This window comes from Schistocerca nitens, chromosome 10, assembly GCF_023898315.1.
Source record: "Schistocerca nitens isolate TAMUIC-IGC-003100 chromosome 10, iqSchNite1.1, whole genome shotgun sequence".
In the NCBI taxonomy this organism is placed as follows: domain Eukaryota; kingdom Metazoa; phylum Arthropoda; class Insecta; order Orthoptera; family Acrididae; genus Schistocerca; species Schistocerca nitens.
Genome location: NC_064623.1, coordinates 127,727,099 through 127,988,689, shown reverse-complemented (window position 1 = coordinate 127,988,689; position 261,591 = coordinate 127,727,099). Strand labels below are relative to the sequence as shown.

At 42.9% G+C, this 261,591-nt stretch overlaps 2 protein-coding genes across 6 annotated transcripts; one reads left to right on the top strand and one right to left on the bottom strand.

Moving 5' to 3' along the window:
• The first annotated feature begins 26,165 nt into the window (after positions 1-26,165).
• LOC126210049 (uncharacterized) lies at positions 26,166-154,341 on the top strand. Of its 5 annotated transcripts, none has more exons than XM_049939159.1 (7): positions 26,166-26,476; positions 27,903-28,066; positions 51,169-51,276; positions 139,170-139,278; positions 147,285-147,376; positions 151,467-151,590; positions 153,217-154,341. In XM_049939159.1, the coding sequence occupies exons 2-7, from the start codon at positions 27,985-27,987 to the stop codon at positions 153,326-153,328; spliced, it is 627 nt and encodes a 208-aa protein (XP_049795116.1). In that variant the 5' UTR covers positions 26,166-26,476; positions 27,903-27,984; the 3' UTR covers positions 153,329-154,341. The 5 variants fall into 5 exon arrangements, with proteins under 5 accessions (XP_049795116.1, XP_049795115.1, XP_049795119.1 ...); XM_049939158.1 differs by having other exon boundaries at positions 26,166-26,491; XM_049939160.1 differs by having other exon boundaries at positions 26,168-26,325.
• A 19,664-nt stretch (positions 154,342-174,005) lies between these two features.
• LOC126209929 (mucin-5AC-like) lies at positions 174,006-209,672 on the bottom strand. The gene is made up of 8 exons (XM_049939047.1): positions 209,640-209,672; positions 208,298-209,524; positions 206,418-206,534; positions 196,000-196,221; positions 195,795-195,939; positions 193,203-193,454; positions 179,304-179,654; positions 174,006-174,064 (listed from the first exon to the last, which is right to left on the bottom strand). The coding sequence occupies exons 1-8, from the start codon at positions 209,670-209,672 to the stop codon at positions 174,021-174,023; spliced, it is 2,391 nt and encodes a 796-aa protein (XP_049795004.1). The 3' UTR covers positions 174,006-174,020.
• Between the last annotated feature and the right edge of the window lie 51,919 nt (positions 209,673-261,591).

Below are 261,591 nucleotides of genomic sequence, written 5' to 3'. Positions count from 1 at the left end.
ATTTACAATGTAGTGAAGATGGACATTTTTTATGTACATTCACAGCATCCTTACCATATCGTTCAGACTGATTGGTTGTCAACGTGGATCCTCTTCCAACATGATGTCGGGGATCATTCATAACGTGGTGACTGTCCCAGAAAAATTATTAATAATGGTAGGTATGCAATTAACACATAATTGATGGGCTGGATTGTCAAGGAAAATTTCTCTTCTATTCAATGATATGCACCAATTGCAGTTGCCGAAGGGGAATTAAAAGATGCATTTTGTTCAGAGCCAAATGGAGTCCTGAGACAAAGTAATTGTGGAAACATGAAAGTTTCAATTAGGGTCATGAATGCAAAAGTTGGTGCATAAAGGGGAGGGCTTCAACACATCATGGGTGTACACAGCACTGGAAGAAGAAGTGAAAATGGTGAACTGCTGACATGCGCACTGAGCAGGCTCTAGTCATTGGAGGCACACTGTTTCCACATCACATATACCATAAGATAATGTGGATCTTGCCAGATCATATTACTGAAAATCAGATAAAACACAGTCATTAGCTACTAGTTTTGACACTCTTTGTTAAATGTCAGAAATAAGAGAAGAGCGAACATTGGAAGTGACCGTTACCTCATTTTAGGTGAGTTCATGTTGGAGATAGTTGCAAGTGGAATAGATCTGCAAGATTACAAGACCAAATATAAAAGAAAGATTTGCCCTTGAACTGCAAAAACACATTCTAGATCCTCCCTGACAAAACCTTTATGCAGGAAAGAATTGAAACAAGCTGGAAAAAACTTCAAGCCAGCTATCTAGTTGCTGGGAAGAACATATTAGGATTTAAGGCACATCAAGGAAGAATGGAGCTACATCTACATCTACATCTACATCTACATGAGTACTCTGCAATTCACGTTTAAATGCTCGGCAGAGGGTTTGTCGAACCACAATCATACTATCTCTCTACCATTCCACTCCTGAACAGCGCGCGGGAAAAACAACACCTAAACCTTTCTGTTCGAGCTCTGATTTCTCTTATTTTATTTTGATGATCATTCCTACCTATGTAGGTTGGGCTCTACAAAATATTTTCGCATTCGGAAGAGAAAGTTGGTGACTGAAATTTAGTAAGTAGATCTCGCCACGACGAAAAACGTCTTTGCTGTACTGACTTCCATCCCAATTTGCGTATCATATCTGCCACACACTCTCCCCTACTACGTGAAAATACAAAATGAGCTGCCCTTTTTTGCACCCTTTCGATGTCCTCCGTCAATCCCACCTGGTAAGGATCCCACGCCACGCAGCAATATTCTAACAGAGGACGAAGGAGTGTAGTGTAAGCTGTCTCTTTAGTGGATCTCTGATGACATGAAATGAAATTAACTGCAGGAAAGAACTAACACAAAAGGTAAACACTTGTAAGACAAGAGCACAGAAGATCGAAGTGTATAAAGACTACATGGAAGTAAACAAAAGAGTGAAATGGAGGTAAGTTGAGATAAAAAGAAATGGATAGGTGAGCAGGCACAGTTAGCTGAAGAGGCGACAAGACAGAGAAATATAAAGGTGTCCAATATCACCAAACAACTCTCAATGGAGAACTTTAGATGTGACCAGTTAAGAGCAAGGGTGGGGTGGTGATTACAAACCAACAGACACACCTACAGAAATGGGAGGAGAATTTTAAGGAGTTGTTAAATTGTAAAGACAACCAAGAGAAGAGGCAAGTTTTGTTCCAGAGGAATTCAAAGCAGATCAAGATATAAATCTGCAGTGTCCCACAATGGATGAAATTAGAAGCACTTTGGGAAGCCTAAAAAATGCAAAGGCTCCAGGCATAGGCAACATAGCACTGGAGCTGTTAAAAGCCAATATCAAAAGTACTGTTAAAATGCTCCCTCCCTCGCTGAAGCATATCTGGCTCAAAGAGAAATCCCCAAAGGAGTGGAAATGTTGACTGGTCGTAAAGCTCCCAAAAAAAGGAAATTTGTTGGACTATAACAACTGGGATGGTACTACATTGCTGTCAGTACCCAGTAAGCTCCTCAAGAGAGTTATTTTAAACAGGATTAAAGATTCAACTGCATAAAGAACAGGGCAGTTCTCGGGCACGGTGCAGTTATGTCGATCTTATTAATACTCTAAGGGTCATATTAGAGCAAACCAAAGGATTTCACATACCTGGCATTCATTTATTTTGAAAAGGTCTTTGATTCTCTGAAACATCAAGTGCTGTGTCAGGTATTGTGGCAGTACGGTATATTACAGGAGATTCTAAACATCATCAAATATCTGTATGATGGCTGCAAATGTTGTGTGCTCCACAAGGGAAGTCTCACAGATTCAATAGAAGCAACAAATAGAGTTTGGCAGGGTTGTCAGCAATGCTTTTCCGATTTGTCCTTAACTCAGTTATGAGAAGAGAGACAGCGGGCAGGAGATGAGGAATCCAATGGGTGATCCAGGTGGTTTTTGATTTTGCAGACAACATAGTTTTATTACCTCGAAGGCTGACAGATACGAAAGCTAAATTAAAATCACTGCAAAAAGAAGCACAGATTGCTGGGCTCAAGATAAACATGGATAAAACAAAGGAAATGTAAATGGAACATGTAAGTGCCACTTCTTGTAGGGGAGTAGCAAGTGGAGATTGTCGATTCATTCCTGTATCTGGGTAGCGTGCTGACAGAAGATGGTGGAGCCAGAGATGATGTGAAGAACCACATAAAGAAGGCAAATGCTGCCTTCATACAACTCTATCCAATATGGAAAAACAGAAACATCACATGCAAAACTAAAAGTAATATTTTTAATAAAAATGTGAAGGCTGACCTGTGTGGCAGTGAAAGCTGGAAAGTAGATAACAACACAGTTACAAAATTTCATAAATAGGCGTCTCTGGTGCATAATGGAATATTTGGTGGACAGAAAAAAATAAGTAATGACGATCCTGGAGAAAAGCATACCAGACACCAATAGAAGAACAGATACTTGAGGAAAAATGGAAATGGCTGGGGCACACATTGAGAAAGCCAGATGGAGCAGTTGAAAAGAAAGCATTGGAATGGATCCCCAAGGAACAAGGAAGAGAGGCAGGTTTAGAGGTACATGGAAGAGAATGGTGGAAGGGGAATCAAAGTGATTTAGGAAGACCTGGGCAGAACTGAGGGAAACGGCCAAAGACAGAGACGGATGGTGACTTCCCCTGGATGCCCAATGTCCTCGTAGGGGCCAAAGGAATTAAGTCGAGTCTATGCTACTTATTGATAATACAATAGACAAATTTGAGGTGTCAGCTAATGAAGTTTTTAGGGATATTGTTAACTGGTTTAACATAAATGATTTTCTGTTAATTACAGTAAAACAAACTATATGCACACACAGCCTCAAAAGATGAAGAAATAGGAGAATAATTATGTGACCTGCAGATAGGTAGGACGGACAGTTCATAATACCTGGGCTTACATATTGATAGTGAACTAAACTGGTCAAACCATATCCTGGATCTGTGCAAAAGACTGATAATGTAACCCATTAAATTAGCTTACTATGGTTATTTTCATGCCATTAGGGCATATGGTATCATATTCTGGGGACCTTTGCCAGTTGCTAGGAAGCTGCTATGTGGACAGAAAACAACCATAAGAATCATGAGTGGAGTCCATCCTAGAGCTACATGTAGAAATATTTTTAAGGAACTTGATACCTTCACATTCATTGTACAATATATATTCTCCCCAATGTGTTTCTTAAGGAAAGACTATGAACATGCATACAGTGATATTTCACACACTTGTTCTAAAGCATGCGGTTATTATCCTTTCTGACGTTGGTTTCCACTCCAGCAAGCTCCTTTTGCAGTTTTTAGGTAGTAAGAACCTTACACCATTCCTACACATTGCATTTTCACCTACTTGTCCTACACACAGCAGCAGCATTCCTCCATTCTGTGTTTGAACTTCAACAGATTCTGGCCATCTTATTTCACGTAGTCCCAACATATCCAATCCATATTTCTCCATCTCCTCCTCAATCTGTCTTAACTTCCCTGTCTCTCTCAATGTTCTTCCATTCCAAAATCCAATAATGTTTTCCATCTCAGGTCAAAGGTAATACCCTTAAGATCTCACTGGCTGTTTCTTCTTTTAGTTTCTGTGGAATTTTTTTTGAGCAGGCTATCGGCCCACAGCCCAGTAAATAAGTAGCAAAGTATCATCTGCAAAGATGGTGAACTGGCAATATTCTGTACAAAGAGGTAGAGCCTTAATAAAAATACATAATAAAAAGTAGGGGGCCTAGAATGGAGCCCAGAGGCACTCCACATGCAATGGTACCCCATTCCGATGATACTGAGACATCTCCTCGATTATCCAATACGATTTTCTGTTTTTGTTTGAAAGAATCAAGCCACTTAGCTGCTGCAGCACTCATACCTAGAAATGTAGCTTTATGCAAAAGAATTTGGTGACTGACACAGTCAAACACATTTGGTAGGTCAAAAAATATTTAAACCATCATAATCTTTTTGTTGGTGGTCTCCAAAATATTGGCAGCAAATGCAAATATTGCATCTTCTGCCAATAACCTCTTTTGTAATGCAAACTGACTTTATCTGATGATATTACGTTCACTGGGGTGCTTAACAATCCTGGCATGCATTCATTTCTCTAAAACCTTGGAAATACTTGTCAATAGTGAGACTAGTCAATAGTTTGAAATACCTTTCTTATCTCCCTCCTTATACAGAGATTCCACAACCGCACACTTAAGCCTTTTGGGAACTATTCCTTGCTTTAGTGATGCATCGAAAATGTGGCAAAGGATTTTACTTATATGGCTGCACCAGTACTTTAATAATTTGATAGATATGCTGTCAACTGCAGTAGAGTTTTTATTTTCAGAGATTTAATGATTCTTTCGATTACCAGAATAATGATTGTTTTAACTTTGATCTGTTGTACTGTGCTAGGAACAATGGCTTGCAAAAAATTAATGGCTTGATGTATGGAGCCTTGCGGTGCTTGTCATTCTGTTATTGTTAAACATGTATTTTGAATATATCAGCAACTGTGTTTGGGTCACTAACAAGATGAGCCTCATTTTTTATTTGGATATTTTCACTGCAAACTGTACTTCTTCCTGTTTGCTTCTTCACATAATTCCAAATAGTGTTTACTTTATTGCTAGAGTTATCAATTCCTGCCTTCAAGAACATATTCTTTGATGCCTGTGTGGTTTTGTTAAGGATTTTATTGTACAATTCATAATACCCAATCTTATTCAGATCATCTGATCTCTTTGCTGTATTAAGCTCCCTTCTTGTTCTACAAGAAATTTCGATGCCTTTAGTAAGCCAAGGCCTGTTATCTGTTTTAAACAGTTTTTCCCTCACTAACTTTTTAGGAAATGTTTTGTCAAAGACTTGTAACCTCATTGTTAAATACACTAAATCGGATTCATCAATTTGATTTGCAGCTCCTTGTGTTGGCCGTGTTTGCAGTTAAAATTTTTGGATGTGAGGTCCGGCCAGTTGGTGTTTTGCGTAACTGGCGGACCTCATATCCAACAATATTAAATTAGAGTTTACATCAATAGCAGCATATACAGAAGACCAGTACACATGCTGTAGCTGATGTTTAAAGTTTTCCATGATTTGTCTGTTTATAATCCTAATGTTTTTGCCAAATGAAATTTACTTTTCTTTGTGCAGTTATTTGGTTTACAGTGAGGAACTGCTATCATAATCATATAGACCATTTATAATATTTTTCATAGTTCAGTTATTATATGCATCCCTATCTATGAATATGTTATCTATTAAAGCACTAGAACTACATCAGGTATTCAAGATCTGTTCTGTTTCTATTTTCTGTTAAAAAGTCCATATTAAAGTCACCCATTACAGTGAATGATTTAATTTTTCTAGACAAGTGGGACACGAGTTATTCAGTATGTCTCAGAGAAACATTCAGACATCCAGCAGGTGCCCTGTAAAATGACAGTACTGTAACTATTGCACTGTCTGCTGTTACCTTGATGCCACATACCTCAAAATGCTGTTCCACACAATGTTTGCTTAAATCTAGAGGTTTGTTTATACACTAAATTATTTGTAACAACACTACCCTTTCCCATATTAGATCTGCAGTAATGAGGAGATAAACAGAAGTTTTCAGTCAGTAACATGTGGATTTCATTTGTGATATGATGTTCAGAGAAACACAGTATATCAGGTTCACTTCCATATTCTCCATCTTTTTATGTGTATTACCAGCTGGTCTATTTTATTCTTCAGACCTTTTATAGAAAAAGTAGCATAAAATATTTAATTCAATGTCAAGTAACATCAAGACCATTATTTAAAAAAAAGAAAAAAATGTTTTTGCTTCATGAACATTTTTATTCATTAAATAAATTTATGACAGAGATGTACTGACCTTTTTGCTTATATTTTCACAATTTGTTTATTATGTATTGACCAACATCTGTTAATCCTTGTATCATGTCTTCATTTCACTTTTCTTCTGTTTTGTTCAAGTTTTATGTTTTTACTTTCCCTACAACAATTTTAGTTAATTAATTGTTCTATGTTCTATATAATCTACATTTATGTATTCTTTAGCTCATTCCACATCCTAGCATCTCACATGCATAAAGTGATATATGGAATGTGTATCTAAAAACAAATTAAATGAGAGAGAGTGTGTGTGTGTGTGTGAAAGAAAAAGAAGAAAAAGTGGAGTGGTTACACTCTGGAAGGTGGCGGGATATGTGGATATGTTGGAGAGAAAGTTCTCATCTTTGCAGTTCACGGGAACTATTATCAGGTAGGAAGATCTAAAATGTCCATGTGGTTTAGCAGGCACTCAGGTGCTTTGAATCATGCTGTAGGGCGGATTCAGCATTGGGTTCTGGGTGTGCCCAAGGCAGACAGTTCTTCTATGCTCATTCATGCACTCAGCCAGGTTAATGGTGGTCTTTTCTACATAAAAGGCAATGCAGTGAACAGAAGTTAATTGGTAAAGAAATTGCGTGTTATCACATGTTGTTCTGGCTTTTGTGTAGTAGGATTTCCCAGTGATGGGACCAGAATAAGTAGCAGCGACTGACTGCAGAGGGCCCGTTTTACAGGAAAATAATTGCAGGATAGGAACCTTGGACTAGGAATAATGGACAGACAATAAATACAGAAATTTCAATTGATCACAGCATTTTTTGCTCAACACTTGCACCTACTATTGTTTTGTAAGTTTGAAAAAAAAAAAAATCAAACCACACTATTTTTGGAGCCCATTTTAAACTGTTGCCTCCTGTATAATTGAGGGATGAGTTGAGTTTTAGGTTAGAAGAAACCAAAGGTATTCTACTTCAAAGAGAACAACACCTAGTCAAGCACTGAAGTGATGAAATTGTAATTCAGGTAGAGAGAACCGTTTGATTTTTACTCTATAAGCTGGCATTGTCAAAGCTTCACCCTCCATTGCCGGTGGTGAACTGGAGCCGAGCTCGCGGGCGCAGACTATATGTACCTGGCGCGCCAACGTCCGAGGGCTTCTCCGTGGTCATTTCCGGTGCGGTTCTCCTCTTGCTACCTGCGACGGTCGTTCGCTGCAGTACGGGAAGCCAGGATCCGTTGACCTTAAGGCTTTCCTCTTTCTTGTTCAAACTGTTCGCGTGTTTTTGTATTTCTACAGCTTCTCTGAACAAGCGCGTGTGATAATGCTTCTCTACAGCCAGAACTTCCGTGTCGGCGAATTTTATTACGTGGTCGGTCTCATTCAGTGCGTGCTCTGCCACGGCCGATTTCTCCACCTGCCCCAACCTGCAATGTCGCTTATGCTCTTTGATCCTGGTGTTGATGGATCGTCCAGTCATTCCGACATAAACTTTTCCGCATCTGCATGGTATACGGTATATTCCCGACATTGCAAGTGGATCTCTTTTCTCCTTCGCCGATCTAAGACACTCTTTGATCTTCCTTGTCTGTTTGAAAATCATCTTTATGCCATGTTTGCGCAATATACGGCCGATTCTGTCCGTCACTCTGGGAATGCATGGCAGAAAGGCCGTACCCGACCTTTCTTTTTCTGGTTCCTTACTTCGCCGAGTGTTTGGCTCTGTTACACTTCTAATATAATTTGTGGAGTACCCATTGCTCCTCAGGACAGTTTCCATGTGTTGCATTTCTCGTTTGAGGTGTTGCGGCTCACATATTCGTCCTGCTCTCGTTACGAGCATACTAATCATGCCTCTTTTCTGGCTCGGGTGGTGGTTTGACAGTTTGTGCAGGTATCGGTCCGTGTGTGTCGGTTTTCGATACACGCTGTGTCCCAGGGTTTCGCCGTCCCTTGTGACCAGCACATCTAGAAATGGCAGTTTCTTGTCCTTTTCTACTTCCATGGTAAATGTTATGTTGGCTTGGAGGCTGTTCAAGTGTCTTAGGAAGTCACCGAGCTGTTCTTCACCATGGCTCCACACCACGAAAGTATCATCGACGTACCTGTACCACACCTTAGGTTTGCAAGTCGCCGAGTCCAGTGTGTGTGCTTCGAATTGTTCCATGAAGAAGTTGGCCACCACTGGACTGAGAGGACTACCCACGAAGACGCCTTCCAGCTGTTCGTAGAAATCGCCATTCCACGTGAAATAGCTCGTGGTGAGACATGCATGGAAGAGCTTTCTGATGTCCTGCGGGAAAATGGAACCGATGTGCTCCAGAGCGTCACTGAGTGGCACTTTCGTAAATAACGAAACAACGTCAAAGCTGACCAAGATGTCGTTTGGTGCAAGTTTCAGTTTCTTCAGCTTCTCAATGAAATGTCCTGAGTCCTTAATGTATGTGTCGGTCTTCCCCACGTGTGGCTGGAGCAGAGAGGCCAAGTGTTTTGCCAGTTTATATGTCGGTGATCCAGGAGCGCTAACGATCGGTCTCAGTGGAACGTTGTTCTTATGGATCTTGGGTAATCCATACAGCCGAGGTGGTAGGGCTTATGTGTTGCGCAGGTTTCTCTGTATGTCTGCCGGCAGAGAAGACGCCTTGATTAATTGATTCGTATTCAGTGTGATACGCTGTGTCAGATCTGCGCTTAGTTTTCGGTACGTCGTCGGATCTACTAGGTCTCGGATCTTTTGCTCATACTCTCCGGTCTTCATTATGACGGTCGCATTCCCCTTATCGGCAGGCAGTACCAATATACTCTTGTCGGCGTTGAGATTCTTAATGGCTTGTACCTCTTCTTTCTTTAGGTTGCAAGCTGGTGGTTTTGCTCGGCGCAGTATCCTGGCTGTTTCTGTGCGTATTTCCTCTGCCCTTTCACAAGGAAGGGTCCGAATGGCTGCTTCGGTGTTGGCAATGATATCCTCCATAGGTATAGTTCTCGGGGTGATAGCGAAATTCCCTCCTTTTTGAAGAACAGACACTTCCTCTTCGGTCAGTTGTCGTTCAGTGAGGTTGACCACCGTATGTGACATGTCGGGAATCGCCTTGTCGGTCTGCTTCCGGCATGTTTCAAACTTTTTCTTCTGTCGCTCGGTGCAACGCTCGAGTTCATTCTGCATGCTCCTGTGAGTGATGCTGTCGATCTTGTCCCAGTCGTCTCGATCCATTCTGCTACTTAGTTGATAGAAAATGTCCAAAAGCTCCTGATCCGTTCTTGCCAAGTCTCTCCGTGTTGTATGTATTCGCTCACGAAGAAAAGCTCGTTCCATTCTGTCGTAGATACGATGTACTTGGGCGGTGGTGAATAGGCGCTTACATCTCAAGAACTTCGGTGTAGCACATTCATCTCAGCACCGTGACAGAAAGGCGAGAGAGGACATCAGTCGCGCTTTCTTCTTCCATCGTTGGTCAAGGCGTCGGTACAATCTGCAAATCTCCTCCCCGTAGAGGCGTAATACAAAATTGTTAAGGCTTTTGTGGCCACTTGTTGACAAACTGCCTATTGGCTTCTGTCTCGGGTTCTTCGGCCGACGTTCATCTAATGATTCTTCTGACGTTTCGCCAGCACGAGTGGCTGGCATTGTCAAAGCTTCACCCTCCATTGCCGGTGGTGAACTGGAGCCGAGCTCGCGGGCGCAGACTATATGTACCTGGCGCGCCAACGTCCGAGGGCTTCTCCGTGGTCATTTCCGGTGCGGTTCTCCTCTTGCTACCTGCGACGGTCATTCGCTGCAGTACGGGAAGCCAGGATCCGTTGACCTTCAGGCTTTCCTCTTTCTTGTTCAAACTGTTCGCGTGTTTTTGTATTTCTACAGCTTCTCTGAACAAGCGCGTGTGATAATGCTTCTCTACAGCCAGAACTCCCGTGTCGGCGAATTTTATTACGTGGTCGGTCTCATTCAGTGCGTGCTCTGCCACGGCCGATTTCTCCACCTGCCCCAACCTGCAATGTCGCTTATGCTCTTTGATCCTGGTGTTGATGGATTGTCCAGTCATTCCGACATAAACTTTTCCGCATCTGCATGGTATACGGTATATTCCCGACATTGCAAGTGGGTCTCTCTTCTCCTTCGCCGATCTAAGACACTCTTTGATCTTCCTTGTCGGTTTGAAAATCGTCTTTACGCCATGTTTGTGCAATATATGGCCGATTCTGTCCGTCACTCTGGGAATGTATGGCAGAAAGGCCATACCCGACCTCTCTTTTTCTGGTTCCTTACTTCGCCGAGTGTTTGGCTCTGTTACACTTCTAATATAATTTGTGGAGTACCCATTGCTCCTCAGGACAGTTTCCAGGTGTTGCATTTCTCGTTTGAGATGTGGCGGCTCACATATTCGTCCTGCTCTCGTTATGAGCGTACTAATCATGCCTCTTTTCTGGCTCGGGTGGTGGTTTCACAGTAATAAAATTCACCGACACGGAAGCCTGGCTGTAGAGAAGCATTATCACACGCGCTTGTTCAGAGAAGCTGTAGAAATACAAAAACACGTGAACAGTTTGAACAAGGAGGAGGAGCTTAGTGTATAACGTCCCGTCGACAACGAGGTCATTAGAGACGGAGCGCAAGCTCGGGTGAGGGAAGGATGGGGAAGGAAATCGGCCATGCCCTTTCAAAGGAACCATCCCGGCATTTGCCTGAAGCGATTTTAGGGAAATCACGGAAAACCTAAATCAGGATGGCCGGAGACGGTTTGAACAAGAAAGAGGAAAGCCTTAAGGTCAACGGATCCTGGCGTCCCATACTGCAGCGAATGACCGTCGCAGGTAGCAAGAGGAGAACCACACCGGAAATGACCGCGGAGAAGCCCTCGGACGTTGGCGCGCCAGGTACATATAGTCTGTGCCCGCGAGCTCGGCTCCAGTTCACCACCGGCAATGGAGGGTGAAGCTTTGACAATGCCAGCCACTCGTGCTGGCGAAACGTCAGAAAAATCATTAGATGTACGTCGGCCAAAGAACCCGAGACAGAAGCCAATAGGCAGTTTGTCATTACTATAGTAGAAAAGGTTAGGGATTTTCAGTACACATTTCAAATTAATTGTCATTAATAGTTAGAGAGGAGGGTAGGAAGATCTAGAAAGTCCATGTGATTTAGCAGGCACTCGGGTGCTTTGAATCATGCTGTAGGGCAGATTCAGCATTGGGTTCAGGGTGTGCCCAAGGCAGACAGTTCTATGCTCATTCATGCACTCAGCCAGTTTAATGGTGGTCTTTCCTATATAAAAGGCAATGCAGTTGTTAAATGATAGTGAACAAGTAGAGGAAAGTAAGCTTGATACTATTTCTCTTGTCATAAAAAATTAGGCTGTAGACATGGACTCTGTCAGGAACATCAATTCCTGTAGCACGCACATAGCATTTGCTTCTGCCAAGACTGTACAAGGAAATGATAATGAATAAGCCAGCTTACAATTAAGACAGTCTATAATGCGTGTGAAACTGGAAACAATTTCTTGTGATGGAGAAATGCAATATATTCTAGATAATTTATTTTATGTGAGATTGATGACTCATTAGAAAGATGAGTTGGAGATGGGATACAACTACATTTTTGTTGCTATTTAGTAATTTATTTGCTCAGATTTTAGGACAGCAGTTCATTGTCATAGCCATTCTCCATTTGTTGTCATTATTTACACAAGACTTTACCATCACAGACAGAAAGAAAAAAAAAAAATTATTTCAACCTCATCACCAACGCACAAGTCCCCAATGTGGCGTTGACTGAAATAAGACACAAAGAAAAATATAAGCAGTGTTCAGAAAGAAAGTCTGTTTCCAACAGGCAGCTGTCTGTCACAGCATTGCTTCACTGCCTGGGAACAACTGGCCATTCACAAGCTGACAGCTTGCTTGTAACAGAAATAGACAGGCAGTGTTTCTGACAGCACATGGAACGATTAGCACAACAGTCTATCCTTGTACTTTAACTGCAGCTCTGTAGTCAATAGAATATTGTTTCCATAAAAAAGCTAAAAAAATATTGTATAAAGCAAATAATTGCGATTTTTGTGAAGTTATCTTTGGGATTTATACACCCACTTTCTGATTTACTCATTAATGGCATTTGCAGATAGTAATAAAAATTAGTTTCAGATGAACTGGTGAAGTCTTTTGGCAGTTAGTTTATTTTTATGTGACATGTGCACAAGGAGATGTATAAAAAGACTGAATGAAGTGGCGCAATGGTTAACACAGTGAACTTGCAGTTAGTGGAACATCAGCTCAAATCCACATCTGACCACCCATATTTTGGTTTTCTATGATTTCCATAACTTGCTCCAAGCAAATGCCATGCAGCCAATTTGCTTCTCCATCTTTCGTAATCTGAGTCTAATGACCACACTATCGACAAAACTTTAATCTTCCTTCCTTCCTTTTGTACAGAAAGGTACATTATGATATGGCACAAGTTATACAATGAAGCAATGGTTGTTGTCATGAGGTGACATGATTAATACTTACATATACGTGAAGCTAACAACATTATACAGAAGTACATTCACTAACATAAGCCAACAATTTATTACATTTATGTCATTGGACCATTCTGTACAATGGCACTGGACAAGTTTACGTGAAGTTTGAAAAATTACACATCTCAAAAACACACAGTTACGTGTGTATATAAGTAAAATGACTGATTTCTTCAAAAATAGCCTCTAAAATACAAATATCCAAAAAATACTGCAAATTATAATTGCCAAAGGTTAAAATCGCTTTATGATTCCTAAAAGTTTTTTACATATTTGTGCAGTTACATGTGAAACATTAGAATTATTTTTTGCTCCAAGGTATTCTTTAACATTGTATCAACAAGTTTTAATAAAGTGACATCTCTGTTTATTTTTGAAAGCAGACATGTTTTCTATTATCATAGTTTGGCAAACTACTGTATAGAAGGCATCCTGCTTTTACAGGCTCTTTGTTAGCTAATTTCCTTCAATATGATAATCGTTTTTATTTCTTGTGTTATAGTATGGATATCTCTGTTTAATAATGCAGCTTGGTTATTTTTTACATAAATAACTGTTTCATATTTGTATAGTGATGCTACTGTTAATATGTTTAGTTTCCTGAATTTTTTTGTGCAGGAATCTCTAGGAGATAATCTTGTTATGCATCTTACAGCCTCCTTTTGTAGCTTTAGTACTCTTTGTATGTGCACATTTGCAGTATTTCTCCAAATCAGGTTACCATAGGAACTTTGAGAATGAACTAGCCCATAGTGTACTGTTAGCAGTGCTTGTGTTTTTATTGTCCTTGGCATTTTTGTCATTATAAATATACCTGAACTCATTTTATGACAGATATTATTTATATGCTTCTCCTATGTCAAGAACCTATCCACTGTCATGCCCAGTCTCTTTTAGAGCAAAGATTCCGTGCTTGACAATAGTATCGTTTAAATTAGGTGTGTTGTTTTTGTGTATTTGCATGTATGTCATTTTATTTACATTATAAAAGGATTATTTCCTCTGAATTAATGGTTTCCACTTTCCATATTTAGGGAAGCTAGCTTTTGTAAGTTGCCTGTTGAAACAATACTTATAACAAATGAAGTATTATCTGCATACATGACAGCACTTTCATCTAATATTTTGGGTACATATAAAATAAAAATCAGTGAGCCCAGCACTGATCCTTGAGGCACTACATATTTAACAAATTCAGAATTTGAGTACACATTTGTAACAGTATTCTTCACATTTTGTTTGATTTCTACACACTGTTCTCTATTTTCCATGAATGATTTTATGCTATCGGCTGCTTTCCCCCCTATACCATAACACTTAAGCTTCTTCAATAATACACACATCAAAAAACGTTTTGTATCACCCTGGTTCTCAGAATTCCTGAAGATAGACATTGACTGTGGATACTGTATCACAGACACAGTCCCTTTGACTGTTCAGAGATGTCACCAAACACACCCAAAGATGTAAACAACCATGCATGAGCAGGGCCTATTAGACGGAGGGGGTTCGACAGTCGATCAGTTCCAGTCATTCCACCAGGACAGTTGTCTGTAGTTCAACCATGCCTAGATGGACAATACCACGGTTCAATTACATCCGCATTCCTACTTTCTGCCAGGAAGGGCTCTCAACACGGGAAGCGCCCAGGTGTCTCAGAGTGAAGCAAAGCGATGTTGTTCGGACATGGAGGATACACAGAGAGACAGGAACTATCAATGACATGCCTCGCTCAGGCCACCCGAGGTCTACTACTCCAGTGGGTAAATGCTACCTATGGATTATGGCTTGGAGGAACCCTGTCAGCAATACCACCATGTTGAATAATGCTTTTTGTGCAGCCACAGGATGTCGTATTACGACTCAAACTGTGCGCAATAGGTTGCATGGTGCACAACTTTATTCCTGACGTCCATGGCAAGGTCCATCTTTGCAACCACGACACCATGCAGTGCAATACAGATGGGCCCATCAATATGCCGAATGGGCCGCTCAGGATTGGCATCACGTTCTCTTCACTGATGAGTGTCGCATATGCCTTCAACCAGACAATAGTTAGAGATGTGTTTGGAGGCAACCCAGTCAGGTTGAACACCTTAGACACACTGTCCAGAGAGTGCAGCAAGGTGGAGGTTCCGTGCTGTTTTGGGGTGGCATTATGTGGAGCTGACGTACACCGCTGGTGGTCGTGGAAGGCGCTGTAACGGCAGTACGATCCACGAATGCCATCCTTCGACCAATAGTCAACCATATCAGTAGTATACTGGCAAGGCATTCGTCTTCATGGATGACAATTCATGCCCCCATCGTGCACATCTGGGGAATGACTTCCTTCAGGATAACAACATCGCTCGATTAGAGTGGCCAGCATGTTCTCCAGTCATGAAGCCTATTCAACAGGCCTGGGATCAATTGAAAAAGGCTGTTTATGAATAACGTGACTCACCAACTAGTCTGAGTGATCTACACCGAATCGCCATTGAGGAGTGGGACAATCTGGACCAATAGTGCCTTGACAAACTTGTGGATAGTATGCCACAATGAATACAGGCATGCATCAGTGCAAGAGGATGTGCTACTGGGTATTAGAGGTACTGGTGTGTACAGCAATCTAGACCACCACCTCTGAAGGTCATGCTGTATGGTGGTACAACTTGCAGGGTGTGGTTTTCATGAGCAATAAAAAGGGTGGAAATGATGTTTATGTTGATCTGTATTTCAATTTTCTTTACAGGTTACAGAGCTCTCGGAACCGAAGTGCTGCAAAACATCTTTGATATATGTATATTGTAGTGTAAAGTTTTTATGGGAAAACCTGATGGGAGAAGGAGGTAGACCCAGGGAAAGGTGGCTGGACAATATGGAAGAAGATCTAAAGGTGATGGAAATAAGAAATTGGAGAAGGAAGACAATGGACAGAGAAGAATGGAGGCAGGTGATACAGGAGGCCATTTCTTCAAGGACTGTAGAGCCTGCCAAGAAGAAAGAAGAGGATATTGTGGCGTACACAATCAAAAGCTTTTGAAAGATCTAGGAACATACCATAAATTTTCATTTTGTTCATCTAAAGCCTTAGTTTTACACACCATAAATTCAACTATTGCTGTACTGGTGGATTTATCCTTCCTAAACCCATGCTGTGCATCATTCAAAGCATTGTATTTTTCTATAGAATTTACTATTGTGTCTTTAATTACATGTTCTGTTATTTCAGCTAAGACAGGCTTAATAGTTATTAGTCAGTAATTCCCTTGATCTTCCTTGCTGCCTCGTTTGAAGATAGGGATCACTTTACTTTTTAGAACATGTTGGGAATATTCCTTCTTCCATGGCTAAGTTTATGAGAAAAGTCAGAGGCTTTACCAACCGTCGCCTGCAGCATTTAATTAGTCTTGTACATATACCATCTAGTCCATCACTATTTTTTGTTTTTAATCAGTGTATTATTTTTACTAATTCAGGCTCATTTGTTGGAAGAAGGAGCAAACTTTTTGTCTCATTAGGCGTACTTTGTGTGCATTTTGTGTCAGGAATGTTTAGCTTTATTAATTTGTCCACTACCTCAACATAATGTTGATTTAAATTATTACTGACTTCTGTATGGTCCCTGATTTCCTTCCCATTTTTCTTTATAGTAATGTTCCCATTGCTTTTTCATGTCTACAGCTTCCCTCTCTTTTTTATGTGTGACCATATGGTCTTTGTAATACTATTAGAAGCTGTAATTTTGTTTATGTAATAATGGGATTTGGTTTCTTTTATCAGTTTCTTATATGATATCTTCTTGTCCCTATAGGCATTATAGTTTGCTTGTGTTGGATTTGTGTGAGATTGTTCATACATAGTTGTTAGATCTTCCCTCTTCCTCTTTACGTCTGCTGTGACTCAGTCTTTATTGCACTTAATGTTTGTATTCCTGCATACTAACAGACATGCAAGATCTAGGATAATGTGTTGGAGAATGATTCCCACCCATTATTTATATTTGCTGTTTGGTATACAGGATGTTTCAGAAGCGATCGTCAGTATTCAGGTGTATGACAGGAATGATCATTTGAAACAAAAAAGTTAGTAAACATGAGCTCTAAACCACATACCTTAAGAGCTATGAGCAATTCTTGATCTTTGATACTGTGAAATGAATCTCTTCTACTGCAAGCTCTTTGCTTTCCATATTTTGGGAAGTGGTTGTATGGACCAAAACAAGAGAAAAAAAATCCAGTAAACATGTGCTCTAAAATGAATTCTGGTACCTTGAAAGTTATAAGCAATTGTTCATTAGAAGAGTTGTGTTTCAAAATAGTGAAGATGAACAAGTGCTCATAGCTCTTAAGGTATGCATTTTAGAGCACATGTTTACTAGACATTTTTTGTTTTGTTTTGGTCCATATTGCCACTTCTCAAAATACTGAAAGCAACGAGCTTGCATTAGAAGAGATTTGTTGCACAGTATCGAAGATCAAGAATTGCTCATAGCTTAAGGTATATAGTTTAGAGCCCATACTTATTGGACTTTTTTGTTTCGAATGGTCATTCCTGTCATATCCAAGAATATTACTTGCTTGTTGCAACTCTTTAAAGATTGTTTTGTGAATTTCTTATCTTATATGATAACACTATTAATTCCTCATAGTGGTCACCAATGGCTGTGTTTAGGACCTGTACTTTTTGTCTGTATTGTGATATATTGGTAATTACATGATTCCTTAATGGTTCTCTGTATCTTTACTGCACCTTATGGGACTATTTACTACTAGATTTAGATCATAAGTGGTGATTAGATCACTGAAGCTCCTTTTATAACAGCTTTCTTTCAGTATGTTCTTTAGATGATCTGCTACTATTATGTATGTATGCCTTGCCTAACAGAACTTCCAGCTCTTTTAGAAAATTATTTACCTGACTGTTTGGTGATCTGTATATTCATAATATCAAACACCATTCCCCTTCAAAAATTGTCTGTATTGCTGCTGATTCAAGTAGCATTTCTGTACAGTTATCTACTGTCCATGGAATGCAGTCCTTCATTTCATTGTGTACATACACTTCAACTCCTCCACCTTTATGTTGACATCTGCAGAAGTAAGCCACTTTTTCATAGTTCTGTATTTTGTAAACACTTATTTAACTTTCCATGTTCCATTATAATAAATAATGTTATAGTTCTGCTGCTATTTGTACTTCTATTTCATCTAATTGATAAATCCTGTAAATTTTAGAGTAGAACTCTTACAGTAGAAACATTTATATTCATTTCTAAATTTTTACTTTGCCTTTTTTTCCAACTGCTGGTACATTGATGAAACTACATCTCTGAACATTATTCTGATAGTCATTTATTCTGTGTGAGTACAGAGAGATAATTTGTTTTGTCAAGTTGGTCATAGAGGGGTTGGTTGTCTGCACATTTGTTGATAGAGGTAAAGAATGTACTGCATCTGTATTGACAATTTTGATGGCACTGGCGGGGGCATGTTAGTTTATAAAAAAATCTTTTCTGCAGGTACTCACATCCCTGCATCTGGTAGATGAACAAGTCGCAGCACTGTCCTTTCTGTTGGCCACTGATGCTATATCTCTAATTTTGGCCAATCCACTGCTGTTGTAGTCTGTTGAAGCGGGAGCTGCTGTTGGTTTAGTAGTAGTTTTTGCATATGGTCCGTACCACCCCAGTTCACTGAATATCTTTTGGAACAAACTTTTAATTGCTTTGCTTATCAACTTTCCTAATATCCACTTTTCTTTATTATTCAAATGAAGTCCATGTCTGTTGAAACATGATTTATTAAATGGGCTGACATTTATTAATTTGACACTGCTGAACACCTTACGTGTGTCTTTTAGTTTTTCGTTTATTCTTCGAATTTTGTTGTTCACAGGTGAGCATTCTGGCAGGTCATGTCTGTGGATGAAAGTTTACAAGTATGATATTTGTATTAGTTAGTAGTAACAGAAGTTTCAAGAGCTGTTTAAACAAGATTACAGCTCTATTTTCGTAAATGTCATTTGCTCCAGCACAAATCAATTTATTGTACTGTTCGGTGTAGTCATTTTTCATGGTTTTGGCAATTTTATGTTTCCATCAATGATATAAACACAAAACATATATTTACACAGATTTTGGATTAGTGCTTATTTTTTATGACAGCCGGCCACGGTGGTCTAGCGGTTCTAGGCGCTCAGTCAGGAACCGCGCGACTGCTACGGTCGCAGGTTCGAATCCTGCCTCGGGCATGGATGTGTGTGATGTCCTTAGGTTAGTTAGGTTTACGTAGTTCTAAGTTCTATGGGACTTATGACCACAGATGTTGAGTCCCATAGTGCTCAGAGCCATTTGAGCCATTTTTTTATGACAATCATCCCTGCATTTGGCAGTTTCATATTTATTTGAACAGACATTGTCCAAAAAGTCATATACAATGTAAAGGTTATGATCAAATGAAAAGCATTTTTTGATTCCTGCTAAATGAGGCCAGTGACTTCATTTTTTTATTTCTGCACCTCCATTCTGTTGTCATGTTGTTGTACAATTGAGTAACATTACTAAAAAAAGGCATTTTAAAGGTTCATGCTGTATGAATATCGAGTTTCATTTTCTGTGTCGTATCTGGTCATGGGTATTCACGTTTGTACTGAATTTAACAATGTTGCCTGTAACAAATTTCCCTTCTTCAATATGTAAACTGTGCTGGCATAAGCTGGTGCTGGAAGAAATGTGCCGCCAGCACCCTCTCGGCCGTCAGTATTTAAATCACTGTCACAGACCAGAGGGCCAGTGAGTTTCAATCAGTCGACCAGTGAGTCACTGAGGCATCAGTCACAGCCCAGTCACTTGCAGTCGCAGACAGCACATAGCAACCAGAGTAGTGTACATAGCAGACTTGTACTTCACCAACAGTGAGGGTAATGTGGTCTATTACGGAGAACTTGTAGCACAACACCTGGGCTATCTTGAGTTAAGCAATTTTCTGTTCTTATGAATAAAGAACCCAGTTAATATATGTGTGCAGTTTGTGTTATAGAAAGAGGATACCGACCACCAACCAACATCCTCTCCTCGCTTCCCATGGTACAGGCATACAGTGTCAATGAGACGACACAAAATAAACCTTGCTAAAAGGTGAAATAACTGATTTTTGGAAGAAAGGTCTGCAGCTGTTTGTTGGCTTTGCATTACTCTCACCACTCTCTTCTCGGTGAGGAGAATGTCTTGAGCTAGCTCATGAATTTTCCCACAATATGACATCTTATTGTGTTACATTATGACACTGTGCATAGTATTTTGTCTGGGCTTGTACTGTACACAAGAACGGGAAGGGGTAGAAATTTTATTCAGTTGGTCATTAGTTTTAGGGAAGTGTATTTGCCATTTTCAGTTGGCATGGATCCACAAGCCTTGAAATTTCATTTCAAATGTGGCAGGTATTTAGAACCGTGAATATCCACATTGGTCTCAATTTTCGTGTTTCCTAGATGATAGTTCACAAAATTTGTTCCTTTTATGATGAGTTTCACATTATTTCTGCCAGACAAATCATCCAACAACTCACCTGTACCTTTACGCATGGCCTATTGAGACTGTAGCTTGCCAATATATTCCCCCACAATCAAGTGTTTGCAGAATAACATTTTTACCTCGAAAAGTTCATCAAATAAAATTGTTTTATGATTGTGTACTTACCTGATTTAGCACCAGTTTTGTTGTATGCATCAAAATCTCTTCTTCTCAGTCCCAAAAACATTTGAGGAACTAGCAAAATCTGAGGAATCAGATTCTTGTTGATGTTGTGGTCTTCAGTGCAAAGACTAGTTTGATGCAGCTCTACTTGCTAGCCCGTCTTGTACAATACAAGCCCTCTCATCTCTGCTGTAGCTACTGCACTTTACCACTGGTGAGGCTTGGTCTGCTTCTTCAAATCCCCCCCCCCCCTCCCCTTCCCAAACACATGCATACTTCCCTCCATTAGCTAATTAACTATTCCTTGATCTACTAACTGATTCCTTATTTCAGTCACATTGTGCCATAAATTCCTTTTTTCCCCAATTCAGTTCTATACTTAATCATTATTGATACAATGTACCCAACTAATCTTCAGCATTTTCTTGTAGCATCACATTTCAAAAGCATTCTCTTCTCATCCAATTTGTTTATCATCCGCTTTTCTCTTCCAAACAAGGCTGCACTCCAGTCAAATACCCTGGCTCCATAAAATTTCAATTTATTTCCCACATTAACATTTTTTTTTTATTTTCAGAAATGCTTTTCAAGCTATTGCCAATGTGCTTTTTATGTCGTCTCTACTTTGACCATTATGCTATTTTCCTGGCCAAGTAGCAAAACCCGTCTTCTACTTTTGCTGTCTCATCTGTGGATCTAATTCCCTCAGCTTTGGTTGATTTAATTAGACTATATTCTATTACCCTTGCTTTACTTTTGTTGATGTTCATCTTATAACTTCTTATCAAGGCACTTATTCATTCTGTTCAACTGTCCTTCCAAGTCCTTTGCCGTCTTAGATATAATTATGGTGCCATTGGGGAACCTATATATGTCTTTATTTCTTTTCCCTGAACTTTAATTCCCTTTCCAAATTTCTTGTTCAGTTGTATGCATTTTCCAGTTATTATATTTTCCACTTTTCTTACCATAGTATATACAATATTCACTTTAACATCTTGCATTTGAAGAATTTCGTGTGTATGGATCAAACAGTTTTTACTATCATCTCTCCACAGGCATTTTTACAAAGACCTCTATCTTGGAATGACCCAAACTGAGCTCTAACCAAGGATTACTACTTTACAGACATACACCTGGCAACTATGGTGCCAAAACACAATAAATAAACACAAATGAGTAACTATAATATCAAAAAACAAAGATGATGTGACTTACCAAACGAAAGTGCTGGCACGTCGATAGACACACAAACAAACACAAACATACACACAAAATTCAAGCTTTCGCAACAAACTGTTGCTTCAACAGGAAAGAGGGAAGGAGAGGGAAAGACGAAAGGATGTGGGTTTTAAGGGAGAGGGTAAGGAGTCATTCCAATCCCGGGAGCGGAAAGACTTACCTTAGGGGGAAAAAAGGACGGGTATACACTCGCACACACACACATATCCATCCACACATATACAGACACAAGCAGACATATTTAAAGACCATATATCAATATTTTGAAAAGGGTGGTTGCTACTCACTATATAACGGAGATGCTGAGTTGCAGATAGACACAACAAAAAGACTGTCAGAAAGCCAGCTTTCAGCCAACAAGACCTTCATCGAAAATAGACAACATACACACACTCACGCAAGTACATATGATACACACATGACCACAGTATCTGGCAGCTGAAACAAATTATTCCCATTTACACACTTAATGTAATTGTACTGTTGGTTTGAGATAATTTTCAAGTTTTTGTTTTAAAATAAATATTTTGGTTTAGTTCATGTATTATAATTTGATTAAATTTGTAATCATATCTTCCCTATTATTCTGAATTTCAGGTCGACAAATGTAGATGTTCTAATTAAGTGTTTGTTGTTACTAAACTGTGGTTGAAATACAGTGCGGGACCTGAGTGTAGTATGAAAGTCCTACTTATACAAAGTTCCAAGATACGTCTGCGGAATATCAACATCCTTCAGTAACTTATATGATACCCCATGTCTCAGCAACCTTTAGTATACTAGCTGATGTAGTGAATCATATTACAAGTCGTATGATTGTTCTTGCTATAAGGAAGATAATTACATCGTCTGCAAAGAGTGAACTGGTAGTGAGACTGATCTTCAACAGCAAGTTGGTTATGCCGAGAAGGAACAGGATTAGTTTGAGTATTAAACTTTCTCAGTGTCTCCATAACCTCCTGTAGGGACTGTGAAGACAAAAATTGATTAATGACAGCAGGCAAGTAGTGATTTAAGCACTCATTATTCCTGTGCTTCAAATGCAAATAGAACGTGTGGCGCCATTCTAAGTACACTCTGCCATGCACTTGACAATGGTTTGCAGTGTGTGTGTGTGGATGTAAAATAGGATCATAATGAGGGTTGAGCCAATTCAAAGGGATGCCTCTGGTGTCACAGGTCTGCGGTTTCTTTAATAAAATTTTGTGGCCTGTGAGATCAATTCTTTTTCACTGTAGAAAGATCCCACTTGGATTTTATTGTTTTCAAGAGTATGTAGTGTACACATGTTCTTGTATACAGCAGTAGTTGCATGCTTATCCTTCTGGAGGCTGTACTCAGCATCTGAAACAATATGGTTCTTTCCAGATCACTTAACCTAATTGATTTTTTCAAAAGGTAGCTAAACACAGGAATCAAGAACATAGGCTTCTAATTTTCTCCATTATTTTTCTCATCTTTCTTGAGAAGTGGAATAACTGTTGCCAATTTCATACAGCTAGAAAATATTCCTATCAGTATAAATTAATTGTACATGTTAGAGAGTGGGACAGCTATTTTATAAGTTCTCTAAGAAAATCAGGTATATCATGAGTTCCAGGTAATTATTTATTTATTTTTGATTCCCCTTGCTTGATATGATTTCATCAGAGTTAGTTCCAAAAAAGGGATGTAAGGGATGAGAGAGATTACATTTTACTTTTGTGTATCACTGATGTTTTGTGTAAGAAGTGACAATAAATTTGTTAAAATGCTGGTATTAATGTTCCATTTAATTCTGTGAAAATATTGGAGCAAAAATGGTTACACAATAAGTAGTAAGACAAAAACCGTGTTACAAGAAATGATTATAAAATCGAACTCTTTCTGTGAAGTCTCTAAGGTGTTATAGAATAGAATATTCAGTTTATGGTAAAGAAGATTATGATTTTCTATGGTACAATGGGATAAATATTACCATTAATTGATGTTTTTGCAAGTTTGTGGTGATATGCCACTATTATTTCTTGCCTTATTCTTGTCTCTTTCTTTGTGGATTTCTTTACCTTGTGTTTCATTAGTATTCTTTCTTGAAACAGCATAGATATTTGCTTCCTGATCTCTTCAGTACCACTAAGTATACACAGAAAATGGCTCTGTGTATTGTGTAATTTGCAATCCATATGGGAGCGATGTGTAGTGGGTTGTACTGAGTTCCCAGACTCATTGCTTAAAACCAGTTCTTCAAACTCAAGTAGGTTTTTACAGGATAGTTTGTGTCTATCTTCCAGTAAACTGAAGGTGTTATATTTCTGCTTGTTCAAAGGAGGATAGATTATATTTTTTACAGTTTAAAACAAGTTCATTTGTCCAAAAAGTAATTAATACGAATCTGTTGAATTTCAGTTTACACACTAACAAATTACATATCTCTCAACAGACACTGCTTATGCTGTTTTGTACTTGTAAAAATATAACACCACAATTTATGCAATGCTCAAAAAAAGAAATAATAAACAGAGTAGAACATTCAAACTTCTTGGAAGTATGTACTGATAAAAAATTAAACAGGGAAAAAACATAAAGTAAATCTGTGAAACATTGAGGTTCATGTTATTTTTCTCCACATGAGAGGAATTTTCGACTGTGGAAACTGAGATCTTAATAAGTTAACATATTTTCATTCATTATTATTGTATGGGATGTTATTGTGACATAATTCCTGACTTTTGCAAAAAGCTGTACGCTACCTTACACCAAAGAAAGAAACTAGAATAATGTCTGTGGTTCACACATTTACTTCTTGACTGTTTATGCATTCATGAACATTAGTTATTGCTTTACAGTACATTTACTCACTGATTAGATTTATTGTCAACTCATTCAAGCTTGATAGTATAGTGATATTATGAAGAGGAAAAATAATATCCACCACCCTGTAGTGAATCTAACTTTAGCATAGGCATTTTGTAATAGCAGTGAGCAATCACAAGGGTATCATTGTTGGCATCCTTTGACAACATATCCACAGAAAAAGCGTACCTGAGAGACAGCAAAACCATAGCATTTTCGAATGCTGATTAATGTTGTTTCCTCTTGTCAACACTTTCTATACCATACAGAAATTACTGAACAGAAAGTAGTATGGTAGTGACCAAGTATGTATGTTGCCAGCAAATGGCTGTATAAATATACGCAATTTCTTTATCCAAATGATATGTTATAATTTGGAAAGGAAAGTTGCTACTCACCATATAGTGGAGATGCTGAGTCACAGATAGTCACAACAAAAAGACTGTCACAAATAATAGCTTCCAGCCAGTAAAGCCTTCGTCAGAATTAGACGGAAAACACACAAATGCACACACAAGCAAATGCAACTCACACACACGACTGCAGTCTCAGGCAACTGAGGCCACAGTCATGTGTGTGTGAGATGCACTTGTGTGTGTGTGTGTACGTGTGTGTTTGCCGACTAATTCTGATGAAGGCCTTACTGGCTGAAAGCTGTTATTTGTGACAGTGTTTTTGTTGTGCCTATCTGCAACTCAGCATCTTCGCTATGTGGTGAACAGCAACTTTCCTTTTCACAATATTGTTATATCCCATCCTGGATTTTCCATTGTTTGATATGTTATAATATTTGTCATGAATACTATGAATGAATGTAACCCATAAAGACGTAGTTTAATTGATGTATCAATGAAAAGAATATATTACTGGTTCAGCATGTGCAGTGTATTTTCATTTGCATGCAACTAAATATTTCTCCTAATAGGCATCTATTGTACTCATGTAATAAGCCTATCCTCATAAAGAACATGCATTTTCCAGAATTTTTTCTTATTATTTGGTCATAATTACTTCATACTTTCCAACTAATTTTTGCAGGACAGGTGTTGAAAAATATTGCATCTGGTCTGTCACTCAGTTCTGCTGTTTATTATAATGAAATGATTGAAAATTTAGTTTTCTTGCTAACCTCTCTTACATTTTTTTCCAATTTCTTTCCACTATTTTCCCCCAGAAGCACATTTCTAAGTCAACAATGCTTTTATTTTTATTATTGGTGTTGCTTCTCTTTATTAGTGCAATTTTTAAGTAATAGATCTCACATCTGATACCAAATTTTTCTTGAAATACGTCTAAAATTAAATTGCCTTTATGCATTTAGAAGAAGAGAAGACAGGTGCCACATGTGGTCTCCAGATGGGCTGTATCAGTAGCAAGCAGTGGTCTCTAACTTACGGTGCCAATAAACAGTGCAGCCTCAGTGGACAGCTTGCCAAAGGCAGCTTGGTGGGGGAAGACAGGGAGAGCAGTGGAGGGGGAGAGAATGCGGACAGCACAAGTTATTTACTGAGTAGGAAGCATCCAGTAGTGTTCTGCAACTCGTGTGAGCAACATGTCTGTCGAGTTCAGTGTGCCGTGCTTTTGAAACGTGGTCTGTGTAACACTGCTGCTGAAATACAGTATCAAACTGATGTAGCAAATGTTGACAAATGAAGTGTTTATGGTACCGTTATTTTATACAAAATGTGTTAGGTGAATGTGAAGTGTTGTGGAACATATTCATTAATATAACACTAGACCCACAAAAATGAAATGTTACCAAAAAATAGAAAACATTCTGGATAATGTTTGAAGCATTAGTAATTCAGCTTTCTGTAAGTCATGAGATGGTACGCAGACAGACATCATTGTCATTTGTGCAAAATATTTTTCGTTTTTAAAACAAACAAGCTGCATACGTAACTAGTTTTAGGAAATTTTGCAGATTCTACAGAAAACAGCTACTTGATCAGACACAACTCACTTTTAAAAAACTATAGACATTTTCATTGGTATTCATTCAAAAGCCCCCTACAATTCTAGCTGTTTTTGCCAGTCATGAAAGTTCAAGACAACTCAACTGGTTTAAAAAAACTAATGCTGAGCATTTGTGAGACATTAAATCGTGGTAATATATATTTCAAATAGATTTTCAACAAGATATAGTTATCTGAATATAAGTTTCAGCTTTTTATGCCACCCAGTTCTCAACTCTAATCATTATCCTTTAAAAACTTTCTCATAACTTTTTTAAATCATCAAACAAAAGTTTCCTCACAGTAAAATGATAGCATTTCATTCTTCACTGTTTTGTATTCTGCATTGGTCTATGTAGTAAAAGTGTCTCACTACTTTAGAATTTGTTCTAAATGTGACATGTTATTAGTCCCTAAATGGCAAATCCATTTAGCAGTTTATTACATACATACTTGGAAAAGCTATGCCAAATCGTCTACTTTCACCACTGAAATTAGAAAATACTTTAGACTTTTCAGTACGGTACAATGGAAGCCTGAAAATGATATACATTCTTCTTTCCACCAACAAAACATTACTTCATATTTTGCATTCCTTACAGTATTTTTATCATTTTCTTAGCAGTAAAGATGTCTTTTCACTTTTTATTCATATTAAAATGCTGCACAACCATTTAAAAAATCGCACTCACAATTCTGGAGTTTCGTTATATGGAGCACTTTCGTGATGCATTAATGTGACACATTATAAACCATTTTTCTGTAATCTTATACATTTCGTAGAAACAGGGAGACAAAAATATTCTGTTAGTGTTATGCGCAGAAACAGTAATTTGTAAAGTTAGAACTGTACCAAGTTCCCTGCAATATTCCACATGTTTTGGATTAGATTCTCTTCAGTCCGCCTGTATCCCAAAATGCTGTCCCACTTACGCAATGGAATCAAGCCAAGAATCTAGACACCTGTTTGTGGGCGCGCGCAGTTCTAGTTTCTGTGTTAGTGGCTCATCTCTTTGTGGATACATATTCTTGATATCAATCTGGCTCTCACTTAAAGAAGTGTTATTCTTTAACTGCCATGCCCCAATGTCAAAACAGAGAAACCGACAGCCTCATTTACGAAATATCGTTGTTGTCGTGAAGATATAATGTCTGAAACGAAACTATGGCACTTCAAATTTTCTGTTTCTTACTCAACGCTACCGATACTTCTAGTTCATATTTCTTAACTCATGCGCGAAGGTTTTTATTTAACTGCCCTTTACCACTAAGTTTACCCCGACAGATTGGAAACGCCAGATGAACGACGATGGCCTCAAGAAAATTTTGAAACTGAAGATTGTTGTGATGCGATTACAGCCCGCAGAATGACGCCTCAAGTGGCTTCGTCACTGAAACTCTCAATAGTTGTCGTAGTCCTGTCACTTGCTGTCTCGAAGGCTCAGATTGGTAAGTAACTTCAGAATGCATGAGTTGTGCAGTGTTTGTTTTCTGTGTGTACGGTATTTACGGAAGGCATATCAGGCAGGCTAGTAAACCGCTTAACAGAACACACTTTGCGTCCTATTGCCCTGCTGTTATTTGTAGCATAGTTTCACTAGCTTTTCTAATTTATAGGTAGCTGTTTAGTAAACCAATTAATTTCTCCTGGCTTTTTATTGCAGCTCCCTTCATTCATACCACCTCGCACAAAAGCAATTTAGTATTTTAACGGCGCTTTGACGTGCGCCTCCTTAATATACAGTTAAACGAAAGATAATATGAGCATCATGTTTTGCTGTGAACTCGATAAACAAAGTAAAATTAATCTTTCCATCAATTTTGGGAAGTATCCTTGTATAATTTTTAGTAACTAAATCGCTATATTCGCATAAATATTTTATATGTTTTATGTTTCGTGATAAACCCCGATTCTCCAGCAATTTTCAAGAGCTGTCCCTTCACACAGTTAAACGAAAGACGGTAGAATATTTGTCTATCAACACTACAAGTTTTTCTCGTCACATCACACAAGTAAATGAAAGACGGTACGATATTTGTCTACCAACACTACAAGTTTTTCTCGTCACATCACAAAATGGCGTATTGTTGTATTTTCCTGTCGCCTGGCTATATTTATTTTGGACATTTAGCTGCCGTAAATTTCTAGGTTAAAACGCAGTTTATTAAATAGCCCAGGTACCGCACTAATTTTATCCTAAGAGTATTTTGATAATTGTATATATATATATATATATATATATATATATATATATATATATATATATATATATATATATACGGAAACTGATCGAAATTTAAATTTTTCAACGTTAGTAACTTTCGAAATTACCTCGATCGATACCATCAAAGGATGTGATGACTTTATAACAAGACTAGTAGTAAGACGGTATTGAGCTTTGTTGATCTTTGACAGAGCCATTTTCTCGCAACAGATGTTCTGCGCGTCGACGGCTGCCAGTAGGGTGACGACTGTAAATGTTTTTGCTCGAATGCAGACGTTCTAAACCTTAAACAGCCCGTACCAACAAATGTTTTTTTTTTCCCTGGCGAGATCGCTTTCACCTTTATGTATGGCTTTTCAGTCAATAAAACAACTTTTAAATGCATTATGTTCTTTCAGCCGATTCTATGTAATCACTGCTTTATTGTGGAGCTGTCGACAGCCAGTCTGTCTGCGTCCATATTGAATCCCTTATGCAGGCTTTCCTAGGAGCTAGAATTTTGCGCCGCGTAGTAAGTAACGCTCAACAGTGACAAAAGACTGAAGGCGTTTTCCGACAGTGCAATGCCCCGGCGCTTAATTTCAGACTTTAGAGACCATCTGGTTCTAGACGACTCTAATGTGTTGCACGCTGCGTTCTAGTGAACAGACGATGGAAGATTACCACATTACAGAGAGAAAAGAAGAAATAAGTATCACAGCGTCCGATGCTAAGTAACACGAGAGCCAGCTACTGGGACAGGCTGAGATTTCTGTGTGGAAGGTGAAAGGAACACTTTTTCAGATGTTATACCGCAAACTCGAAATATGGAATAACGTGTCGGCGGAACCCAATAATGGCCTCTGCAGTAACGCCGACAATAAGTATTCAGAAACAACTGAGCGGGAACCACATTCCATGAACTTCGGCAAAGATCGGACTGTGACCCTTTAAGTAATGTGCCATCGTCCTCCGACCAATCGAGGAAGGAAAGCGATTCCTTTCTCAAATATTTAAATGAGAATTTTTATCTATTTGTTTATTCCTATGGCTCACATGCAGTTTAATAATATAGGTATGTAATATTAGTATATGAAAATAACAATATATGAAAACACAAAACTACATACACACATCAAAAAAAGTTTTACATCACCTCGGTTCCGAGAGTTCTGGAACATGCACAGAAAATTGGAATAGAAATCAACTTAAACATCATTTCCGCCCTTTTTGTTGCTCATGAAGACCACACATTGCATGTTGTACCACTATACAGCGAGACATTCAGAGGTGGTGATCCAGGTTGCTGTACACACCAGTACCTCTAATACCCAGTAACACGTCCTCTTGCACTGATGCATGCCTGTATTCGTCCTGGCATACTATCCACAAGTTCATCAAGGCACGCTGGTCCAGATTTATCCCATTCCTCAACGGCGATTCGGCGTAGATCCCTCAGAGACGTTGGTGGGTAACAGACCTTTTCAATCTACCCCAGGCATATTCGATAGGGTTCACGTCTGGAGAACATGCTGGCCACTATAGTCGAGCGAAGTCGTTATCCTGAAGGAAGTCATTCACAAAATGTGCACTATGGGGGCGCGAATTGTCGTCCATGAAGACGAATGCCTCCCAGTATGCTGCCGATATGGTTGCACTATCGGTCAGAGGATGGCGTTCGCGTATCGTACAGCCGTTATGGCGCTTTCCATGACCACCAGCGGCATATGTCTGCCTCACATAATGCCACCCCAAAACAGCAGGGAACCTCCAACTTGCTGCACTCGCTGGACAGTGCGTCTAAAGCGTTCAGCCTAACCGGGTTGCCTCCAAACACTTCTCCGACTATTGTCTGGTTGAAGGCACATACGACTCTCATTGGTGAAGAGGACGTGACGCCAATCCTGAGCAGTCCATTCGGCATGTTGTTGGGTCCATCTGTACCACGCTGCATGTTGTGGATGCAAAGATGGACATACCATGGACGTTGGGAGTGAAGTTGCGTATCATGCAGCCTATTGCACACTATTTGAGTCGTATCGCGACGTCTCGTGGTTGCACGAAAAGCATTATTCAACATGGTGGTGTTGCTGTCAGGGTTCCTCCGAGCCATAGTCCGTAGGTAGTGGTCATTCACTGCAGTAATAGGCTTTTGGCAGCCTGAGCGAGGCATGTCATCGACGGTTCCTATCTCTCTGTATCTCCTCCATGTCCAAACAACATCGCTTTGGTTCACTCCGAGATACCTGGACACTTCCCTTGTTGAGAGCCCTTCCTGGCACAAAGTAACAATGCGGACGCTATCAAACTGCGGTATTGACCGTCTAGGCATGGTTGAACTACAGACAACCCAAGTCATGTACCTCCTTCCTGGTGGTATGACTGGAATTGACTGGCTGTCGGACCTCCTCCGTCTAATAGGCGCCGCTCGTGCGTGGTTGTTTACATCTTTGGGCGGGTTTAGTGACGTCTCTGAACAGTTAAAGGGACTGTGTCTGTGATACAATATCCACAGTCAATGTCTATCTTCAGGAGTTCTGGGAACCGGGGTGATGCAAAACTGTTTTTGATGTGCGTATAAAACTAACTAAATGTGAATATCTAATTTCCTAATCCATGTAAGAGCCATGTCATCAGCTTCCATGAGGTCGCTCCAACTCTCGTGATAGGAAAGCAAGGGGCATTCATCTCTAATGCGCTTGATTCTCTGATTCGGAGCCCCGTAACCAGAGATTCAGTAGTACTCCATTTGTAAACAGAGTCTGCGCATCGCCCATGCCCAGCGTGAGCTTTGCTTCTTTTGACCCACAGTTTCCTGTCGATTTCTGTGCCAGCATTATCACAACTGTACTGTAAGAGACCTTTGGAGAAAAGAGAGCCACTTATATGAATATCAAGAGCTCAGATGGAAAGCCAGTTCTAAGCAAAGAAGGGAAAGCAGAATGGTGGAAGGAGTATATAGAGGGTCTATACAAGGGTTATGTACTTGAGATCAATATTATGGAAATGGAAGAGGATGTAGATGAAGATGAAATGGGAAATACGATACTGCGTGAAGAGTTTGACAGAGCACTGAAAGACCTGAGTCGAAACAAGGCCCAGGGAATAGATAACATTCCATTGGAACTACTGACGGCCTTGGGAGAACCAGTCCTGACAAAACTCTACCATCTGGTGAGCAAGATGTATGAGACAGGCGAAATGCCCTCAGACTTCAAGAAGAGTATAATAATTCCAATCCCAAAGAAAGCAGGTGTTGACAGATGTGAAAATTACCGAACTATCAGTTTAATAAGTCACAGCTGCAAAACACTAACACGAATTCTTTACAGACAAATGGAAAAACTGGTAGAAGCCGACCTCAGGGAAGATCAGTTTGGATTCCGTAGAAATGTTGGAACACATGAGGCAATACTGACCCTGCGACTTATCTTAGAAAATAGATTAAGGAAAGGCAAACCTACGTTTCTAGCATTTGTAGACTTAGAGAAAGCTTTTGACAATGTTGACTGGAATACTCTCTTCCAAATTCTAAAGGTGACAGGGGTAAAATAGAGGGAGCGAAAGGCTATTTACAATTTGTACAGAAACCAGATGGCAGTTATAAGAGTCGAGGGGCATGAAAGGAAGCAGTGTTTGGGAAGGGAGTGAGACAGGGTTGTAGCCTCTCCCCGATGTTATTCAATCTGTATATTGAGCAAGCGGTAAAGGAAACAAAAGAAAAATTCGGAGTAGGTATTAAAATCCATGGAGAAGAAATAAAAACTTTGAGGTTCGCTGATGACATTGTAGTTCTGTCAGACACAGCAAAGGACTTGGAAGAGCAATTGAACGGAATGGACAGTGTCTTGAAAGGAGGAAATAAGATGAACATCAACAAAAGCAAAACGAGGATAATGGAAGGTAGTCGAATTAAGTCGGGTGATGCTGAGGGAATTAGACGAGGAAATGAGACACTTAAAGTAGTCTTAAAGTAGTAAAGGAGTTTTGCTATTTGGGGAGCAAAATAACTGATGATGGTCGTCGAAGTAGAGAGGATGTAAAATGTAGACTGGCAATGGCAAGGAAAGCGTTTCTGAAGAAGAGAAATTAGTTAACATCGAGTATTGATTTAAGTGTCAGGAAGTCCGTTTCTGAAAGTATTTGTATGGAGTGTAGCCATGTATGGAAGTGAAACATGGACGATAAATAGTTTGGACAAGAAGAGAATAGAAGCTTTTGAAATGTGGTGCTACAGAAGAATGCTGAAGATTAGATGGGTAGACCACATAACTAATGAGGAGGTATTGAATAGAATTGGGGAGAAGAGGAGTTTGTGGCACAACTTGACAAGCAGAAGGGACCAGTTGGTAGGGCATGTTCTGAGGCATCAAGGGATCACAAATTTAGTATTCGGAGGGCAGCGTGGGGGGTAAAAATCGTAGAGGGAAACCAAGAGATGAATACACTAAACAGATACAGAAGGATGTAGTTGCAGTAGGTACTGGGAGATGAAGAAGCTTACACAGGATAGAGTAGCATGGAGAGCTGCATCAAACCAGTCTCAGGACTGAAGACCACAACAACAAACAACTGTCGGAACCACTGACGCTCTTCAAGATTTTCAGTACGTTGACAGTTCTGCTCCTACAGGTCTCTCATCCCGGTACTACTTGCATCTGGCTGTTCTGCTTTCCTAATGGTGGATTTCTTGAGCGGATTCTATTTCGTCGTAAACTTGGTATGTCTTGCTGTATGGGTAATTCCATGTTATACTGTAGCTTGTGGTATTCCCTAAGCAAGGTCTCGCTTCTACGGATTGCGGGCAGATAGATATTGCTCAGCAGAGGAAGCCAATAAATCGCTTTTGGTCGGATTGTCCCAGTTGTTAACCGCATAGTGTGGTTCAACTCGACGCAGTCCAGTTGGTGTGGCAGCTGTTTAGCCACACCAGGGCACAATAATCGGCTGCTGAGAAGACCAGCGCAATGGATGATGTGCGCAAGTTACCTGTTGACGCTCCCCATGTCATTCCACGAAATTCTTGAATAACATTGTTACGAGTTTTTATCTTGGCAGTAGTATTTTCAAGATGTTTTCTATAAGAAAGGGTGCAGTCAAGGGCGACACCAAGGTATCTGGGGTATTTGTTATGCCAAAGAGAATAAAGAAGACAGGTTCCTCTTCAAAAACTGTCTGAAAGAGTTATCGAAACCACCGTCACAAAAGGATGAAATGGACGCATTCTTCAAAGCCATGGCAATGACGTGAAAAAAATTTTAGTCAGATCCCACAATGCAGCCCAGACAGGATTTTTCCAGGTCATCACAGGGATGGTTATGTTAAATGTCAGTGCAGTTCTAGTTCACTAACAGTGAATTATAATGAGTCATTCGTCCTCGCAGCATTTGTCATCACCATTCCCCAAGTCTGTCACTGAGACGTCTACAACATCTCTTAGAGAAGTTACTCAGACAGGTGACATTGTCACGCAAGACTCGGGTTTTCACTAAATGGCCGTACTGGTGAGCAGTAGCTACTAATACAACAAATAATACAGAACAAGACAGTGTTTCCTATAATATCCCACACTTTATTTGCTAACTCAGTGTAATCTATGAAAATTGTTTTGTGGTTTATGTAGCTGAGGTTTTTGTCGTGTATTACAGTTTTGTAAAACTTTTACTTTTCATTGAATTTCTTGCGAATATTTAAAAAATATTAATAACAACTTTAGGAAAACTGCTTTCACACAATGTACATTCTTCCCAGACAGCACACGTGGATTGAATAGTTGATGTGCTTGCAATTTCATTTTCTGGGAAAATGGGAATGTGCTACGTATTGCTGCCCAAGCAAGACGCCCTGTCCTGTTCACGCGGTGCAAAATTACTGCTCCTAGGAAAACCAGACATTTCTGGCGTTGCGGGTGTACTCACTCGTGTGAATCGAGGCTGTTCACAGTGGCACTGGCAACGGTCGTTAGACACCTTCGTGACACCTCAGTCACAGAGCGTCCGATCACCTTTGTCAATTTGTGGCGGCATCAAAAATGTTAACCGGGTTCATAAACGTATCTAATGTGGTTTTCTATAGGGGCGTCGTGAGCTACCGTTCACACAGGACGCCACAAATTTTACGTAGTTGCACAGCTTTCAATATGACGTCAATTTAAATCATATGAGCGGATATGAATGTTATAGTGCAGGTTATGGCCTTTCAGACCTGTATCAAGAAAGACGAAATCCAAGCGTTGGATCCGAAAACAGATTTTGCACAGGGATAAATCATGGACAACAAATACCTTTATAATAGGAACTACATTCGGACACGGAAATGGTCTCCAGTGGCAAACTAACCGACGACTGGCATGCAAATATCATCTGTAAACACGCCACTCTTCCAAAATTTTAGAATTTTGTTATATTAGTTGATATTGACATTTAAAATAACAAATTTTTGGTTCAACAGCTCCCATATCACACTGTGGAGCTATTTCCTACATATAATCCACAATTGATAGAATGTTTGGTCTCTCAAATCAAGAAGTTTATATGACTCGCTATTTTGGTTTTATATATTAAGTTTATATACACACATCAAAAAAAGTTTTGCATCGTCTCGGTTCCGAGAGTTCCAGAACCTGTACGGAAAATTGTAATGGAGATGAACATAAACATAGTTTTCAGCCTTTTTATTGTTCACGAAAACCACACATTGCAAGTTGTACCACCATATAGCAAGACATTCAGAGGTGGTGGTCCAGATTTCTGTACAGGCGGATACTTCTAATACCCAGTAGCACGTCCTCTTGCATTGATGCATGCCTGTATTCATCGTGGCATACTATCCACAAGTTCATCAAGGACTATTGGTCCAGTTTGTCCCACTCCTCAATGGCCACTCTAGTCGAGCGATGTCGTTATTCTCAAGGAAGTTATTCACAAGATGTGCATGATGGGGGCGCGAATTGTCCATGAAGACTGCCTCGCCAATATGCTGCCGATACGGTTGCACTATCGGTCAGAGGATGGCATTCACATATCGTACAGCTGTTACGGTGCCTTCCATGACCACCAGCGGCGTACGTCTGCCCCACATAATGCCACCGCAAAACAGCAGGGAACCTCCACCTTGCTGCACTCACTGTACAGTGTGTCTAAGGCGTTCAGCGTGACCGGGTTGCCTCCAAACAAGTCTTCGGCGATTGTCTGGCTGAAGGCATTAGCGACACTCGTCGGTGAAGAGAACGTGATGCCAATCCTGAGCGTTCCTTTCGGCATGTTGTTGACCCCATCCGTACCACGCCGCATGTTGTCGTGGTTGCAAAGATGGCCCTCGCCATGGACGTCGGGATTGAAGTTGCGCGTCATGCAGCCTATTGCGCACAGTTTGAGCCGTAAGACGACATTCTTCGGCTGCACGAAAAGCATTATTCAATACGGTGGCGTTGCTGTCAGGGTTCCTCCGAGCCATAATCCATAGGTAGCGGTCATCCACTGCAGTAGTAGACCTTGGACAGCCTGAGCGAGCCATGTCACCGACAGTTCCTGCCTCTCTATATCTCCTCCATGTCCGAAAAACATGGTTTTGGTTCACTCCGAGACACCTGGACACTTCCCTTGTTGAGAGCCCTTCCTGGCACAAACTGACAATGCGGGCGTGATCGAACCGCCGTATTGACCGTCTAGGCACGGCTGAACTACAGACAACACGAGCTGTGTACCTCCTTCCCGGTGGAATGACTGGAACTGGTCGGCTGTCCGAGGTCCGAGGCACAAGACTGAGGGATGTACCCTCTGCTGTTTTCGAAGTACTAGCGTAACAGAGACGCTTCTTCTTCTTGCTTGAATCTTACTGGAATGTGATGTCATGACGTTTGGATTTCTTGCTTGACTTTTCGTGCATTGCATTTTTTTTATATATAGATAAAAGAAAGATTAAAGGATAGTCAGAGGGACAGTAAGAGATGTTGAAAACGAACGGCCTAAATGGCTGGCCGGTAGCTCGGATGACTCACGCCGAGTTGTGATGATGATCTCTCGCTGCTAAGATTGTAGTGGGAGTTTAACAGGTAGGAAGCTACCTGGCCCGTCACTCCTGTTTCTGCTAGTCCTGCGAGTAATTGCCATTCGTCTGGCGTAAAAATGGGGTAGTTGTCAATAAGGGCTAACTCCTCCTTGGACATGAAATTTAGCCACTTGCGCTGATACTTGCTAAAGCGGTGGGGGCGGTGGGGGAGGGGAGGCGGACTAGCACCTGGTATGAGGAGGGGGTACGGTTGGTCAAATGGGTATGGCCCGTCCTGAAGCGACGCCGCTATGTTCTTAAGGAATGGCTGCAGCTCGTGCGGATCTGGTATTTTCGGTAGCTGTGACGTCTTGGCGGTAGACTTCTCGACATGGGAGGACTCGGTCGCTGCCACTGCAGCCTTACTTGCAGCTGCCTTGGTGGCGTGTGACGACTGTGGCGTCACGTCGTCGGTGTCCATAGGCGCCACCTCCTGCATTGCTGCAGGGGGTGGAGCAGCGTATGTTTGCGTGGCTGCATCGACCACCACCGGTCGACTCACGGTGGGGGCGCCGGCGGGGGCTGGCGGCTTCTTCTTCTTGATGGCCCGCAGCTCATCGCGCAGCTGCTGGAGCTCGCGATGCACAGCTGCGAGCTCCTCCCTCAGAGCGGCCTTTTCGGCCGCGAAGGCGGCTTGGAAGCCGGCCATAGCTTCGTTGGTGGCGGCCTCAAGGCGGCGCGGCTCGCACCCCTCGCCGGAGCGGGGGGGCGGGCCGGCCGACGAGGCGCTTGACATCGCCGCAGGGCGTGGTGCGGCGGGTAGTCGGCGTGACTCGCGGAGGTAGCCGCAGCTACGCGAGTTGGCGGCGTGCGGTCCGCCGCAGTTCGCGCAGCAGCAGGCTACCCCACGAGGCTTCGTGCAGCTGCGGGTGTCGTGAGCCGCCGCGCACTTCAAGCACACGACGGCGTTCTTACACCCGCGCGCGGTGTGCCCCAGCTGCTGACAGTTGTAGCACTGGAGCATCGTCCTCTTCCGCTGCGTTCTCTTACGCCTTGGCTGCCGTTGGCGGCCGCCGGTGAACCCCATCGCGTGGATGAGGGCTCCCAGTGCGGCGGCAATCTCCTTCCCAGCCATGGCGTTGCGCGGTGACGATGTGAGTCGCAGCGAGTCGAGCAGCGGAAAAGGACTGGTCGGCTGTCGGACCCCCTCCGCCTAATATGCGCTGCTCATGCGTGGTTGTTTACATCTTGGGTGGGTTTAGTGACATCTCTGAACAGTGAAAGGGACTGTGTCTGTGATACAATATCCACAGTCAACGTCTATCTTTAGGAGTTGTAGGAACCGGGGTGATGCAAATCTTTTTTTTGATGTGTGTACTTATTTATCCAAAACTCTTTTTAAGATTGTGGTATGCGTCACTGGTTTGCAAATATTGCACACACACACACACACACACACACACACACACACACACACACTGCTGCTGTAGAAAGTCAAACACAGGCTGCTGTTTATGTAGTACCACCTTTTGCAGAAATAAAATAAAAACACACTGAAATCGAATGGAGTGGTGCTGCAATTACTCTACGATAAGTGCGACATAATGCTAATGTTTAGAAATATTGCCACCAGGTAAGTAGTGGTGGTATGAAAGTGGTGCAACGAAGTATAACCAAGCTGAACTTTTTGAGGCGTGACAAAAGTTGCTTCGGTTAAGTTGCGCCATTAAAAACTGGTATTTCACACATGCAATTACAGTATGTCATTAGCTGTGGCAACACTTCTGTTGCGTGTGTGAACCTGGCCTAAGATTAGGATAGAATCTACTCCATAAAGGATGTTATTGGAATAACAGACAATAACCATTCAGTATACATGCAGCATCCACCCGTAGGATTTAGTGCCTCATATCTGTTCGGATGCCGATCCCTTCGTATGTGACGTAAAGCGGCGGATTTTCGTGATTTATCCGCGGACCTAGGACTGCGGTGTATACTCGACAAACAAAATGCCACAGACGACGGATTTCGAGAGTTGCGATTACGTCTCGCCGATTGTACGATGTACAGTACAGCGTTCTTAAGCTATTGTTTAACCTTAACACATTTTCGAATTCTGAAACTCTTTTGTATTGTAAAGAAGTTGTTGTGGACAGTAGTAGGAAGAAAACTGTGCCGTCGTCGGCGATTTGTACGCTATGTAATCAAATATTCCTCGAAAGAAAATGAGTCAAAAAGTGGATTGCTAAAGGCAACATTACGGATATGCGGATTCGATTCAAAATCGAGGACATTCCCTAGAGAATCGTGAAGGTTCGATATGCTCTTGATCCTTTGCGATGTCCAGTAATAACTGTAAAATAATGCACATAAAACAGTTATGGGCCAATAAGGGCAGACAAAGGAAAACGAGACAGATGCAAGTAAACTGTTTACTATTTCAAAAGTAATCGCCATAACTGTTAATACATTTATCCCACTATGTGAGAAGACAGTCAATGGCTTCATGGAAAAATGTTCGCTGTTGCCTACGGAACCACTATTGTAACACATATCCCATAAAATCCCGATGCGATTTTCATATTTTTGTATCCCTGAAGAAAGACAGTCTTGGCTGTCGATTTGCTTCGGATGAAGAGGTACATGCCTGAATAAATTCATGGTTCCGCAGAACCCGCAAACATTTTTCCATGAACGCCTGTGCGGTCTTGTCTCACAGTGGGATAAATTTATTAGGCGATTACTTTTAAAATAATAAACAACTTACTTATTTTTTTCCATCTGTCTCGTTTAAATTTGGCTGCCCCTTATACAATAATGAACATAGCACAAGCAAATTTTTATTTGCACTCACTATAATGTTACAAATCACACCCCCATCCTCCCCCTTTCTACATCTACGTGATTACTCTGCTGATTACAATAAAGTGCCTGGCAGAGGGTTCAATGAAACACCAAGCTGTCTCTCAACCGTTCCACTCTAGAACGGCGCGCGAAAAAAACGAGCACTTAAATTTTTCTGTGCGAGCCCTGATTTCTCTTATTTTATCGTGATGTTCATTTCTCCCTATGTAGGTGCGTGCCAACAGAATGTTTTCGCAATCGGAGGAGAAAACTGGTGATTGAAATTTCATGAGAATATCCAGTCGCAACGAAAAACGCTTTTGTTCTAATGACTGCCACTCCAATTCACGTATCATGTCTGTAGCACTATCCCCCCTATTTCGCTATAATACAAAACGAGCTGCCCTTCTTTGTATTTTTTCGATGTAATCCGTCAGTCCCACCTGATCCAGATCCCACATCGCACAGCAATACTCCAGAACAAGGCGGACAAGCTTGGTGTAAGCAGTCTCCTTAGTAGACCTGTTGCACCTTCTAAGTGTTCTGCCAATGGATCGCAGTCTTTGATTTGCTCTACCCACAACTTTATGTATGTGATCGATCCAATTTAGGTTATTTGTAATTGCAATCACTAAATATTCAGTTGAATTTACAGCCTTCGGATTTGTGTGAATTATCGCGTAATCGAAATTTAGCGGAATTCTTTTAGTACGGTACTCATGTGAATAACTTCACACTTTACTTTATTCACAGTCAAATGCCACTTTTCGCACCATACAGATATCTTATCTAAACCATTTTGCAATTCGTATTGGTCATCTGATTACTTTACAAGACGGTAAATGACAGGATTATCTGCAAACAATCTAAGATGGCTACTCAGGTTGTCTCCTTTGTCGTTAATATAGATCAGGAACAATAGAGAGCCTACAACAGTTCCTTGGGGAACGCCGGATATTACGTCTGTTTTACTCGAAGACTTTCCGTCTGTTATCCCTTTTACGCTCCTTTCAAGAGACCTACACCTTTCTGACTCTTTTCTCAAATTATTTAAGGTATTTAAAATTTGTCTTTGCAACTACAAGAAAACGCTTATTTTTGTCGCCAGACGGGCTTCGTTAGTGGTCTGTAATGACACGTGTCTACAATTTGGCTACCTTTCTACGTCCAATAACAGTTCGTTGTAAAAGGTGCTGATTTTATTTGCGATATTTTACGAGGGCATTCAATAATAAAAGAGACAAACCGGTCTGGAGAAAAAAGCGTTTATTTTTACAAAACAATACTTCTTCTACTTTTCAACATAACCCCCTTGAACATTTGTGCACTTGTTCCAACGGGCTACAAGCTGTTTTATTCCGGTTGCAGAGAACTCTTTATCTTGATGTTTGAACCAATTTCCCACAAACTTTTCATGTCCTCATTGTCCTGGAACATCTTCCGACTTAATGCCTGCTTCAGTGCACCTAACAAATGGAAATCACTAGGTGCTAAATCAGGATTGTAAGGGGGATGAGGCAGTACTTCCCAGTCCATTTTGTCGATGGTTTCACGGGTTCCCAGTCCATTTCGTCGATGGTTTCACGAGTTAGTTGAGCAATACGAGGACGTGCGTTGTCATGCTGGATAATCATACCTCTCCTCTGAGATCCATGACGTCTCTCTCTCTCATGGCTGGCTTCACCTTATTTAAAAGCAAATCCGAGTAGCATTGGCTGTTCATTGTACGCTGCTCTTCGAGATAATCACAAAAACTGGACCGTCAGCACCCCAAAACACTGTCAACATGACATTTCCTGCTGATGCTCGGGTTTTGAATTTTTTCTTGAATTGGTGTGCTTCCACTCCATGCTTTGTCTTTTTGATTCTGGCTCATAATAGTTAACTCAAGTTTCATCACAAGTTAAAATTTTGTTCACGAAGTGCTCACCTTTTCTTTAGCTTTGTGCATATCCTCGACCTTGTTTCCTTGTGTCGTCGTGTCAATTCCTTAGGGACCCATCTTGCAGATGTTTAGCGGTACCTCAGCTTGTTACAGATAATGATATAAACTGCACTAGTACTAACTTGAACGTTATCAACTATCATTTCCACAGTCACACGGCGGTCTGCAGGAATAATGTCATCAATTCGACTTTCAAGTGAGGGAGTTGAAATTGCAACTGGTCAGTCAGAACGGTGTTCATGTCCATTACAATTATCCGGGCTGTTATGCCGTGGTCGGTTGATGAATTCTGAGGTGATTCCCAACGTTTCGTCTCCGACTGCGGGAGACATCTTCAAGGGGGTCCGTAGCTTGATGGTGTGTGTTGGACCATCAAGCTACGGACCCCCTTGAAGATGTCTCCCGCAGTCGGAGACGAAACGTTGGGAATCACCTCAGAATTCATCAACCGACCACGGCATAACAGCCCGGATAATTATAATGGACATGATATTTCCGGCCGTGAAAGTTTACATTTTAGTATCAGAACGGTGTTCGTCAGTCACTGAGTCGCGATCATTTATTTATTTATTTATTTATTTTTATTTATTTAGCGCCCGTATTAGCACATTCATGATGTTGGACTTGTGAAAGTACAGAACAGTATAAAATATTACTTCGTTACATCATGTATAAAATCTTATCATTGGTATCAACACATCTTTATAACAGAAACATTATTCTGCTTACGCACATGCAGACAGAATAAAAGCTTGCGAAACCCCTTGCTCGATTTTTCTAAAACTATTAAATACCAGTACTTTAAAAAAATGGTTCAAATGGCTCTGAGCACTATGGGACTTAACATCTATGGTCATCAGTCCCCTAGAACTTAGAACTACTTAAACCTAACTAACCTAAGGACATCACACAACACCCAGTCATCACGAGGCAGAGAAAATCCCTGACCCCGCCGCGAATCGAACCCGGGCGTGGGAAGCGAGAACGCTACCGCACGACACAGCACTTTAGTTAAGTAGTCATAGTAACATACAGCACAAAAGCTTGGTGCATAATTACATACATACAATGATAAAAGAAGTTTGGTTTTATCTAGGAATGGTTGATAATTACGAATTTTTGTTTAGAGAGTTATGAAGCAGACCTACAGATTTGAGCAAAATTCCAGGTATTTGTTAATGCTGTAGAAGCTGTTGTTTATTAGTAGATCTTTTAGTTTTTTTTGAATGTATTACTGTTTGGTATTTTTTGATGCTATCTGGCAATGCATTGTACAGAATTTTTTATTTGTAGACAGCACTGTCCTGATTATATTGATTTTTGTGCACATCCCTATGATAGTCATCCCTGTTCCTTGTTTGATAATGGCGGAGCTCACGATTCAAAGCTGAAACTTGGTGGTTTTAAATGAAGCATGTGCTTTTAAATATAAATATACACTGCTGGCCACCGTAAATGCAACACCAAGAAAGACAAGAGGTAGCACAACAAAATTTATTTTGTAGATAACATGTTGACCAAGTATCAAATGATTACGTTTACAGACGTCTGTGACATGTGGTTCCTGCCAGAATCAGTAGCCAGAGTAGCCGCCATTGTTGGAGATCACCGCTGCCGCACGTCTCGGCATTGAGTCAAAGAGACGTTGGATGTGTTCCTGGGGTACAGCAGCCCAAGCAGCTTCCACACGTTGCCAAAGATCATCTGGTGTGGCAGCTGGGGATGTAATCTGGGTCACTCGTTGAGCAACCATGGACCACATGTTTTCTATCGGCGAAAGATCCGGAGAGCGAGCCGGCCAGGGAAGCGATTCAATCTGGTTATTGACGAAGAACCTTTGGACAATGCGTGCCACGTGTGGTCGCGCATTATCCTGTTGAAATATGGCTGTGGCCGAGCCCTGAAGGTAAGGAAGGACAACTGGCTTCAGCTCCTCGGATATGTAGTGCCGGCTATTTAAAGTACCGGCAATATGTACTAGAGGCGTGCGAGAGTAATATCCAATACCGCCCCATACCATAATACCCGGTGCAAGACCAGTGTGGCGGTGCATAATGCAGCTGTCCAGCATCCTCTCTCCATAGTGTCTCCACACTCGAATCCGACCATCGTGGTGCTGCAGACAGAAGCGTGCATCGTCAGTAAAGACAACGTCATTCCATTCTGCCGTCCACATCCGTCTGTCATCACACCATTGGCGACGGAGACGTCTGTGGTTCTGCGTCAATGGTAGACGAAGCAATGGACGTCTTGCGGACAGACCACTCTGCTGTAAACGGCGTCGAATGGTACGCGCAGACACTGGATGATGCGTTACAGACGCAATGTGCTGTGCTATGGTTCGGGATGTCACTGAGCGATCCGTCACTGCCATGCGCACAATTTGCCTATCAGCACGTGCAGTGTGCACCGAGGTGAATGCGATCGACCACGTCGGTCCGTCGTACCCTCCTGCATCCAACGGTCACATATCCGCATTACAGTTGTTTGGTTTCGTCCAACACGACTAGCGATTTCTCTGTATGATAATCCACAATCTCGGTAAGCCACTATCCTTCCTCTGTCGAACTCGGATACTTGATCAAAAGATGTTCGCTGTTGTCTACGAGGCATAACTGATCGTCTTGTGAAACAACCACAAGGTAAACACACATGCCGAACGTACACTCGTCGAGATCGCCAAGCCTTAAATGGCGCTATGAGGTGGCACCACAGGCGCGCGTGATGTGCGTCTGCGCTGAAATTCTAATCAGTTGCATATCTCATCGCTGCAAACTCATGGTGTAAATTTCACTCGATTCGGATGCTTCCTTCAGGGTGTTGCATTTACGGTGGCCAGCAGTGTAGATTGTAAAGTCATGATCTTCAAAAGAGGTGTTTCCTCAGAACACAAGTCCATACTTCAGTAGACTATACATGTATGCATAATAAGTACTTGACACTTTCGGTATTGCAACAATATTTAAGTACTCTTAATATGTAACAGTACTTGCTTAATTTTTTGTTAAGCATTTCTAAATGTTTTTCCCATCTTAGATGCTCATCCACCCATAATCCTAAAAATTTTATGATCCTTTTGCTGAATTTGGCTATTCGAGAATGTGAATTTTACATTGGTCCTTTTTTTTTTTTTTTTTTTTTTTGTTTAACTGCTCTACCCACTTGTAAAAATTTGCACGATTCATACAACCTTCACCACAAGTTTTAGACATTCTCATCTTCAGCAAGTAAAAAACGAATAACAGAACGTTGTTCAACTAATGTGGATGTTTCAAACGGTCTCGCCATCTTGAAATGTATTTTTGAGGTTATAAACAAAACAATGTTGATACATAAGTTGACAGGGCTCATCCCAGTGATGCCAACGTAAAGCCATAAAAGTACCAGACTTGCCCTACTGACAGTTTTTTTCCTCAGCCCAATTTGTCTCTTTAATTATTGATTGACCCCTGTATATATGATTTCCGCTCACATCAGGAAACGCTGCCTGCTTGTAAATTTTTGAAGTTTCCCTCGTTTGGCATCGTTGTTTCTTACGCCATAGCTGCAAAGACGGATTTAAAATACTTTCAAAAATTATAAAACTACGGAAATTAAGGCCACACAAAGAATTTCTTCTCTGAAACTTTATTTCAAATTTTCTAGCTTAGATTTACAACTCTTTGGTCCACAGTTACAAACAAGGAATATCATAACAGAATTGTACAAGATTCTCGATGTGGTCATTGGTCCACCAGTTCACTATACTTGTAGTAACTAAAGACCACAGGAAAACTCACGGACTTTCTGGACGCGCCCTGTCACAGAAATCCAACATGTATGCCAAGTCTGCGTGGTGGTCTCGAGAACTGCAGATACCCTCCAGTAACGCATAGGCAGGGGCTACGGATTATGCAGAAAGTCGAAAATATCCTTTAAAAACCGCTTGTGTGTGCCCAGCTATTGGAAACCAAGATACAAACACTCTGCACAACTTCATATAAATTCAGCGTAACAGACACATTTCAATCAGCCTTCAGTGACTGTCATTCAGCATACATATGAAAGATAAACATAAATCCTGCAATGTGATACTCTGAACACCTAAAGCACAGAAATGTGGGAACAGATACATCACATTTCCAATCTACTTCATCTAACAGAATTACCATCTTACTGACACGAAAATTCCAATAAGCAGTAATATTAATTGATAGACAGCTAATTCCCACTAATCACAAGCCATAAAGCAGATTGTCCAACCCGGGGCCCCGCATGCGGCCATAAGTAGCTATCAATGTGGTCAGTAAGTGACCATGTATCACACGATCGGTTTTCTCTCTCAACACTTTCAATTATTTATTGCACAAGAACCAAACATTGTACTGGTATCATACATATGTCATTTTGAAGAGAAACCCTGAAAGTTTTTTTTCTTTTTTTTCATGTATACCGCCAAAGCGTAGTTCGGTAATTTGCCGATAGTCAGTGCTAGTCGCAAACATGGCGAGTTCAGGTGCGGAGCGAGCTGGAGTTCGACAAAAAAGTGTGTACTACAGCTGTTCAACAGATGTTTGGAACCAAATACGTTAAGAAGCCATCAACAAGGAAGGCCATTTACCACTGGCACAACAAATTCGTTACGACGGGTTGCTTGTGCCGGGCAAAGAGTTGCGGACGTACCAGTGTGAGTGAAGTGAATGTAGAGTGCGTGCGAGAGGCATTCATAAGGAGTCCAAAGAAATCGGTGAGTCGTGCATCCCATGTACTCGAAATGGCTCCAGTGACAGTGTGGAAAGTCCTGTGACAGAAGCTGTCTATGAAACCACTCAAATTACAGCTCGTGCAGAAGCTCAATGACGACGACAAAGACAAGCGTTTTGAGTTTTGTTCGCAGTTGCAACAATTGAATAAGGATGGGGATGGCATTGTTGATCGCTTAATTTTTAGCGATGAAGCCACTTTTCACACTAATGGGAAAGTGAACAGGCATAATTGTCGAATCTGAGGTACAAAGCATCCCCACGAATGCACTGAATTTAAGCGTGATTCCCCAAAGGTAGATGTTTCTCGTGCCTTGTCGCGTCGAAAAGTGTACGGGCCATTCTTCTTCGCCGAGAGCTCTGTCAATTGATATTCCTACTTGGACATGTTGCAGCAATGGCTGATGCCTCAAATGCAGTCTGACTCTCCGTTCATCTTTCAGCAAGATAGGGCTCCATCCCATTTTCATCGTGAAGTTCGTGGGTACCTGAACACGGAGCTGCCGCATCGATGGATTGGCCGTGCTACAGAAGGGAACAGCTGTTTCATGTAATGGCCTCCACGATAACTAGATCTCGCTCCGTGTGACTTTTTTCTGTGGGGCCACATTAAAGAACTGGTGTATGTACCGCACCTACCACGTGATGTAGCAGAGCTCGGAGAGGGAATACGGGAAGCGACTGCCACAGTCGAAATGCCGTGCTGGGACAGGTATGGCAAGAATTCGATTACTGTATTGACGTCTGCCGGGTCGCTCATGGTTTGCATATCGAACGTAAAAAAAAAAAAAAAAAAAAAAAAAAAATTCAGAGTTTCTCTTCCAAATGCAATATGTATGACATCTCTCCAATGTTTAGTTCTTGTGCAATAAATAATTGAAAGTGTTTCCGGATTTTATGTATACCCTGTGTATTATGTGGGCCCGAAAAATACTCGCCTTCTTCCAATGTGGCCCAGGTAAACTAAAAGGTTGTATACCCCTGCCATAAAGCTTTCACTACAGTAACTTCAAGTGTCAATAATGTTTTTGAGGTCATAATTAGACCTTAAAGTTCCGATACAGATTTTGTCCGTGTTGCAGATGACATGTTACATTAAGTATAGCCATTAGGCTAAAATGGCTAGACAGCCGCAGAAAAGGAATAATGTAATATAAGGTAATGTTCAATTAATTATAATCAATTTTTTAAGCTTTTCTAAACATTTAGTATCCAATAAAGTACCGTTTTCAGATCATAGACTGTGAAACATATCCCTGTAATTACCTTTCTCTTCCTCATGATGCCACAAACTCCGTCTTTCTCATGTTAAACTCAAAAATTTCTCACTATCGATGTTTTGCACGTGCGTCGGCCGTTTCTACAGAAGAAAACAAACTGAATTGAGTTTCACCGGTAGTCGTCCAAAATCTGTAGGTTCGGGCGACTGAGATCGGTTGCATTGAGACGGCACACGTATTGGCGTACTGATTTGAAAAGATCGCCCGTCTTAAGGTCGATATCGGTCTTCGTTGTATACTGCTTCTCCTGTTTCTGGATATAATTTGTTTATTTATTGTTTGAAAAATAATCTTTAAACTTGACTAAAATAAATATTACTGTTATCTCTTCCACATGAGATTGATTCTGGAAATGATAACATTTTTTTTCCTTTATAGAAAGGAGAGCAGTGCAAAGCTTCTCAAATTTTCCAAACAAGATTCCATGTATCTACGAAAGTTCAGCCTAAAGCCTACCCGTGTTATTTTTAATCAGTCAACTGTAAAAAACTGATTTGAAAGACAGTATTCTCGTCCGCAGCAGTGCTGGAAGAGAAAATATTTCAATTGCTTCACTCTAGTTGCGTGTCTTTCGTGCAGTTGAAATAATTTGAACCTTCTGTTGCTGCAAACGGAACTGAAAAGAGCTGAATTAATTGACATGAAAAGTTACCAATATACATTAAATAATTTCAATACATATTTTTAATATGTATATATACTTTTTGTTCTATAGCAGTCTTTAATAATTATATACATGGGTAGCATTCACCTCGCGCGCTACATGAGGAGAACCCTACGGCATAGCGACGTAACGCTTCGTCGTCGTGACGTAAATAAAATAAATAGACTACATGAGTACTTACATGGAACTGTGCAGTTGTACCATAGAGAGTGCACCGACAACGTGAAAGCTAAATGTAAATAGACGTGTATAAACGAAGTGACAGCAGTTGTGTGGTATGCTCATCCCAGTTTAATTACTTATTAGGCCGTAATCCCAACAATTTTGGATGTTATTGTGTGTTTCTTGAATGTATGAACGAAGGAACCATAACAATAACGAAAGTAAAAAATAGCGTCTAGTCATTTTTTAAAAAATCCGATAAATTGTGCATAAATAATGTGGATAGAAACGTGGAATTGAGGGAAATTAAAGTGTTTCGTATTTTTATACAAGCCAATGGACTGAACATAATTCTTGTAGGCAGAAACGTTGAACTGAGAAATTAATGTGGTTCCAAAATAATTCTGAATGTTGCTGGAATTGTAACTTTGCCTTCATGTTGTACAACTCAGACACCTTTGCTCTTCAGAAATAAGTTATTGCTGATGATTATAATGCGCTGACCTCTTTATAACACACGTCATTATTTTTCTTTATACGTTGTATACTGTGAAGAAACAGTGACATGCAAGTCACATTTATCAGCATTTTAAGCAACTGAAACCAGTGAGTGAGTGCTGTTGCCATTTTCAGATACTTTTTGTATGACTCTTAGGCAATATGGAAATGGCGATACTAATCATGCCAAACACCCCCAGAATTGATACCATGTCTATTGAGAGAATAAACGAATGCATTATTCCACCATCGCATATGACACATGACTTAGTGCTGCTAAAAACTGAGGGCTGTTGAATTTATTTTGTCAAGTAGCTCATCCATTGTGACAGTGCCGAACATCATTTGGGAACTACTAGGAAACTTATTTATTTCATAGTTGATACTGCTTAAATATTAAAATGTGAGTAACAATTATAGACGAAATATCATTGTTTTTTCATAGTATACAACGTATGAAGAAAAATTATGTCGTGTGTTATAAACAGGTCAGTACATTGTAATCATCAGCAATAACTTATTTCTGAAGAGCAAAATTTTCTGAGGTGATCTACAACATGAAGGCAAAATTAAAATGGCAGCAATATTCGAAATTATCTTTGGAACCACATTAATTTCTCGGTTTAACGTTTCTGCCCAGAAGAATTATGTACAATCCATTGGCTTTTATAAAAATATGAAACACTTTAATTTCTCCCTATTTCACGTTCCTGTCAACATTATTTATGCACAATTAATCGGATATTTAAAAAAAGGATTACTCGATTTTTTTTTTACTTTCGTTATGGTTATGGTGCCTTCGTTCAGATATTCGTTATGTTCATGAAACACACAATAACATCCCACATTCTTGGGATTAGAGCTTAATAATTAATTATTTCACGTTTCTGTCGACACAATCATGTACGATTCATGGGATTTTTTTAAAAAAGACCATAAGCTTTTTCTGCCTTTCGTTATGTTTGTGAAATACCCAATAACATCCCAAATAGATTACAGCTTAATAAGTAATTGTTTCACGTTTCTGTCCACAATTTATGGGCGATTCATCGGATTTTAAAAAAAAATTACTACAAGCGTTTCTTTTTTTTTACTTTTGTTATGGTTCCTTCGTTCAGACATTCAACACACAATAACATCCAAAATTGTGGGCATTCGAGCTTAATAACTAATTCAACTGGGATGAACATAGCACACAACTGGTGTTACTTCGATTGTACTAATGTATTTACATTTAGCTTTCACGTTATCGTGCAACATCTGTGGTACAATGGCAAAGATCGATCGTTATACGTACTAATGAGTCGATTTAGTTTTACTTACGTCACGATGACGTAGTGTTACGTCACTATGACGTAGGGTTCTCCTCGCCTAAATGCTACTCATTATATTACATTCGACCGATCACAGAAGCAGCTACTAACAGAGAGAGTAAACTTTTTTAACGGCGCTCTTAAATAGTATGAATTGCATGGAGACCTCAGATGATAATTAATTGTTCTTTCTGCAATTAATATGACAGCAGCACATTTTTTATTTTCCGGTACTTCATACAGTAATGATTATTATTACTTTCGTGCAAAAGCTTCTCTCATATGACAAATGTCACATACTTTGCATTGCATCACAGAATATACTGTACACGCCATTTCATTCTTGTGAATGTTTTTTTTTACTCAATTTCACACGCCCTTTCGTATAGGGAATGCTACGGGTGGAATCCGCCGATGTCGGTGCCATTGTGATCATAGCCAGATCCGCGTAGTAGCTACTCGTTCGCAAGAAGTAATTTAAGGCGCACTTCACGACATGCCCGCATTGTAGGAAAGCCGGAAGTAAACTACCAATATCGATTTCTCTCTCTCTTTTTCGTACATAGCAGCGCTCGGGTATTCAAATCTTCGAACATGATGTTTTCGAGTGTATTTGAGACGTGGATCGTTCTGCTGCACGAAACTGGAGACGGCAACTATCTTCAGATCTTGTAAACGTGAGGGATATCTATAAGAGGAACAGTATGTTGTCTACTGTTCGGTCGGACGATAAATCGGTACGTGTCTTAAGGTTCCGTTGCTAGTGCTTCTACAATGACTATTGAAAATCGATGTTGCTTGAGAGCAAAATTGCCAATTAAAGGGTTAATTTAAAATTAAATGTTATCCGGATTGTTCTCTCTACCGGAGGGAGCAAATGAATGTGACATGAGAGGGTGGTGTGTTTCAGGCAGCGAATGCTCGGAGACGAAGACCTGCTACGACCACCAGAACTGCTATCATGGCTACTGCAGTTGCGACAGGGGCTACGTACGCAACGACAGACATTGCTTCAGAGGTGACTATCGCGCCTGGTCTTGTTAACATCTGTTTGTGTTCCGAGGTGTCTGTGGCCGCCCCTGCTGACGTGGGCTGCCACTGGTTTTTTTCTTACCTGCACGCTGCCCCAGATGAAAATAGCCCGATTCGAACAAGCGAGGAACGCAGCTGACTACTTGAGACAACGCGCCGGTTGATGGTGGGCGTCACGAAGCCCTTTGCGATCTGCAGTATTCTTCTTGCTACTGTTCTGTGGTGAATCAATAATTGCTCCATATTGACTTCGGCAATGAAGTTCCTAATACAAGAAAAATAGCATTTCCGGTGTCGGAAATTCTAAAGCTACCACCCATAAAATACAGGGTGTCCCAGGAGGAGTATTCAGTATTTAGGGTTATGACAGGAAAGCAATCATTTGAAACGGAAAAATCTAGTAAACATGGACCCTGAAACGCATACCTCAAGAGCTATCAACACTCGTACAGTAGAAGAGATGTGTTTCTCAGTAGTATAGATGAACAAGTGTTCGTAGCTCTTAAAGTATGTGCTTTAGGGCGCATGTGTACTGGACTTTCTTTCTTGCTTTGGTCCATACAACCACCTCCAAAAGTATGGAAGGCAAAGAGCTTGCAGTACAAGGGATTTGTTTCACAGTATCGAAAATGAAAAAGTGCTCATAGCTCTTTAGGTATTCATTTCAACTCCCATTTTTACTAAACTTTATTGCTTCGATGATCGTTCCTGTGATATCCTTGAATACTGACAGCTCCTCCTGAGACACCCCCTGCATAGAGAGTGAAAGGTTATCTATGACTAGTACACGTGTAGAAACCAGATTGCAGCTGAAAGAGTCAAAGGGCATGAAAAGAAAGTAGTAGTTGAAAAGGGAGTGAGACAGGGTTGTAGCCTATCCTAAAAGTTATTCAGTTTTTACATTCAACAAACGAAAATAAACCAAAGAAAATCTGGAAAAGGAGTTAAAAGATCACGGAGTAGAAATTAAAACTTTAAGGTTTGCACACAAGATTGTTCAGGTGAGGCAAATAAAAATGGCCCGGACGAGTGGATACGAATGGATGTGAATTTGTGGTAGCATTAACGGAGGAAAAGATCTGCAGTTACTTCCAACAGGATGGCACAACTGCCTCCATACAGCCGACCGAATCTTGGAGCACATTTACACAATCTTGACTCCTGATAGAGTTGTCAGCAGAGGTCAGTCTGCTCGCGGCCCTAGCTGGTCACACAGGCCACCTGATGTGTCAGTGTGTGATTATCGATCTGTCTTCAGAAACTTTCTGACTAGGCCCCAAAAATGCCCAAAGATGAATGGTGGTCACTTTCAGCTGTAGCTGTGTTAGTACTGTATTTTCTTTCCTCTGCTGTGTTTAACCTACACTGGACCTCTGTTCTTCGGGCCACTATTATTTGCCCCACCCTCCACATCTGTGAGAGCAATGAAGGAATTGGAAGAGCAGTTGAACGTAAGGTATAAGAGTCTGAAAAGAGGTTGTAAGATAGACAACGACAAACGGAATATAGTCGAATTAAATCAGAGACTTAGCAATGATGCTAAACGGAGCACACGAATTTTGCTAATAGAAAGGCGCGATAACTGACAACAGCTGAAGTAGAAAGAATATAAAATACACAATGCCAATAGCGAGAAAGCATTTGTGGAAAATAGGAATTTGTTAACATCGAATGTAAATATAGGTGTTAGGAAAGTAATTGTAACGAGTGTAGTCTTGTACAGAAGCGAAATGTGAACGGTAAACAGTTCAGAAAAGAAGAGAATCGAAGCTTTTGAAACATGACGATACAAATAATGCTGAAGACTGGATGTGTAAATCGGATAACTAATGAAAAAGTACTGAATCCAATTGGGAAAAAGCATATTTATGGCACAACTTGACTAAAAGAAGGGAGCAAAAGATAAGACACACCCTTAGTCATCAAAGAATCGTCATTTCGGTGTTATAAATAAGTGCGGGTAAAAATTGTAGAGTAAGCGTGTTCAAACGTATGTGGATGGCAATAGTTACTCAGAGATGAAGAGGCTTGCACATGATATACACACATCAAAAAAAGCTTTGCATCAGCTTGGTTCCGAGATTCCCGGAACCTGTACAGAAAATTGGAATAGAGATCAACGTAAACATATTTCCGCCCATCTTGTTGCTCATGAACATTGCATGTTGTACCACGATACAGCGAGACCTTCAAAGGCAGATTGCTGTACACACCGGTACCTCTAACACCCAGTAGCACGTCCTCTTGCATTGATGCATACCGGTATTCGTCGTGGCATACTGTCCACAAGTTCATCAAGGCACTGTTGGTCCATATTGCCCCACTCCTCAACGGCGATTCGGCGTAGATCCCTCAGGTATCCCATGCCTGCACTAGTACGTAGGCTGAACGCAATCTCCTGGCGCTCCGCATTCTAACTTTCTTGGCTTGGTCCATCGACTCGTTCGGAAACTGATTTCGGAACTTCCATGTATTCAACAATTTTTGAAGTGAATAGGCATTATGTTTCTAATTATTAGCGTCCCGTGTAAGGCTTACGCGTTCACTGGGCATGAGAAGCCCAAAAGTAGGGACATCGCGTGAAAACCTGGGCATGAGGCAATAGTAGCCCGGATATAAGCCACGCTTTTGCCCAAAATGCGGCTACGAAAGATTAGTATGGCTCAACTCGCGACCCTACCAATACCGGTACATTCTCGCCTCATAGAAAATTCAACTCATACTCGTTCCTTAGTTCTAAATAGAGCACAATATCGCTATTGTTTGGAAGTTAGTCGTTGTATATGAGGTAACAATGTGACCTTCTACGATAGTTGACGTTTCATTTAGTTAGTGAGTAATGTAGCTTACAATTGTGCATTACAGATTAAACGCAGTTTTTTCTCTAACCGAAGAGTAAATTTTTAACGAGTGAAAACGTCAAAAATAAGTCCTCAACAACTTCGGAATTCGGCGCAGTTAAGATACGAATTTGCAGTTATTCATTACGCGAATAGGACATCTGATAGAGAAGTTGGCAGGCTGAAAAGATGCATGGCTCTCTAATGGACATGGTCTGAAACAGCATGCTGTGTTCTGCTCCTAACGAAAAAAGTTACCGTACTACTAAACAGATAAAATGGCAACAATAGCCAGTCGCGTCTTCAGGCTTCCATGCTTGCTTTTCAGTATTTCATATGATTATCGACCGAACTAGTTGCGCCTGTCAGTGTTATCCGCGGTTAAACAGTTGTTTATAAAGAAATATTAATACCGAAACTCACTATTCACGCCCATGCGCCATCATAAAAGTTATCTGTTCAAGATATTGAAGCACGATCTACTCTTGCGACCCAGCAAAACGCGCGACACCGAAAAATAAATGAATAAACACCCAATTGTGACAGGATAGGAGATCTGCCAGAACACATGTCGCACACAGCTCACTCGTTCACTGAAGGGAAAAAATTCTAACGCGGCTGAGTAGCGACTTACAAAATGAGCCAGGAAAGGGATTAAATAGTTTCACGACTGCGACGTGTCCAGCACGGAAAAGACCGTAATTGTCTTGCTGTTTATGGCTAGCCAGATATCTACTGTCATACGTCCCTAGACTTCTTTGCTGTCTGCGTAGTCTATATATAGAGAGATTTCTGGCTCTCGACGCACGCGAGCAGCCAGCATAGATGTGTCCGTGCCGCAAACATAGTGTGCCCACATGAATACCTGTCACCTTCAACGTTTGTCCTGCACTCTTACACTATGTGATCAAAAGTATCCGGACACCCCAAAACATACGTTTTTCATATTAGGTGCATTGTGCTGCCACCTGCTGCCAGGTACTCCATATCAGCCACTTCAGTAGTCATTAGACATCGTGAGAGAGCAGAATGGGACGCTCCGCAGAACTCACGGACTTCGAAACGTCTGTACGCGAGATTTCCACACTAATAAACATCCCTAGGTCCACTGTTTCCAATGTGATAGTGAAGTGGAAACGTGAAGGGACTGGTACAGCACAAAAGCGTACAGGTCGACTTCGTCTGTTGACTGACAGAGACTGCCGACAGTTGAAGAGCGTCGTGATGTGTAATGGGCAGACATGTATCCAGACCATCACACAAGAATTCCAAACTGCGTCACGATCCACTGCAAGTACTATGATAGTTAGGCGGGAGGTGAGAAAACTTGGATATCATGGTCGAGTGGCTGCTCATAAGCCACACATCACGCTGGAAATGTCAAACGACGCCTCGCTTGGTGTAAGGAGCGTAAACATTGGACGATTGTACAGTGGAAAAACGGTGTGTGGAGTGATGACTCACGGTACACAATGTGGCGATTCGATGGCAGGGCGTGTGTAGTGACAACAGTAAAATTCGGAAGCGATGGTATTATTGTGTGGTCGTGTTTTTCAGGGAGGGGGCTTGCACCCCTTGTTGTTTTGCGTGGCACTATAGCAGCAGATGCCTACATTTATGTTTTAAGCTCTTTCTTGCTTCCCGCTGTTGAAGAGCTATTAGGGGATGGCGATTATATCTTTCAACACGATCGAACACCTGTTCATAGTGCACGATAACATCCCTGTAATGGACAGGCCTCCACAGAGTCCTGACCTGACTCCTGTAGAACACCTTTGGGATTTTTTGGAACGCCGACTTCGTGCCAGTCCTCACCGACCGACATCGATATCTCTGCTCAGTGGAGCACTCCGTGAAGAATGGGCTGCCATTCCCCAAGAGAACTTCCAGCACCTGTTTGAACGTATGCCTACGAGAGTGGAAGCTGTCATCAAGGATAAGGGTGGGCCAACAACATATTGAATTCCAGCATTACCGATGGACGGCGCCACGAACTTGTTAGTCATTTTCAGCCAGGTATCCGGATACTTTTGGTCACATAGTGTATTTATAGTAACTCCAATAATATCACGCTCCAACGAACTTCCAGAACATTTTACATGCTGCAAAATATTGCCACATGCATACGTTACGCTGTTACTATGTTTACTGATGATTTTATCCCAGAGGAATATTTCTGTTGTCCTAGATTTGTGTACATACTTATTTCAGTTGTCAAAACAGTAAAAAACAAATCTCTACACTAAACTTAATGCATTCATTTGATAGTTAACTTTCACAGATATCGTTTCAGTCACGTTACCCATCCCACGAGAACAGTGAGTCATGTTGATCATCCCATGAAAAGAGCCTTTTTTTAGGAATAGAAGATAGGCTCTGTGTTAATTCAGGGTATAGACTTATTTCTAGTTCGCTGCAATCCAAAACCCATAATATTTGTACGTGCAACAACGTCATCTGCCCTCAAGTGTGTGCCTGTTACTAGCGGATACGCTCGCATATCGTAGTCTTATCCTGCATCACTCAAAGTCTACCATGTTCTGTATGCCAAGGTACGATGGCTCTTTGTCCTACACCATTTAAACCACACCGTCGTTGAGGCTATTCAAGTGTCTCAGAAGCTAGAAGATACGCTTGACGCTCAGCAGCTATAATGCAACGTGCTTGTATAGAAGTATGGATTAAACACTTTGAGGATTGTATAAGCATTGTATTCATTACGTTAAATCGTTTTATATAGGACGTATTAGCTGCATTTTCACAAATGCTATATAGTTCAAGAGTCGAAGAGTTAATAGCTTTTTCCAAGAGTAATTATTGTTCAACATTTCGCGTTATGTTCTTCAAATCCAAAAATATCTTGTACGAGGCGTGTTTTTTAAGTAAGGTCCATTTGAACGTGATGTGTTGGCAGAAGAGCCAACACAGTGTTGCTAGAGGAGGCCGAAATGCACGCGTTTAAGCTCACGCAGACTGGCGTGAGGTCTGGAACAATTAAAGGAGTTGAGTGTAATAAATAAAGTACGAAGCTCTTGGAATACTTAACTTTAATCCATAATTGGAGAACATCGCTCTTGATGATACATAATTACAATCTCAATATAAACTGGTAATGGCGCCTTGCTAGGTCGTAGCAAATGACGTAGCTGAAGGCTATGCTAACTATCGTCTCGGCAAATGAGAGCGTATTTGTCATTGATCCATCTCTGGCAAAGTATGCTGTACAACTGGGCGAGTGCTAGGAAGTCTCTCTAGACCTGCTGTGTGGCGGCGCTCGGTCTGCAATCACTGACAGTGGCGACACGCGGGTCCGACGTATACTAGCGGACCGCGGCCGATTTAAAGGCTACCACCTAGCAAGTGTGGTGTCTGGCGGTGACACCACATTCCTCCCCCGCAAATCGCCGTACGGTTGTGTTATAAGGCTTCCGCCCGCCGTGGGGAGGACCCCATGTTGACGTATGCGACGAGATGGGGAGCCTAACAACAAGCGAGGCTGTGCCACCCGCACCCTGCCATTCGGTCCGAGGGGAGCTAGGAAACGCCTGAAACCCTGGTCCAGGGTACACGCCAACATGCGGTGTACGCGCCCTTAGAGAGACTGGAGGGGCCGAATGGTCGACCTCCATCGGGTCAGGGCACCCGACGGGCGAAGACGACATCTGGTCCGGAGCGGGTTAGAGTTCGATGTCGGAGGACAGCTGGTCACGGGAAGCGATCGGCGGCGCGCGACCCAGGGAGGCGCTTGGCGGCTGCAGCGAAGCGTCCACTGCGGGCGTCGCCGGCGGGAGAACAGGCGGCGGCGGCGGCGGCGGCGGCGGCGCGTCGCCATGGGGCAAAATGGAAGGCAGCGTCGGTAACACCTGGGGCTGAGGCGAGCCAGTAGATGGGTCCCCAGGGCGCTGACCGGACGGCACCGTCGCTGTAAGCAGACGGGGAGCGGCAGATCCCGTGCGACGACAGAGGCGCAGCTGATTGAGATGCCGACGCACCGCACCAGAGGCCCCCAAAACCAAATACATAGCGCGGCCGAGGCAACGAAGAATGCGCCCTGCGAGCCAACGCCGTGAACCTCGATAGTTGCGATAGTATACAACGTCGCCTGGAGCAAAAACAGGTGTCTGCCGCTGCACAGGAACCTGATGCGGCGGATGTAGCAAAGACATCAAGGTTCGATGAGGACGACCGTGGAGCAACTCAGCCGGCGAGCGACCATCTCGGGGCTGAGAGCGATACGAGGACAAGAAGAGCAATAACGCGTCCTCCCAAGAATGCGACTCTTTGAACTTCAACATCTGTGACTTGAAAGTCCGGACCAATCGTTCAGCGGCACCGTTTGACTGAGGCGAAAACGGCGCGGATTTCAGATGTTGAATACCATTCGCCTTGCACAATGACTGAAATTCTGCGGACATGAATTGTGGGCCATTGTCGGAAACAATAGTCCGTGGAAGACCTTCAATGCAAAAGATAGCGGACAACGCTTGGATGGTGGCAGAAGACGTCGTGGAAGACATCCGGACAACAAAAGGAAAATTACTGAATGAATCTACCACAACCAACCATCGAGCATTCCAGAATGGACCAGCAAAATCGATGTGTAAGCGTTGCCAAGGGGAAGTGGCTTTCGGCCATGCAAAGAATTTCCACGGTGGGGTGGATTGTTGGGCGGCACACGCCATGCAAGAAGAGCACATATTCGTAATCGCAGCATCGATTCCGAACCAAGTACAGTGTTGACGAGCAAGTTGTTTCGTTCGCACTATACCCCAATGTCCGTGGTGGAGAAGCCGTAAGACAGAGGACTGTAACGAACGTGGGACCACGACCCGGGACTGATCATTATCAGAACGCAGCAGCAAAACACCACGTCGAACAAAAAGTCTCTCCTTGTGAGCAAAAAATCGGCGAACCAACGGATCCTCGATCCGTGACTTTGACAAGGGCCATTGCGTAGCAACAAAACGCAAAACGGTAGCAAGGACAGGGTCAGCAGCTGTGGCTGTAGCTACACTACGAAAATTAATCGGAAACGATTCGACCACGTCATCGGTTTCCGCATCAATGAACATGCAAGCAAGTTCGGAAGAATCGAACGCTCTATCCGCAGCAACAGGCAAACGGGACAACGCATCGGCGTTTCCGTGCTTAGCAGTGGACCGATACAAGATATCGTAGCGGTACTGCGAGAGGAAAATAGACCAGCGAATGAATTTCTGCGCTGTACGGGGAGGTACAGGCTTGTTCGGATGAAAAAGGGATATCAAAGGTTTGTGGTCTGTGATGATGGTAAAGTGACGACCATACAAGAAATCATGAAACTTAGTAACACCAAATACGAGAGCCAAAGCTTCTTTATCTGTGAATAATTTCTTTGCGCAGACGATAGCAATTTGGACGTAAGGCAATAGGGCGATCATGCGATCCATCTTTTTGCGCAAGCACAGCACCGATCCCGAAATCCGATGCATCTACCATCAACAAAAGGGGTTTTTGGGGAACGAATGGCGTAAGGCAAGTAGTGGAAAGCAACGCCGATTTCAACTGGCGAAAGGCGCGTACGCATTCCGTCGTCCAGACGAACGGAACACCTTTACGGCGTAAGCGATGAAGCGGAGCTGAAATGGAAGAGGCATGGCGCACATAGTTATGATAGTAATTGATTTTTCCCAGCACACTCTGTAGCTGCTTCAAATTCTGCGGCGAAGGCAAGTCTTGTATGGCATGGAGGTGCTCTGGACTGGGATGTATGCCTCGGGGGTTGAGGACATGTCCCAGATAGGGTAAGTCACGAGCAAAAAACACACATTTGTCCTTCCGCAAGCGAAGACCATGGTGTCGCAAGACCTGAAATAATGCTATGAGATTGGCTAAATGTTCTTCTTCCGTCTTGCCGGAGATCACAATATCGTCCAGATAGTTTGCTGCAGTAGGGACCGAGGCACAAACAGTTTGCAGATATTGCTGAAACAATGCAGGGGCGGATGCACACCCGAATGGCAGTCGTTTGAATCGATACAAACCAAGATGCGTGTTAACCACCAAAACGCGCTGGGATTCTTCGTCCACTGGTATTTGCAAGTACGCATCTGCTAGGTCCAACTTCGAAAAATATTTACTCGGGCACAGTTTGTCAAAAAGATCTTCCGGGCGGGGTAAAGGATAAGTTGCAATCACTAGTTGTGGATTGACTGTAGCTTTGAAGTCCACACAAAGTCTCAATTTGCCGGAAGGTTTTGGCAAAATTACTAAGGGTGATGCCCAGAGAGAAGCCTGCACACGTTCAGTTACACCTTCTGATTCCAAATCGTGTACTGTTCTTGCGACCTCATCACGCAATGCGTGGGGAACATTGCGCGCTCTGAAAAATTTCGGTTGCGCGTTTACTTTCAGTTCCAAATGTGCTTGATAGTTCTGAGCGCAACCGAGGCCCGGTGCAAAAATGTCCGCAAACTCTTCACATAGACGAGAAACACTGTCTGAAGGCACAGTCTGGTTCACTGATAGGACCTAATTGACTATAGACAAGTTAAACAACTGAAATAAATCTAAACCAAACAAGTTAACTGCAGAAGAAGAACGAAGAACGTAAAATGACACAAGTTTTGTTTGTCCTTTGTATGTTGCAAGAAGGCTGCACTGTCCTAACACAGGGATAGCTTGTCCTGAATAACTATTTAACTTAAAATTTGCGGCACGCAACGGAGGTGTGCCCAGTTGTTTGTACGTGTCTCTATTGATCAATGAAACTGCAGCTCCGGTATGGAGATGAAATGGGATCACGTTGCCATTAATGTCCAAGTCTACAAAAAGTTTATTGTCCTACTGACGACAAGAGCGACTGTCTCGTGCAACGTGAACAGACACTGGTACAGAAGCACTTGCGACTTGACGGGATTTCCGTCGATGTCGACGCACACTATTTGTGGGACGAACACAGTCACTGTTAGAAAGAGTGGCACTGGGCGGAGTGGAATGAACTACATGAATTTCCATGGGCGAAGGTTCACGAGCCTGAGTATTCTTGGTTCGATTGCGATTCCGGCGCGAAGCAAAGGGCCTGGAATGGTTGTGAGTGTCCATTCTGAGCTTTTTCCGGCAAACACTCTGAACATGTCCTGTTTTATTACAGAACAAGCAAATAGCCTGGCGTGACGGGCAATTCTCACGCGAATGTCTAGTTGCACACCTCGGACATGATTTTAGCACTGCATTTGCTTGCTTGCGCGGCACACGTAGTGGAGAGCTTGGCGGCAGCTGCGCGGACGGGCCCGAGGGCTGTTTACTGTTCCGTACAGCTCGCCCGGCGGGCCGGTTAACGTGACACACGGCTGGCGAAGTTTCAAATGATTCCTGAGCAAAGTCAAGTGTGTCCTGCCGATCCAATATGTCTATCACTTGTTGAAGGGAGGGATTGACTAGTTTCAAAATCTGTTCCCTTATACGAACATCAGGAACGTTCTGTGCGATTGCATCACGTACCATAGTATCTGAATCCGAGTCCACATTCACACTCAAAAGCACAACCCCTAGTAAGGCCCTGCAAAGTTGCAACCCACTCCCGATTAGTCTGACCAGCCGTACGTTTTGTACGAAAGAAAGTATACCTTTTTGCAACTACATTGACTGATTCTTTGAAATATGCATCTAATGCAGACAAAATTTCTTCGTAGGACAGAGTTGCTACGTCGTGTCGGGGAAACAATTTCACTATCACACGGTAGGTGGACACACCTACACAAGAAAGCAAAAAAGGCTGCCGCTCAATACCTTGAATTCTGTAGGCGGCGAGATGGAATCCAAATTGGCGTGACCACTCCGTCCAGCTTTCCAGTGCCGCATCAAAAGGACGAAAAGGTGGTGCAACTGTGTGGTGTGGCTGCGGTAGCGGTGGAGCGGCGGCTGCCGCATCGTTTTGCATTGCACGTTGACCCTGGACGAGCTGTCCAAGGGCATCCAATAAGGCCTACGTCTGCTGATTCTGCAAGCGATAAAATTCGGACAGCACATCTGGAGATTGTGGCAAAGCCATGACACAAGTAATTTAAGCAAGTATAAAGAAGAAGACCGTTTTTAAACTCGTCGCCATGTGATGTGTTGGCAGAAGAGCCAACACAGTGTTGCTGGAGGAGGCCGAAATGCACACGTTTAAGCTCACGCAGACTGGCGTGAGGTCTGGAACAATTAAAGGAGTCTAATAAATAAGGTACGAAGATTTCATACAAACTTGCCGCCTGCTCAATAACCAAAAGTTCACTGCCGTCTTCACATCGTCATCGTTGTAACGGTTGCCACTGAGGTGTTGTTGGAGGTGGAGGAACAGATATTAATCGCTCGGCGCAAGGTCAGGACTGTAGGGTGGGTGGTCTAAGACTTCCCAGCCAAAACTGTTTAGTAAATTGTGGGTCTGACCTGCAGTGTGAGGTCTTGCATTATCATGGAGAAGGACAATTCCCTTTGTCAGCATGCCGCATCTTTTGTTTTGAATCGCTCTGTGTAGCTTTGTCAGGGTTTGGCAGTTTTTTTTCTTCTGCACTGATAGTGATTCCTCGTTGCAGGAAGTCGACCAACAAAACAACATGCATATCCCAAAACACAGACGCCATGATTTTGCGCTGGGTCAGAGTCTGTTTGGCCTTCACCTTTACAGGCGAGTGTGTGAGGATTCGATTCGGGCGCGATCTGTGAAAAGCATGGTTCGTCTCCAATTACGATCTGACTCAAGAAGCCGTCATCTTCTTCGTGATAACGATTCAAGAACTTCACCACACACTCAAACCTTTGGATTTTTTGGTCCTCTGTTAGGAGTATCGGGACCCAACAGCACAGTTTCCTAAACTTTAGGTGTTCAGAAACAATGTTGTAAAGCACTGATCTCAACACGCTTGGAAATTCGTTTGAGAGACCTGTTATTGTGAAGCGCCTGTCCTCACGAATCCTCGCTTCAATTGAAGCCACCAAACCGTCTGTAATCAAAGAAGGGCGACCGGAGCGGTCCTCATCATGGACGTTGTCACGGCCATTTTCGAATTTTTGTACCCACTTACGCACTTTGATTTCACTCATAACAGTATCACCGTACACTTCGCAAATCTGTCGATCAATTTCTGCAGCAGACAGGTTCGTTTCTAACGAAAACCGTATCACTGAGCGAACTTCACACGCGGCGGGCGAGTTGATAGTCTTAAACATTTTGAAAGCACAGAACGTAACCGACAGGTTAGCTACAGAGCTGAAACCGAGCACAGTTGTTCCCGAGGCATGCCGGTACACGACGCACGCGCTCGTTTCGGTATGCGCGCGAACTACTAATGTTTACAACGAAACGGACGTTACTTAAAAAACACGCCTCGCACTAAACACTTCTAAAAGTAGCCTATGTGTTAACTCAGGGTGTAAGCTAATTCCATTCCAGATTTCTCCCAAATCAGTCCAGCCGTTTCAGAGTAACAAACATACACACAAACTTTCGCATTTATAATATGTATGGGATTTAAAAATTTAAAGTTCTGTTATCCTCATTAAGAGGTGTAAGCTTATGTTAAGGGTTTAACACAATAAGACGAGCGTTAAAGTTACAAATTGTGTACACTGATCAGACAGAACATTACGACCACTGACCTACCACTGATATAAACCTGTCCAGGCGGTAGCAGCTCCACCTGGCGAGGAATGACTGCAAGTCAGACTCACGTACGGTGCATGTAGTATCAGTATGAGCTGTAGAATGGGGAAGGCGCGCATCTACACTCGTGCTCATAAGTTAAGGATAATTGCAGAATGTGGTGCCACAGAACGTGGCACTACACAAAACTGGCGCTAATAGCATAGGCACATAGGGAACACACACGACACAGGCCTGTAAATCCACGGTATTAGTGATAAGTTGAGAAAGCTGTCCCGAAACACATGTGCTACAAAGCGCCACTGTTTCCTGCACATGTTCTCCGACATCAAAATGGGATATGATCACCATGCACATGTATAGAGGCCGCACAGCGGGTTGGCATACTCTGGATCAGGTGGTCGAGCAGCTGCTGGGGTACAGCCTTCCATTCTTGCACCATTGCCTGTCGGAGCTCCTGAAGTGCCGCAGGGGTTTGAAGACGTGCAGCGATACGTCAACCGAGAGCATCACAGACGTGCTCGATGGGGTTTAGGCCTGGAGAACAGGCAGGCCACTCCAATCTACTGATATCTTCTGTTTCAAGGTACTCCTCCACGATGGCAGCTCGGTGGGACCGTGCGTTGTCATCCATCAGGAGGAAGGTGGGACCCACTGCACCCCTGAAAAGGCGGACATACTGGTGCAAAATGACGACCCGATACACTTGACCTGTTACAGTTCCTCTGTCAAAGACATGCAGAGGTGTATGTGCACCAATCATAACCCCACCCCACGCCATCAAACCACGACCTCCATACAGGCTGCTTTCAAGGACATTAAGGGGTTGGTATCAGGTTCCTGGTTCACGCCAGATGAAAACCCGGCGAGAATCACTGTTCAGACTATACCTGGACTCGTCTGTGAACATAACATGGAACCACTGTTCCAATGACCATGTACTGTGATCTTGACACCAGGCTTTACAGGCTCTCCTGTGACCAGGGGTCAGTGGAATGCGCCTTGCAGGTCTCCGGGCGAATAAACAATGTCCGTTCAGTCGTCTGTAGACTGTGTGTCTGGAGACAGCTGTTCCAGTGGCTGCGGTAAGGTCTCAAGCAAGGCTACACCTGCAGTACTCTGTGGCCGTCTGCAGACACTGGTGGTGAGATATCGGTCTTCTTGTGGTGTTGTACACTGTGGACGTCCCGTACTGTAGCACCAGCACACGCTTTCTGTCTGCTGGAATCGTTGCCATAATCTTGAGATACACTTTGTGGCACACGGAGGGCCCGTGGTACGACCTGCTGTGTTTGACTGGCCTCCAATCACCCTAGTATTCTACCCCTCATAACGTTATCAATATGTGTTATTTGAGCCATTTGCAACACACAGTCACCATTAACACATCTGAAAACGTCTGCACACTTACTCGCTACAGCGTACTCTGTCATGCACCAACACACCTCTGCATATGTGGACTGCTGCCAGTGCCACCGTGCGACGACCACAGGTCAGATGCACCGCATGGTCGTAAACTTAAGCGATTTAAACCCGCAAACCGCCCACCAGAGCGTTGTTTCACCATGTATCAGCATTATCCTTAATTTATGAGTGTATCTGAGTTGGACTGAGGGCAGGTTGTGATGGCCCGGAGGCTCGGCACGAGCAATTCGGAAGCTGCACGATTTGTCGGGTGTTCGGGGAGTGCCGTGCTGAGTGTCTTCAAGACGTGGCAGAACGAAGGCGAAACCTCTTCCAGCCGTCGTGGGGTTGGGCGGTCAGCCCTCATTACAGGTGTCGGAAGTCGTAGGCTGGGCAGACTGGTAAAACAGGACAGGCGGCGAACTGTGGTGGGATTACAAGTGGACACGTGACCATTGGCGCTAGAGTTTTGCATAGTGGCAGAGTGATGCACGGTCTGATGAATTCTGATACGTTCTTCATCGTGCCTTCGTCTTCCAGTGAAACAGCTACTTGACACCTGTACTGATGGATGGAGACAAGTTGGTGCCGGCTCCATTATGCTCTGGGGAACATTCACATGGGCATCCATGACTCCGGTGCAGCTCGTACAGGGCACCTTTATGGCCAAGGAATATCATACATACACTGGTTGCAGACGACATACACCCCTTCTTGACCATGTTTCCTGACGACAGTGGCATTTTTCAGCAAGATATTGTGCTACATCACAAGGCCAGGAGTTTGATGGAATGTTTTGAAGAACACAGTGGCGAGTTGCAATTGAAGTGTTGGCCCTCCAGCTCGCCAGATCTGTAGTCGATCGAACACATCAGCTCATGACCGCCACCCCCCCCCCCCTGCCCCTTCCCGGAATTTACCGGAATTAGGTGACCTACAAAGATCTCATTGCTCCCATGCCATGATGCGATGCTACTGTTATCCGTGCCAAAGGTGGAGATTCCGGCTCTTAGACAGGTGATCATACATGTTCTGGCTGATCAATCTACACTCCTGGAAATTGAAATAAGAACACCGTGAATTCATTGTCCCAGGAAGGGGAAACTTTATTGACACATTCCTGGGGTCAGATACATCACATGATCACACTGACAGAACCACAGGCACATAGACACAGGCAACAGAGCATGCACAATGTCGGCACTAGTACAGTGTATATCCACCTTTCGCAGCAATGCAGGCTGCTATTCTCCCATGGAGACGATCGTAGAGATGCTGGATGTAGTCCTGTGGAACGGCTTGCCATGCCATTTCCACCTGGCGCCTCAGTTGGACCAGCGTTCGTGCTGGACGTGCAGACCGCGTGAGACGACGCTTCATCCAGTCCCAAACATGCTCAATGGGGGACAGATCCGGAGATTTTGCTGGCCAGGGTAGTTGACTTACACCTTCTAGAGCACGTTGGGTGGCACGGGATACATGCGGACGTGCATTGTCCTGTTGGAACAGCAAGTTCCCTTGCCGGTCTAGGAATGGTAGAACGATGGGTTCGATGACGGTTTGGATGTACCGTGCACTATTCAGTGTCCCCTCGACGATCACCAGTGGTGTACGGCCAGTGTAGGAGATCGCTCCCCACACCATGATGCCGGGTGTTGGCCCTGTGTGCCTCGGTCGTATGCAGTCCTGATTGTGGCGCTCACCTGCACGGCGCCAAACACGCATACGACCATCATTGGCACCAAGGCAGAAGCGACTCTCATCGCTGAAGACGACACGTCTCCATTCGTCCCTCCATTCACGCCTGTCGCGACACCACTGGAGGCGGGCTGCACGATGTTGGGGCGTGAGCGGAAGACGGCCTAACGGTGTGCGGGACCGTAGCCCAGCTTCATGGAGACGGTTGCGAATGGTCCTCGCCGATACCCCAGGAGCAACAGTGTCCCTAATTTGCTGGGAAGTGGCGGTGCGGTCCCCTACGGCACTGCGTAGGATCCTACGGTCTTGGCGTGCATCCGTGCGTCGCTGCGGTCCGGTCCCAGGTCGACGGGCACGTGCACCTTCCGCCGACCACTGGCGACAACATCGATGTACTGTGGAGACCTCACGCCCCACGTGTTGAGCAATTCGGCGGTACGTCCACCCGGCCTCCCGCATGCCCACTATACGCCCTCGCTCAAAGTCCGTCAACTGCACATACGGTTCACGTCCACGCTGTCGCGGCATGCTACCAGTGTTAAAGACTGCGATGGAGCTCCGTATGCCACGGCAAACTGGCTGACACTGACGGCGGCGGTGCACAAATGCTGCGCAGCTAGCGCCATTCGACGGCCAACACCGCGGTTCCTGGTGTGTCCGCTGTGCCGTGCGTGTGATCATTGCTTGTACAGCCCTCTCGCAGTGTCCGGAGCAAGTATGGTGGGTCTGACACACCGGTGTCAATGTGTTCTTTTTTCCATTTCCAGGAGTGTATATGTCCTGCCCGTCCCAGGTAGCTGAATGGTCAGCGTGACGGATTGTGAATCCTCTGGGCCTGGGTTCGGTAGCTGGCTGGGTCGGGGAATTTTCTCCTCCCAAGGACTTGGTGTTGTGCTGTCATCATCATCCTATCACCCTCATCGACTGCAGGTTGCCGAAGTGGCGTCAAATTGAAAGACCGGCACCCCGCGAAGAGTCTGCCCGATGGGGAACCCTAGCCATACGATTAAATAAATAAAGTGTTTATGTCCTGTGGTGTGCAACTCTTGATGCACAGATTACCCATGCTACATTCATCAATATTTGAGAATGAGAGCAGTTACTGTCTCCACCAAACTTTACACATAACTTGAAACATTTCTGGAACTTTTTCGCGCTGACACTCCCCCCCTCCGCTTTTACCTGCAAAACGATAGCAAAAAAATTTGTCGCTTACATTTCGCTGTTCGTGTAATAAAACTTTAGCATCAGGCATTATGTTTTACTATATTACATTACACATTTTGCCGCCAATGTCGACGTACACCACTGAATGTACATACAAAATCATATCTTTCTATGACACGCAGTTAGGGAGAGACTAGGTCATTATTATTGAGAGGCGTGAAAAACTAGTTTTTCTTAAAACGGAGCTGTTGTATACGTGGGAGTTACGTTCTTGAAAGAGTCGGGATTGGTGGTTACTGGTAGACTGGTATTTTCCAACCTCTCTTACACCATTACCCCTGAGTGCAGTCAGACATTTCCCACCCTCCCTCCCCCCTGCCGTCTGTTGCCCCTGCTCTCTCCCTCCCCCCACATTATCACTAACTTTGGCACCTAACTAAACTGTAGAATGAAAGACTTTTCTTGGAGCATTTTTATTTTTGAAATGATGAAAGATAAATGATATTTAGTTTGTGTGTGTGTGCGTGTGTGTGTGTGTGTGTGTAGGAAGTGGGGTTGTTAAATGTTAGACTGAATGACAAAAGAATTCGTCGTGCATCGCAAGTACTACCCACAACTTCTTCTCAGATAAGAAAGCTACCTATCCACGGTGAGGGTACACACTTGTTACAAAACATACTTCCCCTGCATTACTCCTCTCCATTGTGACACTTGCTTGACCTGCATATTGCAGTCCCATTTAAAATCAACACGTTGAAATGCGAGGGTAATACCAAAAGTAAGGTCTCCTAGTTTTTTATAAGTACATAGACCTGTTTATTTCTACAATGGTTTACATCAGTTAGCTTGAACATTTAGCTATTTTTCGACATAATCACGATTTCTGTCGATACATTTTTGCAGACGCTGTGGCAGTTTTTGTATGCCCACGTCATACCAGCTTGCCGCCATGCTTTTCAGGAAGTTATGAACCTCTTCCATCACCTCGTCGTCGGAGCTGAATCGCTGGGACCTCAATTAACGCTGACAAGTACTGTGAGACTCTGAAAAAACTCAAACGGGCAATTCAGAACCGGAGGAGAGGAATGTTGAGCAAGGGCGTACACATTCTCCATGACAACGCTCGCCCACACATCGCTCGGCAAACCGTTGCTCTCCTGCAGTAGTTTTAGTGGAACATAATCACCCACCCACCCTACAGTCCTGACTTGGCGCCCAGTGGCTATCATCTGTTCCCTAGGTTAAAAGAACATTTGGCCGGAAAGCGATTCAGCTCCGACGACGAGGTGAAAGAAGAGGTTCATAACTTTCTGAACAGCATGGCAGCCAGCTGGTATGGCATGGGCATACAAAAGCTGCCACAGCGTCTACAAAAATGCATCGACAGAAATGGTGATTATGTCGAAAAATAGCTAAATGCTCAAGCTGTAAACTGATGTAAACCATTGTAGAAATAAACAGGTCTATATACTTACGAAAAAATTGGAGACCTTACTTTTGGGATTACCATCGTATGTGCACTATACTTACTGTTCGTAAATTACTTGATTGCTGCACGCCTTACATCTGCACTTGAAGGAACTGGAAGACTTCAGGCAGTTAGTGCTTTGTGCCTAACCACTCTAAAAATAATAATAACAATAAATCTTTGTACAGTACTATAATAGCCCTTAAGTAGTTACTGCCGTGTCGTGCTGTCGATTAATTCATTTATCTGTTTCGAAGCGAGTAATTTATGGACTACTACAGGTACTGCTATCTACAACTTGGAGAAGACATTTTCTTGAAATATTCAGCATTTGTTACGTATAAGTCTCACTTTTATCATCAGTGATGAACATGACAAATCACAACATACGTGTGTAGTGGGTGAACTATGTGAGGAATCGTTATCCTTCACTGCATTAATGCTACTAATCGAGAAAAAGTAATTATTGATAACTGATCTAATCAGTATTAGAGGCTTACAAAGTAGTGATAATAGTAATAATTTCCTGAAAATAGTTTAGTTTTGTGACCGAAACAGAATAGAATCGTTTAGTTTTTACCCCTCACAAAATTTCATTTAACCCCTCAGGGGTAATTACCCCCAGTTGTGAACCAATTTGATAGATGAACTTAATGTGCGGTGTTGGGCTGCTTTGGAGAATAAGCTACAAGCTGACGTTTCATCAGGGGACTTCTACAGATAGCAAAAAGATGCGACATATCCCCCTGACTTGAAGCGATGGCTGTATAGTCTGTATAAGACAGAAAGAAAGTTTCGACACCAGTCTGTCGACAAAGAATCCAATTAAAGGCCTTGAAAACTGTGAAGATCTTAAAACATACGACAGACAGAATTACATGGGAGTATGTTTGTGCTACAGATTTGTGTGTAGAAGTGGCTCCTCTATCCGAACGGAACACTTCTCTAGCACAGAGATTGCGAGAAGATTTTACTGATAAAAAATTATTAGGTGGGTCTTTGGAAATGTACTATTCCAAAATTTTGAGAAAAAAAAAACACTATGTTCAGTTCTGTTCAGAGTCATACCAACAATTGATGAATGACATGAACAGGAGTCAGTAAATCTTGTACAGTGCTCCAAATTTTTGGACGTGCATACTGATGAAAACTTGAACAGGAAGAAGCATATTACTGAGCTTCTCAAACAGTTAAGTTCAGCTGCTTTTGCTCTTCATATAAGGAAAACAAACGAATCAAATGGTGCAAATGGCTCTGAGCACTATGGGACTTAACACCTGTGCTCATCAGTCCCCTAGAACTTAGAACTACTTAAACCTAAAATCACACACATCCATGCCTGAGGCAGGATTCGAACCTGCGACCGTAGCGGTCACGCGGTTCCAGACTGAAGCGCCTAGAACCGCACGGCCACACAGGCCGGCCAAACGAATCAGCCTCCTAGCGTATTTCGCATATTTCCACTCAATAATGTATTATGAAATAGTTCTCGAGGGTAACTCACCACTTAGAAAGGAAATATTGATTGCCCAAAAGCGAACAGCACGAATAAAATGTGGGGTTCGCCACGGACGTCATGCGGGTACACATTTTCACTGCACCATCGCAGTACATATATTCTCTAATGAAATTCGTCATAAATAATCCATCACATTCTGAGAAGAATAGTGATGTCCTCACCTACAATACTAGAGGAAAAAATGACAAAAAAATGTTCAAATGTGTGTGAAATCTTATGGGACTTAACTGCTAAGGTCATCAGTCCCTAAGCTTACACACTACTTAACCTAAATTATCCTAAGGACAAACACACACCCATGCCCGAGGGAGGTTCAAAATGGTTCAAATGGCTCTGAGCACTATGGGACTCAACTTCTGAGGTCATTAGTCCCCTAGAACTTAGAACTAGTTAAACCTAACTAACCTAAGGACATCACAAACATCCATGCCCGAGGCAGGATTCGAACCTGCGACCGTAGCGGTCTTGCGGTTCCAGACTGCAGCGCCTTTAACCGCACGGCCACTTCGGCCGGCCCGAGGGAAGACTCGAACCTCCGCCGGGACCAGCCGCACAGTCCACGACTGCATGCATAGGCCGCTCGGGTAATCCCGCACGGATAAAAAAATGACATTTATTGCCCATTATTAAAGCTGTCAGTGACTCAGAAAGAGGTTCAATATGCAGCAACAAAAACGTTTGATCATTTGCCTAATGCCATAAAACGTCTGACAGGCAGCAAAGCAAATTTAAAATCATTTCTAGCTCTCAACTCCTTTTCCATGGTCGAATTTCTATTTAAAATCTGGTATGCTGTAAGAAAAGATAATGTCTTCATTAATGTTCTATGGAGCATGTAACTAACTGACAAACTCGTCAACTTCCAGGGCCATATAATCCAATTGTGGCAGAGACACTATTGCCTTCTCTGCATCAGACCAAAACGGCGACAGGATGCCTGTCTTTTCGGATATGTTGAGGAATATGACTGTGGGCTATGAAGGCCAGAAGAATATCTCATTTAGAACAACTGGAAACGATTGTTGTTATGTTAGCAGTTACTGCAGAGGGTGGTAAACTTGTAACGTGATGGACTTGTTGTGTGGGCAAGATTTGAGTTAGGCGGTTGTAAGCGCATTATTCCGCCAGGTGTAGCTCGCGCAGGATATGGTGGCCGATGCGCAGTGATCAGTTTTTGTTCAGAGTACTGGACGAGTTCATTCGCTTGTTTGGGAGAGGAGACCGATAAGTGTTTTCCACCTTTCGGCCAGTCAGCGATGACAGAATAGAGGCACGCATCCTGCGATATTTCTCAAACGATTTTACAGAAACGATTCGGCAAAAAATTCATAATTGCTTTACTTTTAGTTTTAAAAAATCAGGTTCATGACGATATGCCCATCATTTCATTAATGGTCATAGTTATTGTGATATCTACCTGAAACTCAGAAAAGTGTGCGATGAAAAGTAGAGGTCGCTATGATTTTGGGTTTGGCGCATATTAGATAATATTTTGTTGTGTATGAAATTTAGCTAACATATTGAATTTTTTTTAGACTTGGGCGGAGGTATCTGTCACCAATCTCGAGAAAATTGAGCTGTTGAAATTGATCTGTTGTAGTACACTCATTTGCGATCATGCTGCGGTAGCAATAAACCCAGAATGAAGTATCCACAACATTCCTCATGTTTCATAAACAGTTTCAGATATCGAAATGAGATTTTGGCAAATCATAGCACGTAAAGAGGAGAGTATTTTACCATATAGTTATTAAGTAAAACGTCATTATCTGTCGTCTTATTCCAATAACTACAGACTTTTCTGGCAAAAGAGAGTAATTTTTAAAGGGCCATCGATTGCTGGTGAAGCGAGAAATGGTGTGGGTTTTGGAACAACATATGTGAAGACGTTATACTTTTTGTATCAAGGATGTGCTTTTTTCATGAGCTTCTAACTTTACTTTTCCTCAGTTCCTCATTAAACTTAATAGACCACAGTTTCAGAATTCTCTCTCGATTGTGTCTGCACAACATTGTAGTGAGGTGAGGCAGTGTAAACTCCGCTTTGTTTTGGCAAAAGAAGCAAATTTTGACATGGCAACCATAGAAATGTGTAGATTTTACTCAAACTTCGCCACTCTTGACGCTTCTCTGAAAGCTACAAATTGTTAACAAGCCAATCGAAAACAAATCGCTGCATTTCTAGTGGGGTACTCTTTAGGTACTAACGAAAACAGAGATGACAGTAGATCTTTAAGAATGGTCACCATACAAGTATGGGCATGCAGGGGCCCTACTTAATGTTTATAAAAAAATGTGAGTGTAGGGTTCAGTCTAAAAGGCACTTCCCCTCCAACGCTTGGCATTTCCCCTACAGCGCTCTGAGCGACCCCCAACCCACCACTGCCGCTCTGCCCACACTTCCCCAGCCGACTGCGCACCTAGCAGCCACTCACTATAAAGCTGGTGAGTGCTGAAGTGTGGGCTCACATCGCACCTGGCCTGCAAGCTGCAGCAGCCGTTGAAAGCAGGTAACCAGCAACACAGAAACAAGAATGTAGTGGAAAATCCGACGGTACACTAGCCATTTGCGTGTACCTCAACAACTTATTGCAAATAGAAGATTACATGGAAAGTTATACCAACATTTAAAAATAAAACAGTCGTGTAAAATCCGGTGTGAAAGCAAATGCAGTTTTAAAACAGAAGCTTCCTTCGAGAAAACATCAGATTGATAAAGCAAACTATGCAAAATGAAGAGCTAAAGGTTTCCTGATAACAAGGGGTGATTGCGTGCGGTTTAGGGCAGGTATCAACTGATGTGTCGGCAGCTGGGCCAACACCTTGTAGGTAGAGGTGGCTTAAAAGGCACGCTAGACTAACGCAGACGGGCGTGAAGTACTGGAACAGGATACGTAATTAATGCTATGAAGAAAAGTATGTAGCTGGTATAATACTTATCTTTAATCACTCATTGTGGTACATCGCATAAAGGAGACTTTAATTACAATCACTGTAAGGCTAATGGCGCCTTGCTAGTTCGTAGCCATTAACTTAGCTGAAGGCTATTCTGTCTCTCGGCTAATGAGAGAGAAAGGCTTCGTACGTCTAGTCGCTAGCTCTGTCGTCCGTACAACTGGGCTGAGTTCGAGTCAGTCTCTCGAGACCTGCCTTGTGGTGGCGCTAGGTTTGCGATCACACAGTGGCGACACGCGGGTCCGACATGTACTACAGGACCGCGGCCGATTTAAGCTACCACCTAGCACGTGTGGTGTCTGGCTGTGACACCACATCAACATATTGCCGTTGGAGCAGAGTACCATGCTGCTGTTCGTCTTCTCCACTGAAACTGAGGACTCCACTACAGCCAGAATAGAACTAACGATTATGCATAGATTATTTGATAAATAACATTTTATAAAAGTTTACCTGAAATTGTGAAAAGATTCAGTTCAGTGTGACACTTCATTATCAAAATTCACTACCAGGGTATTGATGTATGATGCTGCAGCTATACCAATGTATACTGAGGAATAAACGAATGGAAAAAAGTAGTCGGTGATAGATAACAGCCTCCGTCCTCAGCATCTCAGAATGTCGGAGAACGACACACGGTGTTAGAGAGGACATTGTAAACTTAGTGATACGCTACGTGGTAAGCAAGTAAACTGGGTTACAAAACTACTTGCCACACAACGTATCGCCGGAGAGCTGGTGGTAAAACTATCACTTTGAAAACTTTCTCATAAAAAATTCTTTGGCTGGGATCAAATACATGAACTGTGTTATCTGCTTTGTAGAGTTGATCTTGTTACTGGTGCTGTAGAAAACAAGAATAAACATAAGTCGTGGTCCTACAAACACTGACCAAGTGGGTAGAAACACCTACCTTAATTCGTGCTACACGCAGTTCTGAGTTTATGTCTTGTTTATTTCACAGTACATCTGTACAAAGTTGGCACAGTGTATGCCTTTTAGAATCTATTACACGTTTACTAAACTGATCGGCACAGGTATATCGATACTTCAAGCAAACTTGCTCATACAACTGTAGCTCCACATGGGCCTTACAAAAAAAATAACGTAACTATCCCGCGAACGGTCCGGACACTTGGATAACGTCGTGCAGGATACCGAGCAGCATACATAGCACACGCCCGTTGGGGATTTTGATCACAATAGCCATACATCAACACGATATGACCTTTTCCGCAATTGGTAAACGGTCCATTTTAACACGAGTAATGTATCACGAAGCAAATACCGTCCGCACTGGCGGAATGTTACGTGATACCACATATTTATACGTTTGTGACTATTACAGCTCCATCTATCACAAAGCGAATAAAGTGGTCCAACTAAAACATTCATATTTCTTTACGTACTGCACAAATATGTAGTAAAATATGGGGGTTCCTATTTAAAAAAAAACGCAGTTGATATCCGTTTGACCTATGGCAGCGCCATCTAGCGGGCCAACCATAGCGGACCTGGTTTCCCCCTTCAAACTAGACGAGTTTCGTTCTTTGTAGTTTTTTCGTTTGATGCTTATTTCGTGAGATATGAGATATCTGGCCCGGTTACTATCAATGAACCAGTCAATTTCAAGTAACAATTAACATGCAGCCTATCAATTTGTATTGGTTTTTTGTCATATTGATAGCGGGTTATGAAACACAGTTTACATCTTTTGCACTGTTTTTTTTTGTTATATTGATAGCGGGTCATGAAACACCGTTTATAACTTTTGTGAAAGATACTTTATTTACAGGGTGATTCAAAAATAATACCACAACTTTAGGAATTTAAAACTCTGCAACGACAAAAGGCAGAGCTAAGCACTATCTGTCGGCGAATTAAGGGAGCTATAAAGTTTCATTTAGTTGTACATTTGTTCGCTTGAGGCGCTGTTGACTAGGCGTCAGCGTCAGTTGATGCTAAGATGGCGACCGCTCAACAGAAAGCTTTTTGTGTTATTGAGTACGGCAGAATGTCTGTATATGGGGCACTGAGAATCCGCGGGAAACAACTCAGTATGAACGCGACTCGCCTAAGGTGAACGTTTTCTGTGCCATTTCAGCCAATAAAGTTTTTGGTCCCTTTTTCTTCGAAGGTGCTACTGTAACTGGACTACAGTATCTGGAGATGTTAGAGAATTGGCTGTTCCCTCAGCTCGAACAAGAAGCACAACAATTCATATTTCAGCAGGATGGAGCGCCACCACATTGGCACTTATCTGTCCGTAACTACCTGAACGTCAACTACCCGAGGCGATGGATCGGCCGCCAGGCAGCCCGTGACAGAGCACTTCATCACTGGCCTCCAAGAAGCCCTGATCTTACCCCCTGCGATTTTTTCTTATGGGGGTATGTTAAGGATATGGTGTTTCGGCCACCTCTCCCAGCCACCATTGATGATTTGAAACGAGAAATAACAGCAGCTATCCAAACTGTTACGCCTGATATGCTACAGAGAGTGTGGAACGAGTTGGAGTATCGGGTTGATATTGCTCGAGTGTCTGGAGGGGGCCATATTGAACATCTCTGAACTTGTTTTTGAGTGAAAAAAAAACTTTTTAAATACCCTTTGTAATGATGTATAACAGAAGGTTATATTATGTTTCTTTCATTAAATACACATTTTTAAAGTTGTGGTATTCTTTTTGAATCACCCTGTAAATAATTTGTTTCGCGCTGGTAATGCGCATTGTGACGCAGATTCGTGGCGTCAGAAATCTGGAAAATAGGACAGCATATAAACAGAAAGTTTCGTGGGCTCCTCCCAGTGAGTCTTAAGCCAATTTTCAGAAGGTATAGTAGCAAGACCTATTAAGCCCAGAAACCAGACATGAATGTTCCCAGTTGGTGTGCGGAGCCTGTAGCAGCAGGCAGCGTAGTACGGAGGTTCCTGTTTAGTGGCATAAAATTTATATTGGACCAACTGCCGTCTAAACTACTTAAGCTGGTCTATATATTTACTTAACTTCGCAAACGTGTCAGCCACACACTGCTATTTTGAGAACAGATAATTATGGAAGCGTGTGTGTAAACAGAGGTAACGCAGAGGAATTTATCCGCGCACTCAGCTGTTCCGCCTGAGTAAAGTTAAGCTGTAACTTAGGAAGCTGTAGTCATTTGGTATACTCTGCTATGCCTCAGGGGGCGACGACACACTACTCAGAAATACACCTTTCTCTGCAGGTGTGAAGCAAGTGATGAGTTTAGAAACTAAAAAGGAAGAAATAAATAAAGACAGAAATGAAGGCAAAATAAAAAACAGGGACGTCAGCACACACAAATGAAAACGAAACTGGCGAGATAATCCCATCGCCCATAGAATTAACGAAGTAATAATCCTCTAAGATAGATTACGTGTTTTCTAATTTCCCAATAATTTTTCATACAAGGTTCACACAATTCCCATGTTACCAATTGCCATATCATCAGTATCATAGAACAGTCTACTCTAGTGATGCCCAGAAGGCCAATGTCAAATCTTGGGTATAGGCAAGTCAAGGGTAGTTTGAAAGTCCGAGTGACATAGATCCAGGGGTAAACTCAGGCAATTCCTGGACGAGGTGCCTTAGTCAACCCGGAACACCTTTTGATAACCATGAACCATTGCAACTTCCAGAAATCTTGCAAAGGTAGTGGTATATTTCCGGTCAGATTCCGCCAGGCGATGCTGGCTCCACAGGTAGTCCATGAAAGAGACAGCATCGGTGAGGGAAAGGTCATAGATCGTGAAAATGGTGTGGCCCTAGAGCCACACCATTGCGTTACGTCGTGTTCGGGGGTTGGTCTGAATATCAGGGGTAAGGAACCAGTCGACTGACACTCTCGTCCCCGAACGAGTTAGTGAAATCTAAGTCTGATTCATTGCGCTATTCTGAAGGGCAAAAATGTGACCAAGGATATAACCGTTATGGGGCTAGTGACCCGATGCCAAGAAAATGGTTGGAATAGTGGACTAGCTAGCTACTGTCTGGAATCGCACACCTAAGAGAGTTGCACTATAAGATCGGAAGTATCCAGACACCCCTATACAATGCCGGAATTGACCACTAGATGTCGCGAATAATAATCCGGATTCCAAAGAAAGCAGGTGTTGACAGTTGTGAAAATTACCGAACTATCAGTCACGGTTGCAAAATACTAAAATGAATTCTTTACAGACGAAGGGAAAAATTGCAGAAGTCTACCTCGGGGAAGGTCCGTTTGGATTCCGTTGGAATGTAGGAACACGCGAGGCAATACTGACCCTACGACTTACCTTAGGAAAGGCAAACCTACGTTTATAGCATTTGTAGACTTAGAGAAATCTTTTGACAGTGTTGACTGGAATGCTCCATTTCAAATTCTGAAGATGACAGGAGTAAAATACAGGGAGCAAAAGGTTATTTACAATTTGTGTAGGAACCAGATGGCAATTATCAGAGTCGAGGGGCAGAAAAGGGAAGCAGTCGTTCAGAAGAGAGTGAGCCAGGGTTGGAGCCTATCCCCAATGTTATTAAAACTGTATATTGAACAAGTAGTACAGAAAACAAACGAAAAATTTGGAGTAGGAATTAAAAGACATGGAGAAGAAATAAGAACCTTGAGGTTTGCTGACGACATGGAAGAGCAGTTGTAAGGAATGGACAGTGTCTTGAAAGGAGGATATGGTTCAAATGGCTCTATGCACTATGAGACTTAACATCTGAAGTCATCAGCCCCCAAAGGAGGATGTAAGGTAAACATCAACAAAAGCAAAACGAGGATAATGGACTGCAGTCGAATTAAATCAGGTGATGGTGAGGGAATTAGGTTAGGAAATGAGACATTTAAAGTAGTAAATGAGTTTTGCTATTTGAGGAGCAAAGTAACTGAGGATTGTCGAAGTATAGAGGGTATATAACGTAGACTGGCGATGGCAAGGGAAGAGTTTCTGAAGAAGAGAAATTTGTTAACATCGAGTATAGATTTAAGTTGGGTTGGGTTGTTTGGGGGAAGAGACTAAACCACGAGTTCATCGGTTTCATCGGATTAGGGAAGGATGGGAAAGGAAGTCGGCCGTGCCAAGGAACCATCCCGGTATTCGCCAAGAGCGATTTAGGGAAATTACGGAAAACCTAAATCAGGATGGCCGGACGCGGGATTGAACCGTCGTCCTCCCGAATGCGATTCCAGTATGCTACCACTGCGCCACCTCGCTCGGTAGATTTAAGTGTCAGGAAGTCTTTTCAGAAAATGTTTGTATGGAGTGTAGCCATGTATGGATGTGAAACATGGACGATAAACAGGTTATATGCGAACAGAATAGAAGCTTTTGAAATGTGGTGCTGCAGAAGAATGCTGAAGGGTAGAGGGATAGATCACATAACTAATGAGGAGGTATTGAATAGAATTGGGGAGAAGAGGAGTTTGTGGCACAACTTGACGGGAGAAGGAATCGGTTGATAGGAGACGTTCTGAGGCATCAAGGGATCACCAATTTAGTACTGGAGGAAGGCGTGGAGGGTAAAAATCGTAGAGGGAGACCAGAAGATGAGTACACTAAGCAGATTCAGAATGATGTAAGTTGCTATAGATACACGGAGATGAAGAAGCTTGTGCAGGATAAAGTAGCATGGACAGCTGCATCAAACCAGTCTTTGGACTGAGGATCACAACAACAACAAGAACATGTCACGAAAGGCGGACCTGCCAGTATAAAAGGGGGCGCGGAGTATTGTGTTGTCTAAAAGAGAAGCAGTGACAGCAAAATGGGTTAGTCAGGTGCGCTCTGTGACTTCGAATGTCTATAAGTCATTGGATGCCATCTGAGCATCAGATCCATCGTGGATGTTTCAAACTTCCTAAAGCTGCCCAAGTCGACTGTGAGATGTGATTTTTGAAGTGGAGGCACGCGGGAAGAACCATATATAAACCACGACCATGCAGACTTTAGGTGCTGACGAATGGAGACCATCGAGCATTTTGGACGGTGGATATAAAAAATCACGTGAAGTCAGCAGAAGGAACCACTGCCATCTGCAGTCCATCTAGTACAATGAGTGTGCGTAGGGAATTAGAAAGAATGGGGTACAAAGATCGAGCAGCATCTCAGAAGCCATACAATTCTGTAGTTAGTGCTAAGCGATTCTTGAGATGGTGAAAAGAGTGACACAACTGGAGAGTGGGTGACTGAAAACGATTGATTTCGAGTGATGAATCACGTGATACGCTGTGGCAATCCGATGGATGGTTTTGGGTTTGGCAAATGACTGTAGAATCACCTGCTGTCATGTGAGATGCAAACAGAGAAGTATCGAGAAGGTGGTGCTACTGAAGAGGAGTGTCTTTCGTGATTAATATGTGGTCCCATTATTGCACTAAAGGAAACACTAAATGCGGAAAGATACGAAGACATTTTTATAGCACTGTGTACTGTGTACAGCAGAGGAGCAGTTCGGAGATGATGATTGTTAACATCACCATCACAATACACCCTGTCATTAAGTGGCATCTTGAGGCAATGGTTTGTTGACAATAATATTCCTGGAACAGACTGGCCTTTGCAGAGTCCCGGCGTGAAACCAGTGGAGCAACTCTGGGATGAGTTAGAACGTTATCTTCGCTCCAGGACCCAGTGTCCAACGTCTTTCTTCCCTGGTTTCGGCTTTTGAGGACGAATGAGCTGCCATTCCTCCACAGACATTCAGATGCATCATTGAAAGTGTCTCCAACAGAGTTCAAAAATCCGCAAATGCGAATGGTGGACACATCCCATATTAATGTCGAATGTTAGGTACCCTTATACGAATGGTTACATACGAGTAGTGTATGCTAGAGTTGGATGTCTCTATAGGCACTTGAAGTAAAGAATGAAGCTGCTACATTGAAGTCAGACCTAATCGTTAAACAGGGTGTTACAAAAAGCTACGGCCAAACTTTCAGGAAACATTCCTCACACACAAATAAAGAAAAGAAGTTATGTGGACATGTGTCCGGAAACGCTTACTTTCCATGTTAGAGCTCATTTTAGTTTCGTCAGTATGTACTGTACTTCCTCGATTCACCGCCAGTTGGCCCAATTGAAGGAAGGTAATGTTGACTTCGGTGCTTGTGTTGACATGCGACTCATTGCTCTACAGTACTAGCATCAAGCACATCAGTACGTAGCATCAACAGTTTAGTGTTCATCACGAACGTGGTTTTGCAGTCAGTGCAATGTTTACAAATGCGGAGTTGGCAGATGCCCATTTGATGTATGGATTAACACGGGGCAATAGCCGTGGCGCGGTACGTTTGTATCGAGACAGATTTCCAGAACGAAGGTGTCCCGACAGGAAGACGTTCGAAGCAATTGATCGACGTCTTAGGGAGCACGTAACATTCCAGCCTATGACTCGCGACTGGGGAAGATCTAGAACGACGAGGACACCTGCAATAGACGAGGCAATTACGCGTGCAGTTGACGATAACCCTAATGTCAGCGTGAGAGAAGTTGCTGCTGTACAAGGTAACGTTGACCACGTCACTGTGTGGAGAGTGCTACGGGAGAACCAGTTGTTTCCGTACCATGTACAGCGTGTGCAGGCACTATCAGCAGCTGATTGGCCTCCACGGGTACACCACTGCGAATGGTTCATCCAACAATGTGTCAATCCTCATTTCAGTGCAAATGTTCTCTTTACAAATGGGGCTTCAAAATGGTTCAAATGGCTCTGAGCACTATGGGACTTAACTACTGTGGTCATCAGTCCCCTAGAACTTAGAACTACTTAAACCTAACTAACCTAAGGACATCACACACATCCATGCCCGAGGCAGGATTCGAACTTGCGACCGTAGCAGTCGCGCGGTTCCGGACTGCGCGCCTAGAACCGCTAGACCACCGCGGCCGGCGTTGGGGCTTCATTCCAACGTGATCAAATTGTAAATTTTCACAATCAACATTTGTGGGCTGACGAGAAACCGCACGCAGTTGTGCAATCACGTCATCAACACAGATTTTCTGTGAACGTTTGGGCAGGCATTGTTGGTGATGTCTGGATTGGGCCCCATGTTCTTCCACCTACGCTCAATGGAGCACGTTATCATGATTTCATACGGGATACTCTACCTGTGCTGCTAGAACATGTGCCTTTACAAGTACGACACAACATGTGGTTCATGCACGATGGAGCTCCTGCACATTTCAGTCGAAGTGTTCGTACGCTTCACAACAACAGATTCGGTGACCGATGGATTGGTAGAGGTGGACCAATTACATGGCCTCCACGCTCTCCTGACCTCAACCCCCTTGACTTTCATTTATCGGGGCATTTGAAAGCTCTTGTCTACGCAACCCCGGTACCAAATGTAGAGACTCTTCGTGCTCGTATTGTGGACGGCTGTGACACAATACGCCAATCTCCAGGGCTGCATCAGCGCATCAGGGATTCCATGCGACGGAGGGTGGATGCATGTATCCTCGCTAACGGAGGACATTTTGAACATTTCCTGTAACGAAGTGTTTGAAGTCACGCTGGTACGTTCTGTTACTGTGTGTTTCCATTCCATGATTAATGTGATTTGAAGAGAAGTAATAAAATGAGCTCTAACATGGAAAGTAAGCGTTTCTGGACACATGTCCACATCACATATTTTCTTTCTTTGTGTGTGAGGTATGTTTCCTGAAAGTTTGGCCGTACCTTTTTGTAACACCCTGTATAAGGGGCGTTCAAAATAATCGAGCCAGAGGCATAATTACAGAAACTAATATTTGTGTGTTAGGAGTATTGACCCTGGCTGTTGTGACAATTGTCCAACTGTGACACAAGGTGGTAAATGGCTGTTTCATAAAATTCCCGCGGCTGCGATGTTAACCAGTTCCACAAGTACATCTGGACCTCCTCGACCATGGTGACTCGTTTGCCCTTCAGAGCCTTTTTAAGGGGACCAAAAATGGCGTAGTCACAGGGAGAGAAGTCAGGACTGTATCGAGGGGAGCCGACAACTTCCCATTAGAATTTCTTCAGGAGTGCCGCGACTGTGTTGGCCGTATGAGGCTTTGCATTGTCGTGGAGCAGAATGACCACGCGGGTGAGATTGCCTGGTCGTTTTGATTTGATCGCTTGGCTAAGGGTGGTCAAGGTTTATGAGTAACGCTGGTCATTCACTGTTGTCCCGCGCTGCAGGAAGCGAATCAGAAGGAGGCCATTTTAGGTCCCCTTCAATAGGTTCTGAGGGGCAAACGCTTCACCTCGCGGGACGACGTCCAGCTGTACGTGCGGAACTGGTTAACATCGCAGCCCCGGGAATTTTATGACACAGCCATTCACCGCCTTGTGTCACAGTGGGACAAGTGTCTCAACAGCCAGGGTCAGTACTTCTAACATACAGTTACTGGTTTCTGTATTTATGCCTCCAGCTCGTTTCTTTTTAAACGCCCGTTATAGATGGATGTGTGACTTTAATACCCCAGAGCTTCACGTAGCCCGTGGAAATCATTTGAAGACCATCTCCGAAAACACTTGCCCAAGTGGCATTTTGGAAGGGGATCATGCTCTTGCTCCATGTGACGAGACTAAAAAAGCCATCTGTCACTCACATGCGTGAGTGGATTGTCTCCTCGTGGCGTACAATATCACCAAATTTTTTCTTCGAAGGGTGCAAGAAGTGCTGTGTGTCCAATGGATGGTAGGGAGGACAACGTATTTGGGAGGAGAGCTGCGTAATACTGACATTGATAATACAAATACCGGTAGTGGAGTTAACACTGACGTCAGTCGAGACAGAGATTAGAAACCTGGTATTTCTGCGTAATTTATCTACACAAAAACGTAAACAAAGCAATTAAGAGTGGCCACATTGTGAACAGTTTTGTAAATCGATGATATGACGTAAATCTTCCTCCACTGAGTTCCTCTCTTTTCTCCTTCTCAAAATTAAAGCTGTGGCATATACTGGGGTTGACGAACGTCCATTGTTTGTTTCTTAAAAAAGTGTTCGTTTTTTCTTGAGTCATCAGTATCCTGACTGGTTTGTTGCAGACTGCCATGAGTTCATCTCTTTTACCAACGTTTCATCTCAGAACAGCACTTGCACCCTACGTCACAACCATTTGTTGGGCGTATTACAATTCTGTATTCCCCCACAGCGTTTACGCTCTACAGCTCTCTCTATTTCCACTGAAGTGATTCCCTGATTTACTGACATGTGTCCTATCATACTGTTCCTTCTTGTCAGTGTTTCCCGTGTGTTACCCTCCTCTCCCATTTTGTGGAGATAACTTGCGGTGAATTGGAACGGAAAATGAAGTTCCTAGTGAAAATGGATATCTAAATATTGCACTACAGCTCTGAAATATCGAATATGGCATCTCTAGCTCTTCTTTCGTCAGTGTTTCTCTGATGAAAATTCCCTACCAGAACCCTTCTTTAAATTTTAATCTCAATTGTCTCCCACATCACCACAGGACCTGGGGTGAACACTAATTGTATTTAAAACATGTAGAGAGGTGAATTAGAACACACGTAACAGTATTTTATTTACAAATGCATTTATATTACTTCTGTTTAATATTAAGTAATGCCAATTACTATTTTTTGAATTAGCAATAGGCTTTATTAAAGTTATTCGCTTAACCCACAAATACTCTATTAAGATAATGATGCTGTACAAAACAAACTGCAACATGCATTAATGAATATCACACACTAGTTTACGTGATGTCAATGTCCCTAACAGATTTAATAACATTCTCCTTGTCATAAATCAGTTCCTTTCACTTTCATCATAGACGTACTTGTTCTGTATGACTATTTGATTCTGTTGGAATGTTTACATCCCCTCTTGGTCAACACTATGACAACACCAGGATCATTGGAGAAGTGGGTTTTATCGTAGTTGACTCTGTGGCTAACAAAGGAACAACCCAAGTGTCAAAAAATGATCTTGGTGAAACTTGGCTGGTGTGTAGAGGGGACATAATAGTCCAATACGTGTTTCTTTTTTTTCTTTTTTTTTTTTTTTTTGTTAGTGCCCAATTTCACTTTTAACGACCACACACACTGAAAGGTAATTTGCCATTTTGGGTTTAGAGAGAACATCCTCAGAACTTTGATAATTAACGAATGTTTTAGTATAAAAGTTGATATGTAACTAATGTTTTTGAAAACTGTATAATCAACTTTTGTAATAATTTGAAATTGTACAAAGTACCTCATCACCATTAATTAACTCTGAAACACGAAAACATTTATTACAACATAAATTAAATAATCTTTCAAGCCACATTCATCCCTGTGTAATAAAGCTGGTTTCTGAAATACTATTTTTGGAAAAGATGCTGTCACAATGTGCTGTCAGAGTATTTTCCACATACCTACTTAAATATCTAAACATTCATTACTATTCTCAAATCGTTATTTTACGTTTTGCATTCATGTTCTTTTTAGTTTACCGTTTTACATATGTGTATTTAGTTAATTCAAAATAATAAATAACTCATTATTATGATAGGAAATGATTACAATGAATAAAGAAATTCTGAAAACATAACTTTTTTTATAACATGCACAAAAAATTAACGATATTTCTTCATGTAATATACACGACGTTGAAGACAATATAAAAGAAAATTCAGCAGGATTTCAAACTGTCACAGGTGTCCCCTAAATATCCTGATTTGCATCAAGCATATTTCAATACATTAGTCAGCCTTGGCGAAGAGAATTGATTATGTACTAAGGACTGCGGCTTGATTATATTGTTTATAAATTGGAGATTGAAATCATAATAATTCAAAAGAACTAGACCTGAAAATATTCTCACAAAGTTCCTCCAACATCGAATGCTGTACGTGCCATAGTGTGAGTGAGTCCTTTGGCATCACCAGATCAACAAGTTTCTTGTTCTCAGGTACGATTCTCTAAATGGTTCTTTCACGCTGACCACTGCAAGAATCTATCGCCAGTACAGATATTTCTCCCTCACTGGGAAAGGAAACATATTTCAAATATCTTTTAACCTGGTCAGACGTTTGTTTATCATATTTCGATGCTGTCACAAGGACATCTGGAACTTCAAAAAGAGATTTTCGAATTCTCAGGCCAAACTCACCATTAGTTTCTACTCAAATTACAAAAAGGCTGGTGGACAGTAGCAAAAAAAAAAAAAAAAAAAAAAATTAAAAAAAATTGAGCGCCGTGCCCAAGGACAAGAAACATTTGGTGATTGCAAAGGGCTCGACAGCACAGGTACAGCTGTGGAGCATATACAGCTTTCAGTGTTGGCAGAACTTTGTGAGAAGATTTTCAGATCTACTTCTGCTGAATGACTAGGATGCCACTCTCCACTTGAGAAACAATACAGCCAAGCTGCTGCCACTAGTATGTAGTCAATTCTCTTTGCCAAGGCTTACCAGTGTACTGAAATATGCCTGATACAGATCAGGAAATGTAGAGGATCACCTGTGACAACTTGAAATGCCACTGAATTTTGTTTTATATTGTCTTCTCTACAGTGTATATTACACGATGAAATTTCTTTCATTTTATGTACATGGTGTAAAGAAAACGGTATGATTTAAAGCAGTGCTTTACACGTTACGATTATTGTAATTATTTGCTAAAGTAAAAATGAGTTACTTATTATTTTCAATTAACAAAATACACGAATGTAAAACGGTAAACTAAAAAAAACCTGTGAATGTAATACGTAAAATAACAATTTTAGAATAATAACGAATGTTTAGATATTTAATTAGGTATGTTGAGAATACTAAGACAGCATATTGTGACAGCTCATTTTCCAAACTGGTATTTCAGAAACCGGCTTTGATAAACAAGGATGTGTGTGCTTGAAAGCTAATTTGTGTTGTAACAAAAGTTTTCATTTTTAAAAGTAAATTAATGGTGGTAGGATATTTTGCAAAATTTCAAATTGTTACAGAAGTTGATTATACAGTTTTCAAGGATATTAATTACATATCAACTTTTGTAGGAAAATTGTTTTTTATGTATGCCATTTTTTCGAAGCTATTCCCTCAATATCTGAAATGCCAAATTACGTTACAGGGTGTGTAGCTCTCAAAAAATGAAGTTGGGCACAAACAAAAAAATATATATTGCACTCTTTTGCTCCCTCTGCACATCTCTAAGCTTCAGCAAGATCGTTTATTGACACTTGGGAATGCTTCGTCCTAGGTGGAACACCTTTCACCATCTCCTCCAAATGTTTAAAATAGTTTACCATAACTTCGCTGTTCACTTGAGCTGGAGCTCTCGACTCTCGTTATATTTTCACTGCAGTGTGCGTTAAGATCCATGTGAGGTGGAAGCAGATATTTCACTCACTCATATCCAGGCCTGTTATCTTCAAACCTCTTTTCTACTCTTCCACTTCAGCCCAAGCAGCACTTCACAATATCCCTAACCCCACTAGTGGTAATTGGCTGACCTCATTCTGCACATTTAAATAAGCTACTGATTAAAACTTCTCTTCTTCTATCGTCAAGGCAGTATGCCCACCTATATTAAAAGGATTTTTATTATTTTCCTTGAGAGTGAACTACCAAGTATTCCATATTTTGAGGTGTATTCCTAAGATTTATTTTGCATGCCTTGAGTTCATTAATAGCTTTCTGGAGGATTATCTAGCGAGATAGTCTTTGATAGCCACTTGGCCCAGTCTTCTCTTTGTGCACTCGCGACATGTCCTAATTCACCATTACGCCTGTAATTAACGCATAATATAACCAAACATAACCTAATGTGTCATACATCATGGCTAACTTGTGTCCTCCACATTCCAAGATCAGAGAACTGTGTTACTATTACCAAAGTAACAGTGCAATCGTTGTTTTCAGAGTTTCCGAAAACAGAGAGTTTTATACTTAAATGCATCTCTGACAAACACAATTTTTGTATCACTGTGACAACTAATATGGCTATGGAAAGCGGTTTCCATTAGTTACACCATAGTAACTCTCCACCGCGAAGATGATTTGTTGCAATGGCCATGGCGTTCCAATTCGCCCTAGTATGTTCCAGATCACCCCAAGTTATGGGAACCTTTTTATTCGTCATCTTTTCAGCCCACATAAATTTCAAAATCCTTCTATATCACTACATCCCAAATGCTTCGATTCTCTTCTTTTCCGATTTTCCCACAGTACACTGCTGTGGTCCAAATGGACATTCCCAGAAATTTCTTCCACAGAGGAACTTCGATGTTTGGTACTGGTAGACTGTAAGTAGGCTGTTCAGGTTTTTATGGTGGTAACGCCACGTAGCGGTCTGTGTGAAAATCACTGAATGTGCTGTGTGCAGTCTGTGGCTGGTTTGCATTGTTGGAATATTTGCTATTGTAGTGTTGGGCAGTTCGAAGTGATCAGCGCGTAGCGTTGCGCAGTTGGAGGAGACCCACCAGCAGTGGTGGATGTGGGGAGAGAGATGGCAAAATTTTGAGAGCGGACGATCTGGACGTGTGTCCATCAGAAAGAGTAAATTTGTAAAACTGGATGTCATGAAGCGATATAATGACTTTTGAACACTATTAAGGTAAATACATTGTTTGTTCTCTATCAAAATCTTTCATTTGCTAAGTATGACTATCAGTAGTTAGTGCCTTCAGTAGTTAGAATCTTTTATTTAGCTGGCAGTATTGGCGCTCGCTGTATTGCAGTAGTTCGAGTAACGAAGATTTTTGTGAGGTAAGTGATTCATGAAAGGTGTAGGTTATTGTTAGTTCAAAGGGCTCTGAGCACTATGGGACTTAACATCTGTGGTCATCAGTCCCCTAGAACTTAGAACTACTTAAACCTAACTGACCTAAGGACATCACACACATCCATGCCCGAGGCAGGATTCGAACCCGCGACCGTAGCGGTCGCGCGGGTCCACACTGTAGCGCGTAGAATCGTTCAGTCACACCGGCCGGCTTATTGTTAGCCACGGCCATTCTTTTGTAGGGATTGTTGAAAGTCAGATTGCGTTGCGCTAAAAATATTGTGTGTCAGTTTAGTGATGGTCAGAATAAGTAAAGAGGAAATGTCTGAGTACGTTCAGTTTTGCTCAGCTGTTTTAAAATCAAATAACGTAAGGGGTTTACCAGCACAGCAATTCATAAATTTTTCTAAGGGGAGGTTGCCTGTCATGTCTTATTTTTTGTAACTGGAAATGGAAGAAAATAAGAGGGAAATAACTAATGATACCAGTTGCATTGGGACTTTGTGTAGTATCACGAGTTACGCATCAAAATGTGTTCCGAACTGGGATTCGAACCCAGTATGTCCTGATTACTAGGCAGGTGCGTAAACCACGGCGCCATACACTGTGTTTATTGCAAATGCGCTCTCTATCTCGGTACGGTCCTCCACCGACTCACATTCTCAGCTAGCGCAACCTACCCGCAGACCCCCCTCCCCCCCCCCCCCCCCCGTTCATGGCTCGCTAATTTTAGAATCACACTGAAGGTCGAATGCAATGCGCATCCGCGCTGAAGGTTGTGGATTCATTGCCCATCTAGAGGAATCAGTTATATGAATGTGTGGTGTCTGTTATTTCAGGCATATAGTCTACAGGGTGCTACAAAAAGGTACGACCAAACTTTCAGGAAACATTCCTCACACACAAAGAAAGAAAATATGTTATGTGGACATGTGTCCGGAAACGCTTATTTTCCATGTTAGAGCTCATTTTATTACTTCTCTTCAAATCAAATTAATCATGGAATGGAAACACACAGCAACAGAACGTACCAGCGTGACTTCAAACACTTTGTTACAGGAAATGTTCAAAATGTCCTCCGTTAGCGAGGATACATGCATCCACCCTCCGTCGCATGGAATCCCTGATGCGCTGATGCAGCCCTGGAGATTGGCGTATTGTATCACAGCTGTCCACAATACGAGCACGAAGAGTCTCTACATTTGGTACCGGTGTTGCATAGACAAGAGATTTCAAATGCCCCCATAAATGAAAGTCAAGAGGGTTGAGGTCAGGAGAGCGTGGAGACCATGGAATTGGTCCGCCTCTACCAATCCATCGGTCACCGAATCTGTTGTTGTGAGCCGGCCGCGGTGGTCTAGCGGTTCTAGGCGCTCAGTCCGGAACCGCGCGACTGCTACGGTCGCAGGTTCGAATCCTGCCTCGGGCATGGATGTGTGTGATGTCCTTAGGTTAGTTAGGTTTAAGTAGTTCTAAGTTCTAGGGGACTGATGACCACAGATGTTAAGTCCCATAGTGCTCAGAGCCACTTTTTGTTGTTGTTGTTGTGAAGCGTACGAACACTTCGACTGAAATGTGCAGGAGCTCCATCGTGCATGAACCACATGTTGTGTCGTACTTGTAAAGGCACATGTTCTAGCAGCACGAAATCATGATAACGTGCTCCATTGAGCGTAGGTGGAAGAACATGGGGCCCAATCAAGACATTACCTACAATGCCTGACCAAACGTTCACAGAAAATCTGTGTTGATGACGTGATTGCACAATTGCGTGCGGATTCTCGTCAGCCCACACATGTTGATTGTGAAAATTTACAATTTGATCACGTTGGAATGAAGCCCCATCCGTAAAGAGACCATTTGCACTGAAATGAGGATTGACACATTGTTGGATGAACCATTCACAGTAGTGTACCCGTGGAGGCCAATCAGCTGCTGATAGTGCCTGCACACGCTGTACATGGTACGGAAACAATTGGTTCTTCCGTAGCACTCTCCATACAGTGGCGTGGTCAACGTTACCTTGTACAGCAGCAACTTCTCTGACGCTGACATTAGGGTTTCCGTCAACTGCACGAAGAATTGCCTCGTCCATTGCAGGTGTCCTCGTCATTCTAGGTCTTCCCCAGTCGCGAGTCATAGGATGGAATGTTCCGTGCTCCCTAAGACGCCGATCAATTGCTTCGAACGTCTTCCTGTCGGGACACCTTCGTTCTGGAAAACTGTCTCGATACAAACGTACTGCGCCACGGCTATTGCCCCGTGCTAATTCATACATCAAATGGGCATCTGCCAACTCCGCATTTGTAAACATGGCACTGACTGCAAACCACGTTCGTGATGAACACTAACCTGTTGATGCTAGTACTGATGTGCTTGATGCTAGTACTGTAGAGCAATGAGTCGCATATCAACACAAGCACCGAAGTCAACATTACGTTCCTTCAATTGGGCCAACTGGCGGTGAATCGAGGAAGTACAGTACATACTGACGAAACTAAAATGAGCTCTAACATGGAAATTAAGCGTTTCCGGACACATGTCCACATAACATCTTTTCTTTATTTGTGTGTGAGGAATGTTTCCTGAATGTTTGGCCGTACCTTTTTGTAACACCCTCTATACTGAGTCAGATGCTCCAGTCGAGAAACACACTGCATGATCCGGTTTACTTCACTGTACCTAGACAATGTTCGGGGCACCAGGACGATTTATGCGAATAAGAGGCTGACCCAGAAAATAATATCTATGTCAATGATATGCCCGTCCGCCGTCACTGCCATTTGGCGCAATACGCCGATGACACGGCACTTTATACGACCGCCCGCAATCCTGATCAACTCATTGCTCCCCTCCGAAGGCAAGTGGACGCAACAGTCACCTGGTGTCGCTCCAATAAAATGGCCCTCAATGCCACCAAAACCATAGCTGTGTATTTCACTAAATGGCGCCCTATACTCCGCCACAACATCTCAGTCGGGGGCGTCCGGGTCCCGTGGGCCCTAGCTACCAAGTATCTCGCGGTCTGGTTGGATAAGAAACTTTTCTTCCACCGCCACCCAGAATAAGTCACCCATAAAGGGTTAAAGCTGACAAAGGCCTTGTACCCACTCTTCTCCAGCCGAGAGCTGAATTTAGACACCAAGCTCCGGTTGTATCACTCCGTTGTCCTGCCCTCACTAACGGATGGTTCCTTTGCGTGGGTCACGATTAGTAAGTCCCGGGTGCTGACGCTCTAGCACTTTCAGAATAAAGTTCTCAGGTGGAATCTTCACGCCCTTCCGCTCACCAGGATTGTCACTCTGTGTGAGGAGACAAATACAGCCCTATATATGAAGACAGTAACTGTTCTCGAAAGAACAGAATACTGTTGAAGACCGAGCAGCTTTTCCCTGGAATAAATGATTACTAACTGAAACCCTCAGCTGCCGACAGGTGTTGTCGAAAGAACAGGATATCAACACCTGTCGGCAGCTGAGGGTTTCAGTTAGTCATCATTTATTCCAGGGAAAAGCTGCACGGTAATCAACAGTATTCCGTTCTTTCGAGAACAGTTACTGTCTTCATATATATATAGTTAAAGGCTACCCAGCCATTGACCTTCGTCTGTGCGAATGCACACAGGTTGTCCAAACTCTTACGGGAATCGCCAAAGCGTGCGCGAGTAATGAGTGGATGGGCAAATGTCTATAAGGTACATTACATATGTAGAATTGTGGGCAGTTGGGAATGTGAGTCTCACGGGAAGCGTGCAAGGGAAAAGTCCCTGCAGTCGTGCTATTCATTTGTGTCCTCGGTGGCTCAGATTGATAGAGCGTCTGCCATGTAAGCAGGAGGTCCCGGGTTCGAGTCCCGGTCGGGCACACATTTTCAGCTGTCCACATCGAGGTATATCAACAACACCCGTCGGCAGCTGAGGGTTTCAGTTAGTCATCATTTAAATACAGCCCTTGTCAAAAAGACCATTCGCCGTAAGGTTCGCCAACTAGACAGTAAAGTGGACACCCTCCGTGAGACGGTCGCTGGACTCCAAACCATCGGCACCACAGTTCCACGGCGCTGTCACCGACACCCCGCTCCGCTCACCCTCCTGGAGGACTCGGATTCTGGCTATGACTGACGATAGGCCCAATACGACCACGTTTTTCTGTCCGTTCTCGTACAGTCACTAGCAGTGGCCTGTTCTCGTCCAGCCATTTCTTTTTTTGACCATAGTGTTGGCGCATTACTGCACCCCTCCTCTGTACTTCCACCCTCGGAGGGTGGCACGGAACTTAAAAGTTCCACCGCCACACCTGCAACGTGCTATGCTCGGCTGTTATTCAGCTGTTGCTTTGAGTCCCCTCCCACTTGTCCACCGAGACAGTTCGACCGGATCGTAACCGGTGACGCTGTGTATTAGTAAAGTCATGAAAAAAAAAAAAAGAACAACACACACACAGAAAAATCGGGACAACTAGGATCCCTATACACGGATACCATTGGCTACGGTTTTGTATTTTTGTGGAAGCTCTGCGGAGAAAGACTGACCTCGCACAAGGGCCGAAGTCTGTACTGTTTTGTGCGCTCGGCATGGCAGTAGAGACGAACATACCTGTCGATATGTTGTTGTTCTGCATGAACAAAGCGGTTGAAATGTGAAGCATGGACTGTTTACGTGCTCATGTGCAGTGTGCGCATGTTTCCAACGACACAGGTCGGAGTATCGTACGGTTGCAAGCTGCGTCATAAATGGCGATTCATCGTTGACAGTCACTTTTCCTTGGTGCTGCGAAAATGCGTCTGGGATTGTTGCTATTTGTTGTACATTATTTAGTGCTTGTTAACTACTGAGAGAACGGTAACAGACTGCTAGCAACAAAGAAAGGAGGTGGCTGTGACAACATCCATCGTTATTCTGAAATAACACCTATCCTGTTACAGAAATTTTTGCTATACAATTAAACTACTATAAAAATACTGTTTAATTAAAGTTTCTTGTCTTTTACCCCATTTCCATTTGCTCAATTCCCCGTCATTATTTGGTTTGATTTTCGCCGGAATATGCTCATTAAACACACAAGAACTACATTAAATGAAGTGCATGCACATAATATTCCATTATCTGTGACATTGAAAAAGACATTTTACTATCATTTTACTTATTGAATCAGAGGAAAATTCAATCGAGAAAACCAATAAACTGTGAGACAGCATTGCTGAAGCGAAACGTTTGGTACTGCCTATAGACACATAAAAAGTATAAGTGACGACACTACCTCTGGCGTCTTCTGTCATCCTCCAGCGCCGTGACATGCGCGGGTGTTTGAAAGTACAGTGCCGCGAAACTTTCCCGCTGGACGCCAGAGACGCTATACATAAGCGACATTTGTTCTGTGATTTATTCTTTGATTGTCGATTTCTGTTCCACGTTCTACTCCTTGGTGAAAGCGTGAATGCAAGTGTGTTACATACGAAATAATTTACCGTACTGAACTTTTCTCACGCCTTCGCACGTGTTATCGGTTGCAGTGTATTATTGTCTGTTCCGACCGCAGGGTTTCGTTAATAAATTGTTACATCAAGCTGAGACAAGCCTACTTCCCTACTTCAGCCTACAAGCATCACGCAGATGTTAACCTGTCGATCGCGGTAATTCAAACCGCTACCGACACTACCCTAACTTTCGGAACCGTTAGTTTCTTTCTCCGGAAGGAGAGAGATGAAGCTTGGGGAAGGTTACTGTGGTGTGCGTACTGTAAGACATTCGGTACACACACCATCAGATTATTTGACTTATCGCTCTAACGAAGTAGGCGAGTGTCAGCAATATGTCTCGTGGTCTTATCGTGGCGTGTTTATCTTCTGCCGTTAGGTCGGACGATAGAAATGCCACTTGCACGATTAGAGTAGCAGATTGACGGTGACCAACTTTAAACAGAACTTGATTAGTTTTCACACACATTTATTAAAATAATAAAAGGCATACACATTACGTAACTTGATTCTGGATGCTGTTTACAATTGACAATCTGACGTTCCTTTGGTCTTGGTACGTTAATCTTATTCTCACATATCTATGATACTTGACAAAGTGTCTATCATTTATCTTCATGGCTATGTACTTTCTTTTCTTTTTCTTTTTCCTTTATTGATTTTCAATTCCCCCCGAGGGGAGCGGGCTGGCAGCAGGTTAGTACGCTGCTCTACAGCCTACAGACTTTCATTTTAAAAACGGAAGAAGAAAAGAAACAAGAAAAACAGGCGATAAAATGGTGACGTCAAGTGTAAAATGGCGGAAAAATGCAGAAAGTTAAAACAGAAAGCAAAAAGGGGGTGGCAACGTTAATAAAAGACACAGGAATCAGACAAGTAACATAGTACACACACAATTAAAAAAACACGGCGACAGTATGGTTTCTGTTCGCAGGAGATAAAAGGCACACCCAGCGACAGTGTGATGGCCGTTTGCAACACTTCCCAAAAAACACAACACGGAACACTCAGTGTAAAACACGCACTGGAGAACACTCACTGTAGTAGAACACTGCGCGAAAGTGGTGGCACAAGGATGACACTTCCGAGCCAAAGGCAGAGGGGGGGGGGACCTGGAGGAGGGGGAAGAACAAGGAGGGAGGAAGGAAAAAAACGAAAAAGGGGGGGAGGGAACCAAGGAGGGAGAGGACGAATAAAGCGGGAGAAGGGCAGACGCGAGAGGGAATGAGAGGAGGCAGTGGAGGAGAGAAGGGGGCAAAGAGAGGGGAGGTGGGGAAGAAAGAGGATGGAAGGGGGGGAGAGGGAGCCCGGGAAAAGGACAGAGGAAAGGAGGGGGAGTGAGGATCAGAGTTGATAGGAGGGATAAATGGAGGGAGAGATGGCATCATCCGGGAGGGGGAGTTGATGCAAGCCACCTTGGGAAAGGAGATGTAGGGTGTAGAGATGGAGGGTAGGGGGGACACAACAGTGAAGACGTGGCAGGGGGAGGGGATGGGAGAGGAGATGAGCAACCAGGGGGGGGTGAGGGGGTTCAAGGCGGCAGGAAGTGTAGAGGATGCGGATTTGTTTGAGGAATAGGAGCAGATGGGGGAAAGGAATGAGATCGTAGAGGATCCACATGGGGGACGGGAGGCGTATACGGAAGGCGAGGCGGAGTGCATGACGCTCAAGGCTCTGGAGGGACATAGAATTTGGGGTGGGGGGGCAGATATCCAGGCAGGACTGGCATAACAGAGGATGGGAGGGATTAAGGATTTGTAGTTGTGGAGGATGGTAGAGGGGTGCAACCCCCATGTCCAGCCAGAGAGGAGTTCGAGGAGCCGGAGGCGGTTGTGGGCTTTGGATTGGATGGAGCGGAGATGAGGGATCCAGGTGAGGTGACGGTCAATGGTGAGGCCAAGGTAGTAGAGGGTGTGGGTGATGCGGACAGGATGGGTGCAGATAGTAAGGGAGAAATCCAGGATCCGGAAGGAGCGAGTGGTACGACCTACGATGATTGCCTGGGTCTTGGAAGGATTGATTTTCAGGAGCCACTGGTTACACCATGCAACAAAAAGGTCAAGGTGATTCTGGAGAAGGCGTTGGGACCGTTGGAGGGTAGGAGCGAGGGCGAGGAATGCAGTGTCATCAGCATATTGCAAGAGCTGTACTGGAGGGGGGGGGGGGGTTGGGGCATGTCTACGTACAGGAATATGGTAATCTTATTAGGTGCAGACTGAAACTTGACTACAGATTAATGCAGACTAATCGGAGGTCTGTACACTCATTATAATACCTCAAGCGTTCAGGTATCACTGCGCGAGTGTGATCCGCGAGGAGAAAAGGTTCTACGTTAGCAGCAATCTCATTGGCTGCATTACATATTAATACGCGGATCACCAGAAGCAGAATTTGGTCCGTCTCTAAGACAGCGCCATCTCGTAGTGCGGAGACGGACGAGCGCTGCGCCTGCGCTGTTGTGCTTAGCGGGGCACTCTCTATTGGGAAAGTTGTGTACGCGCTGACTACGCGGAACTATGTACACAACAAGTAGAAAAATGCAAAATAAATTGTAAATATTGCTTTGGTCCAATTTATTAATTAAAAGCTAATGCTGTTCAAAAAAAATGATGATTTTTTTTTAAATAAAATATCACGGAGTGAGTGTGCCCTTCTGTGTGCGTTATATCTTGAAGTTGGTCCTGTACATATCGATTGTTTCGCTGTGACTCACTCGCATTGCATTCGCTTATTACCGCCAACAATAGCAAAGAAAGAACAATTCTTGAAACATAGTATGTGTCCCTATTTTGCATATTTTTAGAAAATAATCCCAGAAAGGCCCCTTCTTAACCTCTGTCAGAAAGTATTCAGAAACTGATATCAGCGTTCAATGTACGGATTTCTCGCGTGGCCGGCGCTCTTCCTCTGATATGCACAGGTTGGGCATTGAGTTATATTGCACGCAGTAACTACCATATTTTTTTATTATTTGAATTTGCATATTTCGATATTTTTCATGCATTTTTAACCATTTTTCATGCATATTTTAAGGTTTTTATGATGCATATAATCCGGTCACTAGTCGTACTTTGGGGGAGCTATAGACTATTCTGTTAATTGAGGCGTGAGTATAGCGATGGGCCAACTCGAGTTGACGCCAAACCGAGTTGAAAGTTTGCGCAAATCGAGTTCAAACCGAGTTGGGGTGAAAAACTAAGATAACATTCAACGCCGTTCCCTCTTTCGTGTCTGCGTAGATTACGATTCAGTTCAGGTAACCAGCCAGAGCTTTGCGGTTTTGCAATCGGTGATTACATAGTCGCAATGTGATGGATACTATACCCGGATCAAAATAACAAAGTGATTGACAGCGAAACGCAGTTGATCGTGGAAGGGGGCGATGTTGTCGGTTCGCAGGTGCTTGAGCGCGCATAATGGCTGTAGCAGCAACAGCTGTGCGGTTGCTTAATGTACTGCCTTCTCACGCTGCATTTTAATGTGCGGTACTGAGTTCGCTTTACAGGATCGTAATATCCTTGTAGCTTAACAGACGCACTCCCGTATATACGAGTAAATGGTACTGTCTTCCTATTATTTGAACTGGGTTGTTATAATTAAACTTTCCCGATTTCATACGTTATTCCACGTAAAGTAATTCAACTGAAACTCGTCCAATGTGCTGCTATGACACATCATACCATTACGTACCGACACCATTACTACTACAAAAGGGGTTCAATATGGCGCCCGTCAGTGTCCAGAAGAGTCCTAAGGTGCAGGACGAAGCATGTCCATAGCTACGCTGGCTACATCTCTTGATATGCTGGCCGGCCGCAGTGACCGAGCGGTTCTAGGCGCTTCACTCTGGAACCGCGCGACCGCTACGGTCGCAGGTTCGAATCCTGTCTCGGGTATGGATGTGTGTGATGTCCTTAGGTTAGTTAGGTTTAAGTAGTTCTAAGTTTTAGGGGACTGATGACCTCAGATGTTAAGTTCCATAGTGCTCAGGTTTGAACCATTTTGATATGCTGCGTTTCAGATCAGCACATGTGTGAATGTTTCCCTGGTAAACCTTGTCCTTCAGGTAGCTCCACAACCAGAAATCACAGGGAGCGAGATCAGGCTATCGTGCCAGCCAAGCATTTGGGAACGGCCGGCTGATAATTCGATGATTTCCACATGTGTTTCGGAGAAGCTGGAGAACATCACGAGCGATTTGCGGTGGGTCCCATCAGGCATGAAAACTGTTGCGTTCAATGCGTCTCTCTCCTGTAGGGCGGGTGTGGTATCCTGGCGAAGCATGTCACAGTAATGCTGGCCAGTCACACTGCATATTTAATGTATATACAGGGTGAGTCACCTAACGTTACCGCTGGATATATTTCGTAAACCACATCAAATACTGACGAACCGATTCCACAGACCGAACGTGAGGAGAGGGGCTAGTGGAATTGTTTAATACAAACCATACAAAAATTCACGGAAGTATGTTTTTTAACACAAACCTACGTTTTTTTAAATGGAACCCCGTTAGTTTTGTTAGCACATCTGAACATATAAACAAATACGTAATCAGTGCCGTTTGTTGCATTGTAAAATGTTAATTACATCCGGAGATATTGTAACCTAAAGTTGACGCTTGAAACCTCCGACGTTCAGTTGCGTGTTGTAACAATCACGGGCGTTCTCCTGATCTTACACCTCTGGACTTCTTTCTGTGGGGTACGTTAAAGGAGAATGTGTACCGTGATGTGCCTACAACCCCAGAGGATATGAAACAACGTATTGTCGCAGCCTACGGTGACATTACACCAGATGTACTGCGGCGTGTACGACATTCATTATGCCAGAGATTGCAATTGTGTGCAGCAAATGATGGCCACCACATTGAACATCTATTGGTCTGACATGTCGGGACACACTCTATTCCACTCCGTAATTGAAAACGGAAACCACGTGTGTACGTGTACCTCACCCCTCATGGTAATGTACATGTGCGTCAGTGAAAAAGACCAATAAAAAGGTGTTAGCATGTGGACGTAATGTGCTGTTCCAGTCTCTTCCGTACCTAAGGTCCATCACCGTTCGCTTTGGACCCCTACGTAATTCGGTGCTCTCCGATACACACGATCGAACAGCGGAGGAGTGGTACTCAAGCGTCAACTTTAGGTTACAATATCTCCGGATGTAATTAACATTTTACAATGCAACAAACGGCACTGATTACGTATTTGTTTATATGTTCAGATGTGCTAACAAAACTAACGGGGTTCCATTTAAAAAAACGTAGGTTTGTGTTAAAAAACATACTTCCGTGCATTTTTGTATGGTTTGTATTAACCAATTACACTAGATTGTAAGGCGTACCCAGGAGCAGATACAGACAGATCACAATATAGTAGTGATGAAGAGTAGGCTGAAGTTCAAGACATTAGTCAGGAAGAATCAATATGCAAAGAAGTGGGATACGGAAATACTGAGGAATGACCAGATACTTTTGAAGTTCTCTAATGCTATAGATACAGCAATAAGGAATAGCGCAGTAGGCAGTACAGTTGAAGAGGAATGGACATCTCTAAAAAGGGCCATCACAGAAGTTGGGAAGGAAAACATAGGTACAAAGAAGGTAGCTGCGAAGAAACCATGGCTAACAGAAGAAATACTTCAGTTGATTGATGAAAGGAGGAAGTACAAACATGTTCCGGGAAAATCAGGAATACAGAAATACAAGTCGCTGAGGAATGAAATAAATAGGAAGTGCAGGGAAGCTAAGACGACATGGCTGAACTTGTTTTTGAGTGAAAAAAAAACCTTTTTAAATACTCTTTGTAATTATATATAACAGAAGGTTATATTATGTTTCTTTCATTAAATACACATTTTTAAAGTTGTGGTATTCTTTTTGAATCACCATGTACAAGGTGAAAGGATATCAATGATACGATTCGCTGATGACATTGCTATCCTGAGTGAAAGTGAAGAAGAATTAAATGATCTGCTGAACGGAATGAACAGTCTAATGAGTACACAGTATGGTTTGAGAGTAAATCGGAGAAAGACGAAGGTAATGAGAAGTAGTAAAAATGAGAACAGCGAGAAACTTAACATCAGGATTGATGGTCACGAAGTCAATGAAGTTAAGGAATTCTGCCACCTAGGCAGTAAAATAACCAATGACGGACGGAGCAAGGAGGACATCAAAAGCAGACTCGCTATGGCAAAAAAGGCATTTCTGGCCAAGAGAAGTCTACTAATATCAAATACCGGCCTTAATTTGAGGAAGAAATTTCTGAGGATGTACGTCTGGAGTACAGCATTGTATGGTAGTGAAACATGGACTGTGGGAAAACCGGAACAGAAGAGAATCGAAGCATTTGAGATGTGGTGCTATAGACGAATGTTGAAAATTAGGTGGACTGATAAGGCAAGGAATGAGGAGGTTCTACGCAGAATCGGAGAGGAAAGGAATATGTGGAAAACACTGATAAGGAGAAGGGACAGGATGATAGGACATCTGCTAAGACATGAGGGAATAACTTCAATGGTACTAGAGGGAGCTGTAGAGGGCAAAAACTGTAGAGGAAGACAGAGATTGGAATACGTCAAGCAAATAACTGAGGACGTAGGTTGCAAGTGCTACTCTGAGATGAAGAGGTTAGCACAGGAACGGAATTCGTGGCGGGCCGCATCAAACCAGTCAGTAGACTGATGACCAAAAAAAAAAAAAAATGTATTCCCCATTTACAGCAGTCTCCCAATGACGGGGTACCTTTTCTATTTAGCGACTGTAGAAATCTCGTGGTTTTGAGGCGAAGAACTCGTCGAGCCGCTTTCGGAGCGCATTTTCATCCGGAAAGGAAGCTCCTTGAAGGTTGTTCGATAGCGAGCGGAAAATGTGATGGCCCAAGATCAGGTGAATAAGGTGGGTGCGGAATGGCTTCCCAACCCACTCCCGTACAGTACCTTTTGTCAGTCTAGCAGGTTGCCAGCTGGCGTTATCTTCGAGTAGCGTCACTTCACACAGTCTCGGTTCAAATAACTCTAACAAGGGGAGGCCGCCAATTGTGAAATTCAGATTCGATTCATACTGCGCATAATAAAAGCTCATGGCCAAAGGTGTAAAGTGGCAAAGCACCAAGATGCACTTCTCAGCCGTTGTCGAGAAAATCGACAGTTAAAAGAAACCGTTGCGGTGAAATACTCTCATTAGCAATTTTCTCCAGCGTCGTGGTGCAGCGGTAAGCGCTCGGGTTCGTAATCCGAAGGTCGCCGAATCGAATCTCGCGCCATTCAACCTTTTTTTTATTTAGTATTTGTTTTTTGCAATTAATATATATATATATATATATATATATATATAATTCCCGGCAATCAGTTGCAATAATTATGCATATAATAAGTTGTTGAAAGTCGTTTGTCGTGGAAAAACTGGCGACTTCGAACATCATTATGTTTTCCGCAAACAAAGTTGTATTTCACAAATGTTATTAATTGTCTTCATAATGTTAACCACGTATAGTTAACGGAAGACGTAGAAACGATATTCCGAAACGAATACGTATAGCGTAAGTCAAACGTTCGAATTAGAATAGAGACCCCACGAACACAAACTTGCTGTGGCAGGTATGAAATATAAACTCCGTTACTCGCTCGTTACACTTGAAGGACAGATGAATGGGCCGAAACGAGCCGCCGCATAACAGCGTAGTTGCGTGCTAACTTCGAAAGAAGGTAGATGCGGTCCCTAGCGCAACTTATAACATCGTCGAAAATCAGTGCGGACGGGAGAGCTTTGGTACACCCTGTTAAACAAACGGAAAAATGGAGGCGGTACAATTGGAGAGCGGTCCGCCTTCACCAACATGCATAAGCAATTCATTAATAGTTTATATATATATATATATATATATATATATATATATATATATATATATATATATATATATTAATTACAAAATAATAATAATAAAAAAAAATTGCATGGCGCGAGATTCGATCCGGCGACCTTCGCATTACGAACCCCAGCGTTTACCGCTGCGCCACGACGCTGTAGAAAAATCATTAATCGTAGAGAGTATTTCACCGCAACGGTTTCTTTTAACTGTCGATTTTCTCGACAACGGCTGAGAAGTGCATCTTGGTGCTTTGCCACATTACACCTCTGGCCATGAGCTTTTATTATGCGCAGTATGAATCGAATCTGAATTTCACAATTGGCGGCCTCCCCTTGTAAGCACTATGGGACTTAAACATCTGAGGTCATCAATCCCCTAGACTTAGAACTACTTCAACCTAACTAACCTAAGGACATCACACACATCCATGCCAGAGGCAGGATTCGAATGTGCGACTGTAGCAGCAGAGCGGTTCCGAACTGAAGCGCCTAGAACCGCTCGGCCACAGCAGCCGGCCACTCAGTCTTCCTGGTCGCTGTTCTTGGGTTGCGTCCGCAAGACGTGTCAGTTGTTGACAATGAGTGTCAGCAATGATGGTTACACCTCGGGGAAGCAATTCCTAGTACACCGCATCATCGTTGTTCCAACAGATGCATAACATTATCTTTTGTGGATGCGTGCAGGCCTTTGTATGGTGACTTACTGCTTTGTTTGGGCTCAACCATTCCTTTCTTTTCCTTACGTTAACATAAAGAGACCATTTCTCGCCACCAGAAACAATAGAGAATAGGAATGGTCGGTGTTGTTCACGAGCCCATTTGATGACGAGCAAGTAGAGATGCACATATAGGCACCTGCTGATTTATGCGATTTTGGCTTAGGGCAGACGGTATCCATATACACGATTTTTGAACCTTCCCCGTTGCATGTAAACGTCTGACGGTGGTGGAATGATCACATTTGCCAGTTCTCGAGTACACTGACGTGATCATTGTGAATTAATGTGTTTAAACTACGAGGGTCACTCCAAAAGAAATGCATACTATGTTTTTTAAAATCCATCTTTTATTCTAAATGTTTGAAAGTTTTACAGTGTGTAGATACATCCTTTAGGAACAATATTTTCATTTCTCCACATAATTTCCATCCCTCTCAACTGCCTTACCCCATCTTGGAACCAGCGCCTGTATACCTGCACAGAAAAATTCTGGACCAAGCTGTTGGAGCCACTGTTTGGCAGCGTGCACAAAGGAGTCATCATCTTCAAACCTTGTTCCAGGAAGAGAGTCTTTCAGTCACATGGAACCAGGTCAGGACTGTAAGGCAGGTATTTCAGTGTTGTCCATCCGAGTTTTGTGATCGCTTCCATCGTTTTTTGACTGACATGTTGCCGTGCATTGTCGTGCAACAGCAAAACATCCTGCTTTTGCCGATGTGGTCGAATACGACTCAGTCGAGCTTGAAGTTTTTTCAGTGTCGTCACATATGCATCAGAATTTATGGTGTTTCCACTTGACATGACGTCCACAAGCAAGAGTCCTTCGAAATCGAAAAACACCGTAGCCATAACTTTTCCAGCAGAAGGTGTGGTTTTGATTTTTTTTTTCTTGGGTGAATTTGCATGATGCCACTCCATTGATTGCCTCTTCGTCTCTGGTGAAAAATGATGGAGCCATGTTTCATCACCTGTCACAATTCTTCCAAGAAATTCATCTCCACCATTCTCGTACTGTTCCAAAAGTTCGCTGCATACCGTTTTTCTTGTTTCTTTGTGAGCCACTGTCAACATCCTGGAACACACCTGGCACAAACCTTTTTTAACGCCAACACTTTCAATATTCTGCAAACACTTCCTTCCCCTATCCCAACGTAACGTGACAATTCGTTCACTGTGATGCTTTTGTGAGCAGTCATCAATTCGTTAACTCTCTGCACATTGTCTGGAGTGTGTGCAGTACGAGGCCTGCCACTGCGAGGACAATCCTCAATATTGCCGTGCCCGCTTTCATCACGTAACCTGCTAGCCCACCGACTAACTGTACTGCCATCGACAGCAGCATCTACATACACCTTTTCAACCTCTTGTGGATGTTTCCCACTGTCTCGTTTTCACAGCACAGGAATTCTATGACAGCACGTTGCTTCTGACGAACGTCAAGTGTAGCAGCCATCTTGAAGACATGCTATGACGACGCCACTCACGGGAACAGGTTGAACTATGTTTGAAAACAAGCAGGAAGGATGTATCTACACACTGTAAAACTTTCACACATGCAGAATGAAAACTGTATTTTTACAAAAATAGTGTGCATTTCTTTTGGAGTGACCCTCGTATCTTCATCAAGCCCCAAAAACCCTCCTGAATGTGGACAGCCACTGATGTTAAAAATATCGTCCTTAAAACGAGAAAACCATTTCATTGCCCTGTTCTGCCCAGTGGCATTACCCCCATATATGTTCTGGTGCCCAGCGGAAGTGTTTAAACAGAAGATTGTTCCTGGAGCCACTCTGTACCAATCCTGGACCTTTGGGGTGTCGCATTGTCCTTCTCGAATTGCACAAGTCCTTCAGAGTCCACAATGGACATGAATGGATGCAGGTGATCAGACAGGACGCTTACGTACGTGTCACCCGTCAGAGTCGTATCTAGACGTATCAGGGGTCCCATATCACTCCAACTGCACACACCCCGCACCATTATAGAGCCTCCACCTGTTTAAACAGTCCCGTGCTGACACGCAGGGTCCATGGATTCATGAGGTTGTCTCCATACCTGTACATGTTCATCCACTCGATACAATTTGAAGCGAGATTCGTCTGACCAGGCAACATGTTTCCAGTCATCAACAGTCCAATGTCGGTGCTGATGCGCCCAGGCGGGGCGTAAAGCTTTGTGTCGTGCACTCGTCAAGGGTATGCGTGGGCCTTCGTCTCTGAAAGCCCGTATCGATGATCTTTCGTTGAATGGTTCGCACGCTGACACTTGTTGATGTCACAGCTTTGAAACCTGCAGTAATTTGCGGAAGCGTTGCAATTCTGTCACGTCGAAAGATTCTCTTCAGTCGTCGTTGGTCCCGTTCTTGCGGGATCTTTTTTCCGGGCGTAGCTATGTCGAAGAAATGATGTTTTACCGGATTCCTGATATTCACGGGACACTCGTGAAATGGTCGTACGGGAAAATCCCCACCTCATCGCTACCTCGGAAATGCTGTGTCCCATCACTCGTGCACTGACTATAACACCACGTTCAAACTGACTTAACGCTTGATAACCTGCCATTATAGCAGCAGTAACCGGTCCAGCAACTGCGCCAGACAGTTGTTGTCTTATACAGGGTGGTCCATTGATAGCGACCGGGCCAAATATCTCACAAAATAAGCATCAAACGAAAAAACTAAAAAGAACGAAACTCGTCTAGCTTGAAGGGGGAAACCAGATGGCGCTATGGTTGGCCCGCTAGATGGCGCTGCCATAGGTCAAACGGATATCGACTGCGTTTTTTAAAATAGGAACCACCATTTTTATTACATATTTGTGCAGTACGTAAAGAAATATGAATGTTTTAGTTGGACCGCTTTTTTCGCTTTGTGATAGATGGAGCTGTAATAGTCACAAACGTATAAGTACGTGGTATCACGTAACATTCCGCCAGTGTGGACGGTATTTGCTTCGTGATACATTACCCGTGTTAAAATGGACCGTTTACCAATTGCGGAAAAGGTCGATATCGTGTTGATGTATGGTTATTGTGATCAAAATGCCCAACGGGCGTGTGCTATTTATGCTGCTCGGTATCCTGGACGACATCATCTAAGTGTCCGGACCGTTCGCCGGATAGTTACGTTATTTAAGGAAACAGAAAGTGTTCAGCCACATGTGAAGCGTCAACCACGACCTGCAACAAATGATGATGCCTAAGTAGGTGTTTTAGCTGCTGTCGCGTCTAATCCGCACATCAGTAGCAGACAAACTGCGCGAGAATCGGGAATCTCAAAAACGTCGGTGTTGAGAATGCTACATCAACATCGATTGCACCCGTACCATATTTTTATGCACCAGGAATTGCATGGCGACGACTTTGAACGTCGTGTACAGTTCTGCCGCTGGGCTCAAGAGAAATTACGGGACGATGACAGATTTTTTGCACACGTTCTATTTAGCGACGAAGCGTCATTCACCTACAGCGGTAACGTAAACCGACATAATATGTACTACTGGGCAACGGAAAATCCACGATGGCTGCGACAAGTGGAACATCAGTGACCTTGGCGGGTTAATGTATGGTGCGGCATTATGGGAAGAAGGATAATTGACTCCCATTTTATCGATGGCAATCTAAATGGTGCAATGTATGCTGATTTACTACGTAATGTTCTACTGATGTTACTACAAGATGTTTCACTGCATGACTTGCCGGCCGAAGTGGCCGCGCATTTCTGGCGCTGCAGTCTGGAACCGCGAGACCGCTACGGTCGAAGGTTCGAATCCTGCCTCGGGCATGGATGTGTGTGATATCCTTAGGTTAGTTAGGTTTAACTAGTTCTAAGTTCTAGGGGACTAATGACCTCAGCAGTTGAGTCCCATAGTGCTCAGAGCCATTTGAACCATTTGAACCACTGCATGACAGAATGGCGATGTACTTCCAACATGATGGATGTCCGGCACATAGCTCGCGTGCGGTTGAAGCGGTATTGAATAGCACATTTCATGAAAGGTGGATTGGTCGTCGAAGCACCATATCATGGCCCGCACGTCCCCGGATTCCTTTCTGTGGGGAAAGTTGAAGGATTTTTGGTATCGTGATTCACCGAGAACGTCTGACAACATGCGTCAGCGAATTGTCAGTGATGTGCGAACATTACAGAAGGCGAACTACTCGCTGTTGAGAGGATTGTCGTTATACGAATTGCCAAATGCATTGAGTTTGACGGACATCATTTTGAGCATTTATTGCATTAACGTGGCATTTATAGGTAATCACGCTGTAACAGCATGCGTTCTCAGAAATGATAACTTCACAAAGGTACATGTATCACATTGGAACAACCGAAATAAAATGTTCAAACGTTCCTACGTTCTGTACTTTAATTTAAAAAACCTACCTGTTACCAACTGTTCGTCTACAATTGTGGCCATATGTTTGTGACTATTATAGCGCCATCTATCACAAATCGAAAAAAGTAGTCCAACATTCATATTTCTTTACGTACTGCACGAATATGTATTTAAAAAAGGGGGTTCCTATTTAAAAAAAACGCAGTTGATATCCGTTTGACCTATGGCAGCGCCATGTAGCGGGCCAACCATAGCGCCATCTGGTTTCCCCCTTCAAGCTAGACAAGTTTCGTTCTTTGCAGTTTTTTCGTTTGACGCTTATTTCACGAGATATTTGGCCCGGACACGATCAATGGACCACCCTGTATAGGCGTTGCCAACCGCAGCGTCGTCTTATGCCTGTTTACATATCTCAGTATTTGGATATGCACGGCTATACCAGTTTCTTTGGCGCTTCAGTGTAGTTTCCTAACCGCGTCACGTGTCGGAAATGCCACCAAGCGGCGTTTAGTCTCGCAGGAGTTTTCTGCGCTACTGTGGGAAACTGTATATTATCTCGAAGGCAAAAAAAAAAAAAAGGAACTCAGACCTATGAGTGCATTTGCGTAGGGAGTTGATGACTGGCTATCAGACAAACTGAAGAAAGCAGTCACAGCTGCGTGCTGCTGTCGAGTTGCTGGCTGCCGACCCGCTCCTATCGGGGACGAGTAGATATATTTACACAACTGCTGCTAAAAACGTCCCGCGCGACGATTTTAATCGCATTTCATCAGCCGTTCTCCGTCAATAAATATGCTGCCGCCGGGCCGGTCATTTGTGGTCCATGAGGCAAGTAACTGCCACTCAAAGAGACGCTAATTTTAGTCTTTGGTAGGTCTGGATACAATTTTCATGTGACTGCTTAAACACACAGAGGAAAAGGCACTTAATTCGTTACAGAGGGTATTATGAAAGTAATTTATGACCTGTTAAAATTATTTGACTGCTTCTATCACAACATACTCTTTAGTAAATTACAATGCTATGATATCACAGAAAATGTGAAATGGTTGGTGTCGTATCTGCCTAACATGGGAATAGTGGCGTCAATAGAAAAGAGTCCCGGATTAATTTGTAAGCCATGATCAGCTAGTGAAAGGTGTCTCACAAGGTACCATATTACGGTCCTTACTCTTCTTGGATGTAGTGACTATTCAACATAACATTACCAGATGCGATATTTGTTTGGAGATGAAATAAATATTAAAATAAGCACCAAAACAAAGAAAGAGCTGATATAAAATTTTCATGGACAGTACCACCAATAATCGCCTTCAAGGCATTTTACTCTCATTAAACTTTGAAGAAGGTCACTATTTGCCGTTCAGAACCTGCAAGAGATTCCATCCAACATATGTTAAAACACGGCACGTCGTTAGATGAGGTTGGTAATGATAAATTCCTGGGATTAAACCTCTATAAAAGTTCAGCATACAACAGAACAGCTGAAACAAATCTTCATTTGCAGAGCGAATGTGGTTGGGCATAGGTGATCTAAAAATGGAAAAGGAAGAGAATCCGGTGCAGCCTTCTTACTTTCATCCCATAATTTCATAAGGTATCGTATCCTGAGGTAAGTTATCAAGCCAAGCAGTAATTTTTCGGGTCCAGTAGTGAGTTACTCGAATTCTTTCTGCTGTAAACTCAGAGGGCTTGCCGTAGCCTGTTCACACAACTGGATGCATTAGCTTCTTCGCAACGAAGTTTGTCATGCTTAATATACAGCGTGATTTCTACTGTACAAATTCTAGGGACTGATCGATGAGAGGATACGGAACAACAAGGTCTAGTGAACTTATGTCCGGAAATGCATGGGTTCTATGCTGTTGTTGTTGTGGTCTTCAGTCCTGAGACTGGTTTGATGCAGCTCTCCATGCTACTCTATCCCGTGCAAGCTTCTTCATCTCCCAATGCCTACTGCAGCCTACATCCTTCTCAATCTGCTTAGTGTATTCATCTCTTGGTCTCCCTCTACGATTTTTACCCTCCACGATGCCCTCCAGTACTAAATTGGTGATCCCTTGATGCCTCAGAACATGTCCTACCAACCGATCCCTCCTTCTGGTCAAGTTGTGCCACAAACTCCTCTTCTCCCCAATTCTATTCAATACCTCCTCATTAGTTATGTGATCTACCCATCTAATCTTCAGCATTCTTCTATAGCACCACATTTCGAAAGCTTCTATTCTCTTCTTGTCTAAACTATTTATCGTCCATGTTTCACTTCCATACATAGCTACACTCCATACAAATACTTTCAGAAACGACTTCCTGACACTTAAATCAATACTCGATGTTAACAAATTTCCCTTCTTCAGAAACGCTTTCCTTGCCATTGCCAGTCTACATTTTATATCCTCTCTACTTCGACCATCATCAGTTGCTTTGCTCCCCAAATAGCAAAACTCCTTTACTACTTTAAGTGTCTCATTTCCTAATCTAATTCCCTCAGCATCATCCGACTTAATTCGGCTACATTCCATTATCCTTGTTTTGCTTTTGTTGATGTTCATCTTATACCCTCCTTTCAAGACACTGTCCATTCCGTTCAACTGCTCTTCCAAGTCCTTTGCTGTCTCTGACAAAATTACAATGTCATCGGCGAACCTCAAAGTTTTTACTTCTTCTCCGTGGATTTTAATACCTACTCCGAATTTTTCTTTTGTTTCCTTTACTGCTTGCTCAATATACAGATTGAACATCATCGGGGAGAGGCTACAACCCTGTCTCACTCCCTTCCCAACCACTGCTTCCCTTTCATGTCCCTCAACTCTTATAACTGCCATCTGCTTTCTGTACAAATTGTAGAGACCATTTATTCAATCGTACTTTGTTACAGAGACTGCGTCGAATACGCGCTGTATCATGCAGCCACAGTTACAGTATGCATGGTTTCCTCCTAGAGGGTGGTACTGTTCCTCATACACCATGCCCTAGCGTCCTCTCCTGCCATGGTAATTGGTAATGCTGTGTCCGATTCACTTCTCTTGCAGATTCACCTTGTAGTGGATGTGATACAGCGTTGTACACAATGGTTCCGTATTCGAATCGACAGCTTGCTGACATGGTGTTTACTTACGGAAAGGCAAATCGCTATGGGCGGAGGGCAGCAAGGTTGTAACAGAAGAGCTATCCGCGGCATTCAATGTTTGCAACAGTATATCGTTTATCTGAATCAGGGTCGTTTCAGGAAGCAGGAAATCGTAAAAGACGTACCCGAAATGTTCGGACACCAGACTTGGAGGAAAATGTGATTAGCACTGTGGAAGTCGACTGCCGTGTCAGCACCAAGCAGTTGGCCCACCAGCACACGGTAAGCCAGACGACCGTATGGGACATTCTCAGCGACAATTTGTACTACCCTTATTACTTACAGCGTTTGCAGGGCGTACTAGACTTTTCACATCGCGAACAGTTTTGTGACTGGTTTCTTCACCAGGCAACCACGATTCCGGGATTTATGTCATCCATCCTATTCACAGATGAGGCCACCTTTACGCAGAGGCCTGCAGCTCGTGGTCGTGCGGTAGCGTTCTCGCTTCCCACGCCCGGGTTCCCGGGTTCGATTCCCGGCGGGGTCAGGGATTTTCTCTGCCTCGTGATGACTGGGTGTTGTGTGATGTCCTTAGGTTAGTTAGGTTTAAGTAGTTCTAAGTTCTAGGGGACTGATGACCATAGATGTTAAGTCCCATAGTGCTCAGAGCCATTTTTTTATGCAGAGTGGTATCGTCAACTTTCATAACAGTCATCTGTGGGATAGTATGCAGAACCCTCATGGTATGGTGACAGCAAATCACCAGCATCAGTGCAGCCAGAATGTGTGGGCCGGGATAACTGCCGACGGTGTTTTGGGACCAGTCTTCCTTCCACGTCGCCTAACAGGCCAGAACTATCGGCGTTTCTTGCGGGTGACTTTACCTCCCCTGCTGGAAGAAATGCCATTGATGATTCGAAGGGTTATGTGGCTACTACATGATGGTGCAACAGTCCACTTCATCATTAACGTCCGGACGCATCTCAATCGTGTCTTCCCTGGTCAATGGATTGGACGACGGTGTCCAGTTACATGGCCTGCTCATTCACCGGATCACAACCAGTGCGATTTCTGGTTATGGGGCCATCTCAAAAGTATCGTGTGTGCATAGTCCATTCCAGATGTGGAGACACTTGAGCAGCGTATTCATGTTGCCTTTGCCACTGTACAGATGCAGCCTGGCTGATGTAAACGTGTGAGGCAGAACATGCTATGGCGCGCACATGCATGCGCTGAAGAACATGGAAACCATTTCAACACAAGCCGTAACTGTGGCTGCATGGTACAGCGCCTATTAGACCGCAGTTTCTGTAACTGTGTGTGATTGAATAAATGTTCTCTAGCATGGAAACCAAGCACTCACAAGACCACTTCTGTCCTGCATCCTCTCATCGATCAATCAATCACTTGAGTTCTAACACGGTGGAAAAAAAATCATCCTATATATCTCTTTGAAACCAACAGCTAAGAATAATACATGGAATATGAAGAATGTACTTATACACTCAATCATTCAGCTTTGTCCCTGTAGGTGCCCATTATACAGGGTGTTACAAAAAGGCACGGCCAAACTTGCAGGAAACATTCCTCACACACAAAGAAACAAAATATGTTATGTGGACATGTGTCCGGAAACGCTTACTTTCCATGTTAGAGCTCATTTTATTACTTCTCTTCAAATCACATTAATCATGGAATGGAAACACACAGCAACAGCGTGACTTCAAACACTTTGTTACAGGAAATGTTCAAAATGTCCTCCGTTAGCGAGGATACATGCATCCACCGTCCGTCGCATGGAATCCCTGATGCGCTGATGCAGCCCTGGAGAATGGCGTATTGTATCACAGCCGTCCACAATACGAGCACGAAGAGTCTCTACATTTGGTACCGGGGTTGCGTAGACAAGAGCTTTCAAATGCCCCCATAAATGAAAGTCAAGAGGGTTGAGGTCAGGAGAGCGTGGAGGCCATGGAATTGGTCCGCCTCTACCAATCCATCGGTCACCGAATCTGTTGTTGAGAAGCGTACGAACACTTCGACTGAAATGTGCAGGAGCTCCATCGCGCATGAACCACGTGTTGTGTCGTACTTGTAAAGGCACATGTTCTAGCAGCACAGGTAGAGTATCCCGTATGAAATCATGATAATGTGCTCCACTGAGCGTAGGTGGAAGAACAAACTAAAATGAGCTCTAACATGGAAACTAACCGTTTCCGGACACATGTCCACATAACATCTTTTCTTTATTTGTGTGTGAGGAATGTTTCCTGAAAGTTTGGCCGTACCTTTTTGTAACACCCTGTATAGCAACGCATGTCTCCAATAACGTGCCAGCAATCACCAAAAGTTTTGCCGCTCATAAGGTTTAAGAGAACTGCAAAGTTTTTATTGGTGGCCAACGCCCCATACTGCATTAAATAATTTTTTAGGAGAACCGATAGATGTACTTACCCTTAACTATAGCTCGCAATACTGTGAATGCTGTATAACACCTTATATCTGGTACAAGAGAGTAGAATTTTTGGGACTTTCCGAAGGCGTGACAGCGGTATGCAACGCTATCATCTTATCACTATTTGATCAGGTTCTATCATCTTATTACTATTTGATCAGGTTGCACCTGTGCTATATCGTTGATGTCCTCTTCGCAGACAGAAAAAAGTTTACAGTTCCATTAAAAAAGATATAGTCGGTATAACAACTCGGCAGTTATAAGCGTAAAACATTACTTGCGGACGTTAATTTGTCATGTGTTTCGCTGTCTTCCTCTACTTTTCCTGTTGCCTTTGAGAGGCACCCACATGCCTTGCTCATACTGTGGCATCAAGCAGTCAGGCCTGCAAGATGAGTGGTCTGCTAAGCGAGTGGGTTCATTCTTATTTATCGAATAACATGAATTCTAGTACTCACAATTAAGTTACAAATTATTCTTCTGTATGAATATTACGCAACGGAAACGCACATCTGACTATTAGTAATTTACACAACTCTGACTGTTCACTACGCACTGGCAATACCACATTTTCTTTTTTATTTAACGGCTTTGATCAACACGTGGCCATCGCACTGAATATGAGTGGCGCTCACATTATAAATTCTGGATATCATGACAACATACAATTCGAAGGAAAAGGCCACCAATCTTTTTCTTTTCACTATCTTATTTATTCCGATAAATTCTATAACCTAAACACACAAATTCTATAACCTACAACAATAACACATGAGAAATTCCGCCCAGTGGGCATGGCTTCACATTGGTGATTCTCTATCTTATGGTCTAGTAATTATTTAACGCTACAGTGCACTTTCTGGATAGGATGGCGGATCTTTTGCTATATCTCACACTTCGACTCTCACAACCATCATCACGAAACTTTCCTCAAGACCGAGCGGTACAAAAGGAACATGCATAAGCCACTACCTCAAAACTACCTTGCTACTCTCCCATGCAAACTACACATACTTAAATTTCATGAAATACATCACACCAGCAACATACAATACAAAACAAGGAATAGTCACAACGTTATAATCCCATCACCTTCAGCTTTCCCACTTCAACTAAAATTCATCCCAGCTTCACACGACACTGCCCCACTTCGTAACTTTTCTTTCCTACTACGAACTCTGGACGATATATGCACGTCTTCCTGTGCAATGCAAGCCAAGTGGCGTTGCTGGATAGACGGCTGACTCACCTTGCTTCTCTCTCAGAGTATAATAGTTTGAATCAAGCGTCACACGGAAGCATAACACGCAAAGTAATATTAAGAACATATTCATCACACATGCGAGTCCTCAACTGATACCATGGACGAGTACTTCTCTTTATCCTTTGTCTCATACACAGATTGAGACTCACACAGTACTCACCACGTGGAAGTACTCGTCTCTAATTTCAAGTCCTGCACACGCCATTTCTTAAATATTTCCAATTTATAGTACACACGCTAGTAATTCAGCTTAACTTAAGCACTCGGAAGTATTTCAACTTATTGCTACACGTGGTTTCATTGTGTCCGTTGGTCACTTCCGAAGATTACTACGATCCCATTAATATTACCTGCCTGACTTTTAATTCTCCCCGCAAAAGTTCCTGAAATAGAGAAATTATTATTCTAAACTACTCTTAAGTATTTCACATGCATACCATGTCTCCACTCTTTTGTCCTTACGGAGCACACCTAAGACAGGTCTTACCAACACTAGATCCAGCGGCAGAGTGCTGAAACATGGCCGTTCTTCAGGTTCTCTCGCACCTCTGCCGAAGTGGGGGAGCACCTTGCTACTGTATTGGTCAGCCACATTTCAGGCGCTCAAAGCTCAGGTAAATTTCATCTCTTTGGTCCCACCAAAGGTGACCCAAGTACCGTCTCAAAGATGATCATATATTCACATTCACTATCTGCGGTTAGCAGACGACCATACATTCATTCATTTCACAGATCTCACCAAACTGGATGTAGGGATTTATTTTGTGGGAGTGCACATGTGATCAATTAAATAAATAAATTGTCATTCTTTCCTACACTGGTATCCGGCTTTGCTGTATTAATTGAAATTGAGTTATTTTTACAAAAAATGTGTTGTTCTGACAAGAATAATGAAGTATGTTGTACCTATTTTCAATGTCGGGCGGTACTGTACCCTTTCACCTTTTCCCATTTCTCTATGGCAATGGATCCCAAACTGGGGGTAATTACCCACTGAGCGGTAAAATGAAATTTTCTGAGGCATAAAAAACTAAACGATTCGGTTCTGTTTTAGTCACGAAACTACATTATTTTCAGAAGATCGCTACTATTATCACAATTTTGTAAGACTCTAATATTGATTATATAAGTTATCAATAATTACTTTTTCTCAATTAGTAGCATTAAGATACTTGCAGTTGTCCAGATAATGCTTCATTACTCGCTTCGAAACAGATTAATTTTGACAGCATGATACCAACACCGACTCAAAGGAAGGCCTCGGCGCTTGTTGGTGACGTCACGTCAGCTAGGCACGGCGAACGCCAGGTCTGTTGCAGGCAGAAACGCCTGGGCGTGCTAGTCACTATGACCCTCTTATTTTTGGACAAAATGTTTGGTATTGTTTTGGATTCTGCAGTTTTATTTAGAAGAAAGATTTTCTTACTATCGTAAAGCTACAAATGAAGATCATAGTTCTGTATTACTGAACCCTGTCGAAACAAACGTAGATCAATATGATAAGATGCTTTGCCCCATTGTAAGCTTCGGAAATTTTACATTCAAGTAACTATATTTACTTGATCCATTTTGCTATCGAAACTTACGCCAACCCCCTTACAATTAACTCGTTTCTTTTATTTATTTATTTTCGTTTGACATCCTCACTGGAAATGTGAACTAATTTACATGTGTAAAAGTCCAACTGTTGCCAGTCATTAGATTACAGTCGTTTTCAACGAAAGGAATTCTAAACAAGAAACAAAATAGCTTCATACATCGAAAATACTGCTGAGCTTAAACTTTTTTAAACATGCACATTAAAAAGATAAATGTTCCCCTCTTGCAACTGAAAGGAGAAAATTTATAAGATAAAAAAAAAATTATTTGATAAAACAAGTATCTCTCTTTTGCCTCTTCTTCTGTCCCCCACCCCCTCCCCCAACGTGTACAATCGCAAGATATTTCATTAACATTCAGTGCTCCTCGCCCCATAGTCAACCAAGATACCTAAAGAAGAGCACCAATATGTTCACAGTTTCTTGTAAAAGCAACCCAGTACAAACGTAACTTCCTCAGATTTACAAATAAGGTAAAGAAGCACGAATTCTGTTGCTGCTGGACCATGAAGTTATTTTTGTATGTCAATCCTTAAAACAGGTGGAAATTTAAGTTCAGGAGTACACTATTTGTTAAGAAGTGTTATGAATTGCACAATTAATTGATTGCAGAAATCTCTCAGAACAATGTGTGTTGGTCAACTACTGCCAATAGTTTCACATTTTCCTGTGTCAAAGAGGGAGACACCACCATTATGAGTATGCCTGCAACAGACCTGGCGTTCTCCGTGCCTAGCTGACGTGACGTCACGAACAAGCGCCGAGGCCTTCCTTTGAGTCGGTGTTGATGATACAAGAGTAACTACGGAAGAGCTACTATAGTGCCGTACACAGTACTAGTATTATTGTTATTACTGTTAGTGGCGGTGGTCAGACACAAACCATTAACATCCTGAAATCTTCCAATTTCTGCCAATTCAGAAGAAAGGACTGCAGCTATCAAGTGATTTACGAACAGTGAGTATACTGCACACACTTTAACTTGGTTTTTAATGTGGCTGTAGTGTGCAGGTTCAGCAAGTGCTGCTGTGGATAAGAGTATTGCAGTGGGTGATGATGATGATGTTTGGTTTGTGGGGCGCTCAACTGCGCGGTCTTTAGCGCCCGTACAGAGTCCAATCTAGCCACTGTCACGAATGATAATGATGATGAACACAATACAAACACCCAGTCCCCGGGCAGAGAAAATCCCCAACCTGGCCGGGAATCGAACCCGGGACCCCGTAATCCAGAGGCAACAACGCTAGCCACTAGACTACGAGCTGCAGATGAGTAATGCAGGGGAAGTATGTTTTGTAACCCTCACTGTGGATAGTAAGCTTTCTTATCTGAGAAACAGTTGCAAGTAGCACTTGTGATGTGCCACGAATTCGTTCGTCATTCATTTTATCTCTCTCTCTCTCACACACACACACGCGCGCGCGCGCACACACACACACACACACACACACACACACACACACACACAAACACACACAAAAACTAAATATCATTCCTATTTCATCATTTTAAAAATAAAAGTGTTCCAAGGAAAGTCTTTCATTCTACAAATTATTTAGGTGCTAAAGTAGGTGGTAAAATGGGGCAGTGGGGCACCAGACGGCAGGAGGGGTGGGGGGCGAGAAGGCGGGGGTACTAGCTAATGCCCAATCGCACTCAGGGAACCATAGCTCTATGGGATTGTGGGATTGGCATTGTTATATCGGGTTTAACAGTGTTAGAGGCATTTGGTGGCCGGATGTCCTTCCTAATGCCACCACTCCCCCCCCCCCCCCCCCCACCCATCTGAGGAAGGAATCTGTGTATCCGCAACTGCCTGTATCTAGCGTGGATGCCATGTTCCACCGTGGTAATGATTCATAAGTGTTTACAGGGTGACTGTTATTGAACTATCTGAAATAAAATCGTCATAACTTCTGAACAGTGTGCGTTAGGACGTTCAAACTGCACGGGTGGCCGCAAGGCATCATTGGAATTAGTATGCCCATGCATGGTTTGGTTTAGCGACGAAGCCCACTTTCATGTGGATGGGTTCATCAATAACCCAAAATTGGCGCATTTAGGGGACTGAGAATCAGCATTTCGCTATCGCGAAGTCTCTTCACCCACAACAGGTGACTGTGTGGTGTGCAGTGGAAAGCCATGGAATGATTGGTGCGATATTCCTTCATGGCACGGTGACTACCGAATGGTACATGAAGTTTTTGGAAGATGATTTCATCCCTACTATCTAAAGTGGCGATTTCGTCAAGATGTGGTTCATGCACTACGGAACTCGGCCCCATCGAATCAGGAGAGTGTTTGATGCCCTGGAGGAGCACTATAGGGACTGCATTCTGTCTCTGGGGTACTCAGAGGCCATTGGCATGGGACTCGATTGGCCACCATATTCTCCAGATCTGTACACATGCGACACCTTTTCGCGGGACTATATTAAAGCAAGGTGGACAGCAGTAACCCCAAAATCATTGCTGAGCTGAAAAAAAAAAGCCATTCAAGACATCATCAACAGCATAGATGTTCTGACACTTCAGTAGGTCATGCAGAATTTCGCTATTCGTCTGCACCGCAACATCGCCAATGATGGTAGGCATTCGAACATTTCATAATCTAAATCCGAATATCTGTAGTTAATATGTTGAATAAAGTGTGTGAACGTCGTTGTTTGTGAATAATTTACATTTTTTTCATATAGTTCAATAATTGTGAGTGAACCACAAGAAATAATGAGAAGATGGGAAGAATATATAGGAAAAGAATTGCAATGGCAAAAGAAGGATTCAAGAGGAAACAGAAATTACTTTGTGGATCACTAAACAAAGATCTGAGGCAAAGACTCGCCAAATGCTACATCTGGAGCGTTGCACTATATGATGCAGAGACCTGGACATTGATGAAGGAAGATGAAAAAAGATTGGAGGCACTAGAGATGTGGATATGGAGAATAATGGAAAAAGTGAAGTGGGAAGACTGAGTAAGGAATGAAGAAGTATTAAGAAGAGTTGGAGAAGAAAGAAACATGCTGAAAGTCATCAGAAAGAGAAAACGGAACTGGATTGGACATTGTTTGAGGAGGGACTGTTTATTGAAGGAAGGAATAGAAGGAATGGTGGAGGGAAAAAGGGGAAGAGGAAAACGAAGATATGAAATGCTGGACAATAACAAAGGAGGCAAATATTCAGAAATGGAAAGACTGGCAATGGACAGACAAAAGTGGAAGAGGCTTAACCCATGACAAGACCTGCCGTAAGGAAGAATACCATACATACATACAATTATTGTTACCCTGTACGTGGAGTGATTCTGAATCGGGAAGTGGGTACCAGCCTGACATTTACCCAGTTGAAGAACCTTCAACATCGCAGCGCGTCAGCAATCGTTGATTAATATATTAAAAAACTAAAAACCCGCCTCGATTGCGAAAAAAAACACCTAGTGTTAAGTGTTAACCCAGGTTTCGGCGTAGATAACTACACCTTCATCAGGACAACAATAAAACCCACAAGTGCCTAAGATTCAAAGAACACCATAGCTATACATTTATAAACGAAAAAGAAAAGTAAAACACAAACAGTACATATGTACAAAGTCAAGACCACTATTTAACTTAATGGTGTAAGCTCCACCTCACACCAGCCTATGTTCGATGGGCCATGACCCGCCATAAACTGCAGCTACAAATGGTCACTCACTTACAAGTCTGACCCGCTATCTATGCACATGCGCAAGACAAGGGAATTTATTTGAATGCGCATGCGCATACGAATACGAGAAAGTTTATACATGAGTCGGGGCTAAATAGCTCATATATTCCCAACCATGGATCAACGTATATCAAAAAATGGAATGGATAGAACAAGAGACGAACTAAATTGGAGATGAAACCTAAAAAATAACTGCACACGTTGCTTGTGCTAGTAAAGAAACTTATATATGAAGCTACCTATGACAACAGGAGGAACTCTTAAAAACTATACCTAAAGCCAATAGTTAGCCTGGAGAGGGGGGGGGGGCTGAGGGGACGTAACCTAAAGACGTCGTGGTAATAAAGGTATAGGGATAAAACGTGAGGTGTTCAACGGGCTAAAATCACCTTCATCGTAAAAGGAAAATGAGGATAAAAAGAAAGAAGATGAACAGCTTGACCAACCGCGCTCGCCAATCAGCGCGCGCATGTGATAATCCGCAGATCATCAGATTTACAGGTATAAAGAACAAAGTAAAGGCGCGAAACCTTCAAAAAATTTTCTATTTCTTAGTAGGAGTTGGTCGTTAAGGATATTGTCTTTAACATGTTGCAGATGCTTAAAGATCTGCATTTCTTCCAAAACATCCAGTTTTAAGCCTTAACCTCGGCATGAAGTAACTTGATATTAACTGGAGGGCTCGGCGCATGAGCCGTTTGCACCAGGTGTTCCGCATAAGTAGAGCCCTTAGTACCGTCACCGCATCTAGTAAGAAATATGCTCTTTATACCTGAGACCCAGAGCTCGTCCGGTTTGCCTGATGTAAAATTTTGGACAATCTCCACATGTAATTTTATATACTCCTGATTGGGAAAGTTTATCGCTCTTACTCTGCAAGGAGTGAATTAAATTCCTATGTAAACTACTATTAGTAGAATAGGCGACTCTGAAATTATGGGCTCTGAGTAAACGCACCAATTTGTAACTTATATTGCCTATGTAAGGGATAGATATCGTTGCCACCTGTTTGTCATCTAACGCATCCCCTAGGATGGAAGATGTATTATTATTTTTATTTATTTTTTGGCGACATTGCGGTGAACGCACATTGGAAGCGTGTATTCGTCATCGCCATACTGGTGTATCACCCGGCGTGATGGTATGGGGTGCCATTGGTTACACTTCTCGTTCACCTGTTGTTCGCATTGACGGCACTTTGAACAGTAGACGTTACATTTCAGATGTGTTACGACCCGTGGCTCTACCCTTCATTCGATCCCTGCGAAACCTTACATTTCAGCAGGATAATGCACGACCGCATGTTGCAGGTCCTGTACGGGCCTTTCTGGATACAGAAAATGTTAGACTGCTGCCCTGGCCAGCACATTCTCCAGATCTCTCACCAATTGAAAACGTCAGGTCAGTGGTGGCCGAGCAACTGGCTCGTCACAATACGCCAGTCATTACTCTTGATGAACTGTGGAATCGTGTTGAAGCTGCATGGTGTTGAAGCTGCATGGGCAGCTGTACCTGTAGACGCCATCCAAGCTCTGTTTGACTCCATGCCAAGGCGTGTCAAGGCCGTTATTACGGCCAGAGGTGGTTGTTCTGGGTACTGATTTCTCAAGGTCTTTGCACCCAAATTTCGTGAAAATGTAATCACATGTCAGTTCTAGTTTAATGTATTTGTCCAATGAATAACCGTTTATCATCTTCATTTCATCTTGTTGTAGCAATTTTAATGGCCAGTAGTGTATATACAAGAGCAGGACACCTAGTCACATCCACTGTTGATACCACGACTGGAGAAATCCATGACCTCATTTTCATTAACCAGCTGTTGTCTGTTGATGAAGTAGAAAAAGAAATTCACATTGTAGGTTATATGCATTTCCATCGACATAATTTTGAAGAAAATTGTTTACAGGGCATTACAGTACCTCTGTGGGAACAATATTTGACGTAGGAATGTAATTTTGGTGTAATTTTTGTTTTTCATTTTCTTGAGGGGATACAGAAATGTTAGTTGTTTTACTTACAATCGGATCCTCGACACGCAGGATCAGTGATGTATTTAGTTCCAAAGACGGACAAACAGTTAAGCAGGTGGTCCTTAGCAGAACAAGTGAAAGCTTTGACTTTAATAAAGGTGTGAAGCAAGGGCATAGTCTCTCCACTGTCCTATTCAATATAGCCCTGCATAGTGTAGTAAATCAACAAAAGAGGCACCATATTTATGAAAACTAGCCAGATATGTGCATACGCTGATGACATTGCTATACAGGATGTGGTAGATAAGTAATGAGACTGCCCGCCGCGCGGCGCCCCAGTCGCTCGCAGGGCGGTCTCCACCTGTACGTCACGTGGTGGGGGATCTGAGCTAACAATGGAACCGGTTCGCAGTCGCGTCGGAGCTCTGGTGCAGTGAGGGTCGAGCTTCGCGTATTACGTTGTTTGTGTGCCCGTGACACTTTTGAAAACGCTGAAGATGGATCGCTCGATAGGACAGCGGTATGCAATCAAATTTTGCTTTCGGAAACTTTTGCTATGATTACGGAGGCCTACAAAGAAGACTCCCTATCAAGAGCTCAAGTGTTCTGGTGGTTTAATGAATTTAAAAACGGGAGGGAATCCGTTGAAGACGTGGAACGATCTGGACGCCCTTCAACGAGTCGTGTGGATGAAACGGTGGCCAAAGTGAAAGAACTCCTGGACTCCGACCGTCGTTTAAGTCTCAAAATGATCGCCGATGAGGTCTCCGTGAATAAATTTACGGTTCACCAAATTGTTACGCAAGATTTGATGATGAGGAAAGTTTGCGCAAAATTAGTTCCCTGAGTGCTCACCGCCGAACAAAAGCAACAACGAGTGGACGTTTGCCATGAGATGTTGAATGATTTGGAAAATAATCCACACTTTTTAGACAACATAGTAACAGGCGACGAATCGTGGACATTCCAGTACGACCCGGAGACGAAAGCCCAGAGCTCGGAGTGGCACACACCGGCATCCCCGCGGCCGAAGAAAGCGAGAATGTCAAAGTCCCGCATCGAGACAATGCTGATTGTGTTTTTCGACAAGCGGGGGTTAATTCACAAAGAGTTTGTCCCTCAGGGGAAGACTGTCAATGCCAAATTCTACAAAGTCCTTCAGCGATTGCACAGAGCCGTCAAACGGAAGCGACAGGACCTTGTTCAACGCTGGCGTCTCCACCACGACAACGCTCCGGCGCACACAGCGTTCCTCGTGACCTCCTACTTGACCCGAATTGGAGTTGAAGTTTTGCCACAGCCACCATACAGCCCTGACTTGAGTCCTCCTGATTTCTTCCTATTTCCGAAGGTCAAAAGATGCCTGAAGGGTCATCGTTTCGACGATATTCCGAACATCCAACGTGCTGTCACGAAGGCACTAACTGGGATAACTCAAACGGACTACAGTGGGGCCTATGAAGCTTGGAAAACGCGCTGGCAACGTTGTGTCGACGCCCAAGGCGAGTACTTTGAAGAATATTAACGTTTTGTACAAATTGGATCAATAAATTTGTTTTTCTAGACTGAGTCTCATTACTTATCTACCACACCCTGTAGTAGGAAGAAATACCAGTACACTCCTAGAAACATACCGGGCAATGGAAACAGAAGCCTTAAAAATTGGCCTCATACTAAATGAAAACAAAATAAAATATATGGTAATGTCACAATCTGAGGCCAGCAGAACCCCTAAAAACCTAAACATCAATGGGAAATGCTTCAATGGAGTGTCCTCTTTTAACTACTTGGGAGCCCTAATAACAAATGATAACAGTATTGGAAAGGCTATAAGGGAAAGAATACAAGCAGGAAACAGAGCTTACTTTGCAAATATGCAGCTTTTCAAAAATAGCCTTGTTACAAAAAAAAAACTAAACTGCTAATATATAATTCCCTAGTCCGCCCAGTTATCACATACGGCTCAGAGGTATGGACGTTGACAGAACACGATAAAAATGACTAAGAAGCATTGAGCGGAAAATACTACGCAAAATCTATAGGCCAATATGGGAGGAAGAAGGCTGGAGAAGACGCTACAATGCAGAATTACGAGAGTTAATACAAGGCAGGGACATAGTAACATTCGTGAAATCACAGCGAATACGATGGCTAGGACACTTGGAGAGAATGGCAGGGGATAGAATTCCAAAGAAAATGATGAAAGGTATGATCAATTCAGTTAAGCGAAAAGGGAGACCTAGAAGAAAAATGGTTCAAATGGCTCTGAGCACTATGGGACTTAACATCTATGGTCATCAGCCCCCTAGAACTTAGAACTACTTAAACCTAACTACATCACACAAGACCCAGTCATCACGAGGCAGAGAAAATCCCTGACCCCGCTGGGAATTGAACCCGGGAATCCGGGCGCGGGAAGCGAGAACGCTACCGCACGACCACGAGCTGCGGACACCTAGAAGAAGATGGATCGACGAGGTAATAATGGATATCAGCAATATGGGAGTCCGGAGGGTGGAAAAGAGCAGCAAATAACCGAGAAGTGTGGAGGAAGATCGTTGAAGAAACCAAGGCTCACCAAGGGCTGTAGTGTTACTGAAGAAGAAGAGGTGGTCATATTGTTTTGGCTCGTCAGTGTATATTGAGCATACCTAAAGCCATTTGTTGCGAAATCTCGAAGCCCCTCCCCCTCTCACACCCAAAGGCGCACCCCTATTGAGGTCCTGAGTACCTTTTTGCAATATGACCACAGTTAATACAGAGTTAGCAGAGTTACCTTTCCGTAGTTTTTCTAATCTTCTTGAGGTAAATGCTATGATGGTCCCCTTGAAAAGGACATGGCCGATTTCCTTACCCAGTCCGAGTTTGAGCTCCAACAACCTTGTCGTTGACAGGATGTTACCCCATCTTCCTTCTTCAAAACTAAAAAGTGTTTCCATACAACGCAACTGTACAGATTCAATGAAGATCGATGAGGCCGCGGAGTGAAAAATGGGAGTGCAATGGACACCACTCACAGTGGTTTTTCGTTGACGTATTTTACGCTGTCGTCACAACTTGGTTCATCAAAAGCAGATCAGTTCCAGTGAGCTCTGTGTCTGCTCATACAGCGATAAATCGGTCGACGATGAAGACGCGCTGAATCTCTCACACGCGCGTTTCTTACCTCACTTTTTGCCTGTGGCGTCTTGGTGTGGAAGCCGCGATGGCTGTCGTACAAACAAGCACGGTTGTGCTTCAAAGGGCTGAGAATATTCTGTCTCTCTCAATGACGTGCCTCTCAAAACGCTTGCTGTGGGCGACACTCAGAGGAGCTTAGGCACTCGCAGCTGCGTCGACAGCTGCGGCAACGAAGAAAAAATTAGAAGGGAGAAAAACAGCGATGAATCCTGACGTAACAAGTGGAGGCTGTAAACGTCGTCATAACAAAGAACGCTATAATTCGCCGTTCGCTCACCACTGATTTCTCAAATAGCGGCTCAGCCTGGCAGTGAAGTTTGCCAAATAAAACCTCACGTGACATTCTGCAGACTGCAAGTATTTGCTTTTATTGCAAGAAACAGCAATGCGGATCATTACCTCAAGCGAAAAAACTGACCATTGCAAACCAGTTATTTCCGGAATTGGAGTTCTGACCGTTTTCTGCCAATATATGAGTTATGATATTAAGTTGCCTTGTTCACACAAAGACAAATCATGAGACCTAAAGAAAGAAAAATGATGTTCAACACATCACTCGCTGAATAGACAGTATGGACAGGCCAAGATGTCGATTAACTAAGACGCAGAACAGCTTCTCAATTGTGGCCCTAAAATTATTTAATACTCTACCTGAAGGTATTCAGTCTTCACGAATCGAACAATTTAGAGCTAAAATTGTACAATAAAGAAGAATGCTTCTCTGGAGCAACCTTTGTACAGTATACAAGAATACTTCTCTGATATGAGAACAGTGTTTACCTGAGCTGTAACCAATGTTAATGGAAACAGCAGCAACTCTGCCATTTTACTACGTGACTGTCTTATTATTGTAATGTATATTGTAACCTAGTTCTTAAATTTATGTTTTATAGTATCTACGTTAATCTCGTGGCTTAAATTGCAATATTTTATTACTTTTATTGTAGTAAAATTATTGTAAACTTGACGCTGTCTGTCCAGCCTTGGCTGGTGTATTTCGACACCAACAGGAATGGCTGCCAATGCAGAAAAGCATTTCTTGGACTGACGTTAACACAGTGTATCCAAGACTGTGCATCAAGAAGAAAGAGGAGACAAGACGCTGGTCCAGGGAATAGCTGAAATTGAGAGATAGGTGTATCCATGAACATCTAAAGAACATGTTACTCTCAGAACCTGATAGTTACATCCTCCGAGCACAGTCAAACCTTTAATAACTTGTTAGAATTACTTCGATCTTACATTGACAAAGACAGTTAGGCGAAAATGTGTTCCAGTTTTTCAACGATTATCTATTGTTTGAATGTATGTCGATCGAGAAGAAATGTCTAAGATATAAAATTTGTTTCCTGAATTGGACGTACACTGAGTGACATTAGTATGGAAAAACTTGGAGCAATAAATGAAGTACCTTATTAAAGGACCACATTGTTTTGCCGCAGAGCCGCTTGAACCGATAACGGCGTGTCGTGAGTCGAATTTTATTTTATTTTTTTCCTTCTACGTCTTCCTGTGTAATATTTGACAATGCGCTGAGGTCTTTTGTTATTTCCACGTAATTCTTTGATGTTGGATTTCACTATTGTGGAAACTCACGATACAAAGAGACAAATTGCAATAAAAAATCTGACATTCGTTAGGTCCCTCATCTTCGAAGTCTGGCAAGTAACTGGCTTTTGTTTAACAAATGCAAGTGTACAGGCGTTACTGTCTAATTTGTTATCAATGTGGCCGTCAACCATAGTTTCTTACAAGCACGTCCGGCTCAGTCTTTGAGAAGCAACACACTGTCAGATAAGTTAACATATGGATTTTGACATACCGTTTAACGGCTACTAGGATCTATCAACGCAGTGGTGTTAACTAGGTAAACACTGCACAATTTTCTGTGAGGTTTATGAAGTCTTATCAATATTTACACAGACGGGTAGTCGAAGGTGGAGTAATAAGTCGTTACAGCAACCTGAAGACACACATTTGATGTATCGTGCAGCAGGATGTAGTAGTCGAGAAGACGAGCGAATCCACAGAGAAAAGTTTCATAATAGGCGCGTATTAACTGGGAAACAATTTATCGCTGTGAACGGAAACATTCGACAAACTGGCTCGTTCAAGCCACGAGCTTCATAGAGCTGAACAAAGTTCTTGACAAGTAAATTTTTGCACAGTACAATTGGAAGAGATACTGTTAGATCGTGTATGAGAGGAATCATCAATATGCCCTCGTTAACGTACCCATGAAATTTACACATTGAAGAATACAATGTCGAGGGAGAAAGGTGGCAATTGAACATACCGATACCGGATGTAAGCTTGGTCGCTTGACGTAATGATGATGTGGCATGAAGCATTATATGTGTGCAGACGGCAAGAGAAAAAACGCTGACGTTATTTCTTTTAGGTCTAAATTACGTTTTTGAAATTTTAGTTGTCATGACAGACTGATATGGCTGTGGTTTGAGCTCTAGGTTAGGTTGAAAGGTGACAATTTGGATTTCAGTTGGCAAAGCAGACAATGTCAAGCAGTATTCAATCCTTCAGTTATGGACGGTGGTGGAGCAGCATTTACAAGTTTGCAACGCACAGTGTGTACAAATAATGGGACCGATTTATTTGTACCTAGACTTCCATTTTGTCAATGGATTGTCCAGTGCAGTAAGTTACCACAGTGCCAAACTTCCTACAATTACTATTGACTATAAGCTTCAGTTGTTGCTATGAAATGAAACTAAATATTAATTTCTGACAATTATTTCATTATGCTATATTACCCAGCTTAGGGTTCTCTAATGAATGGACAATGTTGACACTCAAGATGTAGACAAGCTGTGCCAGTATATAAGTATATTCTGTATTCACAGTGTTTTATAAAATAGTGTATAAATATTTTTGAAACTAGCAGAAATTGAAGTGGTACAAGTGATAATATGATAACAGGATGTTACATGGTTTACTTTCAATTTCCCTTTACAACTCATGCTCAAAAGTGTGACAGCGACTTTCAGTGCAATTTGCAGTTCAAGTAAAGGAATGATGAATCAAAAACAAGGGTGTGGTCTATATCCTCCTTCAACCCAGTACATAAGCTTGTAAACAAGAGCAAATTTTTTGCATAAGGGCTTTAATTTGTAACCAAGCCCATAAACACCACCACCTTTAATTGTGCCCTTGGTGGCTATGTAACAATACTGCTGCAACTGAGGTACTATACCATTGGCTTAAGGGATGTTCAGGGGCTGCGTTCTGTGGCCTCTACACTCTAAAACTTGTATGAGGACATATCTAAGTACGAAATGATGACATTCTCTGTGGTACAATGTTCAATTTATTCTGCTAACATTTTGAAGTGGTGCTGTAGTGCGTTATCCTGGCATAAATGTCATTCCCTAATTACTGTATGAATGTGGTACCAGTCAAAGTGTATAAGTAGTCCAACAACAGATTTTGCAGGAACTGCAGACAATGTTTTCTGGTAAGACAATTACCTACAGTACCTGGAGTCAATGAGCAGAATATCAACTGTACCATGCCACAACTGAGAAATGCCTCAAAAAGGATTGCCCATAGTAGTATTGGGATTTTGAACTGCACATGTATTAGACATGCTGTTGTCATTTATCCCATCATGCATGTTGTTTTTGTTGTGGTCTTCAGTCCTGAGACTCGTTTGATGCAGCTCTCCATGCTACTCTATCCTGTGCAAGCTTCTTCATCTCCCAGTACCTACTGCAACCTAGATCCTTCTGAATCTGCTTAGTATATTCATCTCTTGGTCTCCCCCTACGATTTTTACCCTCCACGCTGCCCTCCAATACTAAATTGGTGATCCCTTGATGCCTCAGAACATGTCCTACCAACCGATCCCTTCTTCTGGTCAAGTTGTGCCACAAACTTCTCTTCTCCCCAATCCTATTCAATACTTCCTCATTAGTTATGTGATCTATCCATCTAATCTTCAGCATTCTTCTGCAGCACCACATTTCGAAAGCTTCTATTCTCTTCTTGTCCAAACCATTTACCGTCCACGTTTCACTTCCATACATGGCTACACCATACAAATACTTTCAGAAATGACTTCCTGACACTTAAATCTATACTCAATGTTAACAAATTTCACTTCCTCAGAAACGCTTTCCTTGCCATTGCCAGTCTACATTTTATATCCTCTCTACTTTGACCATCATCAGTTATTTTGCTCCCCAAATAGCAAAACTCATTTACTATTTTAAGCATCTCATTTCCTAATCTAATTCCCTCTGCATCACCCGACTTAATTCGACTACATTCCATTATCCTCGTTTTGCTTTTGTTGATGTTCATCTTATATCCTCCCTTCAAGACACCATCCATTCCGTTCAACTGCTCTTCCAAGTCCTCTGACAGAATTACAATGTCATCGGCGAACCTCAAAGTTTTTATTTCTTCTCCATGGATTTTAATACCTACTCCGAATTTTTCTTTTGTTTCATTTACTGCTTGCTCAGTATACAGATTGAATAACATCGGGGAGAGGCTACAACCCCGTCTCACTCCCTTCCCAACCACTGCTTCCCTTTCATGTCCCTCGACTCTTATAACTGCCATCTGGTTTCTGTACAAATTGTTAATAGCCTTTTGCTCCCTGTATTTTACCCCTGCCACCTTTAGAATTTGAAAGAGAGTATTCCAGTCAACATTGTCAAAAGCTTTCTCTAAGTCTACAAATGCTAGAAACGTAGGTTTGCCTTTCCTTAATCTTTCTTCTAAGATAAGTCGTAAGGTCAGTATTGCCTCACGTGTTCCAGTATTTCTATGGAATCCAAACTGATCTTCCCCGAAGTCGGCTTCTACTAGTTTTTCCATTCGTCTGTAAAGAATTCGTGTTAGTATTTTGCTGCTGTGGCTTATTAAACTGATTGTTCGGTAATTTTCACATCTGTCAACACCTGCTTTCTTTGGGATTGGAATTATTATATTCTTCTTGAAGTCTGAGGGTGTTTCACCTGTTTCATACATCTTGCTCACCAGATGGTAGAGTTTTGTCAGGACTGGCGCTCCCAAGGCCGTCAGTAGTTCCAATGGAATGTTGTCTACTCCAGGGGCCTTGTTTTGACTCAGGATTTCAGTGCTCTGTCAAACTCTTCATGCAGTATCGTATCTCCCATTTCATCTTCATCTACATCCTCTTCCATTTCCATAATATTGTCCTCAAGTACATCGCCCTTGTATAGACCCTCTATATACTGCTTCCACCTTTCTGCTTTCCCTTCTTTGCTTAGAACTGGGTTTCCATCTGAGCTCTTGATATTCATACAAGTGGTTCTCTTATCTCCAAAGGTCTCTTTAATTTTCCTGTAGGCAGTATCTATCTTACCCCTAGTGAGATAAGCCTCTACATCCTTACATTTGTCCTCTAGCCATCCCTGCTTAGCAGTTTTGCACTTCCTGTCGATCTCATTTTTGAGACGTTTGTATTCCTTTTTGCCTGCTTCATTTACTGCATTTTTATATTTTCTCCTTTCATCAATTAAATTCAGTATTTCTTCTGTTACCCAAGGATTTCTACTAGCCCTCGTCTTTTTACATACTTGATCCTCTGCTGCCTTCACTACTTCATCCCTCAAAGCTACCCATTCTTCTTCTACTGTATTTCTTTCCCCCATTCCTGTCAATTGTTCCCTTATGCTCTCCCTGAAACTCTGTACAACCTCTGGTTCTTTCAGTTTATCCAGGTCCCATCTCCTTAAATTCCCACCTTTTTGCAGTTTCTTCAGTTTTAATCTACAGGTCATAACCAATAGATTGTGGTCAGAGTCCACATCTGCCCCTGGAAATGTCTTACAATTTAAAACCTGGTTCCTAAATCTCTGTCTTACCATTATATAATCTATCTGATACCTTTTAGTATCTCCAGGGTTCTTCCATGTATACAACCTTCTATCATGATTCTTAAACCAAGTGTTAGCTATGATTAAGTTGTGCTCTGTGCAGAATTCTACCAGGCGGCTTCCTATTTCATTTCTTAGCCCCAATCCATATTCACCTACTACGTTTCCTTCTCTCCCTTTTCCTACACTCGAATTCCAATCACCCATGACTATTAAATTTTCGTCTCCCTTCACTATCTGAATAATTTCTTTTATTTCATCATACTTTTCTTCAATTTCTTCGTCATCTGCAGAGCTAGTTGGCATATAAACTTGTACTACTGTAGTAGGTGTGGGCTTCGTATCTATCTTGGCCACAATAATGCGTTCAATATGCTGTTTGTAGTAGCTTACCTGCATTCCTATTTTCCTATTCATTATTAAAGCTACTCCTGCATTACCCCCATTTGACTTTGTGTTTATAACCCTGTAGTCACCTGACCAGAAGTCTTGTTCCTCCTGCCACCGAACTTCACTCATTCCCACTATATCTAACTTTAACCTATCCATTTCCCTTTTTAAATTTTCTAACCTACCTGCCCGATTAAGGGATCTGACATTTCACGCTCCGATCCGTAGAACGCCAGTTTTCTTTCTCCTGATAACGACCCACTCTTGAGTAGTCCCCGCTCGGAGATCCGAATGGAGGACTATTTTACCTCTGGAATATTTTACCCAAGAGGACGCCATCATCTAATGCAGTAAACCTGCATGCCCTCGGGAAAAATTACGGCCGTAGTGTCCCCTTGATTTCAGCCGTTCGCAGTACCAGCACAGCAAGGCCGTTTTGGTTATTGTTACAAGGCCAGATCAGTCAATCATCCAGACTGTTGCCCTTGCAACTACTGAAAAGGCTGCTGCCCCTCTTCAGGAACCACACATTTGTCTGGCCTCTCAACAGATACCCTTCCGTTGTGGTTGCACCTACGGTACGGCTATCTGCATCGCTGAGGCACGCAAGCGTCTCCACCAACGGCAAGGTTCATGGTTCATGCATAAATGTTGATTTACCAGTTAACAGAACTTGTGCTGTCACAGTCATTTCAGCTACCCACTCACCTGGCAACTATTTTTTACTTAATGGTGCCGCCCACACACATTGTGATGCAAACCCTGTTTGTGTGCTACATGCCACATGTATACATGGCATATATCAAGTTGCACAAAAATTTGGCTAGAGTGTAATAGAGACACCCTGCCTCTTTCCCCCCATTCCTCCCTCTGGAATCTTGGTTGTGATGACAGACTCGTGTTGAAAAGCAACAAGTTGGTTGTGATTTGGAGAAGTCAGTAAATCTGAATGTGAAAGAGAGGTTCTGATAAGAAAGGGATCTTTAGTGTGGCTTGATATATACATTTGTGCCATGTTTAATACTGATCACTGTAAAAATTGAAACTGGAAGGTAAAACTCGGGAAAATTTGTCAGATGACAGAGGAGACTTTAAAAAGTATTTTCTACATTCACACTCCCCAAACCAATATTAAGTGCCTGGCATTAACTCTTATCAGTGATTTTTCCACTGCTACTTGGACTAAATTACATTGAATGAAGAATGTTCTCCACGCCATCACAAATCCTGGCTTTGTCAGTTTGATACAAGATGAGTGTTGGGAAGAAAACCACATACACTCATTGTATTAAAATGTTTGACGGTTGGTTTTGTGTGGATTTCCACAGTCAAGAAGCTGTGTTTATTACACTTGAACATAAGAATCCTGCATTTCCATTTAAATAGCCATAGTCATATACCAATGTATATTCTGCATTTGTAAATATCCTTGCTGTCACAGTCTAGGCCAATCAATCACATTACCCTTTTTAATTCAAGCAATCATTCATTTTTTCACAAGCCGAGTGTACATCAATTTGCAGCTGAAATTGAAGTGGCATACATAGCACCATGAATTTCTAATAGGTGAATCTCAGCTAATTTTGAGGTCAGACTATATTGTTATATGATGGTTTCCTTTCACTCCAATCCAATCCAGCCACTTTGTTTCACAGTTCATCTCACAAAGGAAAATGTTCAGGAATATGAACAGCGTAAATGTTTACATCAGCAACAAACAAGACAATTATAGAAATTTAACCTGTGCACTGAGTCGACAATAAAGTTCCGCTTAACATAACTTAGGAAATTGGAAGGAAAACTCTTACTTTGAAGAAAGCACGTGTTTTTTGAGTTATATTAAATAGTATGTGTCGATCTTCTAATGGTAGATTGATATGTTTCATTAGATAGCTATTTTTCAAATAAAATGGACAACATGAACTTTGTGCAGTGGTTGCTCATCTGAAAATGTTTTAATCCAATGTTTGGACACACAAGATTGAATTACTCTTTTCTGTAGTGAGTTTTTGCTATAGCACTGAATGAGGGTAAAGAGTTGATTGAAGTAGAGTGTTACAAAGAAATTATTAGAATTACAGGGCTACCGTTTGTGTGTTTGCTTAGCAGCACTGCAGAACTTGCAGTATACGAGTGTATTGAGGAGAAACAGACATGACAAGAATTGACAATATGGAAGATCAGTGTGAAGCAAACAAGTCATGTAAACTTGGGCTTAGTTCTTGGCAGTGTGTGCAATACAAATGTTTGATAATGATAAGCTTTGCAATTTTGGCATCTGGAATATGCATATTGAATGTTTACACCATTTTCATAAAATTTTAGTGTGCATTTTCTCATTTGATGTTATGTAGGCAGGAGCTCTTTATGAGTATAGCTCTTCTTGGGTGGTGTGGTGCTATATGTATTTACACATGTAGACTATCCTGACAAGATATTTGTGTGGAATGTATTTCTTTTTGCAGTGGAAATGTGTTTCTGTTCAATAATGTCACAGGCTGTTAACTGTGTGATGAATATCCCATGGAATAGTGTTACAGAGACCTTTTGACCTGCTTTATGGAACTGGTTCTCGTTATAGTACCCATGGAGGTGACACAGTGTTTAAGACATTGGAATTGCATTCAAGATAATGAAGAATCAAATCCCCATATGCTTATCCAGTTTTAGGTTTTATACGGTCTCTTCAAATTTCTTAAAGAAAATGCAAGATGGTTTCTTTGAAAAGAACATGGCTGATGTTGATTCTCATCCTTCCACAATCCAAGCTTGAGTGTTATCCCAAAAGACCTTCTCGTTGACAGAACATGAAACCCCAAACTTCCTCCCTTCTTCCTAGTGCCCATTTCATACTAAATCTATGGAACAAACAGCGACTAAATGAGTCTGGCAACATTATTCGTTAACTTGAATATGGATTCAAAACTTGATGTTGTACACTGAGAAGTGGCATGCTGTATATTAGGATAGCGAAATGTTCCCACTGAAATGGCAATGGTACATTAATACTCTTCTCCTACTGTGACCTTATTGTATCCTATCCCAAACTATGGGTGACAATTCCCTGCTTTCCTGGGTGTAGTTTTTGTTGTTATTGTAGTTTTCAGACAAAAAATTGGTTTGATACAGCTCTCCATGCTACTCTATCCTGTGCAAGCCTCTTCATCTCCAAATAATTACTGCAACTTACATCCTTCTGAATTTGCTTACTGTATTCATCTCTTTGTCTCCCTCTACAATTTTTACGCCCCACAGTTCCTTCCAATACTAAATTGGTGATCCCTTGATGTCTCAGAATGTGACCTATCAATCAATCCCATCTTCCAGTCAGGTTATGCCACAAATTTCTTTTCTCCCCAGTTTTATGCAGTATCTCCTCAGTAGTATGTGAGCTACCCGTCTGATCTTCAGCATTCTTCTGTAGAACCACATTTCACATACTTCTATTCTCTTCTGGCCTAAACTGTTAATCATCCACATTTCACATCCATGCAGATACTTTCAGAAAAGACTTTGTAACACCTAAATCTATATTTGATGTTTAAAAATTTCTTTTCTTCAAAAATGCTTTTCTTGCCACTGCCAGTCTACATTTTATATCCTCTCTAATTTGTAGTTCGACAATTGTCAGCTATTCTGCTGCCCAAATAACAAAACTCATCCACTACATGTATCTCATTTCCTTATCTAGTTCCCTCAGCATCGCCTGATTTACGTAGACTACATTCTAGTATCATTGGTTTTCTTTTGTTGATGTTCATCTTATGTCATCCTTTCAACATACTGTCCATTCTGTGCAATGGCTGTTCCAAGTCTTTTGCTGTCTTTGACAGAATTACTATGTCATTGGCAAACCTCAAAGTTTATATTTCTTCTCCCTGAGCTTTACTTCCTATTCCAAAATTTTCTTTGGTTTCCGTTACTGCTTGTTCATTGTACAGAATGAATAACATTGGTGAAAGGGTACAATTCTGTCTCACTCCCTTCTCAGTCACTGATTCCCTTTGTAGCCCTCAATTATGCCACCCGGTTGCTGTATAAATCGTAAATAGCCTTTCACTCTCTGTACTTTATTCCTGCTACCTTCAGAATTTCAAAAAGGGTATTCCAGTCAACATTGTCAAAAGTTGTCTCTAAGTCTACAAATGCTATAAACATAAGTTGGTCTTTCCTTAACCTATCTTCTAAGATAAGTTACAGGGCCAGTGTTGCTTTTAATGGTAAGTAAAGGAAAGCCTGCGGTGGAAGCCTTTGATCACCCAGTCAACCTGACTGTAGAGAGAGTGGAATGCAGTTTACTGTTTGCTGCAGCACTAGGAGGAGGAAAGTGACAGGTCCCTTGTGCTGGCCCCCTTTTATGCCCAGGAAAGGTCCCCAGTATCCATTCTGACAGCAGGCTGAGTGGATCTGGGGCCATCCTAGAGGGTCAGGAACAGGGAAAAATACCCACTCCAACCCAGGATTTAACACAGGACCTCTAAGGCTGGGGCTAGTGCTCTGTCTGCTAGCCCAGCACAGCAACTTTGCTTGTAATAGTATGGTTTAGTTGGGATCGAAGAATGATGTGGATAATGAAGGCTGTTGGAACAGTCAATTATGGGTAGCAAACTATTTGTATATTATGTCATTTGTTACGTGAACACCAATAACCAAAAATACATCATGTCTGAAAAAAAAAAATTATGCCACAACTTTCAATTAATTCTTTCACACGGTAACTTCCATCCAGCCAAAAATCCTGACAGGAATAAACAATCCCATATCAAACATGCTATCTGGAATAGTAAATAACATGATATGTGCTATGGCACATACATTGATGTGCCAACCTCTCACAAATGCTGCTGACCTACTGTAACTACCAAATGACTCAAATCTTGCACCTGACATAAACAACAATTACAAAATCTTCTTAAAATCATGTGGTAGATTGTTCATAAAACACAGTATGATAAAATCTTCTTGAAGTTGTATGGCACAGGTTTCATAAGAGACATTTTGTAGTAAATAACAACTGCAGGCTGCTAAAAATCTTACACCTAGTATGAGGGTACTAAACACTATTATTTTGTTCCATCTAAAAATATTAAAAAAACTTCTATTAATGTAAATGATTTTCATTTGGTATGTTCCTCCATCTTCAAGGTTTTCAAGAGGTTTCCATAGGTCATTAGGTAAATGCTGGAATTGGAGATCCCCTCCCTAATAAGAGTCCCGGTTGGGATTCCCCTTATCCCACTCTCGGCCTGGTAGGATATTTGTCTGTAATTGACATGTCCCACAACAGTTCCCCCTGCTCTCATGAGATGGGCAAAAAAAGTTCATTCCATCATCAGTTTGTGTTTATTGCTGTTACCAGGCCTCGTAGGGTATGCAATGTGGTTGAACAAAATCAGACATTAAGTGATTACTGTGAAGAACATAGAGATGGTGCGTACTAGTGTGAGAAAGCGTTATCTGCACCCGACAGAGGGTGAAAACGTCCTCATGTGGGTCTCCTTTTGGTTGGCTGGTTGAATTATGCAGCATGTGCATTTGTGGGGGATTCACACGTGACAGTGGCCTGATGCTGGACTCCAAAGGAATGTGGGGGCAGGCATACTCATCTTCAAGGTTACGGTCAACCACATCTGACTGCCAAAAGGGAGGGTCACGGTGTTGTGTACCGAACATACTGTAACCCCTTCACATCTGCAAGTATGGCAGGGGCCCCGGTAGAAATCCCATTCTTCCATTGTTTTGTAGAGGCATAGCAGTGTTATCACAGTTACTTGGCATTCTCTCTTTTTTTAGGGTGTAGATGATACATACTCTCGTAATGATCCTATGTTTTAAATATTAAGTTCCTTCTTTCCTGTGGCTGTATGTATCATCATGTACCAATAGTCGTGTAGCAACAGCTGGATAAGCTGTGCCCAGTAGCAAAAAGAATATAGTCTTTGCCTGTTAACAATATATCATGATTTATCATTGTCATTTTGTTGCAGATAAACACCACAAGCTGCAAAGAGTTTTTATTTTTAATATTCTGCAAAATAGTATGACCTTTGAGGTCATCATAGGGCATAACTTTTAAGCTTTTTCATGGCAAACACCACATGTCTCTAATTTTAAAATGTGACTCACGTTTATTTCTCACTGTAATCATTTGTCAGTGCAGTCATAGATCACAAAATAAAATTTAGATGTGTTGTAATAACCATGAAAAATTTAAATGTTCTCCCAGATGATGGCTACAAGATTCAGACTACTTGTAGAATAATAGTAATGAAAATTTTAGCAGTGTTTGGTGGCTATTTATAACAAAATGTCTTTTATAAAAGCTGTGACACACAATTTTAAGAAGAGTTTGTTACAATGTCTTTTACGGATGTTGTACCAAGTAGTGCAGACTGAGGTTGAGGACTATTTTACTTCCGGGACAGTGTTGTCCATTGTTCCAGCCAAAAATGTGTGTGTGTGTGTGTGTGTATGTGTGTGTGTGATATTTAGTAGTAGCATCTAAGGAGTTTAGAATGTTAGTACGGATACTACCAAATGAAAATTGTAAGGCAAGTTATGTATTGTGATAGCTCAGTTTTCAACAACATTGTCTGTGGATGGCAAGAGTCAGTGTTTGAATCCCAGAATCCCATTTTACCCCACAGTTCAGTTCTCATTATAGTGACCCAAAGCTTCCACTCATTTTGCTGTGATCGTGATATGACAAGCTTTTCCAGAACCTTTCTTAAACCATTTTCTGTACAGAATACATTCAGTTCCTACTCCATCTGAACAATGGAAAATACAGGGTGGAAAAACAATATGAATTAGATTGCTACTTACCACACAGAGCAAACACTGAGTGGCAGATTTGAAAGAAGACTATTAGTAAATATCAGCTTTGAGACAAAGTCCTCCGTCGTCATGTATTAGATGGTTGTATTGCTAAGTGGGCATTAAACAGTGAGAAATAAATGAAACTAGTATGAGACTCCCCTAATATGTACAGCACTGCTACAAAAAGTACTTCAGGGGTCAAGAAAATCCAAGATTAATAATTTTTACTGCTGTATACTTGCTTTTTTAAAGTAAATGAGGCACTTTAAAATAATTGTTGGCATTCAAAAACTTGTTTTTAACAGACAAAATGCAGTAAGTAATTTAGAGAATCCATTTGAGTACTGGTATGGTCTTTCAGTTGTTCTGTGTGAGCAGTAACAAAGTTGAAAATGTTACTTGGTTTTTAAGGATATAGAGTGTAGGTGATAACTTGTTTCTTACAATGCAGCATAGTTTTCCAAGACAAAAAGGATAACATAAATTTCACACTTCCTGGCAGAATATAATATGACAAATGCTAACGGTATGTGCCGCTGCACGAAGTCTGCAGCCGTTCCACCTGACTAGAAGTCAAACAACTTGGAGCACTTCAGTTTTTATGATACAGACATGCCGCTAAATGTAACACCAGCAAAACAAGTTGAAATGTTTGACATTTCATTGAAGGAATCCCAACTGTTGTGGCGTTAACGCCCTCATTTCTTGTTTGTAGACTCAAAGGCTTGCCATCACATTGAAATTAGAGACTGTTTAAAACTTCCAAACCAACGCAGGGCACATTTCAAAGCAGTTCTGTATTTTCTACTGTGGCAGAAGGGGATGTGTTAGCAACTGAACTAGAAGAGTGTAAATATTACACAGCCAATGCACGGTTCAGACATTTGTTTAGGCAGTTTTAATGTTCATATTATGTGTTTATCTTTCTAACAGTGTGTAGACCAGTTTAAATTTTAGCTTTATGCTACAGTGATCTGAATTTCATTGCTCAGCATGTCTCCCATAATCTTTTGTGTGAGTATTTCATTTTATGTGTGACAGGTGTGGGCTCCACTTTTGTAAAATGAAAATAAAAGTAATGTAAATCCTTCTAAAGTGAGTCAGCAAAAAGTGAAAGCTAGTATAAAACTCAGCTATAGGAATTGTGATTTACCAAATGAATATATGCTGACTGCAACAACTAAGGTTTTAGGGCCATTAATATTAGCTTTCTAGGCAAATGCATTGATCTGTAACTCTACATTATATGATGAGGGAACTAAACACCATTATTTTGTTCCACCTAAAAATATTAAAAAAAACTTCTGTTAATGTAAATGATCTTCATTTGGTATGTTCCTCCATGTGTTTGAATAACACAGTTCATTTTAGTGTAGTTGGGTGTTTTTTTTTCTGACTGTTTGATGTTAGCTCCTGTGCACCGTGTTTCACTGAAAAAAATATGGATTGTGCTTCTTGTAAAAATGACCTTGTGTGTTGCACAAGAAACAAAATTCCGTAAGAGAATGGATATTCAGTACCTTTATCTGTAAAATATATTTCACTGATTTTTACACTATACATGGTTATGCTGGAATTGCTCTCCTATGATGTGCATTCTGCATGGATGTGCTAATTGTAAAAACATGAGGTATCACTGTTTGTGATATGGCTGATTTATTTTAAATGACTGCATGAGAAAGAGTTAACATCAGAAGGTGATAGAGACAAACAAAATATTTTAAATGCATTACATGTTTTTTTCTTTTAAAGTTATATGTTCTTTTTTGCAGTAAGAAGCTACGGTGAGACATGTTTCTTTGACGTGCAGTGCAATGATCACCGCATGGTGTGTGAGCCAGACAGCACCAACACATCAGTGAGAAGATGCCTCTGTGACAGGTTATTCCCGCATTACTGTAGCATAGGCAGTGTGTTCATTTTTCTGTTCAAGTCAGATTTTAAGTAAATTAGCATTTCAATACTAAATGTTTTGTAGTGTCTCTTGTTTCACAGCTATAGCCATCTACATTAAATCTTTGTACATACTCTGCAAGCCATTGTATATGGTGCATGGTGGAGGGTATCTTGTGCCATTACTAGTCATTTCCTATCCTACTCCACATGCAAAAAGAGCAAGGAAAAAGTGACTATCTATATGCCTCAGTACGAGCCCTAATTTCTCTTATCTTATCTTTGTAGTCTTTACGCAAAATGACTGTGTCAAACAGTGCAGTCTTTATGCTGTATTCAAACATTATGGGATTGTTCTTTCTACTCATGTGTTTTAAGTTACTTTTTCTACATAAAGAGCAAGCTGCCATCTGTCATACCAGCTAGAAATTTTGTCTAATTTATCTCCTGTAGTCACTCAACCTGTACACCACAGCATCAGCAGCAAACAGCTGCAATTTGCTGCTGGCTCTACCTGTCAGATTATATACATAAATAAGAGCAGTCATTTCAAACTTCCCTGAAGCATTCCTGATGATACCCTTGTCTCTTATGAACACTTGCCACCAAGGACAATGTACTGGGTTTTATTACTTAAGAAGTCTGCCATCTAAAATTACATGCTCTATTGAGTGACATCATTATGACTCTCTGTTAGTGTTTAGAATAAGTACAATTGGGAATTTCAGGTGTATTAGTAATGTTCATAAGTATGAGACACAAAACAAAGTTTCACAGGGAAATACGCAGAATAGCTCTACGTAAGGAAAGTTTGCTACATCTACCATAACTTTTATTCCATGCTTTGCTTCAAAGACTTGAGCAGATTTCAGGTTTATACAAGTTCAAAAAAGAACCTGACCACAGGCTGATAGTCAACAATTTCTGTGGAAATGATGAATTTATGAAGCATCTGTATTAAATTATATACATTACATGAAATTTCTACATTAATTCACCAGTCACATATGATAGCATGGTCTCAGTAATAGTGCAGTGTGTTCCATGACAGTAGCATACAATATGATCAAGAGACAGTTTACAAAATTTACAACAGAATAGAGAGACAAGCTTCCACAAACAGTTAACACGATATATGAAAAATTGTAAGTAGGTATTCATGTTTAATTAAACTGTTTGCCCGCATCTCGTGGTCGTGCGGTAGCGTTCTCGCTTCCCACGCCCGGGTTCCCGGGTTCGATTCCCGGCGGGGTCAGGGATTTTCTCTGCCTCGTGATGGCTGGGTGTTGTGTGCTGTCCTTAGGTTAGTTAGGTTTAAGTAGTTCTAAGTTCTAGGGGACTTATGACCACAGCAGTTGAGTCCCATAGTGCTCAGAGCCATTTGAACCATTTTTTAAACTGTTTATTTGAGTATATTTGATTAATGTACACATTCAGATAACATTCACATAATGCATATTGTATACAGATGGATAAATAAATAAAAAGAAGTAAGAACATGATTTAGTTTCTCATGAAGGATCGTTAGAGCTGGGGCACTAGACTGAACTGGACATGAACAGGGAAGGAAATTGGCCATGTCCTTTCTCTGGTATTCCCACTTGAGAAGTTCGAAATCCCACTAGAACAACAGCGACTAAGCAGTGCTCATAACATTTGTGAGCACTGCTGTTGCCACCTCAGTGCTAGGCATGGGCCACGCCCCAGATGCCAACCTATCGGCACCTGCGGTTGAGCTATACGGCTTACAGCGCAAGAGCCTGGTCCTCAGTCATGTTCTGACTACACTCTTGTTGTTTATTATACACAGGATTGTTTTGTTCTTGATATTGCTATGTCTAAGGCTTCTGATTTGGTTTTCATACCAGATTTGTCATTCTGTTGTTGTTCATCTATTGCTGTTGTTGTCTTACCATTGACACCCTCGGCCCATCAGCCAGTATCTCCTGGCTGTGCCACAATTCCGGCTACTACACTTTCTAGGGCAGCCTTCCCACCATTTGCCTTAGCTGATATAGTGAAAAAATGGAAAGCCAAAGCTGGATGGGAATTTAAATCAGTCTCACTCCTCCAGAATGTGAATTGAACCCTCTTTACTACTGTGTCACCTTGTACACAGTGATGAATATTAGAAAAAGAACTGCACTGACATACAAGATTTTAGAAGTGAAAACCAGCTTGATATACAAACAATGAAAAAACATTCCCAAGATGTTAGCTTAGAACATTTTCAACTAAGAGTGTGAATTGTATATCTTTAGAAAACAGGAAGGACATCTAGCCATAAATAATGCTAAGTCGAAACTGAGTGGGTGGTCGTTATCTGTAGATGCCAAACATGTAGGCATAATGTGAAAGAATGTAATATACATCTAACTTTTGAAAGTTTTTCACAGTGAAAGACAGATACAGTCCAGACAGCATGCAGTATTACTGCACTAATGTTCAAGTGGATCTACTTTGTGGGACTTTCTCTCTCTCTAACTATATTCAGTCATTCATTCATGATGCTTAGGTGCTTACAGACATTAATACCAAAATGGTAGAGTGCAGCATCATCTCAAGGCTGCACCTGTCTTTTTATTTATTTATTTATTTATTTACACGCCAAGTTCTGTAGGAACAACCTGAGGAGCAAATGTCCAAGGTCATGGAACAACATAAAAGTAATAACAGATAAAAATAAAATGTTTATGAACCCAAAAAAAGTCAAACCATAAGTTTAGTTAAACGTAATCAACAATACAACAAGAATCAGCTAACTTTTTTCAAGGAACTCCTTGACAGAATAGAAAGAGTGACTCATGAGGAAACTCTTCAGTTTCAGTTTGAAAGCACATGGATTACTGCTAAGAGTTTTGAATTCTAGTGATAGCTTATTGAAAATGGATGCACAAGAGTTCAGGAAGTCTGATCCAAATGCTTCCCCTTGCCTGTATCACAGAGGAGTATTTCAGACATCAATCTCAGAAAGGCATTTGCCAAGAGGGTTATATGATTCTCTGTAGAAACTTAAATGTTTATTTAATTCACCAGCAATGCTCAAAAATGATTGATAAATATATCTGATTTATCAGTAACAGAAATATGTTTACTAAGAACTTACTTTATATTGTTGACCTTGTGCTGCTGACCAGCCACTTCCTTAACAACTGACCATATGTGAACAAGAGATACAATCTCGGACACTGTGGCAGCACGTTCCAAACAAACACAAAGTAATATGCACCACTGAAATTGGATGGTAGCAAATAAGGTTCTGTTATGCTGAACCCACCATAGGTTGTGGCTGAACAGCTTAGTTGGTAAGAACACTTCCCACAAACAGCAAAGTTGTGGGTTTGAGTCTCACCCCACAACACATTTTGAGTGTGTGAGGAAGTTTAAGAACAGTACACACATCCTTGCACACTGAGAGATTCATTTGAGGCTCTGTTATTTGATTTATAGAATTCCAGTAAACAAGCTTCTAGAGAATTATCAAATGTGGTCACTTGGACCTTTGGAGGAGACTAGTGACCTTACATTCTTTCTTTTGCCTAACATTTAAGCTCTCTTTTACAGGGTCCACGTTTTTGAGATTTGGCAAATTTCGTTATATTATTTAACTTTGTGGCAGGATGGCCTTTCTGACGCCAAAATCATCATGGTAACGTGAGGGAGGGAAGTTTGTGTGTCTAGTCTGTCTGTGAATCATATAAACTTTGTTCTGTGTATCGTTGTATTTTAAATGTTTGCATACCATATGCTCTGAGGTGGAATTTGGGGACCAGCCTGGCATTTGCCTAAAAGAGTGTGGAAAATTGCTTAAAAGTTGCACTCCTACTGGCTGGTATATCAGTCCACAGTTGTGGATCTGCCTCAAAAGTTTCATGCAGGTGCAGCTCACCTCCCTGTCACACAAGGCAGCGTGCTGTATGATACACAGTACAAGTAGGCTTGGCCTGAATGTCTACATAAACTAAATATTCCACAGCCTTTGTTACATTTTGATTTACTTAAACAGATTTGCGATTTTGGATTACAGCCATCATTAGATCTTAAAAAGAGCAGCGACACACTGTTGTAAACGAAGGCATGCATATTGTCCACTGTTGCTCTTTTTTATGGCTGTAAACATGATTTTGATAATATCTTTAAATAAATCAAAATTAGATCAAGAAAGTGAATTCTTCAATTTATTTGACCAAGAACTGTTGGTAGAGATCTGAAGCAAACATGATGTATGGTTTTTCTGACATTAAACATGAATTTGCAACAATTAAAAACAAGCATCACAGTTGAAAGATACCTTATATGTGAACAGTATAAACTGTAAGAAGTATGGAACTGCAAATTGCACTGGATAATCCTTTGACAGAATTCTGGGTTCAAAATCATTTGGTCTCATTGCTTCCACAAACTGGAGGATAATTGCTGTCCTCCTACTGTATCAGACATGATCCAGGATTTGGTTCTGTAAGGGAGGTGGGGTCCCATTTTCAGTGTGGCACAGTTGCCTAAGATCTTAAAAATAATGGCATTAAAATATATAAAGTGATGAGCCTGGATAACCGCATGCATTAGTATGCTGCATGCACTAGTATGCCACTTCTTCTGGAAATCTGGGAGGTGCGCTGGCCCCGGATCAAATCCACCTGTCACATTAATGATAAGAACCAATGTGCTAGCCAGCCTGGATATGGTTTTAGGCAGTTTTCCTCATCCAGTTAGGTGAATACCCCTCAGTGAATACCACCTCCATTACACGATTTGCAAACATTTTGAAAACAAACTTCCACATGGGATAACATTAGAATCAGATAAATGTGGTACACACATTCCATCCCAGGGAAGTAGGGGTGGCTACAGGAAGTGCATCTGGCCACCCTCCACCACTAATATGCCAAATCCAGAATAACGTGCCTACCCCATGTTGATTTATCATATGTGCAGGAAAAAGAAAAAGAAGAAGATTAAAATATCTAAAATACTTACCTACACTCCTGGAAATTGAAATAAGAACACCGTTAATTCATTGTCCCTGGAAGGGGAAACTTTATTGACACATTCCTGGGGTCAGATACATCACATGATCACACTGACAGAACCACAGGTACATAGACACAGGCAACAGAGCATGCACAATGTCGGCACTAGTACAATGTATATCCACCTTTCGCAGCAATGCAGGCTGCTATTCTCCCATGGAGACGATCGTAGAGATGCTGGATGTAGTCCTGTGGAACGGCTTGCCATGCCATTTCCACCTGGCGCCTCAGTTGGACCAGCGTTCGTGCTGGACGTGCAGACCGCGTGAGACGACGCTTCATCCAGTCCCAAACATGCTCAATGGGGGACAGATCTGGAGATCTTGCTGGCCAGGGTAGTTGACTTACACCTTCTAGAGCACATTGGGTGGCACGGGATACATGCGGACGTGCATTGTCCTGTTGGAACAGCAAGTTCCCTTGCCGGTCTAGGAATGGTAGAACGATGGGTTCGATGACGGTTTGGATGTACCGTGCACTAGTCAGTGTCCCCTCGACGATAACCAATGGTGTACGGCCAGTGTAGGAGATCGCTCCCCACACCATGATGCCGGGTGTAGGCCCTGTGTGCCTCAGTCGTATGCAGTCCTGATTGTGGTGCTCACCTGCACGGCGCCAAACATGCATACGACCATCATTGGCACCAAGGCAGAAGCGACTCTCATCGCTGAAGAAGACACGTCTCCATTCGTCCCTCCATTCACGCCTGTCGCGACACCACTGGAGGCGGGCTGCACGATGTTGGGGCGTGAGCGGAAGACGGCCTAACGGTGTGCGGGACCGTAGCCCAGCTTCATGGAGACGGTTGCGAATGGTCCTCGCCGATACCCCAGGAGCAACAGTGTCCCTAATTTGCTGGGAAGTGGCGGTGCGGTCCCCTACGGCACTGCGTAGGATCGTACGGTCTTGGCGTGCATCCGTGCGTCGCTGCGGTCCGGTCCCAGGTCGACGGGCACGTGCACCTTCCGCCGACCACTGGCGACAACATCGATGTACTGTGGAGACCTCACGCCCCACGTGTTGAGCAATTCGGCGGTACGTCCACCCGGCCTCCCGCATGCCCACTATACGCCCTCGCTCAAAGTCCGTCAACTGCACATACGGTTCACGTCCACGCTGTCGCGGCATGCTACCAGTGTTGAAGACTGCGATGGAGCTCCGTATGCCACGGCAAACTGGCTGACACTGACGGCGGCGGTGCACAAATGCTGCGCAGCTAGCGCCATTCGACGGCCAACACCGCGGTTCCTGGTGTGTCCGCTGTGCCGTGCGTGTGATCATTGCTTGTACAGCCCTCTCGCAGTGTCCGGAGCAAGTATGGTGGGTCTGACACACCGGTGTCAATGTGTTCTTTTTTCCATTTCCAGGAGTGTATAATAATAAAATGTTTGTTTACAATAAAATATATAAATTTTTTAATATAACAATAAAATTTTGTTTACATCAGTGCTTGGTACATCATTTTAGAATAACATCTAAAAAACTGGAGCTCAGAGAAATATAGCATTTAAAAAACAGTCATCCAAAAATTTGACAAGTACTTGTATCTTGCAGTTAGTTTAAGAACTATAGTAACAACAATCTCTCACAACACTGGCAACACCAAAATTTCTACACTATAAAGATGAAATGTGCATTCACTGTTATCAGTTTTTAACTTAGCACTATGATTACAAAAACAAGTCCAAGCACTATGCCTGTGTGAGTGCGTAAAAGAGGGACATACTTTTTTGTCTGCTTACATTTTGGAAGACAGTTTTTCTGGTTGTGTTTAATTTTTTCTTCATGGAGGGTCCTCCCTTTCTGTCTTTCCACACTCAACTGCATCTTTGCTGGTTCTACCTCTAGACTCACAAACCGTGTCAGATTTATTGTCGACCACAGGTATACAGTTGGCCTATGAATTTGTGCATCTACCTGCTTGAAATGGTACATTCACATGGACAGGCCTTTGTGCAAGTTAACTGATAAGTGTTAAATGATGCTTGTAATTTCTAGAATTGCTTGCCATTTCAGAAGTACTTTACTTGAAAGTTGCTGGTGGAATATGATGAAAATTGATAGTACATGAAAATATAAGCAAACACTTCTACTAAGATTTTTTGGCTGGGGTTGGGGCAGGGGAGGGCGGGGAGGGGGGGGGGGGGGTTAGAGAAGGGCAGTGCCCCTCTCTCCTTTGGGTCTGCACTTGAACAGTTTTCTGAAGTTTGCAAGTTCACAGATACTTGCTATTGGTGAAACTTCTCTCAAATGATCCAACACCTCCTCCTAACATTCTACTTTTGAAACAGTTCTTTGTTGAAAACCTTGTTTGGCTCTCTGTGGCTTTTACAGCCAAACTTTCCTTGAGTTTCTGTCCTTAATAATGAACATTTCTCTGTACATTCATTCTGATTTCCTGGCTCTTTTTTCCCCACACATCCAAACTGTTGACAATTGGCCAGTTTTCGGTGGTAGTGATAACAATCTGTTATTCAGTATCCTATTGAAGCCTTTAGTTCTCCTTTTCACCTTACAACAAAAAGTTTGCCCTTTCTGCCTCTGTCACCTCTTACTTTTCTCCTAGTAGTAGGAGTGGAAGTTTTATTCTTCCATGGACCACTCTTACAACGTACTAGCCGTATTATGTTGTTACAGTTTAAGGACAAAAACACATAGTTCATATATAAGGGATTTACATACTAACAGGTCCACTTTAATGAGGACCAGTTGTTCTTGCTATGTGCTGAAAATCACAAAATGAAAAAAATAAATGGAGCCATTTGATATGTTTTTTTTTTTTAATAATTCATTTATGTTTAGTGCATTTGATGTTTTAATCTGGAAATAAATATGTGTAGATTAAACATCTTTGAAGTTTGTATTTAAAATTAAGATGTAAGTTAATCTTTTTTTACATAAATGGTTTAAACAAAACAAGTTCTTAAGAAAAATTACTTTAATAAAACTGATCACTGTTTGCAGAATGCATGTATGGAGCAAAGAACGCAAGGAATGCTTGATGACTTTGAACATCACTGAAATGCTTGCTTCCTTGGAACTCAGCGAGTACTCAGGTACGACATATATGTTTGAGAGAGAGAGAGAGAGAGACATACGGACAGAGAGGATGGGAGGGAATTTATGTATGGTTTGTCCTATACTATTTGCAGAATGGTAAAAGGTTAAATAAATTGATAAATAAAATCAGTGGCCCGAGTGAATGGACATAATTGAATTCTTTAAAATTATAATCTTTTCTGTCCTATCCTTATTTTAAGCAATGTGTATTTTCATTGGACCATTGGATTATGGTTTCATGTTTAGCAGAAACTCTGTGCATGGTAAGTGGGTGGTGTTGACAGCCAGTCCAGCAGTGGCTTGTGGTGAAGGGGGTGTCAGTTGAAGAGCAGACACTGGCCCCGATGTCTGGCTAGTGGTACGAGGCAATGACAGTTACTAAGCCATCAGTGAACAGTAGGGTCTCAGTATGACCCTTCAGTCTGTTGATGCTAGAAGCAGGACCATATTGCAATTAGTCTTGTTGAACAGGATGTTGATTGCTGCACTGGCAACTGGTGACTGAGTTTTTAGGACAAAGTGTATTCTGCCCTAGAGCACACTGCAGTGCACGCCTGGCTAACTGGCGTTTTCCTACAGGGAGCGTTCATCTCAGAAAGGAATGAAATATTTACAGAAATGTGTTAGGGTAGGTAATAGATACTAAATGTATTATCTACATCACCTGATAGATAACATAAGTTATTCTCCAAGGCTGTTCATGTCTGATATAGATTTTAACTATTAACAACCTGTCAGAAAATACTGGAAGACCTCAATATGATATACAATTTGTGTAAAGATTGACAGCTGATCTTTTGCCATAATTGTGTGTAACATAATTCATGCAATTAAGCAAAATGATGTGATGTTGTTCAATTATGTCATCACAAATCAATCACTGAAATAATCTAAAACCATCAAATATTTAGGAGTACCCATCTGGAGAGATTTAAGGTGGAATGACTGCATATATTTACTTTGAAATAATCCTCGTGAAGTGGAATTTATTCATTAATCAGGTCATTTACAAATCCTTCACCTGATCACTTCTTGAATGTTGCTCATTAACCTGGGAGTCTAAGCTAGCTGGATTAGTAGGAGAGGTAGAGAAGACCTGCACGATTAATCAATTGTTTCGTTAAGTCAGTGAGTGAGCATGACAATAATGTTCAACCATCTTTATTGGATATGCTACAAGAAAGGTTTTGAGCAACACTTAAATTTTTACGTTTAAATTCCTATAGGCATGCTTTCCAAGTTAGACAAGAAATACATTGCTTCCTTTAGCATACACATTGCAAAATGACTGTGACAGTATATCAGAAGACTTTGGTCTTGTAAAGAAGTATATGACAGTTGTTCTTCACTTGCCACATCCTCAATGACCATAGATACGATCCATCACACAATACACTGGACTTACGGAGTACTTATATATTTACAGCTATATTATTAGAAACAGAGTACTTGAATGACTTTGATGAGCTTTGGTGAAGGAACTGTGAGAAGAGATTTGAGTCATATTGTAACTTCAGATCAAAATTCTGTCATCAGATGCTTTACTGTTGGATTAACATACAGAGCATCTTGTTACAGTATCTGTATCTATTTAGGAGAGAACTTTTTAATTTTGTACTGCTGGAGAGTAGGCCACAGACTAGATTGCCTCTGTACAAATGCAGGTGTGTTCAGATACGGTATGGCTTCAGGTCACAACTCGTATTTAGAGCACTCTGATGACGCAATAGTATGTTACAGAAATCCTGCATCCTCATGTGTTACCTCTCATGCAACTGTATCGTGGTGCCATTTTTCAATTGGATAATGTTCATCCAGATGACACGTGTCTGTGTGAGTCTGTTTAATGTCGAGCTACTCGTGTGGCCAGAAAGACCCCACATCTGTCCCCTGCGGAACACGCCTGTGACCAGCTCGGACGGCAACTCCGTTCCAGTGGTAGTATCCAGGATACCGAGGACTAGTTACAGTGGTTACGGGCGAGCTTGGCTCAGAAGAGTATTCAGATATAAAATACAGACAGGATGATAGCTAATGCTGCCAGCTGAAATAGGATTTTCCACCTCGAATACCCATTTGCGAGCTGCCGGGCGTCTGTGGACAGTGGTGGGCAAGCACATGATGTGGGCAGTCGGCAGCAGGTCTGTATCGTACCAGACTGTAACGCCCTGGCCTTGTGCCCATGGGCATGGCTGGTTGAGTGATGCACCTATGAGCACAGTGTGTGCAATACGGCTACCTGGCAGGTAGCCTACACTAGCCCCACCTGTGCGCAAGCGGGCTGACGGGTGCCCCCAGCACCGATGCCACACTGGACAGTGTTGGAACAGCCTGAGCTAGAGTTTGTCATCAAAACTTGAATCTGTGATGACTCTCATAGCATACCAGGCAATATGGCAACTCATGATTCAGCATCACAGCAGCCCAACTGATTTTAAAATGATTTAGCTAAACTGTCATCAGTGATTTACTTATTATGTTAATTAAAACCTTGTGTCAACAAAGAAACAGCATCTGTCTACAAACTGTGCTCTCTTCTGCTCTCCACTAACATTCAGAAATATCCTACGGTGTGGGACAATTCTTCTCATGCGAAAACAATGTTTGTGTTGGGTAGGAAATGGGCAGGGGGAACAGGGGGTTACAAGCAGAGGCTCATGCTACTGTTCAAAGAACTAAAAATACTAACTGTAGCCTCCCTCTATATTAAAGCCTGTCTCCTCTTGATGAAAAAGCAGCCAGAGACTCTAACTTGTAGAAGTGCTGTCCACAATTATTAAATGAGGAACAGAAATTATTTATGTTTGAAATACATTAGATATGTAAGTGCCAAAATAATTTTGAATAAACTGGGACAACACTGCATAATAAATTCCCCCTGACAGTGAGAGACCTGGCATACAATTGCTTTGAAGGTTATCTACAGAACCTATTAATTGACAGATATGTTTGAGGTAGAAGAATTGTGTAATAACATGTCATGCAAACTGTACACCTTCATAAGTGCTGTTATCAAAACCTATAACATGTACACATTTAGGAATGGAACCATCACCAGTATGTGAAAGGTGTTAATCCAATATTAAAATTGAACTTCCGCCAATTTAGCAGATTGTGGGAATGTTGATATCTCAGAGAACACTGTTCTACAACTGTGTAAGGAGTAATGCAACTTCTCAGAAAGCAAAATAACTGCTGGTCTACATTTCTGTATCCTCCATACTTACTGTTGTGTTATTATCAATCATGTTCTTTTTCCACACATCTACTGATTGTGCTATTGTGAAAAATCACTGTTGACTGCATGTTAGAAGATACTCAATAAAAATAATGGAAATTCCTGAATGTAAAAATAAGGGAAAGGCAACCACATACCTATAGAGCATTAGTGTGTGGCGCACAGGAACACATAATAGAAAACACTTAACACTAACTTTCAAGCTCTTGCTCTTTTTCTAATCAGATTGTGCGCACGTGCTTGCCGCCCCCCCCCCCCCACACACACACACAAATGAAGCAATTATCTTCTGCTTTTATCTGATTGGTCCCTGTGGGAGTATATACTGTGGACTGATTGATTCCAGTCTGGAAACTGATTCTTGGAATTTTCTACACAGGTTTTCATGAGATTTTTTTAAAAATTTACATTTCTTCGATTGTTTGGCAGTTAATGTTTTGTGGTGTTTCTGTTATATTCTTTCTTGAGTGAAATGTCCTTGTGACTATTTACGCTAACATTCTTTGTTGCCTTCTGTTGGTCAAACCTGGTATGGATCTGATGCACATAAGTAACTTTCCAGTGAAGGTTGTTGAAGTAATTTATGAGCATTCTCTTTTAAATATGAAAAACAGATCCCTAGTATAGGCTACTACCAATTAATCTAAGCCTGTTTCACCACAATCTTCCACTACACATCCCCAAGCACAATTACTTCCATGTATTTCTATGACAGTACTAATCCCAGTTGTGATTGATTAACTGCAGTAGTTTACAGTTAACTTAATGTCTGAAAAACATTTAAAATTGCTACTCAAGTTAAGTGATTGGAATCAGTTGGATTGAAAATTTTGTGTTCATTTTTACAGAGAAACTTTCAAAGGAGGACCAGAAGGTGTTTGTTGGTGTTGTAATAGCGGGCATCACTGTAGTTATACTGGGTGCTATACTCACTTTCATCTGCATTTTTTATGGCTGCTGTCTTTATGAATGGTGAGTAAGCTGTATCATGGATCAATATATGCTATAAATTTTTTGTACACTCATGTGAATAACTGGGCAGGTGGCTTTTAGTAGACACTCATCCTAGTTGGTCCATTTTACAGAAATAAATTGCTCTTGGTGAGGCTCACTATAGACAGGGAGTCAGTTAGATGTATCCAATAGAATTTAGGTACTAAGAAGTTAAGAGAGTCAAACACATTGGAGAAATCTGACTTACATTGCTGGAGAAAACATTTGTATGCACCCATACCAAAATTACCATTGTCCACAGTATCATGGCTAGGGTCATGAGTGCCCCTAGAATTATTTTGCCTCTTCCCCAAGACTTTATTTCTATTAAGAGAAACAACACAATAACTCTGAAAGTAACCCCCCCCCCCCCAAATCCCCCTGCGACAGAGGGTCACACCCCTGGCAATCACACACCTGGCCAGCCCTAGCTACAAAACTGGATGTACTCTTCAATTAATACTCCACTTTTCTTGTGGAACAGGAGGATTCCTTCATACTATTTTGAAAATGTATCTAGTTTACTTGGAATTAGTAGTTAGTAGAAAATGAGAACAAAATTACAGAACTATACTGTGCCTTCTTTTAAACCCATTAAAATATGAGTGGCAGGTTTGATATTATTCCAACATAGAAATAAACAGCCAACCACTTGTGCATAAAAATTGACCTACATTTCGACACCTACTAGGGGTGTCTTCATCAGAATAAATGTTGCTAAATCGTAAAATTACATTGCTAAAAAGCAGTAGTCAGAATTTGCAGCAGCTCTGCTCCTGTCAAAAGTAAAATAGCCTTTGCCACGTGTGCCCAGCTGGGAACAACGTCAGACTTTTGACATTATCAGACTTTTGACATGATCACAGTTGCTCCAGATCCTGACTATTGCTTTTTAGCAATGTAATTTTACAATTTAGCGTCATTTATCAACTGCTTTGTGTTATTCATAATTGCGTATAAGAAATGTCGCCATTTTACTAATGACAGCACCATCAGCACTTCAGAAAAAAATATGATTAGAAGACCCACACCCCTCATCAAACTCCTTTTTAAATTTGTATCTTTGAAATGGTCATGTTTCAAGATATGCTGCTAAATCAGTTTACAAAAATCGTTGAAAACATTTGTATTTACTGAAAAATGTAACTTTCACAAAATAGTTCTAATGTGAAGGAATGTTTCTACTCATTTGCTACAAGACATTGTAAGCTATGAAGAAATTCCACTGAAGGAAACTATAGGTTGAAATTTCAAACTATGGCAGACATTTCTGTTCCCTATTTTATGCTGGCTAGAAATAACTGAACAGTTAAGAGATTCAGGACTGACATCATGGTTAGTTCTGTTGCTATTTTCTTTAAATTCAACCAGGAAAAAGAGAGCTACTGCAATAGGCCACAGTCAGTTTCTTGCACCATTGTCAAAACAGATTAAGGGTAATATTCCCAGCAACACTGATACGTATAACATGTTAGAAATACAGTGAAATAAAAGAAAGAAAATCAGAAATACAGTTGAAGTACTACAGGTGGGGCTTGGGGTTGCAGTAGCATGTTGTGCACACATTGTTAGCTGTTTATTTGAAATGAATAAATTTTGTTTCAGTGTTGACAAATGGCAGATACTGGAAACTGGCGAAATGCCGAAACAATCAAAGTGTGGTCCATCTTGTCCAGAATTTGTAAAATCCACAGCGCCAAAATCGGGCTTCACGTGACACATACAAGAAATAAAAGAAGAAACAACGATCCTCGCGCATTGGTATTGGAGGCTGCTCTGTGAAAATATTTTTCTGTAAAGATGTCAAGGAACGATGTTTTATATTGCCCTTTTCACGGTATAAACTGAAAAAGATAACAGGGTGGCATGTTGTGCGAGCCTCAGAACTGTCTGCGGACTCGGTGGTTTATTTCCGTAATTCTAAAAAAAGAAATAATAATCACAGTGCAGTGAACCTTCAGATTTTTTTTTTTTATTATTTGCCTTAGCCATCTGTATGAACTTGTGTCCAAGAGAAACTCTCCTCGAATCGCCGGTTTGCAACGAGTTCAGAGCAATTGAACGAATCTTGCGTCGATACTGAAATCGCGCCATGCAATCAAAAAAACAGTGAACGAGCGACCACCAAAGCTGTCATGGCTGACACGAGAGGTCAGGTGTCGTAGGGAGGAGGGGTCGGTGCGATTAATACGAGAAAACCATTTGAAACTCGCATGTTCAGTGCGTTTACAACGTTCGGTCCGTCGTACAATGCTGATGAGAATGCCTGCCCCCCGTGCGGGAACTGTGAGTGATCGCTTCTTCTCGTCTGATTGCGTTTAGCAGAAACGTTCGCTATACCGACGAATGTTTTGCAGCGACGATGAAGTTTACGATTTTCAGTGTCCTCTTACACATACTGGTGAGTGCTAGTCACCAAGATGATGGCCATCAACAGGACAGAAAGACAGGGTGAGTATCTCGTTCACAGTGCTTTTAGTTTTGCACGATCTTCTGTCACGTTCGATTGTGAGCTAGGCAAATGCTGTCATTGTAGACATGGTTAATGACATTATTCGGCGTTCATATTAATTTGTTGTCCGAGTTGCCTCTCAGCGTGCTGTACATTTATGTAGCGATTTTCTGTTTCTGTGTGTAATCAATTCTGTTGTAAAAATAGTAAAGGAAAAAGAATAAGCAAGACTGTAAATAAAACAATTTTGGAATAAATATACATTTAATTTACATGTTCATGGTAGTATTTACAGATATATTTTACATGACTTCGATAACTGCACGAAATAAATCCATTTTGTGTTTTAAGCTGACAAATAAACAGACATATCCTTATAATTCTGTTTCTATTAACCTGGCATAATCCCTTGATCACCAAAGAAAATTTTGAATGGTAAACCATTGGTACACTCTTCTGAAACCCCTGTAATGAACTGACATTTCACTGTAAATAATCTTTGTTCTGTTATCATAAAACTACAGCTCTTTGGATACAAATATATAATCGTTAGTAGAGAACTTTTGAAATACTGTCAGCATCAAATACTTAGAGCTAGCTACAAAGGATGTGATATATTCATAAATGAGGGCAGGATTGATGAGTATTATATTCTTCAGGTAAACACTTCACACTCAGTAAAAATAGCAAACTGTTTTTGAGAGTGTGCACTTGTAATAATAGTAATAAAAATATAACAGGAAACACAAGTTATAATACAATTACAGATTGCATTGTATAATACAAAGAACAGCTGGAAAATGTGATATTTTGTAACAGAATATGAAATTTCTTTTTATATTGAAATGTTGATGGTGCCTTTACCACACACCTCAAGGAGAACAGGCACAACTAGAGCTACTGTCAGTAACACTTATGAACAATGTACAACTTGCATTTGCAGCACTTCATAGACAGTCAGAAGAAATAAATACATATGTCATTAAAAGGTAGTGCACCTATACCTAGCACAGCTGCTGTCATGGTATTCAGTCATTGTCTGTCTGTCCAGATATGCAAGTAAATAAATACATGATGTGGCAATAGATCACAAAGCTTGGTAATAAAAAAAAATCCATATATTTAATAAATGTTCGGAATTGTAACTGTTTGTATTATGTCTATGATGCAAGTTGGTTAGAGGAAAAACAATGGGTGATAGAATCACTGATTTCATACAAATAAGGTTTGAAGCAACTGCAATCAAGGTATTTTATTTCCATATAAACATGAACATTGTCTTTACTCTGACAACACAGCTCCTTCATGATGTGACTATCCTTATACAGATTCTCATCGTCTGCCCTGAATATTATTGCCCATTAATAAATGGCTCAATCAATTTTATGGATTATCCTTTAGACACTAAAAAATGGAAAATAATGAAAGAAACATGTTGCAGCAAGATAATTAATTGGCTGGCCCCTCTTCCAAACAAATATGCTACATATGTTATGAGTGTACTTTAAAAAAAACTTGCAGCTATATGATACTCCGAGACCACTTTTTTTGTGTAGTCTTTTAAGAACAACAATCAACTTGTACTTGCAGGTAAGAGGAGTATAGTAATGAAAGTTTTATGGTGAGTGAAAAATTCTAGTCACTTAGTATGTATGAGTGAGAATAATATTTTAGAGCTGACTGTGGCAAGTTTCTCTAGCATGTACAGGTAGATGTAAAAATTCATCTGTATGTTTAGTCTTGTTTCCAGGAGGAGTGACAAGGTCATGTGACATATTTCTATGACACTGCTTCACAACTGATTGATTATATATACTTCAATTCTTAACAGACAGTGGAACAATCTGAATACTTGGTTCCTTGTTTTTCAGAGCACATATCGGTATTTGGATCACTGTTTTGTGTTTAGATTACTGTGGGTCCCTTTCCACATCAGTTTGTCAATATGTTTGTTTAAAACTATTAAAAGAGATAGTGTGGCTGTAGTTAGTAAATAACACCAGATGCTTACAGTAAAAAGTTAATATTATCAAAAGTGTTGGTTTTTAAGTAGAAATGTGGATGATTCTTGCACCTTCCTTCCCCATTAAACTGTCATTGTGGATGTATGAACTTAGCTTATAGATTTTCAGACAGATTCTGTTTGTACAAAGAGGACAGCAAACTGCTGATCTCACAAAATACAACACTTAATTTGCAACTAACTTGTGCAACTAGCTGGTCAGTTATGGGTGTTTGCTGTACAAAACTTTGTAGCAGCTTGTAGTACAAGTTACATTTCTGAAGACACTAGTAAGGTAAGGATAGTTTGAATATGAAATGATGGCAGGTGATGATGGAAACAAGCATTGAAGTACAAACTCTTCCAAGTCCAGAACATAGAGGGTAAATTTTGAGGTTATTTCCAAGAGAACCTGTGAACAACCTTTCCTCTTCAGGAACTGTGTTACTGTTCTGCTAAACTGTATTACAATTCCACCAAACCACTTGTTGCAACGGAAATATTTGTGATGAGTTGAGGTCAGTGTGTACTCTTAACACAGATAACTTTTTGTTAAGAAATGTGTATCTGTGTGAAGATGAAGCTGTGCTATAAATGCTCAGGTTACATGCATTTGTCGAGTGTGTTGCATTTCCAGGAAAGAAAAATTCCTTTATTCTAAAATCATTGCCAATGAGGCAAAATTTATTGGAGTGAAATGTGCACCATGGGAAGTTGACAGAAGAGATTGGAGGCATTTGGAATGCGGTACCATAGAAGTACATTAAAAATGGCATGGACAGGTAAAGAACAAAATGTGGAAGTGCAAAAAGGAATAATTTAGCAAAACGTTTTGTGGGGAAATCTGTTTCGGGATATGGTAATAACTAACACGTATTAGAAAGGACAGTGGAAGAGGAAGGGGGGCAAAAGGGGGGTGGAGATTGTTGGGGTAGACGAATATTATAACGCAGTATGTGAAATGTACTAAGGCCGTTATGTGTACAAATAGGCATGTAGGGGTGACAATATACAAGGCTAGATTAAGGCTGGAATGAAATCATTTAAATACTGATACAGAGAAAAGCGTGTAGATGACGTAATTTAAGAAAGAATGGGGAAGCAGTATCACAGAGAGAAATATGATTGTCACTCATCCCTGTCTCCAGGCGGGGGTTCCAAAGTTCTATTACTTCTGTGCCTGGCTCGTCATGGCGAACATTGAATTCGTCTCCTCATTGGCGTATAACAATAGCACTACGACATTAGTGTGTGCATTTGTAGATTGATAGTCGCTATGTTAATTATTTCGTTTATCTCATAATGCAGATGTTAATGTCACGTTTCGAGGATTTTTGTATGCGTATTTTAAGATGAAATATGTGTTTGTTAACTCGTCAACTTATCTTTACTATTTAGAAAAGTGATTACATTATCTGTCAACAGCTAGACTGGATCGTGGCAGCAGTATGGTTCATTCGACTCGTTCCACATCATTACGAAATATCGTATTCATGATCCATGGAACTAGTATTAATCTAATCTAATCTAATCTGTAGCAGCATTCGCAACGTCTATCTCTGTGTTCCCGCCTTTCAGCACTCAGAAGTGTGCCATTAACTTCGGCCCGTGTTACATCTTCGACAAAACTCTTATGAAAGCTAAGTCGACGGTTCATTTGTAAAATCTATTGTAAAAGTAACTCAGACACATTCAGAGACATTATAAAACATCTTTTATGAAAGACCTTTGACTAAGTTCTTTTGCAGTGATTGGGTGGTAATCTCTCGCCCGACCTGACCTCTGCCTTGGTTGGGATCGCCTGTCGTGCTCTTTTTATCTTCTTTTTTTTCTCCCTTCTACCGCGTGTATCGCGAAGCGCTATTCATGTAGATTTTTCATATTTGCTCACTAGACGAAACAGCGCAGCCAGCATAAGCGCCGCAGTCGCTCCAGTTCGAATTCTAGTCTTCATTAATTTCTGATAGCTTTAGAGTAAACTGTTTACTGATCGTACTGTTTAATAGCGAGAAACGTCGTTTTTTTGGGCCATGCGAAAGTTTTGCTGCCGCCAAGGAGGTACAGTTTGGGATGTGCTGTTATTGATTGGTCGGTAGCAGCGCGCTTGAAGGTCCGTAGTTAGAGATGTTTATAATTGACGACTTTCGCCGTATTGATCCTCGGAGTACTTGCCGCACGGTCGGATGAGCTTTCTGTAAGACATGTTTTACGTTTTCTTAAGCCAGATGCCTGGGGACCTATAAAGGCATAAACTGAAGGAATGCAGAAGTCGTTAGCCAGGGGTGTTGGATAAATTAAACGCCAGACTTTCTGGAAGGTTTTTGATACCATTCCTCATAAGCGGCTTCTAATCGAATTGAACGCCTAGGGAATGTTTTCTCAGCTATACGATTAGAGTCGTGATTCGCCATCAGGAAAGTGGCAATGTATAGTAATTGATGGGACCTTACCTAGTGAGACCTAGGTTATTTACGGTATTCCCTAAGGAAGTGTGATAGGACCTTTGTTATTGATCAATATACATGATTTTGGAGACATGAGCATCCCTCTTCGGTTGTTTTTAGTAGATGAGTCTGTCGCTTACCGTGCATTGAAGTCAACAGAAGTTCAAAAGAATTACAATATAATTTTGACGAGGACCTGAATGGGGCGAAAAGTGGATTTTTGATAACAGAAGTGTGATGCCCTCTACATGAATACTAAGGGAATTCCACTGCATTACTGGCATATGATAAACGACATAGATTTTGAGGTTGTTGAGTCAACTTGCTACGGATTACAGTTAGGAGCAGCCTAAATTGGAGCGACCATATAAGACATGATGTAGGGATAGTGATCCAGAGACTGCGTTTTATTGGAAGAACATTTAAAATGTGCCCTTCTTTGTTGCTGCGCAGTATGGGATCACCAGGGGTGATCTACACAGGACATCGAAAAAGTTCAAAAAAAGGGTAGCATGTTTTGTGATGTCGCGAAAGATGGGCAGACTATCGTGGATATGATAAGGAAGTTTGGGTGGCAGTTATTATAAGTCATTTTTCATGCTAGCGAAATGATTCCATGAAATTTCGATCAACAACTTTCTCCATAGAGTCGTAAAATATTTTGTTGCCTCTAAGCTACATAGGATAACGAAAATCCGGGGTCACGCGGAGAGAAGTAGATGTTCAGTTGTTCCAACGCGCTGTTAGAGAGGGGAAAGGTACAAGAAATAGTGGTGTCTAGCACCCGCTGCTAAGCACTTCAGGATGAATTGCAGATTAATCGTGTAGATACAGACGTGGATGCTACTCATAAATGTTTAGCAAATTGTGTTAAAGACGAAGAAAACATGTGGGGAAGTTTAGGGTTTAACTTCTCGTTGAGAGACGGAGTGGCTACATCGGTGAGAAATAAGAAAAAAAGGGGTAGGGTTACGTGAGGCGGCCTGGATTTGGACTACGGTGGTTCTGGGAAACCGAATGTGACAAGGTAGGCGTCCAAAAGTCACTGGTTCAGTCCTCGATCGATGATATTACGTATCGCTTCTTTCACTTAAGTCAGTCATTTTCATATGTGCAATATCTGATGATCTGCCGTGGTTCGGAGTTCACGTTAAACGGTATGTTACCCAGCAGTTGGCTATTTCTGTGAGATCAGTGGCCAGGCGAAGGAAACTGGATAACACCTACCGTACAACAAGGCCGTGCTTCTTAATTGCGACCGGGAGATTTAGTTCGCTGCTTGGTAGATGCATGTTACTGTAAGATACTTTGAAGACTTCTTCAAAGAAAGGTATTCGAGTAGTATGTCGTACGTTGTTCCTTGGAGTTTCCCATAATGTACATCTAAGTCACTGACTGCTCTGTAATTCACAATTAAGTACTTGCCAGGCGTTTTCCAGAAGCACTTTGAGATCGCTTCTCCATCGCTCCACTCTCGAATAGCTCGAGGGAAAAATCAACAACTAAATCTTTCTGTGCGAGCTTTGATTTATCACATTTTATTGCGATGGGCATGTCTCCTTATGTAGAAGGGAGCAAACAAAATATGTTCTCATTCGGAGGAGCAAGTTGGTGATTAAAATTTCTTGAAAATATCTCGCCGCAGTGAAAACCGCCTTTGTTTTATTGATTGTCACCCCAACTCGCGCATCATGTCTGTGACACACATTAAGTTTTCGCGAGAATACAAAACAAGCTACCCTTTCTTGCTTCTTTGAACTTTTTCGATGTTCTCGGTTAGTCAAATCTGGCAAGTAACCCTTTCCACGCAACAGTATTCCAGAAAGCACAAGGATAGTTTAGACAGTCTCTTTAGTAGATTTATTGCGTCTTGTACGTGTTTTGACAATAAAATGCAGTTTATGGTTTACCTTCCCCAGGAGATTTTCTGTGTGATGGTTCCGATTTAAGTTGTTAGTAGTTGTAAGTCATAGATATTTACTAAAATCGACAGCCTTTAAATTTGTATGATTCATCGTGTAACCGAAATTTTTAGTACTTCTGTAGAGGTACTCACGTTTTGGATTGTTAAGGTTAAATTGCCACTTTTCGTACCATGGAGATACCAGTCTAAATACTAATGCAATTCGGGACCGATGACTGTAGCAGTCTGGTCCCTTTAATCCCACAAACCAACCAACTAATGCAATTCGTTTTGGTCTCCTGATTGTTCTAGGCGCAGAAAATGGAAGAGGGCTGCTGAGATTGTCTCCTAAATCATTTACATAGACTAGAAACTGAAGAGGGCAAGTAACATTTCCTTGGGGAATCGCAGATGTCACTTCTGTTTCATTCGATGACTTCCTGTTAATTTGTGACCTTTCAGATATATATAAGAAATCCACTTGTACAACTGAGGCGAAACTCCATAGGCACGCAACTTGATTAGAAGCCACTTGTGAAGAAGTGTGTCGAAAGCCTTCTGTAAATCTAGAAATATGGAATCAGTGTGAGATTCCCTGTCGATAGCACTCATTACTTCCAGTGAATATGAGCCATTTGTGTTTTAAAAGAACGATATTGTCTGTATCCGTGCTTGTTATGTATTACTAGATTGTTTTCTTAGGGGTATTTCATAGCGTTCGAACTCAGTATATTTTCCAAAATCCTACAAAAAGGTGTAGAAAATGAGTTATAACACGAAGTTTAGCTTTTCCGGAACCGTCTTCTTATAGCATATTATAAAAGCTATGCACAAGTTTTATTGGTAACTAAAGGAATAGTATTAGTTATAATTGAATCAGTAACTTATTGGCTATGACAGATAACATTTCATCCCCATTGCAAGGTAGGTGGTTGGCCTTAGTAATGGTCATTGGTTCGATAGCTGAGTAATAACAGCCTGGTCGACTGGATATTCGATGTGGGTGAGTGGATGTATTTGATGTATTGGTAAGTTGGTGATCATCTTGGTTAATAGTTCTCTAGTGTGGTGTACCACCTTATATGCCAATTTACTTACTATTGGGGTACTTTTCTTTGGCCTTTGCTTCTACAGCGTATAGTACCTCTGGAAGTGACATATATTGCTATGTTCAGTTACTGGTTCAGCTATTTTCCTGGAGAGCTGCATGCATTAGAGGTATCAGGAGTGAATGTACTTAGTGACGAACACTGTTTTTGCCTAATCTTTTTCACGGATTGCAGGTGGCACTTACCTGCAATGGAATCATGGCACTGCAGCCGCTATAAGTGGCTGGGTACTAATCAGTGATAGATCCGACGATGAGTCGAACGTCATTCTTGTTTTAAGATTGTGTGTCATGACAGATCTTCGTAGAGGTTGTTAGTCTGTACTCAAGGGTTGTTGGCTCACTGGTGTATCTTCTTTAAGAGAACAACCAGCCTCATTTAACTGATTTTTTGTTTGTTGTTGCGCATCGCCCAGACCATTTCGTGTGCATTTGAGCAAAATGTAAGCGAAACAGGAATTTCGAAAAAGCTTTTAAAGTTATGAGAGAAGATATAAGGGCATTTATGGGATTACTGATTACGTTGTAATCCTGTCAGAGACGGCAAAAGACTTGGCAGTTCAGTCGAACTTAGTGTTTTCAAAATGGATCGTAACATGAACACAAAGGTATTGGGGTGTTGTCGAATTACGTTTGGTAGTATTGAGGGAATTAGAGTAGGAAATGAGACGCTGAAAGTAGAAGATGAGTTTTGTTATTTGGACAGCAGAGTAACTGACAACGGCAGAAGTATAGAGAATATAAACTGGCAATAGCAAGAAAAACCGTCGTGAATAAGAAAAACTTGCCAGCATCGAATATAAATTTGAATCTTAAAGGGTCTATAATGAAAGTTTTTTCCAGTGTAGTATGTTACGGCAGTGAAACATGGAGATAAGCGAATAGAAGATTTTCAAATGTGCTGCTACAGAAAAATGCTGAAGATTAGATGAGTAATGAGTATTCCGAATAACTAATGAAGAGGTGCTAAAACGAATTGGAGAGAAAAGAAATTTGTGGCATTACTTGACTAAAAGAAGGGATAGGTCGATAGGACACGCCATGAAGCATCAAGGAATAGATAATTTGGTATGTTGTAAAAGGAGACCAAGACTCGAATAAACTAAGCAGGTCATGCCCGTTAATGTATTATTTTTTTTAATAGACGATTTCAAATTGAACATAACATTAACATTCTAGCGTGGAGGCTTTCACCAATTGCGTCAGCACAATTCTAACGAAAAACAGTGTAAACACAATACTCTCACTAACAATGCGCAAAAATCTTTAAATCGTGAAAGGCCTCCGTTCTCTTGTGGCCACTACATACATGTCCATGGGCTTCGTCATGCAGTCAGGTGTACATTGGTTACGCTAAAGAGAGCATTGGTTCACACTTCGGGAAACACAACAGCAATTGTTACCTAGGAAACGCAGCAGGCATTGTGGAGGGACTACGGGACAAACAAGCAGGTTTCTACAAAACTAATGTTGCGGCCAGCGTAAATAATTACGACGGTAGAGTGTGTGTGGGGTCACAGTAATTAATAAACATGAGAATAACTACAACTGGAAGAGAGGCTCACAATAGACAAGTTATTGATCTTGGCCATGAATAAACGAAACAGCGCTATTTTCTCTGCCAAGTGAGCTCCGTGGCTTAGTTTTGCTCTGCCAGTCCACTTTGGACAGCGTTCGGATGACGTCATAATGCCGTGGCTGGTTCATGGATAGGTGAATCTGACTATGCTAAACTGGCTCCTTCTAGCAGTTGGTGTGGGCACATGAAGGTCCTTCTCTTGGAGAAGCGCCATTGTAAATTCCACTGAGAATGACAAACTTGTAATGCACATGGCGAACTTCGAGGAAACTAGTTTGCAACTGGTGGAATTTGTGCACGAAAAGTGGACTCTCATCACCGATAGTGATGCAGACAATTCAGAATTCGTATATAACCCAATTCGCTTGTGGAAGCCACCTTTGAATTCATTTGTGGACTTGTAAAGCACACTTTGACATACGTCTTGCAATGACAAAACATGTGACTTTTCCTCGGTCTCTGCAGTGGAAGTGTTCCAGCCAAACATAAGAAAGGAGTAGTCTTCAAGAAGTTTATTAAATACATTCGATATAAGTATGTACAGTTATGAAAGTATCCTGACAGTCCTTGTGGAAGAGGACTAGTGTCTCAGACCAAAACATTTTTATATGAAGTGCACATACCAGCTGCAGTTACATATGCCGATGGTACGCCATCTGCGTAGTAAACACATAATACGTGTTCTTCTGATACTCCAGTGCGTAGTTCTGGTTGTACAAAGTTAAATGAGTGAGTTATCAACCGGTTTCCGAAATCATTGCTAAAAGACCATTACTTCACATAATTCAAAAATTGCACTGTAAAAACTATTTTGTTGCAGAATAGATTCGTCGGTATTCACTTCTGACAAAAAAAGAAAAAAATCTCAGACCAACTGTCTTAAAACTCATATTTAAATTTTTATCGAAACTAGACTGTATAAACATGGGACCATTTTAGAAATGAGCGATTGATTTTTATTTTTAATAATTTTGCCACATTTGTCTTAGCACGTTTCAGTAAGGATGCTAATACTCACGCTGGTGAACACTTAAAACTACAATCATTATCAGCAGTCAGGGAAGTTGACTTCATCTTGCACACACGGTTTCCTAGTTTTGATTCGGAATAGTCAGGAAGGGGGACCAATTAATGTTACCAGAAGTACCTGCCGCCACACGCCGCTACGTGGCTTGCAAAGTGTTGATGTAGAAGTAGGGACTTCCGTACGCTCGTGTTTTTATCTCCAGTCGCTACCAACCTTAGCAATAAAACAATGCTGTGTGAAGTAGCAGCTGGCTGTGACGAGCGGTCATACCGGATCTCAGCCTGACAACAGGAAGGATTGCTTGAGAATGATGCTGCAACACCTTAACTAGTTATAGTGACTGAAAGGTAAATAAGTAAAATAAAATCCAAGAATATCTGTGGAATGTCTGTTTCCAAAACAGTGACGTAGCGGTGTTGTCTCTCTGTATTGAAATGAGTGGTGGAAGCTGCCTAAAGAAAAGAAAAGATGGTTGCTGCAATTAGTGCTGTAGACGCTCGATTTGAAGCATAAATCGCAGGCATAGTGGCTGTACTTTACAATGGAGGGGGCTTTCAAACTGTTCTTCTCACTGCAATATGTGATGGGAAGGCCTCGTTCACTGCACAGCTCTCTTAGTGCTCAAGTAAAAGCGAACACACGGTAATCCATCTTATTATAATTATTGGCTGACGTATTAACCATTTAAATGTGGTGGACCGCCACAGCGGCCAAAGTGACCTGAGTCCTGCGTGCGGTTGACAACAGCGTCTCAGTGACGCAGATTGACTCCTGTGGAAATTCTGACACATGCGTTTGTTTCTCATTCGGCTGTGGTACAATATGAGATAAATTTGATTGCAACACTACTGGCAGACTTCAACCACACCTTATCCTTTGCTCTAAAGCCAACAGTAGTTCCGTTATATACTGCTCACGACCTAATTCCCAGCTCCCTGTCAGCCCCTTCGGAGGAATTTCACCATCATAGTTTCCTGTAAATCCAACAGATGGCATTTCAATGGAGACCAAGTGATTTCTATAAACACTGCGTTTGGTGCTTTGCTGTGTGACTACTGTTGCAATAGGCTGCAGTTTTGAATAAACTGAGCGGCGAAAAGTCAGGGGGAAGGTTGTCCGATCTGAGGACGCCCCATGTATGAAGTCCTAATGTTACTGTTAGATGCAGCATATGGCGCTAGTGTAGACGTGATACGTGAGTAGTAGAGACAGGTGTGCGACGAACATGGCGGCACATCTCAAAATTTAAACATGGAATGCTAATCGGTGGAAAATACATGGCTCCCAATGTATCGGACAGTTAGACAAGAATTACGGTTCACGACGCCAAAAGGGTTTACGTTCAATAGCGCGAGAAAAATATTCTAGATGTATGTAAACTGCAGCTCTGGAAGACAAGTGTTTAAACAGTTGAAGCCGCGTCATCTGTGCAGACCCATATGGGGTGATAGTCGGCTGTGTATGAGTCAGGTAGCTGGTGATATGGATGTGGGGCGTCAGAAATGCATTTGTATCGGGACTATACAGAGACAAAGGCACCGCATAGGCTTCGCCAGGCGACGACCGAAGACCACATCCAGTGCCTTTCCACGACTTTTGGCCACTCAGTATAAATACTCCTTGCTCTCTCGGTGTCAGTCCAGAGCTTGGAAACATTACAAAAAAGCTAAGAAATGGCGGGTGCGTCGGCAGTAATTCAGCACGCAGTGCACAGCGGAAGACCTGGCGACGCATCACGACCGCCGAGCCTTGCGAGCGAGATGAGGAATGTCCCAGCGAGCAGCTGGTCCCGTTTGGAACGTTGTCCGTTGGACTTGGTCCCATCCATTCCGCCTAGGGCACGGTGATGGGGAGGAAGTTCCGTGGGTTGCCTGCCCTGGGTGAGAAGCGAAAGTTGACGCGCGGATTGTCCTCTTCGCCGACCCTGAGGAAGGAGTTCCAGTCGAAGAGGAAGTAGAGCCCGTTGGGCCTCTGGACCGCCTGCTCACCGCCACCCTCCTTCTCCTCGTAGTCTGAGTCGCCGATGTCGCCGCCGCCGATGTCTCCACCGAACGACTCCGACAGTGCCTGCACGCGCGCCTCGTCCTCCGCGGTGCGGTTGGCGCGATCTGGAAAAGCAGTTCCTTAATTTGAAAATATCTGTGACATTAAGTCCGCCCTAGGTACCATTTGGTGAGCAAGATGTATGAGACAGGCGAAATACCCTCAGACTTCAAGAAGAACGTAATAATTCCAATCCCAAAGAAAGCAGGTGCTGACAGATGTGAAAATTACCGAACTATCACTTTAATAAGTCACAGCTGCAAAATACTACACGAATTCTTTACAGACGAATGGAAAAACTGGTAGAAGCCGACCTCGGGGAAGATCAGTTTGGATTCCGTAGAAATACTGGAGCACGTGAGGCAATACTGACCTTACGACGTATCTTAGAAGAAGGATTAAGGAGAGGCAAACCTATGTTTCTAGAATTTGTAGACTTAGAGAAAGCTTTTGACAATGTTGACTGGAATACTCTCTTTCAAATTCTAAAGGTGGCAGGGGTAAAGTACAGGGAGCGAAAGGCTATTTACAATTTGTACAGAAACCAGATGGCAGTTATAAGAGTCGAGGGGCATGAAAGGGAAGCAGTGGTTGGGAAGGGAATGAGACAGGATTGTAGCCTCTCCCTGATGTTATTCAATCTGTATATTGAGCAAAGCAGTAAAGGAAACAAAAGAAAAATTCGGAGTAGGTATTAAAATCCATGGAGAAGAAATAAAAACTTTGAGGTTCGCCGATGACATTGTAATTCTGTCAGAGACAGAAAAGGACTTGGAATGGACAGTGTCTTGAAAAGAGGGTATAAGATGAACATCAACAAAAGCAAAACGAGGATAATGGAATGTAGTCGAATTAAATCGGGTGATGCTGAGGGAATTAGATTAGGAAATGAGACACTTAAAGTAGTAAATGAGGTTTGCTATTTGGGGAGCAAAATAACTAATGATGGTCGAAGTAGAGAGGATATAAAATGTAGACTGGCAATGGCAAGGAAAGCAATTCTGAAGAAGAGAAATTTGTTAACATCGAGTATAGATTTAAGTGTCAGGAAGTCGTTTCTGAAAGTATTAGTATGGAGTGTAGCCATGTATGGAAGTGAAACATGCACAATAAATAGTTTAGACAAGAAGAGAATAGAAGCTTTCGAAATGTGGTGCTACAGAAGAATGCTGAAGATTAGATGGGTAGATCACATAACTAATGAGGAGGTATTGAACAGAATTGGGGAGAAGAGGAGTTTATGGCACAACTTGACTAGAAGGAGGGATCGTTTGGTAGGACATGTTCTGAGGCATCAAGGGATCACCAATTTAGCATTGGAGGGCAGCGTGGAGGGTAAAAATCGTAGAGGGAGACCAAGAGATGAATACACTAAGCAGATTCAGAAGTATGTAGGTTGCAGCAAGTACTGGGAGATGAAGAAACTTGCACAGGATAGAGTAGCATGGAGAGCTGCATCAAACCATTGTCAGGACTGAAGACCACAACAACAACAACAGGTGCATCTACATTGCTGAGAAGATAAATTAATACAATTTTCTCTGACATTCAGCTTTATTTTCTTTCACGGCGCATTTCATAAGCGTACAACCTCAGCTTCGGGTGGATCAGTGGGTTACGACGTCTGATCAAAAAATTTCGGAACTTTGTACCTTCTGTGAAGTTTGAAAGGTAGGAGACGAGGTACTGGCGGAAGTAAAGCTGTGAGGACGAGGCGTGAGTCGTGCTTGGGTAGAGCAATTGGTAGAGCACTTGCTCACGAAAGGCAAAGATCCCGAGTTCGAGTATTGGTCGGGCACACAGTTTCAATCTGCCAGAAAGTTTCATATCAGTGCACACTCCGCTGCAAAGTGAAAATCTCATTCTTTGTACACAAATTTTTCTGTGCCTGCTTTTTACTTATTGTGCATGGTCTCCTTCGAAATACTCTATTCCACAATTCATACATTGCAGCCGGCCGGAGTGGTTGGTTGGTTGGTTGGTTTCGGGGAAGGAGACCAGACAGCATGGACATCGGTCTCATCGGATTAGGAAAGGATTGGGAAGGAAGTCGGCCGTGCCCTTTCAGGGGACCATCCCGGCATTTGCCTGGAGTGATTTAGGGAAATCACGGAAAACCTAAATCAGGATGGCCGGACGCGGGATTGAACTGTCGTCCTCCCGAATGCGAGTCCAGTGTCTAACCACTGCGTCACCCCGCTCGGTGGCCGGAGTGGCCGTGCGGTTCTAGGCGCTACAGTCTGGAGCCGAGTGACCGCTACGGTCGCAGGTTCGAATCCTGCCTCGGGCATGTATGTGTGTGATATCCTTAGGTTAGTTAGGTTTAAGCAGTTCTAGGCGACTGATGACCTCAGAAGTTAAGTTGCATAGTGCTCAGAGCCACTTGAACCATTTGATACACTGCAACCGATGCCTTTGCTACTTCCGAAAGTAGTACGCCTTGTTGCTGCATCGCGTGAAGCGCCGTCTGCGAGTTTTCTTTTATCTCGTCTACCGTTGCAGATATTCAACGGGGTTTTCAACTTTGGAAATCAAAAAAATCAGCAGGGGTCGGGTCTGGAGAGTCGGAGGCTGAGGAAACAGAGTGGTTTCGTTTTTTGTGCAATAGTCATGCAACAACAGGGATGAATATGCGGGTGCGTTATCGTGATGCAAGAGTCATGAACTGTCTCGCCACATTTCAGGCTGTTTCTATCTCACATACGAGGGCAGTTCAATAAGTAATGCAACACATTTTTTTTCTCGGCCAATTTTGGTTGAAAAAACCGGAAATTTCTTGTGGAATATTTTCAAACATTCCCGCTTCGTCTCGTATAGTTTCATTGACTTCCGACAGGTGGCAGCGCTGTACGGAGCTGTTAAAATGGCGTCTGTAACGGATGTGCGTTGCAAACAACGGGCAGTGATCGAGTTTCTTTTGGCGGAAAACCAGGGCATCTCAGATATTCATAGGCGCTTGCAGAATGTCTACGGTGATCTGGCAGTGGACAAAAGCACGGTGAGTCGTTGGGCAAAGCGTGTGTCATGATCGCCGCAAGGTCAAGCAAGACTGTCTGATCTCCCGCGTGCGGGCCGGCCGTGCACAGCTGTGACTCCTGCAATGGCGGAGCGTGCGAACACACTCGTTCGAGATGATCGACGGATCACCATCAAACAACTCAGTGCTCAACTTGACATCTCTGTTGGTAGTGCTGTCACAATTGTTCACCAGTTGGGATATTCAAAGGTTTGTTCCCGCTGGGTCCCTCGTTGTCTAACCGAACACCATGAAGAGCAAAGGAGAACCATCTGTGCGGAATTGCTTGCTCGTCATGTGGCTGAGGGTGACAATTTCTTGTCAAAGATTGTTACAGGCGATGAAACATGGGTTCATCACTTCGAACCTGAAACAAAACGGCAATCAATGGAGTGGCGCCACACCCACTCCCCTACCAAGAAAAAGTTTAAAGCCGTACCCTCAGTCGGTAAAGTCATGGTTACAGTCTTCTGGGACGCTGAAGGGGTTATTCTGTTCGATGTCCTTCCCCATGGTCAAACGATCAACTCTGAAGTGTATTGTGCTACTCTTCAGAAATTGAAGAAACGACTTCAGCGTGTTCGTAGGCACAAAAATCAGAACGAACTTTTCCTTCTTCATGACAACGCAAGACCTCACACAAGTCTTCGCACCCGAGAGGAGCTCACAAAACTTCAGTGGACTGTTCTTCCTCATGCACCCTACAGCCCCGATCTCGCACCGTCGGATTTCCATATGTTTGGCCCAATGAAGGACGCAATCCGTGGGACGCACTACGCGGATGATGAAGAAGTTATTGATGCAGTACGACGTTGGCTCCGACATCGACCAGTGGAATGGTACCGTGCAGGCATACAGGCCCTCATTTCAAGGTGGCGTAAGGCGGTAGCATTGAATGGAGATTACGTTGAAAAATAGTGTTGTGTAGCTAAAAGATTGGGGAATAACCTGGTGTATTTCAATGCTGAATAAAACAACCCCTGTTTCAGAAAAAAAATGTGTTGCATTACTTATTGAACTGCCCTCGTATTCTCGCAGGTGTCGCAACACGTCCCGGTAGTATTATCGATTAACAGGTTGTCCCTGTGGCACGAATTCATGACCAATTAATCCTTCAAAGTCAAAGAAAACTGTCAGAATATCTTTGACATTTGGCCTGACCTGACGAGCTCTTTGTGGTCGTGGACAACTTTTCCCGACCCATTGTGAAGATTGACCTTGGCCTTAACATCATAACCGTAGACCTACGCCTCATCGCCAGTTACGATTCTCTCATGGAACATCTTAGTCTCATTTGCGCTATCCAAAAGCTCTAAACAGATTGCGATGCGAATGTCTTTCTGGTCTTGATCGTGATCCGTGCGACGAACTTGGCAGCAACACGATGCATTCCAAGGTGCTGTATCAGGATTCCATGACATGATCCAACTGAAATGTTACATTCTTCTGCAATCTCTCGGACAGTCAGATTGGCACGCACAATTTCGTTGATGCTCCTGACACGAGCATCATCGGTAGACGTCGAAGGACGTCCTGAACGAGGGTCATCTTTAACTTCTGTCCGGCCATTTTTAAACCGTGTGAACCATTCGTAACACCGAGTACGGCTTAAGCACACATCACCGTAGACTTTCTGCATCATTTGGTATCTTTCTGTAAAGGTTTTCCTGTGGTTCACGCGAAATTTAGTACAGATGCCGTGCTCCACCAACTCAGCCATCTCGAAATTCGCAAACTGTGTGACACAACGTTTTACTCAATACAGCACTAAACAATAACTAACAGATGTACAACAGACTTGTGGGAGCTACACACTAAACACAGGCATGTGCAGGGATGCCAACGGCATTTCGCTCCATCACACCATTGGGGCGAAATTAAGATATCGGAATTTTTTGAACAGACCTTGTATATCATAACTTCATTTGCAGGTTGTAGCAAGTTGACTGTTTTGAACTTGATTTCGCTACAAGTATGACGTATTTTGTCATGTCTTATCTTCATCGTGAAATTATAAATTTTAAATAGTAATAAAGCCACGTGTGAGACCTGAGCTTGTCTCGGCATATACAATTTTATTGTGTTTTTATTTGATGCCGATTGTGACGCAGCGGCTGACGCCGCTGCTGATAAGAACGCGCGGCAGCCAATCAGAGTGCGGCTGGATGGGCGTTGCCTGCACCAGATGTATTTTTCACAGCGGATCGCGCTTAGTTAGAACTCAGCGCGATTCTCCAGCTCTGGCGGCAGCAAGGCGAAGCTCGTTCAAGGTCACCCGCCTTTCGCAGATGCAACGCTAAGACAGCCATGCGTGTACTTACGGAACTTACGGAATGCAGTCGGGTGACGCTGTCGACAACCTCAGATATTTCGACAGCTGCACACCCTGCCATTTTCATGGCAAAACTGCACCACGTAGGGCTGGGCAAACGATAATCGCGTTCGAACGGCCTCGAGATTTTCCCTTATGCCGCAGCGTTCGATACAATATCGAGCTTTTTCGAACAATCATGTTGACATTTAGCTTGCGCGGCGCAAGCGTAAGGAGTAAGCAAAAAACTACGAACTAGCCGAAACAATCAGCTTTGGCTCTGCTTAAAATTTGACAATTTCGTGAAAGAATGGAAGAAATAGCATTAAATCCTACCACTGCTCAAACTTCTATGGTATTTGAACAAAATTGCAATACGAGTTCTCATAGAGTACCGGTACATATAACGGATATATAAACTTTAAAGCTGATTTTTTTTTAAGGTAAAAGACAAAGACGAAAATATTGCCCTCCAGATAATATTACTTGACTGAACCCAGCATAATATTTGATTTGATTATGAGAAATGGTAATGATAGGTTGCAAATGAGCAATTCAATCCCTGTTCATATATTAGAATAACATACAAACATTACCAGATTTTAATCAGTTTGACCACATGATGGCAACATTTGAGATGAAACAATAAAAATGATTAATCAAGGATTAAATTCCGAAAAAAAGAAATGTACAGTAATAAAGTGGCTCTAATCTTTACCCCGAGAATGAATTACAAAGATAACACTCGTCTTGGAGATCAGACCTCACTAGATCGCGGGACGTGTGAAGGCTCAAGAATTGGACAGAATCATGATCAGGGTCGTTTATTTATTAAGTAGTTGTCACACATGATCTGCACCCTAGATGATTTTTCAGTCCGTGTTTCACAATTATTTTTATTTTTAAAATCCATAGTGAATTAGCAGCGACGACACAGGTCGTTGTGGTAGTACCAACAAAAGTCACTAGAGTTGTGCAAGGGAATTTAAAACCCTGGTTCCCAGAGAAGCTCCAGAAAGATAACATTCACACGCACTGTAAACACTAGCGCCATTACCAACCAGATGAGCGGCATCGGAAGTTATCGATAGCGAAATTAATAATCCATGTGTGAGGTAATATAAACTCTGTCCCTCTGTTTTTTGACGAGTGAGAGAGCAAGATTCCATGCAGAATTCAAACAAAAGCCACCATCTGTATTTATAAGGTCACTTGTTAAAACAGACCACCATCTCTGTTTATAAGGTTACATGTTGATTCAGGCACCAGTAGTAGAACAAAGTTCGTGTGGCGTCACTCTCCATTGTTGCCAAATTTATTCAAGATGGCGGCGATAGATATGGCAACGACGCAATGACTTCATTGCGGGAAGTTCAAATTTTGCCGAAAAATAGGTCAATTGGGCTACCTCCAATAACCTAACCCCTCCTCCCCCCCTCCCCTCCCCCAGAACAATGCAACACACCACAGCTACCTCCACTAACCAAAGAAAATGGCAGGAAAATAGGTCACTTGGGCTACCTCCACTAACCTAAGTCATCTGACCGCCACCTCTTCCTAGGAACTGGCGGGAAAGGGACTCAGCCTGTGCTGGATAGGATGGATGTAAGTGTTTATTTTCAGTCTTTATTTAAACAATTTGAGGCAGTAGCTCCATCCAGTGTGTCCACCTAGAGGTCCGGAGTCCAACTGACCTAGTACACAGTACTGCCACCAGAGGGCACTGTCGTCCCTCGTGTGATGTAATCCAAGATGGCGGTCTGGAGGGGAAAAAGGCAGGAAAAGGACAGCCTATTCTGGGCTGAGGGGGGGGGGGGTGGAAGAAGTGTACTTTATTTATTCTAGAACAATTTATTTAGGGACAGATTTGACATAGTATATTATTACACTGATACAAAACACTTACTCTGACATGCTTGAGGTCACAGTAAATAGTCTACAGACCTGCAAACTAATTGTAAATAAAGCAGTACTCTGATGTGCAGAGACACAAACAACTCGTAAGTTACCGAAATAATGGAGTGCACAGGTTACAGATGTGCGAACTACTCGTTGGTCACCTAAATAATGCATGTGTAACACTATGCAAATATGCTCACAACGCTTAAACAGCCCAAAATAATGCAGTACACTGATGTGCAGACACGCAAACAACTCGTAAATTGTCAAAATAATTCTCTGCAAACACGCTTGCTAATTGTAAACTGTCAAAATAATGCATTGAACAGTCTACAGAGCTGCAAACTACTAGTAAATCACTGAAATAATGCAGTACACACATGTACAGGCACAAAAAGAACTCATAAACTGTCGGAATAATGCATACAGTTTATTTAGGGAGGGATTTCTTGTAGTTTATGTATTACGCTGCCACAAAACACTCACCCTTGTGTGCTTGAGGTCACAGTAAATAGTCTACAGACGTGCAAAGTACTCGTAAATCAACAAAATAATGCAGTACACTGATGTGCAGAGAGGTGAACAACTCCTACATTCTCCAAATAATGCTCTGGTAACACACTTGCTAATCGTCAACTGTCGAAATCATGAATTGCACAGCCTGCTCACCTGTTTGCAAAATAATACAACAGACACGAAAACAACTCATAAATTGTAAAAAAAATAATGCATCTGTAATGCTATTCAAACACGCTCACAGCGCTTAAACACGCGAAAATAATGTAGTGCACAAACACTCAGCGCATGTAAAATACGCAATGTATCAGCGAACTGTTCCAACACATGCATGCGCTCTGCAGGGCCAGCCGGAAGCAAGCCAGCACAGGAACGCGAACCGTCGCAGCCGCCTACAGCCAGCAGGTGACAGTTGCTTGTAGAGTTCTTAGAGTGTTATTCTGACGTCACATGTCAATGTAAATAAACGCCAAGTTACCCTGTGGACTAGGCACACATGTTCACCATTTCTGGTGCGATCCCTCTCTCTAACTGCAGTCCAGTGAAGACCTAATTGCCAAGCGACTCACCCTCACAGACACTGCAGAAATTTGTTCCATTGCTTCCCAGAATAGCACAGGCTGCATTGTTCCTAGCGATCCTAACGGACATGGAAACTGCATCTTGCCATGCACGTATTCACCAGCCAAGCACGGCTGATGCATTGCCGCGAAATGCTCGTCTAGCTACACAGCATTGCAAGAGTATCTAAAAGTTTCTCAGTATTGTGTCGCATGGCTATGTAAAATAAGAGCCAAGTCAACCTCGCGGAAATTGTATTGTGTCCCAGAAATGGTTAATGGTCGCTTCTTGTAGAAGCTTTCGTAATCTCTCACAGCTCATCTGCATCAAAAATCCCTGTCTTGACAGAACCTGTATACGAAAAATAGCGGAGAATAAGGCCGAATGCATTCCTCCTGATGGTCCTAACGTGACACCCCATCCATCATGTGTTACCCTTCCTGGAAATCGTTAAGTCCTGCTTTCAACTAAAGCAAACGTTCTCACCACACTGTAGAGACTCCTATGTCCCAGCAAAAAAGGATGTCTTGTGAATGAATGGAGTATTCTGATTGGATCTTACTGAATTTACCCTCCAAATTACTGATGCTGCCAGTGTGGAAGCACTATTTGCCTTTTTTTCCCCTTTCAGTGGCAAAACTATTTTGTGCAGATCACCATATTGGACTGACAACTAAAACCTGCAAAGTGGCCAGCAGATTGTCAAATACGAAATACTCTTACTCAGTTACAGTGCTCTGTCACTGAGGACAGAAGATTGAATATTAGAGCATGAAACTGATCTCCAACCTGACAATATATCACCCCATGCTGTGTCGATGTCGTAAACATACAATTCGTATCCTGCGCCATACAAAATCGCCTCTTTTGCATCATGCACATACCTATCGACTGCCAGACCCTCGTACTCGTACCACAAAGACAGACATCATAAGCATATGCACCATAGGTATACTCCTTGCTGCACTAGATATTTCCTGTGAGGTCATCCGCCCCCATCCCCCTCCCCCAAATGCATGACCAGAGCGCACTCAGCAGACCGAAGTCACTCTCAGAACCTGTACAGAGGCTGGGTCGGCATCACCGTTTCTGGTCCTGACCAGCTTGCTTGCTTTCTACACCAATTACATGTGTTCTTCTAATCCCAGAATCTGGAAATTGGTATAGAAAGCAAACAAGCAGGTCAGGACCAGAAACGGTGATGCCGATCCAACTGTCCTGATTTAGATTTCTTTGGTTTCCGTAAGGCACTTTGAGTGTAATGTTTCTTCTAAAAAGGGAACAGTTTATTTTTTGTCCTTCCTTGACCCATATGATTTTGTAATCAATCTCTAATGAACCTGCCACCCACAGAACTTTAAAACCATAAACTTCTTTTCATTTTCAAGGGGTCTCTAACTCAGTCGGTAGATACGGAACCCTTATAACATCTCTACATTGTCCGTCTGTGAACCCTTATAACATCTCTACATTGTCTGTTGAGACCCCTTTTTATCAGGAATAGGTAGAGGCATCAAGTTGCAATTTATGTCCAATATTAAAATCTACAGGTCCCTTTGCAATCTACACAATGTAGACTTCTAAATGAATGCAGTCAAACGATATGGCCATCTATGTCACATTTTGACACTTACAAACACACTCATCAATAACTATGGATGAACTAGCTATACGCATAATAAAGGTTGTATGGAACAATCACAGCCCCATTCCTATTCACACTTGTCCGATTTTGTTCATCCCAATGCCGAATACGCATATTTCAGTATCGCTCGTTTGTGACTGTGTGCTGTGGCCATACAAAGGCATCATAGCGGTATCCCCAAACGCGAATAAATTTTTAAATGTGTCAATTAATATTTCATATAAACGTAACCATAGTCCGTAGTAGACTGTAATGCGATGTTTATTTAATCGTGCGATTGGCTACTTTCGACTAAGCGTCATTGTCAGACACATTAGTAACATCTGTATTTCATGTCATTTTCAAATCACGCGTAATTACAAGTAAAAATTAGCCGTATGTACGTGTTGTTATACATGCAGGAAAGTTCAGAATACGATCTCAAAAGGTGTAGTGTGGATCCTTTCGTAAAATGACGGAATGTGGCTACTTCTTACTCGTAATTAGGAGGCATTTGCAAACGACATGATGTTACAAATGTGCTTGACAATGACCCCTTAGTCGAAATTAACTAATCGCTCGATTAAGTAAACATCGCATTACAGCCTACTACGAACGTTGTTTACGTCTACTAAGCATCTGGAGACTGTGGATCCCCGTAAATACAAAATTTGAGTAATATTTCGGCTTTGTGTCTGCTGTCTTTGGTCTCTCTCTCTCTCTCTCTCTCTCTCTCTCTCTCTCTCTCTGTGTGTGTGTGTGTGTGTGTGTGTGTGTGTGTGTGATGGTTAATTTCGACATAACTTGTCCCCAATGTTTGATAAGTTTTCATTTCGCGTATTTGTACTCCAGCTGATATGGATTTATTTACCAATTGTCAATTTTATTTTTAAGTGTGAAGATGTGCTTGATGTTTTCAATGAACTGCGTGAGACTGGCGGTGTCCCAAGCAGTCATATCTCACGTGAATGCGAAAATCAACCAAATATGGCTGAAGTAGAAGGCATTACTCTGTTGGTAAGAACGTAGTCCTTCAGTAGGCACGCACGCACGCACACACACACACACACACACACACACACACACACACACACACACACACACACAATTCCTACACGTGTCTCCACTAACAAGAACACTTCGGAGAATACGTATGGACGGGCTCTATCCATAACATTTGCAAGGGATTCGTCGTTGATTAGTTGCAAATCACCGAGTAATTCCATTAATACTCATAACTTCCTCGGGTGGGGCCTGCCGGCCAACGATGCCATACGCTCATTTCATGTTTTTTTTCATTAATACTGTTTAGTTATGAAGTCACTTTCACTACTGACGGCATCAATAGCACTGTTACCTAACACGAAGGTCCAACGAAAACCTATATGCTTTTGTGGAGACACATTTTTAAGAAGGCTGCACTTCATAGATCGTTGTAGCTCACAATGGGATGATAAACACGTTCCTACTCGTCCCCCCCCCCCCCCATCCGCCCCCTCAGTTGTGATCGGTCAAAATCTGGTGGACGTAGTGTATTGCCGTGCTGCCCTGAGACATTTTCAGGTTTCCATCAGAGTTCTTTATCATCCACTAGGGCGTGTTGCAGATGCTTTGCGAAATCCATTTGATTTCAAAAGTACATTGAAAGCTTCAAAGAGTTTCGGTATTAAGGGTAGAATTTCTGCATGGAAACGTATGCTGGCGGGAACTAATACAGTAATTAATATCTGCTTGCTGTTGCAAGAAACCAGCAATAACTGATAACCGGAGGCTGGCAGGAAGGCTAAACCGCATTGAATATTCACAGCGTTTGAAACCGTAAACGATGAAACGATAGTGGTGATGAGAGAAATCTGTTCGTCGAAAAATCTGCATCAATCGATTGAGCACTCCAGTGCCAGAGGGAACTATGCGCATACATGGAAAAAGGAGTTTTTGCTCACTCCTTTTCTTAACAAGTTTTAATATCTGCAGTAAGTGGCCTATAACATCTTTTATATGTAACTATTTATATAAAGCCACGCATTTTAAGTCGGTAAGGCTCTCAGTACTAGAGGCTGTTATCCCACATCTAAAGATGTCTGGATTGTTTATGTACCTGCGGAGTACAGAATGACGTTTGAAGCTATTTATTTTCGATTATGTATAACAAAAATTTGCTGTGTATGTCACACTTTCTTCATCTCAAAATCATTTTAGAGCCTTATATTATCAAATCAACTTAAATCTTTTCGTGTCTTTGATCATAATTATGAAAGTTTCAGTATTGTAATTTTAGAAAGCATGAGGTTAACGATAACGTGAATAGAAAATGGAAGTAAGTGCTACAGCTAGTGTTGGAAAGAAATAGAAACGCGAAGAACTGTCTTGGAAAAACAGCTAGCATTACTGAATAAAATACCACCGCAGAAGTTTTAGAATGTTAAAAAAAATAGAGTTTTTGTTGACGAGTTCATGAGACCTTCCATCCTGCCAGTTATCCACTCATTTCATGGTGATTTTACACAGTGCAGATCCCAGTGAACATGCTGAATAAATTCAATATTGGGCATATTACTTGCATTTCAAATTTTAATGATTGTGCTTTGAAATTATATGATTTCACATTTTTTAGAAAACCCTTATATTTCCCAAACTTAGCCATGTTTGGGATAGCACCCTCTGACTACAGGCCCACCAGTTCACTCTGATTTATGGTGAATAGAAACGAATTGGACCTCCACCATACCAGTATATTAGGAAAGGCTGTAATCAGATCAGATAGGGGCCCTGCGCGTTATTAGTTAGGTGTCTGGCATCCTTTGGAGTGGACAGTAAGCAGCTCGTGGTCTCGTGCATTGCTGACTCTCTATCACGAGTCCCCAGGTTTGATTCCCATGTCGCTTTGGGATTTTCTCTGCTTGGAACTGGTTGTGTGTCGTCATCCTCATCATTTCATCATCATCAATGCGCAAGTCGCCGAAGTGGCATCAAGTAAAAGGTCTTGCACTAGGCGCCAAACTCTCCAAAAGGGGATGCCCAGCTAAATATGCAATAGAATATTTTATTTCATTTTGGAGAGATCAGTGATTAACAAGTGGAGATTGTTGAGAATGTATACTGTTTATTAAAGAGATTGAGACCTGAGAGACAGATTGTGAAGAGAAGGTTGAGACTGTTGATTTCATACGGATACTAGAGAAAGCAGGTACTCTGCTGCACACTTACTGGTTACTTCTTCAGTTTCCTTCGCTGGAGCGCTGGTCGGAGCAGTGCTGTTGGTGTCTGTGGGCTGCTGGCGCTTCACCTCGTTCTTCCTGGACTCCTCGCTGTTGATCTCCGCCAACAGCTCGTCGAATGAGAGTGGGTCTGGCCCCGCAGCCAGTGGGGACGCGCTGGTGGTCGGCTGGAGGCCCCTACTGTCCCGTATCGCTTCAGTGGTGCCACTGCCATTGGCGGGGTACGTCACGTTGAGGTGTGTGGCAGCGAACTGGCGAACCGAGTCCAACACCGCCTGGAGTCTTGCTGTTTCCTCTTCCGAGTGCTTCAGGGACGTCGGGCTGAACACATGCTCTGGCCCTGTGAGCACAGCACAGGCAGCCTCCATGTAACACTGGCTCAAACGAAGAAGGCAAATCAATGAACAAAGCCCTCCTGGGTGATTACTAGTGTGTAAGAAAGGAGCATTGTATTGTATTGTATGTTAACCGGGGGCCTAGAAACGACGGAGAGGCTCCGCCCCACTGCAGTCACAACGGTCCACAACCCCACAACGACTACCGCAGTCCACTTCACCCCTCTGCCGGCCCACACTGAACCACTCTTTCTGGGTTATTGTGTGGTTTGGCCCCCGGTGGATCCCCCAAGTGAACGTCTCACACCAGACCAGTGTAACCTCTATATTGCGTGGTAGAGTAATGGTGGTGTACGCGTACATGGAGAACTTGTTTGCACAGCAATCGCCGACATAGTGTAGCTGAGGCAGAATAAGGGGAACCAGCCCGCATTCGCCAAGGCAGATGGAAAACCGTCTAAAAACCATCCACAGACTGGCTGGCTCACCGGACCTCGACACAAGTCCGCCGGGCAGATTCTGGGGACCAGGCACTCCTTCCCAATCCGGAAAGCCATGCATTAGATGGCTAACTGGGTGGGCGGTAAGAAAGGAGCATACTCACATACACTGCTAAACCAGAACGTTATGACCACTGCTCACCTTGTGATTGGTGGCATTATGGTCAAATGGGGCGGTAAGGAAAGTGTATAAGTGGAGAAAAGACACACGGGGAACCATTCTAGCGACGATACGGTCCAGGCCACTTACAAATGCGATTTTAACAAAGGGCAAATTATTATAGCCCAGCCACCGGCAGCTCCTGGGAACGAGCGATGTTGGGTCTTCATGTGCTACTGTCATGAGCGTATGGAAAGTGGTTGAAGGATGGTGAAATTACGAGTAGGTGACGAGATGGTAGAGGAGCACGTGTCATCACAGAATGTGGTCAGAGGCTTGCCTGTTCTGTAAAGCACCATATGCAGCGATCTGTGGCACATCAGAAGACAAGTGTTTTGGAGCACATCATTCAGCGCACATTGATCAACGTGGGGCTCTGCACATGACGAAACCCATGTATTGTGAGACTCGCCCACATATTACGGCACCGTTTCAATGGCGTCTCTTAATGACTCTGGCCGACTCTAAACGATAACCACCACTGCAGTGCTGCGCGCCCAAAACGTCATATCTGACTGTTGTAATCAGACTTTAACACTCAGAGAGTTGTAATCACGCATTACCGTATCACACAGAGGTTATAGTTATTCTACAGACGATTGAGACGCTGAAATGGTAACCTCAAAACGAAGAGGTTGAAACATCAGCCAACCAGTTGCAAAACAAAGGTTTATTTAGCCTTTGACCTAGGTTTCGATATTTCTAAAAATAACATCTTCAGAAGGAGTGGACCTTCTTAATTCGCATGGTGGTACAATACATTAGCTGAACCCAAGCGGCTCTTGTCATATATAAAATTGACATAAAACCCAGAAATACCACATGGCATGGCTTGCAGCCAGATTGTATTCAGCATACGTCAGAATAAATGTACAATTGTATTTGCCCAAGGTAAAGGCTCTTGTCTTCATAACATTATAACAGCAGTCCAAAGAATAAAATATTTGAATAACGTAAGTATACGCCATGCCAGAGACAAAGGCTACAGCCACATTTAAGATATTTTAACCTCAAAGTGTTCCCATGTTATCTAACAATATCGTCACTTAGGAGACACGGGGTTGTCGAGATTGGACAGTGGATCAGGGGAAACGTGTCACTGTCATCCAGGGGAACGGCTGCTCGAAACATGTCCCACGTCAGGGGCACAGGACCATGGGGGGAGTATTGAGCTAAGGGAGACATTCAGCTGGGTTTCCGTGGGGCCTGTGTTAGTAATCGAAGGTACCATGACAGCTGTGTACCACATATGTCTTCCCCAGCGGCGATAGCATCTACCACCACATGAAATGTGCTGCAATAGTTTCAGGAGCAAGATAGTGAACTGATGTTTATGTCTTGGCCACCAAATTCGTTGATCTGAACTCGATGGAAGACATCTGGGACGCTATTGGGTGCCGGCTCTGTGCCCACAAACCACTAGCCAGTAATTTACTGGAAGTGCATGATCTGCACATAACATATGGTGCCAAAAACCTCCAGAAACCTACTAAAGATCTGTCGAATCCTTGTCATGCAAAGAATTAGTTTTCGAAGGTGGACAAACATGCTACCGAGCAGGCTCCTCAGTATATTTTAACTGAGTGTGTTGGTGCATAGTGCTGGACTACAAATCCAAAGATCTGGACAAATGGAAAATGCCGACTCGCACTGTGGATCTGCTGCGCGTTAAAATGTGGGTCTGCAATTGGGGAATCGTCACCTTAGTGGGTGCGAGTAATGAGCGGAGGGCAAATATCTTTTAGGTATATTACATATGTAGACTGTGGACAGTTGGGAATGTGGGTCTCACGGGGAGCGTGCAAGGGATATGTCCCTGCAGTCGCGGTATTCATCTGTGTCCTCGGTGGCTCTGATGGACAGAGTGTCTGCCATGTAAGCAGGAGATCCCGAGTTCGAATCCCGGTCGGGGCACACATTTTCAACTGTCCCCATCGAGGTATATCAACAACTCCTGTCGGCAGCTGAGGGTTTCAATTAATTATCATTGGTTCATAATCATCTAGATGTAGATGTATAATACTGTGAACAGGAACAGTTACTTCGAGTAATTTAAGAAAAGAGTAAATATTGATTTGCATCCATCACATCGTTGTGCGCATAAGAAGCTGGGTGCTTGGGCGATATGCAGTCGCAACGAGCAGTCTACCAAGTGCTGCCCCAGCCAATAGCGTCATTCTACCACATTCATCTGGAGCGTGTGTTTTGGGATGCGCATTGATCACTTGGCGTTGATTTTCATGTTACTTCAGGTATAGTGAGGGTACTTAGCCAGTATGGTGTTCACTATGGGTGGCATAAAGCAAACACTACATTAAGAAGCTATACTGACAGTTTTCCGAGCATATAAATCGTATAGGGGGAGTGAGAAAGAGAAACAGTGGCCGAGTGTGGCACTTACCCAGACTTACCGGTTACCGGGGTAGGTAACTGCTGGAACATGTGGCGTGCAGCAGATACACAGAGCACACTGGCGATGCAGCAACACATTCTTAAGCGCACTCTGCATAGAAAGCGTCACGCAGTCACCTTACAATGGCTCATTACAAAAGTAAATCACCCAGAAGACAGAGCTCGTGTACATATACACTGTTGGCAAGTACGGAAATGGTGAGAGTTGCAATTCTTTGTGGCAGTTAGAATGATCACCTGAGCATATCAGTATTGTTCGTGTTTAGTGTTGTTACCACATCTGCTTGGCAATATGAGGTCTGATTGGAAAGTTTTAATAATGGATCTGCTACTGCTTACTGGTTTGGCGGGCAGGTACACGGAGGGTGGGGAGTGAGTCATTGCCTTGTCCTTGAATGCCCTCTGGCAGGAAACCGCATTGTCTTAATTCAGTTCGTTGTGGCAGCTGGTTGAGTTAGGGCTTGTTCCAGGATTCTGTCTGCGTGAAAATGGACGTAAAAACGGAACAACGAGTTTGTGTGAAATTTTGTTTTAAAACTGGGAAATCAGCTTCTGAGACTTATGAACTACTATAAACAGATTTTGGATATAATTGTATGAGCCAGTCAAATGTTTTTGTCTGGTTCAACAGATTTAAAAGTGGCCGCAATCATTTGAAGATGAACCACGGTCCGGCCGTCCTTCCATCTCAAAAACGAATGAAAATGTTGTGAAAGTTCGCGACTTAGTGCTCTCTGATCGTAGACTTACAATTAGGAAGATGGCTGATGAACTTAACTGAAGTTTCTATGCAGTTAAGTCAATTTTAACTGAAGATCTTAACATGCGTCGAGTGTCCGCAAAATTCGTAACATAAGTGTTGTCAAATGACCAGAGACAATACCGACTTGATGTGTGCCAAGAACTGATTAATCGGACAAAAATGACCCAGATTTATTAAATTGGGTAATTACAGCTGACGAGTCGTGGGTATATGGATATGATCCTGAAACCAAAGTGCAGTCTTCGCAGTGGAAGACTTCAGGTTCACCACGATCAAAAAAAGCTTGGCAAAGTCGGTCGGAAGAGAAGACAACGTTGCTGATTTTTTTTCGATTCTACCGGTATTGCCCATCATGAATTTATCACTGGAGGACAGACAATCAACCAGGAATACTGCAAATGTGTCCTTGAGCGTTTGCGCGAAAAGGTGCGGAAGAAAAGGCCTGCATTGTCGAAAGATAAGGGTTGGGTGCTACACCATAACAATGCTCTGGCTCCTCGTGCCTTCTCCATCGTTGAATTTTTGACCAAATTCAAACTTCCTGTGCTTCCACAACCGCCATATTCCCCTGATTTGGCCCCTGTGGACTTCTACCTGTTTTCTAAACTGGAATTTTTACTGAAAGGAAAACGATTTGACTCGACTGAAGACATCCAGGCAAATACAGAGAACGTGCTTAACACAGTCCAGGAAAAAAAATCCAGGAATGTTTCCAAAGATGGAAACACGTTGGAGTCGGTGTGTTCAGTCAGAAGAGCACTATTTTGAAGGAGATGGATCACAGTAGCATGTAAGTATCACCATTGTACAATTACAAGCCGATTCTTACAACTTTTCAATCACACCTCGTGTAAGGGTCGTGAGAAGCGTCAAATGTTTAGTGATCACTGTGAAGAAAACGAGACATGTGAAACTGCGTTATCAGCACCTGACAGTGTTTGAAAGGGGCCTCATTCCGGCTCTCCATTTGGTCGGCTGATCAAACTGTGCGGCATCCAGTTTCTTTGGGACATTCAGAGGTGGCATGGGCCAAACCTCGACGGCATGGGAATATGAGGCCAGGCATACTCACTGACCATATCTGAGCACAAGGGAAGATCACCATATTGGACATGAAGCACTGTAATCTATTGATTATTCCTTGCTACTGTAGTGTTATCTTGAAGCTGTGAGAAAGGAGGACGGACGCGGAAGCAGAGATGATGCTGAGGGCAGACGAAACTAGGAGAGATATTGTTACATGGAGTAAACCGTAACGGGACAGCCTTGCAAAAATGCAGATGCCCCCAGGCGCCGTGCCAGGGCGCTAGTTACTCTTCAAGGAATTAACATGTAACTTCATATGTCGTCTAGACGCTGTGGTAGGTTGCCACCGTAGAACTTTGTAACCTACAGGAACGTATTAGCGATAAAGCCAGCTTGATACCGGCCCTGAGAACAGCAACCTCAATAGGCTCACAAGGGTTAGAAAAAGGGTGAAAACGCCAAAAAACTGTTGACCTAGTAGTTCCTACACCGGGGTGGGGCTAAATGACGTATAACAATAATTTTGCAAGCCTTATTTGGCAGAGCAGTTACGTTTAGCTTTTAGCTGAACAATGTTAATATCAAATACGGACTTAGTTAGAGCAACTGCATTAACATCCTCGCCTTAGGAGCAGTAGAGGGGACCTAACTAAACCGTGATTGGTGCCGGCCGCGGTGGTCTAGCGGTTCGAGGCGTTCAGTCCGGAACCGCGCGACTGCTACGGTCGCAGGTTCGAATCCTGCCTCGGGCATGGATGTGTGTGATGTCCTTAGGCTAGTTAGGTTTAGGTAGTTCTAAGTGCTAGGGAACTGATGACCACAGGTGTTAAGTCCAATAGTGCTCAGAGCCATTTTGAATCGTGATTGGCAGGGGCCTGCAAGAAATCTGCGGGATTGGCTGGATGGCTTTAAGTGGGAAAAACAGTGTCACACGCGACTCTTTAAAACCCCTAGATTCCGCATTTTGGCGGAGTTCCGAGTCAGACGATCTGGGCGCCGAATCCGCGTCCGTCGACTCCAGCCTCGGTCCAGCTCCGCGTAAGTCTGCTCTCTCACTTGGAGTGCCTCAGTGAACAGTGTCACATTCAGTATGTTTTGTTTTGCAACTACGTTGTTGCATTAAGATGCTGCTAGTGTTTGCTACTGTGGTTAGCATCCACTCCTGGGACGTCTGCACTGGCTTCAGTTGTAACAGTGTTATTCATGCTTTTTCTAACGCTAGAACTAGCCTCCAGTGTACTAGTTAGTCCTGTCTTGATAAAAAGTATTTCAAAACCCTGTTTGTCCAAGAGTCTCCACAACGAGTTCCGTACCGAGTCTCACCACCTGCATTTCTAGTAAATGCCTGTACCAGTGTTTGATCAGATAGAAGAAAACAATCAAATGCCTTCACTGTGAATTGTCCTTTTGCCTTCTGCTCTGTACCGCTCCGGAGCGCAGACTGACCAGTAACCACTTTTCTCCGTCTCCCACCTATGTCAGGACACGAGAGCACATTGTAACCCCTTCACGTTTGCCCGTGGCATCTGAGAATAAGTAGCGGACTCTTTGCAGTACTCTCTGCCATCCCAAACCATCGGCTATAGACTGGCAGCACGCGATTTAGGGAATTGCTGTCACATGTGGAGGAGTCATTGACACGACTGCTTTTGGAGTGGTCTGGTGACTGGGAAGCATGGACTGCTGATGAATGGCGTCACATAGTGTTCACCGATGACTTGCCATTCTGCTCTAACCCAGATGAACGTAATTGGTGAGTATGATGGTGACTTGGGGAGAGGTCAAATTCATCCAGTACTTTGGAGAAGCACTGCGATATTGCTCCTGGCGACATGGTGTGAGGAGCCATTATGTATGACTTCAGGCCAAAGCTCGTATTTAGGGAACTACACTACTGGCCATTAAAATTGCTACACCACGAAGATGACGTGTTACAGACGCGAAATTTAACCGACAGGAAGAAGATGCTGTGATATGCAAATGATTATCTTTTCAGAGCATTCACCCAAGGCTGGCGCCGGTAGCGACACCTACAACGTGCTGACATGAGGAAAGTTTCCAACCGATTTCTCATACACAAACAGCAGTTGACCGGCGTTGCCTGGTGAAACGTTTGCAAGACAACAACCATCTGCACGAACAGTTCGACGACGTTTGCAGCAGCATGGACTATCAGCTCGGAGACCGTGGCTGCGGTTACCCTTGATGCTGCAGCACAGACAGGAGCGCCTCCGATGGTGTACTCCACGACGAACCTGGGTGTACGAATGGCAAAACGTCATTTTTTCTGATGAATCCAGGTTCTGTTTACAGCATTATAATGGTCGCATCCGTGTTTGGCGACATCGCAGTGAACGCCCATTGGAAGCGTGTATTCGTCATCGCCATACTGGCGTATCACCCGGCGTGATGGTAAGGGGTGGCATTGGTTACACGTCTCGGTCACTTATTGTTCGCATTGACGGCACTTTGAACAGTGGACGTTAGATTTCAGATGTGTTACGACCCGTGGCTCTGCCCTTCATTCGATCCCTGCGAAACCATACATAATGCACGACCGCATGTTGCAGGTCCTGTACGGGCCTTTCTGGAAACAGAAAATGTTAGACTGCTGCCCTGGCCAGCACATTGTCCAGATCTCTCACCAATTAAAAACGTTTGGTCAATGGTGGCCGAGCAACTGGCTCGTCACAATACGCCAGTCACTACTCTTGATGAACTGTGGTATCGTGTTGAAGCTGCATGGGCAGCTGTACCTGTACACGCCATCCAAGCTCTGTTTGACTCAATGCCCAGGCGTATCGAGGCCGTTATTATGGCCAGAGGTTGTTGTTCTGGGTACTGATTTCTCAGGATCTATGCACCCAAATTGCGTGAAAATGCAATCACATGTCGTTCCAGTATAATATATTTGTCCAATGAATACCCGTTTATCATCTACATTTCTTTGTGGTGTATCAATTTTAATGGCCAATAGTGTATGACCACACTACGGCATGTCATGCACATCCTGCATCCTCGTGATAAGTAAAGAACTCTTTGCAGTTCTCTGTGCCATCCCACACCATTGGTTGGTGACTAGCCTACAGATTAGGGACTTGCCGTCTCATGTGTAGGCTGTCGTTAACATATCAACACAAATGGCTGCATTTGGAGTAGTGTTGTGACTGGGATGCACGGACTGGTCATGGACGGCATTCGTACTGTGGTGTTATTTTTCTACTGGATAATGCTCGTTCATACATGACACGTGTTTCCATAAACAGTCTGGGTAATGTGGAGATGCTCACGCGGCCAGAGAGACTCCATATCAGTTCGCTATGGAACACGTGTGTGATCAGCTTCGATGGCAACACTTTGCCAGTGGTAGTACCCAGGGTGTCGATGATCAGTTACTCTGGTTTTGGGCCAGCTTATCTCAGGAGAGTATGCACTGTCTTTATGACACACTTCTGAACTGCATCAATGCTTGCATCCAGGCCAGAGGGCATACTACGTCACACCGATAAATGGACTAATAGTGCCAGGTTCTTTCTAAATCTAGCTTGATTTTGTAGCCACTGAAGTAACATCACAATTAATAAAATATTCTGGGCTATTATGCCGTGGTTGGACGGATTTCACATTAAAACCCAACATTTCGTCCCATCTGTGGAGGACGTTTTTGAGGAGGACCACAGCTTCTTTGAATGTCGGATGCACACCCTAGCTCGCTACTGACGGCAGCAAAATTCTGTTTACACTTGCACCCGCTCAGTGCAGTGAAGTCACATGCTTTGAATAACCGAACGCGACTGGCTGTTTGTCAACTGCCGTCGTCTGCTGTTGCTATCACCCCATGGTAGAAGACTGGTACACATCTTCTTGTCATTCGATTTCACTCCCTCCTCCTCCCTGTTGAAATTCCAGCGGTGTTTAGCTATCCCCATGGCTGCTCTGTGTAGCTTTTCATGGTATCCGCTTGTGGTTGCCTCTACTTGAGTCCAATCAAAATGAATTCGGTGGCTTCCTGGCTGCAAAGCATCTGCTGCAACAGCTGATCTGTCAATCTCTTCCCTTTTTGCCTTTGCTCGTCCAGTCTTTTTTGAACGTTCTTTTCGTAGTAACCACTTACACCTCCTCACAATTATACCTATAAATTCCTCCTCTTTCCAGCAGTTTACGAGCATCCTTAGCCAGTATCTTCCGGGTGGGTTTGTACATTGCGTTTGCATTTTGTCAAGACTTTTCCTATGCGGTCACTACCGTCCTTAATGAAAGGCAGGAAAACTTCCAATCCCAAGGCGTTTGTGCACCGCTATGGTTTTTGCGCGGTGGTCTTAATGCTCTTTTTACCTCAGCGGACAAATAACCATTCTTGAGCAATCCAATGGTGAAGTGTTTTGGTTCCGCCCCAAGCAGCTCTGGTTCACAAGTGTTCGTTGCTCTATCTGCCAACGTTTTTATGATGCCTTGCTTTTGTTGTGGGTAGTGGTTAGAATCTGTGTCGATTGCGGTCTGTATGCACAGGTTTTCGGTAAACTGTGTGATCTCAGCTACCAACTTCTTTCTGGAAAACTAGCGCATTAAGGAAATTTAATCTTCCACCTCCCTCCTCCTCCTGGGAAACTGCATCTTCGGTAGCTTGGGCCATATAGTTTACAGAAAAAACCATGCGGCGACACCGCAACCGACGCCGGGATTCTAACCACAATCCACAACAAAAGCGAAGAAACGGTGGCGGATATATCAAGGAAATCTGCAAACCACAGTTGCTTGATGCGGAACTAAATGACCTCACCAAAGCATTGTTCAACAATGATGAGGTAAAAAGAGCGTTAAGACCGCCGGGCAAAAATCATAGGGATGCACAAACGCCTGTGAAATCGAAAGTTTTCTTATCTTTCATAAAGGTCGTTACTGACCACATGGGAAAATTTTTGACAAAACGGAATATCGGGGTAATCTACAAACCCACCCGGAAGACTAAGGATGACCGAAGACCGACCAAAAATGCTCGTAAACCACTAGAAAAAGCAGGAATTTATAGGATTTTGTGTAGTTGTGGGAAGGTGTACGTGGCTACATAGAAAAGGACGGTCAAAAAACGACTAGGAGAGCACAAAGACAAATATAGAAGGGAAGAGACTGACAGATCAGCTACTGTAGATCATGCTTTGCTGTGGGGAGAGCAACACATTCATTTTGATAAGAAATACTGGAAGCCACAAGCGGACAACATGAAAAGCTACACAGAGAGGGCATAGTTAAACACCCCAGGGCCGGCCGGTGTGGCCGAGCGGTTCTAGGCACTTCAGTCTGGAACCGCGCGACCGCTACGGTCGCAGGTTCGAATTCTGCCTCGGACATGGATGTGTGTGATGTCCTTAGGTTAGTTTGGTTTAAGTAGTTCTTAGTTCTAGCGGACTGATGACCTCAAATGTTAAGTCCCATAGTGCTCAGAGCCATTTGAACCATTTGCCAAACACCCCAGGAATAGGAAGGCGGAGGGTGTGAAACATTTGGATCCCAATACTGAAGACGGCAGTTGGGTGGTTGGTTTGGGAGAGGGAATCAAACAGCGAGGTCATCGGTCCCATCGGATTAGCAAAGGATGGGGATGGAAATCGGCCGTGCTCTTTCAAAGAAACCATTCCGGTAATTGCCTGAAGCGATTTAGGGAAATCGGAAAAATCGAAATCCGGATGGCTGGACGCGGGTTTGAACCATCATCCTCCCGAATGCGACTCAAGTGTGCTATCCTCTGTGCCACCTCGTTGGGCATAAAGGATGTGTACCGGTTTTCCACCAAGGGATGATAGCAACAGAATGCGACGGCAACTGACAATGGCCAATTGCACTCGGATAGCAAAAGCAAGTGACATAACGCCACTGTGTGGGAGGCCGCTTAACGGGATTTTGCTATGGTCAGTTCAGGGTGTGAACTGGACACTCAAAGAAGCTATGATCCCCTTTGAAGATGTAGTGCAGATGGAGACAATACGTTGTGTTTTAATGCGGAATCCATCCAACAACGGCATAATAGCCCGTAATATTTGGTTAAATGTGACTAACGGCAGTGAAAATTTACATATCACAATGAAATAACATGATGTAAGCTATCAAGCCATGAAATGTCATTTCGTTTTCTGCTGGTCTCGTGGGTGCCTTCACTTTTTTTGTCAGGCGCTCTAGCTGCACATCACTGTAGTTGGTTATCTATTCTCTGTGTTCGATATCTACTCCTTCTCTACAGCTGAGAACAATAATGCAAACCTGTGTCATAGAGGTGTGCGGTTAAACTCATGGCAGTGCAAGAAATTTTAATTTTATTTGGCCAGCAAGGGGAGGAGAGGTCTCAGACTTGGCGCAAGGGTTCTGGATTAAATCGGAAACCCTTCCACATTCTCCTATGGAGGATGTGGTCCTCACTTTGGATGGAGACACAATGATCGGCAGCTGGGGGTGGCATTCCTAGGCTATCCGCCAGCACCTGACTTCATAAGCGTTCATCATCAGCATCATCAAAAACACTATCCTATCACTACCACTATCACCCTGCGTCCGGCCATCCTGATTTAGGTTTTCCATGATTTCCCTAAATCACTCCAGGCAAATGCCGGGATGGTTCCTTTCAAGGGCACGGCCGACTTCCTTCCCCGTCCTTCCCTAATCCGATGAGACCAATGACCTCACTGTCTGGTCTCCTTCCCCGAAACAACCAACCAACCTACCACTATCCACACACACGTCTGCCTTCTACACGAACAGCTACACTTAAGACATAACTGTTGGTTCAAATGGCTCTGAGCACTATGGGGCTTAACATCTGAGGTCATCAGTCCCCTAGAACTTATACACTCCTGGAAATGGAAAAAAGAACACATTGACACCGGTGTGTCAGACCCACCATACTTGCTCCGGACACTGCGAGAGGGCTGTACAAGCAATGATCACACGCACGGCACAGCGGACACACCAGGAACTGCGGTGTTGGCCGTCGAATGGCGCTAGCTGCGCTGCATTTGTGCACCGCCGCCGTCAGTGTCAGCCAGTTTGCCGTGGCATACGGAGCTCCATCGCAGTCTTTAACACTGGTAGCATGCCGCGACAGCGTGGACGTGAACCGTATGTGCAGTTGACGGACTTTGAGCGAGGGCGTATAGTGGGCATGCGGGAGGCCGGGTGGACCTACCGCCGAATTGCTCAACACGTGGGGCGGGAGGTCTCCACAGTACATCGATGTTGTCGCCAGTGGTCGGCGGAAGGTGCACGTGCCCGTCGACCTGGGACCGGACCGCAGCGACGCACGGATGCACGCCAAGACCGTAGGATCCTACGCAGTGCCGTAGGGGACCGCACCGCCACTTCCCAGCAAATTAGGGACACTGTTGCTCCTGGGGTATCGGCGAGGACCATTCGCAACCGTCTCCATGAAGCTGGGCTACGGTCCCGCACACCGTTAGGCCGTCTTCCGCTCACGCCCCAACATCGTGCAGCCCGCCTCCAGTGGTGTCGCGACAGCCGTGAATGGAGGGACGAATGGAGACGTGTCGTCTTCAGCGATGAGAGTCGCTTCTGCCTTGGTGCCAATGATGGTCGTATGCGTGTTTGGCGCCGTGCAGGTGAGCGCCACAATCAGGACTGCATACGACCGAGGCACACAGGGCCAACACCTGGCATCATGGTGTGGGGAGCGATCTCCTACACTGGCCGTACACCACTGGTGATCGTCGAGGGGACACTGAATAGTGCACGGTACATCCAAACCGTCATCGAACCCATCGTTCTACCATTCCTAGACCGGCAAGGGAACTTGCTGTTCCAACAGGACAATGCACGTCCGCATGTATCCCGTGCCACCCAACGTGCTCTAGAAGGTGTAAGTCAACTACCCTGGCCAGCAAGATCTCCGGATCTGTCCCCCATTGAGCATGTTTGGGACTGGATGAAGCGTCGTCTCACGCGGTCTGCACGTCCAGCACGAACGCTGGTCCAACTGAGGCGCCAGGTGGAAATGGCATGGCAAGCCGTTCCATAGGACTACATCCAGCATCTCTACGATCGTCTCCATGGGAGAATAGCAGCCTGCATTGCTGCGAAAGGTGGATATACACTGTACTAGTGCTGACATTGTGCATGCTCTGTTGCCTGTATCTATGTGCCTGTGGTTCTATCAGTGTGATCATGTGATGTATCTGACCCCAGGAATGTGTCAATAAAGTTTCCCCTTCCTGGGACAATGAATTCACGGTGTTCTTATTTCAATTTCCAGGAGTGTAACTACTTAAACCTAACTAACCTAAGGACGTCACACTCATCCATGCCCGAGGCAGGATTCGAACCTGCGACTGTAGCGGTCCCAGACTGAAGCTCCTAGAACTGGTCGGCCACACCGTCCGGCAGACATAACTGTCACACTTTGCACATGAAAGGTGCCACTTTACACCAAGGAAGCAAACCTATGGAAATTGGATGGCTAAACCTACCCCTGTGAGGGTCACTCAGCCAGAAATCCGTTAATGGTTTCTTCCTTAGCTCCTTACCACAAAGTGCCCAGTTTGGAATCTTCCGCAGTTGTAAAGTTCTGGGGTTGGGTCACCCTGGACAGAAATGGTGGAGAGGAGACTGCCCTATCATTATATAGTCTGAAGTTGGTTTGGCCACCTACGGTATGAGGAAGTTGCACGGGCTCCAGAGTGGGTGGATGTACCTTGTCGGACTGTGGAGTCGTCGGTGCCATTCCCACCGTCTGTCGTCGACTCCCGGACAGTGGTGTGGGACGCCACTGGCGGCTGTGTCGTCGGCCCCTCGTCGACGCGGCCAGCGCCGGGCACGATGCCCAGGTTGTGCAGCACGGCGCGCATCTCGTCCGTCAGCATGCTCGTGTCTATGGCGTCCAGCGTCAGCGGGGTCGTCGAGGTAGTCGTGCTGCCGCCAGAGGCGCTGCCGTTACCAGTCGTCTCTGTCCGCGTCAACACAAAAGGCAGGTTGTCATTTAGTCCAGCTGTTAATCCTGATTCTTATGTCACAAATTTTCGTCTCCTTTAAATATCTCAACAATTCTTCAATCTCTTCATCTGCGGAGCTAATTGGCATGTAAACTTGTGTTGTTGTGGTGGGTGTGGGCTTCGTGTCTGGATAAATCGTTAGGGAATTCAGTATTGCGAGATCAGCAGTGTCAAGAATGTGATGAGAATACCAAATTTCAGGTAGTACTAAGTCGGGTTATGCTGAGGGAATTAGATTAGGAAATGAGACAAAGTAGTAAAGGAGTTTTGCTATTTGGGGAGCAAAATAACTGATGATGGTCGAAGTAGAGAGGATATAAAATGTAGACTGGCAATGGCAAGGAAAGCGTTTCTGAAGAAAGGAAATTTGTTAACATCGAGTATTGATTTAAGTGTCAGGAAGTCGTTTCTGAAAGTATTTGTATGGAGTGTAGCCATGTATGGAAGTGAAACATGGACGATAAATAGTTTAGACAAGAAGAGAATAGAAGCTTTCGAAATGTGGTGCTACAGAAGAATGCTGAAGATTAGATGGGTAGACCACATAACTAATGATGTATTGAATAGAATTGGGGAGGAGTTTGTGGCACAACTTGACTAGAAGAAGGGATCGGTTGGTAGGACATGTTCTGAGGCATCAAGGGATCACTAATTTAGTACTGGAGGGCAGCGTGGAGGGTAAAAATCGTAGAGGGAGACCAAGAGATGAATACACTAAACAGATTCAGAAGGATGTAGGTTGCAGTAGGTACTGGGAGATGAAGAAGCTTGCACAGGATAGAGTAGCATGGAGAGCTGCATCAAACCAGTCTCAGGACTGAAGACCACAACAACAACAACAACAACAACAACAACAACCTCTCACCACAGCCAGCGCAGTGGCCGACGTCCGTCACTTGAAGACCGAGAACAGCGACGTTTGTGTAGAGTTGTCAGTGCTAACAGACAAGCAACACTGCGTGAAATGACCGCAGATATCAATGTGTGATGTACGACGAACGTGTCCTTTAGGACAGTGCTGCGATATTTGCCATTAATGAGCTGTGGGAGCAGACAACCGATGCGTGTGCCTGCAGCATCTGTTCTGGGCTTGTAACAATACCGTTTGGACATCCTTCACGATTGGAAAACCGTGGACTGGTCAGGTGAATCCTGACTTCAGTTAGTAAGAGCAGATGGTAGGATTCGAGTGTGGCAGAGCCCTCACGAGGCCGTGGACAGAAGTTGTCAACAAGGCACTGTGCAAGCTGGTGGTGCCCCCATTATCAAATGGTTCAAATGGCTCTGAGCACTGTAGGACTTAACTTCTGAGGTCATCAGTCTCCTAGAACTTAGAAGTACTTAAACCTAACTAATCTAAGGACATCACACACATCCATGCCCGAGGCAGGATTCGAACCTGAGACCGTAGCGGTCGCGCGGTTCCAGACTGAAGCGTCTAGAACCACTCGGCCACACCGGCCGGCTGCCCCCATTATGGTGAGGGCTGTGTTTACATGGGATTGACTGAGTCAGGATTGGAGTGTGGCGCAGACGCCAAGAAGCCATGGGCAGAAGTTGTCAACGATGCACTGTATAAGATCTATTATGACGGGGGCTATGTTTACATGGGATTGACTGAGTCCTCTGGTCCAACTGAACCGATCATCGACTGGAAATGGTTATGTTTGGCTATTTGGAGACCATTTGTTCCCCAACAACGATGGAATTTTTATGGATGACAATTTGTCATGTCACCGAGCGACATTTGTTCGTGATTGGTTTGAGGAATATTCTGGAAAGTTCATCCGAATGATGTGGCCACCCACATCACCTGACATGAAGCCCATTGAGTATTTATGGGACGTAATCGAGAGGACAGTTCGTGCACAAAATCCTTCACCAGCAACACTTTCAAAATTGTGGTTGCTATGGAGGCAGCATGGCTCAATAGTTATGTCGAGGACTTGCGACGACTTGTTGAATCCACGCCACGTCGAGCTGGTGCACTACACTGCGCCAAGGAAAGTCCGACAAGTTATTAGGAGCTATCTCATGACTTATGTCACAGTGTAGATACCACCACCAGTCGATTGATTGGAGATGTTGATTTCAGTAGAACGACATCATTCAGGGTCTATACCATGTATGGTCTAAGAGAAAAGTCACATGGCGTGATATCGTGTTACTTTCTCATTTGACACATGTAGTCGTTCTGTGATTTGGATATAATTTAGTTGGGTACGACATACCTGTGGGCTTTCGAGAACGAGTAACTCTATCGAGTGGAAGAAGGAGCTCTGGGAGTGACTCACCGTTGCTCGCAGAAGGAGAGGGCTCGGCGAGCGTCTTCTGACGGCGCCGGCCGCGAGTGGGCGGCGCCGGGTCGAGCAGTCCGAAGCGGTGCAGCAGGTGGCGCATGTCCTGCTCTTCGGGCTCGGCGCGCGACTGCGGCAGCGGCTTGAAGGCGCGGTACGGCGCCGGGTCCGGGGGCGGCGGGCCCATTGGCGGGTGGGCGGCGGTGGGCGGCGGCGGGGGCGGCGGGTCCAGCAGCCCCAGCGATTGCAGTAGCTCTCGTACCGCCGGCGAAAGCGCGTCCGCCGCCGCGGACAGGTCGGGCGTCACCGTGGAGGCGGTGGTCGGGGCGGCGGTGGTAGTGGTGGGCTGTGGGTGGGCGGCGCCGGTCACGGGCGCCCGCGGAACGAGGCTGTCGAGCACGCCGGGGTCCAGCGGCCGGAACGGCTGCACAGCCACCACAAATGTCAGCTTACTTCGTCATCGTTGTACCATCCCACAAACGCAGAAAGACAGTGACCTAGTGTCAGGGTATACTGTGTCCTCACATACCGGGATCCAACCTAAAGGTTTTTCTTTTGTGACGTTATGTACCGGGTGATCAAAAAGTCAGTGTAAATTTGAAAATTTAATAAACCATGGAATAATGTAGATAGAGAGGTAAAAAATTACACACATGCTTGGAATGACATCGGGTTATATCAGAACAACAACAACAAAAAAAAAGCACCCCATATTGCTAGACCCGTGAAAGATCCCTTGCGTGCGTCGTTTGGTGATGATCGTGGGCTCAGCCGCCACTTTCGTCATGCTTGGCCTCCCAGGTCCCCAGACCTCAGTCCGTGCGATTATTGGCTTTGGGGTTACATGAAGTTGCAAGTGTATCGTGATCGACCGACATCTCTAGGGATGCTGAAAGACAACATCCGACGCCAATGCCTCACCATAACTCCGGGCATGCTTTACAGTGCCGTTCACAACATTATTCCTCGACTACAGCTATTGTTGAGGAATGATGGTGGACATATTGAGCATTTCCTGTAAAGAACATCATCTTTACTTTGTCTTACTTTTTTATGCTAATTATTGCTATTCTGATCAGATGAAGCGCCATCTGTCGGACATTTTTTGAACGTTTGTGTTTTTTTGCTTCTAATAAAACCCCATGTCATTCCAAGCATGTGTGTCAATTTGTATCTCTCTATCTACACTGTGATTTATTCAGTTTCAAATTTATACTGACTTTTTGATCACCTGGCATATTATAAATAAGATTCAATTTTTTCCATATAATGGCAATGAATGACAAATTGTTCAAGAGGTTCCAGAACAGTTTAAATATTTTTTAAAAATTATTATTACAGTCTCAGTTGCACATATTTACACTTTATTACCGGTTTCGATCATAAGCATTGATAATCTTCATATCTGCAAAGAAAATAAATGAAATACTAATAAATAACTATGTGTTTAGATCCTATTTTTTTTCTTTATTGTTATTTCGTACCCTTACCCCTTGTGGGCAGGGGTCATCTGGCAGCAGCACAGTTCGCCGCTCTTCAGCCAAGAGACCGTATAAAATATCACAGAAGAAACTAATATACAAAAGACAGTGATGAAAGATGAAGTTGACACAAGAGAAGGGGAAACAGTGGGAGTTAAAAAATACAAAAAAGGATTAGTCTGACGAGGCGTGTTTACATAAGTCTACATATACTGTAGATAAAATAGCACTCAACGAGTACACAGCACATAATCACTGGCGGTGCAGAGAGCGCGATTGAAACGGTGTTCACAGTATGAAAACCACCGACGATGACACTTAAAATAGACTGCACTTATGTAACGGATATGGCAAACACCAAAACACACCAGAGAGTAACTGGGTTAAAACTGGAAGGACCTGCCAAGTGAGGGGAGGCCAGGGAGGAGAGAAAGAGGAGGATGTCAGTGTAGGAGTGGGGGCAGGAAGCACTAGAAGGGGAGGTGCCTGTAGCACACCAAAGGGCAGGAGACACCGAGGGTGAGGAAGGGAGCGATCGAGGAAGGACTGGTAAAGAAGAAGTGAGAAGCACAGGGAGGGGGGGTGGGTAGGGGGGGTAGTTAGGAGGGAGGGAAGAAGAGAGAGCCCTAGGGAGAATGGAAGAGGAGGATAATTATTTGGGCGAAGCACATCATCCGGGAAAGGGAGGCGCTAGAAGCTTCTTTAGGAGAGGATGTGGAGGGTGTGGAGAAGGAGAGAGGGTGGGACACATCGGCAGCAGGTGGGGTGTGGAGAGGAAAGGAGACACCAAGGAGTGAGGGGGATCGAGGTGGCGATTGGTGCAGAGGATACGGATGTGTTCAATGAAAAGGATATGTGGGAAAGGGATGAGGTCATAGACGATCCTCGTGGGGGACGGGAGACGGTCAGGGAAAGCGAGGTGGAGTGCATGGTGTTCAAGGATTTGAAGGGCTTTGAAGAATTTAGGAGGGGCAGAGATCCAGGAGACACTGGAGTAACAAAGGACGGGACTGATCAAGGATTTATAGGTATGGAGGATAGTGGAAGGAGGCAATCCCCATGTCCAGATTTCTTTACATATAGTTCATTATAAATATTACATTTTATTTTATATTTAGCTATGACATCATTGTGTATGAACGAAACTAGTAATCGTGAATATGAGCAGCTAAGGATGTGATAATATTTTAATTTTTTTTATATGTAACTAGATCCTTTTAGGGTCTAAAACTCCGCTATGGAAGTGGCCGTTCGACATGGGATGTTATTATGATGCAGCATCCACTTGTCTGCAATGTCTGGTCTCACTCGATGCACCCATTTCCTCAACCTTTCAAGGACATCTTTGTAAAACACTTGGTTGACACTTTGTCCTGGAGGACAAATAGTGCAGTTCATGACATGAGTTCATGGCTTGTAGAAAATAAACTAACGCTACGTCACAGTAAGACTCAGTTTTAACAGTTTCTAACTCATAATTCAACAAAACCTGGAGTTTTAATTTCACAGAATGGACATATGATTAGTGAAACTGAACAGTTCAAATTTATAGGTGTTCAGACAGATAGTAGACTGTCTGGAAAGCCCACTTTCAAGATCTTGTTCTAAGACTTAATGCTGCCATTTTTACTATTCGAACGGTATCTGAAGCGAGTGATCGTTCGACACAAACATTAGTCTACTTTGCTTTTTTTCATTCGCTTATGTCGTATGGTATAATATTTTGTGGTAACTCTTCCCACTCTAACAGGATATTTTTGGCACAGAAACGCGCGGTTCGGGCAGTAAGTGGTGTAAGTTCACGAACCTCTTTTCGATCCCTGTTCACAAGTCTGGGTACTTTGACATTGGCCTCTCAATATACGTATTCCTCACTGTCATTTCTTGTTAACAATATTGGGTTATTCCTAAGAATTAGCAGCTTTCACTCAGTTGATGATAGCAGAAATCAAACCTGCATTTGGATAGGACTTCCTTAACTCTTGTGCAGAAAGGTGTGCAGTATACCGCTGCATTCATTTTCAAGAAGTTACCATTAGAATTCAGAAATCTTAGCAATAATCCACGCGCTTTCAAATCGAAACTGAAGAGTTTCCTCATGGCTCACTCTTTCTATTCTGTCGATGAGTTCCTTCATAAATTAATCTGATTCTTGTTGTATTGTTGATTGCGTTTACTTAAACTTATGGCTTGACTTTTTTCGGGTTCATAAACATTTTATTTTTATCTGTTGTTAGTTTTATGTTGTGATTTCATGTACTGACACGTTCCATGACCTTGGACATTTTTTCCTCAATTTGGTCCTACGGAACTTGACGTGTAAATAAATAAAATAGCAAATTCTTTAGACACGATTCCCCTACTATGATTTTCTCATTCGATTTTTTTCAGTCGAGGAGACGCCTCCGTGTATCGCTCCTCACTTTGCCGTTTTGTCTCAGGATCGTAGCCAAAAAGCTAGCATTCATCATCTGTGATCACACAACTGAACCATTCATTGTCGTTGGCAATCCTCTCAAGAAGATCAACGTACACGTTTCTCCGGTTGTCCTGTTGAGTTGTCAGTTTCTTCGACACCAGTTTGGCACAAACCCTTCGCATGAGCAAAATTTCGGACAAAATTGGACGTATGGTGAAAGTGTTTAAGTTTATAACAGGTCACCAACTGTCATTATTGTTAAACGTCGGTCTGATCCCATAAGAGCACGCACACGCTCGACATTTTCGTCGGTTTTTGAAGTTGAAAGTCTGCCGGAGCGAGGTCCATCTTCTATGTGTTCTCGGCCATCCAAGCCGCGCGGTCTGGGGCGACTTGCCAAGGTTCGCGCCGCTCCCCTCGTCGGAGGTACGAATCCTCCCTCGGGCATGAGTGTGTGTGTTGTCCTTAGCCTAAGTTAGTGTAAGTTAGATTAAGTAGTGTGTAAGTCTAGGGACCGATGACCTCAGCAGTTTGGTCCCTTAGGAACTTACCACAAATTTCCAAATTTTCGGCCACCCAAAAATGATTTGTGCCAGCGGAAAACTTGTACTCTTATAAAAGGTGTTCCACATAGGCCTATTTCAACTTTTCAACTGCCACAGTCGCGGATTCCTCAAGTGTACCACAAAAATTGTTTGCATAACGTTGCTCTAAATACCGCTGTTCTATTTTCGTAACACACATCAAAAACACACCTTCATTGATGGCGCTCTCAGAAACCAACTGTTAGCTGTACGGAGCTGAAACTCGGGCTGAGCACTAGAAGGGATGAACACACTGGTCAACACAAGTAGAACAACGCAGCGTTGCCAGATCGCTCGCATTGTTGTCGGGCTTATTACTTTTCTCACACACCTCGTATTTCCTAAAAAGCGCGTCTCAGCTACTTAACGCCGGGAAAATGTCCTCACGATATAGAATCAGTGGAAGAAAACAAACGCTTTTCAGACAAAGAATATTCAGTATTGAGAGCCCTACGCTATTAACGTGAATGGTGACATGTAGGTTAGGAATATTTTCGTTACTAGTACACCGTCTCCAGTCACAATACTTTTTTTTTCTGTTTCAGTCCGAGCATGTCACATAGACACACAGTATGATAATAAGCATTACAAATAATTTTTAATTGGCTCTAGTTGGAATAAGTCCGCAGCTCGTGCTCTTGCAGTAGCTTTCTCGCTTCCCGCGCACGGGGTTCTGGGTTCGATTCCCGGCGGCGTTAGGGATTTTCCCTGCCTCGAGATGACTGGGTGTTCTTGTGTCGTCCTCATCATCATCAATCATCCCCATTAGAATCGGAGGAAGGCAATGGCAAACCACCTCCGCTAGGACCTTGCCTAGTCGAAAAGTGGCTCTGAGCACTACGGGACTTAACATCTATGGTCATCAGTCCCCTAGAACTTAGAACTACTTAAACCTAACTAACCTAAGGACATCACACACATCCATGCCCGAGGCAGGATTCGAACCTGCGACCGTAGCAGTCGCGCGGCTCCGGACTGACTTGCCTAGTCGGCGTTACGGGTTTCCCGCATCGTCCCCTACGCTGCTCGGAGTATGAGACATCATTACTTGGAATAAATGGATGTGTAAGTATAAGCGACAATAATATAAAGAATGCTTCTTTAATTTATCCTATATTCACGAATTAAAGTGTGTCACTTGAATAGGGTAGTGGTGTCGCAAACGTGTTATGATGCACAATTTGAAGTTAAAGTGTAACTTTGTATCACCGATACACTTGATGAAAATTTCGTGGCCAAATGGAAGAAATCATTAATAGCACTGTATTTATTTCGTTTATCTCTTCTGACATCTTTTTTTTTCGCGTGAAGCCATAGTTGGAGTCACAAAAGATGACGGTTGAATTTAGGCTCGTTCTGCGCACTTACGTCACGCATTCCTATGATCGTCCGATAGTGTTCTGAGCGCTCTGCCGAGAATGTCGTACGCAATAGGAGCACTAAACCTAATCGTAGCCAGTTATGTAATTAATTCTTATTTCATTGGTTGCGAGCAGGTAGTGATAAGCGACAAATTCTACACATGCAAGTGAGAGACATAATTTGCAGAGTACACGCTTTCGTCGAGTGCAAAGCATATGTATGCGCGTACCGTAACTGTCACTTGGAACACACAACAGTACAATACACGTCTTTTTCTAGACCTGCGCAATCAGTCACCTTTCGTGCATCGGACAGTAACAGCTACACTATGTGATCAAAAGTATCCACATACCTGGCTGAAAATGACTTACAAGTTCGTGACGCCCTCCCTAGATAATGCTGGAATTCAATATGGCGTTTGCTCACCCTTAGCCTTGATGACAGCTTCCACTCTCGCAGGCATACGTTCGATCAGGTGCTGGAAGGTTTCTTGGGAAATGGCAGCCTTTCTCCATGTAGTGCTGGACTCGGGAGAGGTATCGATGTTGGTCGGTGAGGCCTGGCACGAAGTCGGCGTTCCAAAACAACCCAAAGGTGTTCTATAGGATTCAGGTCAAGACTGTGTGAGGGCCAGTCCATTACAGGGATGTTATTGTCGTGTAACTACTCCGGCACAGGTGCCCGATCGTGTTGAAAGATGCATTCGCCATCCCCTAATTGCTCTTCAACAGTGGGAAACAAGAACGTGCTTAAAACGTCAGTGTAGGCCTGTGCTGTGATAGTGCCACGCAAAACAACAAGGGGTGCAAGCCGCCTCAATGAAAAACAAAAGCACAGCATAACACCATCGCCTCCGAGTTTTACTGTTGGCACTACACACGCTGACAGATGACGTTCACCGGGCATTCGCCATAACCACACCCTGCCATCGGGTCGCCACATTGTGTATCGTGATTCGTCATCCACACAACGTTTTTTCTCTGTTCAATCGTCCAATGTTTACGCTCTTTACAACAAGCGAGGTGTCGTTTGGCATTTACCGGCGTGATGTGTGCCTTATGAGCAGCCCCTCGACCATGAAATGCATGTTTTCTCACCTCCCGCCTATCTGTCATAGTACTTGCAGTGGATCCTGATGCAGTGTGGGATTCCTGTGTAGTGGTCTGGATAGATGTCTGCCTATTACACATTACGACCCTCTTCAACTCATGTACGCTTTTGTGCTGTACGTGGCCTTTCACGTTTCCACTTCAGTATCACATCGGAAACAGTGGACCTAGGGATGTTCAGGAGTGTTGAAATCTCGCGCACAGACGTATGACACAAATCACACCAAATCTCCTGACCACGTTCGAAGTCCGTGAGTTCTGCGGAGCGCCCCATTCTGCTCTCTCACGATGTCTAATGAATACTAAGGTCGCTGATGCAGAGTACCTAGCAGTAGGTGCAACACAATGCACCTAATATTAAAAACGTATGTTTTTTGGGTGTTCGGATACTTTTGATCACATAGTGTGTGTCCTTCGTTTAATGCTATGCCGCAAATTAAAGCAAGTGTTGCCTCAGTGTATCCATTGAGACTTGAGTTTTAGTTCCGAGACGCGTTGGACTACAACAAGAAAAGAAAAGTGTGACTCGATCAGGCACGTTACTAACAAAATTTTCGTAAGCCGTGAAAGCTATGTTCAGCTGTGCCCAGTATGCACTATCTTGCCATTCGAATTACTTGAAGCCGACTTCGTGTCTTCCAGCGGATTTAAACATGTTGCTCACGGTTAAATTCATCTTTGTATGTAGGTTTGTCTAAAACGTAAAAAGCTAGGAGACACGATTTCGAGAAAATGAGCTTATGTGATAGGTTCCGAGGACCTTTTGGTTGTTTACTGCCTTGAAATGGCGAGAGTCAGTACTCTGAAAAAACTTGGAAAGTATGTCGCTGCTGCTTCGTATCTCTCAAGTGAGGGTCATAGGTCGACGCAAAGAGATTACAGAGCACGCACTCAAATAAGTTCTGTCTGCATTAAAAGGAGGCCGGTGCTTTGCATTCATTGCTTCACCGCATGTTGTACACCAGAGGGATCTGCTTGGTAAACAGTATAACAAATAGGTTATTGCTGTTCGTTCTGTTGTAGTATCTCGTACGTTTTCTATCTTCCAACACGGATGAAATTATATCGTAAGTTTTGGATAAACTATCAAGCAGTAATTCAATGAGTAACCTTGGTACGAGATTACGAAAAGTCATAAGAAAAGATCAAATGTGCATTCCTGCTTACTTTCGTATTACTATTAACCCATCCGCAGAGGACGAAGACATGTATCCATTTTTTTCAGAGTTCTACCCCGCCTTTAGACAGAATCACACGAAAATGGTCTCAAGTTATCACTGTATCGAAGTGTAGAGTTGGTGATTAAATTAATTATGAGAAGATCTGGAATTGTAAAAGATGGAAGATATTTTTTGATAATTAGACGTCGCGTACTCACCTTGTTCTGTAAGTCTTGGAGAACAATGAAAAGAAATATGTATATAAAACTTTGCTGTAATTATTTTACAAATACTAGTAATCTTATTTAATACCGTGGCCTAAGATCCTGTCTGTACTTCGCGGTTTAAATTACCTTTATAAGACCTACTCCACATTTCTTTGCTGACGCGGAGATATCGTAAATAATGATATTTCATGCATCCGGGATCCACCCTATACTGCCTGTATAAAGGTCATTACAGTTGGGTCGCTAGCCAAGTAAGATTTATTTATTTTAATCTTGTTTCTGCTAGCCATCTGGTACGTACTGTGAATCGGTAAAGTTGTCAGAGTTATACACTGTATGATCAAAAGTATTTCGACAACTTCTGATATATATTTGAGATTTTTTTGTGACAACGTTTCCCCGTTATTAAATTTATAATGAATTATATGTTAATTTGTTTAAGAATAGGTATGTAAAGACACACGCGTATTCCAATGCAGCGTTATGTCAAAATTTCAAAGCATTCGGTCAAATTTACGATTACGAATATTAACATTTTCTATACAAGTACATTTCTTGAAAACCTCAAATCTCCGAAAGTTCTCCACGGACTACTTTGAAATTTTAACACAACATTGCATTCAAATACTCAAGTGGTTTTATGTACCTACTGGAATGCAATCTGATGCGTATGTAATAAAAGGAGAATCATTAACAACATGTAAACGTTGGTTTGTTCAAAATCTTTCATCTTCGGAAAGTTCTTGACCGACTGCGTTGAAGTTCTGACACAACGTTTAAATCTAATGGCGTGTGATTTAGGCAAGTAATTATTTAATATATGTCTAATTTTAAGAAATATATTATATAAATATGTGTATGTAATATATAAAGGGGAAAAATCATTACCAAATATGTCAAAACGTACATTTCTGATTTACTTCAATTTTTTGCACGTTAGTGTAACAAATGTTTAGACACCTAGAGACTGTATACACACATCAAAAGAAGTTTTGCATCATCCCTGTTTCCAGAACTCTGAAGATAGACGTTGACTGTGGATATCGTATCACAGACACAGTCCCTTTGACAGTTCAGAGATGTCACTAAACTCGCCCAAAGCTGTAAACAACCATGCATGAGCGGCGCCTATTTGACGGAGGGGGTCCAACAGCCGATCAGTTCCAGTCATTCCACCAGGAAGGAGGTACACTTCTCATGTTGTCTGGAGTTCAACCTTGCCTAGACGGTCAGTACCGCGGTCCGACAGCGTCCACATTGTCACTTTATGCCAGGTAGGGCTCTCAACAGGGGAAGTGTCCAGGCATCTATGAGTGAACCAGAGCCATGTTGTTCGGACGTGGAGGCGATACAGAGAGACAGGCATGATGACATGCCTCACTCAGGCCGCCGAAGGGCTACTACTACAGTGAATTACCGCTACCTACGGATTATGGTGCGGAGGAACCCTGACAGCAGCGCCACCATGTTGAATAATGCTTTTCGTGGAGCCACAGGACGTCGCGTTACAACTGTGCGCAATAGGCTGCACGATGCGCAATTTCACTCCATGGCGAGGTCCATCTTTGCAACCACGACACCACGCAGCGGGGTTCAGATGGGCCAGCAACATGCCGAGTGGACTGCTCGGGATTGGCATCACGTTTTCTTCACCGATGAGTGTCGCTTCAACCAGACAATCGTCGGAGACGTGTTTGGAGGCAACCCGGCCAGGCTGAACGCCTTAGATACACCGTCCAGCGAGTGCAGCAAGGTGGACGTTTCCTTATGTTTTGGGGTGGCATTGTGTGGGGCCGACGTACGCCGCTGGTGGTCATGGAAGGCTTTGTAACGGATGTACGATAAGTGACTGCCATCCTCCGACCGATAGTGCAACCATATCGGCAGCATATTGGCGAGGCATTCGTCTTCATGGACGACAATTCTCGCCCCCATCGTGCACATCTTGTGAATGACTTCCTCCAGGATAACGACATCGCTCGACTAGAGTGGCCAGCATGTTCTCCAGACATGAACCCTATCGAACATGCCTGGGATAGATTGAAAAGGGCTGTTTATGGACGGCGTCACCCACCAACCACTCTGAGGGATCTACGCCGAATTGCCGTTGAGGAGTGGGACAATCTGGTCCGACAGAGCCTTGATGAATTTGTGGATAGTGTGCCACGAGGATACAGGCATGCATCAGTGCAAGAGGACATGCTACTAGGTATTAGAGGTACTGGTGTGTACAGTATTCTGGACCACCACATGGTGTCACCGTCAAATGTCGTCTGACCATGCTGGCTTCTTGTTGCCACGGAAGGTATGGAATCCAGTTAATTTTGGCCCCCTGCATACGATTCTGTTCACTGCCATTGAAAACGATTGTGAATGGCAGTGGGGCCTGGTGTTTCTGTAAAAAAGAATAAACGACGTTAGATTCAAAAACAGCATGTCCAGCTGCAGTTCGGCTTCCCTTAATGGATTACCAGAGAAAACACAACAGTCCGTACCTCCTTTTATACTGGGTGTTCCACCTCTGATGACATCTAGTTGTCATTCTGCGTTACACAGGGGTGTCCGGATACATTTGGTGAGATTTTGTAGTTTCGTGCAACCAACACACTGTTCCTTCTCTTTCGATCCTTCTATACAGGTCACCGGGAGATGCAAAAGTGCATACAGAAGTCATAATTGCATCACCATAAATGATAAATGTGATTGGTGTTCCACATCGCGTGCACCCCCACTTCCCCCACTGCACCCAAAGAAGATGTTGACGTATCGTGCGCCCTTGGAAGTATCTGACTTGATCCTCCTTACCGGCATGAATCAAGCAATCAATTGATTAATCAAAGCTTATCATGGAGATGTAAGTGAACTGGGAGGGCAGTAGCACAAAGATATCAATGGGAGCAGTCCACATTTTACTTATGTATTCTGCACTTAAGATTTATAAACAGGCACCGAAACTGGGAGGAAATACAGCCAGAAATAGAGACCAGATTTCACATGTCATCAAGCACCATTAAAAAATAATACAAATACCAAGGAAGCCACTATGGATTGAGACAAGCGAGAGAGAAATAGTAGCAATGAGGAGCGACATTGGAGCACGACATGTCACCTAGCCTGCAGGCTGTAGCATCTCGTCGTGTTATGCACATTGCTGCAGGCAGTTTCCTTCTGATCGCGTGGATCACGTAGATCATTTTCGTCTCGTGAACAGTAACCATCATACTCGAATTTCGAATGCTCTCAATACTTCTATGAGCCCGTGAGGCTTTAGAACCAGACTTTTGTCAACACGGTGACTGACGACGAGGTCCTCTGTGATGGACACTGACTACCCGAACGCTACATGTTAACTGCTCTAGGACACCGACGAAATCGAGACTGAGTGACTTGGCTAGGTCCTATTTAAAAACATGGTTCCAGAAAAAAAAGCAGACTGTCAGGATAAACTCTTAAATGCGAGTCCCGAAGCAACTTTCCAGGACTGTTAGGTTGGTATGACCGGGCTGGTTCTAAACGCCACATACCTCCCAGGAACGTATCCCTGCACTCGTAGCGTCGCTTTTCAAACCAAGGAGCCTCCCTAACGGTCACCGCCATCTTGGTGAGCAATAAACTTATTGATTGAAAGGCGCTGAATTAAGATTAACCTGACCCAAAATTACTCCTGTTCAGAGGGATCTGTGAACGTGATTTCTGGCAGACGAAGTTTGCTTTAAATTGTTACAGATTTTCTTGAGGTATGCGTATAGGTAATTGTCACTAGTTTCAAGCCTCACGCCACTAGGGACATCTTACCCACATGGACATTGTCTCCATGTACTAAATTTAGCTGAAATTGCTCCTGGTGTTCCAGAGCTACGCTGAAATACACACACACACACACACACACACACACACACACACACACACACACACACACACACACCGATATATGTATGTATAGATCCAGAAGGTTCACAAAACTGTAGTTCCCATGTAGCATCTACAAAGAGAAGAGAAGGAACAGATGATAAGAGTGCTCATAGGTAGTCCTCATCATGCATCCACCATCGATTTTCACAGTTGAGGTGCAGTTGGAAAGAATACACAGAGGAAGAAGTCGTAGTGCTGCAGAGAACAGTCAGTTCAAGTCATACACTGCTCGGCTTTGAGCCTCACCTTGACACTGTCTCCTTGAGCTGCACTGTCCCGCACGTACGACGCCTCGACCGTGGCCACCACATTGGCCGAGTCGTGAGGCACTGGTCTCTTCCTGTGGATGGGCCGCCGCCGCTTGCCGCTGGAGGTTCCAGGTCGCCTCTGGGCGAGGCCTGAAGACGGCGTCGAGGCTACCCCACTGTCCACTGGACCACCTGTCTGGCCGTGTGCATTTTGGGTAGATTGGGTACTGACCTCGAGCAAAAGTGGTCGGCTCCCACTGTCCACCAATGCTCCGGCTGATGATGGTCCACTTTCCTGTGGTGTATAAGGGTGTCTTCCTGGAGGTCTGGCATTGCCTCTACCATAATGAGAAACAGGCCCATTATTTGTGACGAAAGCTGAATTTCCTTCAAGGTGATCTCCTGCAGTGAGGATGCTTTCTGAAGTGATATATGATGGCTTTTTCCTGATGTAAAATGGCTGTGCTTCAACAGCCTGGAAAGGTCTTTGGGTATTGCTGCCAGCCCTGGAAGTGGTAGTCTGGGACTGTCTAATGTGTCCAAAGAGGTCCTCGGTAATGGGTTCTTCATTGTGTGGCTTGATAGCAAGAGGTGGTCTCCAGTCTTCGCTGTAAATAATATCGGCTGCAGGCGATTCTCCATCCAGATTCCCCTTCTGAAATGTAATCCTTGGTTTCGTGTTATAACTTCCAACAGTTATTTCAAAGTTCTCTGGGACAGCTGGTCTCACAGTTTGTTCTGTTACATCTTCTGTGATGTTAATTTGTCGCTTTGCATCTTCATTCCATGTATCTGTCGTTGTTGGAGTCAGTGTTGAAGTTTCCCTATAGCTAAAATTATTTTCTGAAGGTGTTTGGTCAATACTGGTCTGATCTGTCGTAACGCCAAAACTGTATTGGTTGCTGCTTGACTGAACTGGTTTCTTTCTTCTCATTGAACCTCTCAGGGGCGAGTGTCTTTGTTGATTCTTATATCCGCTCAATCTATTCGGCTTGCTAGGTGGTTTATTGGTTATAGGCCGTTGGATGTCCTCTGTAGTGTATTCTGCAGCATGATTCTGGGTTACAGTATCTTCAGTTGCCTCTGGATATTGCGTCGTCCGTTGGTCTAGCTGGATGTTGCTCGTGATCGATGTCTGACGTTCAGTGGTTGGTTCAGGGGGTGGTCTCGTAGATCCAATAAAGTCTTCGTCGTCAAAAAAGTTGAAGATCAGCGGTCGTTCAGTCTGAAAACCACATGTTATACTCCTAGATTCTTCCAAACAACAAAGAAATATGCTTTAAACAACAAGAATACATTAAACGATTATCTGTGGAGTGGATACCCTGAAAAGTTCTTACACATTCACAATATTGGATCACGTTTTCCGACATGTTGTACTACTCAGTAGAGTTGTATTTTTTACATTGCCGAGATATGGAAGAAAGAACTATTAGTGCCAGCCTAAAGCTTTTGAAAAGAGGAATCCAGTGATATAAAGCAGGTGACAGTTGTTCCAAAATTCAGGCCCAAGTTCTTCACCAGCTGATATAGCTTTGGATTTTAAAACAAAAATTATCTTTCTCAGACTGTCATAGCGCACTGTGTGGCATAACTGAAACAAAGAAACATCGTTTAACATTGTTCCACGAGTAATAAACGGTACAGATAGCTAGTTCAAACCCTAACAATATATATATTTCTTAAATGTTTTCCATTGTATATTTAATACAAAATATGAATTTAGTTACACATAGAATGTGGGTTCATTACCCATCAGCATTAATTGGTGATACATAAAAAGTGGTACTTATACATTTCAGTACTATTATATGGCCCAACACCAAGGTCAGTAAAGCACACTTGTGTGGTGGCACTCGAATCAGAGTTAAGCAGGTTTCGAGTCCTAGGGATGGCTGGCAAGTGCTGGAGAGGTGCTGGCTTAAAGTTCCTGATCACTAGTCTTTGTGTGTGTGTGTGTGTGTGTGTGTGTGTGTGTGTGTGTGTGTGTGTGTGTGTGTGTGTATGTCTGTTTGTGTGTGTGTGTGTGTGTGTGTGTGTGTGTGTGTGTGTGTCCTGCACTAAATACTTCCAAGCATGTCTACAGCTTCGAGTGACACTGTTGATGGTGAACCATCCATCAGACGGGGCTTCAAGGCCTTGGTGCTCGGGGGGGAGGGGGGGGCTTGGTGCTCACTGAAGATGGAGCCTTTGTGCTGGGGAGGGGGGGGGGGCGAGTGGTAGCTTGGTGCTCAGGGGAAGTAATGCCTTGGTGCTCTGGGGAGCGTCTTGGTGCACAGTAGACGGTACCTTGGTGCTCTGTAGGGGGGAGGGGGCTTGGAGATCAGGGGGGCCAGGTCTTTGTGCTTGGGGGGGATTGGGGCCTTGGTGTTTGTAGGGGCATGCTTGGAGCTCTTTCATCATCATCGTCATCCAACGACACCACGGCACACACATACACAACCATTACAGTCACCTACTGTTGTCAGGTACACTACATCGTGGAAGATAGGTGACTCTGCACGAAGGACAGAAAAAAAGTTTTGAACACGGCTGCGCTGTCAGCGGCTGCTTACAATGTAAAATTAATGCAATAACAGCCCTCGGTCACAAAAATGAAGTCTTTTGACCTGGGTTTCGGCAACTACTAAGAGTGCCTTCATCAGAAGTGAAACACTGAAACTGGCATGTCATGTATAAAATAAATATTAAGCGATGAAGCTTTAGCCACAGAATTTTAAAAGAGTAAACATAGAATGGACTGCTCACACATATCGAGTCCGATGCTACCGTAGCTTGACATGTGTGAGCAGCACATTGCTGTAAGCTTTCTCATGAATGAGTTGATGTACATCTCAATGGAGACTAGTGAAGCGATGCAGGAGTACTGTACCTGTTTGGCTGGTAGTTGCTCCTTCCACTCCTGCCCCTGCACGTGCTCCAGCTCATCGTAGGATGGCCGGTGGTTGGGTGGCACAGTGGTAGCTGGTCTGCTGCGGACAGGTCCAGCAGTCACTCTCTGGATGTCCTGAGCTGGTCGCAGAGGTGCTGCACAGAGAAGATCGCAGGTCACCTCGTGGTGAACAACTTGCTACACCTGTGCACACAGGCTATTTTATATTGTGATACTTAAGTGCAATTTGACAAGCCATTTGTGTCTTGAAGGATTTACTATTCTCTCCAGCTCACTGACCTACTTGTTAATCACAATTGTTAATTATAAATAATGAACATGGTCGTGGAAAATTGCTATTGGCGAAATCAGAGGGCTAGATGTGCCCTCTGCAGAAATTTAAAGTGCATTATAACTGCCTCAATTTCCACAAAAACTATCCATTTTGGATGATGGCTCAATTGGTGGTATTTACTGTACAAAATTATTGTATACCTCACTCTAAATCAGTGGTCCTCAAACTGTGGCCATGGGCCATATGAGGTCCACATTAAGTATTCGTGTAGCCCACAATTCCCAGCCATATTTATAATATCCAAAGAGCAACTAACATTGGTTAGCTGGTAGGTTGGATGATTAAAGAGACCAAACTAGTAGGTCATCAGTCCCTTTTTCCCTGAAGAGACAGTCTACATCAGAGACAACCTATTGTGCAACTCAGGAGAAAAAAAACCAAGACCTACCAAAGGTCAACGAAACCTAGATGAGGCACAAAAAAGAAGAAAAGGAGACATAGGAAAAAAGGCAGCGTAGGAAGCAGCTGGAAGCCCCCGAAAGCAGAGTGCAATGAGGGGACTAACATCCCCCATCCCAGTCACTTACCAGAGATACACCATTCACAAACTGCCTAGGAAAGATTAGCAACACAGACAGAGCAAGAGAAGCACAGATAGACAAAAGATGAACAAGTCAAACAGACAATATGAGAGGGGGAGGAAGAGTAAAAGAGCAGGAAGGGTGAGGGCTGGGGTGGACCACCAAGCCCAGACAGCCATAGCCCAGTCTTGGCAGAGGAAGCAATAGAGTGATCTTCCAATCCCTCAATTGGCCAATAAAGTTAAGTGGCCCTTCCTTAAAGAAAGTAGTAAAAGCGCACATCACAAATAGAATGTAAAACTAAGTCAGCAGCTGTGGCATCATCTCTTAGCACCAGGAATAGTCAATCAGGGAGATGAAGAGTCCGCCACAGGGCTGCTAGGTTGGGGCAGTCTCGCAAAATGTGGATCAAATGGGTACCACAACAACAGTGGGGGGTGAGGGGGAGGGTCCTCATGATGGAGGAGCTGACAGTCAGCTAAGTACATGTGTTAAAAAAAAGTACAGTTGATGCGGAACTGGCAAAGGATGGTAGAGTCCTTGCGAGAGGTCTACATGGAGGACCTCCACAGATTCATATTCTCCTTTAGCAACATTAAGAGATTCTTAAGGGTGTAGTTTTCCTGCTGAGTCTTTCTTCTTTTGCTTATGCCATTATCCCACAGTTGTGCAGGGTCGGCATGGTTAGAAACGGATTTGGCAAGGTTAATGTCAAGGCAAGGCTGGATGCCCTTCCTGGCTGGATGCCCTTCCTGCCGCCACCCCATATCCCCTTGGACAGAATAAGTGTACCCCAGCTGGTTGTGTCTAGTGTAATCCATGGAATAGTGTTCATATGTCTGCGAGTCGTGTAACTGACGTGGGACGTGGGGACCACTCCTGTATTCACCTAGTGGGATGTGGAAAACCGCCTAAAAACCATATCTAGGCTGTCCAGCACACCACCCTCGTCGTTAATCCGCTGGGCTGATTCGATCCAGGGCCAGTGCACCTACCCGAGTCCAGAAACCAGCGCATTAGCGCTCTCGGCTAACCTGGCGGATCAGTTTTCCTGCTTAGTAACAGAAAAAAATACTTACAGGTAGTGTGATATTTTAACATACGTTGAATTTTTTGACACTGGTGAATTTGACCACAAGCTAAGTAAAGTTGGCTGCTTGCCTCTGGAGCAGAGGTGTAAGTAGGGCTGCGACTGCGGGCTTAAAGAATGTGAAAGAGGGAATGTTTTATTGTTTGTCTTCCATTACTGATAACTCATGGCCATGCATGACTTGTACCAATAACAGCTGTGGTACAAAGTTCGTCACTGGAGTACCCTTGCATTTCTGAATGCGCATTTCAGTGGTGAAATGCTGTACTTAATTGCAGCGATCTCTAGCGGTTCTGGCGCTGCAGTCCGGAACCGCGGGACTGCTACGGTCGCAGGTTCGAATCCTGCCTCGGGCATGGGTGTGTGTGATGTCCTTAGGTTAGTTAGGTTTAAGTAGTTCTAAGTTCTAGGGGACTTATGACCTAAGATGTTGAGTCCCATAGTGTTCAGAGCCAATTGCAGCGAGGAATATGAAATTAAACTGAAGCTCTGGTAACACTGTGCATTGAGCAGAAGAAAAAGGACTTGCGAAACATTTAGCAAACATTTGTGATCGTGTCTCCTATTGCATTATGCATTTAAACGTAAGTTCAGTTACTGTTATTAATTCATTAATCACCCACTCCCACAAACAATGCGACAACACTTCATGAGGGAACTACATTTTCAAAACTTAAGCGTATCTAAGGGCGGCACAACCTGAAACAGAGAATACTTGGCATGAAGTGTTCTGAATGGTGCCTACTTTTAACGATCACTCTTTGTGGGCTAGTGGCCAACTTATTGCGCCCTTGCTATAGCTCAGTGGTGGCCAAGAATTCGACTCACGAGCCGTGCTGTGCTCAGCCTGCCTGCACGCTTGCCCTACCACCACAATGTGCTGTCTGAGACAGTGGAGGGAGAACAGGGGGGAAACTACGAACCGGCCATATATAGATGGCTGCGTGTGACTTGGTTTCGTATTTCTCAACAACATAGATGACAAACGAAACTAATTTTTAGTATTTTTTAAGTATTTTTGTTGCGCTGGAGACATAATACAATTTTTATCTGGTATGAACTATTGGCATACAGATATACACACACAGTTTTGCCGACCGTTGTGGACGAGCGGTTCTAGGCGTTTCAGTCTGGAACCACGCGACCGCTACGGTCGCAGGTTCGAATCGTGCCTCGGGCATGGATGAGTGTGATGTCCTTAGGTTAGTTAGGTTTAAGTAGCTCTAAGTTCTAGGGGACTGATGACCTCAGATGTTAAGTCCTATAGTGCTCAGAGCCATTTGAACCATTTGAACAGACAATTTCACAGATTTTTTCACTCAAGTTGCCACGAAATCATGACTTACTTAATTTCATAATAAGAAAAGGTCTTTCCCACACATGTTGTTGTTGTGGTCTTCAGTCCAGAGACTGGTTTGATGCAGCTCTCCATGCTACTCTATCCTGTGCATGCTTCTTCATCTCCCAGTACCTACTGCAACCTACATCCTTCTGAATCTGCTTGGTGTATTCATCTCTTGGTTTTCCTCTACGATTTTTACTCTCCACGCTGCCCTCCAATACTAAATTGGTGATCCCTTGATGCCTCAGAATATGCCCTACCAACCGATCCCTTCTTCTAGTCAAGTTGTGCCACAAATTTCTCTTCTCTCCAATTCTATTCAATACCTCTTCATTAGTAATGTGATCTACCCATCTAATCTTCAGCATTCTTCTGTAGCACCACATTTCGAAAGCTTCTATTCTCTTCTTGTCCAAACTATTTATCGTCCATGTTTCACTTCCATACATGGGTACAAATACTTTCATAAACGACTTCCTGACACTTAAATCTATACTTGATGTTAACAAATTTCTCTTCTTCAGAAATGCTTTCCTTGCCATTGCCAGTCTACATTTTATATCCTTTCTACTTCGACCATCATCAGTTATTTTGCTCCCCAAATAGCAAATCTCATTTACTACTTCAAGCGTCTCATTTACTAATCTAATTCCCGCAGCATCACCCGATTTCATTCGACTACATTCCATTATTCTCGTTTTGATTTTGTTGCTGTTCATCTTATATCCTCCTTCCAAGACACTGTCCATTCCGTTCAGCTGCTCTTCCAAGTTTGCTGTCTCTGACAGAATTACAATGTCATCGGCGAACCTTAAAGTTTTTATTTCTTCTCCATGGATTTTATTTCCAACTCCGAATTTATCTTTTGTTTCCATTACTGTTTGCACAATATACATATTGAATTACATCGGGGATAGGCTACAACCCTGTCTCACTCCCTTCCCAACCACTGCTTCCCTTTCGTGCTCCTCGACTCTTATAATTGCCATCTGGTTTCTGTACAAACTGTAAATAGCCTTTCGCTCCCTGTATTTTACCCCTTCTACCTTCAGAATTTGAAAGATAGTATTCCAGTCAACAGTGTCAAAAGCTTTCTCTAAGTCTACAAATGCTAGAAACGTAGGTTTGCTTTTCCTTAATTTATTTTCTAAGACAAGTCGTAGGGTCAGTATTGCCTCACGTGTTCCAACATTTCTACGGAATCCAAACTGATCTTCCCCGAGGTCGGCTTCTACCAGTTTTTCCATTCGTCTGTAAATAATTCGTGTTAGTATTGTGCAGCTGTGGCTTATTAGACTGATAGTTCGGTAATTTTTACATCTGTCAACACCTGCTTTCTTTGGGATTGGAATTATTATACTCTTCTTGAAGTCTGAGGGTATTTCGCCTGTCTCATACATCTTGCTCACTAGATGGTATAGTTTTGTTGGGCCTGGCTCTCCCAATGCTGTCGTAGTTCTAATGGGATGTTGTCTACTCCCGGGGCCTTGTTTCGACTTATGTTGCTTGAAATCTTGTAACATTTTTGCAACTTCATTATGGATATGTGGAAACTGTACCTAACAATTTAGATGTCCTGGACAATTTCAACATAAAGGGATTTGTCTTTAAAATGGGAATTACACTGCAGATCAGTCAGTTCGACATACACATGCACAACATCGCTTTCAACTGAAATGGCAAACAATCTCGAAAATAGATGTAAGTTTGGTAGAGTCCTAAAAACATTTAGAAAAGTATCCTTCTAATTCCTTCAAGGCCACAATGAATTCTTCAACCTTGCTTTTTTCAACGACAGTAAAGTTAGGGAACCGTAATGTGTTTGCCAGAACGCCCCTTATAGAAAGTGATTTTCTTTTTAAATTCATCCTCGACAAATCGGAAACAATTGATGTCTGACCTTCCAGTGTCTTACTGAGGGCAGTATGCAGTCAAGTCTGCTCAAATTGTGAGGTCTGTAATCGATTTCAGATCTTCTGATTTTTGTTCCTGCTCTCCTTTTTCCTTCGTAAATGGAACATAATGGGGTTTTAAAGCGAAAAAATGATCCAGGCATCCGTCTTGTCTTAATAAACGTACTTTGCAGTAATATATACTGACAGAAAATCCAATTGCAGCACCAAAAAATAATTAATGTCAGTTAATGAAATTTCTGGAATGCCTTTGTAACATATTTAAGTAATTAACATTACAAGATCACAGGTTAATCTAAGTTCGATATAAGCCATTGGAAATGTGAAATGTTGGTACATTAATAACCGGTGTTACAACCACAACGTTGAATGCAGGCGGTCAGATGTGCGTGAATTGTGTTATGTTGATGCCGGACGTCAGTTTGTGGGATGGAGTTCCATTCCTGTTGCCGGCCGTTGTGACCAAGCGGTTCTAGGCGCTTCAGTCCCGAACATCGCTGCTGCTACTGTCGCAGGCTCGAATCCTGCTTCGGGCATGGATGTGTGTGATGTCCTTAGGTTAGTTAGATTTAACTAGTTCTAAGTCTAGGGGACTGATGACCTCAGACGTTACGTCGCGTAGTGCTTAGAGCCATTTGAACCATCTATTCCTGTTGCACTTGGTCTGTCAATACAGGGTTGGGTAAGCTACCTGTGGATGACGCTAGATAATGTCCCATATTTGCTCAATTGGAGACATATCTGGTGATCGACCAGGCCAAGTCAACATGTCGACTCTCTGTATAGCACGTTGGGTTACAACAGCGGTATGCTGGCGAGCGTTATTCTGTTATGCTGTTCAGGAATGGGCTCAGCACAACAGGTCGAATCACCAGACTGTCAGACAGTTTTAGGGTGAGCGGGATAACCACGAGACTGCTCCGGCTGTCATACGAAACCACACTCCAGACTATAGCTTCAGATGTAGGTCCAGTGTGTCTAGCACACAGACAGGTTGGCTGCATGCCCTCCTTCTAACCACCACATAGACAACACTGGCACTGAGGCAGAACCGGCATTAAAAGGAAAACAAAACAGACTTTCAGTAAAACTGAAGTGATATCAGGTGTTCCCCAGGGAAGCGTCCTGGGACCTCTGCTGTTCCTGATCTATATAAATGACCTGGGTGACAATCTGAGCAGTTGTCTTAGGTTGTTCGCAGATGATGCTGTAATTTACCGTCTAGTAAGGTCATCCGAAGACCAGTATCAGTTGCAAAGCGATTTAGAAAATATTGCTGTATGGTGTGGCAGGTGGCAGTTGACGCTAAATAACGAAAAGTGTGAGGTGATCCACATGAGTTCCAAAAGAAATCTGTTGGAATTCGATTACTCGATAAATAGTACAATTCTCAAGGCTGTCAATTCAACTAAGTACCTGGGTGTTAAAATTACGAACAACTTCAGTTGGAAAGACCACATAGATAATATTGTGGGGAAGGCGAGCCAAAGGTTGCGTTTCATTGGCAGGACACTTAGAAGATGCAACAAGTCCACTAAAGAGACAGCTTACACTACACTCGTTCGTCCTCTGTTAGAATATTGCTGCGCGGTGTGGGATCCTTACCAGGTGAGATTGACGGAGGACATCGAAAGGGTGCAAAAAAGGGCAGCTCGTTTTGTATTATCACGTAGTAGGGGAGAGAGTGTGGCAGATATGATACGCGAATTGGGATGGAAGTCATCACAGCAAAGATGTTTTTCGTCGCGGCGAGATCTATTTACGAAATTTCAGTCACCAACTTTCTCTTCCGAATGCGAAAATATTTTGTTGAGCCCAACCTACATAGGTAGGAATGATCATCAAAATAAAATAAGAGAAATCAGAGCTCGAACAGAAAGGTTTAGGTGTTCGTTTTTCCCGCGCGCTGTTCGGGAGTGGAATGGTAGAGAGATAGTATGATTGTGGTTCGGCGAACCCTCTGCCAAGCACTTAAATGTGAATTGCAGAGTAGTCATGTAGATGTAGATGTAGATGTAGATGTAGACCTCCACCCTGCACTCCAATGAGCTCTCGGTCACCGCCACTAAAGTCGCAAATGGTGGTGGATTGGAGTCAGAAAAATGAACGCTACAGTGCGTTTGGCTCGGAGCTTTCCTTGTAATGACCGATTTGTAAGAGTTGTTTGTGTCGCTGTGGTGCCAACTGCTGCTCATATTGCTACTGGAGATGCAATACGATGCACCAGAGCCATATGCCGGACGCGATGGACTGCCCTCTCAGTAGTGCCACGTGGCCGGCCGCGGTGGCCGAGCGGTTCTAGGCGCTCAGTCCGGAACCGCGCGACTGCTACTGTCGCAGGTTCGAATCCTGCCTCGGGCATGGATATGTGTGATGTCCTTAGGTTAGTTAGGTTTAAGTAGTTCTGTCTAGGGGACTGATGACCTGAGATGTTAAGTCCCATAGTGCTCAGAGCCATTTGAAGTGGCACGTAGCCGGCCAGAGCCCGGTCTTCTTGCGACCGTACGTTCTCGTGACCACCGCTGCCAGCTATCATGTACAGTGGCTATATTCCTGCGAAGTGTGTCTGTACCATCGCTGAAGGAACATCCGGCTTCTTACACCCCTTTGAGACGACCTCGTTCAAACTCAGCGAGTTCTTAGTAATGGTGTCTTTGTTGCTTTAAAAGCGTTCTTACCTAGCGTCAGCTCACCACGTCCAATTTCAAAGGTAAATAACGCTCATGACCGTTTTATTTTATTTATTCGTATGGCTAGGGCTCCCCGTCGGGAAGACCGATCGCCGGGTGCCGGTCTTTCAATTTGGGCCACTTCGGCGACCTGCAGTCGATGAGGATGATAGGATGATGATGAGGACAGCACAACACCTAGTCCGTGGGCGGAGAAACTTCCCAGACCCAGCCGGGAATCGAACCCGGGCCCAGAGGATTGACCGTCCGTCACGCTGACCATTCAGCTACCGGGGGCGGACGCTCATGAACGTTACAACGTGTATTTCATTGTGACGCTACTCGCACCACTCGTATGCGACTGTCGCGAAATATACGTAGACTTCATCTTTCACGTGTACTAGCACGACTACCATTTTCGTTTATGTCGCACATCTCCTTGTCTCTGTTGATCCATTAAGGCCAGGGGACATCGGCTGGTACGTACTTTCCAATTCAATAATCTCTGCCAACAGCCGTACACTTTAACCCTTTCAGACCTGAATTTTTTCTGGAGACAGAAAAAAAAATTCTTTATGCTCTTACGTAATTTTTTAATGATTTTAGATGCAAGCTTTGTACACATATAAGTACCTGTTTTAAGAATATACTTTGTACACTTGGCTGCTTTTTATGGACTAAAATAATTAAATTTGAAATATTCATAGTTGTAATAAATAAACTGATCAATAATTACTATGCAAAATAATAACAATAATAATAATAATATTCAATTCTGCAGTGGAATATAACCAACCAACCACTTACGTATATTCTGGTGGTCGCAAGCTGCTGCGTACAGTCACTTTATGATATATTTATAGTTATGCCCAACCGCCAGTAGCATTTGTGAATGGTAAGAAGACTGGACATGCACATATGTGTACATGGGGTTTCCAGTGAAGAAAAATATTTCTGTTGCAGCTAATACTCAGCAAACATTAAGGAACACAACTGTAGCCGGAGGGTCTGAAAGGGTTAAAAAACAATTAATGCCTTCTCTGCGCTATAGCAATGGAAATACTATCGAAGACAGTGCTGCCAAAGCAGTGTTACTAAACACATCCTCCCGAGATACCTTCACAAAAGAAGACAAAGTAAATATTCCAGAATTCTAGCCGGCCGAAGTGGCCGTGCGGTTCTAGGCGCTGCAGTCTGGAACCGCGAGACCGCTACGGTCGCAGGTTCGAATCCTGCCTCGGGCATGGATGTGTGTGATTAGTTAGGTTTAACTAGTTCTAAGTTCTAGGGAACTAATGACCGCCATGAGTAACGTAGAGGTAAATATCCTCGGAGTAGTGAAGCGACTTAAATCACTTAATAAAAGCGTCTTCTCGTCCAAACTGTATACCAATTAGGTTCGTTTCGGAATATGCTGATGCATTAGCTCCATATTAACAATCATATACAGCCATTCGCTCGACGAAAGATCCGAACCCAAAGATTGGAAAGTTGCACAGGTCACACCAATATTCAAGAAAGATAGGAGGGGTAATCCAATAAATTACAGGCCCATATCGTTAACGTCGATATGCGACAGGATTTTGGAACATATATTGTATTCGAACATTATGAATTACCTCGAAGAAAACTTTCTATTGACACACAGTCAACATGGGTTTAGAAAACATCGTTGCTGTGAAACACAACTAGCTCTTTATTCACGTGAAGTGTTGAGTGCTATTGATAAGGGATTTCAGATCGATTCCGTATTTCTGGATTTCCGGAAGGCTCTTGACACTGTACCACACAAGCGGCTCGTAGTGAAATTGCGTGCTTACTGAATATCGTCTTAGTTATGTGACTAGATTTGTGATTTCATGCCAGATAGGTCACAGTTCTTAGTAACTGACGAAAAGTCCTCGAGTAAAACAGAACTGATTTCTGGCGTTCCCTAAGGTACTGTTATTGGCCCTTTGCTGTTCCTTATCTATGTAAACGATTTGGGAGACACTCTGAGCAGCCGTCTTAGGTTGTTTGCAGATGACGCTGTCGTTTATAGACTAATAAAGTCAACAGAAGATCAAAACAAACTGCAAAACGATTTAGAAAAGATATCTGAACGGTGCGAAAAGTGGCAGTTGACCCTAAATAACGAAAAGTGTGAGGTCATCCACATGAGTGCTAAAAGGAATTCGCTAAACTTCGGTTACACGATAAATTAGTCTAATCTAAAAAGCCGTAAATTCAACTAAATACCTAGATATTACAATTACGACAACTTAAATTGGAAGGAACACATAGAAAATGTTGTGTGGAAGGCTAACCACAGACTGCGTTTTAATGGCAGGACACTTAGAAAATGTAAGAGCCCTACTAAGGAGACTGCCTACGTTACGCTTTTCCGTCACAGATCCACTAAGGAGACTGCCTACACTACGCTTATCCGTCCTCTTTTAGAATACTGCTGCGCGGTGTGGATCCTTACCAGACAGGACTGACGGAGTACATCGAAAAAGTTCAAAGAAAGACAGCACGTTTTGTATTATCACGAAATACGGGAGAGAGTGTCACTGAAATGGTACAGTATTTGGACTGGACATCATTAAAAGAAAGGCGTTTTTCGTTGCGACGGGATCTTCTCACGAAATTATCACCAACTCTCTCCTCGAATGTGAAAATATCGTGTTGACACCGACCTACATATGGAGGAACGATCACCACGATAAAATAAGGGAAATCAGAGCTCGTACGGAAAGATATAGGTGTTCATTCTTTCCGCGCTGTTCGAGATTGGAATAATAGAGAATTGTGAAGGTGGTTCGATCAACCCTCTGCAAGGCGCTTAAATGTAATTTGCAGAGTATCCATGTAGATTAAGGTTTTATTTCATAAATAAAATTTTGTAAAGTGTACGGCTGTTGGTAAAGTTTACTGTTGTAGTGATTTTTTCAGTCAGTGTGTAAAGTCGCTAGACTCTTCTCTTCGTTTCTTCAGAAGCTGTTGAAACCGACAGTGGAATAGTACATGCGACTTCAGAAATTCTACTATTCATACCAACAATTTCTTCACGTGCTGCATGTTTGCAGATTTAGCACTAGGTGCTTCTTAATGTACAGAACAATGTACCCTGTCGGTCGATCATTGTAGTTTTTTTCTCTTTCATTGTCAACTAAATCTTTAATTCTTTCTGTGTCGTATTTTAATGGCGTTTCATAGCAAATTTGTAATAGCCATCCATCATACGATTGCATAACAGATAATGAGAATTCTCGTCGCTCTCCTCTGTCACTTACATTTATTTTTAAAGACTTGTAACGACACATGACTAGATCATCACTTTTTGTGCAAACAGCGACTGGAGCTGTGAATGTCCTTGATGCTACGAACAAACAGGGAAGGGTTGACAGTGCTGGCGCCACGATTCTGCGAAATGAAGAGAGCTGTGCGAACTAAAAAATGCCACACCACAACACTAAATGGAAAGTCGCGCTGTTTCGGGTACTTCCGAGAAGGTCCGAGCATAGCCGAAATAGACCGAGCTTAGGCCAGCGCGTTCAGCTTGCGTGCTGTTTGGCACGCCATGTTAGTGCTGGCTGTAGAGCAAAACAGTTCGACAACCACTGCTCTGAAGTGTTTGGACAAAAATGTTAACATCGCTCCGTGACAAAGAAGATAAAATATAATAATTACATCTGTAGTCCGCAAGCTTAGTGGTGTGTGGCGGAGAGTGTGTACGAAAGTCACTTCCCTGCTTCCCTGTTCTAGTCTCGAATGATCTGCATGATGAACAATTGATAATGAACCACCACATGTGGTCGAATCTCTATGATTTTATCTTTGTTCTATTTTCGGGAAATATACGCAGGAGAAAGTAAAATGTTGGTCGAGTCTTCTAGGAACGTACGCACTCTGAATTTTAACACTAAACTATGCCATGATGGACTACGCGTTTCTTTCAGCGTCGACCACTGGAGATGCCTGAGACTCTGCGTAATGTTTTCGCGGTTGCTAAAGTAACCTGTAACGAAATGCGCTGATCCTCTTTGGATTTCTCTATTTCGTCTATCAGTCCTATCTCGTACAGATCCCAGACTCACGAGCAGTATTTAAATGTTGTCGGACAAGGGTTCTGGTAACTACTTCCTTGCTGGATGAACTACATTTCTGGAATATTCTTACAATGAATTTCAGTCTGACATCTGCCTTACCTACCTGCGGTTAGTTTTATGTGGTCGTTTCCACTTTAAATGGCTCCTTAAACGTATTCCTGGATTTTAATTGATGTGACTGCCTCCAGTGATCGTTATAAAATCGTGTAATGATTCAATAATGCGTATTTAGCCTTTTTATGCATAATAAATTTGTATTTTGAGGGCCAATTGTCGATCCCTGCATCAGGGGTAGATCCTTTGCAGATCTTCCTGTGTTTCGCTACAAAAAATGGTTCAAATGGCTCTGAGCACTATGGGATCGGAGGTCATCAGTCCCCTAGAACGTAGAACTACTTAAACCCAACTAACCTAAGGACATCACACACATCCATGCCCGAGGCAGGATGTGTGTGATGTCCTGCGACCTGCGACCGTAGCATTTCGCTACAATGTTCTAGCATTACGATTTCTATGTACAGAACTCCATCATCCGCGAAGAGCCTCATGGAACTCTCAACATTATCGACGAGGTCATTTACATACTGTGAAAAGTTATGATATTGCAATACTTCTTTATGGTGCACCCGTAGTTACTTTTATATCTGAAGGTTACTCTCCATTAAGAGCGACGTGCTTTGTGTTCAGAATGAAATTTTCGCTCTTCAGTGGAGGGTGCACTGATATGAAATTCCCTCGGAGACTAAAATTGTGTGCCAGACCGGGCCTCGAACTCGGGACCTTTCCTTTCGAATCTCGGTCCGGCACATAGTTTTAATCTGCCAGGGAGTGTCATATCAGCGCACACCCCGCTGCAGAGTGAAAATTTCATTCTGAAAAAAATCCCCCACGCTGTGATTAAGCCATGTCTCCGCAATATTCTTTCTTCCAGGAGTGCAAGTTTTGCAGGAGAGCTTCTGTGAAGTTTGGGACGAGACGATGCACTGCCGGAAGTAAGGTTGTGAGGACGGGTCCTGAGTCGTGCTTGGGTAGCTCAGTCGGTAGAGCACTTGCCCGCGAACGGCAAAGGTCCCGAGTTCGAGTCTCGATCCGGCAAACATTTCCTATCTGCCAGGGAGTTTCATGCTGTGTTTTGTTTTCTAGCAAGATCTAATTACAAACCTGGTCTGGTATTCTGTATGCTCATATCTTATTCATTAGGTAAAAGTACGAAACTGTGTCGAACGCCTTTTACACTGAAGAGCCAAAGAAACTGTTACACCTGCCTAATATCGTGTAGGGCCCGTGCGAGTTCGCAGACGCGCCGCAACACGACGTGGCATGGACTCGACTAAAGCCTGAAGTAATGCTGGAGAGAATTGACACCATGAATCCCGCAGAGCCGTCGATAAATCCGTAAGAGTACGAGGGGTGGAAATCTCTCCTCAACAGCACGTTGCAAGGCGTCCCAGAAATGCTCAATAAAGTTCACGTCTCGGGCGTTGGTGGCCAGCGAAAGTGTGTTCCTGGAGCTACTCCGTAGCAATTCTGGACGTGTGGGTTGTCGCATTGTCCTGTTGGAACTGACCACATGCTTCGGAATGCACAATGGACATGAATGGATACAGGCGAGCAGACAGGATGCTTACATACGTGTCACCTGTTAGCGTCGTATCTAGACGTATCAGGGATCCCGTATCACTCCAACAGCACATGTCCCACACCATTACGGAGCTTCCACCGGCTTCAAGAGTTCTCTGCTGACATGCAGGGTCCATGGATGCATGAGGTTTTGTCCATACCGGTACACGTTCATCTGCTCGATACAATTTGAAACGAGACTCGTCCGACCAAGCAGTCCAACGTCGCTGTTGACTGGCCCAGGCGAGACGTAAAGCTTTGTGTCGTGCAGTCATCAAGCGTACACGAGTGGGCCTTCGGCTCCAAAAGCCCATATCATTAATGTTTCGTTGAATGGCCCTTCTTGATGGCCCAGCACTGAAATCTGCGGCAATATGCTGAAGGGATGCACGTCTGTCGCATTTAACGATTCTCTTCAGTCGTCGTTGGTCCCTTTTCGTGCAGCATCTTTTTCCGGCCGCAGCGATGTTGGAGATCTCATTTTTTATCGGATTCCTGATAATAACGGGACATTCGTGAAATGGTCATACAAGAAAATCCGCACTTCATCGCTACCTCGGAGATGCTGTGTCCCATCGCTCGTGCGCGGCTACAACATCACTGTCAGACTCTGTTAAATCTTGTTGATCTGCTATTGCGGCAGCAGTAACCGATCTAAGAACTGCGCCAGACACGTGTCTTATATAGGCGTTGCCGACCACAGCGCCGTATTCTGCATGTTTATATGCACTAATGGCCATTAAAATCGCTACACCACGAAGATGACGTGCTACAGACGCGAAATTTAACCAACAGGAAGACGATGCTGTGATATGCAAATGATTAGCTTTTCAGAGCATTCACACAAGGTTGGCGCCGGTGGCGACACCTACAACGTGCTGACGTGAGGAAAGTTTCCAGCCGATTTCTCATACACAAACAGCAGTTGACCGGCGTTGCCTAGTGAAACGTTGTTGTGATGACTCGTGTAAGGAGGAGAAATGCGTACCATCACGTTTCCGACTTTGATAAAGGTCGGATTGTAGCCTATCGCAATTGCGGTGTATCGTATCGCGACATGTCTGCTCGCGTTGGTCGAGATCCAATGACTGTTAGCAGAATATGGAATTGGTGCATTCAGCAGGGTAATACGGAACGCCGTGCTGGATCCAACGGGCTCGTATCACTAGCGGTCGAAATGACAGGCATCTTATCCGCATGGCTGTAACGGATCGTGCAGCCACGTCTCGATCCCTGAGCCAACAGATGGGGACGTTTGCAAGACAACAACCACCTACAGGAACAGTTCGACGACGTTTGCAGCAGCATGGACTGTCAGCTCGGAGACCACGGCTGCGGTTACCCTTGACGCTGCATCACAGACAGGAGCGCCTGTGATGGTTTACTCAACGACGAACCTCGGTGCAGGAATGGCGAAACGTCATTTTTTCGGATGAATCTAGGTTCTCTTTACAGCATCATGATGGTCACACCCGTGTTTGGCGACATCGCGGTGAACGCACATTGGAAGCGTGTATGCGTCATCACCATACTGGCGTATCACCCGGCGTGATGGTATGGGGTGCCATTGGTTACAGGTCTCGGTCACCTCTTGTTGGCATTGACGGCACTTTGAACAGTGGACGTTACATTTCAGATGTGTTACGACCCGTGGATCTACCCTTCACTCGATCCCTGCGAAACCCTACATTTCAGCAGGATAATGCATGACCGTATGTACAGATCCTATACGGGCCTTTCTGGATCCAAAATATGTTCGACTGCTGCCCTGGCCAGCACATTCTACAGAGTTCTCACCTATTGAAACCGGCTGGTCAATGGTGGCCGAGCAACTGGCTCGTCACAATACGCCAGTCACTACTCTTGATGAACTGTGGTATCGTGTTGAAGCTACATGGGTAGCTGTACCCGTACACGCCATCCAAGCTCTGTTTGACTCAATGCCCAGGCGTATCAGGGCCGTTCTGGGTACTGATTTCTCGGGATCTATGCACCCAAATTGCGTGAAAATGTAATCACATGTCAGTTCTAGTATAATATATTTGTCCAATGAATACTCGTTTATCATCTGCATGTCTTCTTGGTGTAGCAATTTTAGTGGCAGGTAGTGTATATCTGTATTTGAATACGGATGCTTATACTAGTTTCTTTGGCGCTTCGGTGTACTTTGTATAATTATAGTTGCTTAACCCAGCAATTTAGTCTCATCTTGTGTCTTAATGTAAAGCTGTATTTCTTTACGTCAAAAGTGTATTGTTTGGTCACGCTCTAGAAGCATGTCACCAAAGTTTACTGCGTCTTGATAATTTTTTGTTGTATTAACTACTGTTGTGATTTATTTTCTAAGCGTGGAATATACTTTACCTAAGCTTAATAATTTTTACTTCATATTTTTGTCGAAATAATACTTCTCACTTTAGTCTCATATAGAAGATTAACAGCTGTCACATTTTTCGGCCAATCGAGAGACCCTTTCGGTGGATCTTGTTTACAAATTCACAGCCAGAGATATTTATATACTATCTGATGATGAGCTAAAATACGGAAACCGATTAGTCAAATAATAAGTACTGCAAAATATTGCACAGGTATGTCGCGTGTTTTTCATTCATAATGTAGGTATAAAATATTTGACCAGCAACCGACGGAAGAGTCAGTTAACGCAAAGAGCAATCACTTCCGAGCACAGATATGCTCTTCAGCGTGGTGGAAACTGTAAATTTTGTCCTGTTATCCGGCGTGTGCGGCAGGTGGTGTATAATTAACTGCTAGCATCGAACACAATGCGAGGCGTTGTGAAGCGCTGGCGGCCGTCGTTGTAGGACTGCCAGCAACTGTGCGTTGGCCGCCATACAGCGAACCCCTGTCCGAGCAACCGTCGCGCGTACAAAAAACTGGCGACGCTGTGAAATGTTGTTTCGGAAAACACATTTTTGGACTGTGAGGTGAAAGAGACAGATTTTTGAAGCTTTCCCGGCAAATGAAAAGCTATGCCAGTAAAAGTGTCCTTACTGTTTGACCACGCCGTCTTATTGCCACGTAGACCAATGTAAATAAGCTAACCGGAGAGACACTGGTCGCTTTAGAGCGATGCAGAGGCTGTAAATAAAAGAAAGATTGGAATTAAAACTCATGGTGAAAGGATATCAGTGATTAGATTCGGTGATGACATTGCTATCTTCAGTGAAAGTGAAGAAGGCTTGCTTACAGGATCTGCTGTATGGTATGGACAGTATAATGAGTACAGAATGTGGATTGAGAGTAAGTAGAAGAAAGAGGAAAGTAATGAGAAGTAGCAGAAATGAGAACAGCGATAAAAAATCAGGATTCGTGATCACGAAGTAGACAAAGTTGAGGAAGTTTGCCTCGAAGAAACAGATTAGCACTGGCAAAAAGGCATTCCTGGTCAAGAGAAATCTACTAGTATCAAACATATGGCTTAATCTGAGGAAGAAATATCTGGGAATGGACGTCTGGAACACAGCATTGTATGGTAGTGAAACATGGTCTGTGAGAAAACAGCAACAGAAAAGAATCGAAGCTTGTGAGGTGTGGTGCTACAGAACAATGTTGAAAATTAGGTGGACTGATGTAAGAAATGAGAAGACCCGGCAGGGTAGCCGAGAGCGCTAACGCGCTGCTTCCTGGACTTGGGTAGGCGCGCCGGCCCCGGATCGAATCCGCCTGGCGGATTAACGACGAGGGCCGATGTGCCGGCCAGCCTGGATGTGGTTTTTAGGCGGTTTTTCACATCCCGCTAGGTGAATACCGGGCTGGTCCTCATGTTCCGCCTCAGTTACACGGCTCGCAGACATCTGAACACTTTCGCACTATTCCATGGATTACACTCGACGCAGGCAGTTGGGGTACCTACACTAATTCCGTCCTGGGGGTGGGGGGTCGGGGTGGCGGCAGGAAGGGCATCTGGCCACCCCTTAAACATTAACATACCACATCCGATTAACGATGGCTGACCCTGCGTAACTGCGGGAGAAGGCTCAAGCGATAGATAGAAGGATAGAATGTAAGGAATGAGAAGGTTCACACGAGAATTAGTGAGGAAAGGAATATACAGAAAACACTGACAAGTAGAAGGGACAGGATGGTTGGATATTTCTTAAGAGATCGAGGTACTAGACGGAGCTACAGAGGGTAAAAACTGTAGAGGGAGACAGAGATTGGAATACATGCAGCAAATAATTCAGGACGTAGGTTGCAAGTGCTACTCTGAGATGATGAGATTGGCACAGGAGAGGAATTTGTGGCGGCAGCACCAAACCAATCAGAAGACGCTGGTGAAAAGAGAGAGAGAGAGAGAGAGAGAGAGAGAGAGAGAGAGAGAGAGAGAGAAAGTGAGAAAAGATCGTGACCCTCCAAGTAAGTCGTACCACTCGGGTGGTATGTATGTGGCAGTCGGACTACGGCAGGTTGAAAAAAGGGAGTTAGAGAGGGTGAGATATGTGTGCGTGTGATAAACCCCTTTTCTCGAAAATTTCTCTCCTTCCTCTGTGTTACCACAGGTGACGTGTCAATGATCTCATTTGTATTGAGATTGCAATACACACGCTAGGTGCCTACCTGCTTCCACCGCCCTGAGGTGAATGCATAAGTTCTAATTAATGTTCACCATCCTGCAGACTTCTATAGTTGTTGCCCCCTGCGCAGAAAACAGCCCGTAGTTCGGGAATCTGTTATCTTCAGATTGTAATATCCTCTTAGGAGCAGAGGTCCCCATCGGTGCGATCTGTTTTTTGAAACTATCTATACAGTAATGTAGGTTAAGATCCCACGTATTACACACTATAGTCATTCATCCTGGTGGGCCACATTTACGAATAATAGACGAAAAAATTTTAAATTTTGTGTGACACTCAATAGCGTTAAAAAGTCAAATTGGTTGCGTGTTGTAACGGATAAGATAACAGCTTTGCGTGCAAAAGGTTTTTTTTTTTTTTGAATCCTTATCGGAATGACTTTGATCAACATTTTTACTCAGTTAATCACTTTAAATGTAATTTTTGAATTCCACTTCCTCCTCACATGATTCTAATCAAATCAACTACTTCATTTGTTCTCATTTTTCTTCCCATCATTCTTTCTCCACTAGAAATCTTTATTTGTGTGTTTTTAATTAATTTTGTGCATTAATTTCGATTTAATTACTATTTGTGTATCATCGTGTTTTTTCGACAACATTATTGCGTTCATTATATCTATTTCACATGTTGCTTGAATTTAGTTTTACTTTTCAACCTTTCTTTCATTTAAATTTTCATCTGTGCTACTTTTTCCATAGTGGAATAGGTATTTAGGTTATATTTGAAATGTTTGTATGACTATTACCGTGTACAAAAAATAGCACATCTGATAACAAAAATAAATTTTTCATGTCACTGAGAAATATAAATGGATTATTTCGTCTTTCGTTTTTTAACTGATAGATCGTAATTTTCACATAATTGAATATGATAACAGATATACAGGGTGATTCAAAAAGAATACCACAACTTTAAAAATGTGTATTTAATGAAAGAAACATTATATAACCTTCTGTTATACATCATTACAAAGAGTATTTAAAAAGGTTTTTTTCACTCAAAAACAAGTTCAGAGATGTTCAATATGGCCCCCTCCAGACACACGAGCAATATCAACCCGATACTCCAACTCGTTCCACACTCTCTGTAGCATATCAGGCGTAACAGTTTGGATAGCTGCTGTTATTTCTCGTTTCAAATCATCAATGGTGGCTGGGAGAGGTGGCCGAAACACCATATCCTTAACATACCCCCATAAGAAAAAATCGCAGGGGGTAAGATCAGGGCTTCTTGGAGGCCAGTGATGAAGTGCTCTGTCACGGGCTGCCTGGCGGCCGATCCATCGCCTCGGGTGGTTGACGTTCAGGTTTCATAACTAACCTTTTTCGTAGGACTCTCCATACAGTTGATTGTGGTAATTGCAGCTCTCTGCTAGCTCTGCGAGTCGATTTTCCTGGGCTGCAAACAAATGCTTGCTGGATGTGTGCTACATTTTCATCACTCGTTCTTGGCCGTCCAGAACTTTTCCCTTTGCACAAACACCCATTCTCTGTAAACTGTTTATACCAACGTTTAATACACCACCTATCAGGAGGTTTAACACCATACTTCGTTCGAAATGCACGCTGAACAACTGTCGTCGATTCACTTCTGCCGTACTCAATAACACAAAACGCTTTCTGTTGAGCGGTCGCCATCTTAGCATCAACTGACGCTGACGCCTAGTCAACAGCGCCTCAAGCGAACAAATGTACAACTAAATGAAACTTTATAGCTCCTTTAATTCGCCGACAGATAGTGCTTAGCTCTGCCATTTGTCGTTGCAGAGTTTTAAATTCCTAAAGTTGTGGTATTCTTTTTGAATCACCCTGTATATCATTAAATTTACTTTCACAAAAATTCTGATTGGAAAGAGGATGATATAAAGAAAAATGAAAGAAAAGAACAAGTTCATACGGCGATTAAAACCATGTGACAAAGGAAGAGAAATAAAAAAATTACATTTAAACCAAGTTGAAGAATAAAAATGATGATCAAAGTCTTTTCCATAAAGATTTGAAAATAAAAAAATTATGCATCTCATGAGATACGAACCCACGTCCTCCTGCATGCACAGCTGTTATTCTATCCATTATACAACACAACCACTCTCAACAACTTTTATAACGCCGTTGACTATCACACAAAATTCTGAATTGTTTTTTTTTTTTTTCGTCAAATAGTCGCAAACGAGGATCTACCAGGGTGAATGGCTGCAGTGTGTGATACCTCGGATCTTAACATACATCAGCGTACAGATAGCTTCAGAAAAGTCGATCGTACTGCTGGGACGTCACCTTTTTAGCGAGGTTCTGATGTTGTACGAATAATAAAGTTTTAAATTTGTTTTTACGGTATGCCACTCGCTTTTTATTAGCAGAATACGAGAAACTACACAGTTATGTTCCACTCTATAAATCACAAATAATCTCCATTCTTCAGATGCTCATAAAAAATAAACTTAGTCATTCACTGTTTTAAAATCGTTTTGCATCATGCTGTGTAGAAGGACACGGGGGACAGCCTATAATGACGAACACTGATTTGTCTACCACTCAGATGCAACGGCGACATATTTAAAGTGACACTACAGATTGGTCACACACAATAACGACTATGTTTTGCTTCTTGCCCTACGTCACGCAAATACTCGTAGTTCCCAACTGGAGGTCCATCCGCCAAATCCGCAGACACACGGCTGCACTGAGCTCTTAGATAGTGCCTCGGGACAGTGTCTCGGCGAGTGTCTCACGACTCATCTACAGTCACCGCCAAGAACAGCCATACTGGCCACTGTACAAGTCATGTTAGTTATCGTTCACTATATGTAGGACTGTACTAGAGTTAACGACAGATCCGTACAAGTGAAAATTGGAACTGTTTCGCCACACACAAATTTTATAGCCCTATTAAGTATCGTGCAAACTTCTACTAATAAGTCACTGTAAACTCTTGCTAATCTATGTTGCCATCTCCTTTTGCAACAGCTCTTGCCTAACCCTATTTGTCCGTGTGACGAAACTGTATAGTTGCATAGTTGCAGCGTCAGAACAGAAACTACTTTCAATGGAAGGGGTTCTCGTTGCATGTATGTGTTTGACACCGAGTGCATTTGGCAAACACAACATACACATGCTCATAAATTAAGGATAATGCTGATACCTGGTGAAACAGCGCTCTGGTGGTCGGTTTGCGGGTTTAAACCACCTCGGGATATGACCATGCGGTGTATTTGACCTGCGGTAGTCACACGGTGGCGCTGGCAGCAGAGGTGTGTTGGTGCAAGTCAGAGTACGCTGCAGCGAGTAAGTGTGCAGACGTTTCAGACGTGGTAATGGTGACCGTGTGTTGAAAATGGCTCAGAGAATACATATTGATGACGTTACGAGGGGAGAATACTAGGGCGACTGGAGGCTGGTCAAACACAGCAGGTCGTACCACAGGCCCTACGTGTGCCACAAAGTGTGATCTCACGATTATGGCAACGATTCCAGCAGACAGGAAACGTGTCCAGGCGCTACAGTACGGGACGTCCACAGTGTACAACACCACAAGAAGACCGATATCTCACCATCAGTGGCCGCATACGGAGTACTGCAGGTAGCGTTGCTCGGGACCTTACCGCAGCCACTGGAACAGTTGTCTCCAGACACACAGTCTACAGACTACTGAACTGACATGGTTTATTCGCCCAGAGACCTGCAAGGTGCATTCCACTGACCCCTGGTCACAGGAGAGCCCGTAAACCCTGGTGTCAGCAACACAATACATGGTCATTGGAACAGTGGTCCTAGATTATGTTCACGGACGAGTCCAGGTATAGTCTGAACAGTGATTCTCGCCGGGTTTTCATCTGGCGTGAACCAGGAACCAGATACCAACCCATTAATGTCCTTGAAAGGGACCTGTATGGAGGTCGTGGTTTGATGATGTGGGGTGGGATTATGATTGGTGCACATACACCCCTGCATGTCTTTGACAGAGGAACTGTAAGAGGTCAGGTGTATGAGGACGTCATTTTGCACCAGTATGTCCGCCTTTTCAGGGGTGCAGTGGGTCCCACCTTCCTCCTGATGGGTGATAACGCACGGCCCCACCGAGCTGTCAACGTGGAGGAGTACCTTGAAACAGAAGATATCAGGCGAATGGAGTGGCCTGCCTGTTCTCCAAACCCCATCGATCACGTCTGGGATGCTCTCGGTCGATGTAGCGCTGCACGTCTTCAAACCCCTACGACACTTCAGGAGCTCCGGCAGGCACTGGTGCAAGAATGGGAGGCTATACTCCAGCAGCTGTTCGACCACCTGATCCAGAGTATGCCAACCCGTTGAGCGGTCTGTGTACGTGTGCATGGTGATCATATCCCATATTGATGTCGGGGTACATGCGTGGAAACAGTGGCGTTTTGTAGCACATTTGTTTCGGGACGGTTTTCTCAACTTATCAATACCGTGGACTTACAGATCTGCGTCATGTGTGTTCCCTAGGTGCGTATACTATTGGCGCCAGTTTTGTGTAGTGCCACGTTGTGTGGCACCACATTCTGCAATTATCCGTAATTTATGAGGATGAGTGTATAAACAATACTTCCTCCCATGTTTTGGCTGAACACGTTCGAGCCATTTTTAACACGAGTCGTTGATTGTCTTGCAAGTCTCTCCTTTCCCTACCCAAATGAGGAGAGTGATCTGTTTTAGAACTTGGCGCTGCGTCGGACTCTGTTCTCTTGAGCCAGAGCTCAGCAAATTAGTGTGGGAGTGGGTCAAGGTGGTTTCCCATTGGAAACACCTGTTCTCTCGCAAACACGCACTGAATGTTTGTGCCAAAGTGAGATACTCGAAACCTGGAAACAATCGTACACAGGCTGCTGTAATAAAATTATGTGTCTACAGTCGGCGTAACTAATAGAAAAAGGCGCTGACTGGCGCCATACTAAAAAGAAAAACCGAGTTGATTGGACATCTAGCAATGCGGGAGACCTGGCCAGTCTTTCATGCGACTCTGTCCATATTTACTGATTCAAGCAAGATTTTGTGAAGTATACATCCTCGGCACGCATTCAGTACTGCAATGTGATATATTGTACAGGGTGATAGTTCTGAACGATATGAAATAAAATCGTCATAAATTCTTAACGGTTTGCGTTAGGACGTTCAAGCCGTACGGTTGGCCGCGGGGCATGATGGTAATTAGTATGCGCATTATGGATTGCTTTAGCGACGAAGCGCACTTTCATTTGGACGGGTTCGTCAGTAAGCAAAATTGGCGCATTGGGGGACTGGGAAACCGCATTTCGCGGTCGAGAAATCTTTTCACTATCAACAGGTGACTGTGTGGTGTGCAATTTCCAGTCACGGAATAATTGGTGCGATATTCTTTGATGGCACTACTGAACGGTTCGTGAAGGTTTTAGTAGTGATTTCATCCCTGTTATCCAAAGTGACACTGATTTCGACAAGATGTGCTGCATCCAACACGGAGCTCGACCCCATCGAAGCAGGAGAGTGTTTGATGTCCTGGAGGAGCACTTTGGGGGCCGCATTCTGGCGTACCCAGCGGCCACTGGCATGGGCCTCGATTGGCCACCATATTCTCCAGATCTGAGCACAAGCGACTCGTTTTTGTGGGGCTGTATTAAAGACAAGGTGTACAGCAATAACCACAAAACGATCTTGATCTGAAAACAGCCATTCAAGAGGAGCCGCAGTTCTCGTTTAGAAGCGTAGTTCTAAATGTCGAGTTGTCACATGTGGCGAATTATTTTTCTTAAAATACTCGGAATTGCTGTTGAACTGAAAGTACTGTAAACTCTGTCATGGTACTATACATAATCACGTTAACGCAATATTGAACGAGAAATCAATGCAAGGTTAATTAACGTGAAGTGCTGTATAGTGGGCGCTGTTACCTAAACTAATTACTCTTTAACGTAAAACCAACGGAGACCCAAACAACTTTTAATAATTTTTAAGCGTATGCGAGTGTAAATTTTTATCTCGTAGAATATTTCAGGAAAGTTGCAGGAAACTATTTCTAATTAGTCTTTTGATGAGAAACATCTGAAACATCCATCATTTTCTATTTACTTGCGTCTACAGTTCTGTAAATTTCCCGAAACAGTGACGTGATCTGCCTGGACTGTGAAAGCTACCTACGCTTCTTTGTTTAATTTACAACCAGTAAACCCTAGATTTCTTAGAGAGACGAATTCGTACGTATAAAACAGCTTCAAACTTCTGATTGCTTTACAAAGGAATGAATGTGTTAAATATTTGACGTGAAGCGTATGAGCGAGAAATATTTTAGTAAAAAGTTCGAAATTATGTTTAAAGTTTGTTCGAAGTCGCCAATTTCTCTCGTTATGAAATTGGATGAATATAGTCCGGATAATTTGCGCTCCGTTTTAAGCAAAATCTAATGTTTCACGCATGTCAATGTTTATGACGTCATACCTCGCGAACTAGGTGTCGTACAAAGATGTAATTCTGTAGGTTATTCAACGATGGTAGAAACTGACTACAATATGTGTTGCGAATAGAGACAGTAGTAAAGCATAATAAATTAAACATCATGCCTGATGTTCACGTTCTACTGAATGATTAGCGAAAGTGTGGTAGTCGATAATTTTTTTCTTTCATCAATTTGTTGGGGAGGGGGGGGGGGGTTGTCAGCGAGAAGAAGTTTCGAAAATGTTGAAATTAAGTGTAAAGTTTGTTAGAAGTTCCTAAAGCTCATTCCCAAATCCTGTATGTACAAGGAGCACTAAATAAGTAGTGTAACACATTTTTTTCTCGGCCAGTTTTGGTTGAAAAAATGCGAAATTTCTTGTGGAACATCATGGAGTATTCCCGCTTCACAGTGTTGAACTTCAGCTATCTGATCGTGCCAGCCATAGATGCTCATATTTCGTTTCTCCAACATGGCTGCTAGAAAATGTCACTAGAACACGAGAAGAAAATACTTTTCAATTCATCTCCCTCATCAGCTTATTACATCATATGTTGACATAAAGTTCAAAACAGGAAATGAGTCAGCAATTCTTTGTCACATGCAGACCGATGGAAATTTGTTTGCCAAACTACAATATGGCGGACGATGCAAAGTACGTGTATTTGCAGACACGTTGCAGTTCTATACTCAGAGACCAGTTCTACACTCGGTTATTTGGTAAGCGTGATAGCGTTACGGAGATATTTAACAAACTCAAGTGGCAGACTCTGCAAGAGAGGCGCTCTGCATCGCGGTGTAGCTTGCTGTCCAGGTTTCGAGAGGGTGCGTTTCTGGACGAGGTATCGAATATATTGCTTCCCCCTACTCATACCTCCCGAGGAGATCATGAGTGTAAAATTAGAGAGATTCGAGCGCGCACCGAGGCTTTCCGGGAGTCGTTCTTCCCGCGAACCATACGCAACTGGAACAGGAAAGGGAGGTAATGACAGTGGCACGTAAAGTGCCCTCCGCCACACACCGTTGGGTGGCTTGCGGAGTATAAATGTAGATGTAGATGTAGACTGATGAACTGTCCATGAGTCTGGTGATTCGACCTGTTGTGATGCCATTCGTAAACAGCATACCAAGCAATAAAATCATTTTCACAAATACACCGAAGGGCCAAAGAAACGGGTACAGTTGCCTAATATCGTGTGGGGCCCCCGCGAACACAAAGAAATGCCTCAATAGGACGTGGCATGGACTCGACTAATGTCTGAACTAGTGCAGGAGGGAACTGACACCATGAATCCTGCAGGGCTGTCCATAAATCCGTAAGAGTACGAGGGAGTGGAGATCTCTTCTGAACAGCACCTTGAAAGACATCCCAGACATGCTCAATAATCAGGTTACCCTCTATTCAGAGGTTCTTGCACGCAGTGACCGTTATTTTGATTTGTAAATAATACATTTCAGCCATCGGTCGTGCTTTGGAATTTTTTATTGGGCAGATCTAGATTTCAGCTAGAAACTAGCCATTCTCAATGCTAAGAATACAACAGGTACATAGTTAGATGATCTCATAAAAAAGTTGCAATTAATGGCTTAACTCATATGGTTTATATATTACATACCACTATCATTTTTGGTTAATGCATTTAATGCCTGTTGGTCGGGCTTTGTCCACAGTTCATTGAATACTAATGTTTGCGGAAGGCGGGCTGCCTGGAGAACATATCGGTTGGTTGCTCAATAATGTTCATGTCTGGGGAGCTTCGTGGCCAGCGGAAGTGTTCAAACTCAGGAGTGTTCCTGGAGCTATGTAGCAAATCTCGACGCGTGGGGTGTCGTATTCTCCTGCTGGAATTGCGCGAGTCCGTCGGAATGCATAATGGACATGAACGGATGCATGTGATCAGACAGGATACTTGCGCGTGCGTCACTTGTCAGAGTCGTATCTAGACGTATCAGGGATCCCACATTGCTCCAACTGCACACGCCCCACACCAAGGCAGAGTCTCCACCAGCTTCAACAGTGACCATGCCCATACATTTCCATGCGCTCGATACGATTGGAAACGAGACTCGTCCGACCAGGCGACGTGTGTCCAGTCATCAACAATCCATCTTCCGTGTTGACGGACCCTGGCAAGGCGTAAAGCTTTGTGTCGTGCAGTCATCAAGGGTACACGAGTGGACGTTCGGCTGCGAAAGCCCATATCGATGATGTTTCGTCAGATGGTTCGCACACTGACACATGTTGATGGCCCGACATTGAAATCCGCAGCAATTTGTGGAAGGGTTGCACTTCTGTCTCGTTGAACGATTCTCTTCAGTTGTCGTTGGTCCCGTTATTGCAAGATCTTTTTCCGGCCACAGTAAGATACCGGCCGCAGCGGTGTCGGAGATTTGACGTTTTACCGGATACCTGATATTTACGGTACACTCATGAAATGGTCGTATGGGGAAATCCCTCTTCATCGCTACCCTGGAGGTGCTGCATGGCATCGCTAGTGCGCCGACTATAACACCACGTTGAAACCAACTTCAATCTTGATAACCTGCCGATTTAACAACTGCGCTTTTCTTTCTTTTTTTCCTTTATTGTCATTTTGAAACCTCATACAAGGTAGGCCGGCAGCGGCAAAACTACGCCGCCCTTCGGCCACAGATAATACATGCAGTACAAGTGGAGACATCGAAAAACGAAACAACAAGGTGGATAGACAATAGTAGACACACACATTTAAAATACATGAAGTCGTTAACAGGTGCAGCGTCCAAATAAAAACGTTCAGCACTCGGACACTAACAGAGACGACAGAAATGGCACACGTGGATGAAGCAGCACAAATGACGAAACACTGAATCACCAAGACGATAGCACACACAAAACACTGGCGACGATCTCCGGCGCGCGAATGTTCACTTTATGTGTATGAGTCCAGGGAGCTGCGAAAATGGGAAAAGGTGGCGGAGGAGGGAGAGGGGAGGGTGTAGATGCCAGTGGCAGAGGAGATGGGAGGGGGAGGAAAGAAGGTAGGGGGGTTGGGGAAGCCCAGAGGGAGGAGGGAGGGAGGAAGGGAGAAGGGAGAGAGGGTGCCCTTGGGAAAAAACGCAGGGTGTGGTAGGGGAGGATCAAAGTTGGTAGGAGGGGTAGATGGAGGGGAAGAGGGCATCATCAGGTAGGGGGAGTTGGTGAAAGCCACCTTGGGCGAGGGAATGGAGAGTGGAGAGATGGAGAGCAGGTGGGACGTGCGAATACAGGTGCGGCAGCGGATGGTGGTGGGAGAGGATGGGAGAGACAAGTGGGGGAGGGAGATCAAGTTTACAGGAGGTGTAGGGGATCCGTATCTGTTCGAGGAAAAGGAGGAGGTGCAGGAACGGAATAAGGTCGTACAGGATCCATGTGGAGGAGGCGAGGCAGATGCGATAGGCGACGCGAAGCGCATGGCGTTCTCAACTGCGCTAGGCACTTGTCGTTTTTTTTATATAGGCTTTGCTGATTGCAGCGCCGTACTCTGCCTGTTTACATATCTCTGCATTTGAATATTCATGCATATACCAGTTCCTTTGGCGCTTCAGTGTATTATGCGGGTCAAATTCATAGAGTAAATAACTTTTCAAAGAGTAAATAGTTTCCTTAATTCACCATATATTCTTTAAAGCAATAGATATGTTGTGCTACACTCTTCATAAAGTAGCATTATGTTCTTCAGGTTTCATGCTGTCTCCATATCGAAATCGATTCACTTGCTTAGTCGCGAAAACGTAACACACATACATTCGGATTTCAAAAATGGTTCAAATGGCTCTGAGCACTATGGGACTCAACTGCTGAGGTCATTAGTCCCCTAGAACTTAGAACTAGTTAAACCTAACTAACCTAAGGACATCACAAACATCCATGCCCGAGGCAGGATTCGAACCTGCGACCGTAGTGGTCTTGCGGTTCCAGACTGCAGCGCCTTTAACCGCACGGCCACTTCGGCCGGCCATTCGGATTTATAATGTTTATATGGTTGAATAAGCTGGGACTAGCATTCCGTCGACAATGGGGTTATTAGAGACGTACTCGGATTCGGGAACGACATAGGTCGTGCCCTTCACAAGACAACCGTCCCGGAATTTCCCTCGAGCGATCTAGGGACACCACGGTGATGGTCGGACGGTTCATCCTGTGCAGGTCTAGTGACCACCCTTACCCGGTCAATCGCAGCGCGAGTGTCGTCCTTTTCTGCGTTGTTACACAGGCATTAGCAGCCAGTCAGCGGGCTAAGCGTCGCTTTGATCTGCTCCACATTGCCGGCGCGTCCTGCGGTGTGAGAGTTTTATTGGCGCGCCAGCGAACTCTGCCAATTAGTCCCGAGTGTACGGAGAGCTCACCAAGTGGACGTCTGCCAGCCCCGTAATGAAGAATCTGCGCAACTGCTCTGACCCCCGTAACTCACGCGCTTCATCAACAGCTCACATGGCGTACGCACTGGAACACGTTCTCGTCGACTGAGACACTGAATCGCCTGTATGCCCGTAACAGCAATAAATCGAGGCAGTTTGACTTATTAATACAAGCTTCTCTGACTTTAATTCACCACAGAGTACTTTACTTTTCAATACGTAAATGAAAAAAATCACTAAAAGAACAATATTTACGCGGGATACCCCAAAAAAATCCGGAATAACTTTTCCGTGGACGGAGCTTGTTTAGTACGCATTTCTGCCACTAGGCGTGTAGTACGCATTTCTGCCACTAGGCGTGCATAGCGCAACTCATTGCCAGTTACGTGCCGCCTGTGTTGTCGACCTGGCTTGTTCTGTTTACCTGCAGTGATTGCATTTGCTAGTTGCATTTTGTTCTTGTTTCGTTTTTTAAGACAAGTTTAAGTGAACAACGTGCAGCTGTGAAATTTTGTTTTCTACTGGGTAAAAATGCTGCTGAAACTGTTTTATTGTTTAAAACAGCTTACCAAGATGATGCTATGGGAAAAACTCAAGTGTACGAGTGGTTTCCTCAGTTTAAAAATCGCGACATGTCAGTTGATGACAAACCTCATTCTGGACACATATCAACTGCCCGAATCGACGAAAATATTTAAACAATTCGAGAACTTGTTCTCCCATTCGTCGACAGACAATTGATGAACTGTCAGAGGTTAGTGGGTTATCTTGGAGCTCGGTTCAGCGAATTAACGGAAGATTTGGGAATGAAAAGGGTTGCTTGTTTCTCGGGTTCTGACTGACAATCAAAAGGAACGCCGTGTTAAAACATGTGGTCCTTTGAAACAACAGCTTGAAACTGGTCCAGATTTCTGTCCAGGGTCATTACTAGTAATGAGTCATACTGCTACGATAATGGCCCAGAAACAAAGCAAGTTGTCTCCAGTCACACAGTCTACAAACGACTGAACAGACATGGTTTACTCACCCAGAGACCTGAAAGACGCATTCCACTGACCCCTGGTCACAGGAGAGCCCCTAAAGCCTGGTGTCAAGAACACAGTACATAGTCGTTGGAACAGTGGTTCCAGGTTATGTTCACAGACGAGTCCATGTATGATAACGCACGGCCCCACCGAGCTGCCATCGTGGAGGAGTACCTTGAAACAGAAGATATCAGGCGAATGGAGATGCGTGCCTGTTCTCCAGACCTAATCCCCATCGAGAACGTCTGGATGCTTTCGGTCGACATATCGCTGGACGTGTTCAAACCTCTACAACACTTCAGAAGCTGCGGCACGCACTGGTGCAAGAATGGGAGGCTATACCCTATCAGCTGCTCGACCACCTGATCCAGAGTATGTCAACCTGTTGTGTGGCCTGTGTACATGTGCATGGTGATCATATCCCATATTGCTGTCTGGGTACATGCGCAGGAAACAGTGGCGTTTTGTAGCACATGTGTTTCGGGACGGTTTTCTCAGCTTATCACCAATACCATGGACTTACAGATCTGTGTCGTGTGTGTTTCCTATGTGCCCATGCTATTAGAGCCAGTTTTGTGTAGTGCCACGTTAAGTGGCACCACATTCTGCAATTATCCTTAATTTATGAGCATGAGTGTATGTATGAGGGAGCAGTGGCACATCTCAGTAATTGTACGAGGGCAGTTCAATAAGTAATGCAACACATTTTTTTCTGAAACAGGGATTGTTTTATTCAGCATTGAAATACACGAGGTTATTCCCCAATCTTTTAGCTACACAACACTATTTTTCAACGTAATCTCCATTCAATGCTACGGCCTTACGCCACCTTGAAATGAGGGCCTGTATGCCTGCACGGTACCATTCCACTGGTCGATGTCGGAGCCAACGTCGTACTGCATCAATAACTTCTTCATCATCCGCGTAGTGCCTCCCACGGATTGCGTCCTTCATTGGGCCAAACATGTGGAAATCCGACGGTGCGAGATCGGGGCTGTAGGGTGCATGAGGAAGAACAGTCCACTGAAGTTTTGTGAGCTCCTCTCGGGTGCGAAGACTTGTGTGAGGACTTGCGTTGTCATGAAGAAGGAGAAGTTCGTTCAGATTTTTGTGCCTACGAACACGCTGAAGTCGTTTCTTCAATTTCTGAAGAGTAGCACAATACACTTCAGAGTTGATCGTTTGACCATGGGGAAGGACATCGAACAGAATAACCCCTTCAGCGTCCCAGAAGACTGTAACCATGACTTTACCGGCTGAGGGTATGGCTTTAAACTTTTTCTTGGTAGGGGAGTGGGTGTGGCGCCACTCCATTGATTGCCGTTTTGGTTCAAATGGTTCAAATGGCCCTGAGCACTACGGGACTCAACTGCTGTGGTCATAAGTCCCCTAGAACTTAGAACTACTTAAACCTAACTAACCTAAGGACAGCACACAACACCCAGCCATCACGAGGCAGAGAAAATCCCTGACCTCGCCGGGAATCGAACCCGGGAACCTGGGCGTGGGAAGCGAGAACGCTACCGCACGACCATGAGATGCGGGCTTGCCGTTTTGTTTCAGGTTCGAAGCGATGAACCCATGTTTCATCGCCTGTAACAATGTTTGACAAGAAATTGTCACCCTCAGCCACATGACGAGCAAGCAATTCCGCACAGATGGTTCTCCTTTGCTCTTTATGGTGTTCGGTTAGACAACGAGGGACCCAGCGGGAACAAACCTTTGAATATCCCAACTGGTGAACAATTGTGACAGCACTACCAACAGAGATGTCAAGTTGAGCACTGAGTTGTTTGATGGTGATCTGTCGATCATCTCGAACGAGTGTGTTCGCACGCTCCGCCATTGCAGGAGTCACAGCTGTGCACGGCCGGCCCGCACGCGGGAGATCAGTCTTGCTTGACCTTGCGGCGATGATGACACACGCTTTGCCCAACGACTCACCGTGCTTTTGTCCACTGCCAGATCACCGTAGACATTCTGCAAGCGCCTATGAATATCTGAGATGCCCTGGTTTTCCGCCAAAAGAAACTCGATCACTGCCCGTTGCTTGCAACGCACATCCGTTACAGACGCCATTTTAACAGCTCCGTACAGCGCTGCCACCTGTCGGAAGTCAATGAAACTATACGAGACGAAGCGGGAATGTTTGAAAATATTCCACAAGAAATTTCCGGTTTTTTCAACCAAAATTGGCCGAGAAAAAAAATGTGTTGCATTACTTATTGAACTGCCCTCGTAATTCACTGTGCGACTCGCAGTACAGCTAAAGGAAGAAGGGTTCCCACAGAAAATAAAATTAATCATATTGTGTATGAGGCATTAGCAAGGCTAAACAATGGGCTTTGATTTAGCTGAAGTATCCTGTTGTATGGAGAAAGCAATGCTTTTGCTTAAGTTGGAACGTCACGGAATTAGGGAGGAAGTTGAACAATGATTCACATGATATCTGAAAAGCAGTGATCAGAAGGGTATGCTCCAGAGTCAACACGCAGCAAAGAAATTGGAATCTAACTGGGGTCATGTAAAGTGGAAGGGGCGGCGTCTGCCACTCATTACTACACTGGATCCAGTGCCTTTCTTGATACACAGGGTGTTTGAAAACGAACTAACTAATTTTAAGTATAAATTTAATGGGGAAATTAATGAAAAATTACATCAATGAGTACATATCATAAAATAGAATTCCTTCAAGTTTTGTTTAATGTTAGTAGACGTCAACGTGGGATCCATTCGTTGTCCTGCACACGTAGAGACGATATTCCACTTTTCGCCACGTGTTCACCAACGTTTGAGGTGTAACTGTTCCAAGCGCCGCGACGATCCTTTCCCGTAAATATCTGATGTCTCTGATCTTTTCGCTGTACACAACTTTTTTATGTGGCCCCAAAAGAAAAAGTCCAGTGGGGTTAAGTCTGGGCTTCGTGGTTGCCAAGGTATTGGACCAACCATGCCTATCCATGCTCCTAGAAAGCGAGTGTTAAAAGCCGTATGCACATGGTTACTGTAATGACGTAGGGCGCCATCTTGTTGGAGAAACACAAGCCCCTTTTCCGCCTCAATATCGTCAATTTGTGGAAAAATGTGCTCTGTCAATACGTCACATCTCAGTCCCTATTTATTGTTTTTTCTTTAAAAGTGAAAGGACCAATCACACAATCTCCCATAAAACCGCACCACACATTAACTTTGGGGGAGTCACGTTGATGCTCAGTAACTTCATGTGGATGCTCTGCCCCCCAAATTCTGCAGTTATGGCGATTAACTATTCCACTGACCTGAAATGTAACTCATCAGAAAAGAGAATCTTTTTTTAAAAAATGACGTCATCATCAGTTCTGTGTAGAAAGTCAACAGCAAATTCATACCTTTTGATTTTATCAGTAGGTTTTATTTCATGTAACAGTTACAATTTGTAGGCACGCAACTCACACAACATGATACACAGTGCCTTTAGGTACTCCTAATTGTAGACTACGTCCGGCTAATGAGTTCATCGGGCTCTGAACACACGAAACACGGCCCTGTGCAACATCTTCAGAAGTTCTCGGTCTACCTGGTAAAAATGGAAATGCACTGTGGCTAGGGCCTCCCAGAGGGTAGGCCGTTTGCCTGGTGCAAGTCTTTCGAGATGACGCCATGTCGGCAACTTGCGTGTCGATGGCGATGAAATGATGATGATAAGGACAGCACAACACCCAGTCCCTGAGCGGAGAAAATCTCCGACCCAGCCGGGAATCGAACCTGGGCCGTTAGGTATGACATTCCGTCGTGCTGACCACTCAGCTACCAGGGTTGGACCAGGTCTAGCTGGTGATTTTGGATTTAAAACACTACCGGTTTCCTTGAAAAACTTTAGCCAATGACGGATAGTTTTTGCTGTAGGTGGTTCACCACCATACTGACGTCTAAAATTACGCTGCACTGTTATGAGTTAGTTTTCACAAGCCAAATAACACAGTGAGCTTACTGTTGCGGACTACACATTGTTGCTGAGTTGCACTGCACTGCACGCACACCTGGGCTGATCTGAGGAAACGGAAAAAACAGCACAGGTGCCATCTCAGGGTCAAGCAGACCTGCCAACTGCAGGGGAGCCAAACTTGGAGAGTTGATGAACCAAACACCACAAACTAGAGTAGTGTGTCTCACTTTGTACAGATTTTAGGACACATTGAAAGTAGGGAGTTCTTTTCCAAACATTGTACATTAACCAGCCTACCTGGTGGCTGGTACTGATGCTGGGCCCCTGGCGACTGGTGCAGCAGCTCGTCGGGCACCACCCTGGTGACTGGCGGCTGCGTGAACAGAGACTGCAGACGCTCGCCGCTCATGTTGGCAGCACTGTGGCTCATCACCAGCACCAGCGAGCGGTCGCCGCGGTCAGAGCTGCAGAATAACGCCGGATTGGAGCGTTACTGCGGTAGTTTGCAAGTCGACAGTAAACTTTTTAAAGCAACAGTAAACGAAACACACACTATTGGCCAAAAGTTAAGCCTAATCAAGAACTGGGAGTATATATTCAGGACAGACTGCTAGATGGACAGTAGTATCCTCGTCAGAAACTAACCCAGGAGTCTTGTTGCTTCCATAGTGCTTGGAGATATCAGTATGTCAGCTGTTACATTCATTGCTATAGCATGCACACAGCGTCTGAAGAATACCATACTGTTTCTCCAGTTTTCCTGCCTGTGGGGTATGTATAATTTGGGGCCGAAGTGACTTGTCAGTTGGTATTTAAAAATGACATTCTTGTTTTGTTTTCGCTGCTTCCGGTGGACATCGTGAGAGATCACTGACCCAGTACGGTCGTCCTTTTCTTGAAGGACGTTGCCCACTGTGCACCATCTAGGACGCTGTCTACACGTCATTCGACTTTGCTAGGAAAGAGTGGGTTAAGTTCAACTGTATCCGAAGTGGCCACACTACAGGTAAGTTCAAATGGCTCTGAGCACTATGGGACTCAACTGCTGTGGTTATCAGTCCCCTAGAACTTAGAACTACTTAAACCTAACTAACCTAAGGACATCACACACATCCATGCCCGAGGCAGGATTCGAACCTGCGACCGTAGCAGTCGCACGGTTCCGGACTGCGCGCCTAGAACCGCGAGACCACCGCGGCCGGCACTACAGGTGAGGCCGTGCTCTATAAATGGGGGTTCGTAGATAACCCAAGCTGTGACTGTGCACCTCTGGACCACATCACAAAAGAGTGCCCTACTAGGAAATTCAGTGGATTAGAAGAGGACTTCATAGAAGCCACACCTCCAGCTATGAAGTGAATCCAAGACTTGGACATCGATGTGTAACCAATAGCTTCTAGTCTCACATGATACATGTCATATTTCTGTACATCATATCACATTGAACACTTGCATATATCAGAAATATTTGATTCACTAGTTCATTATTTTAAATATATTTGTATATATATTGCTTTGAAATGTAATGACAATTTTTGTAAATATGCTGCTGGCATGTATTAAGATAAATAACAATAAATGTGGGATATGTTGACTGACATTTCACCCTAATGGAAGTTGATCTGGAGTATATATATTAAAAAAAACAGTAAGAACTTGATGCCTGTTGGGTGTGTTTGGGAGGAGATTCCAACACGGAATGCCCAGAGCACGTCCATGTATAGCTTATAGCCATCTTTCAAATTTTGGAAATTTGTTGTAAGGTCTTATGGCACCAAACTGCTGAGGTCATCGGTCCCTAAGCTCACACACTACTTAATCTAACTTAAAAACTAAAGGACGACACACATACCCATGCCCGAGGGGGGATTCGAACCTTCGAGATGGAGTCAGGATAAAAATGTCGGAAGAAAAGTCGGCACTGGTCCTTCCAGAAATACTGCACCATGAGGAGATCATAGGAATGTTTGGTTGGCTTTTACGAACTGACAGATGACACCAGCCGAAATCATGGCAGAGGTTACACGAAGAGTGTGTTTCAAGCATTGCAAAAAGTTTTTCGTGATGGCATTCAAAGGCTGTTTGCTTCCATGCGACAGCGAATACAATTGTGTGTTCATGTTTACGGTATTCACACCCGATACTGCTGCTGATGAAGACACTATTTCTGAATGGAATCGAAGTTTAATAACTTTAACACCCGTTAAGTGCTGAACATCTCCACAAAGTTTGGTAACTGTCGGAGTGGTGCTTCATGGTGACTCCCTTTTCATTTCTGTCAATGTATCTTCTTACAGAGAGTAAAACTTGTAGCCCTATTACATGATGCTGTCATATGAGGTCCTTATGATTATGTCTTATGGTGACTGAGGAAAGTAACACATTGACATCAAAAGCTCTTCACAGATTGCTAGGCGAATGTCTTTCTGGTCTTGATTCATGAGCCGTGAGACGAACTTGGCGGCAACACGATGCATTTCAAGATGCTGTATCAGGATTCTGTGACATGATCCAACTGGAATGTTATATTCTTCTGCAATCTCTCGAACAGTCTGTCTTCGATTGGTACGTACAATTTCGTTGACGATCCTGACATGAGCGTCGAAGGACGACCTGAACGAGGGTCATCTTCAACTTTTGTCCGGCCATTTTTAAACCGTGTAAACCATTCGTAACATCGAGGACGGCTTAAGCATTCATCCCCGTAGGCTTCCTGCATCATTTGGCGTGTCTCTGTATACATTCTCTTGAGTTTCACACAAAATTTAATGCAGACGTTTCTCCTCTAAGACTGCCATTTCGAAATTCCCAAACTATGCGACAGAACTTTCTACTCAATACAGCACTGAACAATAACTAGGAAACAAAAAACTATGAAACTTCCTGCAGCTACACATTAAACACAGGCGTGTGAAGGGGTGGCAACGGCAATTCGCTCCAACACACCATTGGCGCGGAATTACGAATGTTCCGGAATTTTTTGAACAGACCTCGTAAACCATGTTAAAAAGAGGAATGCAATCGGAATAATTAATCCCCACAGCAAATGATATGTGTATCAGTATGAGCGATTGCCATAGAAAACATAGATTAGGTTTTTATACTAGACTGCACGGTTCAAATAAGTAAGAGGCCACTCTGGAAGCATATTACCGTGAGCTACAGGCGCACAGCGGGTAAATTAGCCGCACAGCGGAGACCACCCCTGGAGTATCCTCAGAAGCCACTAGCTGCCAGCTGCACATATCAGTGCCCTCTGTTGGACAGCTTTTCTTTTAGAAGTCACTGCTGAATCCACTATACAGATGCGATCTTCTGTAGTGTAGGACCACCACCAGAGTGGGAGGGGGAGATATCCCGTTTTAGTGAGGTTCGCAACGGCACTTTGACGAACAGAATCAATAAAACAGAGTTTCTCCGATATACGTCGTCCCCAGCAGATAAAATCAGAAAGTGAAGGGAGAACGCAAAAATTAGGTCATATTTCACAACATGGGGCGCCACCGAGTGGAGGCACTACAAAAACCGCACGTTTAATGCATTGTAAGAATAGCCATGACTGCCTAACATAAATAATTTAGAATTTAGAGACAGAAAAACTCTCGACTATTGTGTTGAGGTTCCACCTCTTGGGCCACGCACAGAGACAGAAAGAGATCAGGGCGCAGTTTTTTAGTGCCAAGTGTTAGGGAGCGTACTACTGGTTAACCGGTTGAAACTACAGCCAGGGAAGCGGACCACTTACTTTAAGGCGGTTGTTCCCAAACTTTCTTAGGCCATTACCCCTGGGTGAACTCCACCCATTATTACCAAATTTATGCCTCGTGATGACTGGGTGTTGTGTGACGTCCTTAGGTTAGTTAGGTTTAAGTAGTTCTAAGTTCTAGGGGACTGATGACATTAGAAATTAAGTTCCATATTGCTCAGAGCCATTTTTTGCAACCCCATTTAAAATTAACCAAGTTAAAATGTGTGCACTGTACTTACTGTTCGTTAATCGTTTGATTTCTGCACTCCTTGCTTCTGAACTGGCATAAATTGGATGACTTCAGGCTGTTAATACTTTGTGTCTGACCACAGTCACAAATAGTAATAGTAATAGAAATAATAATAATAATAATATACCAAGGAGACTCATTAAGTCCTTTCTGGTTCTGCCTTGCTCTGAACCCACTATCCAACATGCTAAATAATACAAATTATGGATACAATATTACTGGAACATACCCACACAAAATCACACATTTGCTATACATGGATGATCTAAATCTACTGGCAGCAACAAATCAACAACTCAACCAATTACTAAAGATAACAGAAGTATTCAGCAATGATATAAATATGGCTTTTGAAACAGACAAATGTAAGAAAAATAGCATAGTCAAGGGAAAACACACTAAACAAGAAGATTACATATTGGATAACCACAGCAACTGCATAGAAGCGATGGAAAAAACAGATGCCTATAAATATCTAGGATACAGACAAAAAATAGGAATAGATAATACAAATATTAAAGAAGAACTAAAAGAAAAATATAGACAAAGACTAACAAAAATACTGAAAACAGAATTGACAGCAAGAAACAAGACAAAAGCTATAAATACTTATGCTATACCAATATTGACCTACTCATTTGGAGTAGTGAAATGGAGTAACACAGACCTAGAAGCACTCAATACACTTACACGATCACAATGCCACAAATATAGAATACATCACATACATTCAGCAACAGAAAGATTCACATTAAGCAGAAAGGAAGGAGGAATGGGATTTATCAACATAAAAAACCTACATTATGGACAGGTAGACAATTTAAGGAAATTCTTTCTAGAACGAGCAGAAACTAGCAAAATACACAAAGCAATCACTCATATAAATACATCGGCTACACCACTGCAATTTCATAACCACTTCTACAACCCTTTAGATCACATAACATCAACAGATACGAAGAAAGTAAATTGGAAAAAGAAAACACTACATGGCAAGCACCCATATCATCTAACACAGCCACACATCGATCAAGACGCATCCAATACATGGCTAAGAAAAGGCAATATATACAGTGAAACAGAAGGATTCATGATTGCAATACAGGATCAAACAATAAACACCAGATATTACAGCAAGCATATTATTAAAGATCCCAATACCACAACAGATAAATGCAGACTTTGCAAGCAACAAATAGAAACAGTAGATCACATCACAAGCGGGTGTACAATACTAGCAAATACAGAATACCCCAGAAGACATGACAAAGTAGCAAAAATAATACATCAACAGCTTGCCTTACAACATAAACTTATAAAACAACACATTCCCACATACAAGTATGCACCACAAAATGTACTGGAGAATGATGAATACAAATTATACTGGAACAGAACCATTATAACAGATAAAACAACACCACATAACAAACCTGACATCATACTCACCAATAAAAAGAAGAAATTAACACAACTAATCGAAATATCCGTACCCAATACAACAAATATACAAAAGAAAACAGGAGAAAAAATTGAAAAATACATCCAACTGGCTGAGGAAGTCAAGGACATGTGGCATCAGGATAAAGTTGACATCATACCAATTATACTATCAACTACAGGAGTCATACCACACAATATCCACCAGTACATCAATGCAATACAGCTACATCCAAACTTATATATACAACTACAGAAATCCGTAATTATTGATACATGTTCAATTACCCGAAAGTTCCTAAATGCAATATAACATATACCGTACAGTTAAAAGGAAGTCACGCTTGATCAAGGTCCGCGTCACTTTCCATTTTTGACCAGACATAACGTCTGAGAAAAGAAACAAATAATAATAATAATAATAATAATAATAAGACCAAAACTATCAACCGAAATCCACTAACGTCTGCCTGGTATCCAGCGGTTAGGGGTCAGCGTCTGTTCGCCTAGATGGTGCGGCTGCAGCAACCTTCTTGATCTCAACAATCAAGTCGTATTCCTCGTGATCTTTCCTCGGAAGGACCACCACCAAGTTAGTTTTCAACTTGAAAACCAAACATGATGATAACACAAGGAATGAATCCACTACCCCGGGCACCAGTCGCAAGGCTGGCTTTGCCTGGTCATCGGATTCCGGGGGACCAGGAGCATCATGTTACGCCTAAGGTTGAGAACCAGACGACGTCCAAATTATTACACACAAAACAAAGACACTTCATCGGTACACTTAATACTAATACTCTTTTCAAACTGGGCAAGATCAAACAACTTACAGACGTGCTGCAAAAATTCCAGATCAAAATCCTTGCAATCCAGGAAACACGATTTGCGGATGAAAACCATTTTGATACGGACAACTACAGGATCTACAAAGGAAAACCAGCAGTTAAAACTAATGAGAAAGGACTCAAACAGTTTGGCACAGCATTTGCAGTCCACAAATCTATCAGAGACTCTGTCATTGACTTCCAGTCTGCCTCAGAACGTATATCAACGCTCTCCGTCAAATCGGCCAACAAAGCATATACCTTGATCAACGCACACGCACCCACAAATAACTATAACAAGAAGAACCGCCAGAAAGTGGATGACTTCTGGAATGACCTTGAAGAGACGACAAACAAAATTGCCAAACACCATGTAATAATCTTGTTAGGCGACTTTAACGCACAATTAGGTAAAGAGAAAAAATACAGGAAAATCACCGGAATCCATACAGCTCACAAGAGAACTAACAAGAATGGGGAAAGATTGATAAACTTTTGTGAAAATTTCGGCCTCATAATTATGTCAACACAATTCAAAAAACCCAACAAGAAACTGTATACTTGGAAGTCGCCCAACACAATGTTGGGTGAATTCCAGATAGATCATGTGGCCATCTCCAAGAGTAACACAGCAGAAATTCTGAATGTGAAAACGAGAAGAGGATTTTTTGACTCAGACCACCATCTCCTACAGATAAAGACCAGATTACAACCCAATAGAAAAAAGCCAAAACTAAACAAAGTGCTGAGACCAGACCCCGAATACATAAAACTCAACAAGGAAAACATCTTACAGGAAATTAGTCAGACAAACACCACAAACTGGACAGAACTTGTGGACGTCCTCAAATCCACGATGAAATTGGGTCAACCCCCGAGAAGGAGAAAACACAGGTGGTGGAATATAATATGTGACCAAGCAATAGAAGAAAGGACCAATGCCTGGAAAAACTTCAATAGTCACAAAACATCAGAAAAATGGCAACAATTTCTAGTAATCCGAAAACAAACATCGAAAACTATTCGGAGGGAAAAAAGAAATTATGACAAACGGCGACTAGATGAGATAGAACAAGATTTTAAGAAGAACAACACCAGGAATTTTTATAAGACGTTTAAAGAACATATTGCAGGATACCAGCCACCCAATCTTTGTTTCAAGAAACCGGATGGTTCACTAGAAACTAACACAAAGAATAACTGCCAAATCCTCGCAGACTATTTCAACAAACTTCTCAACTGCGAAAAACCTACAGAGGATATTCACTACGAGACGTCTACACCAAATCCTGACGCTAAACCGCCAACCATCAACGAAATAGTAGAAATTATCAAGACTCTGAAAAACAATAGAGCCCCAGGAGAAGATGGAATTATTGCAGAACTATGGAAACTAAATGACGAAAGATTAACAGGAAAAATTCACAAAATCATATTAAACATTTGGGAAACAGAACAGATCCCTTCTGAATGGAAATGCGCACTCATCCATCCACTCCACAAAAAAGGGGACAAAACTGAACCAAATAATTACAGGGGTATCTCACTCGTACCGGTCACATATAAAATCCTATCAGAAGTTCTCATGAATAGATTAGAAGAACAAGCTGACCCACAAATAGGAGAATACCAGGCTGGTTTTCGCAAGGGACGATCATGCATAGAGCAGATCTGGAATCTGAAAATGATTCTCCAGATGAGAAACACCCGAAACACAGTGGTTACTTTTGTAGATTTTAAAAAGGCCTACGACTCAATAGACAGAGCAGCGCTCTGCAAGACGCTGGAAGAATTCAGCATTGACAGAAAGACAAGAGCAATCATTCGGGAAACATTAACTGACACAATCTCCAAGGTTAAATTTATGGGGGATATCTCGGAACCATTTGAAATCCAAACTGGAGTGCGACAGGGTGACGGACTTTCACCATTACTCTTTAATATCATTCTTGAAAAAATTATCAGGACATGGGAAAAAGAAGTCAAAGGAATCCAAATTGGCATTAGAAAAGATAATAGATTCAATGTGAAGTGTTTAGCTTTTGCAGATGACCTTGCAATCCTCACAAATAATAGAAAAGAAGCTACTAACGCCATAGAGAAATTACACGAAATTGCACAAAGAACCGGCCTGCAAATCTCATATGAGAAAACCCAGTACATAGAAAGAGTGCCACAAGACAAATTGCCTATTGTGACAACCCATGGGAAAATTGTACAAGTACCACATTTTAAGTACTTGGGAGAAATCATCCAGCCATCAGGGATCAACCTAAAGGCCAATGAGGAAAGAATAAAAAAACTACAGAAAGCATATAAACTCACGTGGAACCATTATAACAAAAAGTCCATATCCATTAACGCAAAATTGAGGCACTACAACACCGTCGTACTTCCGGAGGCACTGTATGCATCTGAAACAACACAAATAGGTGGGCAAACTAAAATCAAAGAAATAGAGAAACAAGAAAGGAAAATTCTCAGGAAAATTTTTGGCCCGATACAAGAGCAAGAAATCTGGAAGAAGAGACCAACATCAGAATTATATAAATACACAGACAAGATTACAAATACAATAAGGAAAAGAAGAATGCAGTTCTACGGACATATCCACAGGATGAATGAAAACAGAATTTCAAAGCGAATTCTTAAAGTCATCAACTCAGGCAGGGGAAAAACAAAATGGATAAAAGAAGTTGAAGAGGACCTCAGACAAGCACACATAACAGTAAATTATGCAGAAAATAGAACTGAATTCAGGAACATCATCAAAAAACATAAATTTGACACCACAACACAGAAGAGAACAGGATGCAAATGGACAGCGGAGCGAAAGAAACAACACAGTGAACACATGAAGAAAATTTGGGCTCAGAAAAAACATAAACAATCATCATAAAGGAATTCAAGTTCAAACGCTCTCTTAAATGGGAATAATCGAAAATAATAATAACAATAATAAGACCTTCGCAAACCAAATTAAAGGGTATAACTCTCAAAATGTTTGTTTCCGAAAACCAGATGGGAGTTTAGCACTAAGCGATGAAGGAAATTGTGAAGTACTAGCCGAATATTTTGAATCACTACTAAACTGTCCAGAACCAACAGAAACCCTCCAAATATCCAACAACAAAGCCATGCAACAAAAAGATTCTACACCGCCAACAGAATGAGAAACTCAACAACAGAAAACGTCCAAAATTGAAGAATATTCAGACGTAGAGACAGACATGAGGAAAATATGCGTCAAATTCTATGGCCGTATAATGAGGCTTCCCGAACACAGACTAACAAAACGAATAGTAAAATACGTATGTTACCTCGCTAATGGAGACTGGGTCCAAAATGTTAAAAAAGACTTGGAATTAGCAAAAATCACCAAAGAAGAAATAGACGTAAGGAACAAATTTAGAATAAAAGTAGAAAAATGGGAGTTTAAACCAGAGACAAAAGCCCGGAGAAGCGGAACAAAATGGCGTGAAGAAAGAAGAGCTAAATTCTCGCAAACAATGAAAAACTGTTGGGCAAATAAAAAGAACCACAACAAGAAGAATGGTTCAGATGCCTCTGAGCATTATGGGACTTAACATCTGTGGTCATCAGTCCCCTGGAACTTAGAACTACTTAAACTAACCTAAGGACATCACACACACCCATGCCCGAGGCAGGATTCGAACCTGCGACCGTAGGGATCGCACGGTTCCAGACTGAAGTTCCTAGAAGCGCTCGGCCACACCGGCCGGCTAAGAAGAACGGAAAATGAACCATCTTTACTTATCGTCTTCTACTCTGGGAGCTTTGCGACTAATAATAATAATAATGATGTGTACAGCACTATAATAGCCCTTATTTTGTTACTGCTGTGTCGTGCTGTCAATTTTTCATTTATCTATTTCGAAGCGAGTAATGAAGAAATTTCTCAACTACTGGAGGTACTATCTACAACTTGAAGAAGACATTGTTGACATAGTTAGCATTTGTTACGTATGTCTCATTTCTATCGTCAGCAGTGTACGAGACAAAGCAACTTTTATCATATACAATGTCCGGGACAAAGCACAACATATGTGTGTATCGGGTGGACTATGAGAGGAACCTGTAACCTCCACCGCATTAATTCCATTAACTGAGAAAAAGTAATTATTGATAACTTATATAATCGATATTAGAATCTTACAAAAATCTGATAATAGTAATGATCTTTTGAAAATAGTTTCGTGACTGTAACAGATTCGAATCGTTTAGTTTTTACCCGCCAGAAAAATGGCTCCGAGCACTATGCGACTATTACCCGCCAGAAAATTTCATTTTACCCCTCAGGGGGTAATTACCCCCAGGTTGACAACCACTGTTTTAAGGCATCTTTTTATACGCTGGCGTTCGGAATATCTGTAATTTAGCCAATCGAAATGACGTGGCGAACGAAACCGCGAAAACGCGAGTCTTCCTTTCAGCAAGCATTCGGTGCTCCACCGCCAGGCATATTCACCGCCGGGCCTCTTCACCGCCAGATACTTCTCCACACCTCATTAGCCGAGCAACCTCTCTGAATAGATGACCTGGCGACTTTGAAAATTTTCCTGCCGAGTTGAACTTAGTCGCCAACGCGACCAGCGACTGTTTTCGGAGCCACATCAGCCTCCATTTGCACATCAACATCATGAGACTACTGGTAACCAGCCGGCCGCTGTGGACGAGCGGTTCTAGGCGCTTCAGTCCGGAACCGCGCTGCTGCTGCGGTCGCAGGTTCGAATCCTGCCTCGGGCATGGATGAGTGTGATGTCGTTAGGTTTAAGTAGTTCTAACTCTAGGGGACTGATGACCGCAGATGTCAAGTTCCATAGTGCTTAGAGCCATTGGAACCATTTGAACTGGTAGCAGCGACAGTCACGTGAGCTGTAGAGACAGCCAGATCATTTTTACCGAGTTTCAGTAACTTCAAGCTTCGTTCGGGAGACTTGTTTGTCGATTTTACGTCAACATGCTTTCGACTCTGGCTACATAGGCTTCTTTAACGCTATCTAACGCTTCGTTAGTCACGATATGATTTCGTGAATATACTCGTTCTGTACTTTTACGCGTTTATTACAATCAGATCGCAGATCCTTTAATCAGCATTGCCGAGGTATTAGTTTTGATTGGTCAATCATTTTCAGATGTTTTATCGTGCGTTGTAATAAACTGAAGTAACTGTGATTCTTGTTTAATTTAATAAGCAAACGATTTCCTTACTCATTATTGTGGAGGCTAACGATTATGTCAGATTAACAGAGCCACTTTTCAAACCTCTAGTCAAAACATCCTGAATGCCCTTGCAGCGGCTGTAGCAAGGGCACTGCCGACATTCAAGATGAAAGGAGTAAACGTGCTCCTACTTCCAAGAAACGTCAACAGCCAGTCTGCACTTACAACCGTCAGACAAACACATCCTTAGTTCCAGCTGTTGAAGAACAGAAAACCGAGAGCAATGACAGTTCTTCCGCTTCCCATATGACGTCACCAGTACGCCCTTTGGAGCGTCTTGTGTGCAAAGCGAAGCCTCTCACACCGAGAGAGGTTGAAGGCAATGTGATGCCACATTCGGTCATCGACCATGGCTGTCGATCGCAACGCCTGCAACTGTAAATGGCTTACGTACACTGCACACGACGAGCATACCATTGGCTTTACTCTGTATACATATAAAAAATACTCTTTGACATATTTTGTTTGAGAGATATCGTTCGAGGACGAAATTGATAGTAGTCCCCATAAGTCAGTTCTGAACAGTGTTTTCAGGAGGTTTGCCTTGGTTTTAAAACCAGTGCCAGAACTTTAAATCCCCTCCCAAAAAATTCCGATTGCAACTCGCTCTCGTCAGGTACCATCTCGGCTATTATTTTTCTTAAAAGACGCTGAGTCCTGAACCTGTGCAGAACTGCCCACTCTTTGTTCAGGGGCAGAGAATGAAATATGAAAAGAAAAGCTCTCAGTCACTCGTCTGCCGGCCGGAGTGGCCAAGCGGTTCTAGGCGCTACAGTCTGGAACCGCGAGACCGCTACGGTCGCAGATTCGAATCCTTCCTCGGGCATGAATGTGTATGATGTCCTTAGATAGGTTTCAGTAGTTCTAAGTTCTAGGGGACTGATGACCTCAGAAGTTAAGTCCCATAGTGCTCAGAGCCATTTGAACCATTTCACTCGTCTGGACTCTGATGGCTACAGCTCATCTCATTTCTTCTTTTGGACATTGGTTCAGAGTAGTAAAAGTAATGCCCTCTTGCCAGACTGGTCTTTAATCAGCAAATTATGAGTAGAAACAGCAGAACAAGGTTAAGTTTAGTCACAATATCTGCAGCACGCAACAGTATCCAAAACGTGCAATCAGAAAATTTCTGAAATTGAAAATATACACAAAACACCAAGAAAACCAGGAAGTCCTTTAACAAGGGACGTGGTTACTCCTAAACGATTAATAATGTCTCAGAAGAAGCTGAGTAGCACAGTTACCGTGGTGTAGTGGTTATGGTATTAGACAGCGTGTTAGTATCTCTGCTTAGCAACGTAAACAGAGATCGCAGTTTGGTTCGCATTGCGAAATAATTTAAAAATATAGTTTTTATTACGGACATTGTACTTTGATCGGTGTCCATTATCGTTCATAGCCTTTCGACAAGCAATTACACAAAAGTTTCGTTTGTCTGGGACCAGAATAGCGGCTTTTGCGGGCGCGCTGTGGCGCTTCTGTTTGGATTTTACGACTTTACATCCAGTCTCTGCGTTACAGTGTTGTGTAAAATTGTGATTGTGGTGATGCAGCATTTTAGTTTTCTTGTTTTCGCGATCTGTTAATTGCTGACATGGCAACCATGTTTCCCTGAAAGCTTACCCTAAGATTTGGATATGACAAAGCAACCCGTAATGTTCAGCCAAGTTCACTGGAAATTCATGACTGGATCGTTGACGGTATTGGCATTACTTCGGATCAGACGCAAACTGCTTATTATGACTTGGAGCAATACTGCTTTTTTGTGAAGCTGCTTTCCTCGTTGGTGCTGGAACGGATTCTGCAGAAATTTGAAGGAAAAGCTGAATTCCGCCATCGCGATTATTCGGTGAGTACAGTTACCATTTCAAATGCTGATGTTGATTATAAACAAGTCAGAGTATTTAATTTACCCCTGAGGTAGAAAACAGCTACTTAAAAGACGTATTATCTAAATACGGTGACATCAGGCAAATTCGTAATGAACGGTGCAATGCTTTAGTGGTGTTCGTTCTGTCGATATGCATGTCAAACAAAAAATGTTGCATGGAGGGTCGGGAGTTCAAACCTTACCTGAAGTGTAAAATTTTAATTTCTATATTCGGTTCGAGTACATTCTAGAAGTATCGAGAAATGTCAAGAATCATTGTACTGGAATGTTCTGTAACTGTATATATATCGTATATGTTCTGGCCGGAGGCAGTTCGCTCAGCGCTCTTGTATGTGCAAGTGCAGAATAAACCTTCGGTAAGTGAAGTCAGTGTTCGCCTTCGTTAAGTGAAGTCAGTGTTCGCCGTTCATCTATTTACACCTTCTTCTACGTGACAATATTGGCAGATTCGTACCAGGTCGAAATGGAGGACAATATCGAAGCTATTCAGAGGTGGGCTGCTGGATCTGTTATCGGTAGGTTCGAACAACATGTACTGTACATGTTTTGGAGATGCTTCGGGAACTCAAGTGGGAATCTCTGGAGGGAAGACGACGTTCTTTTCGAGAAACGCTATTGAGAAAATTTAGAGAATCGCCATTTGAAGCTGACTGCCGCCAAAATACATTGTTCGTAAGAACCACGAAGATGAGATACGAGAAATGTTGGTTCATACGCTCTATTAGCGAGTGTAACAGGGAAGGAAATGGCAAGTAGTGACAGGGTAGCCTCCGCCACGCGCCGTACGGTGGCTTGCTTAGCATCTATGTAGATGTAGATACGAAACTCCCTTGGCAGCAAAAGTGGCACAAGAACTTGATTACCAGCTGAGTTGATACCTGAACGTGTAAGAGGTTGTAGTGTATATGTAAGACAGGACTCAAGTGACTTGCACAGGGAAGCCAGTCGTTTGCTCTCATTTTGCTTCGTATCATATTTTTACCACTTGGAAATTTTCTACATGTGAATTTAATTAAATTTATGTATAAAATATTGATTTAATTTTTCTTGAATTTCGTTTTGCTTATAAATCCCGCCTTTCTGCGTTATTTTGCCCGTAGCGCAATATGAATTTATGTTTTAAATCTTTGTAAGGCAATTACTATCCCACAAATGCACATATTGTAACAAAAGATACATTTTTGACATCACTACACAGTCAATAGCAATACATTTTTTCTCGTGTTTTTTTTTTGTTTTTTTTTTTTTTTTGTTTTTACCGACTGATCGGCATTTTCAAATGTTTCAATGTTATAATAGATAAATATGAGGATATAAGATGAACATCAACAAAAGCAAAACGAGGATAATGGAATGTAGTCGAATTAAATCGGGTGGTGCTGAGGGAATTAGATTAGGAAATGAGACACTTTAAGTAGTTAATGAGTTTTGCTATTTGGGGAGCAAAATAACTGATGATGGTCGAAGTAGAGAGGATATAAAATGTAGGCTGGCAATGGCAAGGAAAGCGTTTCTGAAGAAGAGAAATTTGTTAACACCAAGTGTAGATTTAAGTGTCAGGAAGTCGTTTCTGAAAATATTTGTATGGAGTGTAGCCATGTATGGAAGTGAAACGTGGACGATAAATAGTTTAGACAAGAAGAGAATAGAAGATTTCGAAATGTGGTGCTACAGAAGAATGCTGAAGATTAGATGGGTAGATCACATAACTAATGAGAAGGTATTGAATAGAACTAGGGAGAAGAGAAGTTTGTGGCACAACTTGACTAGAAGAAGGGATCGGTTGGTAGGACATGTTCTGAGGCATCAAGGGATCACCAATTTAGTATTGGAGGGCAGCGTGGAGGGTAAAAATCGTAGAGGGAGACCAAGAGATGAGTACACTAATCAGATTCAGAAGGATATAGGCTGCAGTAGGTACTGGGAGATGAAGAAGCTTGCACAGGATAGAGTAGCATGGAGAGCTGCATCAAACCAGTCTCTGGACTGAAGACCACAACAAATATAACTGAATTCACATTCGCAGAAATTCCGAGTGGAAAAAGAGTGATATAAAGAGAAAAATGAGAACAAATAAAAAACTTCATTAGAAGATTAAAATGATGTGATAAAAAAAAGCACTCCATCTTCAGGCCACGAGTGGCCTAGCGGGACCATCCGACCACCGTGTCATCCTCAGAGGAGGATGCAGATAGGAGGGGCGTGGGTGTCAGCACACCGCTCTCCCGGTCCTCAAATGGCATCACGAGGCTGAGTGCACCCCGAAAAACGGCAACAGCACATAGCGGATGGATGGTCACCCATCCATGTACCGGCCACGCCCAACAGCTCTTAACTTCGGTGATTTCACGGTAACAGGTGTATCCACTGCGGCAAGGCTGTTGCCCAAAATGATGTGATAAAGGAATAGAAATAAAAAATTACATTTAAACCAATTATGTGAATAAAAATAAAGCATTTCAATTGTGGTGTCACCGCCAGACACCACACTTGCTAGGTGGTAGCCTTTAAATCGGCCGCGGTCCGTTAGTATACGTCGGACCCGCGTGTCGCCACTATCAGTGATTGCAGACCGAGCGCCGCCACACGGCAGGTCTAGTCTAGAGAGACTCTCTAGCACTCGCCCCAGTTGTACAGCCGAATTTGCTAGCGATGGTTGACTGTCTACATACTCTCTCATTTGCAGAGAGGACAGTTTAGCATAGCTTTCAGCTACGTCATTTGGTACGACCTAGCAATGCGCCATTTTCAGTTACTATAATTACTTCAAGAATGTATTCTGAACAGATAATATTGTGAATCATGTACCGTCAAGAGCGACGTTCATCATTAATGGATTAAAGTTAAGTATCAAACTAATTACGTCCGCTTTCTGAATTCTAATTCCTTGTCCTGTTCCAGACCCGACGTCAGTATAGTTCTTCCCTCCTCACGCCAGCCTACGTGAGCTAAAACGCGTGCATTTCGGCCTCCTCTAGTAACACGGCGTTGGCTCTTCTGCTAACACAAAAACAATAAAGATTTAGAAATAAAAAAATGATCTAACGAGATTTGAACCCACAACC

Excerpts from the sequence above, each read along its gene's own strand:
- LOC126210049 (XM_049939159.1), top strand. The coding sequence starts at position 27,985 with ATGACGCCTCAAGTGGCTTCGTCACTGAAACTCTCAATAGTTGTCGTA. Across the intron at positions 28,067-51,168 it reads TGTCTCGAAGGCTCAGATTG|GCAGCGAATGCTCGGAGACG; the intron begins GTAAGTAACTTC and ends GGTGTGTTTCAG. Across the intron at positions 147,377-151,466 it reads GGAACTCAGCGAGTACTCAG|AGAAACTTTCAAAGGAGGAC; the intron begins GTACGACATATA and ends TCATTTTTACAG.
- LOC126209929 (XM_049939047.1), bottom strand. The coding sequence starts at position 209,672 with ATGTCGGAAAACGTGATCCAATATTGTGAATGT. Across the intron at positions 206,535-208,297 it reads CTCAAGGAGACAGTGTCAAG|AAACACCAGGCCCCACTGCC; the intron begins GTGAGGCTCAAA and ends TCTTTTTTACAG. Across the intron at positions 179,655-193,202 it reads CGACTCCACAGTCCGACAAG|GGCCAGAGCATGTGTTCAGC; the intron begins GTACATCCACCC and ends CTGTGCTCACAG.